The following is a 243,793-nucleotide window of genomic DNA, read 5'->3' on the forward strand; positions in this document are numbered from 1 at the left end:
TTTAAGTATTAGGAAGCTATCAAGCTTATAGTAGCAAATAAGTTTCCCAATATTTGAATCTTTGCTTGAATGCTCTAATTTTATCATTGACAACAAACGCAGTCAGTTGTTTTCCTTGAAGTGACAGGTTTACTTCATCCGTTTTATTTTTAGAAAATGTCTGCCAAATACCCAAGTCAAAACAACCATAGTTTATATGTCAACTATTCTTTCAAATAAAAATGGTGTTTCATGAGAAAAGTCAGTAGTTCAGCTCACAACTTAAACAACTGCAAAGATTTTTTCCCCCAGAAATAACCATCATATTCTAGAATGCAGCAGAAATGTTTTATGCATTTCCCATTCAATTACACAGAACGTTACAAACACTCGAGGACTGATATTTAATAAAATTCATAATTCACCAAGGACGTTGTTAGGTGAAACTGGCTTTTTTGTTTTTAACTGCAAATGTATGGCAAGGAAGAATGCAATGACTACTACTATGGTTTGGTGCCACTGCTTTGATTTGTTCTGAGGTACCAGCCCTTTTACTCTTCATTGCTTTTGTGTCATCAGTGCAAATGTCAACACATTGAAAAAGGTAAATAAAGTCGATATAATTATGAAGTTTCCCCACCCCACCCCCCAAAGACTCTGAAAGGATCTCAGGGACCTGCAGGGGTCGAGGGACTAGACTTTGAGAACTGCTACTCTACGTAATGTTCAGTTTAGTCTTCACTTCTAAGGCTCAGGTTTGAAAAGTGCTAAAACTTCAGCAACATGGTCTAGTGAAGACAGAGAAGCCAAAACTGGGTTAAAAGGGACAAGAAGAATTGCCCCAATTGGAGGACTATCCCTTCAAATAAGTGAATTCCAGTGCCAAGTGAAATTCAAAGTCAGACTGGTGGTAAGAGTGGCAGCACTGTCATATGAAGAATCAACCTGTTTATTTGTAAAAGAATCACAGCCACTAGTTATAGAGCTAGAAGTGATTTCCCCCAGAGATGCCATCTGACAAGATTTAAGCAGGATATTAAGTCTCTGACTCGGTAGGTTGAAGTCAAACACAGTGTTCACTCCTAGCAGTAGATGAATAATGTGCTGGTTAGTAAACTGAGGCAGATACCTAGCCATTACAGATAGAACCAACTGAGGAGAGAGGTTAATTCAAGGGAAGAGAGAAGAGGGTAAGCAAATGCAAATCCTATAGTATATAGAGTCCAAAGGCACACAACCAAGCTCATCAGGTCTTAGGTCTATACAAGCAGGATTAATCCTAGACCACACCAGCTGGCATCTGAGTGAGGTTAATAATAAACCTCATTCTTTGGTGAGTCTTGGTCCTGAAACTAGGAATGGTAGAGTTTACAGATTTAAAGCTTGAATGACTTCATCTACAGGGTTCTCAAGAAGGCAAAGATAGACATAATTTCCCAAACCAATTGAAATGATTTTATTTTAATGATCTTAACAATTTGACCAATTATTATTGTTATTAGAATGGAGCTATATGAAGAAATAATTTTAAACCATAATCTTCAGGGTCCCGGGACTCGGCGTGGGGGGCTATCTTATGGTATTTATAACATGTGTAGAAGTAAGATATATGACAAGAATAGCACAAAATGTGGGAGGGAAATAAATGGCTTAAACTCTTGTAGGGTTATTGCATTGTTCGGAAAGTGAAAAAGACCAATTTAAGGTAGACTGTAGTTAGTCAAGGGTGTATATTGTAATCTCTACTGTAATCACTAAAACAATAATGCGAAACTGTTTAGCCAAAATGTAGTAGAGGAGATAAAATGTTATATTTTAAAAATCTTGCTTAATGGAAAAAAGTCAGGAAAAGTGAGGAAAAAAGAAAAAGTCAGGAGAAAAGAACAAATGAGACAAATGGAAAATAAATCACAAAATGCTAGAACATGTTACCTGAAAGAAAAGACAGAGATATGTTACAATAATAGCATTAATAATTATTGAGGTGCCAGGCCCGGTGCTACACACTTCATGTGAATATTTCATTATCCTCTGAACAATTCAGTAAACAGGTATTACTATCTCCATTTTATTACTGATAGGAAAACTGAGGCTTTTAGTAAGGAGCAGAGTCAGCATTACAATCAGAGTTGCCTGACCACAAAACCCAAGTTTTTAACAATTCTGCTAGTATGCTTCTCTTCAGGTTATAAAGAAGATCCAAGTCTCTAGACAGCCAAACCTGCAAAGTGATGAATTTATCTGTACTACGGTAACGTGTTAATAGTATGTTCAGCTTACTAGAATACAGTGAAAACTAAAGACTATGATATACATATATGTATTTATATATATACCTATAACTAAATATAACCTAGTTGTAAAAACACAATAAATATATACTAAATATAAATATAATAAAAATTATTATACATGTTTGTACATAATATACATGTGGATATATATCTATTGATCCATATCCGTCTCTATCTATCTACCTTTTAGACCAGAGCGTGACATTGAAAGGACCTTTATTTTGAAACAATTACATATATATAAATAGTATTGATTTTACTTGAATGATAACGGTTTATTTTTCAAGAGGTTTTGAAATCTAGTGACAGAAAACAATAAAATTGGTTCAATGTAAAATCAGTTAGTATGTATCCAGACATAAGACTTCTGGGAGTTTAGAAACTTTGAGGAAAAATTTTTGCAAAAGATAACAGAAGTTAAGGAGAAGTGTAGATATATATTATAATTACTGTATTGCTGTTCTTTAGGTTTAGGGATTTATAATGAATTCTGCATAGCTTAATCTGTTCATTATATTTTCATTTTTACTTGTCTGGATGTATATCCAGAGAATGCCATGTACGCAATTGTCTGCCTCTTTTCTCTGCAAGTCAGAAGGAAGAGCATTCTTATTTACCCTCACTATCTGGAAAGCGCAAATACCTGTAGTGGTCAGTTAATTGTAAAATTGAGTGGTCCATCAAGTGAATATAGGAGTATCCAGGAGCAGTTTAAACATTCCTGACTCTAAGATCCTGAAGAAATATGTCATAATATTTCAACGTCACGACCAACGGTCCATTAGGTGAAAAACTGATGAGATGAGGGAGAAAGGACATGAGAGTCAATGACACAAATATAAACAGCAGGTGATCCAAAACCTGTTTATACTTCTTTATGTTCAGATTTGGCAAATAAGAGAAATGGTTTGTACCACTTCTATGTGTCCATAACCACAGGCGCAATGGAGATTCTGGCTGAAAGAACAGACAACCTAGGATTAAAATTTAGTCAAGATGGCATATCCTAGAAAGGCATAGTCAAAGGCTGGCTGGGTATCTTCTAACAACAAATATTCAAACCAAATTCTTTAAATAAAACATTTTACAGAAGAGACATAAATTTTTCTGGCTGGTCTAAATTATTTCATGCAGACTCTGAGAGATAGTTTATTCTTTACAAAATGTTTATCAATATTATATGTTTCAATTAATATATGCTTGAAGGTCCTTGAAAAAAAATTCACCAAAGCCTGGGGTAAAGAATAATTAAAATTCAGAATAACTAAACTGAACTCTTGGCATGATCTTCTAAACTTCAAATCACTGGCAAATGCTCCTTCCGTGCGTTACCCTTAAAGAGCTGTTAGCCCTTTTTTGGTTCAAATCCCTAACCTAAGTGTTTTGAGTCTTCCACGTGCCTAGCACTATGTTAGATTCATTAGGGGATGCAACTGAAGTCCATGACATAGTTCTGGTCCTAAGGAATTGATCCTTTCCTTAGGAAATCAAAATACCCACTCTGAAATGGAGAAAAGAACAGGATCATAAAATATTAAGACATGATCATTTTGACACAGAGACAGAGAGCTGTGTTTTAAGTGAATCTCAAAGGAAGGATAGAATTTTGAACGGGAAGATTGAGGAAAGGACATTCATTTTTCCATTTGTTCCCATTTCATCACCATCTGAAGGTGAGAATGAGAAAACCATATTTGGAGTCAGTGAGAAGACTGGCTTATCTAGAAGAGAGTTTGATATGAGGAATAAAGGGATGGGGAAGTACCTTAATAAATGTTGAGTGCCCCTATCATGGCAGGGCAGTATTATTAGTAGATATGAATATGAATGTGGATATAGACAAAGTTATAGATATCGATTCACACTTAGGTCTTCAGCAGCCCTTGGTAGTAAAATTGGTATTGCCTACATTTTGCAAATAGGAAAATACAACTTGCCTGAAATCATGCAGTTAATAAGTGGTGGGAGGTTAAGAGTCAAATCCAGGTCCTTCTGATGGTAAAATTACCTGTTACATAAGGCTTAGATAGGTACCTAAGGCAAGACCAGACTGAGCCTTAGAAATTACAATTTTATCTCTGTCACAACTCTGGATCAGTGGGCAAGCAAAACCCCAGCTCCCTATTTGATCTTCAGAGAGGCCTCTCATTTCCCATGAAGCACTCCTTGTGGTCAGAGGGATTCACAGAGCAGCTCAGGGTCTCCTGACCTTCGATATCTTGGCTAAAACAGAAGCCAACCAGAGATTAGCATTTAGTCACAGATTGTTTAATTCAAGATGATGACATAAGAAAGAGCTGAGGTCTAATAACTATATAAACAAACTAGATTCTTGCACTAATCCACTTTACAGAAGAAAAGAAAAACAACCCAGAGCTTCTGATGACTGGAAACATTTGGCTTAATGGACTAGTTGTCTCCTTTGCCTAACAGCTGCTGGTAATATTGACTAGAATTGTTTGGCAAATAGAGAATCTGAATACATTATGTCTAACTACACCATAATGTCACCACCTAGTGATTAAATATAAACTGACTTTCCATATTAATGTTATGAGGGAATAAGATAACACGTCCCTGATGTCCATCTCACCAAAACATTTTTTAGAAATTGAGATCAAATCAGTCTTTTCTCTGTGATGATCAGAAAATACCCCAGGATTTGTAGATGCTATACTGTAAGCTCCACAAAGGAGGAGTATATCTATGCACATATAACAAATATTTGTTGAGCCTTCTTTTTCTTCTCTGAACTTGCTCTTTTCTGAATCACCTTTAAAAGAAGTAGCTTCTCATATATGTAAAGTAATAATAGGAAAATATCTCCTGAGCGCATCTTCAAGGATCCTTGAGCTACCAGATAAAAACTGATGTGGCTAATGATTTTATCATAAAGAGGTTATCAACCCCTTAGTTAAGTATGCTGAGGAAGTAAGATGCTCTCAGCACTGTACTAAAAGATTTAAGGGAAATGTAATTCCTGGTTCCTATTCTCAAGCTTACTGGGAAGAAAAATAAACCTAAACCAAAGCATAACAAAAACTCTACACAACTAAGGAGAAAATTGTGTGTGGTATAGACAATAGATATCACAGAAAGACTAAAGAAGAGATCGTGATGGGCAGGATTGGTCAAAGAAGGCTTCAAGAATGTGGCAGATGGTATTTTACTCCCAACTTTCTGCTCCCTCTCTTGTAAGAACATTATACAGTCCTTCCCTTGCCCTGTCTCTTCATGGGTAAAATATATTTCCACACTCCCTTGTCATACTTGGACAGGTGACAATGGTGTGTAAGTGCATGTGTATACAACATGACTGACCAGAAATTCTAAATGCACATGCAGGGCTCTTTTGTTCTCTTGTGTTCCTGCCTTCTGCCATGAGGACAGTATGTCCTAGATAAGCTGCATAAGCTGTCCTTAATGAGCCAGGAATTACCAAATCCACTGAGTCATAAGATTAACAGAGAACAGAAGCAAATCATTAGACAATGGAAATAAAATATTTGGGATCCAGCCTGAGCAGGTCAGGAGAGCAAAAATAAGTTGCATGAACAGATGGTCTAAAACCCGATGTCATCTATCCTGATACATGGACATCTTTCCTTCAATTTACTTCTGGGGTGAGCGGGGCCTACAACCAGCTGATGGAGGAAGAAAATCTCAGGGCTTGTACACAGATGGATTACCTCCCTATGTGGGTGAAAGCTGAAAGTGAATGATCTGGAAGGCAGCAGTGAAGCGAAATCCTCCCAGTGGGCAGAACTGTGAGCAGCGTGCTTGCTTATTTACCTTGAATGGAGGAAGAGATGGGTTGTACTTGGACTCCTGTGTAGTGACAATGGATTCACTGGTTGACCAGGGTTCTAGAAGAAGCAAAATTGGAAGACTGGAGACACATGGGGGCATGTGGATGGACCTGTTGGTGTGAGCACAAGCATGTAAATCTATGCTTCTCACATTGATGCCCAGGAAAGAGGAGTCCCTCAATAACCTGGGAGAGGTCCTCTCTCCTTGGTCAGGCTCTTTTCTCAGCCACTCCTGGGCTTGTGCAATGGATCCATAATGGCCATGGTATCAGGCCTTTTATGAAGAGGCCCCAAAACATGGGCTCCTTCTCACTAAGGGTCCTGCCACTGATGAAAATTTGATATTCCAGTAGCAGAGCCTAACACTGGGCTTGAAGAGGCCAGCCAGCCACTTGGTGGCAAGTTGATCGCATCAGACCTCTTTCACCATAGAAGGAGCATCAATTCATCCTTACTGAACTGAAACCTATTCTGGATGGGATTGGCTTTCCTTGTCCACAGTGCCTCTCACAGGCCTACAGGGTACCTGATGTACCAACATGGGGTCCTGCACAGTGTCACTGCAGGCCAAGGCAACCACTAACCAGCTGTAAGACCTCTGACAAGTTACCCTCTCTCTGAGCCTCAATTGCCTCATCTATAAAATGAGGAATTTAATAATAATTGTATTGGTTATAATGCATATAAAGGCATTAACATGTAAGTCCATAGTGACTTTTAGTTCTGTGTCCTATCCTCATGTTTTATTTGGTCTCCTTACCATGAGCTATTAGGGAAGGATAGTAGTAGAGGGCAGGGCCTGAAACCCAATAATTGTTATATTGGGGTGTAATGTTACAGGTGTGACTTCCATGAAGACTAAGACCAACCCAGCTTCACCTGCTGACTGATGTCTGGCATTCCACCATCAAGGGCTCTCTTCCTTCAGCTTGAGGCTAATGTGGGAGAGATCCACTTTGCTGAAAATGTTTGTTTTAATTGTTCATCCCCAAAAGAAAGTTACTGTTGTATATAAGATTATGTAATAACATAAAATAGCTTTCAAAGCTGTAACCTTTGATCAGAGAGGAAATAAATAAAACAGAGACAAAAAATAGAAAAGATAAATGAAACCAAGAGCTGTTTTTTTTTTTTTTTGAAAAGATAAAACTGATAAGCCTTCATCTAGGCTCATCAAGAAAAAAAGAGAGAGGACCTAAATAAACAAAATAAGAAATGAAAGAGGAGAAATTACAACCAATATCACAGAGATTTTAAAAAATCAAAAGAGAATACTACAGTTATATACCAACAAATTGGACCACCTAGAAGAAAGGGACAAATTTCTAGAAACATACAACTTGCCAAGACTGAATCAGGAAGAAATAGACAATCCAAACAGACTGATCATTAATAGTGAAATTGAATTAGTCATCAAAAAACTCCCAGCAAACAAAGTCCAGGACTGGACTGCTTCACAGGGAATTCTACCAAACATATAAAGAAGAGATAATACCTATTCTTCTCAAACTATTCCACAAAATTGAAGAGGAGGGAACACTCCTAAATTCATTCTACAAGACCACAATTACCTTGATACCAAAACAAGACGAAGACACTACAAAAAAAGAAAATTACAGGCCAATATCTCTGATGAATGTAGATGCAAAAATCTTCAACAAAAATATTAGCAGAACAAATTCAACAACGTATAAAAAGGATCAAACACCATGATCAAGTGGGATTTATTCCAGGGATGAAAGTAAGTTTCAGTACCCCCAAATTAATCAATGTGATACACCACATTAACAAAAGGAAAGATAAAAATCACAGGATCATCTCAACAGAAAAAGCATTTGACAAAATTCAAAGTTGTAACCTTTTAAGACAGGAAATCAACACGACATTCTGCTTAGTTTTCTCACTGAGGAGAGAAAAAGACGAGGGAAACCTCTGAGGATAGTCAATCAAAGGAGCTATGAAAAGCCGCTTCACTGTACATTTAAAATGGGTGAATTTTATGGTATATAAATGATATCTCAATAAAGCTGTTTTTCAAAAAACCTATCCAGTAAACCTTGGAGTGGAGGGCAGGGAGAAAGGAGCTATGAAGACAATGGTAGATCTTAAGAAATATCTCTAGATTACCATTAACCTAACAATTATAATGGAATTAAATTACATAATTTACTCTTTCTTTCAATTTTGAACTACTAAATAATAGTCATATTTTTTCCTTTCCTAGCAAACCTATTCACATTGGACAACTCCAAAATCCATTTTTCATAAATATCCAGTACCTGATTGAGTTGTCTCCTGATGATGTGCTGGAGCTGGCTCGTACCAGCTCACAAGAGGCAACTGTTAAATTTTCAGGAATTTTGGTAAGCAGTTATTAAACACAGGTATTAAAAATTAAACTATCATTATATAAACTTGAAATTAAATAAAGTATATTAAAAACAAAAATTATAAATACTCCAAACTCACCCCATCCTAATTATTTTACTACTTTTATTTTCTGTGCTCTTAAGATTATTATTATTATTTTGTGGGGTTTTTTGGCTGCATGTGGGATCTTAGTTCTCCATCCAGGGATCAAACCCATGACCCCTGCAGTGAAAGTGCAGAGTCTTAACCACTGGACTGCCAGGGAAGTCCTATATTTCTATTAGACAGAAGAAAGCAGTCCTAAGATCAGGAACAAGACAAGGATGTCCACTCTCACCACTATTATTCAACATAGCTTTGGAAGTCCTAGCCATGGCAATCAGAGAAGAAAAAGAAATAAAAGGAATACAAATTGGAAAAGAAGAAGTAAAGCTGTCACTGTTTGCAGATGACATGATACTATACATAGAGAATCCTAAAGATGCCACCAGAAAACTACTAGAGCTAATCAATGAAAATGGTAAAGTTGCAGGATACAAAATTAATGCACAGAAATCTCTTGCATTCCTATACACTAATGATGAAAAATCTGAAAGAGAAATTAAGGAAACACTCCCATTTACTATTGCAACAAAAAGAATAAAATACCTAGGACTAAACCTACCTAGGGAGACAAAAGACCTGTCTGCAGAAAACTATAAGACACTGATGAAAGAAATTAAAGATGATACCAACAGATGGAAAGATATACCATGTTCTTGGATTGGAAGAATCAATACTGTGAAAATGACTATACTACCCAAAGCAATCTACAGATTCAATGCAATCCCTATCAAATTACCAATGACATTTTTTACAGAACTAGAGCAAAAAATCTTAACATTTGTGTGGAGACACAAAAGACCCCGAGTAGAAAAAGCAGTCTTGAAGGAAATAAATGGAGCTGGAGTAATCAGACTCCTTGACTTCAGACTATACTACAAAGCTACAGTAATCAAGACAATATGGTACTGGCACAAAAACAGAAACATAGATCAATGGAACAAGATAGAAATCCCAGAGATAAATCCACGCACTTATGGTCAACTAATCTATGACAAAGGAGGCAAGGATATACAATGGAGAAAAGACAGTCTCTTCAATAAGTGGTGCTGGGAAAGCTGGACAGCTACATGTAAGAGAATGAAATTAGAACACTCCCTAACACCATACACAAAAATAAACTCAAAATGGATTAGAGACCTAAATGTAAGACCGGACACTATAAAACTCTTAGAGGAAAACATAGGAAGAACACTCTTTGACATAAATCACAGCAAGATCTTTTTTGATCCACCTCCTAGAGTAATGGAAACAAAAAACAAAAATAAACAAATGGGACCTAATGAAACTTCAAAGCTTTTGCACAGCAAAGGAAACCATAAACAAGACGAAAAGACAGCCATCAGAATGGGAGAAAATATTTGCAAATGAATCAATGGACAAAGGATTAATCTCCAAAATATATAAACAGCTCATGGAGCTCAATATTAAAAAACAAACAACGCAATCCAAAAATGGGCAGAAGACCTAAATAGACATTTCTCCAAAGAAGACATACAGATGGCCAAGAAGCACAGGAAAGAATGTTCAACATCATTAATCATTAGAGAAATGCAAATCAAAACTACAATGAGATATCACCTCACACCAGTTAGAATGGGCATCATCAGAAAATCTGCAAACAACAAATGCTGGAGAGGGTGTGGAGAAAAGGGAACCCTCTTGCACTGTTGGTGGGAATGTAAATTGATACAGCCACTATGGAGAACAGTATGGAGGTTCCTTAAAAAACTAAAAATAGAATTACCATATGATCCAGCAATCCCACTACTGGGCATATACCCAGAGAAAACCATAATTCAAAAAGACACATGCAAAAAAAAAAAAAAAAAAGACACATGCACCCCAATGTTTATTGCAGCACTATTTACAATAGCCAGGTCATGGAAGCAACCTAAGTGCACATCGACAGACGAATGGATAAAGAAGATGTGGTACATGTATACAATGGAAAATAACTCAGCCATAAAAAAGGAACGAAACTGGGTCATTTGTAGAGACATGGATGGATCTAGAGACTGTCATACAGAGTGAAGTAAGTCAGAAAGAGAAAAACAAATATCTTATATTAATGCGTAGATGTGGAACCTAGAAAAATGGTAGACATGAACCGGTTTGCAGGGCAGAAATTGAGACACAGATGTAGAGAACAAACGTATGGACACCAAGGGGGGAAAGCCGCGGGGGGGTGGGGGGGGTGATGAATTGGGCAAAAAAAAAAAAAGAAAAGAATGAGGTCATTTTGGTAACACAAACATTTGAAATATGGGTTTGAAGATCAGGTGATCAGCAAATCATCATAAAGTTGATGTTGTTTGTCATCAACACCAGGGCATTTTTTAATTTAATTAATTAGTTTATTTGTTAAAAAAAAAAAAAAGAAGAAAGCAGTCCTGTGAAAGAGTCAAAAGAGTCCCAAGAGAAATAGGAAGAAGGGAGAAGCTGTCTGCCACTGTTAGCTCCTCAGCTAGAGGTTCAGAGATACTGAAGTCCAGTTCCAGAACACTGCGATAAAGCTACTCACACGAATTTTTGGGTTTCTCAGTGAATATTAAAGTTATGTTTTTACTATACTGTAGTCTATTAAGTGTGCAATAACATTATGTCTAAAAAAACAATGTGCATACCTTAGTTAAAAAATGCTTTACTGCTAAAAAAAATGCTAACCATCATCTAACAACGCAGGGTTGCCACAAACCTTGAATTTATTTTAAAAAAAAAGTACTCAGCATCTGCAAGGTGCAATAAACAAGAGTGCCTGTAGTATTGCATCATTGTTGCTGTTATTGCTAATGGTGAACATATAGCCCCAGAGTCTGTATCCCATAGGTTAAACACTGGGTGTTAGCAGTTGGCACCCTTCTAAGAGTTCACCTTAAAAATTCTTGCACACCATGACCCAAGAAAGCCCAGTCACAAAAGGCTCAGAACACCCAGAAGATATGTTTCTATTCTGTAGTTTTGGCCTTATTTTTAATTTCCCTTTCCAAAGATTGAAAGAGCGTTATGCAGCCCATAAGAATCTGCTGGACTCCTCCATTGGGGATAGCAATTGTTTATCCATCAGCTGTTCTCTTCTCTATGCTGAGAGAGATTGAGCTCCAGTATAATCTACCCAACTTCCACTTGTTTCTTTTACTAATCCAGTCATTCTAATGGATATAATAATGGATCACAGATTTGTGATATCATTGCTTAGCTATTTTTATTAGTTAACAATAAGTGTCTTTAAGTTTTCATCATATTGTAAATGTTCTGAAGTTTCCTTGAATTATAAATGTAATTATCGTACCAAACGGCCTCTTTCTCCAGGCTTCTCTTGAAACATCCTTTTGGTCTCTTCTGTATAACTTTCCCCTTTGGGGCCACTGGCCTTTGATCCCCTTCGTAAATCCCCAGGCTTTGAAGGATAGGCTGAGGTATATTGATTAATTTCTTCCCTTGTTTCTACCTATTTAACTCAACACTCAAGTTCGTATCCAACTCCACCTGTTCCAGGAAGCCTCCCCTAATCACCCAGCTCTGCCTTAAGCTATTCGTGGGAAGCAAGTGATAGAGTTTTTTGGTCTTTGGTTGGTTTGGTTTGAGCTCGTATCCCAGAAATGGAGACTTTTCCTCTTTTGTAGCAGAGTTGCCTTTACTCTTGGTGGCTATGGAATTGAGTAGGCAACTACTTTTAAGGACAAATCATTAATTTCCATAATTGATATGTGTCTAAAAAGATAAGAGAAGCAAAATTCCAGAATAGATATATAAAATAGTTAATGAAATAAAAATGTTATAGATTGAATACAGCTTTCCATTAAGGCAGTCTATCATTAAGAATTTTTAATGCCCACATGTCTATCTCTTCCCTATTTTCCTTTTTTATTTTTCCACTGAATGTCCATTGTGCGAGGCAGTTGACAACATCGGCTATTTACTTTTCAAAGAAGGAGAAAGTGAGGCTAGAGAAGTGGGGGTAATTTCCCCAAAGTCAAAAAACTGATCAATAGCAGAGTTAGGATTAAACTCTTGGTGTGTCTGATTCCAAAGCCCAGGTTCTTTGTAATATGAATTTTATATATATATATATATATATATATATATATATATATATATATATATATATATATATATATATATATATATATATAATATATATATATATATAACAAATAAGATTATTTCTTCTAATAATTCCACCTGAATTTCCAAGATCTTCACATATTTTTTCTAGTGATACTACAAATAAATAGGGAATATGAATTCTTTCAGACCTTGTTTCCTAGCTTATTGTTTGAATTTTGGAGTTTTACCACAATATCTCTTTCTGGGGGTAATTTAGGGACTGTGACCCTTCACTGGGACCCCGAGCTTTTGTGCAGAGCCTGCCCTACCCGGAATGGACAGCAGAGCGAGCTGTTAGCCCTCCCTCACTGCAAGGTTGGTGGCTACAAGTTGCATGCTGCCCTTCTTTCCAGTTTCAAAAGCACATACCTCAAAACGAATATTTAAGGAGACAGGCAGGGAGAAGGAGGTGGAAGAGAATACTTGGACACTCCAGAGAGAAAAGTGCTGTGATCACTGGGGCTTGGTGTGGGGAGCAGAGAAGCAGCATGTGGGAAAACAACAGTGTCTGCAAAGGTGGCAGTGGGATGTGCAGTGGGGATGGCTCCAGACAGGATGCCTATTTTAGTCACATCTGCCTCTTACTCCCGAATTTATTGTGGAAAAGGATGCTAAATCTACCTGAACCTCCGTTTTCTCATCTGTAGGACAGCAATAATATCTGCCCTGCCAATTTCATAGAATTGTTGCAAGGATAAAATAAGATATTTAGTGGGTGCAAAGGGCATGCAAAACCGGTAATGAAGGTAGTATCTGGCATACACTGAGTGCTTACCCTGTGCCAGATAAGAGCTTTACATGTACGAACACACCTAAGATAATAACACGAGGTCCAGAGACACGGAGGATTTATGGACCATCTGCTCTGCCAAGTCACCCAGATGAAAGCAGTGATGTACCATTTTTAGTAAAAGAAAGAAGTAAAAATAACTGACTTTGGAGATGGTCCTGCCATTAACTGCACGGATCTGTTACTTCATATTTCTAAGTCTTACTTTCCTTTCAGTAAAACGGGAGTAACAATACCTACTGTGATTCACAGATTATGAGAAGTAATCTAATTCCTTCCTCATTTTTCCGCATCTTCTTTTGGCTCCCAGTAGTTTCTTACACACTTGTTGATAGAACTGAGAACACAACTCCAGTCTCTGGAGTGCAGCCTCAGGCACTACAATCTCATCCTAGGGGGACCACGGCCAGCCACTGATCCGCAGTTCCTTGTGGGGTGTAACAGTTAGCACTAATTCCTCAGCGTGTTCATTTCCCTGCTTACATGAATCCCCAAGCATTGCATGCACTCCAAACAAAAAACTTCTTAACCAAGAAATTGTTTTAAAAGAAAAACTAATGATTAGATTCAAAAGTCTATATCCTTACACAGAGCATCATTTACAATTGTCTGAAAGTCTTGATTTCAAATAAGCTGCATAACTGTTGATCCACTCTCATCTCCCAGCTTGTCGTATTGGATGTTCTGATTTGGGGATTGAAAAATAAGGTCACACTATTTTTTTTATAATTGGGAATCCCTCCCTTTGACAAATTCTAAATTAATAAGTAGAAATCACTTTAAGATTAATTCGGTCTATGTCACTGTTAAGAAAAATATAGCCAAAACTTGGAAATAAGGCAGAAGGAGAACTGTGTGCCCTTTCAGTGTCATACTGGGGCTTTGTCTCACAGGCCTACTCAAAAAGTATCTAATTCTCTAGCAGACTTACCTTTGTTTGACTTGCTATTATTGATTGGGACCAAGATTCTTTGAGGTTAGAAGATAACTTGCAGATTTTCATCAGGTAGAACTGTAAATAATTTCTCTACTATGGAAAAGTTAACCACAAAGCTGTGGTTTTATTGGCCAGAATGATACTAACCAAGTTTGCATCTAACCTGGTAGTCGACATTCTAAAAGTCATGATGTGCCTAAAAGTTCTTCAATTGTTCTTGACACCAGCTTTACTACTGATTCCCTTGTTAATGAGGTTAATAACTCTTTGATGTGTGTTCATTCCGTGTTTGTATAAAAATATAATTTTTAATTATTACTAAGTTATTCTTTGACATCCTTCTCCCTTCCCTGCTCTCTACCGCTGCATCACTGAATGGTAAGATAAAATTCCTGATTGTATATCATGAGCCAGAAGTGGCTGCAAAATACAAATGGTCTTGCTCTCTAACAACTGCCATAAAAAAAATAAAAAAAAATAAAAACCTACTCTATACTGAAATGAAATGTGTTATCCTTAGGACAAGCAATCTTCACAATCTAACAGATGTACAACAAGTAACTACTTTCTGAAGGTCAACTTGTCCTGTTAGCTGAGGGTATATTCTTCAGATCTACATTCTAGTTGTATATATTAGGAGGCAGAGTTGCTTATGATGTCTTCGTCCATTCAACATTAATTGAATGAGTGCATACTACTTGCCAAGGACTATTCCGGCTGCCAGCAATGCAGCAATTAACAAAATAGACCAAGTCCATGCACTTATGGAACTTACATTCCAGTGGGAAAGCAGATGATAAAAGTTAATATAAAGGAAGAATGTCAGATAAATATAATGAAGAAAATAAAGCAGACTACAAGAGATAGAAGATGTGGAATATGGGGAAGTAGCTGTTTTTTAAATGGTAGTCATGGGAGGTCTCATTTAGATGGTGGCATTCAAATGGAGGCCTGAGGAAGTGAAAAAGAATTTTCCAGGGAAAAGGACAAGCAAGTGCCAAGATTCTGAAGGAGGAATGTGTACAGCGTGTTTGAGAAATGGCAAAGAGACCAATGTGGAGTGAATAGGAGGAAAGTCATAGGAGAGAAGATCAAAAATATGGCAGGAGCAGGGCTTCCCTGGTGGCACAGTGGTTAAGAATCTGCCTGCCAATGCAAGGGACATGGGTTCGAGCCCTGGCCCGGGAAGATCCCACATGCCACGGAGCAACTAAGCCCGTGAGCCACAACTACTGAGCCTGCGTGCCACAACTACGGAAGCCCATGCCCCTAGAGCCCGTGCTCTGCAACAAGAGAAGCCACCGCAATGAGAAACCCGCGCACCGCGTCAAAGGATAGCCCCCGCTCACCGCAACTAGAGAAAGCCCGCGCGCAGCAACGAAGACCCAAGGCAGCCAAAAATTAATTAATTAATTAATTAACTTTAAAAAAAATATGACAGGAACATAAAGACCTTAAAAGACACAGTAGTGACTTTGGATTTTACAACGCTGATTGGAGGAGTTTGAGCAGAGGGGGAGCCTTGCCTTTTAAAAATACTCTAGGTGCTGTGTTGAGAACAGACTGTAGAGGAGAAAAGTGGAAGCATGACGACCAGCTATGAGGTTATCAGCAATAACCTAGGTAACAGATGCTGGTGGTTTACTTCAGGTGGAGGAGGAACGACTAGGGATATATTTTGAAGGTACAGCCTACAGGATTTCCAAATGAATTAAAAGAAAAAGACAGGAATCAAGAATAACTTGGCCAGAGAAACTGTTAGAATGGAACTGTTACTTAATAAGATGGGAACTATAGAAGAAAAATTTGAGAGTAATATCAGGATTTAAAGTTTGGACTGATTTAGTTTAAGATGACTATTAGACATACAAATCAGTATTTCTGGTAGACAGTTGAGTGTGAGTTTGTAGTTATGCTCCAAGCTGGAACATAAATGTGGGTCTCATCTCAAATGTGGGAATTTAAAGCCAAGGGACCAGATTGAATAAGGAAATGAGTATAGAAAGAGAAATCCAAGAAATGAGCTCTGAGGCATTCAAATGTTCAACAGTGTGGCAGGTAAGAACAACAAAGAAATATGAGAAGAAGCAGTTAGTGAAATAAGAGAAAAAAACATCCTGAAAGAAGGGGTTTCAAAAAGAAAGACATACAGGGACTCAAACAGATACTTGCGTACCAATCTTCATACCAGCATTTTCCACAATAACCAAAAGGTAAAGGCAACCCAAATGTCCATCAACTGATGAATGGATAACAAAATTTGGCATACACATAGAATGCAATATTATTCAGCCTTAAAAACAAGGAAACTCTGATACATGCTACAACATGGATGAAACTTGAAGACTTTATGCTAAGTGAAATAAGCCAGGAACAAAAGGAAAAATATATGATTCTACTTATATGAAGTACCTAAAATAGGCAAATTCATAGAAACAGAAAGTAAAATGATGGTTGTCAGGGAATAGGGGAGGGGGAAATGGGAAGTTATTGTTTAATGGGTACAGAATTTTTGTTTGGGATGATGAAAAAGTTCTGGAAATGAATGGTGGTGATGGTTTTACATGTAAATGCTTTTAATGTAACTGAGTTATGCACTTAAAATGTTTTTTAAATGGTAAGTTTTATGTTATGTATATTTTACCATAATTTGAAAAATATATACATATATAAGCATGATCAACTTTGTCAAATGCTGCTAATTAGCTGAGCATATCAGCTGTCTATTATACATTAAAAACACCCCAAAACTTAGTGACTTAATCATTTTCTGCTTATGATTCTGTAGGTCAATAATTTGGACTGGGCTCAGAAGGCAGTATTTTGGATTTTTTTCCTTTAGGTTTATTGAGAAATAATTAACATATAATACTGTGTAAGTTAAAGGCATACAATATGTTGACTTGATACACTTCTATATTGCAAAATGGTTACCACCATATTGTTAGCTAACATCTGCATCACGTCACAAAATTACCATTTCTTTTTTGTAGTGAGAACATTTAAGATCTACTCTTTTAGCAACTTTCAAGCATATAATACAATATTAACTATAATCATCATGTTGCATGTTAGATTTCCAAAATTTATTCATCTTGGAAAGAAGTTTATACTCTTTAACCAGCATCTCCCCTTTTCCCCATTCCTTAGTCCCTTGTAACCTTCACACTATCCGTTTAGTTTCTATTTATGTTGGGCTTTTTTAAATTCCACATAAGCGATATTATGCAGTGTTTGTCTGATCCATCCATGTTGTTGCAAATGGCAGGATCTTCTTCTTTCTCATGGCTATATAAGATTCCATTATATGTATATCCATTCATCTACTGATGGACAGGTTGTTTCCTTATCTGGGCTATTGTGAATAGTGCTACAATAAACATCGGTGTGCAGATATCTCTTCTAACTCCTGTTTTCATTTCCTTTGAATATATTCCTTTGAAGTGGGATTGCTGGGTCCTGTGGTGGTTCTATTTTAATTTTTTAAAGGAGCTTCCATACTGTTTTCCATAGAGGCCGAACCAACTTACATTCCTACCAACAGTGCACAAAATTTCCCTTTCCTCCACAAACTCTCCAGCACTTGTTATTTTTTGTCTTTTTGATGATAGCCATTCTAATAGGTATGAGGTGATATCTCACTATAGTTTTGATTTACATTTCCCTGATGATTAGTGACACTGAGCACTTTTTCAGGCACCTGTTGGCCATTTGTATGCATTCGTTAGAAAAATGTCGATCAGTTTCTCCACTTATCTTTAATCAGATTGTTTTGGGGGTTTGTTGTTGTTGTTGTTATTGAGTTGTATGAATTCTTATATATCATGGATATTAACACCTTATTCGATATACAATTTGCAAATATTTTCTCCTGTTCTGCAGGTTGATTTTCATATTCTTTGTTTCTTTTGCTGTGCAGAAGCTTTTTTGTTTGATGTAGTCCCACTTGTTGATTTTTTTCTTTTATTACTTGTGGTTTTGGTGTCATATCAAAAGAATTATTACCCAATCCAACATCAAGGAGTTTCTTCTTTATGTTTTCTTCTAGGAATTTTATAGTATCAGGTTTTATGTTTAAGTTTTTAATTCATTTTGAGTTAATTTTTGCAAGTGGTGCAAGATCGGGATCCAATTTCATTGCTCTGCATGTGGTTATCCAGTTTTTCCAGCATCATTTATTGAAGAGACTATCCCTTCTCCATTAAATATTCTTGGTTTCTTTGTCAAATATTAGTTGACCATATACATGAGGGTTTATTTCTGGGCTCTCTATTGTGTTCCATTGGTCTGTCTATTTTTATGCCAGTACAATATTTTGTAAAATATTATAGCCTTGTAATATAGTTTGAAATGAAGATGTGTGATGCCTCTGGTTTTGTTCTTCTTTCTCGTGAATGCTTTGGCTAGTCTAGTTCTTTGTGGTTCCATACAAATTTTAGGATTGTGTTTTCTATTTCTGTGAAAAATGCCATTGGAATTTTGAGAGGGATTGCATTAAATCTATAGATGACTTTAGGTAGTATGGACATTTTAACAATATTAATTCTTCTGATCCATGAACACGGGATATCTATCCATCTGTTTGTGTCTTCTTCAGTTTTTTTCATTAGGCCATGTAGTTTTCATTGTACAGATCTTTCAGCTCCTTGTTTAAATTTATTCCTAAGTATTTTATTTTTGATTCAATCGTGAATGAGATAGTTTACTTCATTTTTTTTTCAGATGTTTTGTTGTTAGTGTATAGAAACGCAACAGATTTCTGAATGTTAATTTTATATCCTGCAACTTCCCTGAATTCATTCATTAGTTCCAACAGTTTTTTGGCTGAGTCTCTAGGATTTTCTTCATATAAAATCATATCATCTGTAAACAAAGACAATTTTACTTCTTCCTTCCTTATTTGCATGTCTTTTATGTCTTTGTCTTGCCTAATTGCTCTAGCTAAGACTTCCAGTACTATGTTGAATAAGAGTGGTAAGAATGGGTACCCTTGTTCCTGATCTTAGAGGAAAAGCTTTCAACTTTTCACCATTGAGTATAATGTTAGCTGTGAGTTTGTTATATAGAGCCTTTGTTATTTTGAGGTATGTTCTCTCTTTACCCAATTTTTTGAAAGTTTTAATCATGTAGTATTTTGTCAAATGCTTTTTCCTCATCTATTGAGATAATCATAAGATTTTTATCTTTCGTTCTATTAACGTGGTCTATCACGTTATTAATTTGCCTATGTTGAACCATCATTGCATCCCAGGGATAAATCCTACTTGATTATGGTGTATACTCCTTTTAATGTGTTGTTGAGTTCAGTTTGCTAATATTTTGTTGAGAATATTTGCATCAGGTGTATTAGAGTAATTCTGGTCTCATAAAATGGGTTTGGAAGTGTTTCCTCCTCTTCAATCTTTTGGAAGAGTTTGAGAAGGATTGGTATTAATTTTTCTTTAAATGTTTGGTAGAATTCACTAGTGAACCCAACTGGTACTGGGATTTTCTGTGTTGGGAGGGGTTTCATTACTTATTCAATCTCCTTATTCATTATTGGTTTATTAAAATTTTGTATTTCTTCCTGATTCAGTCCTGGTAGGTTATGTGTTTCTAGGAATTTATCCATTTCTTCTAGGTTATCCAGTGTGTTGGCATGTAATTATCCATAAGAGTCTCTTATGATGCTTTATATCTCTGTATTATTATTTGTAATGTCTCCTCCTTCATTTCTGATTTTATTTATTTGACTGCTATTATCTGGGGTTTAATCTGTCTGTACCTGCTCCACTCCTCTTGCTCCCTCTTGTGGCAGGATTCTTAAGCTGTTATGTCTTCTCTGGTTCCTACCAGTCACTAGGCTAGCTAGTGGAACCCTCTCTTTTACTTTCCAGAAGATGGCGCTATAGCTCAAGTTTATGGTTTCTCCTTGCCCACAGATAGTGGCTTGTTCCCTGAATGCTCCCAGTCTACTGGGGCTGTCTATCGCTGCCTCGTGTGGAAGTGCACACCAGGTGTCGGTGCAGAGTTGGGGAAGGGATGGGTTTAGCACTTGGAGCCTTGGAGGTGCCCATGGATCTGATAGATTCCTGGGTTCGGTACACCCAGAGGCTTGTGGGCGAACTTCCTGCTGAGTGCAATCAGCAGGAATGAAGTCCCTTCTCTGCTTCTTTCCCAATATCCTCTCTACCCCCTGTCATGGAGGTCCCACCTCGAGGGGTGGGGGACCTGGGAAAGTTTCTCTTACCCCCACCTCCACTGCAATCAAACTCATTTTTTTTTTTCTAGAATAGTGTGCTGGAATCTCTCCTTGGGAAAGCTGGACTTTTGCAAATTCTCCTTCATGCATGGATATCTACCCAGGGCAGCACGCTCCAGGTTTTTTCCTGACTGTGCTGAGAGAGGTCTGGGCAGGTTTGCTGGCTCCCCATTTCCACAGCCCATACCAAGGTCTGTCTGCCTATTACTGAATGCAACGGGGACAAGACTTCTCCCAGATTCCTTGGCATATGGTGCTAGATCCCACAACACCCACAGAGGCCCTTATGTTCGTGGATGGATATCTATTTCATTGTTTAAAAGGGGGGGGGATACAAAGGAGAACTGTCTTACACCACCATGATGCAGACACTGCTCTTAGGCAGCACTTCTAATGGTCTTGCTTAGGGACACTTAAGCAGCTGCAGTCAGACAGCAGGTTGGCTGGGAGCTGACTCTTTCCTGAGGGCCTCATTGATAGATCTGGTGGTCAGTTTGGACTGCCACATCTTGATTCTCCTCCACATCACCTCTCCAGCAGGAGAGCACAGACTTGTTTCCTTGGCAACTGGGCTCCAAGAGAGCCAGTACCAATGCACAAATGCTTATCAAGCCTCTGCTTGTTTCAGACTTGCTGACGACTCATTGGTCAACACAAGCCCCATGGCCAAGTCCAGAGTTGATGTGGAAGGACACCACATGGGGGTGGAGCCTGAGACACATGACCTTTTGGGGACAGTAATGTAACAATGTACCATAGTCTAGTAAGACGCAGATTGAGAACTGAGGAGGGAAATAACCAACTCCAGCCCTGTCTTCCTGTCTCACTTAAGGAAGAAGGAGGGGGAAGCTGAAAAGCACTTATGAAGGTCAGAGCCCAGGAACACAGGCTCATTGGAAGACTGAGACTTAATCACAGCAGCATGGACTTACCTGATGACCTTGACAAGTTCTGTTGTAGAAGAGTACTGGGGAGGAGAGAAAACAAGGTTGGAGAGTGTTCAGGAGGAAGGTGGGAGGTAGACAAAAAAGATAGTGAGAATAGACAACTCAGAGGGGTTTAGGGTAAAAGCAAAAAAAAAAGTTATATGGAGGGAGACGAGGTAAAGAGAGGGTTGTTTCCTTTTAATGAGAAATATTGTAACATGCCTTTATGCTGATAGAAACGACCAATAGATGATTCATGGGACTACTGTTTCTCTATAACCTCTGTAAGACAACTAGTAGCATCTGCTTGAAAGTTTTTCAAGGCAAAAATTATTCAATACTTTACCATGCTTGAGGTTTAGAACTTTAAGGATTCCACCCAGCATGGGCTGAAAGGGATCTAAAATTACTTTCATAAAGAAAAGTCTGGCTTTGCCCGCAGGTGCCCTTCTATCCAGGTCACTTAATTTTTGTAATTTTGTCACTGAATGTCAACTCTGCCCCACCCTGCCCTTCCCCGCTGATGTGGATTCCTAAGCACATGGAGTCTTCCTGTGGGCAATATAAAACACCAGCGTTTCTGTTTCTTATTTGCAAATTGTCTATCTTCAAGCTTCTAGCAAAAGCTAGGCTGGTAGCAATGCTATTCAGACAAGACTGACCCACAAATTAGCTTCCATCTACTCCTCCAGAATCTCTAAATTCACTCCTTACATCAAGAATTGGACACCTAAGGGATAAATAGTAAATGTCATCCATATATCACCTTACTGACTCACCTTTACTGAGTTACATTTCTATGTTATTCCCTCAACTTTTCCTGAGAAGCAACCATATTCAGCAGTTACATGTGTGTCATGAGAATTTCAAGCAATTTCTATTCTTTTCCATGAGAAAAAGTTTTCTTTTTTTCTAATAAGAAAAGCAGTTTCTCTCTGACATGTGAAGGGCTTGGAAGTGGTCATTCCTGTCCTCCCAAGAAGAAAAGCTAAACAAACTGAAAATCAACAACCCTTCTTAGATCTGTGAGAAAATTGAGGTAACAAGGCAAGTTGCCACACTGAAAATTAGAGAGACAGGTGAATACAGAGAATCACAGCTTCCTGGGAGCAGGAGTCCACCGCTGGAGCCAGTATGGGTAGAAACACTTGCAAGAGGCTAAGTGTGGACCAGCTATAAGTTAAAAATTCCAAGGGCCGAGTCTTAGTGGAGCCCTTAACATTCATAAGTTTTACCTTCAGGAGCCCCATCAGGTCCTCAGAGTAAAGATCAGAGAAAATTCCCCTTATGTTTCTGGCAAGGGAAGAGGACAAGTAGGTTTTTTGAAACAAGTCCATAGTGTTCTGTTCTTTTTTGTTTTGTTTTTGTTTTTTTGAATTTTTTTAAATTTTATTTATTTTTTTTATACAGCAGGTTCTTATTAGTTATCTATTTTATACGTATTAGTGTATATATGTCAATCCCAATCTCCCAATTCATCACACCACCAGCCCCCACCCACCACTTTCACCCCTTGGTGTCCATACGTTTGTTCTCTACATCTGTGTCTCTATTTCTGCCTTGCAAACCGGTTCATCTGTACCATTTTTCTAGATTCCACATATATGCGTTAATATGCGATATTTTTCTCTTTCTGACTTACTTCACTCTGTATGACATTCTCTAGGTCCATCCACTTCTCTACAAATGACCCAATTTCATTCCTTTTTATGGCTGAGTAATATTCCATTGTATATATGTACCACATCTTCTTTATCCATTCATCTGTCAATGGGCATTTAGGTTGCTTCCATGACCTGGCTATTGTAAATAGTGCTGCAATGAACATTGGGGTGCATGTGTCTTTTTGAATTATGGTTTTCTCTGGGTATATTCCCAGCAGTGGGATTGCTGGGTCATATGGTAATTCTATTTTTAGTTTATTAAGGAACCTCCATACTGTTCTCCACAGTGGCTGTATCAGTTTACATTCCCACAAACAGTGCAAGAGGATTCCCTTTTCTCCACGCCCTCTCCAGCATTTGTTGCTTGTAGATTTTTTGATGATGCCCATTCTAACCGGTGTGAGGTGATACTTCATTGTAGTTTTCACTTGCATTTCTCTAATAATTAGTGATGTTGACCATCTTTTTCATGTGCCTCTTGGCAATCTGTATGTCTTCTTTGGAGAAATGTATATTTAGGTCTTCTGCCCATTTTTTTTTTTAATTTTTTTTTTAGGTCTATTTTTTATTTTATTTTATTTATTTATTTTTAAATTTATTTATTTATTTTTGGCTGCATTGGGTCTTCGTTGCTGCGCACAGGCTTTCTCTAGTTGCGGCGAGCGGGGGCTACTCTTCGTTGCAGTGTGCGGGCTTCTCACTGCAGTGGCTTCTCTTGTTGCGGAGCACAGGCTCTAGGCGCACGGGCTTCAGTAGTTGTGGCATGTGGGCTTCAGTAGTTGTGGCTCACAGGCTCTAGAGCACAGGCTCAGTAGTTGTGGCGCACGGGCTTAGCTGCTAAGCGGCATGTGCGATCCTCCCAGACCAGGGCTCGAACCCATGTCCCCTACATTGGCAGGCAGATTCTTAACCACTGCACCACCAGGGAAGCCCTTCTGCCCATTTTTTGATTGGGTTGTTTGTTTTTTTAATATTGGGCTGCATGAGCTGTTTATATATTTTGGAGATTACTCCTTTGTCCATTGATTCATTTGCAAATATTTTCTCCCATTCTGAGGGTTGTCTTTTGATCTTGTTTATAGTTTCCTTCACTGTGCAAAAGCTTTTAAGTTTCATTGGGTCCCATTTGTTTAGGTTTTATTTCCATTACTCTAGGAGGTAGATCAAAAAGGATCTTGCTGTGATTTATGTCATAGAGTGTTCTGCCTATGCTTTCCTCTAAGAGTTTTATACTGTCTGGCCTTACATTTAGGCCTTTAATCCACTTTGAGTTTATTTTTGTGTATGGTGTTAGAGAGTGTTCTAATTTCATTATTTTACATGTAGCTGTCCAGTTTTCCCAGCACCACTTATTGAAGAGGCTGTCTTTTCTCCATTGTATCTCCTTGCCTTCTTTGTCATACATTAGTTGACCATATGTGCGTGGGTTTATCTCTGGACTTTCTATCCTGTTCCATTGATCTATGTTTCTGTTTTTGTGCCAGTACCATACCGTCTTGATTACTGTAGCTTTGTAGTATAGTTTGAAATCAGGGAGCCTGATTCCTCCAGCCCCATTTTTCTTTCTCAAGATTGCTTTGGCTATTCAGGGTCTTTTGTGTTTCCATACAAATTGTAAAAATTTTTGTTCTAATTCTGTGAAGAAAGCAATCTATAGATTCAATGCAATCCCTATTCTGTTCTTTTTAACAAAATCCTGCCCTCAAGGGAAACTATTTTACCAGAGGCTAAACAACTTGGGATTTTACCAGAGCCCAACTGACCTGGGGGAAGGGAAATATCCAGCTCCATCCCCCTCTTCCTGTCTCACTTAAGGGTGAAGGGGTGGGAAGCAGAGAAGCACCTGAGAAAGTCAGAGCCCAGGAAAACGGGCTCATGAAAAGACTGAGACCTAATCAGAGGATTATGGAATGCTTCTCCTCCCCACCATGTCTTTACACCACATCATTTGGGCTCCTAATAACAGGAAGTCAACAGAAAAGCAAATAAAGATAGCAATTTGTGCTAAATTATTATGCATTATTGGTCCCAATTCTTTATGCTCCTGTGGTATTTTACACCCACACCCTTTTTTTTTCTGGACATATTTTATTTCATTATATGATTGTTCTACAATTATTTCATACTCCTAAGATCCATAGGATTCTAATTAAAATTATTATGAAAAAATATTTATAATAATCTTAGAAAATTTTTTAAATTACATACAATTCCACTGTTCTATCATATGAATCATTTTCATTTCTCTATGTTTTCTTCCAGTCTTTGTACATACGTAAACATAATTGCTATGGCCTCAAGGTAGGCAGGGCGTATGTTTCTCTGCCCCTTGACTTTGGGCTTGGCCACGTGACTTGCTTTGGCCAAGAGGATATGCATAAATAAGTGAAGACTTGAAATGTGCTCTCTTACAGATGCTCTTGCCTTCCTGTGTGCCTGTAATCCACCATGAGAAGAGTTTTCTTCTAGTAGCTGCTGTCCCTTCAATCTGGAACCTAAAGCAAACACACGTGAGCACACCTGAGCCCAGCCCACAAGCTGGAAGCATGTGCAGCCAACCCACTGCCTAAGCACAGCTACCCAGGTGAGTCCAGCTGAGATCAGCTAAACAATAGTTGACATGCAGGCCCATGAGCATAAAAATAAATGCTCGTTTTTGTAAGACACTGAGTTTGGGAATATATGTAACACAGCAGAAGCTGACTAACACAGAAAGTTTGTGAGTAGAGGTGAGCTGCTGCTATAACAAAAGTGTAAAAAATTTGGGCTGGGAAGCAGGTGGCCCAGAAACTGTTATAAACTGGAAAATGATGACATATTTTATATAGTGGTAAAATATTTGATAAAACTGTCACCTGTAGTTACTTGAAAGGCAAGTAACTAATGAAATGAGGACAAAATTTTAAGGCAGACTGTTGGCTGTGGACTAGCTGTTACTAGTTACATTTGATAAAGTACTAGAGTAAAGACAGCTACGAAATGAGCTGAGAAAAAACTGGCCACATTTCAAGCAGAGATTAGAGGGAATATAGAGATCACAGAAATTGCAGAGTAGGGAAAACGAAACTATTTCCCATCAAATCACAGGAGTGGCTATTAAAACACAGACTCGAGAAAAAGACCAAATCAAAAGTATGGCTCTTTTTAAGACCTTGGAAAGGACTAAAGTATCACAGAGCAGATTCTTCCAACTACACAAAAGGACCACTAGAAATATAAAAAATCTTGGCCCAGAAGCCTGAAGTGCCCCACATTTCCTTAACTGTGTCTAGAGAGAGAGAGCCATATCCCCCAAAGAGTGGTAGGTGTGTCTTTGTTCACATGATGCAGATTGTAATCAAATACTTGGAAAATTCACAAAGTTTTTAGGAGGGCTGTGTTTGCAAAAGGTGCCTCACAAACCCAGAGTATAAAAAAAAAAAAACAACAACCCCGAGGGTGTTCACAATGAATAAGGATCTGTGAGCCTCTAGATTTTAGAGGCAGGGAGCAGGTTGAGAAGGCCACTCTGCCACCAAGATGGGCATGTTCCCCTATGGCCTCTTCAGAAGAGGCTAAGGAGAATGATGGAAAGTGAAGGACCTCCCAGAGTGTGGAGCCATAGTGGCAAAGGACATGAACTTTGGAGTCACTCCCAGAAGCAGACCCAGGGCCTAACCAAGAGACATTCCCAACCCCCCAGGACAGTGAAACCTGACAGCACTTGCCTATCAGAATTGCCTTTCAGAATTGCTATAAATATGCCTGCTCAGGCTCTCACTCCTCCCTCTTTCAAATCAAAGTGTGCACTGTGGTTATCCTGTCCCTGTGCTCTCATTCTATACAGGGTGTGCAGAGCTGGGGAGGAGGATAACTTGCCATCTTAGATCACAGGTCTCCTGATCAAGCAGACCTGATGTAGTCATGAAAATCTGGACTTTGAGCCGATGCTGTGATTAGATGAGACTTGGGGGTGGGGATGGATCTTGGAATGGGTGTGAGTATATCTTGCACAAGGGAGGTTCATGAATAATTTTGCAGATTGAATTACTGTTTCCAATTATTTATCCCTTGTGGTAGTATTATACAGTGACACCTACTATGGACTGAATTGCCCTCTAAAAATTCATATATTGAAGCCTTGCCCCTCAACATGACTTTATTTGGACATGGGGTCTTTGGGAGGTAATTACGTTTAAATGAGGTTGCAAGAGTGGGTCCCTAATCCAATAGGACTGGTGGCCTTATAGGAAGAGGAAGAGAGAAAGAATTCTCACTCTCTTTCCACATGCAGCACTGAAGAAAGTGCATGGGAACACACAGTGAGATGGCGGTCTCCTACAAGCCAAGAGAAGAGGCCTCAGAATGAAACCTACCTTGCCAGCACCTTGATCTTGGACTTCCCAGACTCCAGAACTGTGAGAAATAAATGTCTGTTGTTTAAGCCACCCAATCTATGGCATTTTGTTAAGGTAGCCTGGGCAGACTGAGACAACACTCTTACCATGGCCTCATGGTGGAGAGAGAGTATTTCTCCAGCTCTTGACTTCGGGCCTGGCCATGTGACTTGCTTTGACCAACAGTATGTTAGTAGTTATAATATGAGCAGAGGATTGACTTGTACTTACACAGTGGGGCTCGCCTCTTATGCTCAAGTGATCAGCCTGGTCCCATCTCCCAAAACCCAGTGGTTTATGTAAAAAGTATTTATTTTCACGTTCACTGGTCTTTAGGCCAACTATGGATCAGATGATCTAGGCTGGGCTCCACTGGCAGCTCTGCTTCAAGCAGTGAATTGGTTGGGCTTGGTTCCAGGCTGTGGGTTGAGTTAAGGTCAGCTCCACATGTGGTCCAGAGACCAGGCTCAAGGAGCAGCTACCCAGGGAATACTCGTCATAGCCAACCATTGGAGTATCAGAGGCAAGCCCCACTGTGCAAGCACAGGTCATTTCTCTGCTCACATATGTCCACTAACATCCCATGGTGCAGCAAAAGCTGACAGCTACATTATTTGAATTTTGAGACTACATTTTCTCAAACAATGTTGTTGAGGACAGTATTATGTCATTCAGTTTCCCTTATACAAGACACGTGAGAAACTGACCTAGCATTCACTGCTAGGGAAGAATTTGTTTTTTGGCGAAGAACTAGTTTGCTTTTTCCTTTCCAGTAGAAAGACTCTTCTGAATGTAGAAAGAAAACTAAATACACACAAAAATATATGTGGGAAAATTACTTTGAGGATTATGGTATTACTAAGATCTCAGGAAAATCCTGAACTACAATAGATCATAAGTAATCTCAAAGGACAAGAAACTTGAAACCATGCCCTATGAGGAACTATTGAAGAAAACAGGAACATTTAGGGGAGATTTGAAGGAACAAAACAGAAGTTTTTAAATATCGACAAGGCTGTTATGTTAGATTTGTTTTGTGGCACCTCAGAGGCTGAGACTAGGAGCAATAAATGAATATTATAGAAGGGAATGAGAGAGGGTTGTAGACATAACATATTAACTGAGAGATAAGAAGAACCAGCATGAATGGGCTGTACTGAGCTCAACTCCACTGGTGTAAAGGAAACTAGCTATTGAATTGCGTCATCTCTGAGGATAAAGGTAAAGTAGGAGATTTGCCATAGCCTTATCTGCAAGTTAAAGATAAGTAGCTTCCCTATTTAAAGAAGCCCTAGCCAGTCTGACATGTGAAGAGCTTGGAAGTCATCACTCCTATCCTCACAAAAAGAAAAAAAAAAAAAAAAAAAAGCTGAACAAACTGAAAATCAACAAGTCTTAGATACATCAGGGAATTGAGGTTTCAGGACAAACTGTCACCCCGAAAACTGGAGAGACAGACAAATATGGAGGATTATAGTTTATTAGGAGCAGAGCTGCAGCTGGAGCCTTGCAGGAACATGTAAAGGGCAATTGACTAATTACTGGTGACTGGGCCCGGACTAGCTTAAGAGAGAAATTTGTCTGGGGGCCCCCACACTTTCCTGAGTTTTATGTCCAGGAGCCTCACCAGGTTCTCAGGGTGAATATGGGAGAAAAATCCCTTCATACATCCAGAAGGGGAAGGGGAAAATTAACCATTTTTAAATAAGCCCAGCATGCTCTGTTCTCCTTAACAAAAGCCTGCTTTTAAGGAAAACTTATTTTACCAGAACTTAATCAACTCGGGTTTTACCAGAGCCTAACTGACCTGGGGGAAGGGAAAAACCCAAGTCCAACTTCCTCATCGTGTCTCAGTTAACGGGGAAGGAGGAAAAAACTGAGAAGTACTTGTGAAGGTCATAGCTCAGGAACACAGGCTAAACCAATGAGACTTAATCATAGATTATGAGATGCTTATCCTCCCCCAAGAGTTTTCAACATATCAAAGAGGCTCCTATGTAATAACATGGACTTACAGCTAAAAGAACTGCAAGCCTCCAGTCCTGTTTAAGAGAGTCTCTAGGGAAATCCAAAGACAACAGGGGAGACAAAAACAAAGACACTGTAAGAAATTTTAGCCTCTAACACCTCAGCTAGAGCAAACAGTAAACACAGCCTAACTCCTAGCCCAATAAATATTAAACCTCATACTAAAGGTCCATTTACCTCAGTTCCTTTTACCCAATAGCTCATTTCTGGCTTTTAACAAAAAACTACAAAGCATGCTAAAAAGAAAAAAATACATTTTGAAGAGACAGAGTAAGCATCAGAACTAGACCCAGATATGGCAGAGATTTTGGAATTTATCAAATTGGGAATTTAAAATAACTATGATTAATATGCTAAGGGATTTAATGGAAAAAGTATACAATGTGCAAGAAAAGATGGGTAATGTCAGCAGAGAGATGGAAACCCTAAGAAAGTATCAAAAGGAAATTCTAAAAATAAAACACACTGCAATAGAAGTCAAGAATGGTTTTGATAGGCTCATCAGTAGGTTGGACACAGCCAAAGAAAGAATAAGTGAACATGAAGGTATGTCAGCAGAAACTTCCTAAACTGAAAAGCAAAGAAAAAACTAGGGAAAAAAATAACTATGAAAAGACTACAACAGGTATAACATACACATAATGGAAATACCAGAAGAAGAAGAGAGAGAGAAAGGAACAGAAGAAGTATTTGAAGTAATAATAGTTGAGAATTTCCCCAGATTAATTACTGACAGCAAACAACAGATCCAGGAGGCTCAGAGAATACCGAGTAGGAAAATATCAAAAAACTACACCTAAAAATATAATTAAACTACAGAAAAACAAAAACAAAAAGAAAATCTTGAAAGAAGCCAAAGAGGGAAAAACTGTCTTTCCTAAGGAGAAACAAGGATAAGAATTACACTGGACTTCCCTTTAGAAACCTTAAAAGCAAGAAGAGAGTGGAGTGAAATATTTAAAGTGTTGAAAGAAAAAGCATCCCTGTGGCAGAGACAAAAATCCAGGTCCCCCTTTTCAATGTGTGGAGCTGTCACTGGAAAGTGACTGCCTAGATATACTCTATATTTCCCAGCCCCTTCTCATATAAATGTCACTATGTAACTGATCCTAACCAATGGAATGTAAGCAAAAGAGACATGTGTCACTTTAGGGCTAAAAAAAAAGGGGGGTGTACATTCTCCATTTTCTCTTTCCTCTTCACTCTGATGGTTGAAGAAAATCAGAAGGCCTGAGGGTGTGGCAGAGCCACAAGATGGAAGGAACCTGGGTCTCTAAATCACAGCATGGAGGAGAGTCACCTGTGGACCAGGAACACCCACAGAGTACTGTTACATAAATGAAGGATAAACTTCTATTGTTTGAGCCTTTATACATTTGGGAGTCTGTCTGTAGTCTCTACAGTATGCCCCCCTTATCCATGGTTTCACTTTCCACAGTTTTAGTTACCCATAGTCTACCATGGTCTGAAAATATTAAATGGAAAATTCCAGAAATAACTCATAAGTTTTAAATTGTGCACTGTTCTGAGTAGCATGATGGATTCTTGCACCATCCCCCTCCATCTTGCCTGGGACAGTGAATCATCCCTTTGTCCAGCATATCCTGCCCATTAGTCACTTAGTAGCCATTTCAATTATCAGACTGATTGTCTCAGTATCTCAGTGCTTGTTTCAAGTGGTACTTATTTTACTTAATAATGGCTCCAAAGTGCAAGAGTAGTGATGCTGGTAATTTGGATATGCCAAAGAGAATCACAAAGTGCTTCCTTTAAGTGAAAAGGTGAAAGTTCTCAACTCAATAAGGAAAGTAAAAAAATCATATGCTGAGGTTGCTAAGATATGGTAAGAACGAATCTTCTATTCATGAAATTGGCAAGAAGGACAAAACCCATGCTAGTTTTGCTGTTGCACCTCAAACTGCAAAAATTATGGTCACAGTGTATGATAAGCGGTCAGTTAAGATGGAAAAGGTATTAAATTTGTGGGTGGAAGACATGAACAGAAAATGACTCAGTACTAACTGTGGTTTCAAGCAGCCACTGGGGGTCTTAGATCATGTCCCCTGCGAACAAGGGGGGACTACTGTACTACACTCAGTATTACAATTCTCTTTGCTTTTTTTCTAGAGAAACCTCTACCTGTTCCTTAATCCTCTGAGTTGCTCTAACAACACACTGCCTCTCCAGGAACCTTCTAACCCTTCCAAGAACTGTCGGGAGCAGGGTTTTCCTTACCATTTTATCAAGATCTCCCAGGAATAGTTTCAGGCTTTACTGGGAATATGAATGTAGACCTCATATCTTGATCTTCCTCTGAAGTGCCAGAATCCCAGGGAAGAGAAAGATACAGCCAGCAGTTACATGCCCTCCCCCCATTTGGTTCTTTATTTCTCCACTCCCAATCTCGGATTCCCTTGTCCACATATCTGAGGATTTCCACCATGAAATTGCAACTCTCCTTTCCCCTGCCACAGAGCATCCCCAGGAGGGCCAATGATGGGAGCTCTAAGTCCAAGGTTGCCTGTTGTCACTGTCTCAATTAGCTTTCACCACAAAAATGCTACCTAACCAGCCACCTGAGGACTCAATAGCTTAAAACAAAACAGTGATCTCTTCTCATGTTCACAGGATGGCTGTGCAGCACAGGTCTAATTCTGGAGCCCAGGCTGGAGGGGTAGTGACTAACTAGGCATGATTTTGTCATGGCATAGGACAAAAGCTACCAGAGATATAAGTGAGAATATGTGAGACCTTCTATGACCCATGTTCAGGATTCACATGTAGTCACTTCCACCTACATTCAATCGGCCAAAGCATGTCACATGGCCATGCCAAGTGAAGGGGCATTGAAGTACATTCTGCACAACTGAGACCTCAGCAAGGTGTGCTATGTAACAGCAGGGTGTACTACCACAGAAACACAAAGAAGCAAGACCATTAATTCAATCTACCACAGTCCCTGAGAGATGGAGCAATGGGGGCCAGTAGCTATGCTGTCTGAGGGCCATGGAGCCTGTACTGAAGGTCAGAAATGTGTATTAACCAGCAGACACTACAGTTCAAGAGGTATTTTGTGGGACTTGGGCTCTTTGGAATCCCTATGGTTTGTGTATTGCAAAAATTCAACAGAAGGAAAGATGAAGTCAGACCAATCACATCATTAAAGATCTATCATGTTGATTCCATAGGTGTTCTGTTCATAATTATTAACCACTTACTAACAGATATCCATCCTACCAAAGTACCAAAGCCATGCACCATTTCAAAGACCAGCTTCAGTCACTCCCCTTTCAGACTAAGCCAAAGTCTTACGGAGAAAGGAATCACTGAATGATAGAGCTGAGGGGAAGCTCAGACAATTAACTAGCTCAACCTCCTCTTTCCGAAGATGAGGAAACTCAGGCAGAGACAAGTGATGTGACTTAGCCACAAACATGAATCTCTGCAGTGTGTTGTGCTGACCCCAGCACTTTGTTCCTATGAGTAAGTCGTGTTAGCAGTTGTGGACTTCTACAAAGGTGGGCCTATGACAATAACTGAGATCATGGGGCTGTGGGTTCAAAGTCAAGAATTCAGGTGGGACACTGTTGGTTGGCCTCTTCCCAGGGAAAACCTAATCAAAGCTGCATGAGAACAGTGGGGCTCTCAGAACCGAAAACCCTAGCATAATATTCCTCTTTGGTTATCTCATAACCTGTATCAATACTTTTTTTGTAAGAAGGTGAGCTGTCAGCAGTGCCCCTAGCACCCTTCTCCTTCCTGACTCCCTCCTCACCTTTCCATTTGAACCAGCCATTTTCTCAGAAAAGATGGGAATGTCAATCAATTTGAGCTAAGATGTCACACTTGCTCTAAAAATGTTAACTTTATACACAAAAAGAATTGTGCGTAAAAACAAACAAAAAATCCTAATATCTACCTCTCTCCCAATATTTGAATCTACTGTTCTCCATCGATTAGACCTCTTTGGTCTTGGTCTTTGGTTGCCCGCCATAATTACACTTCAAAGACGCGATTGTCATACTACATTTTATATATTGAGAGCTCCACAGTTCCACTGTAGCCTCTCCATGGCAGACAGAAATCAAAGTCACATATAAATAAATACAGGAATGGCGACAAAAACTCGGAGAAATCTTTCCCTGCAGGCACTCAGGTCTCAGGGACAGTCTGAAAATTTTGACAAAATTCTCTCCTTGACCAAATTTTAGTCAGGCTGCTCTGAACCCTCTTTTCCACTAGGCCTCTGCATGGGACACATACACACCCCCTACGGTCCTCAGCCCTCCCAGCCCAGTTTTAGCAAGAATCCTGCTAAATCAGTTTAGAGAGAACCCCCCCACCCTGGATATCCGATCAACCTGGCTTGCCATCAGCAAGCATCCCGTTAAATCGGTTTAGCAAGAGTCCCTCTACCCTTCTTGTCTCCTCTTAGTATTCCATCCACTGACCTCCTCACTCCGAGGTGGGTGCTAATTCCCCAACTAGTCTTTGCTGTATTCAGAGTTGAGCCGGAGAGCTCAGCTCTGTTGCGATAGTCTTGCCAGCTATCTCAATAATCCCGAATAAAGTCCTACTTTTCCGCTTTAACAATTGTCAGAATAATTTCTTCTTTAATGAGTTCCCAACAAAAAACCAAACCCGGGATCTTTTTCTGGAATGAGAAGAGATTCAGGGCTTCTCCGCTCACTTTTGTTGTATTGTCCACAGAGCTGCACGCAAATTCTTTGAACATTTTGGAGAAGATCCTTCTATACAGTTACTTCCTCCATGGCATTACACATTTGGGATTTAACACGCAACAACTACAAAAATCAGGAAGTTCCTTCCACATGTATATTACGTACGAAGTTCTGCCAGAATATGCATATGCATGCTTCCCGAAAGATCCTAGACCCCTCCTCACTCCCCCCAACCCCCTCGCTGGTCTACTCTTCATAACACATTCCTTGAAGCATGCCTTAGCGTGCCTCGAGTGCTCGTCCAAGCAAGTGCAAAGCAGTGGTTCATGCAAATAAGCGCATGAACGTGTGCACCCTGGCTACATTCAGTTCAAACATAAATCCGGGCTCTTCCTGCCTCATCTATGCTGAGGTTGCACATGGTGCACAGGAAACTGCACCAGGGGGAGCGGAGAGGGCAGAGAGCACCACTACTCAGGCCAGCGAGGCGGAGCCGGGCGGAGGGTCGGGAGCTCAGCCAGGAGGAGCGCGCGGCGCGGACCGGCCGGAAGCCACGCCGGGAGGAGGGTCGGGAGCTGGCGCGGGCGCCGTCCCCCGGCGCCGCAGCGGCCCGCTGACATCAGCCGCGCTCCTCCCCTCGCCTCCCAACACCCTCAGCTCCCGGCCGGACCCTCCCTCCTCCCACCACGTGTCCTCCCCGCTCCCTCCCGAGGGGCCGCGCGCACGGGAAGCCGGAGAGACGGGAAGGATGGCGCTGTGACAGCCCGGCCGGAGCCCTCGGCGTCTCCACCGCGGCCCCGGCCCACGCCCCGGCTCTCGGCCCGGCGGTGAGTGCGCGCGGGCCGGCGGGCTGGCGGGGCGGGGGCCGGGGGCGACACGGCCCCTCCCTCGGGCCCCCGGCGGTTGGGCCGCGGCGGGGGCAGGGGGTCCCGAGGCTGCAGCTGCAACTGCCGCCGCCACTGCCTTTGTTGCGGGCCCGCCGGGGAAGGCAGGCGGCGCCGGCCCCGGCCGCTTGGCAGGTGCGCTGGGGCCGGGAGCGGGCCAGGCGGGGAGACTGGCCGGGCCGGGCGCGGGCAGGGGGGCGGCAGGAGCGCTCCCGGCGCGGGGCCGCGGAGAAAGGGAAATGGGACAAGATGGCTGGAGAAACCGGAGCGCGCCCGGGGGCGCGGCAGCGGCGGCGGGCGGGGCGCCGGGCGGGTGGGCGGTGGCGGCAGAGGATACCTCTTCGCCTGCACCTTCGCCGCGGGGCGGCGCCCCCATCCCCCCATCTCCCCATCTCCCTCCCGGGAGCCGGCGGGGGAGGCCGCGGCCAAGTTCGGGCCCCAGCTCCAGGGATCTGAAGCCTGTTCCACCCGCCCCAGACCTATCCTGCCGCATTCGCCCGTCCTTTTTGAAAATATCGAAGAAGCAGACTTTGAACTCCGGAAGGATCTTTTCTTTGGAAGCCCGGGAGGATGCGGCCCACAAGATGCACGCTCACTCCACACCTAGGAATTGCCCGCGCCCCTAGAGGGCAGGAGCGCGGCCCTTTGTACTGGCCTAGGAGCTGGGCGAGAGAATTTGCAGAAGAGAGGGAATTTGCGGCCCAGAGGCAGCGAGTCTTCCCAGTGGCGGTGGGCCCCAGAGCCTGGCCCCAGCTGATTTCTGCACCTTCTTGGGTGTCCAGGCATTACCCCTCACTAAGGATCACCGACTCCTGGGCTTGGAAAGTCGCTTAAGGCAGAACACTCTTATTTTCTGACCTGGCTCATGGACAGAACCTTTGAATCTGGAAAATCCAGGCACTCTGGGCCAACCAACCTCCTGATGCTGAACTGACCCTGTAGGAACAACCCAGTTGAGCGAGTGCTCTATCTGTGTTCAAATGCCTTCACTGAAAGGAAGCCAACACCGCTGTCTTGCTGCCAATTCCATGTTTGGGTGGCACTGGCTGTGAGAAAGTTCTGCCATTTGATGCACTCTTTAAAACCTCTTTCTGGAATGTTTACTCAGCGGCCTGTTCTGCCTTTGGGTCTCTACAGAACCAGTCTGGTCTCTTTTACACAGATAGCTTTTTAAATATTTGAAGGCAGCCAGGTATGCTATCTGCCTGCAACCCTCTTCTTATCATAATTAAATATGTCACCTTCCAGCTTCCTGGTGCTTTCCCTGAAACCCTTCCTCCCCAGGCCTGGCCCTGTCCCCTTCCATTGTTCCAGCTGAACTGTGCTTGGGGCTAAAAAGGTTTGTGTAGCCTGAGCTGCCCCCATCACAGGCTTTAAAGAGTTCACACTAGCACCTGATTTTTCTGAACTGAATCTTGCTTGCAGAGATGGAGTCCACAGCCTACCCTCTCAATATGACCCTGAAAGAAGAGGAAGAAGAAGAAGAGATTCAGAGCCGGGAACTGGAGGATGGCCCCACAGATATGCAGAAAGTCCGAATCTGCTCAGAAGGCGGATGGGTAAGTAAGAAGGTGTGGAGTCCACACATAGCTGTGAGGGGCAGGCCTGGGAACCAGGCTTGTATTAAGTCTCTTCCTCAAGCAGACATAGGAAGTAAAAATAGCCTAGCCCGGTGTGTTTGCATTCCTGAGAAAACAGTTCTGTGGCTTTAAAAGGCACAGTGAAGAATGGAGGAACTGGTTATGGGAACAGTCCCTTCAGGCATGCAGCTTCAGGCACGCCATCAGGATCGGAAGTCCAAGAGGCCACGATTGTGTCTCTCTCCTGTACCCATGGGTTCCCTATGTCCTGCTCAATGCCAGGCACCTTGTAGACACCAACCAAATCTCCGCTGACCTATGTGAAAGAAAAATTGTTCTGGCATTTGTTAAGATGATAAGGAAGACTATTCAGGACTATTGAGATAGGTTTCAAGACGGTCACAATAGGGGAGAGAGATCGGGCTCAGCAACTGGGGATTTATAGCCAAGGAGCAGAGCGGAGGGCTCAGTGGATGGAAAATTACTAAGGGGAGACATCCACGGTGGGGAGTTCTTTCTAAACTGACTTAGCAGACTGGGCAGACTGAGAACCGGAGGTGGGTATGTATGTGTCCAAGATAGAGGCCTAGTGGAGAAGAGGGCTCAGAGGAGCCTGACCAAACTTTGGGTGAGGAGAGAGTCTTTATCACCTACCGCTGGTTGAAGGGAACCATTTAAACCATTTAAGTAAGTCTTGGGGCACTGAACTGACGTGAGGAGAGCTTTATGAGACAAGGCCAGTTGGTTCTGTGTGAACACCTCTTACAGTAGTTGACACAGGAGAGAGCTGCATTTCCAGCTGGTCCTGGATGGAGGGATTGGGATGGTAGGCAGCAGTGAATAGGGAGCATATCCAAACAGCATAGTGTGATAGCATTAGAGTAAACTTATAAAAGTGTAAATGCAACAGATATTTATAGTCATCGTTATGTACATTATTCACAGTACTTACTGGACTTCATGATAATTGGGCATGAATGGTAAACATTTTAAAAAAGCAACAAAATGACATTCCTTTTCTCTGCTTAGTTTTCCACTGTGTATGAATGTCATCGGTATACATATCCTTTGTTTCCAATGAGAGATCTGTATTCATAGAATCATGGTCCTTCCAAACTATCCAGTCCCGCTCCGCTCCCACTGCATGGGGTGCAGCAGGGTTATCTACCTTGCCCCTAGGATACACATGTACGCTGACATTTGTTCTTAAAAACACCTCTTGAGGTGGAACCTTAAAAGTAGTGCATTTTGTTGTATGTATGTTATACTTCAATAAAAACAATTTAAAGCAATACAACACCAGGCTCTGGTTTTGCTTATCTAGCTGTGGAGGCTGGATTGCATTTGTCTCTTCGGCCCACCCTGGCCTCCTCCCCAGTTCAGATCCATGCAGCTGGGGAGATTTTGGAGAGCAGGCGTCAGTCCCATCTAGCCCTGAGCAAGAACTCATGGCTTTGAGGCTGCATTGGCCAACTGAGAACATCTACACAGAATGGAGAAGTGCGCAAAACAGGTGCGGTAGAAGCGAACGTGAGTGTATTGGGACAACACAGAGAGGAGCAAGGTGAAGCCCATGCTTGGCTGGGAAAGAAGGAGGTAACCAGAGGAGCTGGAGGAGGGGGACTGGCATGTGTGGCACCCAGGCAGTCTGCCATCCTCCGCAGCTACTGAGCACAGTGCTGGGTGTTATTAAGGCAAGATCCCTAGTCTCGTGGGGGTACTAGTCTTGTGAGGAAGATAGGGAAGTAAATCTAATTAACTGCACAGTATCTGGAGTTCTGTGGGGGAAGTCAGCTCAGGACGGGCTCTGCTGCAGGCTGGAGAACTGGAGAAGGCAAGCAGGGACCTGGTCTGGAGCAGTAGGCAGTTTTGCCCCCAGCCCCATCCCTCCCAGGGGCGTCTGGGTGGAGACGTTTTTGGTTGTCATGACTCGGGGTGGGGCTTGGGGAGTGGGAGATCCTACTGGCATCTCCTGGGTAGAGGCCAGGGACGCTGCTACCCATCGGTGATGCACAGGACAGCTCCCACAACGAAGAATTATCTGGCCAAAAATGTCAGCAGTGCTGAGGTGGGAAAAACCCTGCTCTAGAGCATTAAAACTAGGGGAAGAAAAGAATTGAATATGTATTTTGGTTGTTTGGGATTGTGTTAGAGTGATCAGTAAAAGCTTTTCAAACCAAAGAGTCATGCTGTATATTAGGGTAATATTTCGTGGGAGAATTGGAGTAGAAATCCAATTTCAAGTAGAAAAAAGGGAAACTATTTCGAACCAAGGCTTAGGAATAGGTGGAAGCAGCCAAGGGAAGGGAGGGTGTTGCCCTCCAGGCAGCCAGAAGCAAAAGCACTGGAGAGGAAAGCTGGTGTGTGCAGAGTCAGGAGCAGCTCCTGCAGCTGGAGCCTGCAGTGCGTGTCAGGGAGTGGAGGGGATGGGCGAGAGAAGCAGAGGGGGCCAGGGGACCGAGCCAGCCCTGCGGGGGAGTGTGCTGCGCCCAGGAGTCTGAGCTCCCTCCCTAGCAGCTCTGAGGGAGAAGTCTTCGGCTCGTCTTTCTAAGGGACCCTAGGGTTTGGCTTGTCTTTCTAAGGGACCCTAGGGTTTGCTACCGCCACCAGGCAGAGGCCACTTGGCCTAAGTGGCCGGCCGAGAAAGCACGGGCTTGGGAGTCAGACTTGCTAACTCTGTGACCTTGGGCAAGATACTTATCAGCCCTGTTTCCTCACCCATAAAACTGGGATGATGATCCCCATATCCCTGTATTATTTAAAGGATTCAGTAAGATAACACATTTAACCACGTAAGAGGGAGCGCCCTACACAGTGCCTGGCATACAGCAGGCACTCTATCAGTACACCGGTCCCAGCCCTCTTAAGTGCTGTCTTTGCTGGGTGGTCATGCAGCTCTGTCAGCGAGCCTGGGCAGCGTGTAAGTACTTTAGGACGGTTACCCTTGGAGATAAGCGTTGGAACGCCAGCTCGTGGGACCGAGTGAGGCAGCGCACAGAAGCTGAAGGAAGAACACCTGTCTGATGAGTCCTTGACCTTCTGAGGGAAGGGAGGAAGGCGGGGATCAAGGGCCTCTACCTGTAAGGCCAAGCAAGGGTGTCCAGGTGTTGGATGCCGGCTGCCTGATTTCTGAGTTTGGCCCAGGGCTGGCCCTGTTTACCTTCTGCCGTGCTCGGCTAGATAAAAGGCCTCTGTGGAGAGAGGGGAGGCCTGCACAGCAGGGCTGGCTGAAGGCTTGCTCAATTCTCACAGAAGGTTGCTGTGAGGAGGATTCCTAAGCCACTGCACTGTGCGCCTCTGGAGCATAATGTGGGCTTGTCTGAGGATCCTCCGGGGCTCAGTCATAAATGGGAGGAGATGACTCCAGCCCCAGCCTCCAGCTGCCTTCTCACCACTCCAGGGCTGCTGATATTTTTACCAGGCCCAGGACTTGTTACCTTCTACAAGGATCGATACGGGTAGCCCCTCTGAAATGACAGGCATAGCCAGTCCTGTGTCCTGTTTTATCAGCAAAGGGAAAGGGACTATAAATAGGTATGGCCTAGATCTGGAATTTCCTAGGGAGAGAAAAGGCCAAAGGGAGAGTTGTTTAAAAGCCTGGGAAGTGGGATGGGGTGGGATGGAAAATTCCTGGCTGCCTGGCTTTCCAGATGGATGAAGTCTGAGCGGAGCCTAGAGACCAATCCATTTGTACCTCCTGGTATTTTACACTAGGGATTTTTGTCCATTCTTACTTCAAAGAGTAAGTTCAGTTTTGTGACAGATAAATTTTAACGATTATTTGAAGCTATTCCAAGTGGAATAAGAGAAGGGAAGTTCAGAGGTTATTTGCTTAAATCTTTGATTCAAGAACACATTTTTAAGGGATTACTACCTACAGGAAGTGTTCTAGGCTTAGGGAAACAAAACGGAATAAGCCCAGGTTCTGCCCTCAGTGAGCCAATATTCTAGTGGAAGAAGCAGACAGGTAAACCAAGAGGACTCTGCAGTGTGATAAGTGCCACCAGAGCCTTGAGCCCAGGGCGTCACAGGGCACACAGCCTGGGTTGGGACCAGTTTCCCGGGGAGCAGGATGTCTGGGCTGAGTCTTGGAAGGTGGGTGGGTGTCAGCCAGGCCAAGAATGGGGAGGACCTCCGAGGCAGCGGAGCACCATGTGCGGGGACACGGAGGGTCTGAGGATGGTTTGTTCAGGGAACTGCAGCAGCTGAGTACCGCTGAGCGTGTGTGGGGTGGGGGCGGAGGCCTGCGAGCTGGTTACCTGGGAGGCCCCTCTGCCCTCTGTAAGGGCGGGAGCCTTGAAGTCAGACAGTGCTGTGTCCCACTCTCAACCCTGCCGTTATTGGCTGTGTGACCTTGGGCCAGAAACGGGGCTGCTCTGAGCCAGTTTCCTCCTTAATTAAATGGGGCTGTGGGGGGAAATAAGGGAAGCAGTTATGGGGCCTTTTCTAGGAGGTTCTCCCTATGTGGAAGAGGCTGTGAGGGTGGGGAGGGACGAGGTGGGCTTCGTGAATAAGGAAGAAGGGCCAGGAGATCTAGATGATTGATGGCCGGGTGCCTGAAGAAGCTGCAGGCGGTGCAGACACTGAACTTTTCTAAGCAGATGAAAAACAGTACTCTGATCCCCCAGGCCCTAGATTCAGCTATGGGGAATAACTGAAAGCAGCAGCCCAGATCCCTTACCACTGAATACAATGAACTTTGGAGTAGGATTTTTAATGACTGAAAGAAAACACATAGTAAAAAGAAAAGCAGATAGTTGAACAAGATGGGGTTGGTCTGGGTGGCTTGGCTGCGTTTGGCTGCTCAGGCACCCCCTGTCCCACTGGCCCATGGGGGTGGGGAGGCAGGTGAGCCAGGAGCAGGAGTAGAGCCCTCTTCTCTGTCCTTAGGACTTCCTGCTGCGGGTCTAGGCATCAAAGCAAAGCAGTCTGCTCTAGTATCTCATTACATAAATTGAAGCTCTAATTAGCCCTTCTGTCCTTCCCCTTCCCCCTCCTCCTCCACCCCCTCCTCCTCCTCCCCCTCCCCCCTCCTCCTCCCCCTCCTCCTCCCCCCACTGGCCCCTCCCTGGCAGCTTTGGGTTCTGAGTCAAAAACTGGGGCTAGTGCCCTGCAGATGGAGACTAGTGCCCAGGAGGCCCCCAACACCCTCCTGGGCTGAGGATCTGTGACCAAGGGAGAGCAGGGTTGTGTTGGTGGGGCAGCTGTCTCAGGGTGTTTCCTTGAGCGTGGTTGGTTCTGGCTCTGGGTGGGGGCTGAGCCGTGATCAGCTCTCCCTGCTGTATGTGAGGATCCAGTGTCTCCCAACCAGTACGGGGGGCTTTTCTTCTCAAGGTGCTGCTCTCCTTATCTGTGGATGCCGGGGGAGGAGAGCACTCAGCAGGGCACGGAAGACCTTGTTTTTGTCTTGATTTTGCTTCTCGGAGGAGCCGTGTGACTGAGGACAGACGTTTCCCCGGGCCCAAGCCCTCGCCTGTGAGATGAGGGTGTGTGATCTGTGTGTGCACGTGCCTACTAGTCGTTGAGAAAGGCCTGTTCACTGTTCCAGGTGCCAGCCCTATTCGATGAGGTGGCCATATATTTTTCCGATGAGGAGTGGGAAGTTTTGACGGAGCAACAAAAGGCCCTCTACCGGGAGGTCATGAGGATGAATTATGAAACTGTCCTGTCCCTGGGTAAAGCTTTGTTTTCCTTTGTCTCCTAGAAGCTCTGAGCCCAGAGAATTGTTTCCATGTCTCTCTTCTCTGGTGTATCCAACATCCCTCTCTCCTGAACTTGGAGTCTGTCCCCTCAATGCCTGTGCCCATTTAATTTCCTGTTTTTGATTTAGGCAGGATATAAATATTGTGTCCTTCTACTCAGCAGCTTGTGCCAGCTCTCAGAACCATCCTCATTCAACCCAGGCATTCTCATCAAAAAAAAGAAAAAATAAGATATAATCTAAGAAATGTCACCATGGGTCTGGGCCTGTGCTTCATATGTTCCTTAGGAGGGAAGACAGGTCTCATTGTTACCCTGTCAGCCTTAGAAGCTTGGGGACATATTCTCAAAGAATCCTTGCTCCCTTCCCAGCATTGTTATCCATATTATTGGAATGTAACCATATTATTAGAATGTAACCATTTGGAGGGATTTCCCCATCTGCTCATCAGGGTACCAGAGTGCTCATTAGATCCATGGCTGCACTCACCCACTTCCCTGCTAAATGCAGTTCCTTTTTGTTGTTGCTAGTACATTAGCAGAGATTCATAAATCCCCTTGGACAGACCTATTTCCCATCATATTTTTTCTTTAAGTATCCCTGAGCCCTTTCCCCCCACCTTTCATAAATCTGCATATTGAGAAGACTGTGGTGGGGTGGGAGTGGAGGGGAGGGTTTCTTAAGTATTATAAAGCACTTATTTTGGCAGTGTTCCAAGACAGTAACACACAGCTGTTACCTGTTTTATTTCCTATAAACAGAATTCCCATTCCCTAAGCCCGACATGATCACTCGGTTGGAAAGGGAGGAGGAGTCTCAGAATTCTGACGAATGGCAGTTCCAGGGAGGAACCTTTGCAGGTACTATGATTAACCCAATTCAACATCCGTCCAATGGGAGAATAATGAAGACGAATTTTAAGTTTCCAGGTACATTCTGTGGGGTATTTAAGAGTAAGGCAAGGTTGTGAGGCAGAAAGATTATGGGCTTTGGAGTTTCAGAATCTCCTTTCCTATGCTATGTGACCTTAGGCGACTTCATCCACCTCTCTGAGCCTCCATTTCTTCACCTGTCGACTGTCAGTAATAAATCTCAACATGCACCTTTGTATGCAGGTGACCCAAATTGAAGTTTGTATGGCTTTGGTCCAGCGCACATCCTGGGTGCCTTGGTGGCACACCACACACCTCTGAAAACGAAGGAAAATAGTGTGGCGAAGCATGCATCCAGGGTTATTTACTTGGCTTCCTTTCTACTTAATCTTGGATAGAAAAAGCAATAGCAGCTGTAGTACATATTTGAGCAAATATGTCTAAAGAAACACTTGGTCTTATATCAAGATACATAGTTAGAGGGCAGGAGTTGGATAAATACAGCTTCCCAACAGCCAGAGTGGTTTGATTTGCCTTCTCTCTGTAAGTAATAGTTTAAAATGCTGTATTTCATTGATTCCAAGACACGTTTTTCCCTCATCACTTTAACATCTCTGCAATTGAGAATGCCTCTTAAAATTGATGGCATGTTATAGTTTCATTAGTAGCTTTTTTTTTTTCTTAATGGCATATAATGGTGCATCTTGCAATTGATGGCATCTTAGTTTTGGTGAGATATGGTAATTTCTGTGAGTCGTATTCAACTTCTGTGGCCACCTTCTAAACAGAAACATACAATGAAACCCAGTTCTGACATTGGTATGCAAGAACCATACTTCTGCCTTATAAGCTTAACTTTGCTAAGTGTGGTATTGCTATAGATTTTCTTGGTTTAAAGGATATGATTCAGCCCATGATGATACAAATTCTGTAATATTATGTGGTAATATGGGTTATAATTGGCTTCTCGTCCAGGTAAAGATTATTTTGACCCAAGCATGGCCCACACAGTTAGTATGTGATCCAAGCTTGTTGCCTGTATTCAGTTTCCAGCTCTGCCACTTCCTAGCTCAGCTACCTTGATGCATTACTTAATTTCTCTAGACTCACCTGCAAAGAAGAAATAAACAAAATAAATAAAAAAGTTATTGTGAGAATTAGATGTGGTAATCCATGGGAATTGGCACGGGGGTAAGGACTTCGTAAGTGTTATCTGTTATTAGAGCTACTGCTTTTAGTGAATTTGAGATTAAGGTATTCTCGGTATTTCGACCAAAAAAAAAAAAAAAAAACAAACCAGGGAATGAGCCAGAAATCATTTTACTTACGGGCACTATCTTTGCCCCTCCCTGTCTGTCTGCCAGAAAATGAAGAATCTGACGTGAAGCCCCCAGATTGGGTGGGCCCGGTGAACACGGCCTCCCAGTTTCCCCAGCCTCAGCACCTGGACAGCTATGGCCTCCGTCTGCCTCGGGACATCACAGAGCTGCCCGAGTGGGGCGAGGGGTACCCCTTCTACATGGCCATGGGCTTCCCCGGCTATGACCTCTCGGCAGACGACCTGGCCGGGAAGTTTCAGTTCAGCCGGGGCATGCGCCGCAGTTACGACGCGGGGTTCAAGTTAATGGTGGTGGAGTACGCCGAGAGCACCAACAACTGCCAGGCGGCCAAACAGTTCGGGGTGCTGGAAAAAAACGTCCGCGACTGGCGCAAAGTGAAGCCGCAGCTGCAGAACGCCCACGCCATGCGGCGCGCCTTCCGGGGCCCCAAAAACGGGCGCTTCGCCCTGGTGGACCAGCGCGTGGCCGAGTACGTTCGATACATGCAGGCCAAAGGGGACCCCATCACCAGGGAGGCCATGCAGCTGAAAGCTCTGGAGATCGCCCAGGAGATGAACATTCCGGAGAAAGGGTTCAAGGCCAGCTTGGGCTGGTGTCGAAGAATGATGCGAAGGTATGACTTGTCTCTGCGGCATAAGGTGCCGGTGCCCCAGCAGCTGCCGGAAGACTTGACCGAGAAGCTCGTCACCTACCAGCGGAGCGTCCTGGCTCTGCGCAGGGCACACGACTACCAGGTGGCTCAGATGGGAAATGCTGACGAGACGCCCATTTGCTTAGAGGTGCCCTCGAGGGTGACTGTGGACAACCAGGGTGAAAAGCCCGTCTTGGTCAAGACGCCAGGCCGGGAGAAACTGAAAATCACAGCCATGCTTGGTGTCTTGGCAGATGGGAGGAAGTTACCTCCGTACATCATTCTGAGGGGCACATACATCCCCCCCGGGAAGTTCCCCAGTGGCATGGAAATCCGTTGTCACCGGTACGGATGGATGACGGAGGACTTGATGCAGGACTGGTTGGAAGTGGTGTGGAGGCGGAGAACCGGTGCAGTGCCCAAGCAGCGAGGGATGCTGATCCTGAACGGCTTCCGGGGCCACGCCACTGACTCGGTGAAGAGCTCCATGGAAAGCATGAGCACCGATATGGTCATCATCCCGGGGGGCCTGACCTCGCAGCTGCAGGTGTTGGATGTGGTGGTCTACAAACCCCTGAATGACAGTGTCCGGGCCCAGTACTCCAACTGGCTCCTGGCGGGGAACCTGGCACTGAGCCCCACGGGGAACGCCAAGAAGCCGCCCCTTGGCCTCTTTCTGGAGTGGGTCATGGTGGCGTGGAATAGCATCTCAAGCGAATCCATCGTCCAGGGGTTTAAGAAGTGCCACATCTCTAGCAACTTGGAGGACGAGGATGACGTCCTGTGGGAAATCGAGAGCGAGCTGCCAGGAGGAGGGGAACCGTCCAAAGAGTGCGACACTGAGAGCCTGACAGAGAGCAACTGAGGGATAGCCAAGGTAAGCAGTCGGGAGGAACTGCCCGGCGCCTACCCTGAGGGACGTGTTGGGTTCCGCAAACACCTTTTCTCTTGCCATTATTTTCCTCCGTTTCCGAGAACTCTTCGAGCCCACGGTGCAGTGCTGTAGGTAACAGGCCATCAGCATTTTCTCCCTTATGTGAAACTTTGGTTGCTTGGCTTATTTCGTGGGTATTTTGTATAATGCATGAAGTGAACAAGGAGTGAGCTCCCAGAACATTTAATCCGAGAGCCGTAATTATCGCTGAAATTATTTGGGCCTGAAAGAGCGTAGTCTGACATGGCTCCGATAAGAAAAAGTTTTGTCTGCAAAACCAAAATTTTTCTTCCCCTTATAAATCGTGCTGAACATTTAGGGCCAGTGTGTGTACCTGATTCACTTGGAGCGGCCGTGCTCGCCTTGGCTAGCCTGTAGGGCTGGGACGTAAGGACGCATGTGCCTTCGGACTGTGTCCCCTGGGCCTCGGGTCTCCGTCCTGGGGTGGTGTGCAGTAGCCCAGTGGGGAAGGAAAGAAATAGCTTATGCCTGCTTCTCCCTGGGAGTTCAAAAGTGTGTTTTAAACCATCATCTTATTCTCATGACATTCACATGGAGTGAACAATTATAATAATTTCACAGACGTTTGAAGGGTGATATTTTTAAATTGAAACTGCACCAAAAAATAAAAAAATAGAAAAAACCAGAATGTTTATCTCGGACTACAGTGAGTAAAGTCTAAGGACTGAGGACGACAGGCCCGAGAATTTTCAGTTGAGTATAGAAGGGCAACAGCTTTAAAAGGAAGTGGGGAGTGGGGGGGCTACCAGATATCACTAGAGGAGTGAGCCTCCCCACCTGGACCCCTTAAGAGAGGAGAACAACCACCTACAGTGGGCAACGTACAGAGAGAACAGACATTTCATTTTACCTTCTTGTTCTCATTTCCCTAATTGTCAGTTCATTTGTTCCTCCAGACAGTGTTTAATATGAAGAGAGCACTCCTTTTACAGAGGACCTAAAAGTATCTTGACGGTTTCTTTTTCTTTCCTTTAAAGTATAATTAGGTATTTCCACCCTACTTGCTTCTTTCTCCAAATGAAATGCTAAGAGAAATCTTCTGTTACACCGCCCCCCTTCATGCTGTGTAAGTTGAAGAGTGACTTATGTCTCCTTCCCTGCCCCCAAATCAAACTGTACTCCTAACATTGAACCGCAGTGTTATTCTGAGACCCCTAGAATTACAGAGCCAAGGAGAAGTTCTTCCTATTACAGCCAAAATCACCAAAATTGCTTTTTTCCCCTCATGTTCCCTTATTCTTTCACTCCGTGAATTCAGCCTCCCTTTTCTGGTAATCATTACACTGCCTCCACTGGATATCAGGCTTTGAATTATAGTGACTTTTTATCCTTTTTACCTTCCCGCCCCCCCCCCCTTGTTAGATAACATTTTTGTGCATTTTTAATTTTCTAAGCTATTTGCTACCCAAAGGACTGGATCAAAAACTGCCAGAAGAGGAAAGGGAGAAAAACAATGCCGGGCTACAGCTATGTACGTAGGCATTTATGTCCGATCCCAGCCATGAGCTTTGGCTCATCTTGACAGCCACAGTTCTCTGTACAGCTGCCCTGTTTTTTAGTTGAGGAAGTGCTAGAAGTAGACAGGGATTCTCATCGAACAAGACATTTTGGAGACAACATGGGCATAAAACGGCCTCTTCTCATCTGTTTGGAAATCTAATGGAATAAATATGTTCTTGAAAAGTTATACAATGTCTAAAATCCAAGGGTTAACTCACACTTAGGTTCTCTCTGTTTTCCAGCAAATGAACTGTATTTGGAACAGTTGAGGAGGAAAATCCTCAAGAAGATTCCTCACAGCGTGGATACACAGGGAGCAGCAGGAAGAGGCCATGGGGCTCAGAACAGCCCAGGTCTGGACAGCAGCCTGAGCATCCTGTCTTGGGACACCGCCCACCCTCGCCCCACGTCCATGAGGTGTCAGAAAAGTCTAGGACCCTTCACTTCATCAGAGACATGATTAGAAAAGAAACTGCTTCTGCCTCATTTCTTGTTTTAGAGATTACTCCATGTGTCCATCAAAAGAAACCTGTAGATAGATAGGAATGAACAAAGGTATTTCCTGGAGAAGAGGCCATTTGTTCAGCACCAATAAGAGACTCATCATACGGGCCCAACTCCACTGGTATTCTTTCTGTGGAGAAAACCTCAAGTCAATGTTTTTTCTTCTGCCTTTAAAAATGCTTCCATTAGTAGAACCTGTCCCCACACAGGTCAAGACTGCAGAGAAGGCTTTGTAGAAATGATCATTTATGTACACCTGCTACTTACACATTTCCTCTTTTGGAAAAATGAGATGCTAATAATAACAACAAAATTCAGACATACTGGCCTGGTGCCAGCAGATGGCTTTTCTATAGACAAACTAGGTTAGTGTGGAAGATACAGATTAAAATAAACTATGCCGTTTCATTTATCTTCCCAATCTGGTTGGCAGCTAGACTTTTCTAGGGTCTCATTTAATGGCCCTATTTTTCATTATTATTATATTTAATGATAGGGTAGCATTTAGTACACAAGCTCTTCTGTTTCTCAGGCTGCCTGCAGAAGAAGTCACCATAAATTATCTGCTGTCTACATGGTACAAAGCTCATTGACTCATCTGATACTTGTTTTGTTAATTCCTTTAATATTTTTTTCACAAGCGTGGTGAGAGGGCGTGGCCCTTTAGCCACAGCTGTTTGAAGACTTCTATCCTGCAGAAATAGGTGGGAGGTCTTTGAATTTTTACACTAAAGTAATTTGCATTCCCACATAAGTTGAGTGTTATGAAAACATTCCTTCAAAGCTACCTGTGCTACGAAAAATATGCCAGAACCTCATAGACAAAGCCATTGTTAGAAATGTCATTCCAATGTCAGATCTGGTTAACAGGCTACCATAACCACTTTTCCTTCCTGTAGACCCAGCTCATTTGTATATTATACTGTTCTTGGCATTTTGAAACACCTATTTCTACTCAGGTATTCAATTTCCTATTAGTGATTCACCGTCCCCATTTTTTAAAACCAGTTTTCCTCCAAGAGGGGAAATTTCACCTAACTTCTGATATCTGAATAACTTTCAATGTTTGAATCATTTCCCCATTTGCTTTTACCTGTACTGTATTGTCATATCAAACGGCATCTAAATCCAGCTACTTTTCATTCCAGAAGTTTTCATTCCCTCCAATTCCACTTAATTTATCCTCCACTATCCTGGTTCCTAGCCCTTTCCTCTTCGTGTCCTACTTTACTTGCTTTGGGAGCTTAAAGGATTTTATAAGATCTAATTTTTGGTTCCTGCATTGGAGCCATAGTTGTCTTGCAGGGAAGAGTAGAAAATGGGTTCAACTCCTGTTTCATTCCACCAACACCTCCTTGAGTCTCATCGTCAGCTGATAGATGATGCCTTACAGGTTGCTTAGCACTGGAACTTCCCTAGAGTAATGGCTCTACTGTCAGGGTTCTTCTGGGCTCATTCTTCCACTGACTTACGATCTATGCCTAACAGAGCCCCAGTACAACTATTTTGCAGAATGGCTATTACCCTAGAGTTACTATAGCACATATTGAGACATAGTTGTACTCCCCAGTAGATAGGAACTGACTCCGACAATAAACTTTGATAATAAAGACAATAGGCTCTGGTGGTTTTATTATCTGCTAGCCTTATGAAAAGTCACATTTCAAACTCTTCATTTACACTTTATTCTCCACTCAGTTTGGTACCAATATATTACACCCTTGAAATGAAAAAGTCTGTTCATGGGATGGCAGTGTAAGTAATGTTGGTGTCTTTCAAGACAAATGTTTCGTGTGGTTTTAAACTGGCTTTTAAAGGTGGGGGAAAGGGCCCTGGCAAAAACAGCTTTTCCCCTCAATCAGTCGTATTTTGGATGCTCTCAGGAAAAATCACACGAAGGAAATTCATAAAGGGATATTAATTTTAAAAGGATGGAAACATGCTAGCAGCTTGATGAACAGAAAACTTGTGTCCTGTTTTCATAAATTTCTCTACAAACGAAAGTATGATGAACCTATATGCCCTTTCATGGTGTGCTTTTAGTCTTGACAATTTACCATGCCCGTAGATTCAATTAAATATTAATCTACTCTCCAAGAATAATCTAGACATTTTTCCTTTTTTAAGCCGTGAGAATTAAATGCTGAACCAATCTGTTGGCCACAGCATCTAAGTCTGACCCCTAAAACCAAGCTTCCTTACCATTATTCAGGCTGGAGGCATTTTGGTCTGAGTCAAAAGACATGATGAAACACAGGTATTTATCTACGGTCAAAGTGAGCAATCATTTAGAAGACACTTTGTGAAATTCGATCAGGGACGTCGTGATCACTTCAGGCAATGGGAGAAGTGTTAGAGAAATTGTGTGCTTGGTTGATCCCAGCAATGGGTGTCACAGGTGATAAGAATGTGTGCTAAGCCAGCACTCTGGTACCTGGTAGAAAATACGGCAGGCCTTATCAAACCTGGTTTTGCACAATGATACACCTACAGCTAAAAGACAATTAATTACTGAAATCCCTACAGGAAAACTAAGCTTTATTCTAAGCCTGAAATTATCTGGTTTCTAGTAGCTTTCTTCCTCTTTGTAATAGTTATTTTTCTAAATGATGCTTGATAATAAGCACTCATGATTTCTTAAGAACCTAATCATAGAAGAGACTGCACTCAGGATCCCTCAGTTGACCACGGTGCTACGGCTGGAGGCCACCTTTGGTGGAACAAGGCATTTGAACTCAGGGGCTCTCTTGAAAAATCCTAAGAAGTATCACTCTATCTACCTGACTGCCTTGCCCTCAACCCAATCTCTCCACTGTACAAAATAATGCTTGAGGAAAACTGGCATGCAAAGCATATCTTGGAGTGTAGGCCCGAAACTTGGGAGGCGAAAAGAGTCCTCTGGTGTCCTGTGGTCCCACCAGAGTAGGCAACTAGGGATTTAGGCCAGGTCCTATAGAGTAGTGAGGAATTTTTCTGTTTGGAGGTCCCTCTGCTATACAGATTTCTATGGAACCTGCCACTGCAATGGGCAGCAGGGCATGTCTGAGGCTTCTAGCTGCCTCTCCATCTATGGAACACATGAAATTTAACACATACTTAGCATTAAGGCTCAGATACATGGATAGGCCAAACCAAAACCACTATATGCAGTTAGATACCAGTTCAAATTCTTACAAACCCTAAAAATTCTTGAGTTATCTAAAACTCTAAAGGACTTTTCAGACTTGTGCCGAGAACTGAAACTAGGCTGTTTTTTCTTTTTAGTCTTAACCTACATATCACAAGAGGAAGAAATGACATGCCTTAATTGGAACCTGCTTTTTAATCTTTCTCATCTAGTACATTCTTTTGAAAAGTCTCTGCTAAGATCTCATAAAGCAAGGTTCTTCATATTTCTGTAGAAGGCAGTAGTCCTTATATGTTTACTTTAATAAACAAACAAAAAAATTTTTCTCCCAAAAGGTTTATTTGTTGCATTTAAAGTACAAAACCAAATACACAGATCCAGATATTGAACCATATATACATATCTATACATATATTATTCAGACCTACTTAAACCCATCTGTACATTCTAATGTATCCACCAATAACACCTCTTGACTAAAAAGCAACATATCTCTAAAGAAACAAACAGTTATTAGTAACACTGCCATTTGAAAGTATAGAAAAAGGTATTTCATAGGAATAGGAGAATTACCAAGTATAAATCCAATATGTTTACATGGACTTCTTAAAACAGTCTATAGGAATAATTAATAGATGAACCTGCCAATCAAAGTCTTTGGGCATAACAACTCTATAAAAGAAACGCGTTATGAGAAGATATTTTATAAGGTTAATTACATTCTAAGATTGTTTTGATTTGGTTTTTAATTTAAAGAAAGGACTTTATTTTGTCAAATAGCACAGCATTTCTAACTCTTATTTTCTATGGAGTTGTAATTAATCTTTAGGCAACTACCTATACCTGTTAAAAATTAAACTGGTCACAAAATATACATACATATATATATATATATATATATAAAACTTGTCACTAAAAATGATAACCAATTTTTAACACTGTGTTAAAAGCACAGTTCTTTCTTCAGGAGGAAAGCAGAAATTTTAGACTTGCCAGATACAGAATACGTGACGTCTCTAAACACACAGATGTCCTGCTGATCGTGGGGACTAAGTTATAAGAGCTTCTTTGTTCTAGAATGTCACCTACCTCACATGCAGACCACAGGATACTAGGCCTCAGATGTCTAAACAGCACCATTCCAGGCACAGAACTTTCTCAGTGCCTATTCCCATAACTGGGAACACACACACACACATACATACAGAGATATGGGTCATTATTAAAATCAGATTTGTTAATGGCTTCACAGTAGCAACACAAAATGTACTATCACATTTCCATAGGAAAGGTTATATTTACTCTACACACTTCAGTCTTGAAATGTGGACCCCCCAAAACATTTAATTCTCAATAATCAATGAATTTGAAGAGGGTCCCACACCCTCAAATCCTAATTCAGCAGAGCAAAAGCCCCTCCTTGGCTGCCAAGCGCTGGCAGTGGACTTTGTCTTGCTGCAGCTCTTCATGATTTGGATGCCAGAGTTTCATAATGATCCTTTCAATGTTGAGAGCATATACAGTGTGTGTAGGAATGACTTCCCTGTGTACCTGGGATTAAAAAAAAATCAGCACGTCTCCAATTATACTTCAGTATACTTACTTTTCCAACATAGAAAATGAAAGTAAGGTTTATATCAACAAAACACTCACACAAAAGACACACAAACCTGTAAGTTTTAAGCCAGAACCTAATTAATCCCAAATCAGATAACAAGAAAACAAGGAAATAACAAGGCTCTGAAATAGAAATAAGGGGACAAGGAGATTTTTTTTCTTTCACTGGGGAGGTGAGGGATGCGGGAGGTAAGTTAGGAAGGACTCTTGAGCCCGGGGTTTGAAAGATTAGGTTACTATTAATGGCTTTAATAACAAACAATAAAAACTGAAAAACAAAAGCCAGGAAATGGAAAAGCTAGCGAGTATCTTTGTAGACTTGAAGAAACTTTGAACCTATCCATAGATCTAGGTGAACCTTAAGGAGGCAAGAGTTACCTGCAAAGCTTCAAAAAGGTCGTACATGTTCACCGGAGGCAAAGATGTGGGCAGCGTGTCCCCCGAGCACGCCAGCAGGAGTGCAGCCTGCTGCTCGGCGTCGTCAGGGGGCAGGTGAGACGCTGGATTCTGGCCGGCACAAGGAGCAGAAAAGGCTGGAGGGCTGGAAACAAAACATTTCAGAAATATTCCCAGTAAGTAAGATGGACACACCTGAACAAACAGAATAGGGATGGGCTGCTAGAATACTTCTTATAAAATATATCGCAACGTGAATCAGAAATCCAATTATCTTTCAGCCAGTGTATACATGAGTAGTCTATAATTTTAATTTTTAAAGGCAGCCCATCTGCTGGGCTGGAAATAAAACGCAGTGCAACTGCATTTACCCTCCTCCCTCCACAGTGCTAAAATACTAAGTCAGGATACTGAGTCAAAATTGTTCCTTGCCCTTAAAGAGCTTCTAGTTGGAAAAAAATAATAGACCTTCATTAAAGGAAAATGAAATTGGAAACAACCAACTTGGAGAGGTAGGTAAATGATACTGGAGACAACAGGATCAAAAATAACAAGAAAATAAAATAAAGCACAAAAAAAGCAACAGGCAAAAATGGAGGGTGGAGAAAATTCATCCAGATCTTGCCAATTTCCCAAAATAGAACCCAGATATAACATCAGCTGGGAAGTCAGACATAATTTTTGTATGGTAATACAGTAGGAGATAACCTATGCAATTTTGGAGAGCATGCAGGAGGTGAAACAACAGTGCGGAGGGAACTAGAACGAAAGCACGAGTGGAGCGTGAGCGTGGGCTCCGGCAGCAGACAAAGGCAGCGCTGATAGAGAAACAAGCGGCCGACGGTGAGACAGGAGCCTCACAGGGACAGGCTGGCAGGGGGGGAGGGCAGCTGGAGGCCCGGCAGGGTCACACACAGGCTCACACACCGCTCCAGCGCTCACCCGCTACGAGGGGCCACTCTTTTACTCTTTTTGGTTTGTTTTTCTCTAGAGAAGAATGACTCACAAATGAGAACAAATAATCCCAAACAGATATGCCTGAATGAGATTGAGAAAGTAAATCTTCACCTATGGCAATCTAAATAGTGAACCCAGTTTACGCCAGTGATCTTCCAAATGAGCCCTGTGAGCCGTCTCAAGGTCTTCAGAACCATGAAACAGGCACCAGTACCACGGCCTCCCCATGGTGTCAGCACTGTCTGCTCCGTTCAACTCCCTGCTCAGCCTTCCCGCCCCACATCCCTCACCATCACTCCTCCTGCCTTCCCTGCCCATTACTTCTTCCCCAGTATCACTCCTGCCAGCCTTCCCAATCACACTTTTTTCTCTGAAGTTTTATCTCCCTTGTCATCTCTTTACCTCTCTTCTCCCTGAAAAGAGACAACACAGGGATGAAGGTAATCCAGGTCATCTCAGAGGGATGACTCAGAACATCAGAGAGGTCCTGGGAGCCCACAGTGGAGTGCAGACAGAGAGGTTCCAGAGATCGGAGCTGAGAGACCAGATCTGCACAAGAGGATGCCAAGAGCAACCTGACGACACCCAGCACAGGCCGCTATTTTGAGCTACAGCTAAAAAAGCCAGATAAGGACCTGGAGAATCACCTACTGCTCCTCCTCCCACCACCAAGAAACCCAACCTTGACCCAACAAGCACAGGTCACGTTCCTGAGTGAGAGCCGGCCCACTCCCCCCACCAGTCAGGTGCTGCCCCTCAGGAAGCATCCAGACGCACTGCCCCAGGGAACGACTCCACTGTACTTCGGAAAGTGGGGGGCACTCACTTTAAACCGCATGCAGCAGCCAAATTCTACAACTTCACTTCCAATATAAAGAGTACCAAAAGAATTCACTAGTTATCACACAAGGATGCAACTTAAGAAAATAAAACCATACTGCTCTCAGAGGTACCTTAGACGCACAGAGCCCCAGTAACCAACTTTAACAGTGGTCTATTACAAAAGAGTAGTGTAACCAATTAGGAAGGATGGATGCAAAAATCACAAGAAACTTCATATACCTTTCTATTAAGTTGTTGTAAGCTACTACACTATTCTTCAGGTATGGTTGTGGGGTCACATTACTACCAAAGGCATATTTAAAATGACCATCACGTAGTCGATAAGCTTTCCTTCTTGACACAACTGATGTCAGTATATCTTTAAGGTGATTCTGTAAAAACAAGAAAAAAAAGAGAAAAAAAAGCATGAACTCCTCTTTAAAAGCAAACCATAAAACTTCCTTTGACCAAAAAATGTTTATTGGCATTTAGTGGATGGAGATGTGAGACAGGCAAACAAGTGCTGAAACCAAACGAATGTTCACTAAAGAGCCACAGAGCCATACATACCAGGGCAGGAGGGTATAGAAAAGAGCAAAGGGAGACATGCTATTTTTATTTAGTTCTATTTAGGATGGGCTTGCTCTACCTGAAATTTATTAAAGTTTTTATTATCTCTGAATTGGCTCCTCTCTCTCAAAAATAATGTTCAGATAGCTTTAAATAAAGGTACAAAAATAAGTAATTTTTTTAAGCAGCAAACTACCTTGAAGCTTGGTTTAAAATGGTACAAAATGTTTCACAATCAGGAACATATTGGTTATAGTGCCCAATCTACTAAAATCCTTGCATAAAAAGAACCTTGGCTCTCTCAAAAGCCACATAAACAAAAGATATATAGGAAATAAAACAGAAAGTTACGTATTTAATATCTCTTCACCTTTGTGAGAGCCAAGCACCTAAGAGAGGGTTAGAGAATGTCTGCGAAAACAGAGACAGAACCAGTCCCAGCCTACCCTTATTAACAGGGGTGCGGGGGTCGGGGATGATGTTTCAATTCTACCAATAAGATCAGCTCATGTCAGGACTTCATGGTACCATTTATGATTCAATGTTTATAACTTCATGAGACAGCTATTATAATCTCTGAGGCACCGGCAAGGAAACGGAGGCCCAGAGAATTGGAAGGAATGACCCAACGTCTCCAGTTAGTACCTGTGCACTCTAGAGCCCAGTGTATGTTCTGTCGAGTAACTAAATGAGTAAAATGAATGAATGAAAGAGTGTGCTGAGACAAGAATCCCACAGTTCAGACGCCAAGTCTAATAATGCTCTTCAAATGCCGTACCACAGCAACATCAAGTGATTTTAATCTTTAGGATTCTCAATCTCATTTTGTTTTTTTATTTTTGCTTAAAAACTGTCCCCTTGTTGAGAAATTAAACATCCCAAGTGTATGTCGCAAGTAACCTTTCTGAAAAGCTTGGTCTGTTAACTGAAAGCAATTGTTTGGATTGTGATGTTTCTCCCCTCTAAAGAAAACAACTTTCAACAATGACAATTCTGAGATCAGAGTCATATTTTAGTTCTTTTCTTGCAGTACCAACTTTGAATAACTCATACAAGCTTGTCACATTCAATGTGTAAGAGTGTTTCTGCCACCAGCAAACCAACCTCCACCGCATAGACCACAGCTGAGACAGCCTCCTCGGTGACGTTGTCCAGCCCATGCTCGTAAGCAGTCACTATCATTCTCCCTTCAAGCTGACCCCGGGTGGGAAGCATCATTGTGTGGGAACAAAGTTTCAAGTCATCATCATCTTGGGGATCCTTAGCCACAAACTGCTGGGCTCCCGAGAGAGGATTTTGAGGCTGGAATCTATGCTATGGGTAAGAAAACTTTTCAAAATTATTCATTATGTGGCAAGTAATAAGACACAAACAAAAGTAACCTATGAATTGGACCTGAGATCCCACAAATTAATGCCACCAAAACTATACCACAAGAGTTAAAAAAAAAAAAAAGTAACTCAAGCACAACTAATCACAGATTCACACCCATTACATAGTAATAATGAGGACATGAGTTATGGGGAGTAACAGTACTATGCATAGCAGTTTATTCTATTCAATTAGTACCTCGGTAATCACAGAATATACGGCTCTGTGCTAAAAATAACAATTGGGGAGAAGGAGAAGATATAAAACTATTTTCAAACAAGTCAGAGTATTTTAAGTATACTTGTAAGTAAGCAGATTCTGAAAGTAAAAATACATAATTAATGCTTAAATAAAGCCCTAAAAAAAACCTAGCTAACCAATATAACAGATCTAATAACAAATATTCCAAGATAATGTAGGGCAGTGTAACTCTTTACTTACTATTATCTTCTACTAACAATTCTCAACACAGAATCTTTCTAAGACACAGTCGTTAGTTTTTTTAAAGATAGTTTTTCCCAATCTTTTCCACTCATAAAACCTCAGCCTTCCTCTGGGAGATGCTGATAGCCGAATTATATTCTCCATAATCAGTGGGAGATATGCCTCAGTAGCTTTTGCTTAAGCCCAACTCACAAGATTTTGTAGCGAATATGGCTTGTCCTGTTTGAAGTTTGTATTATAAAAGCAATACTTGTTGTTTTTCCATTTTCCAAGTAAGTATAAAACTGTATTTTATATCAAACATGCTTTTTTAAACCAAGCATACCTCTCTGGAGATATTGATGCCCTCCAGATCGAATATTCTTGACTTAAAACATAGAGCCAAGGTAGAAATAAATAAATGTTTGTTGATGTTAATGAATAAAGCTATCAATACCCAGTCAAATCTATAAAAGGGATGCTTTTGGGAAACTTTGTTCCCTGGATATAAACCAGAAAAAAAAAAGCGAGTTATTCTAAAACGTTTACAAATTTTATAGCCCAATGCCTCGAAGATTTCTCTGAGGATCCCCAGAAGGCTCAAGGCCTAGTGGGGGCGTCAGCAGCATCCTGCCAGAGGCCTCTGGGCCTCCTGGACCCTTGGAACAGAAGTCTTCAATCTGAATAATAATGAAACATTACTCATTCCACAAAGATATTTAAGAGGAAAAAGAGCACAGGCATAGTTGTTGAATCACTGAAAAATCATTAGGTACTAATGATAACATATTAATAATTACACAATAACAAACTAGAATAAAAATTCAGACACAATCTTTGAAGCCCTCTTCACCAAATTCAAATATAATAACACCGTTTTCTCCCCAAATCATGCCCTTTTTTTCAACTTTACTACCAGAATTGTAATATTCATTAAAAAACTAAAGCCAGTTCCATCACACCAGTGCTTATTAAATCAGTCGTTACCAAGATCTACTGAACAACCTACATCAAATTTCTGACGAACAGAAGAAAGCTTTTTCTTTCCCTTTGGTTTTCCAGGTTTGGCTGCAGAACCCCCTGTCCAGGGTAAAGATCCAGCACCCTCTATAAGACAGAAAAATAACAATCATAAGAGAAAAGAATGACAATTGATAACTGCTAAGTTTGTTTTCACTTTAGGCTAAAAAAGTATGAAATGCTCAAATGATGAAAATGAACAAATGCTTAAATTCAGATCTTCTCATTCTCCTTCTCTAAACAAAACATTCTCCTTCTCTAAACAAAACTTCTCTCAAATCACATTTTTTTTCTAGCTGTAACCAAAATTGTTCTTTTAGGAAGACAAATTTGTTTTTCACATTTTTAATTGTTTACTGGGTGTTTGTCTGCTTATTAGTAGCAGTAGTATTATAAAAGCAGGACAGAATTTTCTAGTTCAAGATGGTGAAATGAGCACATGTATTTGTCTCCTCTCTCTTCCAAGACCCTACTAAAAATTATAGTAGAAAAAAGTAAATGGCACACACCCACAACACAGATAAAAAGGAAAACGAGTGGCAGACCAAGATGAGATCTCAACAAATTTCAAAGATGGGCTAAAAAGGAGCCAACTTACAAAGCGGACAATTGGAAGCTGTGACCTAAGCTGGCAAGGTTGGTAAATAGGTGGAAGTAAATAAGCCTGACTAGTAGATATCCACAAAGAATCTGGATTTGGAGAAGGTGAGCGCAGTGGAAACCAGGAGGGATAGTACAGCTAAAAACAAGATTAATCGAAGATCTATATTGAAAAGTCATCCATACATACCCCTTCCCTCACCCGCAGGACTGAACTCAGTACAAAACAAAAATGCAGGGTCCCTTGCTCAAAAGTTAAGAATTTCAAGATAACCACAGTACAGCACTAAACCAAGTGCAGGCCCTTCCAAGTTCATGGACAGTTCCTGGCCCCATGAAACCAGCCCCACTCACTCCTATATACAGTGCAGTATAAACAGGTGGCAGGGACAGGAGAATGGAGAACTCTTCTCTAGTTAAATAGAACAAAATGTCTGGGATTTACTGAGGTAGCTGGTATGAATGTTGGTACCCTAGAGCACAGTTCTCTGCAGGCTGGCATTTGAGGAACCTCACTGTAATGGCTGGCCTCCCGTCAGCTCACTGTAAAGCACAATCTCCAGGTTTTATGCTTCATTCGTAAATGTGGATTCTCAGACATTTGATGATAATAAGCTTAACATGGTAAGAAAGACCAAACTAAAAAAATAAATAAATAAAAATTGAGATCCTAGAGATACAGAATTCAGGCAACACAACTTGAATAATTTCTAATTCAGATCATCAGAGAAGTTTGAGAAGATGGGTATCCATAAAACACAAAGAAGACGCTACAAAAATTGCTGAATTAAAGAATGCACTGGACAGAAAGGCTGAAAGAATTGAGGAAATCTCACAAAACACAGAGCAATAAGGCAAGACAGATGTTTACAACCAGTCAATCCAGAAAGACGTTTCAGCACACTCTAAGGAGCCACTGAGGTCCCATAAGAAGAACAAAAAACAAAAGCAGCTGTCTCTGAGAACAAGCTGGTCTAGAAGTGGGAAGCTTTTCATTCTAAGACCCTCTGTACTATTTTTTCTTAAACCATGAACATATATAGTTTAGTGTTAAAAAAAAAAAATCAGAAGTTATACAAGCTCATTACAGTACACTTGAAAAAAATATCCCAAAGAATTTTTTTAGGAAAAGAAAAAAAAAAATCACCCATCATTCTAGCAAAACATTATTTCATCTTGATGTTTTTGGAAGAATGAGTTTGTATAGCTTTGAAAAAATATTCCTGGTTCCTCAGCTAAGAAAGAACTGTTTGGGAAGTCAGGTTCCTCTTCTCCATCACTTTAAGTGTCTTTGGCACACCTAGATCACACCTGGTAAGGCCGGTCAATCTTAGATGATTTCCCTGAGGAATGGAACTCGATGTTAGGCAATGCTGCTGCTGAGTGGCCAAATACCTCGGGTGAGGAAGCAAAGCATGGCAAGGGCTGACTCTGACCCCAAGGAAGGAGGGCTTCACAGCAGCAGTCAGATTTTGGTTTGGATCCAACACTTCTACTTACTAGCTGAAGAGGGCCTCAGGTAAGTTTTTATTTTGTTTTGTTTTCTCTCCTCTGAAGTTTGTTTCCTAGCATATAAAAAAGAGGCCAATACCTCTGAAGAGTTGTTGTGAGGATTAATGATAATGCACGTAAAGCGTCTAAGGCACTGCAGTTACAGTATTCAGTAAATAACATTATTAAAATCATCCTTCCTGCCTGACTTAGAAAAACAGTAACCAACCTAACCACAATTATTAAAGTACAAAAAACTGTATTTCTATACTTTACTTTTAATAGAAATCTTTGTTGCAAGCAAATATTAATTTCATTTTAAGGGAAGATATTTTGGGTGTTTGAGAAATAATCCCTAAATCCCAATGTTTCTTCATTTATTTTTAACCAACAACAAACATTCAAGAATATCAAAGGCTTTATTTAATTAAAATCAGCCACCTATACTAATACCACTTTGTTTGGCATTTTTTATTTTTAAGAGCACTTTTTGCATATTCTTTCATCTGTTTTTTTTTTTTATAATCCTGCAGGGTAGACATTACTGTCTCTATTTTATAAATGTGGACGCTAAGAACACGCAATAATTAACTACATTATCTAAGCTAGTGGCAAAACCTAAACTTGAACCCAAGCCCCTTGACTCCTATCAACCAAGGTTTTTATTTCCGATCGTCCCACTGAACCTTCTGGGTGTGTGTCACTTTAGAATATACCTACCTAAAAAGTAAGATCTAATCCTCACAATGTTGGCTTTTCTGATCAAATTAAACTTTATACAATGAAGTGGATTATCTTTATGATCTAACTGGCAAAAGTCCACTTCTATTTAAATTAAATAAAACATTAGAAATGTGACACAGTGTAGGATGTGCAGTGAGGGGTGTGGTGAGGGGTGGAAAACAGCCTTCCCTCTCTAACACCAATCTCTAAACAAACGCTCACTGTTTATTATTCTTCACACCAATGGCAACTTCTTTGAGTGTGGAGAACAGGCCTTTAGGAGATCTCATCTGAATTCTCTATCTTACAACAGAGCTTAGCAGAGGGGGATGATACAAAATACTAGTCATTTCTAGATAAACATGGGCTTTTAATAAATGATCATCAGAATCACCACTGGCCCTTTAAACAAAAAAAATTCAATTTAATCTACAGTAAGAGGTACCTGTAAATTCAAGTTTTTAACAAGAGCCCAGGATAAGCTTTATCATGAGGCAAAGTTTTAATGTAGTTATTTGTTTTTGACTGATTAAAATAAAACTGAAAGAGGTGACTTGTACCACTTAAGCTCCAACAAATTAGGGACAAAGAAATCATTCTGTCTATACCTATTTATTTAGGTCGAAGTGACAGACTTCGCATCCACATACCTCCCCAACATGCTGCTATTCACTATCTTTGTTCTTCACCAATAGTTTGCCAAACACATGCTGAAGCTCCAACCTTCCAGGTGCTAATATCTCACTTAATTAAGAAGAGGAGAAAGTCCAGGTTCTCAACATATGCTGTGGTTTCCCCTCCACGTACTTTACCCTCCCTGTATCTATGGAAACGCTCTCCTAACCACCAAATTCCCTCTCTTCACTCCTCAGCTTCTTCCTCCTGACCACCTACCCTCCTCCTCACCTCTCATTTATTTAAGTAATCTAAACCCAGCTGAATGGGGGGTAAAGACCAAAAGTCAATGAAAGGACAGAGAAATCACCTGCTTTAAAAAGGTTCTATAGAAGAATCTGTACTACACAATAAAATGTTTCTTCTGAGCAGTTCAAAGAACATTTCATTTGCAAACAAGTCTGTTAAAGGAAGTGAAAGTCTAGTAAGCCCAGCATTCTGTGGTTTTACTGACTGACATCCCTGGAGGTATTTCTACTCCCTTACCTGGTGTAGACACCAAAATCTGACAACGCGTGAGAATAGCCAGGAGGAAATCGTTGTGAGAATGGACTGAAAAAGGGAAGATTGTCACAGGTCAAATACAGAATATTTACAACATAAGGAACCCACTGTTTCAGTCTAGCTTTTAAGGACTTTGGATATCCCCTACTCTGCCATTCTTTACATTTAATTTTAAATATCCACATTATTTAAATGACCTTACACACCACTAAAACCAAAAATTTTTTTAAATTTTTAATAAATTTTTAATTTATTGCAAATCTGGGAAAACTTCAGAACAGTAAAATAACTCCCCAGATAATTATTTTACCATTATCCTGTGTGAGAAGTCTATGAGCTTCAAGGTCAAACTCTTCTTTGCTGATCTTCTGCTTGAACCACAACTTTAAGTTAGCCCAGTATCTGCAGAGGCAGAAACAATATTAAGAACCTCAGGTTTTGCTTCTTCCCCAAGTTCACCTTATCTGCCTCAACTTCCAGGGAAGGAAGGAAATTTTGCATTCCCTAGTGTTATGGACTGAGCTGTGTTCCCCCCAAATTCATTCGTTGAAGCCCTAACCCCCAGTGCCTCAGAATGTGACTGTACTTGGAAGTAGGGCCTTGAAAGAGGTAATTAAGTAAAAATGGAGTTGTCAGGGTGGGCCCTAACCCAATGTGACTGGTGTCCTCATAAGAAGAGATTAGGACACAGAGAGAGAGACAGCAGGCAAGAGCCAAGGGGAGAGGCCGCAGAAGACAACAACCGTGCTCACACCTGGATGTCAGACTTCTAGACTCCAGAACCGTGAGAAGATAAATCTCTGCTGTTTAAGGTACTTAGGAGTCAGAATACCATCAGAAGAAGGAAAGTCCTCCCTAAAAGGGACTGAGCAGTAGTCACAGAATCAGACTCGTGAGTCACCAGCCAAAAACCACTGCTGTACCTTTCCTTTCTCACTGTTGCCCTTCCAAAAGACCTGCTCACCAGAAACCTACACTTAAGATTTATATTTTAAAGTATTATTAAAATTATCAAATATTGCATATTTGAAAATTGCTGAGAGGAGATCTTAAAAGTTCTCATCACAAGAAAAGAATCTTTTAAACTATGTATGGTGAGAGACGTGAACTAGAGTTACTGTGGTGACCATTTTGCAATATATACAAATACTGAATCCTTATGTTGTACCCCTGAGACTAATATAAAGTTAAATGTCAATTACACCTCAATTTTAAAAAAGATTTATATTTTAAAATGTGTATGTGTTTTATGGGCTGAGGAGTGGACATTAATACCAATTCTGGGTGACCTCTTTCCTTTCAAATGAACTCAAGTTTTAATCTATCCTGGCTGAATGGGATTCTAAAACAGCTTGCCACAAAGAAAAATACCTGAGCATATGAGAAACTTAGTGGTTTTTAAAGTGAAAACCAACCACTAATCATAAAAATTTTTAGTTAACTAGTAGGAAAAAAGGATCCAATCTTTTATACCTTAACAACATTATTAGAAACAGGAGTAAAATACTTTACTTTTCACATCCACACCCCTTGTTTCGGTGCTGAAGAAAGCTACTCCTCCTTCAAGAAACAGGGCTAAAAATTACTTAATATGTTTTACAATCACTTTCAATTCACGATTAGCTACTTTCTAATGCTCATTTGAGTTTCTAACAAAAAAGAAAAAAAAAAAAAGCAGCGATTCCTAAATGAGATGGTTTAATGCTCTTACTGCCCTATTACACCCATGGCAGGGTTTCTCCTGTTCTCCTATATGCAGATTAGCTTAAGTCTGGCTAAGTACATATGTAATTGCCTGGGTTCCTGTGCTTTGCCCTCATCCCCCCTTCCCCCCACCACTGGAGAAAACCCGTAGCTTTAGTGGCGTCTTAAAGCTTCCCAAGACCCATTTCATTCAACAGCAAAGCATGTTAGTTCTAGAGCCTGGCACCATGTTTCACCTGAGAGTCACACCCAATAGTCAATAATAACTTCCCAACAGCAAACACTTAAATGCCCCACCCCCTGCTTTTTTTTAAAGAACAACTAAAAAATGAAATAAAGCTCCACAGAAAAACAGAAGTCTTTTCCTATCCCATTTTATACAACAAAAGAAGATAGTAACATGAGAAAAACTTCATTATTTTAAAAGCCCTGTGTTTCTATTTTATAAGAAAGAGGCAAATATATTTATATTTGGAGTGTCTGAACTTGTTCCAGAACTAAGGCAAGTCTCTGCCAACATGATGCTGTCTATCTTTTCCAGTGGCAAACTTTCTAGCCCAAATAGACAGCACTGGCTATCAAGTTGAAGACTCGCTCCCCAATCCTGGTCCCTGTATTAACTTGCTGTATAGCCATGGACAAATGACTGTTTTCCTCAAAAATACCAAAAACAAAGTTAGTCAACCTCTATGTAGGTAAGAATGATGGGTGATGAGTATAAATGGGTCAGACTAGGAAGCACTTGAGATACCTGGAGAAAATTAAATAACATATGGCTAAATCATCCGAAAAACTAGGCACCCATTTGAACCCAGAACTCTACTGGGTACTATACAAAGTGAGTTAGCCAGCAAAGCTCATTTCTTTCTACAAGCTGACATGGGCACACAACCTGACATAAAGAACATTAGGACCACTGCATAAATAGAAAGCAACTCATATCTGAGTTCCTTAAACACCTTATTATATATTTTACCTATGAACAAGGACCACATTTAAATGGTCACGTTGTACAAACCAAAGCAAACTACTCATGGAGGAAATGTGAGAAATTACTGTATAGCAATATCACAGACTGTTCAACCAAGAAGCGCTTTTCAAGGAGCAGAAGGGGGAAAAGACAATGAGAGAATGGAAAAAACTAATAGAGAACAACACTGTACCATTAACTGTTCCTGGCACAAAAGCATATTTTGATTGCATTGTTAGTGGAGATTCAGCTAAAGATGCACCAAATTTAGCTTTGGCAGCTCTATTTGACCAACGTTTGATAGCCAGTGTTGACCTTTAAAGACCAAACAGGAAATGCTAACTTCAACATTTCTGGCGACCCCAAGCTTGTGTGAGGAGTGTGGGATCACAGAGTTCACCATCGCATCTAATCAATCAATTATACACACAAGCCAGGTTTATTTTAACATGGAAACATTCACTTTCAAATATTTGTAAGCATCTTAGATGTAACCAAGTGAAATGTCTTTTGTGCTTAAAAAGTGTAAATTTTAGCTGTCAGTATTACAAAAATAAGCTATAGAAATTAATGAAGGTAAAAGCAGTCAATTTTACTCATTAAAATAATTAAGAATTTTTAATTAAGTAAGCAAGGAAAGAGACAAAGTCAACATGAATATTAAAGTATAACTTTAGGTAGAACATTTTATCTTTGGGAATGCATGTTTACAAAAAATTAAATAATTATGCCAAAATAACAGATTAGATGATTAAATTTTAATTCTAGTGTTTGTAATTTGATTTATTAACGTTCCTAATATTAAAATAATTTTTAAAAATTATATTTTGTTCTTAGTTATTCCATTTAGACCATGAGTGTTCCAAGAAGTCTTACATGGGAATTCTGTGTATCTATCTTGTTAGGACGAAAAGTAGACTCTGCCACCCCAAAATTTCACAAGAAGGAAAAACTCCAAAAATCACGTATGACATCCAAGTTAAGTAACTTCAATCTCCAACCATAATGAAAAGTAGAAAGATGAGAAGGAGAAAGTGTTGGAGAAAAAGAAAGATCCCCCGAACACCTTGCTCCTCCAGAAACATCATTTCAAAGTGAGTGTCTGTTGAGTAATGCAAACATGTAGAATGTCACAGAAACCATCTAGCAGCAACAACACAAAACTTATACTTTTAAACGTTTAAAATTTGCTTCTTATATTTTACAAAAATAAAATTGTAATAACAATGTTTTGAAAATTTCCAAACTCGACCTTGTACCTCGGAGGGTTCCTTCTATGACTTCAGCCTTGTATTGAGTTATTGATTTTACACTCGGCCATTTCAGCATCTGACCCGACTGTGTACTCGGTCCCCTGCTATAACCTGGGTGAAAGTCTGTCTGAGAGTCTCTGGGGTCCTTTGCAACCCTCTGTAAGGTATCACAGCCAGAAATCAGATGCGAGGGCCCCAATCCTGCCATGACTTTGAAGAGTTACTTAACCTCTCAAAATCTCAGTTTTCTCATCAAACGGGAATGATAACTGCACCTACCTCACATCTCTGTTGTGAGGATTAGATGAGATAGTACATTTAGAGCGCTTAAAAGGTGTTCAGTAAATGTCTGCTACTGCTATCATCATTATAACTGCAGTAGTGTTCGGAGACTATTTCACCGGAGGGTCTGTCTGCCTTCCGAAATTGCTGTCCACGCTCTTGCCGACAGTGCCTCCACAACACACGCGCTCAATAAGCCTCCGCCTCCACGAAGCCCTCCGGGAGCGGGCCGCCTGCGCGGTGCCGGCTCAGACCAGGCCGCTAGTCAGCCACACGCGTTCCGCACCCTCGCACGGGCCGCAGTCGCCCAACAGGCCCTTGAGCGTGAAGGCGTGGAGTTAGCTTTTCCCGCCCCACCCAGGGCAGAGCCTCGGGCGAAGGCGCCCGCCAGGTTCCGCAGGGAACCAGGGAGGCCCGGCCCCTCCAGCCGGGTGAGTCGGGGTTGCCCGCCGGCCCCTTCCCGGGCCCGAGAAACCCAGAGGCCCCGCCACCCGCTACGCGAGGGCTGCACAGGCCTCGCGGCCGCGGGGGACAACTCCATGGTGGGTCGGCAGCCCAAAGCTGGGGGAGCACCCGCGCGGAACCCCGGAGGCTGCATCCGTAGAGTTCTTACTGTTTCACGTTGTCCCCCAGGGCCTCGCTCAAGTTCTTCTTGGCCGCCTCCAGCTCGCTCACAAAGGTCGCCATTGCTCCCCACGTCTCAGCCCGACCTCAGACCTCTCGGCCACAACGACCAGCAACCGAAAAACCAACTCCGCGAAGGCTTCGGCTCTGCAGGCTCCGTCTGCTCCCGCCTGCCCCGCCCCCAAGCTCTAAGAAGACGTTTGTTTGGTTTTCGGCTCCGCCCGCCTTTCTGGAGAGAAAGTGCTGAGCCAAACTTGGTGTTTTCGTGGTCCTCCTGCTCCCGCCCCCTCACATCACGTGACCCGCTTCACCTCGCGCTCCCGCGCCCCACCTAAACCCGCCCCGCCCGGCCCGGGCTGCAGCGTCACCTGCAGGGCTGGCGTATCCCGGGCTCTCAGTCTTACCGCTGCGCGAGTTCGGAATTCGGTCCTTTTACCTGGATGAATATCTTCCCCCTCCAGGTCAAAAAGTAAATGCAGTATTGACTTTATTCTCTTTCTTTGCCTTATTTTTTTTGCCGATCACTTATCATCTAACATGCCACTTAATTGACTTATCTTGTTAATTTTCTGCCTTCTCCAAATAAAATGTGTAAGTTCCGCGAGGACAGGATTTGTGTTTTGTTCACTGCTGTTTCGCCAAGTTCCTAGAGCAGTGCCTGGAACATACTGGGCTCTCAGTAAATATTTGCTGAGTGAATGAAGTAATTTTGAAAAACAGGAAAATACACAGAAGGATAAGAGGAAAAGAAAGAAAACAAAATGTTACCACCCCGGGAAAAAACTCTTAAGTGAGAGAGATTCCCCGTTCCCATAATTTATAATCATACTCTATCTTCAATTGTGCATCTTGGTAGAGTTTTGTTATATTTACTTAATATAATAACGAAATGTTTTCCTCTGGTATTACATTGTCTTTATAATCATAATTTTGGTGACAGCATATTAAATACCCCACAGGAGGAAGGCACACAGTAACTTGTTTCCCAATTGTTAGGCTGATTATTTCCATTTTTTTCTATTAAAAGCAATATTGTAATACATTTTATGCATAAAGCTTTTCCTCATTTAGGATTATTACTTTAGAACAGAGTCCCATAAATAGAGTTACTGATTTAAAGACAGGAGTATTTATAAGAGTCTTTGTGCATATTGTCAAATTGCCTCCCCCAAATTTGAAATAATCCTAAGTGGCTTTTAAATCTTGCGTAATTTCTCCGCAGAGGCTCCTTCAAGCTTCTCCATTCCTTCAGCAAATATATAGTGAATTCCTATTACGCGCCTGGCAATCTTTTGGGTCCTGGGGATACAAAGATGAACAAGGCAGGTAAAGTCTTCCTATCTGTGTCATAAAACTCTACAGAAAGTTTGACTTTTTAAAAAGTAGTTACCCACTTATGCTTTCCATGGCTCCCCACTGACTACTGAACAAATTCCAGACTCCCTAACCTGGCATTCAAATTTTCTTATGACCTGGACTCAGCTGACCTGTCCACCTCACACACACCCAGGCCTGTCCCCATCACCCCTTAGTGTGCCCTCCGCATTCTAGTTACTTCGCTTTCTATAACAAACCACATGACTCAGTCCTTTTATGTATATCTCCCTCTGCTAGTTTTGAGACCTATGGGTGGCCACCTACATTTTTTGCAATCAGGTTCAAGTATTAAAGGACCCATTCAGTAGGACTAGGAAGGGGCACAGATGTTTGGGTATATCTTCCAGGAACTGTCCCCACTGTATGGCTACCCCGTCTCTATGGCTACCTGTCCACTAAGAAAAACATGACTCTTATCTCTTGGAATCGATGCTTGAAAACATGCATACCTCTACACATCTAGCTCAATTAAGTAGTCCATTCTCCTTCAGCACTTTGTATACCAATTAGCATTAATTTCAGTATGGTGATTCAGGTAAATGTCCATTTAAACTGTAGTGTTAGACGATATAACAAGCACAAACGGACATCTGACCGAACAATATACTTAATAGAAATCAATACTAAAACCATTTGTAATTTGGTAGTTTACTTTAAAGAAACTAATTTTAAATCTTTTAGTTATAGACATGCTTGTAAAAATGTATACCACATATAGACAACTATTAAATAGCTTCAGAGAATGTGTGTGAAAGTCGTTTATAAAATGTAAAGAATTCTACAAATGTTAGTTTAATCTAGTTTTTTACATCTTTTTAAAATTATTATTCTATAGCAATTTGCTCTTCCCCAAATGCAGGCTAGTCTGAGAGTAACTAGTAAAGTCAACTCAATAGGATATTGGGCACAGACTATGTAAAATAAGAGTTCCCTTTATTTATATTATCCATATTTTTTCCATGTCGTTAGGATGAACTGTTGAAGGTGGGTAGTATTATTCATATATTGCCTATTCTTATGCAACATCTTTCAAAATATAATTATATAAATTATAAATATAATTGTGTACAAATACAATGCAAAGGAAAACCCCTCAAAAAGGCTATTTTCATAGCTATTTTACTTGCATATCCATGAAAGCTTGGCCTCTGCTTGATTAATTCTTCCCAATTCTTTATTTTATAAAGCACTAGTTTGTTTTTTATTTGGTGGTAGGATTTGATGTTGATGGAGTTGTGAGATATCTCAGCTCTGGAGATGACGATGATGATGATGATAATGATTTCTCCCAGATATGATATTTAGGTTCCTTAGACCTGTATATAAACCACTGACTCATTCTTTATTCTGGCTAGCGCCTAGTGCAGCAGAAATATTTGATTGACTTTCCTAGTCTGCTCATTGGCATTGATTCATTGGCTTTATTCTCAAAGCACTGACTGCAAACGTGTGAGTTGTTTCCATTTCAGACATCAGCAGCCCTGCTTTATCGGAAGGACTCTTACAGTTCAGCTTTAAAATATTGTTGATAATATTTTAGTTGCCCTGTTGAAATTACCCTCATAATGTTCACAACAATTTTTAATACTTATTATGTAGTATACTATGGTACGTATGGTACACATATATGGTACCTATATATACAGTTATACTATAGAACATAGTGGCTCACACTCAACATATCTGGTAGAATTAAATATTTTAGAAAATTCTATATAATAGTCTTCCTCTTCTATATCTATGTTGATCTACAGATATTAATATAGTTAAAGGTTATAGACTAGCGTGTACTAGGTCCTAGTAAAATTTATGGTTGAAAACACTTGGAGAGGCATATCACACTGACACCACATATATTTATTTTATGTCTGCCCAAATAAGATATAAAGAGGTTCTTAATCTTTTATTTTGCGCCATGGGCCTCACTGGCAGTCTGGTGAGCCCTTCTCAGAATAATATTTCTAAATCCATAAACTACATATGATTACATTTAAACCAGTTTTATGGAAACCCAGTTCTATCCATGGGCCCCAGCTTAAAATCCTCTGAAGCTTTATAGGTACTTAGTTTGCTCAGGCTGCGATAACAAAACATCACAGACCGAGTGGTTTAAACAACATAACTTTATTTTCTCACAGTTCTGGAGGCTGGAAGTCCATGATTAGGGTGCCACCAGCAAGTGTGGCTTCTGGTGAGGATTCTCACCTGGCTTGTAGACGGCCACCATCTCTCTAATGTCCTCACATGGCCTGTTCTCAGTATGTGTGTGGAGAGAGAGGGGGATTGAGAAGGAAAGAAGGGAGGGGCAGAGAGAGAGAGTGTGTGTGTGCGCGCGCTCTGGTGTCTCTGCTTGTAGGGACACTAATCTGTTGGATCCGGGCTTCACCCTTATGACCTCATTTAACCTTAATTACTTCCTTAGAGGCCCCATCTCCAAATATAGCCATGATGGGGTGGGGTGAGGCAAATATTCAGTCCATAATAGTACTACAGGGAGTTAATTATAGTTTCTCTTTCCTTTTCTCAGAAGCTCTTGGAGATTAAAGTTTTAGGACTCTGAGAAATGGAAGGCATCTAGGGATTCTAGTGATAAAAGACACCTAAGCAACCCCTAAGAATACTGAAAAGTGAGCACTGTTTTTACAATGTGTCTTGGCACTATCATGGTTGTAATTAACTTGGTGAAAGCATTTTCCCTGGAGTTAGTGAGTCTTACAATAGAGGAACAGACGTTTAAGGAATAGAAAGAAGAGGCATGATCTGTAATGTAGATAGAAGATAATTAGAAGCCAGTCAACTGTACAGTACATTAAAAAATGTAAACTCTACAAATATTAGCTTAGCCTAGTTTTTTAAATCTATTTTTTAAATTATCTTAGCAATTTTTCTTTCCCCGGTTAGAGGAGTATAAGTAAAAGTATAAGTATTGTTGCAGTTAAAAGAAGATTTAGAATTAGGACAATCAACTGAGAATAGAGATACAGTAGAGTTTACCTTTCAGCTAAGAGGGCAGACTACGTGGCCGAGCTGGATGACTAATTAGCTTCCGAGGACACAAAGAGGCAGCCAACCTTGAGCACAGTTCCATAGGTCTCCCCAGGATATTTCTATGCCTTGAAGGGAATCTCAGAAGCTCTCTTCATTCTGTTGCCTCTTCTTACTCTGGGAGCCTGACAGCAAAGACCCCGTTGGTCCTATGTTAGTAGTAAGAATGCTGCAGACAGTCTGTTATGAAACAGGGTCCTATTAAGGATGAAGTTAGTCCTGGGCATAATATCAGAGGTATTTATGGGATCATTCTTTAAATTTTTCAGAACATGAATTATTAAACTATGTATGTTGAAAAAGAAATCTCTGTAAGTAACCTGCCAAACTGAAATTTGGAAAACTTGGTTGAAGTCTTTGGCCAGGCTTCTTGTAGATAAGAGCTTCTCCAAGGTGCTAAAAGATATTTTTGTATAGTGATGGAGGTCAAGCTTTGGAGACATCTTTGGCACTGGGGGCAGGTGGAGATTCCAAACTGACGCACTGTCTCTGGAGTTGCTAATAACATAGGGAGACTATGCTGGATGGAGACTAGGCTCCACACGTCACCCTCTGGAAGGAAGGAAAGCCACAGTGCTGATCCAGAAAGAGGAACTGCTCTCTGCTGTTGCCCTGAAAAGTCAGACCCCAGGGATGGAACTTGATAAGTGAATTTTAGAAGATTAGGCCAGGGCTCATTGTTTGAAATCCAGGAGGTGATTTGCTGACGGAAGTTACAGCGGCAGTTGTACCACACAGAGCATCCTATCTACTTGCAGGAGTCTTGAGCCCACTCTTTACCCCTGTCAGAAGCCGCAAGCCTGCTAGAAGCCAGGGCTTCCTCCACAGTAAGGAGCTCTGTCTTGCATATCTTTTGTTAGCTTTATGCCTAATTTCTTTGAAAGTTTTTGATGCTCTTGTAAAGATATCTTTTATGTCTGTTACTTATTTCCCTTATTATGTTATCTAATTTCTTTTGTTCATGCATTGGAATGCCATGGAGGCAAAATAGCATAGTGTTAAAGTACAAGCTCTAGAGCTAGTCTGCCTGAGGTTTGAATTCTGACTTTTCCTATTTTAGGTGTATGACTCTGAGCAAGTTACTTAACCACTCTGTCTCAGTTTCCACATGTGCAAGGTGGAAATAGGAATAGTACTTACCTAAAGGTCATTGTAAGAATTAATTTTAGAGTCAAGATGGTGGTATGGGAAGATGCGGAGTTAGCATCTCCCCACAACTAGGGCACCTGCCTGCCACTGATGGGGAACTCTGACCCCCAAGGAGGCGGGAGGAACCCCAGAGTGAACCAGTAGGGTGTAGGAGGACCGAGGGGGTTGGAGAAGTGGAGGCCAGACAAGATCGGTGCCCCTGAGGCTGGGGAGATCAGAAGAGGCAGGCGGGAGGGGCACTCCAGGAGGAGTGGAGGGCGACTGCCCCGCCCACTTGGGCACGGGGAGCCTGCTGAGCTCCCAGGCCAGTCCCCTGCCCTCGAAGACCACCCCTCCCCATCACCACTGCCCACATTGGTCCTGGGGGCATAGGAGGGAGGCCTGGAAGATCAAGAGAGTAGGCGGGAGCGGCCCTCCCAGACCCCCAGACCAGAGGAGCAGCAGAGGAGGGGGTTTGCCCCACCCACTCGAGCCCAGGAAGCCTTCTGGTTGCCCAGGTGAGGTCCCCTGCCCTCTGAGACCAGGGGTGGAGGGCACGCCTGGGCCCCTTATGTTCCTTGAGCCTAAGCCCCACCCCCCACAGCCCCCAGAGCCTTTTCCAGCCCTATGGGTCCTGAGCATTGGCCTCGCCCACCACCCAAACCTCACCCTTGCTTAGGCCCCGTCCTCCACAGCCAAGGCCTTCCCCTCCCCCCCCCACCCTTTTTGGTTTTTTTTCTTTTCCCTCCTCTTATTTTTTAATATTGTGGTACTGATGTACCTTGCAGTTGTTGATTCATCTATATTTTTATTTTTACATTCTTTCTAACATATGTTAGTTTCTTAGTCTAAGTTTATTTTTTACTTTGTTATTGTTCTTTTTTTTTTTTTTTTGCTGCCCCAGGCAGCTTGCAGGATCTTGATTCACAACCCCGGGGTCAGGCAGAAGCTCCTGCAGTGGAAACTCCGAGTCCGAACCACTGGACTAACAGAGAACCTCAGACCCCAGGGAATATTCATTGGAGTGAGGTCTCACAGAGTTCCTCATCTGAGCACCAAGACCCAGCTCTACCCAATAGCCTACAAACCCCAGTGCTGGGAGCCTCAGACCAAACAACCAGTAAAACAGGAACACAATCCCACTAATAAAAAATTAAAAAAAAAAATGAGACAGCAAAAAAATATGTCACAGATGAAGGAGCAAGGTAAAAACCTACAAGACCAAATAAAGGAAGAGGAAATAGGGAATCTACCTGAAAAAGAATTCAGAGTAATGATAGTAAAGATGATCCAGAAGCTCGGAAATAGAATGGAAGCACAGATTGAGAAAATACAAGAAATGTTTAACAAAGATCTAGAAGAACTAAAGAACAAACAAACAGAGATGAACAACACAATAACGGAAATGAAAAATACGCTAGAATGAATCAATAACAGAATAAGAGAGGAAGAAGAATGAATAAGTGAGCTGGAAGACAAAATGGTGGAAATAACTGCCAAGGAGCAGAAGAAAGAAGAAAGAATGAAAAGAATTGAAGACAATCTCAGAGACCTCTGGGACAACACTAAATGCACCAACATTCGAATTATAGGGGTCCCAGAAGAAGAAGAGAAAAAGAAAGGGTCTGAGAAAATATTTGAAGAGATTATAGTGGGAAACTTCCCTAACATGGGAAAGGAAATAGTCACCCAAGTCCAGGAAGCACAGAGTCCCATACAGGATAAACCCTAGGAAAAACACACCAAGACACATATTAATCAAACTAACAAAAATTAAATTCAAAGAAAAAATATTAAAAGCAGAAAGGGAAAAACAAAAAATAACATACAAAGGAATCCCCATAAGGTTATCAGCTGATTTTTCAGTGGAAACTCTGCAGGCCAGAAGGGAGTGGCAGGGTATACTTAAAGTGATGAAAGAGAAAAACCTGCAACCAAGATTACCCAGCAAGGATCTCATTCAGATTCAATGGAGAAGTCAAAAGCTTTTCAGACAAACAAAAGCTAAGAGAATTCAGCACCACCAAACCAGCTCTACAACAAATGCTAAAGAAAATTCTCTAAGTGGGGAAACACAAGAGAAGAAAAAGACCCACAAAAACAAACCCAAAACAATTAAGAAAATGGTAATAGGAACATACATATTGATAATAACCTTGAAAGTAAATGGGTTAAATGCCCCAACCAAAAGACACAGACTGACTGAATGGATACAAAAACAAGACCCATATATACGCTGTCTACAAGAGACCCACTTCAGACCTAGGGTCACATACAGACTGAAAGTGAAGAGACGGAAAAAGATATTCCATGCAAATGGAAATCAAAAGAAAGCTGGAGTAGCAATACTCGTATCAGATAAAACAGACTTTAAAATAAAGACTGTTACAAGAGTTAAGGAGGGACACTACATAATGATCAAAGGATCAATCCAAGAAGATATAACAATTATAAATGTTTATGCACCCAAAATAGAAGCACCTCAATACATAAGGCAAACGCTAACAGCTATAAAAGAGGAAATCTACAGTAACACAATCATAGTGGGGGACTTTAACACCCCACTTACACCAATGGACAGATCATCCAAAATGAAAATAAATAAGGAAACACAAGCTTTAAATGACACGATAGACCAGATAGATCTAACTGATATCTATAGGACATTCCACCCAAAAGTGGCAGAATACACTTTCTTCTCAAGTGTACATGGAACATTCTCCAGGATAGATCACATCTTGGGTCACAAATCAAGCCTCAGAAAATTTAAGAAAATTGAAATCGTATCAAGCATCTTTTCTGACCACAACACTATGAGATTGAAAATCAATTACAGGAAAAAAACTGTAAAAAACACAAATACATGGAGACTAAACAGTGCGCTGCTAAATAACCAAGAGATCACTGAAGAAATCAAAGAGGAAATCAAAAAAAACCTAGAAACAAATGACAATGAAAACACGATGACCCAAAACCTATGGGATACAGCAAAAGCAGTTCTAAGAGGGAAGTTTATAAAAATTTAATCTCACCTCAAGAAACAAGAAAAATCTCAAATAAACAATCTAACCCTACACTGAAAACAACTAGAGAAAGAAGAACAAAGAAAACCCAAAGTCAGTAGAAGGAAAGAAATCATAAAGATCGGAGCAGAAATAAATGAAATAGAAACAAAGAATACAATAAAAAAGATCAATAAAACTAAAAGCTGGTTCTTTGAGAAGATAAACAAAACTGATAAACCCTTAGCCAGACTCATCAAGAAAAAAAGGGAGAGGATGCAAATCAATAAAATTAGAAATGAAAAAGGAGAAATCACAACTGACATTGCAGAAATACAAAGGATTATAAGAGACTACTACAAACAACTATATGCCAATAAAATGGACAACCACGAAGAAACAAATTCTTGGAAAGGTACAATTTTCCAAGACTGAACCAGGAAGAATTAGAAAATATAAACAGACCTATCACAAGTAATGAAATTGAAACCGTAATTTAAAATCTTCCAACAAACAGAAGTCCAGGACCAGATGCTTCATAGGCGAATTCTATCAAACATTTAGAGAAATGCTAACACCGATCCTTCTCAAACTCTTTCAAAAAATTGTACAGGGAGAAACACTCCCAAATTCATTCTACGAAGCCACCATCACCCTGATACTAAAACCAGAACAAGCTATCACAAAAAAAGAAAATTACAGACCAATATCACTGATGAACATAGATGCAAAAATCCTGAACAAAATACTAGCAAACAGGATCCAACAACACATTAAAAGGATCATACACTATGATCAAGTAGGATTTATCCCAGGGATGCAAGGATTCTTCAATATATGCAAATCAATCAATGTGATACCCCATATTAACAAACTGAAGAATAAAAACCATATGATCATCTCAATAGATGCAGGAAAAGCTTTTGACAAAATTCAACACCCATTTATGATAAAAACTCTCCAGAAAGTGGGCGTAGAGGGAACCTACCTCAACAAAATAAAGGCCATATATGACAAACCCATAGCAAGCATCATACTCAATGGTGAAAAACTGAAAGCATTTCCACTAGGATCAGGAACAAGACAAGGATGTTCACTCTTGCCACTCTTATTCAACATAGTTTTGGAAGTCCTAGCCACGGCAATCAGAGAAGAAAAAGAAATAAAAGGAATCCAAATTGGAAAAGAAGAAGTAAAACTGTCACTATTTGCTGATGACATGACACTACACATAGAAAATCCTAAAGATGCCACCAGAAAACTACTAGAACTAATCAGTGAATCTGGTATGGTTGCAGGATACAAAATTAATGCACAGAAATCTCTGGCATTCTTATACACCAACAACGAAAAATCAGAAAGAGAAATTAAGGAAACACTCCCATTTACCATTGCAGCAAAAAGAATAAAATACCTAGGAATAAACCTGCCTAAGGAGGCGAAAGACTTGTACTGAGAAAACTATAAAATACTGATGAAAGAAATCAAAGATGACATAAACAGATGGAGAAATATACCATGTTCCTGGATTGGAAGAATCAATATTGTGAAAATGACTATACTGCCCAAAGCAATCTACAGATTCAATGCAATCCCTATCAAACTACCAGTGGCATTTTTTCACAGAATTAGAACTAAAAATCTTACAATTCATATGGAAACACTAAAGACTCCAAATAGCCAAACCAGTCTTGAGAAAGAAAAACGGAGTTGGAGGAATCAGGCTCCCCAACTTCAAACTATACCACAAAGCTACAGTAATCAAGACAGTATGGTACTGGCACAAAAACAAATATAGATCAATGGTACAGGATAGAATGCCCAGAGATAAACCCACACACATATGGGCACCTGATTTATGACAAAGGAGGCAAGAACATACAATGGAGAAAAGACAGCCTTTTCAATAAGTGGTGCTGTGAAAACTGGACAGCTACATATAAAAGCATGAAATTAGAACACACCCTAACACCATATACAAAAATAAACTCCAGATGGATTAAAGACTTAAATGTAAGACCAGACACTATAAAACTTTTAGAAGAAAACATAGGAAAAACACTCTTTGACATAAACCACAGCAAGATCTTTTTTGACCCATCTCCTAGAGTAACAGAAATAAATACAAAAATAAACAACTGGGATTTAACTAAACTTAAAAGCTTTTGCACAGCAAAGAAACCATAAACAAGACAAAAAGACAACTCTCAGATTGGGAGAAAATATTTGTAAATGAAACAACAGACAAAGGATTAATCTCCAAACTATACAAACAGCACATGGAGCTCAATATCAAAAAAACAAACAAACAGTCCAGTTAAAAAATGGGTGGAAGACCTAAATAGACATTTCACCAAGGAAGACATACAGATGGCCAAGAGGCACATGAAAAGATCCTCAACATCACTAATTATTAGAGAATTGCAAATCAAAACTATAATGAGGTATCACCTCATGCTGGTCAGAATGACCATTATCAAAAAAGCTAGAAACAATAAATGCTGGAAAGGGTGTGGTGAAAAGGGAAACCCCCTATACTGTTGGTGAGAATGTAAATTGATACAAACACTATGGAAATCAGTATGGAGTTTTCTTAAAAAAACTAAAAATAGAACTACCATATGACCCAGCAATCCCACTACTGGGCATATACCCTGAGAAAGCCATAATTCAAAAAGAGACATGCACCCCAATGTTCATTGGAGCTCTATTTACAATAGCCAGGACGTGGAAGCAACCTAAGTGTCCATTGACAGATGAATGGATAAAGAAGATGTGGCACATAGATACGATGGAATATTATTCAGCCATAAAAAGAAACAAAATTGAGTTATTTGTAGTAAGGTGGATGGACCTAGAGTCTGTCATAAAGAGTGAAGTAAGTCAGAAAGAGAAAAACAAATACTGTATGCTAATGCATATATATGGAATCTAAAAAAAAAAAAAAAAAAAAGGTACTGATGAACCTAGTTGCAGGGCAGGAATAAAGAGGTAGACGTGGAGAATGGACTTGATGACATGGGGTGAGAGGGCGAAGCTGAGGTGACGTGAGAGTAGCATCAATGTATATACACTACCAAATGTAAAATAGTTGACTGGTGGGAAGCAGCAGCATAGCACAGGGAGATTGGCTTAGTGCTTTACAGTGACCTAGAGGGGTGGGATAGGGAGGATGGGAGGGAGGCTCAAGATGGAGGTGATATGGAGACATGTATATGCGTATGGCTGATTTGCTTTGTTGTGCAACAGAAACTAACACAGTATTGTGAAGCAATTATACTACAATAAAGATGTATTTAAAAAAAAAGAATTAACTTTAACATGTAAGAGTATATGAATGCTCTTGGCACAGTGCCAGAAATATAGTAAATGTCAATATGTGCTATTATTATGTTGATCCTGTGTATAGCAACATTGCTAAACTCATTAATACTAATAGTTTATCTGCAGATTCTAATAGTTTTCTTAGATGTCCTGTGTAGACAATCGTATTATCTGCAGATAGGGGAAACATTTTGTTCTTTCCCATGCTTAGGCCCCTTATTTCATTTTCTTGGTTTTATTATACTGGCTAGACTAGCACTAGCTAATAGAACTTTCTATAATGATGGAAACGTTTTATAGCTGGGTTGTCCAATACAGTAGCCATATATGGCTATTTAGCAGTTGAAATAGGCTAGAGAGACACAGGAACTGAATTGTTAGTTAAATTTAAATTTGAAAAACCACCCGTGGCTAGTGGCAACCATATGGAACAGCTCAAGGCCAGATCCTCTGTTACAGTGCAGAGTAGTGGTGCTAATAGTGGCCATCTTGGCCTTGCACCTGGCTTTCATGGCACTCCTCACATTTCACCAGTAAGTATGATATTTGCTGTACACTTGGAAAGATACCCTTTATTCCTAGTTTGCTGAAAGTTTTACCATGAGTTATCGCTGAATGCATAAATGCATTTCTGCATCTCTTCAGGGGATTCTGTGGTTTTTCTCCTTGACTTTTATGGTGTGGTAAATTACACTGATAAGATTTTTTATCTGATGTTAAACCACTCTTGTATTCCTGAGATAAATCCTCCTTGATTGTGATGCATTTTTAATATACTGCTGTATTTGATAATATTTTGTTTAGGATTTTTGCATCTCTGGTCATAAACAACAGTAATCTAAACCTTTTGAGTACTGTCTTTGGGTATAAGCATTGCATCATGACATGAGTTGGGAGTCTTCCCACTTTTTCTATTCTCTGAAACAATGTTTAAAAAGGAGAGCGGGGCTTCTCTGTTCTTTGAAAGTTTGAGAAAATTCCTCCTAAAACTATCTGAGCCTGTTTTGGTGGAGAAGAGGACAGTTTTTTTTTTTTATTTCAAATTAAATCCATGGTTATTGGGGATTATTCCATGGTTATTTTTTCTTGAGCTATTTTTGTTAAGTGATGTGTTTTTCTGTATGCTTTTCCAAAGCGGCTCAGCGTTGACCCGTGCTTATCTTGCTGGGGGCGGGGTGGGGGTGGGGGTCCTGTAGGTGGATGGGTACCACCATGATTAACATCGCCACCCTTCTTTGCGTATCTGTAGACACAAGATACATTGTTACTATTTTCCTGACGCCTTAAAGAATGGCCCCCACATCTGGCCTAATTTGCAGCGACTTTATTCCAAAGAAAACTCAGGAAGGTCACTTGATGAAGGAAAGGCCGGATTCCTAATATTGCGTCCCAGCTTTTCCACCACTTCTTGGTAAAGAGGCAGTTTCGATTCTTGGATTTGCAAATCCAGTTGGGTGCCGGTCTCCTGCGGGCAGCCTGAGCTACCCTCCGCCTGGGAAGTCGACGTCGAGCCCCACCAAAGTGTACCCCGCCAAGGCCGCTCTAGAGCAGCCCCAAATAATTTCTGCGCCTAAAACGCGGATCCCCCATCCCGGGGCCGGTCGCGGTCCTGCCTCTCCCCGAGAAGGCCTAACAGTGGTGGCGCGCGGGCCCATGGACAGAAAGCGACATCGAGCAGGTTTCCGGAGCAGAGAGCGATGTGCCGCCTTTCGCGCGGGCAAGCACACCTGCTGGTTTCGGTCCTGGCAGCCTCCGCCTATGTTGAATCTCTCGGGCGGTGACCAGATGGCGTCCTGCGCTCGCACAAGTTCAAGAACCCACCTGCGCAGGCGGCCCTTGTACAGCGGGAAGGACCTTCCGTGCTGTCGCCCAACTCCCGAGCGCGCCTGGAGAGAGCCCGGGGTCCGGGCGCCCGGCGCACGCCCCTTAGATTTCAGATCCCGCCTGCGGCAGGAAACAGGGGTGGGTGAGGCGGCTAGGTGGGTTTGGGAGGAGGAATCTTTATGCGAGGCAGTGCAGTGCCGTCACAGCACCACAGCAACTGTCTCTGAGAAGCAAAGAGATTTCAGAGCTGGTCCCCACCGCGACCGAGCGGTCCCCGCAGCAGCGCCAGCCGCCTTCCCGAGACGAAGAAGAGACAGCCCCGGGAGCCCTACACCACCTGGCCCGGCTGATGTCTGCTCCACCGCCACCAGGGGGTGATGCACCCTCATCCTTCCTCCAGGATGCTGCGGTTGACAGCGAGGACCGTGGGTCTCAGGCAACCCAGCCCGGAGTCTCAGCTCGGGATGCTACGGTTGGCCATTGGCGGGGCTCAGGTGGTCACCTAACCCGTGCGCATTCCTCCTGCAGATTAGAAGGAGGCCCTGGGAAGTCCTGGCATTCGGACTCACACATCCTGGCCGTCCAAAGGTGGGAGTTCTCAGGCCCTCCAAGGATGTTGGAGGCATTAGGCCACCGTAAGGTTCCTGGCAGCGATGGGCTCAAAATCATTGCCAGATTCCAGACCAGGTTGTCACCTACAGGAAGAAATCGTTGAATTTCCGCATTTGGGAACAATCTGAGAGCTGAGGACAAAAGGGGCCTTACAGCAGTGGTGAAGGCAGGGGCATACAGGGACCCCCACAGAGGTTACCCAACCCTGAGAGCTTGAGCCCAGAAGAAGAGAGAGCAGAGAGTCCACTGTGAGATGGCTTCCTCATCAAGTCCTAGTCAATAATGATAGCTGCCCTTGATTGACTGACTGCCTGCTGGGAGCCAGCTGGAGCTGCTACATTACCTCCTTTAGTCCAAACCGTAACCCAGTGAGGTTTGAGCTCCTGCTATCCCCAGGCCATGGCTGAGGAAACCGAAGCTCAGGAAAGTTAGGTTGCCCTAGGTTACACAGTAAGTGGCAGAGTTAAGACTGAAACCCAGGTCTGACTGACACCAAATCCGTGTGTTCTCCCCTTTGCCATAATAACCATAAAAATCAAAGTTAACTCCACTGAGCATTGAATATCTGCTAAACAGTGTGTGAAATGTTTTTGTAATGCTTTATTTCATCCTCACAACAACCCCATTATTATCACAGTACCTTATACAGGTATCCCTTCCTTTTTGAAAGTTTGCTTTACACTTCTTGGCTTTTACAGAAGACCTGCATTAGTACCTGTTTTCACTAACTGAAAGAAATTGGAAGAGGGATTTCGCCTTTACCCAAAAAGCAACAATCAAGTTCAACAGGAGCCCTTATAGAGGCAGCACACTCCCTAATCCGGGAGAGTAGCACCACCAAACTCCTTCCCTGGGAACTACACTCAACATCTCAGCATCAAGCCTCTAAGCTTTGAACTGTTTCTGTGAGCATCTGTGCTTTATCTTGATTTGTTTTGTGCTCTGTTAGCAAGATGTGTCCTAAGGTAATTGCTTTTCCCCTTTACAACATTTCAGCTTACAAAAGGTTTCATAGGAATGCTCTACGTTCAGATAGTGGGAGAAACTTGTATTTATATAGTACCTTATTATTACTGTAGTACTCTGTTTAATCCTCAGCAAAACCCTACGAAGTAGGTACTATTATTATCACTCTCATTTTACAGGGAGGTAAACTTAGTCATAGAGGGCTAAGAAACTTGCCCACAGTTACACAGCTAATAACTGGTAAAGCTGGATTTGAGCCCAGGCAGTCCCACTCTAGAGCTCATCACTAGCTACCGTATATTATTGTTCACACTATTATAGGCGCTCCATCCCACCTATTCTCAAGGATTTCATCTGAGACAAGCTGAGAAAGTGTGAAAACTCATTGTTGCCCTCAAACCAGTGTGGCTGATACCATCCCTTCAACCATCTGTGTTATATATTATACTACAACTCCATGCAACCCCACAATTCCTGTGCACTGTGGTGGTGGAGCTCAGGCAGGCCCCATGTCCACATTATAAGAGACCCTCTACAGAATACACTGGCCTCTCATCAGGTGCATATCAGCTAGGTTAAGAGATTTAGGCAGAATAATCTCTTTCCTTCCTTCCTTCCTTCCTTCCTTCCTTCCTTCCCCCCTCCATCCCTCCCTCCCTCTCTCTTTCTCTCTTTCTGTCTCTTTCTTTTCTTTCTTTCTTTTCTTTCTTTCTTTCTTTCTTTTCTTTCTTTCTTTCTTTTCTTTCTTTCTTTCTTTCTTTCTTTCTTTCTTTCTTGCTTGCTTGCTTGCTTGCTTGCTTGCTTTTTCCACAAATGTCTGATGCCTGGGTTTATTGCCTCCCCCAGTTACCAAGCGTATTGAAGAGTCCAAACCTAGAAAATAATATCTGAATGGCTGACCCAAGTTCAAGAAGATGAGGCACGTCCCACCCAGTCTTCTTCCATATAGAAGTAAGACTACTGCCACTTTGCTGCGTTGTTTGAAATGGATTTTGCGGAATTGTATCTGTATGGTAGAGCCTGTTCCAGTTGGCTTTACTCTTACTGTTTCCCAGTAGGGTTCTGAAGGTTTAGAACTTAAAAAGGAAAGAAAGAAAGAAGGAAGGAAGGAAAGAAAGAAAGAAAGAAAGAAAGAAAGAAAGAAAGAAAGAAAGAAAGAAAGAAAGAAAGAAAGAAAGGGAGAGAGAGAGAGGGAGGGAGGGAGGGAGAGGGAGGGAGGGAGGGAGGAAGAAAGAGGGAGGGAGGGAAGGAAGGAAAGAAAGAAAGAGAGAGAGAGAGAGAGAGAAAGGAGGGAAGGAAGAAAGAAAGGAAAAAAGGAAGGAAGGGAGGAAAGAGAGAGAGAAATAAAGAAAAGAAAAGGAGAGTAGATTTTAAAAAATGCCAGAAGTGTACCTTTTGCTACTTCATCATTATGCTCTGTTGGGAACCTATGACTAAATCTAAATCTGTGTGTGAAGAGGGTTATAGCCTGTGTAAACCAGATTCATGAATTGTCTGCTTCCATGGCAGTGACTTTAACCTGAGGAATGCCTGTCTAATACCAAATGAACAGTACCTGGAGGTCACTTTTTTACTCACTATGATGGACTGCTGAGTAGCCTCACACCCCACAGTACCTATTGTATTGCTGGGAGGCTGGGATGGCAGGTTTTTGTTGTATGCCAATAACGAGTGCCTCAGCCTTTTCTGCTATGTGTCAGTGGAAAGAGGACACTGAGTGTGTTCGAATGCCCAGCAGAGCCAGCTTCTGATCAGATAATAATGTTAATATTTTTCCCCCTAAATGTTAATAAGTGATTCACAGTGCAGGGCACCAACATCACCAGCCAGGGTAGAGGCCTGTGAGTTGGGAACTCCAAACATTCCTGGTGAACCTGAATGTTGACCTGACTGAATTAAAGGTGTCAAGTTCCAAGATGTTTGCTAAGCTCACATCAGAAATCGATTTTACAGGATCACTTTATGAAAAGAAATAGAGACATGTTGAGGGCATTCCAGAATGGAGGCAAACGGGCCTCTGTCACATAGAGGAGGTTGAGCCTGGACCTTGGCTCCAAAAGCCAAGTCTCCTCTGGTAACCAGGTTTAAACTTCCCTTTGGTTATCCTAGAGCTTTAGGAAAATTCACACCTACCAAAGCAGCTCCCGTCCTGCCCCACCTGGTGGGCTGCCTCAGCCAGCACAGGTGTCCCTCCAAAGAGGCTCCCACTCCAGGGGGCCAGCCCTGCCCACCAGCTCACCCACAGCAATCACAGCCCAACCACAACAAGAGAGCACATGAAGCCCACACAGGGGACACCACTGGAGTACCTGACTCTGGCGACCAGAAGGGTTGTGCCACTGAGCCCCACAGGACACCTTCTACATAGGACCACTCTTTCAAGATCAGGAGACAGAGCCGATATATGTAATAAATAGAAACAAACACAGAGAGTTAGGCAAAATGAGGAGACAAAGGAATACTTTCCAAACAAAAGAACAAGACGAAACCTCAGAAAAAGAATAGCTAAATGAAACAGACATAAGCAATTTACCAGATAAAGAGTTCAAAGTAATAGTCATAAAGATGTTCACTAAACTTGGGAGAAGAAGAAGTGAGAACTTCAACAAAGAGGTAGAAAATATAAAAAAGAGCCAATTAGAACTGAAGAATACAATAACTGAAATGATAAATATGCTAGAGAATCAACAGCATATAAGAAGATGCAGAAGAATGGGTGGGTGATCTGGAAGACTGGGTAGTGGAAATCACCCAATCAGAACCACACAAAGAGAAAAGAATTTTTTTAAAATGAGGACAGTTTAAGGGACCTCTAGGATGACATCAAGTGTACTAACATTCACATTGTGGGAGTCCCAGAAGAAGAAGAGAGAGGGAAAGGGACAGAAAACCCAGCTGAAGAAATAATGGCTGAAAACTTCCCTAACCTGGTGAAGGAAACAAATATCCAGGTCCAGGAAGCACAGAATCCTAAACAAGCTGAACCCAAAGAGACCCACACCAAGACACATTATAATTAAAATGTCAGAAGTTAAAGATAAGAGACTCTTAAAAGGATGAGGGAATTCCCTGGTGGCCTAGTGGTTAGGATTCAGGGTTTTCACTGCTGTGGTCCAGGTTCAATCCCTGGTCAGGGAAATGAGATCCTGCTAGCCTTGTGGCACAGCCAAAAGTAAATAAATAAATAAATAAATAAATAAATAAATAAATAAATAAATAAATAAATAAAAGCATGAGAAAAACAACCAGTTACATACAAGGGAACCCTCGTAACATTCTCAGCTGATTTTTCAGCAGAAACTTTACAGGCTTGAAGAGACTAGCACAATGTATTCAAAGTGCTGAAAGGGAAAAATAAAAATTACAGCTGAGAATACTCTACTCTGCGAGGTTATCATTCAGAACTGAATGAGAGACAGAGTTTCCCAGACAATCAGCAGTTAACGGAGTTTATCACCTCTAAACCAGCCCTACAAGAAATCATTAAAGGGACTTCTTTAAATGGAAAGAAAAGGCCATAAGTAGAAACAAGAAAATTATGAAAGAAAAAAATATCACTGGTAAAGGCAAACATATAGTGAATCAACCACCTATAAAGCTAGTATGAAGATTAAAAGACAAAAGTAGTAAAATCACTTATATCTAAGTGATACACAAAAAAATGTAAAATGTGATGTCAAAACTTAAAATGTGATGGGGGAGTAAAAATTTAGTGCTTTTAGAATGTGCTTGAACTTAAGCAACCGTCAACTTAAAATAAACTATGTACATAGGTTGTTATATGTGGGTCTCATGGTAACCACAAACCAAAATTCTATAATAGATACACAAAAAATAAAGAGAAAGGAACACAAATATAATACTAAAAAAGTCATCAAATCAGAAAAGAAGCGAGGAAGAGAAAGAGAAGAAGAAACAGAGAACAACAAAAACAATCAGAAAACAATTAACAAAATGACAATAAGTACATACTTATCAATAATTATCTTAAATGTAAATGGACTAAGTGCTTCAATCAAAAGACATAAGGTAGCTGAAAGAATACAAAAACTATATATATATGTATATATATATATATATATATATATATATATATATATATACTGTTTCAAGAGGCTCACTTCAGATCTAAAGATACGTACAGTCTGAAAGTGAAGGGATGGAAAAAGATACTCCATACAAACGGAAATAAAAAGAAAGCTGGGGTAGCAATACCTTATCAGATAAATGCAACGCTATGTTCATTGCAGCACTTTTACATTGGCCAAGATATGGAAGTAACTTGTGTCTGTTGATAGATGAATAAAGAAGATGTGGTATGCATACATATATATATGTGTGTATATATATGTATATATATGCGTGTGTGTGTATATATATGTGTGTGTGTGTGTGTGTATATACACACACACACACACACACACACACAATGGATATAACTCAAGCCATAAAAAAAGAATGAAGTCTTGTCATTTGTAATAACATGGATGGACCTAGAGGGTATTATGATAAGTACAATAAAATAAGTCAGACAGAGAAAGACAAATACTGTATGATTTCATTTATATGTGGAATCTAAAAAACAAAACAAACTAAGCAGAAACAGACTCATAGATACAGAGAACAAACTGGTGATTGTTAGAGGCGAGAGGGGTGAGGGATTGGGAGAAATAGGGGAAGGGGATTAAGAGGTACACACTTCCAGTTATAAAATAAGTCATGGGATGTAATGTACAGCATGGGGAATATTGTCAATAATTTTGTTATAACTTTGTATGGTGACAGATGGTTACTAGACTTATCATGGTGATCAATTTGTAATATATATATAAATGTCAAATCACTATGCTGTATACTTGAAACTAGTATAATATTGTATGTCAACTATACTTCAGTTTTAAGAAATTAAAAGAAAAAAAACTCACACCCAAAGTGCAAACCTGGTTTGAGCTGTGCTGTGGGGATCAGGGAAGTGTCTAAGGGACTAGTAAAAGAGGAGCAATAACCTCTTTTAGGCTGATGTAGTGGCTGGGCACTTCAGGAAGGGGTCAGCTGTGGCATGAGCAGTGACCACAGGCAGAGCAAGAAACAGCGTCCTGCCAGGTAGGGGCAGAAATACAGTGGTGTCACAGACTGACTTGGACCCTATATGAAGCCCTCTGACCCCAAGACTGCCCAAGGTCCCAGTTTCCCTGATAGTGAGGCTGGAGTTTCTGTGTGAAAGGATGGGCAGGACAGGCAAAAGGCATTATTATTTGGACATGATGATAAATTTGACCTCACCTGTACTGATGAGCAGGTGAAGCCTATCACATATTGGCTATAATCAAATAGCTCAAGGGTATAGCTCAAGCCCTGGTCGAATATTCCATTCAAACTAAGCCTCACTCCCAACCACATGTAAGTTCTCTTTGGTTTTAAGTGTTGGACAGAAGTCTTTATGTTGCTGCAGAGAAGAACGTGTGTCTGAGCAATCTCTCCTACAACCAAGCAGCCTGGTGATCAGAGGTCCAGCACGCCAGGTCACTTTATATGTAATGCATGTCATATTGGATAGCAACTTCTTTGAATAAAAGGCTCTTCTCTGGCTGGTGCATTCATGAGTAGCAATGATCAAATAAACTTGTGTTTTGTCTTAGTCTATGTTGTCTTTGAAATATTTTATCTCTAGCCTCCCTGAAACAGAGCACTGGGGAAAGCGAAGCAATAACCTCAACTGAGCAAGAAACAGTGTCATTTTGAAACATCTGTAAATACCTGTTCTACCTTTTTCAAAATCCTCACCGACAGAGTCACAGTATCCCTCTAGTCATAATTTCAAGCACCATGTCTCCATAGTGATGATTCAGGCTCCTGTTGCCATGGTGATCGTTCTATGAGCTGAAATACTTCCATCAATCCTTTCCCTCCTTCCCATTACCATTGTCAAACTTTCAATCTAGGCCCTTATTATGTCTTCAGGACCTAGCACCGGGCCTGACAAATAATAGGTGGTCAGTGTATTGAATGAACGTGTCTGACCAAGACTATTAAAATAGTTCTTACCTGGTCTTTCTGTCTCCAGGCCTTATCCTCTGGGTTATTATGCTTTATCTTCTTTCATTTTTTCCTTTACTGCAATTTTTAAATTACTGAATCAAATACATGCTCAGTTAAGAAAACTCAAACAGTGTAGATGTCTACAAAGTTAAATAGTCCTCTCTTCACCAAAATAAATTCTAGCTGCATCAATGATTTAAACATAAAAAATTAAAGTTCTAGAAGAATTTATAATTTGTGATAAGGAAGGCCATTTTAAGTAAGAACAAAATCCAAAAGCCATTAAGAAACAGAATTAATGTATTTGACCATATAAACAATTTAAAAAGCTGCATGGAGGAAAATGCCATAAACCAAACCAAAAGGCTAATGGCAAACTGGGAAAATGTATTTACAAAGCAAATGGTAAAAAGTTAAACTTCCTCAATTGTCAAAGAGTTTATATGTGTCAGTATGAAAAAAAAATGACTAACCCAGGAGAAAAATGTTCAGAAGAAACTAGTGTTAATAGAAAAAGGCACACAACCATCGAGAAAACAAATGACAAGATGTAAAACCTCACTCATAATGAAATAAATGCAAATAATCAAAACTACAGTGACAAAAAGATAAGATTTTTTTTTTACTTATCTGATTGGAAAATAGAGATATTTGATGACACCTAGTACTGCAAGCCTGAGGGGAAAATGAGCAGTCTCATAAATCATTGGTGGAAATGTACATTGGTGCATTCTTTCTGACAATATCTGTCAGAATTTAAAATGTCCATCTCCTTTCACTAGTAATCCCTCTGCCAAAAATTTACCCAATACATATAGTTGCAAATGTTTAGCAAAATGTATGTACAAGAATGTTTATTGCTACATTGTTTTGCAATAGCAAAAGGCTAGAAACATCCAGCATTCAAAAGAAGGGGACATGTTAACTAAATTACTGTAAATCCGTAAGATGGAATAAGGATGCCTCTGTGAAAAGACTAAGGTGGTTCTGTGTCATCAAAAGCAGAAGAACAAGTAGCAGTACAATGTGTAACATTTTTTTTAGAACCAATAAATAGATGCTTATATTATGTGACTATATGTATTAAAACATTTTTCTGGAATGAGTTACAGGAAACTATTACCCGTGGGATGGGAGCTGGTGTTAAGGGAAGGAAAGAAGCTCTCACCTTCATTTTGTATCTTTTACTCATTAAATTTTTCATCTTATACATGTTGAATATATGACATTTAAAAAACTGTCAGCCGCAGCTTCCTTTTCTCTACTTCTCCCAAATGCAGTGCCCAGAGATACTTTTAGGGTTTTTTCTATATGTATATAATAAAGATGCAAATATGCACCTTTGCATATGCACAACTATAACTTTTGTTATTACAAAAATGGTATTATATAGAGTTCTACAATTTGCTTTTCTTATTTTATATACCATTCACACCTCTCCATGTAAAGACATACTGCATAAAATTTCACAGTAAGAATATACTATAACTTATTTACCCATTCTTCTATTAGGTTCCTCCCAATTTTTTGCCTTTACAATCAATTCTACAATGACCATCATTTTGCATAATTATTTGTGTACATGTGTATTTCTGTAGGATCAGTTCCCCAAAGAGGAATTCTAGGTAATAATATAGATGACAGGAACACAGGAGGTCAAGCCAAACTATGCAAGTGATTTAAAGCCTGTGCTCCCATCACATCTTTTAACTTTCTATTGGACAAAGGCAAGTCACATGGCCAACCCTGTCAATAAGGTGGGAGAATTACACTCTGCCCATCATTCAGCCATGGCAAGGATAGAGGAGGAAGGAAGACTTTTAGATATATGTACAATCTGGCTTAGTCTGACGAATAAATAGAAAGGATGTCTGTATTTTTGGTTTTGTCTTTTTCTTCAAGGATATTCATTTCTTTAGCAGATGCTATTCAATGCCCCACGTATAACACCCTTAATATTTACCTCTACAAGACAAAGCTGCTTACTGCAAGTATCCACAACTCTGAGGACTTGTCTTCAGCCCAGCAAGGAGGACAAGCAGGAAACGCTGGAAAGTTAATGCCCTGGAAGCAGCTCAACCAAAGATGGGAAGGGAATTGAGGGGTAAATATTCTAGATTCCCCGTGTTTCAATCAGGATGATGCAGGCATTCCTACACAATCATCCGGAATCTCCCATCAGGACTGAGTGCCAGTGGCAGGAGATGGTAACTGTCCTGAGAATGAGCTCTTTTTGGCTTCCTTCCTCTCCCTGACTCACTTCCCACTCCCCTGCCAGTGTTTTCCTAGGACCACCTCTCCAACAAAGCACGTGTTCTCAAATCCTTGTTTGGGGAACCAAAACTGAGACTGCTCTACCCCAAAGGTTCACAAATTAATCTCTTGTGGTTTGAAAGTTGAGTGTAAAAATACCAAGAACTTGTTTATGGGGGTTCTAATTTAGCAGATCAAGGGGAAGGCACCAAAGCAATACTTTTTAAAAACATCCCAACATACTTGACCTAAATGTCCTTTTGGAGATGACATTAATTTCAAGCAAGTCCTTAACTTAAACTTTTTATAACTTCTTTTTTTCATGCTGCACTATAACAATGAACTCTGAAAAAAGACTTGGAAAAAAATGAACCAAATATAAGATGGTTGTTCTTTAGAGAAAAACATAAAATCCACCCTTTACCTTCCGGCCTAGCTTGCATCCTTATGAATTCTGTGCAAGTTCACTTTTACTTCTTGCCAGTTATTTTCCAGGAATACAAATTTTATTCCCACATTTTTTTTTTGGACTAGAAGGATATCCACTAACTCTGTCCCTTATAATAGGGTCTCTGAGTCCAGCCAATAATGAGAAGTCATTACCACTCCTAGAGTGAAAGGGACAAGGAGAAGAAATAGTGTGACCAAGGAGAATCAGAACATCTCTCCTCCATAAGCCTCTGCTTTTACCTGGGGCATGACATCAGGGCAGGTGTAGGGAGTTAAACTGTAGCTCCCAAAAGATATTTCCAAGTCCTAATCCTTTGTACCTAAAAACGTGACCTTATTTGAAAATAGCGTCTTTCAAGGATCTCAAATGTTTTCAAGTATCTCAAATATTTTCAAGGATCTCACGATGAGATCATTCTGGATTTAGGATGGACACCAGTGACTGGTGTCCTAATAAGAGATAAGAGAGGGAGATTTGAAACCCAGAAATACACAGAGGAAAGAGCCATGTGAAAATGGAGGCAGAGACATTTGCAGCGACATGGATGGACCTGGAGATTATCCTACTAAGTGAAGTCAGTCAGACAGAGAAAGACAAATAACATATGATATCACTCATATGCAGAATCTAAAAAAATTATACAAGTGGAATTATTTACAAAATAGAAACAGACTCACAGACTTAGAGAATGAACTGATGGTTACCGGGGGGAAGGGTGGGAGGGAGACATAGTTTGGGAGTTTAAGATTGACGTGTACACCTACTGTATTTAAAATAGATAACCAACAAGGACCTACTGTATAGCACAGGGAACTCTGCTCACTATTCTGTAATAACCTAAATGGGAAAAGAATCTGAAAAAGAATAGATACATGTATATGTAAAACTGAATCACTTAGCTGTACACCTGAAACTAACACAACATTGTTTTTTGTTTTTTAATTTTTTTTTAACTCTACCACCCATCCAGTTACTTTTATTTATTTATTTATTTATGGCTGTGTTGGGTCTTCATTTCTGTGTGAGGGCTTTCTCTAGTTGTGGCAAGTGGGGCCACTCTTCATCGCGGTGTGCGGGCCTCTCACTATCGTGGCCTCTCTTGTTGCGGAGCACAGGCTCCAGACGCGCAGGCTCGGTAGTTGTGGCTCACGGGCCTAGTTGCTCCGCGGCAAGTGGGATCTTCCCAGACCAGGGCTCGAACCCGTGTCCCCTGCATTAGCAGGCAGATTCTCAACCACTGCGCCACCAGGGAAGCCCCTAACACAACAATGTTAATCAGCTATGTTCCAATATAAAATTTAAAAAAAGAAAAGAAAAGAAAATGGAGGCAGAGATTGGAGTGATGTTTCTACAGGCCAAGGAATGCCGAGGATCACCAGCAGTCACCAGAAGCCAGGAGAAAAGCATGAAACACATTCTCCCCAAGAGCCTCAGAAAGAACTAACCCTGTTGACACCTTAATTTCAGACATCTGTCCTCCAGAGCTGTGAGAGGGAATAAATTTCTAATGTTTTAAGCCACACAGTTTGTGGTAATTTGTTTTGAGAACCTTAGGAAACTAAGATATCAGAGAAGGAATGGGGAAGAAATACCCTGGTCTCCTCCTTCTCCGGCTCTCTGATCTTGGCCAGTGCAAAGCACTGGCCAAACTCAAATGGCAAGGGAGCTACAGAAGACACAGTCTGCAGAAAAAAACGGCATAAAGAGTCCTTTAATCTAGGGTGGGGTGTGGGTGAGGGCAAACTGAGAATATGAGCACCATACATGAAATGAAGATTATTATAAACAAGTTGACAAATGGAAATATAGCAAGGATAGCTGGTAAATTGCTTCAGAGAAGACATAGACCATGAAGGCTAAAAGTACTTCCTTTGCTGTTGGGCTGTACTTAATCACTAAGGTAAAAGAGAGCTTTGGGCTCATCCAACCCAAGGGTGTGCCTGTTCTATGCTCAAAGAACCAGGCTCACAGATGTGTCCACCTTCACACAGTCAGTAAGTGAAAGAGTTGGGCCTGAAACTAGGTCAGCCAGATCCTAGTCAGTTTCCCATTTTCTGGTGTAATATTTTCCTCATCTAGAGAGTTTTCTTTCAGTTAAGAAGGCCAGCCTGGTGCTTTAACTTTCTCTGTTTTTGAGATATTTTCAGAAATAGCAGCTTTTTGTTCAGATGGCCTCTCAAGCAGAACTCAACACAGTACCGCCAGAAGCAGTTGCCCCCTTTTCTCAGGAGAGAGTGTTGCTGATTCAAAGGCTGCTTTCCCAGAGGGCTGTGTTGTGAGGCGTCCAGAGGTACGGCTTCAGTCAAGCGTGTTTTAGGGCAGCTCCGTAGCTGCCCACACTCTCTGATTCATTGCACACGTGCATTAAGCATCTAATAGATACCAGGCAATGGGGATGCAACACTGAATCAAACACAGTTCCTGCCCTCAAGGGTCTTGCAGTCTAGAGAGGAGATGAGCAAGTAAAGGCATGGGGTGGGGGTGGTCCATGGAGTGAGTACCTACCTCACCCAGCATGAGATTCAGGAAGGCTTCTGAGCCTTGAAGAGTGTAGAAGGCTGCTTTTTCCTCAAGCACCATAGAAGCTCATGGACAGAATTTTCCTCATTCTACAGTGTTTGTTTGTTTGTTTAACAGACTTTATTTTTAGAGCAGTTTTAGGTTCACAGCAAAGCTGGGCAGAAAGTACAAAGAGTTCCCACATATCCCTTGCCCCCATACATACACAACCTACCCCACTATCAACATCCAGCCTTAGAGTGGTACATTAGTTACAATCCAAGAACCTACACTGACTCGTTCCTATCACTCAAAGTTCATAGTTTACATTAGGGTTCACTCTTGGTGTACAGTCTATGGGTTTTGACCAATGCATAAGGACATGCTTCCATCATTATAGTATCATACAGAATAATTTCACTGCCTTAAACATCCTCCATGCTCTGCCCATTCACTCCTCCCTCACTCCTCCCTATGCCCCAGCCCCTGGCAACCACTGATCTCTTAACTGTCTCTATAGTTTTGCCTTTTCCAGAATGTTATGTGTTAGGGATCATGCAGTATGTAGCCTTTTCAGGTTGGCTTCTTTCACTTAGTAATATGCATTTAATATCCCTACATGTCTTTTCATGGCTTGATAGCTCATTTCTTGTTAGTGCTGAATAATATCCCATTGTGTGGATATGCCACAGTTTATTTATCCATTCACCTACTGAACAGCATCCTGGTTGTCTCAAGCTTTTGGCAATTAAGAATAAAATTGCAACAAGTATCCGTGTGCAGATTTTTGTGTGCGCATAAGTTTTAAACTCCTTTGGATAAATACCAAGGAGTGTGATTACTGAAACGTATGGTCAGACTGTTTAGTTTTATAAGAAACTACCAAACTTCAAAATCAGCTACCCTATGGTATATTTTTTAAATGACTTAATCTTTTTTTTTTTTAATTTTTTAAAACATCTTTATTGGAGTATAATTGCTTTACAATGGTGTGTTAGTTTCTGCTTTATAACAAAGTGAATCAGCTATACATATACATATATCCCCACATCTCCTTCCTCTTGCATCTATCTCCCTCCCACCCTCCCTATCCCACCCCTATAGGTGGGCACACAGCACCGAGCTGATCTCCTTGTGCTATGTGCTGCTTCCCACTAGCTGTCTATTTTACATTTGGTAGTATATATAAGACTTAATCTTGAATCAAGCAGTACCTATATGAGGTGCGCTCTCAGAAACTCCAGAAAACTTCCCTGATCAGCCTCTAGTTGGAAGATGCCTCTCCTGCCAAGCTTGTTTCATCTTTTTAGTCTGAGTCCTTGAACTCTGTCAAAATTGCAAACCTTTGTATAATTGGTAACAATTTTCATTGTCATCAATTATGTATAACTTGAATAGGAACAAACGTTCTAAGAGTGCTTTGATTAAGCAAAATGCAGTGAAGGTTAAGGGAGAGAACAACAGTATATATAACTAACTGGTCTGCATACTACTGCCCCCAGGAGTATTTTCTGTATCCAGGGAGAGAGACCTTTCCTGTTTAATCTAATAAGTGGGGAAGGAGCCAACAGTTGGCAGGCACTGAACTAGAACTGGGCGTACAAAGGTGAGGGGGAGCAGTCTGTGCCCTTGAAGAGCTAACCACACAGGCATGTACAAACAAAATTTCAATATAACATGATAAGTACTATAATCCCAAAAAACATTTATCCTTGATTTTCAAATAGTCTGCTTAGTTGTCAGTTGATGTATCAAATCATGTGTTACAATCTTTGATGCAGAAAATATGGTTTGCTTGAATAGAGGCTTTAAAGCACCACAGAAGCTCAGTGGTGAGCATGACTGACTCAGCCTGGAGGGTCTGAGAAGTCTTCACAGAGGAGGCAAAATTGGGGTTTAATACTCAACAGTATATGTGACATTTCCTGGCACAGGGGAGAGACAGAGGTTTTAAGGCAGACAAGTCAGACAGATCAGACAGGTCAACGTGTGCAAAGGTGTGAAGTGGGAAAGAGCTTGGTCTGTTTTGGGGTGGTGATTCGATGTGGCCAGAGGAAAAGGTACCCGAGCTGGGGGCAGGAGGGGTGGGTGGGAGGAGACAGGATGAAAGGCAGGCAGGAGGCAGCACGTGAAGGGCTTTTACATCATGGGCAGGAAGCTGACCAGTAGGATAGCCATGAACCATATATGGCTCCTGAGTATGTGAAATATGGCCAGTGCAGCTGAAGGGCAGAATTTTTTGTTTTATCCATTTTATTTATGTAAATTTAAAAATGGAAGTAGTCTAAAATAGATAGATAGGTAGATAGATAGATAGATTACACGTTGAAATGATAATATTTTAGATGTGTTGGTTAACTAAAATATATTACTAAAATTAACTTCACCTGTTTCTTTTCACTTTTTAAAAATGAGACTACCAGAACCTTTAATGTGTTAAGCTCACATTATATTTCTGTTGGGCTGTGCTGCTGTAAGCAGTTGGGAGCCATTGAGAGTTTTTGTGCAGGAAAAGAATGTGATTGGGTTGAGGTTTTATAATTACAGTTCTGATAGTAGAGCAAAGGCTGGCTTGGTGGGAGAGTGCACCTTGCAGTAAGATGACCAGTTAGAAGGCTCTTGCTATAGTCCACATGAAAGCCGATAAGGACCTCAAAGAGGCAGTAGAGATGGAATGGGGGAGCTGAATTGAAAAGATATGTAGGAGGGGAAATTGGTATGGCTTAGTAATGGATTGGCTGTGGGGGTGTGTTGTACAATGAAGAATTTGACTTTTGTCCTTGGTTTCCAAGAGGTAACCTTGAAGTCTTTGGACTTTCCCAAGTGTCTTTGTTATTCATGATGGGCCCCTTGGACCACAACTGAGTTTATGCTAATACGGTGACTCATGGTGGGCCACTGAGTTTCGGGATAGGGACTGGCCATGCCAACCATGGTCACATGAAAGACCAACCATGTGATTAGGAGGTTGAGGCTTTGAGCCAAGTGATATCAGCTAGACCTCTGAACTTTGGGGAGGGGAAGAGAGATTAGAGTGATTTCAGTCACATGGCCAATGATTCCAGCAATCATGCCTCTATAACGAAACCCTAATAAAAACTCTGGACACTGAGGCTTGAGTGAGCTTCATGGTTGGTGATGCACATTGATGTGCTGGGAGGGCGATGCATCCTGAGGACATGGAAACTTCACATTTGGGACCTTGTCCTGTGGTTTCTTCTTTGAGCTGGTCCTGATTTTTATCCTTTTATCATGAACTATAATCAGAAGTACAACACTTTCCTGAGTTCTGTGAGTTGTTCTAGCAAATGATCAAACCTGAAGCGGTCATGGGAGACCCTCCAATTTATAGCTAGTTGGTTAGGAGTGCAGGTGAAGTGGTTACCCCTGAGCTTGTGGCTGGCACCTGAAGTGAGGACAGTCTTGTGGAAGAATGTGCCCTTAGCCTGTGAAATGTAACCTGTCTAGCTAGTGTCAGGATTGTATGGCAGGGTGAAAGAGAACAAGTCAAGGATGACTTCACAGATTAAAAATATAAGGAACCCAACAGGAGATGCAGGTCTGAGTCAGAGCAGGGGAAAGTGGATTTGGTGTTAACACCTGTCACCTTTGAGGTGTCTATTGTGTTCAGGGTTGAGATGTCTATAAAGCAATGCAGTTGGAATCCAGGAGCGAGTCTGGGCTGGAGGTAAAGATTTGGGGGTGCTCCATTGACAGGAGGTTGAAATAGGAATTTTTCTGCTTTGTTGTCCTCTAAGGCTCCTTGTTCTCCATCCACTTCCCTCCCACTCTACAGATCTTCCTGCGCCTTTGTCTTTTCTACCCCACCCCAGTTATTCCTTCCTCTTCATGCTCTTCCCACTCTGGCCTGTGCTGGCCCCCAGAACTGCCTTCCTGCCCTAGTGTTGAGCCAATGATCTGTAGAAGCTGGATAAACAGGTAGCTCTAAGCACACCTTCCCCCGCCCTGTGTACAGTTCATCCTCTTCTCTCACCGATTTTTATCCGATAATCTGCCTACATGACTCTTGCCCTTTCTACCTTTTCTTCTGGATGCAGAGAGCACAACTGTGAACCTTTGCAGATGGAGTTTGTCTTATCACTCAGGCATAATATAACATGGTGAGAGTTCATGTTTTTAAATGCCAAAGACGTTCATTTTTCTTCCCAGCAAATATCTGAGCACCTAGTATGTGCTTAGTGTTAAGGATATAAAGATGAAAAGACATATTTGTTTACAGTCGGAAGGAATTTGAACACTTACATGTTAACCAAATTCTTTTGATCATGTGACTATGTGTAAATTGTAATTGAGGAGGTAACCTAATATAAATCCATCTTAGAGCTGACAGAGGTTAATACATTCAAGATGAGTCGTAAGTCTTTTTACTGTGTCCTCAAGAATCTGTCCATTAAAGAAACTGGATTTCAAAAAATAAAATATTTCTTCTTTTTTGGCTTTTAAATTAATGCCAAACATCTAGATTTTTAAAGCACTTTTCATATCCTTTCACTCATATATATATTTCATATACATGTATATTATTTTATATGTATATATATTCATATTTATGTACATGTATTTTACATATCATATACAACCTCCTTTTCCCTTGCTCTGACACTTCTGTGAATATGGGCATGTGGTCTAGGGAAAGAGGAAGAATTATTTTATTTTGAGACAAGCTCTACGAAAGCAGAATGAAAACAAATCTATAGAGGTTCCAAAGACGGCCACTTGTCAAAGGACTATGCAAGGATTGGCTCTATTCCTCGCTACTCTGTACCGTTCAAAACCTGGTAGCATCAACATGACCTGGGAGCCTATTAGGAATGCAGAATCCCAGGTCCCAGCAAGACCTACTGAATTAGAATCTGCCTTTTAAACAAGATACACAGGTCATTCAAACACACAATAAAGTTTGAAAAGCACTGCTCAGAGAGTTTCACATGGAGTTTTGTGAAATGCTATTATTATACAAGAGAAATTAGATTTCAATCCCCTTGTAAACACTGACTGCTTGTTAAAGACCCTTGGTGTGGTGGCCAGCATTTTTAATGAGGTGGCAGAGAAAATTGTCCACTTTTGGCTCGAGCACATTCTCCTACCTTAGGATATGGAGAAGAATCTTGAAAGAGGGACCTTTGCTCAGCACAGTTGTGCAGAGATGGGCTGTGTATTGGGGGTGGACCTGAGCAAACTGAGCCCAGTTTCTTGATGCTCCAATTTCTTGGAATGGAGGTTGGGAAGAAATGTGGTCCCATGAGCAACAAGGCCCGCCCATGGCTAACTGAATGGCGGGACATTTTTAGAGTCCAAAGTTTCCCTCTCTTGGTGGTTTAAGAAAGCAACTTTCCCTGAATTCAGAATTCAGACATTCCCTCACTGGGTTTCAGCTTTTGGGGTTTTACCTGGGTTTGAGATCTGTACCTTCTCCTGAGTTAAGTGCCTTTAGACTTGGGGGCTAAAGGTTTGGGTTTTCACTTGGAACTTGATCATATTGTAATTATTCATAGTCACCCTGGGGAAGCAGGAGCTCATGGAAAGTGCACCGGTTAAGAAGTATGGCTAGTAGTTCCTTGCTGTGCCCTTGTATTAGTTTCCTGTGGCTTCATTTATACACTACCACAAATTTGAAGGCTTAAAACAACAGAAATTTGTTTTCTCGCAGTTCTGGAGGCCAGAAATTGGAAATCAATCTGTCTGCAGGGTCGTGTTCTCTCTGAGGGCTCTAGGGAAGAACGTTTCCTTGACTCTTCGGTTTCTGGTTGCTCTAGGTGGTCCTTGGGTTTTGGCTACACACCTCCAATCTCTGCCTCTTTCTTCAGATGGCTGTCACCTCGACCTTTCTATGTCTTCCCTTCTGTCTCTTATAAGGACATTTGCCATTGGATTTAGGGCCCACCAGGATAATCCAGGATAATCTCATCTTGAGATACTTAACTTCATTACATCTGCAGAGATTCTTTTTCTAAATAAGGTTACATTCACAGGTTCTGTGACTATTTCGAGGGATCCACAAATCAATCCACTGCAGACCCTAACAAGCTCTGTGGCTCTGGACAGCTATTTATAAAATAAGCCTCAGGTTTCTCATCTATGAAATGAGATCTCTATTAACAATAGTGTTAATATTTTCTGACTCTAAGTCTTTTACTTGAGTGCTCTATCCCTAGGCAGAATAAGACAATTAAAGGGAACACCGTCAAGTGTGTGTGTGTGTGTGTGTGTGTGTGTGTGTTTTAAATAACATCATCCTTATGGTTCACTGTTTTTACATTAATTCTTTAAACAAATATTTGTCTAGGACGCAATTCCCAGCAAGGTGTTGGACTACAGTGATAAATGAACAAAATATACGATTCCTGTCTTAATGGAGCTTACATTCCACATAAGCTTACATTCTCTCCTATTGGAGAAGAGACACAATAAAGAAGTAACCAATAAATACTCAAGCTAATTAGATAATGCTACTTTCCATGAAGGAAATAAGGTGACGGACAGAGGCACCAGACAGGATGACTGGGAAGGCTTCTCCAAAGAAAGGATATTTAAGCTGAGATATTAAAAATGAAGAAAAGCCACGAATAAGGTGGTTCAAGAAACTGAAAGGAGGCCTGTATGACTGGAATAGATTTTTTGAAGCCTCCATGTGAAAAGTGAATTATGGAGAACAAAGCTAACAGTGTATGTGAAAAACCTTGAAGGATTTTGGTGGACAAGGTGTCAGTAGTGTGCCGGGGGTGCCACTGCAGTCCCTGTGGTCGTGGGCTGTGCAGGCAGAAGTCTGGTCTCCACAGGGAAGATGTTGGTCCTGTGCTGCTCAGAATACCCTCAGTGTGTTCCATCTGGGCACTGTGCATGGTCCAAGTAAAACTGGGTCAGTTAAGGACCATCTTTGTTTGTTTGTTTGTTTGTTTTTAAGCATCTTCCTTCCTCCCTCCTGCCCTCCCTTCCTTCCTTCCTTGCTTTCTTTCCTTCTTTCTTTCTTTCTCCCCCCTCCACCCCGCCTTCTTTCTTTTTGTATTTTGGCCATACTGCGCGGCATGTGGGATGGTTCCCTGACCAGGGATTGAACCCGTGCCTCCGCAGTGAAAGTGCTGAATCCTAACCACTAGGCCACCAGGGAACTCCCAAGACCATCTTTGGACTGCGTAAAGTTAAAAAAAATCCAGATCTGACTCCAAATGATTTGAACAATAATGCAAATCTTTACTAAGTTTTCTTGAACTTACAATACAGATGTTTGTGCGGAGCACCACAGAAAAAGAAATCTTTAAAAATTCTCTTTAGACATCTTTTTCACCCAAGCTCCACACTCGTGCTAGCCTCTCAGCTTCTCTTCTCTTGATTGCTGTCCTTTCATACCCTCCACCCCAGTGCTGTCTCTCCCATCAGCCCCTCCGAAAAGCCAGGGCTGTCCATGTCTGCCCCTTCCTGCACTTCCCACTGGGAGTATATTTCCCTCTCTAATTTCTCCTTTCACGACAAGCAGCCCACCCACCACAAATAAACATTTCAACTCATTGCACACGCTTTAAGATGGCCGTGGAAGATAAATACAAGAGATATTGAAAAGGTATGATCAACAGGACTCCGTAACTGATTGGCTAATCATAACATATTCTAACATTTATTTTGTCCTTGCTATGTGTCACAGCCTGTGCTATTCTATGAAGCAGACGGTGTTCTTATCCTCATTCAAAAACGGGGAAACCAGGGCTCAGAAAGACTCCATGACTTGCCTAAATCCACAGAGCTGGAAAATAGCAAAGATGGGATTTGAACCCAAGAAGTCTGACTCTGGGAACTGGACATTTCACCCCTGTGCTGGGGTAGAAGGGTGAGAGAAGTCTGTGATGATCTCCTAGGACTCAGGTTAACTAACTGGGATTGGTGAGTCCATCAACACAGGTAGGAAAAATAGGTTAAAGGGCAGGCCTTTTGTTTTTGGGGTGGTGTGGCTAGTGTAAGTTACTGTTACTCCTATGTTAAAACTCCCAGTTTATCTCTAAGGGTAATGTAAAGATTGCTTCTTTTCTGTTTTCCTGCCTTCTTTATTCTGCCTTTGTAGTAACTGTTAACTCTGATTTTTAGAAAGCAATACACCAAACTCTTCCTAAAGAAATATAAAAAGATAAGTGGAGCACACCCAAAGAAGATTCAAAATCAGAAATGAAGCACTGATAGCTTCATAGCTTTGTCTGATCTACTTGACCACCTTCCATCCTTAGCAATTGGAGTGGATGGCTTGGAGGGTACAATCTGGGGCTAATGGGGGTTCAGACTCTATCTATGCATCTGATGCAAACTATCTGGGTAGTGCCCAGGTGCTTCATGTCCCCTGGTTACTTAGGTTCTTGGCATCCACACCTATGATTGGGATAACTCCTGCTCCCTTCCTCCCAACCCACATCAATCTTATAGTCATTGGGTGCTCCAGGAGTCTCACAAAATTTAACCAAGAACTTCTTCAGACAGTTCCTCTCCATGGTTAATGGGGAGCACCTTTTGAACAAGTTTCTTATTCATAGACTCACAAGCAAGAAAGCTGCCCACCAGAATCAGTCTCCCTGGACAGCAGGTGCGGCTTTTGATACCACATTATTCTTGCTGGTTCTCTTCCCTGACCTCCCTCATCCTGGACTAAGGCTGCTTTTGCCCCTTACGGCACAGTCACAGTTTGTTTTTCATATTCAAGGCCTGGTTTCTGAAAATATCAGAGGCTTGACTCACAAAAGAGAGACAGTTTTAGAATCCTTTATGATCATTTTCTAGACCAAAACACTGGGTTTCTAAGACACAGAAAATGAGGACCAGCAAGGGTCTTCTTTTGCTGTCTTCTGCTCTGGCTCTCCCCCAGGGTTGCTTGGACTCATCAGTCTCAGTGTATTTGTATCATCCAAATAAAGTCACTGACATAGAAAACAATCTTATGATCACCAAATGGGAAGGGTGGTGGAGGGATAAATTAGGAGTTTGGGATTAACAGGTACACACTACTATATATAAAATACAATGGATAAACAACAAGGGTCTACTGTATAGCACAGGGAGCTATATTCAATGTCTTGTAATAACCTATGATGGAAAATAATCTGAAATATATAAAAATATATGTAAATATATATAAATAAAACTGACTCACTTTGCTGTACACCTGAAACTAACACAATATTGCAAATCAACTATACTTCTATAAAAAAAATTTAAAAATGAAGTCACAGATATTCACGTTATATCATCCATGCAGCAGTTTTACCCTATGGGTCCTTTGATATTAGAACAAGCCTTCCCTCTTAGTGCAAGTGAGACCTTTGCTCTAGTTTTCTTCACAAAAATCTCTCCTCCTCTGTCTGCTAAGGCTGCAGTTATATTTTTCTCCCACTTCACAGATGGGGAGAAAGAAACAAAGAGCTAAAGCTCACACACATAAACTCTTAATCAATCCTTCCTCCTGTCTTTCCCAACAGAACTTGATTTTCCCCAGGTGTCACTCACTACTCTCCATGTATCAGTCATGACTCAGACGCCAGGGGCTCCAACTCTGGTCCTTATTCATTTAAACCAATCAGAACACGGCAGACCTAAGTCAGCAAATTCAGGCTAGCAGGAAGGACCTGTACTATATGCTTAGAGGAACGGTTTCTCTCTCCATTCCTGTTGGTTATGAGCAAAGAAACACATTGTCCCAGTTGCTGACCCCAAAGAGAATTAGCTTTAGGATGAAGCTTAAACTTGGATGGCAAAGATGAAAGTTAGAAAGAGGCCATTGGTAACATATTTAAGCCATTGAAACACCCAAACATTATAGCTTGTTCTACATTTTGTAGGCTAATAAATTTGCTTATTATTTTTGCCAGTTTGTGTCAAGATTACTGTTTTTGTTTTTGTTTTTTTGGTTTTTGGTTTTTTTGCTACCAAAGCATCCCATCCTACCCTGTACTTTAATCTTCTCCACCACAGGAAATCCTATCACTCTCTCATCAGTTATTCAAGTCAGAGACTTAGGAATCATATTTGTTTTTTTCTTTTCCTGCACCACCTCCAAAATTTAATAAATCAGAAAGCCTGCTTGCTCTAACCTCCAGAATATATTCATAATCCATCCTATACCTCCATCTCCAATGCCACCATCTTAGTCTGTTATCTCTCACATAAAATCTACAATAGCTTTCTAACTGTTTCCCCTTCTCCCACCTTGGCCTTCCTATAATCTGTTATCCATGCAGAAGTCAGAACGATCTTTTTGAAACATAGTTTGTGTTATTCATTGTTTGAAACTTTCTAATGGTTTCTCACTTTGAAAAAAAATCCAAATATCTCATTGATTTAGTTTGCAGTAAAGACTACATCACTATTAAAAAAATCTCAAAATGCAGTGACGTAAATAAGACAGAAGTTTATTTCTCTTTCACATAAGAGTGAAAGACAGTTCTGCTCCATGAGGAGCAGAATGGCAAGACAATTCTGGCAAGACAATTCTGCTCCATGAGGTCCTTCGGAGACCCAGCTTCCTTCCATCTTCTTGCTCCATCCTCCCTTAAGCAAGCGTATTGTCCTTATTTGCATGGCTGGTCACACAAGGGAAGGAAAAAGAGAGGAAGTGAAAGATAAGCATTTTCCTTTCAATCAAGTGGGGCGGGTGTCGCACACATCTCCTCTGCTCATATTCCTTTGGCAATAACATCGGTGGCATGGCTGCACCTCACAAAAAGAAGGCTGGGAAACTCTGTCTGGCTAGGTGTCCAGATGAAAGTCTTTTACCCAGGAGGAAATGGAGAATAGATTTTGGGAGGACGACTTGCAGTGTGCCATGCTTATTGTGGCTTTCAAAGCCTACATAACCTGGCCCTTGCAGGCACTCCAGCATCATCTCCTGCTTCCTTCCTACTTCACTAATTCTGAGCCACAGTGGCTTCCTTTCTGTCCTTCAAACATCCTGAAATCCTTCCTACCTACATCCACGTGCACTTGCTTTCCCTTTGCCTAGAACGCTGCCCAGTGATCCTCGCAGTCTAGGTTCCTTCTTATCCTCCAGGTAACAGCTTGAAAATGCCTCCTCCTTAGAGAGGCCTTCTCTGACCACCCTTCTACTATTGTCGTACCTCTTAATAATTAATGTCTGTAACTCTGCTTTATTTTATTCATTACACTGATACTTTTATGAAATCATTTCTTTATCTCCATACTGGCTGTCTCTCTCACTGGAATCAGAGCTCCAGCAGAATAGGGCTTTATTTGTCTGGTTCTTGTTTACTGAAGTTATTTGGTCAAGAACATCATGTAGACACAATGGGTGCCCAACAAACCCTTTTTAAAACAAATTGAGTAAAAAGATAAAAGGATCCTAAGCAATTTCTCCCCATCTCATCCTGTGCAATTATCATTTAGATCAAAATTTAAGACTTTGCATTTATTCCTCTTAAATTTATTCTATTAGACACGGCCCATTGCCCCAGTTTGTAGACCTCTCTTGGGTTTTAATTCTGGATTGTTCACTGACAGTGGGTCTGTAAGTCCTTCCAAGCATCCCATGTGAGCTGGCCATCAGCCTCCAGCCCTGGGTTAATGGACAGTCAATGTTTCCAGCTCCTTTAATTTATGTTGCTTTTTCACTGCACTTCCCTTTTAATATGTGCTTCCACAATCTCTACACTTGTTTACAAAGCAAGAATTAAGTGTCATGGGCAAAAATAAACTCAAAATGGATTAAAGACCTAAATGTAAGGCCAGACACTATCAAACTCTCAGAGGAAAACATAGGCAGAACACTTTATGACATAAATCACAGCAAGATCCTCTTTGACCCACCTCCTAGAGAAATGGAAATAAAAACAAAAATAAACAAATGGGACCTAATGAAACTTAAAAGCTTTTGCACAGCAAAGGAAACCATAAACAAGACCAAAAGACAACCCTCAGAATGGGAGAAAATATTTGCAAATGAAGCAACTGACAAAGGATTGATCTCCAAAATTTACAAGCAGCTCATGCAGCTCAATATCAAAAAAACAAACAACCCAATCCAAAAATGGGCAGAAGACCTAAACAGACATTTCTCCAAAGAAGATATACAGATTGCCAACAAACACATGAAAGAATGCTCAACATCACTAATCATTAGAGAAATGCAAATCAAAACTACAATGAGGTATCACCTCACACCAGTCAGAATGGCCATCATCAAAAAGTCTACAAACAATAAATGCTAGAGAGGGTGTGGAGAAAAGGGAACCCTCCTGCACTCTTGGTGGGAATGTAAATTGATACAGCCACTATGGAGAACAGTATGGAGGTTCCTTAAAAAGCTAAAAATAGAACTACCATATGACCCAGCAATCCCACTACTGGGCACATACCCTGAGAAAATCATAATTCAAAAAGAGTCATGTGCCACAATGTTCATTGGAGCTCTATTTACAATAGCCAGGACATGGAAGCAACCTATGTGTCCACTGACAGATGAATGGATAATGAAGATGTGGCACATATATACAATGGAATATTACTCAGCCATAAAAAGAAACGAAATTGAGTTATTTGTAGTGAGGTGGATGGACCTAGAGTCTGTCATACAGAGTGAAGTAAGGCAGAAAGAGAAAAACAAATACCACATGCTAACACATATATAGAATCTAAAAAAAAAATGGTTCTGAAGAACCTAGGGGCAGGACAGGAATAAAGACGCAGATGTAGAGAATGGACTTGAGGACACAGGGAGAGGCAACGGTAAGCTGGGATGAAGTGAGAGAGAGGCATGGACTTATATACACTACCAAATGTAAAATAGATAGCTAGTGGGAAGCAGCCGCATAGCACAGGGAGATCAGCTTGGTGCTTCATGTCCACCTAGAGGGGTGGGAGACGCAAGAGGGAGGAGTTATGGGGATATATGTATATGTATAGCTGATTCACTTTGTTATAAAGCAGAAACTAACACACCATTGTAAAGCAATTATACTCCAATAAAGATGTTAAAAAAAAAAAGAAGTAATGAGAAATTAAAAAAAAAAAAAAAAGAATTAAGTGTCATGGGGATTAATGAACCAGGCTTCAAGATACCTGGGTGCTAGTTCCAGTGTCTGTTGTCTTTTTAAAAATTACCTCAAGAAAGTCATTCCCCTCTTTGTGATCTCATTTTTTTTAAAATAGAGGGAAAAATTGCCTGTTATGCTTTCCTCACAGATTTGTTATGAATCAGATAACAATGTACATAAACATGCCATGGGACAATCTAAAATTGTATGAAATAGGAGGTAATATTCCAGACAGCCAGGGCTGACGATAGGAGTCAGGGAGAGGCTTTGCAATGTGGGAAGATTGTTGGGGATCCAGGGGCTGTTCTCTGGAGCTCATCTCCAAAACCATCAGTCCTCCATCCTTCACTTACACAATAGGGCATCTTGTCCTTTCTTCCCCCAGTTTTCATGCTAAGTATGGAAACACCTCCTCAAAGAAGCCACCAAAAAATCCCTTTGTGCTAGATGACAAGACAGAGATCTTGCTAAGAAGGGAGATATTAAAATTCTGTTATAACCAGTTTAACACATACTAAAGTTCCTCAAAAATGCCAGAAGGGATTTCATTCATAACAAATAAAATAATAAAATCTTTAAAATATTTTTTTCATATCTCCCTCAAGATCTTACACCCCAAATCTCCTTTTCCCCCCTCTCCAAACTCTCCTAGCTCATCTTGACCATTATCTTTTACCCTTTTCTCTCCGACACTCTGCTCATTCCATGTGAATCCACTGAGCCAGGCCAGGGTCCTCTGGGCTCTGCCCTCACTCATTACCTTGTTTTATATCACAAATTGCAGACTCTGAGCTGGTTGTTCCCAATATGGTATACACTGAAAGAGAAAGAGGTTAAGGGGTGCTCATAACACTGATATTTTCTACCTATCGCATTGATTTGTTGCCTTTTAGACTAAAAGAAACTGAGGCTCCGATATGGTGGAGAGGAAGGGAGCAGACCCAGAGGCGGTCAGAGACTGAGTAGGTTTCTCTGGAAGCTCAGCGCTCCATCTTCCCCACTACCTGGACAGGATGTCTTCCAGGCCCCCCCTGAGTTGTCCAATCCTGATACCTCTGCCTTGGATACATAGCTTATAATCCTTCATGGTTCTCATGAGCTTGGGGATCGTAATGGCTGGTCTAGGTGCTGATGAAAACACACACAAGCAGCTTGTGGCCTAGAGACTGGTAACTTCTTTCATGTCTCAGTCACACGGCAACAAAACCCTCTATGGATATAAATCCTCAGTTGGAGTGAACAGCTGAGGTTGGCAGCCAGTATAGGGCCTCATGTGTTTCTACCTCCAAAATCTTCGGCCTCTCGCCCATGGCTTATAGGTGAGCACAATCCCCATCTCCTGCCCTCCAAACCCCTCTAGGCTTACATGTCACTGAGAAAGGGACCAGTATCTTGGCAAGTCCCTTTCAAAAGTTTTCCAACCTCTGCTTTAGCGTATGGCTAGGAGGAAAGCCTCAAGGTGACTGAGGTCATCTGTCCTGGCTGAGCAGTGACCTGGATATGGAAGGGTTTGGGCATATTCAACCAGCATGGGAGTGACTGCTGTCCAGCCCTCCTGCGATCAGAGCTTTCAGAATATCCTAACATGATCCCACTTTGGTTTAGTTCAGCTAACGATGGAGAACTTATTGTGTACCACGCACCACAGTGATCTGAAGGAGACAAAAAAAGCATACTTTCAAAGAACTTACATTTCAGTGGGTGGACAGACACAAAAAGGGATTCTTTTGAATTCACGTTGAATGCAGCAACAGGATGAACACTGCCGGGGAAGCAGGGAACTGGGGCTTTTAGCTCAGCATGGTGGGAGCAGGGATTCCTAGAGGATGTGACACCCAAACTGAATCTTAAAAACATGTGTAAGGAGGTGCCCAAAGAGGGTGAGGAAGGCATTCTGCAATAAAGGCACAAAGATGCAAAACAACACAGTGTATTCAAGTGCTCCTAATGATTCTGCATATGAGAGCACAGCAAAGAAAAAGAAAAAAGAGAAGTTGAAGTAGAAATTGGCAGTGAAGCTGCAATGGCAGGAAGAGGTTGGACCACAGAGAGCCTTGTGTACTTTCTAAGGCACTTGACCTTGTGTCAAGAAGACTGTGGAGAGCCAGAAAAGTTTTATGCAGGGTGTGACAAAGTCAGACTTTGGTCTTGCCAGGTATGGTAATTTCAACTGTACTATTTATTTCAGTTTTCTGATTAGGAAATATTTACACATCTGGAATTTTGTAACTGAGGGTCATTATCAAGGTGTGATATGGCTTGTGTGAGAGTGTCCGGCTCTCACTCTTGGATGATCTATGTGCTGCTAAAATTTTTGCCTGGATCCAGGGGCTCCAGCACCCACCCAGTTCCTGGCACACAGCCCGGTGCCCCAGCACCCAGTCCTTTGTGCGGGTCAGCACTGCCTACTGTCAGGGTGCCTTCTACCACAAGCCAGAGTTAAGTGGTTCCCTTTTATCCCTTACAGTTCTTACAGTGAGAGTCTTTAGGTAGACTTTTTTCTTTCTAATACTCTGAGGAGCATTTGGCAGCTTTATAAAAAACAAAACAAAGCAAAACAAAACCCAGGTCTCCATAAGTCAAGAATTTAAAATATTTTATTTGGTTTCAAATTTCCTTGAGAGCAAAAAAATTGTGTTGATAAGTTTCTTGGAATGAGAGGTGCATCTGCTGTGATGGAGAGCTGTTTGCCAGCTCTTGAAGACTTCTCCTTCTGAAGCACTGAAAGTGGACACAAGAGCCCTCAAATGCCTGGAGAAGAGGTTTCCTTTTGAAAACGCCCCAAGGCCTGCTCTGAATGACGAGAGTTTGGATCATTGTGAAAATCCACCCTCGTTGTATTGAGTTATTTAAATCTGAAGAATCTCTATGGGCGCTCTCCAAGTTCTCCTCATGGGGAGGCCTTGGGCATGGTGTTTGCTTTGCTTTGAGAGAATATCTCTTAATAAATGGATTTTTTCCCCTCAAGAAACTGCTGCTCTAAACTTGTTAAAACTTGTTCAGCATTTTGTTTGAATTTCTGTGTCAAATGCTGGAATGGAAAGTGTAAATCTATGGTCAGATGGGTATGAGATGTTGGTTGCCTAGAAGCAATTAATGAATTTTTTTAAAAGATATATTTAAAGTCACATAATCTAACATAAAAATTATATGTACAGATACATACATCAATAAACTTTCTATAGCATGTACAAATATTTTTTGGTCAACAAATGTCCTCTGTAGCATTAGAGGTTTGGGGTGGCACAGCCCTGTTTTCCCATGACCAACGCCACATACATGTACACAAAGAGTACAAGTCAAATGAGGGCTCCGAGGGACAACTATCTCCCTAATTGCAGGGTTTCCAGTAACCTTGTGAGAGAATGCAGCTTTGGTCTGAGGCCGAGATGCCTCGTGATGACTCTACCCAAGGGCGCCCTCCCATGAGGGAAGTAAGCACAGAGGTGCTGGCCACCCTGAGGCAGGAAATGAAAGAGGAAGTGGGACCAGAAAAGAGAGCGTGGGGTCCGTGAACACTCACGTTTACACGTGAAATGTGGTCCGGTGAGCTGCAGGGATTCTCGGGAATCCAGTTAGTTCTCCTCTCCTGCTAGTACAGAAAAAAATAAAGAGGTGGATCGGGAGGCTAGAAGTCCCCAGTTCTGTAGGGCTTGGAGAGGAAAGGAGAAGTCACCTTGCCGAACATCAAGTATTTCTCTTGAAGCTAGCTAGAACTTCTGACAACAAAGTGGAAGGTGAATTATTAGGGGACAACACTGGAGGTGGGAGAGAAGAAAGGGGGATATTAGACTAACCCAGGAAAGAGATGAAAAGTCTTAACTAAGGCAGTGACGCAGAGACAGATTTCTCAATTTAGAATGAGCAGAGTATAACCAAGGAGATACACCGGTATGTGGAAGGCTCTGGTGAGAATTTTCACTGAATTGCAGAGAAAACAGCCCCCTAATGCCCTGGATAGGGATATTACACCTGAGGGGTGTTCCAGGCTCCATGAATGTAGGGAAAGAATCTTTCAGCATGCAGTAGTGGATGCCCGTTGTTATGGTATTCTATCTGCCCAGAATCCCTTTTCCTACTTCTATTCATAACACCTCCCTCCCTCCTTTGGAGAAATGTTCTTATCCCACTATCCAGTCCATCACTGAGTCTCATCCTTCTAGTCATAAATGGACTTGCCATCTCTCTGGCCACAAGGATGAGCTCAAAGATGGGCACATGACTCAGCATGGGTCAGTCACAGCCTTTCCCCAGGATTTTTCCCACGGGTAAGACCCTTCACCTATCTGGGGCCATGTGAGCTGGAAAATTGTGACTCTTGGACTGCTAGTGACTATATTCCTGCCTTGTAGAGAAGGTCTGTCCTCAGTGGGAGAAAAATGTAGATATAAAAAGACAAACAGATGTGAGTGATAGACAGGGAGAGAATCTGAATACATCACAACCCAGATTTTCCCTCAGTTCCTACAGCTCTTCTTCCACCCCATGATCTATCCTAGGATCTTTCTGATACACAACTTCCATCTCTTCCTTTTTTTTCTTAAGCTAGCCTGAGCTGGGCTTCTGTCATTTGCAACCAAAAGATTTTTGACTAATACTGCTGCAAAAAGAAAGCAACTTCAGCTGGAACTTCAGTGGCTGTCTCTCTGGCATGAAAGAGTAAGAAAAGCCAGTTGCCTGAACCACTGCAGCAACACCAAGAGGCTATGGGAGAGAGGGGATGGTAGCAATGTCCATTATAAATGAATTCCATTCAGCTGAGCAAAGGGCTTTTATAAGAACAGTGCTAAAAAGAAGTTGGCATATCTCTCCCTCTGGCTTTGCTCTACTGGAGACTGAACATCTCAGGAAAAAACAAAACAAGCCAAGAATACATTGGTGCTGGGCTGCAGCACAAGATATGTAAACAAAATATAAGAAAACATCTCTTGAGAGCAAGGATTGTTTTTTATAAAAAGTGTTTTAATGTAAGAGACTATGGAATCTTCTCTGCTTGTTTTTTTAGAGACGGAGCGAAAGAGTGAGAGCGAGAATGAGAGAGAGAGATTGATTCATCTTTTTACAGTCAAAGGCCAGGGAATGGACGGTTTAAATCCTTTGGTTGCACAGTTCAGTGACATAATTTTTGCTTGTTAATGAGAAACTGACTTCACTGTAATTCTGTAGCATCTGAGTCTGAGCTGACTTCAGTACTTATATTTCAATGGTGTTAAAAAAGAACACATTAAAATAGCTTTAAATCAAGGGAGGAATGTGCTTCATTTCCACTTCGTACCAAGCAAGAAACATGAGGTTTTCCCCAAGTGGTACCCACAGAAGTCTACCCTGAAACTATAACGTGGAAAGATCTAAACTTGCAGAACATACAGAAGGACTGGCCATTTCCAAATAAAGAACTCCTAATGCACTTAATCTGATTTTCCATAAGTGAATTAATACACAACTTTTTAAGGATACAACTCTTAGACACTGTGAGGCACACTTCAATACCTTGAGTCCTGGAAAGTTAGCACCAGAGGCGTACCTTTATATGTGTGCCACTAGATGGCGTGTCAGGCTAACTCACTCCCCTTCTCTGAGCAACTTGCTAGCTACCTCTACACCTCCTGCCATATTTGGTGAGTCATTTCAGGCCACTTGATGAGCATTCAGGAAATGCTTAATACCAATTCACCAGAAATGTAACTTTCACCTAAATGGTGTGATAAGTATTATTAGGATGTCTCTACCAAGATTTTTTTCAGAGACCGAAATCAGCCTACTTCTTTATTTCTTGAATTGAATGTATATAAAAATATGACTTTTACATTAAGCAAACAGAAATCAGTAGGGTTAAAACGTAAAACAGTTGATTTTTCCCCACAACTGCCTAATTCTAATCCATCCTATGGGTCTACTCCTTCCTTGCTTCTTGAATGAAATCTAGATCCATAATTTCTTTGGTTACTCTTGAATAATACATGGCATTCTGTTCACTTTTAACTTGCCCAAATAGTCTTACTTCCATAATTAAAATAATAATTCTTTTATAATGATCAAACTGGACAATTTGTAAAGTTAAAGTTTCTTGCTCTCCCCTATTGTAGGCTCATTTTACTCTAGAAGCTTGCATTAGAGAGAAAGGCATGTACCTTCTAGATTTTCCCCACTAAGCACTTCCACTGCTTCTTCCCTCAATCACTTATACTTCTTGGACCCTCCAGGGTTGCTGTGTATATGTATGTAGATGTGGAGTTATTATGGAGAGAATGAGGACAGGTAAGGAGCAAGAAAGGTCCTTCTTGACTGGCATCAATACAATATGACATTTTACCAAACATGAATTCACAGTCAAAAACTACAAAACATATAAGGAAACAAGAAACCACGAGTGAGAGTTAGCAGAAGTAACAAACTTCAAAATTACACCCACAAAGAATGCAGATATTAGAATTATTGGGTATAAAGTATAAAATTAGTACGTTTAATATATTCAAAGAAATAAGAGGGAATTGTATACAACAGTAAGGAGCAAAACACTATCGTCAATGACCAGGCAGATTTGAAAAAGAACTAAATTGAATTTTTATAAATGAAAAATTTATAAAAATTTATTAATTGAAATTAAAACTCAAAGGAAGGAGATTAGGGGAAACTAAAGAGAAAAGTCGTGAAGTGGAAGATAAACTTGAAGGAATTACCCAGAAGAGACCACAGAAAGATAAAGAGATGAAAAATACAAAAGATAGATTTAAGCAATATGTAGAATAGAATGAAAAGGTCTAACATACATTCAATTGGAATTCTCAAAAGAGAGTTTAAAGAGGAGAAGAAATATTTGACATGTTAATAGCTGAGAGTTTTCCATAATTAATGAAAAATCCACAGATTCAGGAAGCACAACAAATCCCAATGTGAATAAGTAAAAAGAAATCCACAACTGGTCACATGTTGATTAAGCAAAAAAAAAAAAAAAAAAAAAAAAAAAACACACTAGAAAAAAGAAGAAAATCCTAAAAATAGCCAGAGAGACAAGACAGATTACTTGTAAAGGAAGGATAATTAGATTGGTAACTGGCTTCTCAAAAGCAACAACAAAAGCAGAAGGGAGTGGAATAATATCTTCAGTGTGCCAAGAGAAAATAACTATTGATTTAAAATTGTATACTCAGTAAAATTATCTTTCAAGAACAAGAATGAAGTAAAGATTTTGTTTGAGACAAATACAAACTGACAGAGTATCCTACCAATAGACCATCACTAAAGAAAACTTCCTTCGGATAGAATGGAGACATTTTCAAAAGCAGATCTGAAATGCAGGAAGAAAAGATGTGTAGAAAAAACATGTAGGTGATTCTAAACAAACACTTTATAAGTCAAACACCGTATTTTTTTTTTTTTTAAAGAAAAAAAAAAAAGAGAGAGAGAGAGAGATTGGGAGGGTGTGCAACTTACAGGGTTTTTTTGACAAACACCGTATTTTATAAAAGCTGAAAAGCAAGATGGAATTAAAGCAATGGATAAAATAGCAGAAAGTTCAGAGGAGGTAATCAGAGTTACACTGTTTTAGTGTCTAACTTTAAATTAAATCTACATGTGAACACTTTAAAGTTAACCATTAAAAGAAGAAAATTGAGTCCAGATGCTTCAAGCAAGGACAAATTTTCCATTCAACCAGAACCCTAAAGTCTGGAACTCCCTTGAGAGGGCCTGGCCAAGAAGAGAGGATTAATTGTTCTCTGGGGGTACTTATCACTTCCTTTGCTAACAAAAGTTTTAAGTTGCCTTCTCTAAATTATGATGGTGTGGAATTTTTCAAATCTCTTCAGAACTTAAAAGGTCTTCCCACAAATAGTTTCCTTCCTCCCTTCCCCAAGTGCCATTTCTAGCAGGCAAATGCTTGGACCCTTCTTGAAAATGAGCTAAGAACCATCCCATTGTCCAATCATCTTTCCTACTCCTCAACTCCTGAGTGTCAGACAGTCTGTGGAGAGTGGTGAGAGTGGCCACAAAATGTATCCAGGCTGTAGCTTATTAAAATCTATAAAAACGTACATTACACTCTGTCAGTACTTGCCTCTAGTCCCACAGTATTCATTCCCCATTACAGTACTTAAAACAACCTGAGGAGGTCATGTACTGTATGATTTTTTTTCCCCTGCTGAGGTCATTTAATGTCAGATCATGATTAAACATAGTTGTGCTAAATCATGAGTTCTTCATAACCAATGTAGGTGAGAATGCTTTATTTAGTTTAAACGTTACAGACAAATTCACTTTGTATGTTTGACACTGAAGAAAAGTCATGGGCAACAGTGATACAAATATTTCAGTTTTGATGCCACAGACAAGGCACAAAAATAACTGGGCAGGTGACTCTCATGAAGCAGCTTTCTGACCTTTCTTTGTCCTGTTGTTCCTTCTATTCCCTTTTCCTTTATTCCCACAAGGAAAACTCTCATTGGGTAGTGCCCAATACCTTTGTTAATAGAGTGGCTTTTCTGAAAGCCAAGGTAAGAGGCAAGTTTGTATCTCTTCTAGCCTCCCTAGAAGAAATGAGCCAGACGACATGGACCTGTATCCAGCCTCACCAAGAAACCCTAACATAACTATTAACTAAACTGCTGTATTGGCTCCCTCTATATCTGGCCCCTCTTACTTCTACCTAAAATCCCCAAATGCAGTGAAGATGCCAGATAGTTCGTTCCAGGCAGGTCACCCCCAAGCCCCGGAATTCTGAGTCTAGATGAATTTGTAGTTTGGCTCAGAAATTCCTCTTCAGGAAGGACTCTAAAATCTGAAGCACATTTTTATCAAAGCCTTTTCCCCTCCAGCATGGCTAGTGAAAATGAAAGTCTCCGTGAGTAGAGCTGACTCCCTCTCAGAGCAGTATTTGAGGACCAGTGCTTAGGAGGATGAAGCAGCCACAGTGCCTGTCTCCATAGATCACCCCGGTGATGCCATGAGTAAGCGTTGCATCCGGGACTCTTCTCCCCAGATGCTGGGCTGATTCCACTCCACGGGTATTATAGGAATTGGAAGGAACCCTTGACAGACGGTCAGAAGGCCTGGCTCTATGATTTAAAAAATTACTTGACTATAGGCAAATCACGTAGCCTTTTTCAGCCTCCGTTTTACACTGTTTGATGGGACCACCACGTCCACCCTGCCTCTATCACAGGGGTCTCTGTGAGGATCAAATGAGATAGTGCATGTGAAAGTGGTCTGTAAACAGTAATACACCAGAAAAATAATACAAACTTTATTCTTACTACCCTCAGGCAGTGCTAAAGCTCAGGCTGCTGCCTAAAGCAGCTCCACACTATTCTTGCTTCTCTCTGTTGTTAAAAGCCCCTTACTTGGAGCTTCACTGAGCGGCTTCCCAGGTGAAGAGAGGAAGGATACTGGCGGGAAAAAACTAGGCACTTTTTTTTCTTTAAGTACCTGGCCCCTATTTTGGTGACTCTGGATCTGTACACCTTATAAATCAATTTCAAACCCCTGTAAGATTGTGGCAGCATTTAAATCTGATGTTGGAAGGACATATAACATAGATTTTATTGTTCTTGCCCATCCCACTTTGGGTCTAAAGGCGGAAGTAGGTGTTGACCAGCCAGGCTGACGATTTGAATGCTTCAAAAAGTGATTTATTTTTGCCAGTTCCCCAATGGTCTCTTTTCTTTCTATTCAGGATCTAAGGTTTGCTCAGAATGACATCAAGGGAATGAGAAAACTACCTGTAATTCTTGTTCTCAGATCTGAGATTGTCACAACAGGATCTCTGTTCTAGGACTGGAAACAACTGGAACAGCCTGCTGGGGCGTGCTCCCAGCGCTCCTTTCTCTCTGCCTCACACCGTTCTCCTACCCCTGGACCCTGGCGAGCCACTCACCAGCATCGTAGCCAGACTGCCGGGGGGTTCCCCACTGCCAGCCCCAAGGGAGAACGAGCGACCTCACCAGGACATTTGAAGAAAAAATGTCGAAGCCTGAGGAAGGCTCACGACCAAGTGTTTTGGGGCACATGATGAGGTATGATCTAGCGTAAGATTTCCCAAATACACGTGGTCATAGGACTCTCCTGAAATACGTGTTAAAAGTACAAATCCTAGCCCCAGACCCACCCCGTCAATCTCCCAGGCAGGGCCCAACAACACATTCTCAACAGCAATCAAGTAATTCATATGGTTAGGCAATCTGGGGAAACACTGATCCAACAGAAAAGACCCAATTAGGGTTTTGACTTCACTAATGGCAGCGATGGCTTATCTCTCCATCTATCGAGAAAAGAGGGTGTGAGTTACAACACTATCTGTGACCTTAGCCTCTCTCAAAGGCTGCCTAAGGTCTCATCAGATTACCTATAGGAAGTCTTTGAGACTATTTAGAAATATTTACAGATGTGGCTCTTTTCAGCGTGGAGAGCCGTGGGCTAGAACGGCAGCCACTTCTCATGCCCAGTTTGCACAGTCCCGTGCCAGGTGCAGAGCATGGAGATGAGGCCGATCATCTCTGCAGGACATTCTCTGCATTAGTGGAGGTGGACAGCAACACTCACGGCTGCAGAACTGAACCCCTGGAGAGCTCCCCCGTGAGCACGAGGTCCAGCAAATGCCCCCAGCTTCCTCGTAAGTCTCTGCATGGCCTAGAGAAGTTCATCTATGCCACCTGCATCCGTGCCCCCTCATCCAACACGTCCCTGACTCAGCTGTGACTCACAGGCAAACACTCTCACGCGTCATCCCACCGGGGCCTCTGCCTTTCAACCCTCCCCATCCTAACTCACCTCTTTCAGCTCAGACTTGTTAATATTGGCTTTTCAGATCACTGAGGATATCTTTAAATAGGATGGATGGACAAACACACACAACACAAATATCAAAATATACCCATTTAAATTAAAAACCTTTAATTCTCTGGGTTTGTTGTAATTTATCCATAGCAATATTTCATATTATATGCATAAAATCTCCCAGTTCTTTCTTGGGCATGTCTTATTCCCCCTATTCAATGGCAGGGTCCCCGTGGACGGAGACCAAGTCTTACACAAGTCTTATCTTGTACCCCCAGTAACACCTAGGAAGGAAGCTCACATGTATAAGCACTTCCTATGCAGGACAGACTATTTAGGGGAGAAGAAACAGAAGGATGTGTTGAGAAAAGCTGGGGTGCCGAGGATGGCCAGCTTTGCCTTTACTTGTCCAGTCAACCTTATCTCCTGTCCACATACCCAGAAATGACTGTTTTCTCTCTCGACTGGAGGCCTGGAGGTCCGAGTGATTTATGCAGCCCTTCGGAGGGCAACCTGGTCCCATCTCCCCAGGTTATTTCAGTAGCCTGTTATCATCTTTGTATTTTTTATTGTCTGTCTGTAGTTCTGTTGTTTGGGGACTGCAGGTTTCCAATTGTAATAATTCTTTCCCATGGCTCCCTTCAACCTTCACCAAAATCATACATGCCCCTGACTAATAAAAGCAGTATTTTTGGTCTCTGCAGCTGGTGCTATGGGGCTCTTTGGTGGTGAATAGCCTGACACAGTGCTCAGTATAATGAGATAATAGCTACTGCAGCTACCCAAGATTCTCTAAAATTGCCTGAGCAAGTTGAAATCCAAAGCTGGTGACTTAAGAAACGATGTTTTAATCATCTTTACCATCGGAATCGGGGCCCAAAAAGACAGACTAGACCTAAAGCTTTCAGAGGCCAGGGACACCAGCAAGTCTAAAACTCAGCACCAGGGTTATGGCTTGTGTCTTCCAGCCCTTGGAAGTGCCAGCACTGGGCTGAACTGTTCTCCTGGTCCCACTCACACAGGCCAAGGCCACTGTGAAGTCCTTTGGCAGGCCAGTTCTCCCCCAGGCAATGATATCAACTCATCCTTCTGACCCTCACCTAGCCACTTCTTTATTTCATTGCACACATAGGACCGGTTTGGAAATGCCATGAATTAAAATGGATACCAGAGGGATGGTACTCTGAGAAAAGGGCCTAGCTCCAGTCAGACGGTTCTGGCAAGACCAAGGAGGTGCTGAAGAAGAAGGCTTTTTCAGAGGTTGCCCATGGATCCATAGATAGAGGATGGACCACTGCTGGGAGCAAAGGGATAGCGCCAAGCATCATTGTCCCCCAGTATTTGACCCAACCATGTATCCCACCATAACAGTGTGGGATGAAAAGCTGCGACAAAAGTCTGTCAAAGAAAGTGGAGACTGAGAGATACCTAAGGTTAGATGGAGTCAGGGTTTTAGGGCTAAACATTCAGACAAGAAGAAAAAGCCAGTTTTTCCTTGAAGAGAAATGAACATTTAAAGAGTGCACCAACTTCTCATGCCTTGAGTAGGAATCAGCAATTTGGGCTGGGCTCAGGTAGGCAGTTCTTCTGTTGGTCTTGGCTGGGCTCCCTCATGTGTTTGCAATCAGTTGAGAGTTGATAGACTGCCAGTTAGGGTGATGGGGGTAACTGGGCCCCTTTCTCTCGTCATGCAGCACGCTAGCCCAGGCTCATTCACCTGGTGGTGACTGCAAGTTTCCCAAGAGCAGCAAGAGAGGACAAGCCCCATGCACAAGAACTTGTCAAGTCTCTGCTTGTGTCACATCTGTTATTGGGCCACTGGCCAAATCAAATCACATGGCCGGTCCCAGATTCAAGGGGTTGAGAAACAGACTGCACCTCTTGATGAGAAGGGAAGAGTGGCCATTTTTCACACTCCATACAAATTACAAAATCCAGAATGATCTAGCTTTAGGATTTAGGCAAAACCTATCATTTAGACAAGGGTGGGAGTAGGAAGTGCTCCTTCCTGAGAAAGTAATACCTCTCATCTCCCAAGAGCATCTAGAGTGGCAGCCTGGTGAGGCCCAGGGATGCCTGTCCCACACTCAGGTGTCCTGGAATGATGAAGCTGGGATGGCAGGAACAATTCATGGTAAATGAAGTATAAAACACACAGAAGATCCAGTGGAGTCTGCGGGGGAAATGGCCCATATTCAAATTATAATGAGACAATATATTCTTTTCTTCTTAGATTCCTTCTCATTCTTCTCTATTTTGCATTACTGTCTTCTCCTCTTTTGCTCCCTCTTCTCTTTCATGTGTATATTTTAATCATTTATCAAAAGGCACCTGATGACAACCTAATCAGAGTGCAGACGGAGGCAGGGCTCTGCGTGTGGCACCAACCTGTGGAGAGTCCAGGAGAAGGGAGGACAGGGAGAGCCCTTGATGTCCAAGACTCAGACATCGCTGTGCCAAAAGAGAAAAAGCAGTTTATGTTCTCAGGATGGAAGAAGAAATACCACTTCGACAGCTCTTGCTTTGTTCCAGCCACTCAAGAACTGTCATTCAGAACAGTACACTGAAGTCATTTCTGTGACTGTCCCACAGGTCACTGTCACTGAGCTCACCACAGGCCTGATTTCAGTGTAACAACAGTCATTGACTAGTGACTGGGAGGTAATGGGGCTAAAAGGTATATTTTGTCAGAAGCTATCTTCCGCTGTCAGTGAATCCCTTCTAATAGTAGTAATCAATTCTGTCTCTAAGCACAGCACAGGAGGTATAGAAAAGCAGACTGTCGGCATAGGCATTATCTGGAAGTTAGCAGTCCAGAGCTAACTCCCTTTCAGAATTGGAAAAGGAATCCTGGTTTGGCTAAGGAAGGAGATTGGGCAGGATGAACTCTGTGGGTGAGAAACTCCACGTGTGGGAATGTGCTCACACGTAGTTGTTTTCTTGATGAGCTTCTCAAACTAGTTAGATGGGCACTGAGGTTTGGAATCAGCCTCCCTTAAAGGCTGCCCCCCATCCCTTGCCAAAGCAAAGATCAGCAAATCTTCCAAGGTGGTGGCCAGAGAAGGTCCCGGGCCTGCTGCTTCTTGGATTTGTGTCTTGTTCCCGTTTTCTGCTTCTGATTTCTAGTCATCCAGAGAGTTGTCTTGAAAACAAACATCAGACCACGAGGGACATCCTGGTTGGAAAGTCACTCTGGGGGAAGAGCAGGAAGAGCCTGATTAAAGAAACCCAACACAACACAACAGATGGTTCCCTGGGCAGAGTCCACACCTGTTCAGAGCCTGGCACACCCTGACTTTTAGGGCATTTCATTAGGCTTGTGACTACTGTCCCTAAGCCTTAACTGGTGCTGAAGCCAACATACATCTCATGAAACTTAGTCCCATGGCCACAGAATAACTTCTCACTCCTTTAAGGATAACTACAATGTATACAGTTCCACAACAGTTAGTGCAGATGGTGTACCATAAACCTGATATCACCTGAAAGTTCCTTCCCTACTCACAGTACTTTGGTCATCACAGTTTTTGTTTTGGAGGGGTTAATAATCATGCCAGAACCTTTTTCTGTTCATGTTCTCTCCCCATACTACACACTAAAGAAAATGTCCAGCTTGGAATCATGAAAAACAAAATGGCGGGAGAGGCAGGGTAACTGAGGAGGGGGCAGAAGCATCCGGGCTTGGACAGTGGCCTCTGGAGTACAAAGGCACCTTGGAAACCCACATCTGTGATTGTCCCCCAACAATCTCTGAGGTCACATTTGGGGGCTGAGGGATGGAACAGGCTGCTCTTGGCATTTAGAAAGAAAACAAAGTCTAAATAAGGCCACTTACACAAGAGACAATTAGCTGGGCAGGGACTGAAAGACTTCCTTCACATATACAGGGCATAGGATAGTTTACACTCAATAAAACGTCAAAGGAAAAAAGAAGCGAGCTGTCCTTCATGAACACCGATGGCTACTAACCTCGGGAATGTGGACTCTTTGGGGCATTTGATGCAAGTTACAAACCCTCACCCTAAAGGGGGTAAGGGATGGGGAGGAAGACACATATAAGCATGCATAGAGCATAGATCGTCTGCACGCAGACCTCAGAAGCCCACCTAAAGGCCTGTGGTAGTAATGACCCCTAGAATCCCTGATGCTAAATGCTTCTTAAAGCTCGTCATTAATGCTCTCGAATACTCTACACCTATGCACCTGCTACTTCTGCCTTTTTTCAATGCTCCAGGGGCCCACACTCACTTACTTCACCTGGTCCTGGATAGAGGGAAGCGGGGGACAAAGCAGCCTGACACCTGCGTTCCCCAAGCAGGAGGACCCGCTCCCTCCACCTGGGCCCCACTCAGCGTCTGGGGCAGGGCCCTCCTTCTCAGCTCTCCCTCCTCCCCAGCCCCGCGGCTCCTGGACAGCGATCATGCCCGCTGGCTCCCCGCCCGACCCGTGGAGCCTGCCTGGGCCTCACCGTCTTCTTGGCGGGTTCCTTCTTCCTCCTCTTCTCCGAGTTGCTGTGGTAGGGCAGGTCACGGCCGCGGTAGGACGGGCCCCGGCTGAGCTCGAGCTCGCTGTAGGGAGGCAGCGCGTCGTCGGGCGCGTCCTCCTCTTCGCCCTGCGGCGTTCCCTCCTTGTAGGTGGACGGCGGCGACCAGGCGTAGTAGGAGGCGCTGCGCGGGCCGAGCTGCGCGCTCAGCTTGGACGGCGTCTCGAGGCTGCCGCCGCGGCTGGCGCCCTCGGGCAGCGCCTGCCGCTCCACCCCGGCGCCCCGGAACGAGTGGTCGTACTTGGGCGCGGCGCCCGGCGTGCGGCTCACCAGGCGGGGCAGGTGTGCGTCGTCGGGCGGCCGCCGGCGCGGGGGGCTGTAGGACCAGCCGCGGTCCGCGTCGGTCAGGGGCTCCCGGCTGCGGCTCCGCTGCCCGTAGTACTCCTCCAGCGAGCCGTCCTGGTAGAAGCCCCCGTGCGCCCGCGCCTCTGAGCGCTCGAAGCGGCTCCCGCCCCGGGCCTCGTGGTTGTTGCCGTCCGCCCTGCGGGACCGCGGGCCGTAGGAGTCAGCGAAGGCCGCCAGCTCGTCCATGGAGACGGCCGGTACCCCGGTGGCGAAGTTCTTCCGCGACAGCATCTCGGATTTGGAGCGCTGCTGGCTGCGGGCAGAGGAGGCGCTGGTCAGTCCAGGTAAGCCGTGCGCGAGGCAGGGAGCTTGAGCGGGGATCTAAGGGCCCCTGTCGTATCTGGGGCCTCTGTCAGGAGACCGAGGTCCGAACCACGGCTCCGCTCCTGGCTGGATGAATCACCTCGGGCATCTCTCACGCCTCAGAATCAACAAACAACAAGCTCAAGGCGGCCATGCCCATCTCGAGTGTTAGTGTTAAGGATCAAGATGGGGTTGTGTGGATAAAAATACTTTGTGATCTACACGGTGCTGAAACACACGTTGGGCCTTCTTTTGGCCATTATGATGTGACCTCTGGTTGACAGCCTCCTGACTCACTCCTCACACCCTCAAAGCCAGCGTGGGTGATGTGGGCCTGCAGTACACACAGCGGTGGCCCACGGAGTCCCTGTAATATTTGGTGACAAACAGAGGCCTTTTCCTTCCTCAGAGCCGAGGGCAAGTTACCTCTTGGGGTGGCAGGCAAGAGGGAGCCTGCAGTTGGTACTTTGAGAGAAAAGCAATATCTACTGCCCTTCAAGATACAGGATAGGTGAGTGGGGAAGGTGCTATCCGGAGGGCACTGGCTACACAAAACTGGACAGACAACTTGGCCGCCCCACATTCATTGGCCATGTCACCCAGGGTAAGTTCCTTAGCGTTTGTAAGTTTCAGTTTCCCCAACCTAAAATGGGGACATTAATAGTACCTCCCTTTTAGAATTATGAGACTCAAATGCAACAGTATAACATATTTGGCATTTGACCTTTCACAAAACAAATGATCAAAAATGATGGAGGTGGGGCTTCCCTGGTGGCGCAGTGGTTGAGAATCTGCCTGCCAATGCAGGGGACACGGGTTCGAGCCCTGGTCTGGGAAGATCCCACATGCCGCGGGGCAACTGGGCCCGTGAGCCACAACTACTGAGCCTGCGCATCTGGAGCCTGTGCTCCGCAACAAGCGAGGCCGCGACAGTGAGAGGCCTGCGCCCGGCAATGAAGAGTGGCCCCCGCTTGCCGCAACTAGAGAAAGCTCTCGGCCAGAAACGAAGACCCAACACAGCCAAAAAGAAAGAAAGAAAGAAGCTTTCATTAAAAAAAAAAAAAAATGATGGAGGTGATGGGTGGGGTTTTTTAGAGGTTATAGGATAAAACATGAGACGAGCAGAGAAATGTTAGCAAGGTTCATTAAGGGGTCTAGAGTACCCTCTTCAAAGAGCCTTGAGTGATTACTTCTGCACATGGTGTCCCAAGTGTTCCCTTGCTTAATACATGTGGGAAAGGGATGTTCAACAGCCCACAGAGAGATGTGGCAGGATAACCTAGAAGGGCAGAGATGCTGTTGGATCACAGCAGCCTCCGATGCACCCTGCCTCCCGGCTCCTGCCCCCGCACGCCCAGCACCAGCGTCGCCCTGCCACGGCCGTCTTCACCTGTGCCTGAAGCTCTCCAGATCCTCTTTGTTATACTCCATGGCCGAGGGCCCCCGGCTTGCCCCGCTGCTGCCTCGCATGACGCCTGACCAGTAGTCAGGATTGCTCTCCAAGTCCCCGGACACAGGGAACTGTTTGCTTCGCATCTGATGGTAAGACTGGCGGAAACTGCTGTCTTCCTCATGCAGGGAGCTGAGTTCCGAGATGGTGTTGTTATCTGCAGGGACAAAAAACCAGGCATGACACAGCTTCCTACCCATAGAACAGAATGGGAACTCAGTTAACGGCTGAAGACTAGAGGCTTTGGGAAACTCCCACCCGAGGGCCTCAATCCTGTCCAGGGTGGGTTGTAGACCTGAACTAGTGGTATTTGTGTTCTTAGCTCAGCAGGAACTGGCTCCAGCTAGAAGCCCACTTGCCTACAGAGAGGGAGGCTTCCTGCATGCTCTGTTCTTGGAATAGGAAAACAATTGTTATTGTTCCACCTAAGGCAGGCTTCCCAGAACTTGAGCTCTCTACAGCTGGTGTCCTCCTAGTACATCAGCATCCTTGCTCAAATGTTTTTCTTCTTGTTGTTTAATTCAGTGATGAGCCATGATGATCCCAGGCTTGAGGCCAAAGGGGCAAAAAGAGAGAGAAGCCACAGACCACAGGACCTTCCCTACTGTTGGCTGAGTCCCAGGGTGGGGCCTTCAGAGTCAGTACTACACCCCCGCTTTAGAGGCACCCCATTCCAGCCTCCTGCAGTTGTGCCCTCCCCACAGAGTGAGTCCGCAGGGCCAAGGGGATGTACACACCTAGTGGCCATCCACCCCCCTTCTGGATGTTCATCCAGGAACCTGGACTATCTTCCCCAAACAATACCAAGTCCATTTCCAGGGCCTGAGTAGACCTCTTCCACTCCCCAAAGAGTATGGGGGCCATGGGTGGCCAGGACAGCTGTTTGGAGGTGCGGGAAGAAAAGGGGGAGGTTGGGCTGCACTTAGGGCTTCTGGGCCTCCGCTTATACTCTGGTCCTAGCCCAAAAATCTAAAGAGGGAGGGGATGGTCACAGCCTTCTCATTTCCTAAGGTGGCCTAAGTAGCTTTTCACAAAAGCACTTGTGAATAAGGACCAGAGTCACGGTCTGGAAAGAAAAAAAAAGAAAAAAGAAACTATTTATTTATAAAACTTTGAAATGGGTTGAATTTCACATTACTTAAAAAATAAATCTAGCGAATCTATTTGTAATGTAACTGAATCCATTTGTTTTCTAAAAATCCTTTGAACTTCAGAGTATTATCAAAATCAACATTTATAAGGTGTAGGGCCTGGCTGCTGAGCAAGAGGTAAACCGAGATCAGGTGTGGGAAGCACAGATGTGTGTCTCAGTGTCCCCTCTGCCTCGTCTCCTCCCCATCCCCAACGGTCCTTAGAGGAGCAGAGAATTTTTGCTGGTTCCCACCCATGAAGGGAAGGGAGGGTCTCCCCCCACAGCATAAACACAGCCTCCTTGTCCTGTTTTACCAGGACACAAGGCTGACCAGGAATGCCGTTCAGTTTGGTCATGTGATCAGCTGGTTTTGAATTATAATCTAATTATAAGCCTTTTCTGCCCCGTAAGGAGAATGGACTAGTTCGTGCCTATTTTAAAGGAAAACAACTCAGATCCTATTGATTAATCAAATCTAGAACCTTTCTTTTCTCACGATCCCAGCGAACTCCAATCTCCCGGGAACCATACAGAAGAGAACTTGAAAATGCACCAAGTGTGCTTATTGAAAAATGACATTATTTATTCAGACCTTTCCTTAAACTTCGGGGAATAATGGACAGTTTTCATTTCTCCAGATAGTAAGGGCTAGCTCTGTTTCACCATTCATATGATGGATAGCCCAGGCTGTCTGCTGCTCTAAAATTTCTGCCACAGTGAACATGAACATGAACATTCCCCACTTCACAGACACCTAATAATGGAACTCTAGAGCAGGATAGGCAAACTTTTTCTGTAAAGGGCCAGATAGTAAATATCGTAGGCTTTGCAAGCCATACTGTCACAACTATTCAACTCTGCCATTGCAACATGAAAGGAGTCATAAGTAATACAGAAGTGGATTGGCACGGCTGTGTTCCAAGAAAATTTACTTGCAAAAACAGGAGGTGGAACATATGTGCCCTGGGAGCTGTAGTTTGCCGATTCCAGACTGAAATATCCTAAGAGCAACCCCCTATTTACAAGGGACAGGCGAATGAGGAGCACATTGGCTGGGAAAGTCATGGGCCTGACCCTGAAACTCCCATTTCTTACAGAATCTGTTACTCCCTTGCAGCACCTGAAACGATGAGACTCATTTTATGATGAGATCTTCAAGAGTGTCCTATGTCCATGATCCACCCCAGGGTTTCCTTTGCTCTTCAGGAATAGAACCTCTCAAACTAAAGAGAACTAGATTCCTACTTCATGTCTCTGCAGTTACGGTAATGTCAACCTGCAGGTTCAAGAGTGCTGGGCTCCAGTTCTGGCCCCGACACTGAGCACGGGCACTGGTTACTTTCCCTCTCTGCCTCCCTTGCCTCTTCCGTAAAATGAGGGAGGTAGATTCAACAGCCTCAGTCTCTTCCAGCTCCAACATCGTAAAGTCCTATGAGTTAGAAGGCTGTGGTCTTTGACTAGAAACTGCCGCTGCAGCTATGGCACCGTCCACAGTTGGCTCCAAAGTTTCTAGTTTAACAAAAGGGCACAGGACGGGAATCAGAAGAGCTGGGTTCTAGTCCTGATGCTATCACTTCAACCCTCTCGGCTTCTGTTTCCTCATCTGTTGACCCAGGCCACCCCTTGGACTCTAAGATTCCTTGGTCATTACCTTATGGCCAGCCAGCCCTTGGAGACCACTTTAATCCAGGCAGACAGAAGACATCACCTAAACTGGGATCCACCCTTTATTTTCAACCTCCGTTTTTCACTTTTTCTCTGAGCTGTGTGTGTGAGATTCACAGATTTCCTCCGTGGGCTCTTTCTCCTTGATCTCTGACTATCTCTGTCTCTGTCCCCGTACAGGGATCCATGACAACACTGTTACAACTAGCTTGTCAAGTGCAGTGACATCTGCATTCCTGACATTCCAATCTGGAGATGGTCTTTTTATAACCAGTGTGGTGGGCGGAGGCAGCAATGGATGCAACTCAGACAGGATGAAATTAGAATTGCAAACTGGGAGGGATATGTTGTCTTTAATCTGAATAAAGCTCCTCTAGTCTGGGACTGTTTCCCCAACAATGCCATCAAGTCTCTCGTTGATTCCAAGGCGAGGAGGGTTCAAAGAGAGAAACGTAGTGACCTCACTCCCAGGCCTGCCAGCACCCTCTGATAATTAGCCTGTCCGTGTCAGACCTGCCCTGTGCTGCCTCTCATGATAGATGGTAATTTGGAATCCAAATCAAGAATCAGCTGTGTCAGCTGCAAAGTCTCCAAGGGCTGTGGGTGGGTTAAGGGTTGGGGCCCTGACACCTACAGACTCAGTAATTAAAATGTTCTTTTGACAAGAGGGGCAGTCTCTTTGCTTGCCCCTCAGCCTCTGCTGCTGGGCATCTAAAGGGAACGTAGGCCTCTTTTTTACGAGATTTCTTTGGCAGACTTGCTCTTTCACTTTCACTGATACGGCAAGTCGGGCAGCTGGACTGTCGTTCAATGCTAGGGCCTTTCACGTTGGAAAAAACTGATACTCAAGCTTCCACATCCTAAGTCATTATTTTGAATATATTTTAAAGGGAGTAGTAGGGAAAGGCTGTTTTAATAAAATATTTCCAACCCCAGGATTGCACGGCCCCAGCAGTACTGACTGCCCCATGGAGAGACACAACAGGAACCAAGATGGTACATGATTGCTCTATTCATTTTTAAAAAAATTCTATTATGGTTTATTACAGGATATTGAATATAGTTCCCTGTGACTGCTCTGTTCTTCATACCAGAATCCCTTTTTTCTTTCCTCTATGTACTCAAAGCTACTTTCTTTAGGGTGGTATCACCAGCACCCCTACTAGTTCTGACCCTGAAAACTCAGGCCTGCCCACATATGGTCACCCCCAAATCCCCTTTAGCATGATGCTGCGCAGATCACATAAAACTAACAGATACTCACATCTGCCTCTCATTCTTCTGGCTGGATCAAACTGAGCCAGCTCCTTCTCGACATAGTATAGGACCTTCATGGAGTCTCTCTCTTTGTCAGCTTGGATCCGGTAACCTTTGCGAACTGTTGAGAAATAGACAAGAAGGTGAGGTGAAAATAATCAGGAGAAGGCAGCTTCCATTTATTTTAGTAAGTAGAAAACCTGGGTCCCACTAATAACAACTCTTCTTGAAATCACCCAGAAATAGTAACCTGTAGTTCTATATATGGAACCATACGCGAGATCCCCTTTATCAGATCGTTCCATTAGAATGGAGGATCGTCAGGTCAACAACAAAATTCTATTACAGTATATTTGTAGTCATTTGTTAACCTCTGCTTCCTACCTCCTGACCTCTTATAGCTCTACTTAAAGCTCATCTTCTCAAAGTTTGGGGGAGTACACTCACACTAGAAAAAGACCACTTTGTAGACTAGGGCCGCAGATCACCCTACAGTCTGAGGATCATAACTTCACCTGGTGGAAGCACATGTAGCTTTAAAACAGATACCCAAACGTCAGGGACCTTGACACAGGTGGCCTAAAAGCCTCTAGTTGCTTGGGAGATTGTGCAAAAATTCCATAACTAGGTGATGCATGAGAGCTAATATTAGATTATAGGCTTTATACACATTAGTACAAAATAAAATGCAAAATACATGGATTACTAATTATGGTTCCAGTATTATTTCTTTAGTATTTTCCTCTTAGGAAAGGGACTACCATATTTTTGACATGATTAATTCAACCTGCTGCTATGTGGTTACAGGCAGGTGTTATTTTCAGGGCTTAATAAAAAACAAAACTAAAGCATGAGAGATAATACCATCTCCTACATTCCCATCACTCATATTGTCAGGGACAAAGGCTGTTGAAGCCCCATGTCACTTAAGCATCAGTCGAGTCCAATACCAGCCCCAAGGGTGACCAGACACACGGGCAGGTTCAATCTTCACAGATAAGAGAAAGAGAAAACAAGAAAGAGTGAAAGGAATGGGATGGGGACAGAACAATAAGGGTAATAGACAACACTTAATTGGGCACTGAAATGTGCTAGGTACCGTGCTAAATGCTCTACATGGACATTGATTCCTCACAACTACATAAGGAAGTTAACTGTTAGTAGCCGCATTTCATGGTTGAGGACACTTTGGTTCAGAGAGGTTTCATAACTTGCTCAGGAATAAGTGGTAGTTCTGGGACTGGAACCATGTAGTCTGACTGAAGCCCAACCACACTGGGCATCTTGCCTCTCTGGAGTCTAGGAGCAGAGACAGTATGGAGAGATAGGAGAGGAAGACAAAAAGGAAGAGCCCAGAGTAGAAAATGCTCTTCGGTGTGCCATAGGCAGTGTCATCTGAGGCACGGTCCTACCTTACAGCCTACCTTATCAGGACTGCACAGTGGGATGGAAGCAAATGACCCACCTCCAATATTCTCTGTTCCCAGAGTAGGGCAAATACCATAAAGAAACCATATGACTGCATGCACCTCTGGAGAAAATCCTGCTTTCTGCACTCTGGTCATGTTACCCTGGCTGTGGACAGAGCCCCCAACACAAGCATGTACATGGAAGATTAAAATATCATCTTCCACAGACTCTAATCACAGCCCTGGCACTGAAGACTGGGAAGACGCCCACACATCCATTTGCAGGTGCACTGGTTTTCTATATGAGAACAGGATGGGCAGTCCACATTCAGCTCCAATTGTGGAATTACTTAAAAAAAAAATTAATCTCAGCACACGCTTTTTAGTACACCTTCTCCTGGAGGTTAGATCCATAATCCCTACGCAGAAGCAATTATTAGCAGAAATGATTTTATTTATCAAGCTACACACTCTTCCATCTCTGCAGAGGTGTTTACATAGTACAGACAGTTCACTTAAAATGCAATTATCCCACAGAACTGCTATGTCTGTTCTGAGGCAGTTATGTCTGATGGATGAAACACAGGGCTGGGACATGGGGAACTGGGCATCTTGTAGGCATGCCGCTGGATTTACTGAGGGACCTCAAATAAGTGGTGACCTATCCAGGACTCAGTTTTCATGTCTGTGAGATACAGCTAATACTTTTCACCTTTTAAATAATCTCATAGGGAAAAGACAAATATATAAACCAAAAAGAAAAAGAAAAAAGAAAGGAGACAACAAAGACCAAATCAGTGGAGCCCTTTGAGTTCTCTGTAATTATTAGGGGCAGCTCAAATGACACCTCATCCAAAAGGCTTTCTTTTTCTCTAGCTAGAAAAAGTTCTCTCCCTTCTCTCTCTATCCCACTCCTAACTTACAAATCATTTATTTTGAACTTTCATCATGGCCCTTAATATATTCTCATTGGTTTCAAATGATTTGTATAAATGTCTAATCTTCCCAAAGATTCTTGAGGGAAAAGAATGCTTATCATTCTAGCTCAGTGTAAAGCCCAGGATGGTGCTCTATATATAGTATGCACTTAAATGTTTGCTTGAGCTGAACTGGTGCCAGCCTGGGGCTGGGGGTAGGGTTAATGCTTTCTTTAGAAAGAGTATTTTCAGTAGTTTCCCTGTCTAGATTGTAAACTTCCTGAGGTCAAGGACCAGTTCTCTCTGTTCATCTCTGCATCCTGAGCACCTAGCATAGAACCTGACACATTGCAGACACTCAAAACACATGTGTTTGTATGTATGAATAAATGAATGAATGAAAATCAGGAATAAAAACTATATCACAAAGAATTACAAAGTAAGGCAGAAAAGGCCATGTGATGGGTTTGTTGGAGAATTTTCACCAGGAAGGGGAAGGCTTGAATGGTAGCTTACAGGCAGTAGGGAAGGGTCTACTCTACCTGCAGCTGTGGCTTTATCTAGGTGTTCTTAATATGTGAAGCACTGTATAGCAAACATTCAGTAATACTGAGATAAAGGGGGGAAGAGTATTGCTGTAGGGAACAATGTACCAGCTGTCCCCTGGCAATGAGAGATGGCGGCCATCCTGAGCAACAGCTGGAAACTGCTCCCTTATCTGCAACTTGGACCGGCGCTTAGATTGCTTTCTGTGTCATTATAACAAATTGCACTCCTCATTATGAGACAGATTTGATCATGTATGCATAGGCTATCATGCCCCTGAAAAGTTACAGTAACTATTCACAGCCTCAAATGACGATGGCAGCTTCGCCTTTCAGTACTGGCATTATAAAGAGACACCACTGTACTAGATACTTTCAGCTTTGATTTCTCAGTCACACCAGCTCATGACTTCAGAAATCTTAATCCCTGTACTTTGTCAAAAAGGACAGAGGCAGAGTATTGATGTCTAGACTTTAGAGGCATCATCCGTTTGGTTTCAGTAGCTAAAAAGCTAGGCACTTCTCCCTTTAAGAGGTGTTGGTTTTCCTTTTTTAATTGAAAGCTGTATATTCGATGGGTGGCACACTATAACTAATTCTCTCTTCGTGGTAGCACCTGGCTCTGTGTCACGTATATGCTCAGGAGCACAGAAAACCGTTCTTGATCCCTCCAAGCAGATGAGACTTTTCCTTCTCTGAGCTGGCATTAGAGAACAGTCTTATCATATGCTCCTTTCTATTTTTCACTCATTTTATTTCCATTCACAAGCCCCCAGAAACCACTCTGCTGGACTGTAACCTCGAGAGAAAATTGGTATGCATTCATTAAATTTTTCTTGATTTGAAAGTAAATAGAATGGTGTCAGGCCGATTTTTATCTGTAATTTGTCTGAAGATCAGAGAACTCTCTGATGTGTGGCAATATTTTAATAAGAAATGTCCTACATTATTGGCCAAAGACCAGCATTTTTTGGAAAATGACTTTTTTCCTGGTGATATTTCAGTTTAGGGTCGATGGATGATTTATTTCCCTTTTGAAGTTCAGTCTGGTCCAAGTCCTTTGGTTGGTGTGGATTTTCATACTTCAGCTCCTCTAATTTATTAGCCTTGCCAACTTTGATTTTTACTGGAGAGGGACTATTGGGATATTCATTTTGATGCCAAACTATAATTTCAAAAATTCTTACTGGTAAAAGATTTGAGGTGATACTTCTAACCCAATTAAGGCTCAACTATTTTTCAGCTAATTTCCCCTTTAAAGCCAAATCCAATTTGTAAAACTTGCAAAAGAAGTCTGTAAGGCAGATATCCATGGATATAGCCTTGTTCTTCCTGTCCTATCTTAATAAGCTAAGGAAGGCTGTTTATGGATAATGGAACAGCTGCCAGATTCCACCCCCAGGGTGACAGCAGCTCAGTTGTGGGAGAAGTGATGCTTAAAATTTGCATATTCTCTGTATACATACAGTAGGCATATATATAGACACACATCCTTATTAGTTTGAAAAATGACATTTCAGAACCCTACTTGCCTATTCAATTCTTTTGCAAGAAGGATGAGTGGAGACCAGGTAGATGTGAAAATATAATGGATTCAAGCAAGGGAAAAGATAATTGCATTAATCAAGGTGGGAGATGATGGTGGCAATGACTAGGATAGTTGAGTAGAGATGGACCAATTCAAGGTTATTTTGAGGTCCAGTCTGAAGGACTTGGTGACCAGCTGGATGAGAGAAGTAAGGGAGAGGAAGAGATAAGGATCAAGTCCCTGCTTCTGGTTTGGGCTACTAGGTAGATAACGGTGCCATCCACTGAAAATAAGAAATGTAGGAGTTGGTTTGAGGTTGAGAAACAGCAGATTAATTCCATTTCCTAGATAGAGGTTGAGCTGGAAATGCCTGTAATACATTAAGATGGATATGTCCAGAAGGCAGGTGGATATATGGGACTGAGGAACAGGAGAGAGGATGGAGATAAAGACTGGCAGCCATCAGCATATAGATGATGACTGAGGCCATGGACTAGACGAGATTTCCCAGGCACAGGACCTTGCACAAACAGGAACACCAACATCTGGGGGATGTGCACAGAAAGAACAGCCAGCATACAGTGAAAACGGTAGGAAAAACTACAAAGTACAGTGTTGAGGAGGGCAAAGAAATATGAGTGTGTTGTCAGGGGTGGCAAGTGCTTTTGAGAAGTCAAGGGGGCAAGCTTTGAGAAGCATCCATTAGAGTTAGCAATAAGGCGATCTTGGCAAGAGCTGGTCTTTGGAGTGGTGAAAGCAATAGCAAGACAGAAGTTAGTTGAGGAGAGGAAATGGAGACATTAAAGATTCAAAACTCTATCAGGGAGTTTGGCTGTGAAGAGGATAAAGTGGATAGGGAAGTAGCATCAGAGGAATGTAGGGTTTTTGCAAATTGTTGTATTTTAATGGGAGAGATACGAGTGTGTTTTGAATGCTGATAGGAAGGAGTCGCTAAAGAAGGAAAGGCTGGAGACGTGAGGTGGGAATGGGGTGGGGTATGGAGATTCAGTAGAGAGAGAACCTTGACAAAGCTGAAGGGGATGGCTCCAGAGCAGGACAGGAGGAGACAGTCATCTTTTTTTGTAACAGAGGTAACAAACAAACATAGCAGGTAGCTGCTATGAAGAATGGGAGAAGGAATCAGGGTGCCTCTTATCTCTTGCCCATTCGGTAACTAACTGGCTATACTATACATAGCTCATCAAAGATGCCTTTTCAACTACACAGAGTGTTCAAAAGAGTATTGTGTACAAATGTAATCTGAAAAATTACTGTTGCTAGATGATTACCCTAAAATTGAAGTAGCATAAAAATAAAAAATAGGCTAAATTTACATCTTTATAAACCAGCATTTCTTAACACTTCTAACATTCTTTAAAGAACAATCTACATGGAACAGTGGCTTAAACCATTTTTCTTAAAGGAGAAATAGCCAAATGCCATCAGTACTTCTGGCCATGGGACCATGAGTACAGAAATGTGCCCAGTGAGGATCATGAAGAACTCACTCCTGACTCAATGAGCCAGAAAATGATCACATGAGCCAGACTAGCTTGGCCAACACTGGTTGTGCATTCTCCCCTTTTCCCCTGCTAACAGAATCCTGACTTTGTTCATTTCCAAGGTGAATAGGTGTTTTGGCCTAAGAGATGAGTCTTGGTTGGTCCAAGCCAATCTGGTTTAAGAATGGAGACAGGACACAATTCTTGCCAATAAAACTACATGGAGAAGTCTGCTGGAAGGGGAAGAGGCTTCTGGAAAAGTTTTCCTCACTCTTGAGAAAAGGAGCACAAGGAAGGAGCATAACTTTTCCATCTCTGCATGCATTTAGTATCTGGGACTGTGGCAGTCATCATGGAATCTGGAGGGGAGCCAGCCCGGGAGGACAGAGGATGCACTCGGGATGCCAGAACAAAAGATGGAAAGAACTAGGTCCTTCAGTGATGCCACCTGAACTGTTCCATTAACCAACCCCAGAACCACCTTACCTTGGAATTTCCTGCTATGTGAAATAAGATTTTTTTTTTTCTATTTTTTAAGCCACTTCTAATTGCAGTTGGTTAGTGTGGCAGGATGGAGCCAAAATGACTGAACTGCATGCAAAAGCAGGAACTGGAAACAGGTTGAAAACAGGAGAGAAGAAGTATTTGCCATTCTATGAATAAGAATCATTTTATTATGAGAATCCATTCAATAAAAAGTAAGAGGGAAAGGGTTCTGATGGGAAGGAAGGAGACAGAAGATTGGGGGGAAAAGGCAAGCTGCAAACAGAGCATGAGACAAGTCCTATTAATGCCTCTTTTGCCCACTCCATCCTTCAGGGAAATGGACTGTATTGTCTTTATCTCTCTAATACCCTGTGTGTCCTTGATCATTAACTTTTACTTCTCAGTCTGTGACTCATTCCCAATCTCAGACGTCAGAATTCTGCTAATAGTTCCTGAGAGAGAAAAAACACAAATACCAATTACTCACTGAGGATATCCAGTCCTTCCAGGGTGGAGCATTGACAGTCCGTTAAATGGACTAGACATTCGTCCTTGCTCCCCACTGAAGGCCATCCAGATACCTCCAGGGAAGAAATGTCTGTTTCATCAACCCTAGTGGCTCATTCACACCTAGGGATTTAAAAATCACCTCCTAAACATACTACATACACAGTTCTAACCTTTACTACTCGGTAGTCCTGTTCAGATGCCGCCAGGAAAGCTACATTTTAATGCCTCTATACTCCTCTACCCCTGCCTATAACCTCAAATTCATCATGCCCTCAATGGGGCTAATCTTCACCCAAATAAACTCTCCTTACCAGTTATCTCATTTCTGTCTAGGATATGCACCACTAGACAACTGGGCTCATTTTGAAGCCTCCTAACATCTAACTGCTTGCTCTTTCAAAGCATCTCTCAGATTCATCCACTCATTTCAATGCCCATTGTCTCCATCATAATCCAGACACTCACATGTCCCACTTCAATCACACCTCAGCTCAAGGTCTCTGATTCTACTCTCGCCTACTTAACCACTCGCTTTGTCAACACGTCACCTCTCCACTCAGGAACCTGCCTGCAGTGGCTCTCATTTGCTATGGCACCAAGCCCCAGCTCTTCCAGGAGGGGTTTCAAGGCCCTCCCTAATCTGGCTCCACCATATTCTTCCACTGTCTTCCAGTCAGACAGACAAGCTAGACACTGTCAAATACACACACTGTGTTCTCTTAGCTCTGGGCTTCCACCCTGCTGGCCTGTGTGTGTCTCTGCTTTCCTAATCCTTCTCATTCCTCTAGGCCCAGCTCTAATCTCCCCTCTTCCCTGAAGACTTTGTAACCATCCCAGCTCTTTCTCCTTTGAACTCCCAGTACCATATGCTTTAGCATCTAATTGTCCCACTAAAGGTCCATTTTCTTTCCCTGGCTGGGCCACACTGCTTGTTAGACAAACCTTGTCCTACACTTCTGAGTGTTCCTCATAGTACCTGGTAGGGTCCTGAGCGCTAGGTAGGGAAGAGATAACTATTTATTAATTGAATGCTCAACATGCAAGGGGTACACCTTGCCTCTTTTTCTTATAATTTTAGTTATTGAGGAACCTGGGAAGAAAGCAAGGGGCAGCTATGTCCTGCAGCCCTTGGAAAGCCTGGCATGCATTCCAGGAGATATCTGATACAGCTGGCAGGCTCCCATTCCCAGAATGGAGATAATCATTGTCCAAAGAAGCGTCACCAAACTGATGGTTCTCATCAGCAAGGAACCAGAGTGGAAGCCGGACAGGAGCATGGGGCAGGGCAGTCGGGAACTAGATTTACCACTGTGGCTTCCTCCAGTGGAGTCACTTGGTGCCAGGGGAGGTGGATGCGGCTTGTCCATCAGCACGCCAGATGCGGGGGCTCCTCCCAAGGGGACAGAGGGGATGGAGTAAGGGCCGGGGACACCGGAGACAGAGGGAGGGTACCCGGCCTTTGCTGCTTTCCCTGCTTCATACACTGTGGAGGGAGATGAAGAGCAAGAGAGATTACATCATCCCACCCTCCACAACCCTCACACCAAAAATTCCTGAGGGTGTGCTTGAGGGAGCTCCTGGATGTATGCTCCGGCGCGGGCGTGTGTGTGTGTGTGTGTGCGTGTGCGTGTGTGTGTGTGTGTGTTCTACTAGTCCTGAATTGATTCATTGGAACCCCTCTCCCCCACTCTCTTGGACTCCTCCAGCGATGACATAAGGAATTACAGTGTTTAGTAGTACCTGGCAACTGCGTAATTAAGCAGTGCTGGGAGCTGTCACAGCAGCCTCCCCTGTGACAGCAGCAGCCCACTCTGAGCCACGTTGCTGCAGGCTGCCTCAGCCCCTCTGGAGGAGGCCTAGCACTGGGGCTGCCCAGGGCTGCTTCCAGGAGGCTCCTAACCTCTTCTAGAGAGGCAAAGCCAGCTATGTGCTGACACACGGCCCCGCTCTGTGAGCCCAAAAGCAGAGCAAACAATCTGACTCCTCGCGCGGAAACTGCTGTGTTCCTAAGGATACGAAAGATACACATGGTGTCTCTCTCCTTCAAGACGTTTATGGCAGGGTGCCAAACTTACTGCCTATATGGGCTTGGCCAGGGAGGTAAAATTGTGAATCCCCAAAGGAGGACTAGTTCCTTTGTGGACCATTTTGTCATAGGAGTAAATACAACTCATCTGTGTCTGGATGGGACCCAAAGGCTGTGGTTTGCACACGCTGTTGGTAAACAAGAGGAGTTCTCTGCACGCACAAGGCATGACCAGAGAAGGTTTTCTGTAGTTTGGATGCCCGAGGAGAGGGCAAAAGCCTTACCCCGCAACCTCACCATCCTGAACCTGCCCTTCCTTTCAGCAATAGTGTCAGTGAGGATTCCAAATGCAGGGGTGATAGGTGTAAATCAGAAGCATGGAGAGGTGCCTGTAGGTGAGAAGGCAAACAAGAATGGTCATCTCAGGAAGCCGGGGGCTCCCAGCAGAGGAGAGTCTGGAACGATCGCTTTTGGGGTGGAGAAGGCGCTCAGGGCACATAACTGTCTGATGGAAAGGTGACGTTTCTTTTGATCACTCTGCGTCTCCACGCTCTTCACTTTACTCACAGGCCTGCGGGCAGCAGCAGGAATCTGGGCAACAGGGGCAGCGGATGTAGCAACAGCAGCTGTGAGGGCAGCACTGGCACCAGCAGATCCCCACCAGGACGAAGAAGAGGAAGACTCCCAGGATCACCAGGCCAACAAACACCCACTCTGGAAGGACGCACAGAGAAACCCACACTCGAGGCGGCACCCTCTCATCGGTGTCTCCCTGGGAGACGAGTGAGTGGGAGGGACCTGGGGGAAGACAGTATCTCGTAACAGGGCACAGAGCCCCCAAACTACGGAGGAACTCTGAGAGTGAGAGGTGCAGACCCTCCCAGGGCTGGGGCGTGGAGAGCAAGGAAGGTTACCGGGGTCATACTGAGCACACATAATGACCAGTACCAAGTGATGGGGGAGTTTTAGGGCCCCTTCCTGGAGAAAGGGCTCACCTTACCAACTGTAGTGTCAGAACAAGTATGGGACAAGAGCAGAGATTCCTGGCTAGGTAGAGGGGAACTTTGCTTGCTGAGCTATAAAGTGGTGGGTTCTGTGAATTCGTATCTTTTGTAGCCAAGTTAATCTTGTCCCTAAAAGTGTAAGCCCTGAGAAAAAGTTCTCTATGTCTATATGGTCTAAATCAGAACATATTTAGGTGGTCCAGGTCCCTTGTGTATTCATCTGCTTTCCCTACTGACTGCCTCTTAACATCTTTCCTGTACTCAGCATCAGGGCTGAGATCAAAACCCTTTGCTAAAGAAAACTAGAGACACAGGCTCCGAAGAGAAGAAACTGTCCCCGTTCCCCAAGAATGGTTTGATCACACTCCAGCTGACCACGCTACACAGCCAGCATAGCCACGGACTAAAGTGGCTCAGGACCGTGGTGGCTGGGAAGGCTCTCACGTGTATATCTGACCATGTTTGTTAACGTCTGCTATTTTCACAGCTCTGCCAGAGGCCGAACGTGAATTTAATTCATTTGCCCATCCAAGAGATTAAGAGAAAGGAAACAAATCCATTTGGCTTAGATAAAAATGACTGTGGCCCTGGAGTGACCTGATGTCATGCTTTTGGGACTTGGCTATAGGATCCAATGTCCCATTGGGGGCCTGGGACGGACTGGAATGAGCCATGATTTCCTTTCAAAGCAAAAGATTAAAGCAATTCATTTTGATTGAAAACCATCTCCCAAAAATCCCTTTGCAATCAGCTTCAAGTACACATTGTTTTGTTTGAATTTTAGTTATTAAATATTCCTTTGGTGAAATGGAACATTCAGTTGGAGCTTGAGAATATGATATTTTGGTTATATAAAGGGTTTTGTGATAATGATGAAGTTATTTGACCTTTGTTTAGAACATGATTTCCTCAGAGAGAAAACAAACAACTTACGTTTCCTGAATGGTCCTCCTCACTCATCCATCAGAAACACATTCAAAATAACCAGGTCACCCTCTATTCAGGAGGGAAGTGAGAAGGCCTTGTGCCCAGCTAGAATGTTCTGGAGAGCATTCTTGCTGCGGACAGTAGATAGTTGAGGGCTTTGGCCTGTGCCTTAGCACTAACATAATAACACAATGCGGCCTGAGATAGATACGGGCCCTGAGGATGAGATGAGCTGTGTGGTATGGTGACTACAACTCGGGTCAGGCAGTCAAGGATAAAAGACTGGCAGGTTACCTTGGAGAAACAAAGAATGTTATCCATGAAAGGATTCTTGCAGTCAAAAGGGAGAGAAATTCAGGCGACCAGGACCAGATATGAAAAATACAGTAACTTTTCCTTGGGACTGCGGGATATAACATCTAGTGTGAAGCAATGCAGTGTAACATTGTTTTTTTTGTGATGAGCAAATGCGTACAAATTGATGGAACTCTGGATAAGGCGGATCACAAGGAAATATCTGTTTGCGTCCTTGGGATCAACATCAGTAAAAAGAATGTCTGTATTTGGGTTGGCCAGCTAATGGGAAAGGATCAGGAGAATTCACGGAAGAATAATTAGTGAAGCTCAACTGTGAAGACTCTGGATGCTTCTTAAAACCTGAATCAAGTCAAAACCGATCGCCAGGATTATTTTGTTTCTCTCTTTTGCTCTCAATTATTAAGCAGCTCTTAATCCTTTGGCAGAAGCTCTCCAAAGCAAGGCTGAATCGTATCCTTTCCTATTCCCTGCCTTTGGATATGTCCTCTCCCATAGTTCATTCTTGTTTCTCTCTAATCCTCCTTCCATGACGGGCTACAGTGCAGCATCAAACTGATGTTGGCTTGTCTAGCTGGTATGTTCAACAGAAGCTACAAAAAAAGACAGAGGTGTACATTTGGTGCAGGTGTCCTTGACATAGGGTCCATGGACCCCAGCGACTTAGGGGGCCAGGAAGCCCCTGAAATTGTATACAAAGCAATGTAGATCTCTAAATGTGTACTTTTCAAGGGAGGAGGGGTGCATAGCTTTCATAAGGTTTGAAAAAATGTTTTGATAAAGTTATAAAAGGCAATTCAGAGTAACATGGCTGTACACTAATGAATGGGTAAACATAAAACTTAGGGAATAAGGAATGCAGATTAATAACCACTCCGTTAAGGATACTTATAGCTATCTGGGTGCAGCTGAGATACTGAGATTGCGAAAAGGCCTGCATACCTGACACTGAAGGACTGGGTCCCCATCTCAGCCTATTTTTAATTACCATTATTCTTTTAGGGCCTAGTAACAGAAGAAATACAATTTGAAGGCTCTTCCAATGGGCTTAATTCATCCTGGAAAATACCACAGACATATATAGACAAACGTACAAATAAATTAAAGGAGCAATTAGTAACTAATGCAGAGGCAAGACAGATGGAGGGATAGCAAATTAAGCAAATACAGAGTTAAATGACTGAATACCTGGCATAATCTCCACAGCAAAACTGGGCAAGAGATCAGCAAGCAGCCCTGTCCTGCCTAAAAGAAGTGGAAGGAAAAGAAGTAAAGAGGTTACTCCAAAGGAAAAACACAGCCTGAAGCCTAGCTCCAGCCAGCACCATCCCTACATGGGGCCATTGATCCATGCTGTCTGTGTCATGACACGTACATCACTGGGCTGGGCTCAGTCAAGAGAATGACCTTCTCCATCAATCTTTGGCAGCCATCTAAGAACTCTGCACCTAAACCAGGCAGAAGCAGAAACAGAAATTTCTCTCCAACTGTTATAGAAGGAGGAAATCTCTGCTTCAAATGTGAAAAACCCTGCTTGAGCAGACTGACATATACCATCTCCATTCATTTATACATCCTACTCCACGTATATTATTGGAAAGTCAAACCCGTCTGTATCCAAACGTTCAACCTACATTTTCATACATCCATACACAGTCCCATGTCCATATAAAAACAAAAGTACATATTTGGTTTTAACTCAGAATTATCTCCCTACATGATTCTATTTATAGCCTAAAGATATTTCAATGATTAAAGTTTTCAAAGGCAAGGAAATGATAAAGCTAGATCAGTTATACACTCTTCGACACTCCTTCTGGCTTCAGAAATATTCTGTACATATGTATATGGTACGGCTTTTCCATATGGCACCCACAGCTGGCGTGGTATGGACCCAAGTGCCTTCTGCGTGATATGGCACAGAAGCTTAAGGGCTGGTGTCAGAACAGGTGCCCCTCGGGGCTCTGAGAAGCAAAGAGCTATGCAGGAAACAACACACTGGAAGAGTTTGGGGAGGAGGTTAGTCCTTTTAAAAACTAGCCTGGTTTATACAGAAAGAAGTGCTGAATGCTTCCACCATGTTCTCATATCCAGGTAAATATAAAGGCTGTAATAGGACTTCTGCCCTGTACCAGGTTCTCTCTATCACAGTGCAGCCCTGCTAAGAAACAAGTTGCACTAGGAAACAACTAGCAAACTTGCTTCCTTTGAGGCTTGTGATGGCAAAAGGTCACTATGGTTCCTAAGCCTACAACTGAATCTTACTTCACTTATGGGCATGGCATATGCTTCTAGAACAGCTCTGTCCAGTAGAAATGTAATGTGAGCGACCAGTAATTTTAGCTTTTCTAGTAATCACATTAAAAGTTTTTTTTTAAAAAAAGATGAAATTACCTTCATAATATTTTTACTTGTACCAATGTAGCCAAAATATTAATACTTCAAAGGCTCTGTAGCCACACATCACTATTAGAAAACACACCTCTAGGGGTCTGGTCTCTTTGGTTCATTAGAAAACAACTTTTCCTGTTGAAGTTTGTTGAGGTGCATTAGAGAAGAAGTTACCCATGTGTGTGGTTTATATTTTGAGTCTAAAGGTCATAGTTGGTCACTGATCCTCTCCTCTATCAAATCACCCCATAGAAAAGCAGCTCTGCCAAAAGTCAAAGAAAAAGAAGTTCTTCCAAGGCACTAGGAGAGGATGCTGCAGCAGGGGCAAGGTGTTAGGGAGTCAGGTAAAAGGGCTCTTTGCTCACTTTATTTTTCTTGGCTCTTCTCAACTATACAAGGCCAGTGTGGTAAAATGTGTCCCAGTCATGTTTCCTGCCTGGGTAATGGTCCCACATTTGAAAAGTTAATCAGTACCAGAGTACATTCCAAGGAAAAGAAAGCATGGAGTGGGCCACTGGGTTAACTCTGTTTTATTTTGTATTTAGTTATATTTTTGGCCACGCCATGCAGCATGTGGGATCTTAGTTTCCCAACCAGGGATCACACCCGTGCCCCCTGCAGTAGAAGGTGGTAGTCTTAACCACTGGACCGCCAGGGAAGTCCTGAAGTTAGCTCTGTTTTAGGTTTTGGCAAGAAGGGTTTCCTTCTTTCTGTCTTCCATCTTGTGCAGCTGACATGGTAAGAGCGGTTTGGTGCTTGCAAGGTCTCTTGCAAAGACAAGTGGGAGCCAAGTAGGTCATTGGAAAAGGGCATCTTGAAAGAGAGATGGGCTAGCCTTTGGCCTAAGCCAACATGAAAGGCTAGGAGGTTCCCCAAGGCTCACACGTGGTCTAGTCCAGTTCCCTAGGATAGGCGACCCGACAGGGATTTGGGGCCAAAGTCCAAGCAAGTGATTAAGAGCATGCATTGGTCTCACATGGAATGTCCTCTGTACAAATATCTCTTGGAAGCTCAACAAGGCAAGAAGACAGGTGGTCAAGGATTTGGGAATTTGGGATCTTGGACATCTCTTAAAGGCATAATTAGTATTAATTACAGCCAACAGCCAATGATCAAGGAGTCAATATTAAAAAAAAAAAGAAGTCAATATACTGTGCTTTTAGCAAGGCAGTTATCAGATGCTTACTTACTTAATGGTGTTTTTTTTAATATGGACAATTAGTACTTCTAAATATATCTTATTGTATGTAGTAAAATGAGAAGCTTTTATTGTGTTTACTTTCTAGTTCTCAAGCCTACCACTGTTTTAAACATCCTTATATGTGCTGTAGCCCAAATCATTAATTACATTCATAAGAGAAATGTTATTGATGATATAAGCTATCGATTTGTATACAATTTCTCACAGGAAATTAGCTATGTGATAATAATTAACTATAAAAAAATCCATACATTCAAGGAGGATATGGTACTCACACATATTATATAGAGCATATTCTATTGGAGTAAGCAGTGCACTGGGAGTCAGGGTACTGAAGGCAGCTTTGACATTAGTTTACTTGGTGACCACTATGGACAGATTACTTCCTCTTTCTAGGACTCAATTTTCTCATTAGTCAAATGAAGCGGTTGAATGAAGAGATCCATAAATAGGGAGACCATACATCTTGGTTTGTCTGGGACAGTCCTGGTTTATGCCTGTTGTCCTGGTGTAATTATTAATAGCACCCCTTTTAATTCCAAAGTGTTCTAATTTGGACAATTATTTATATGGTCACCCTATCCATAACATTTTCAGTTCTCAAATCTGATACTCAGTGATCAGAGTTGCAAACTCAATTCCATATGTTTATACGGACCAGTAGATAATGCAAACAAGTGCAGCTGGTCAAATGTAATACAACTGGGAGCAGCTGGGCGTGTGGCAAATGGCATCTTGTGTCTGTAGGGGCTGCTTCTACGCACCTCTAGCCAATTGTTGCCTCACAGAAATGTGTCTTCAGGGTTGCAAATCTTCCTATTTTTCAAGACTAGCCAGACCCCAGATTTTTATGTGAAATATCCTGGTTTTCAAATGTTGGCAACTGATTCATAGATTTTTAAAAATCACTGGACAAGCCATATACAATATGTTTTGGGACTGTATAGAACCCAGAGGTCATGTGCTTGCAACCACTGCGGGGTATATATACACAGATATAATTATGATGGATAAAACACACAAGCTGGATTTCCACACATGCTGTTTAGAACAACACCTTGATGGTGTTCTGACACTACTTCTGCACACAGAATGTTAGTGAATATAAGCTCTAGGCAGCTATGTTCAAATTGAAATCTGAAAGCAACAGTATGACACACCAAATTGTTAGCCCCTATTTCTGGGGCACTGGAATGGGCATCATGGAAGAACAATGAAGGGGCTTTCATGTTTTAGATTTTTTTTACACGTGTAATTGAAAAAGTTAAAATAAGAAACATGGACAGGAGATTCACAAAGCTTGTCACTCCAACAGAAAGACATACATCAAGCTTCTCTGAAGCAATGGCCAATAGCTGACACTTCAGAAGATGGTGAAGCCTTCCCATAATGCACCCGTGTAGTGTTAGCCCCAGGGTGGTGTGGGTGACAGACTTCGGCAGTAAAATGGGTAAAATTAAATGTCTTCAGAATTCAGAACATAGTAGGAGTTTGGGGATAGCAGATTATACCACTATGTTATGTCAACAGTAGAGAGGGAGAGATAGAGCAAAGCTCTCTGGCTTTTATACCATGACCTATATTTTCCTCGAGCTAAAGGCATTTTAAAAAGTGAATTTATGCTGGAATCCTATATTTCTAAAAGTCATTTTGCTTCCAGCTTCTTGCTTAACAGTTCCTAAAAACTGCTGTTGCCAGTTAGAAATGCTCTAACTTTTCTTCCTATTCTACTCTATTCTATTCTGTCACATCCAATGAAGGTCTGATGTTAGAGAGTCCAAACAATTGCAGTAAATACATTCCAGATTTCAGCAGCACTTTACCAACACTTGTGAATCACTGTCATTCTTCCAGGATTCAGTTAGAGTGGCAATTACAAGTCACTTTAATGTCTAAGAAAAGGATGGAAAACAGACCCAGCAAATAGAAAGCCACATTTACTCTTTTCAAACCCCAGCTCAAACTATGAGTAGAAAATAGTTTTCATGTAAGCACTTCAAACAGTTTTCCTCAAACCTTGCAGAATCCATTACTTTTAAGAAATTTCCACATGAATAGACCAAATGAATCAGGCATACTACTAGTCTGTACACACACACACATGCAAGTGTCAGTATCATTCCATACCGTCACAAACATCATAGCCCAAAACATTCATGTATTTTGGGTTGAATGACGAGGGCAGAAACAATCATTTTGAATAAAACAACTTACAGATTTTACCTATATAATTCCCTATTTCAGCTGTTTTCTGCCACTGACACCTTGAAGTTATCCCCAACTGAACTCTTGGTACATATTCCTGAGAACAAGCTCACTTCTGGAATGTCTCCAATTCATTCATTCAACAAAGAAATGTATATTGTGCCTGGTGGAGAGGCAGAGAGGAACAAGACTCGATCCCTATGCTTGAAAGCCTCAGGCTCGCCCATGCAGCTTGTCCAGCAGTGTGAGGCTAAGAACTCAGCTTTACTTCTCTGCTTCTGGGTCACATGACTTACCAAGGTCAAAGGACTTTCTTCCTGCCAAGTCCCCTGTTTTCATTAGCTTTTTTTTTTCTTTTTGCATTTTTGACATCAGGTTCCCCCAGTCATGAGGTCTTCCCCCAGAGACACAGTCCTTGCCTGGTTTCCCACTCCTCTCCTACCCATGGCATTATCTTCACATATTTCACAACAAACCATGTCCCGGTGACGTTTCCCCAAGGTTCTGATACCCTTTTCTTGGCCAGTCAGGCCCTCAATGCAGGATGTACTTAACCTTCTTTACTAAGATAACCAGCTAACGAACTTCTCAATCTTCTGCTTCACTCAAATTCTTACCACACACAGTGTACAAGACTCTGAAATATGTTCCAACAGAGCCGTGTAAGAATACTGCTCTGAGAGGCTGCGTCCTCCTCCATGCTCCCGGCATCATGAGAGCACTTGTCTCTCAGCTGCCGTGATTCCTTTACACGTGCCTCCACTAGCAGGATGGAAACCCCTCTGCATCCCCAACAGCGTGGCATGAGGCGGCACCTCACCCGTCAGGACCTTGAACTCTTCCCAGTAGTAAATCCCCATTGTTTTCTATGCTGGGCTTCTGGCTGGACTTCTGATTTACTGCTCACGTTCGTGCCTTTTATCCAGCTCAGATGGACTCTTAATGAGCATATGAAGGAGCCATTCATTCATTCAGCACTATTCTATGTACTGGAGAATGTTTAGCACCCCTGCACTCAGGGCTCAACGCCAGGAACGTCCTCTACTCACCGGAATATCCCCAAATGCCATCTTGCCATCTCAGGGGATTGAAGCACCATCTCATCCCACCCCTACAAGCTGAAAGCCACGAGCCTAGGGAATTTTCAAGGCAGCCATTACAGAGCGATACAATATGCGCCCCAAATTGGTTTTTGTCTCTAGTCTTAAAACTTAAATCCAAGCTCTGATCATTAGTCCAAGTTCTAGATGTAGGACAAACTTGTTTTCAGATCCTAGATCTGCTACTCAATTATTTGATGACAAAAGACACATTATTTAATGCATTGGACCTTATGAAAAGAAGGGAAAACAATACTTCCTTTGTCCTTGTGATGTCAACACTGCTGACAGCATAGTAATCTCCATTCATTTCTTTGAAACGTACTAACTTGGAGTCCTTTTCAGTTTTGCCAATATATCATACAAATGAACCTTCTGTTCAGGATGATCTAGAATGTTTTTCTTCCCCAGCTTCTTGAGGTTCCCTTCTTTTCCCTTCTGCTTAATGCACATCTTGGCTTCATCCCACTTCCAAGCTTTCCTAAGATGCCCTGGATCCATTTTCAGGGATGTACTGTATCCACCCCTGATGTCTCAGATCCTAACCCTCTAAAAGTTTTCTCTCCTAAGTCTTTGAGGAGAGCAGATGTTTTTCTCTGGCCCTTTTAAGTGTAAAGTTGTTTCTATGGCTGTTTGGAATCCCCCCCGAATAGGAAATTTCCCAAGGGCACACACATCCCTGTTTTTATTCTATATTCCCATGGCAACCATGCATTCAATAAATAAAGATTATGATTATCCATCACAAATGTGGATATAGCCTCCCTTTCTTTTATATGTAAACTATGTATTTAAGCATTTCATGTGTGTACTTTTTCTTTTTTTGTCCCTTTCGTTTTGGCTCACTTTAAATTATAGTGAATAATTCTTACAGTGAATTCTCTCCACAAAATGAGTAGTATCAGACCATCTGCAATTAACTGTTAATAAATGCTTCAGGCTTTTCGGCAGTGATTATAAGCTTGGCCTAAGGCACTGACTTCTATTCACACAGAATTCTAAAATCAGATTGTATTGCCAGAAAGGATCTCGGAGGTCATCTAATCCATAACCCACTCCATGTTTTCAGGAACCTGAGGCTCAGAGAGCTTAAGAATCTTACCCAAAGTCACACAGCTGACTAATAAACCAGGAGTAGAACCTGGGTCTACTCACCCCCATCCCTATCTTTTTTCCCCAGTATCTCACTCCCCTTCAAGCTTTGCTTATTCTTAATTTAGAAACGTTAGACATGTGCAGCATTTCTAATCTCCTAGTATCTGCAGTGAGCAACACAGAAATTTGTGTCTGTGGCATTACTGCTCTACTTACATAATTAAAGTATAATGTTTGGATATAGGAGTGTTGGAGATGGTTAACAATTTCAGCACCTTTTAAAGCTGTGACCAGAAAATGATTACTGAATACATCGTAACACAGTATGAGCTAATTAAAAGGCATTCACCATGCTGCTATAAACTAATAAACAATAATAAAAATGATTGCAAAGCACTCTGCCTTTGCAAAGTGCTATAGTGATCCAACCCCCTAGCCCTCAAGAGTGAGTAGCTGCAAAGTGTTATTAGTAATATAACGTGCTTAACTTGGCCTGAGATGAAATGACTAAGACATTTAGATTTGATTCCAAAATGATGTGGAGCAGGGTGGGATTTAATGCAAGGAGGAAATTGAGTTTCTTGGTGCCCAGTGTGATTTCCTGAGCTCCCTGTGCTCCAACCATCAGACCTGCACAGACACTTCAGATGCAAAGATATCAAGAACGGCTAGTTTCCTTAACCCAAAAAGCCCAGGCGGTCCACGGCAGACACGGAGGGGCACACAGCTTGGTAGGTCTCGGATTGTCAGAGTTCCTGCCCTTTCCTCCGTGGCCAGCCCCCTCTCGGTGTGAAGGGCTTGGGCATGGAGCATTTCCCAGAGCAAATTCTGAGGCACCGCACCGTGTGAACTCAGACCTGCACACTTGAATAGCGGCAGCTGGCTTTGGAGAAAAATGCCATGGCCGTCTCCTGACCGGCTTTCAAGGGCTGCCATTCTTTCTTTCCAGGGCTGAGCCGATTTTCGGCGACACCCGCTCTCCCGCGGGCCTCCAGGGCCTCCCCTCTGCGGGGCCCGTCCCCTCCCTCCCGCGCACCGGCTTCGCATTTTTGCCGCCTCCCGGCTCTGTCGACTACAATGCGGCCGGCGGGCTGACCCAGCTGCTCCAGCTCCCGCCTGGGTAACCACGGCAACCGCGGGCTTCAGGAATGCTCACTAATTGAAGGGCGAGTTTCCTCCCACAGTGATGAGCAACAAGTGAAGCAAAAATAGTGAGGCGGGATAAAGGCTTCGAGGGAGCAGGGGGAGGGAGGGGGGAGCAGTCACAGAGCGAGACTGGGTGGCTGGGGGTGAGGGGAGGGCAAACAGCGCCTTCAACACCTCGTTTGTTCTCTTCACAACCCAGGGCAGTGAAGAACCTTAAAGGACATCGTTTACCCGTCAGAAACCTCAGCACACGTTTTTCAGTGAACAACTGTTACTGCAAACCACCACCTCTTTGCTGGGCCCCTTTGCTTCTAGTAAATGAATGGAGATGTGCACATCCCTAGGTCCCCATAATTAGAATGCCAGCTAACATCCAGGGTGCAGCAGGTGAAGGTGAGCTGAAACTAATTGGATCCCAGCTCCTCTGGATCTTCTGTTCTCTTCCATCAAAAAAAGAACTTTCCAGGTGATCATCTCTAAAGATGGGGTGACCATCACACCAGTATGCCTGTTGTCTTGACATAAATTATTGAAAGTCTCCCCTTTTCACTCTCAAGAGTATTCTAATTTGGACAATAAATTATAAGCTCACACTATCAAAAGTCTTTCCAGGCCCATCCAGATCCTAATCCAAGTCTCAGGTGTTCCCCAAACCCTTCCAGACTTCATCAAATGGCCTGTGTGACCTAATCCTTGTATTTAGGTTAGGTAGTAAACACCCTGTAATTAACTGAGAAACGGGGGCTTCCAACAGCTACCAAAACATAGCAACCAAAAGTCGGCATGCTGGGACAGAACACCCTGAAACCCACTAGCAGGAAGATTCCCACGGGGCTGATTAGGGTCACCACTCGCAAGGCACTGCACAGATGTCACTGAGAAAACATGAATCTATTAGTAATAGGATTGCCAATTAACAGATGGCTCATTAAAGCCTCTGCTCATGGAATGGGCTAAAAGAAAATCAGCTCTCTAGGAGGAGTCCCGGAACACAGAATTCCCTAAAGAGGGTTCCCTCAAATTAGGGATGACATCCTGGCAATGAGATGTGGGGGATAGGAAAAGGTAGGAGAAGGGAACTTTCATTTACTGAGTTCGTATTATGTGTTATTTAATCCTCATACTAGGTCTTCCATGTAACTTTCATTTTCTCTCCCCCATTTTTACAGATGAGGAAACCGAGACTCGTCAACATTGACTTACTGAAGGTTATATTGCTGCACTGAGTCCACAGATATCTGACCCCAAAGCCCCGTGCTCTTCACAGTGGACCTTATCCAGTATCCAGATTGACCTTTGGTCAAGATCAGAGTTTTGCAACCTTGCTACTATTCACATTTGGGGCCAGATAATCCTCTGTTGGGGGTAGGAGGGCTGCCCTGTGCATTGTAGGATATTCAACAGCCTCCTTGGTCTCTATCCACTAGATGCCATGGTACCCCACAAGACGTGACAACCACAATGTTTCCAGACATTGCCAAGTATCTCCTGGGGGGTCCAAAGAGGCCCCTCTTGAGAATCAGTAGCCTAGATGTTTAATATCAAATATAGTTTTAATCTTTTCTTGTATTGTTCTCTCATTGCTTCAGAAATATAATACTTATCTTTACCAAAAGACAGTAATTTTCACAGGGACAAAACAGTGCCATTTTTAAATTTTGTATCCTCACTGTGCTAGGGACATAGTATGCAAAAAAGACTGGTTAAAAGTTAAATCATAATTCAAGTACAAATCACGCTTGAAGCAAAACTGACTCTATCGCATGGTGCCTATCAAAGAGCAAGGTTGCGATTATGCAGTGGAGAGGTCTGAAGGCCAGAGGAGGCTTCCTGCAAAGGGTAAAAGGCCTGATCCCTAGTCTTTGGAGCAACCACAAACCCCACTCCACTGCTCAGATGGTAGAAAGCTCATTATTGGCAGCCATTAACCAGAATCAGATGCTAGTTGATGCCTGGTTGACTTTTCTGCCTCCTCCTTCTCCTCCACCCCTTCAACAGTTTTCTGGTTCTTCTCAAAACCAAGACCAACAGAGGCATCTAGGTAAGCTCAGGGCAGAGTAGGCCAGAGCTAGGAGAGAGGGCTGGGAGAAAAGCCAGTGGGGCTGAGGCCTAAAAAGCTCCTCCCATTATAAGTTTTGTGTCCCCCCCTTTCATGGGAGGCAGTGCAGTTATCTCAGCTCTTCAGGAAATCTGAAGATAGATAGGGTAGGTCCATCCTCCTAGAGGAATCAACTCCCCTTGACGTCTTTCATGTGAAGCCAAGATATCTGAAGTATAATCAAGTCTGCAAAGGAAAATGTGGGCACAGCCCACATTGAAAGATGTTCCAAAGGAGTAACCCCCAGATTTATGGCTAGAGTGTGACTCGGTAATTAATTCCTTCTCTCCCTTTTGCCAGGAGTCAACTTTTCTTTCTTCTCCTCCAATTCTTTCCCCCTCTTCCTCTGTTTGTAAATCTTTGAGAGAAACAGCAACAGTCACTCTCAGAGATCAAAGTTTGAGCAGGCAACAAAGACCTCCGAGGAGGAAGCTGTTGCCATGGGAACTCTCTGAGCTGAAGCCCTTTTAATCGGCAAATCTCCAGGTTAGCAGCACAGGCTGGGGCTGGTAAAGAGGAAGAGAAGGGGGAGGGGCAGTCTTGGCAACAAGTAGCCTTTCTAAACAGCCAGAACTCCACCTGGGGGTGGAGGTAGGACAGGATTCAAATTGAGGCAGCACTGGCACGGGGGTGAGTGCCTGAGTATCTCTGCACAGCCACAGAAACAGACTTCCATCAAAAATCCCTAAAGCCCATCACAAATTCCGAGATGTCCCCTCCCAAGAATTCCCTGATTTCTTATTATGTTCTTAATGGCTTTTTAATACTAATGGGCAGAAAGGTGGATTTTAGACCAGAATAACACTTTCAGGCACAGTATTGTGAATAATGTGATTTTTTTAAAAAAAAATTAATGCATGCCTGTTTCTCCACCTCTTGTCTGGGTAATATATGTTTACTTCTGGATAAGTCACAGGAGGAAATGGAAGGAAAACTAGAAGTACGACAGGAAAACAAAGGTAATTCTGTGGCATTACCTTCACGTTCTGTGGCATTATTCTTCACAGGGAATAATCAATCCCAACTTAGCGCCTACTCACAAGGACCTGCTGGGAGCAAGCCTATTTCTGGCCTCCTGAAATAGCATGGCATTTGGCCTAAAAAGAAGCAGAAATTGATGAATTCCACAAAATATTAACAGTGTGTGTTTTTGCCTGCCTGGCATTCTTTTCTTCTTCATTTGGAAACAAATGTCCAACTTCTCTTTAGGAAGGTAGTCCTTTACCTTTTTGCCTTCAATTCATATGGTTCATTTGGGGCTGGTGGTACCCTACATGCCACCCCCCAACAACAGGATGTTTGCTGACACTGTGGAGAGAGGCAGTTTATCCTCCTGAGAGCAAAGGTGTTAAAGACCTGCTAGGGGCCAGGTTTGGAGACAGCCTGCCCAAGAATGCAGCTAACACAGAGGAGATAGAGATTCTTTAAAACATAATCTGAACACTGGGACTCAGCCATGCTTGAAGCTAGGAATACCCTTGGACTTATTGGTTACCTGAGCCAAAAAGGTCCCCTAAGCCAGTTTGAGAATCTATCCCTTGCAACTAAAAGAGTTCTGAAGAACACAATAGTTCGCTCCGATGGTGAGAGTTTGAAGAGAGATTTTCTTCTTCTTCCGTTTTGTTTGAAATTTTTATAATAAACGTATCATTTTTCTAGAACAGAAACAATATTAAAACAAAACAGGACAGCAGTATTTGGGGCATCACCCTATACAGAGAGTTAATTCTGCAATCTGTAGATATTTTAGATAAAGTCAAAATTATAGAAAGGATGCTAAAGCCGTCATGTTTATCCTAATATTTTGGACAAGAGAACCTGTTCCATGTTGAAAGCTCATCAGAGAAGGAGTCTCTATAATCTCCTTCAACCAACCATAATTTCCAAAAATTGTTATTTACCACTAGGAAAGTCTTTCTTAGCTTTAATTCTGAACACTCTTGGCTCATGTCCTGTTATTCTTTTCTCGGTCCAGAGGCACAAGTGTTCATCCAGCCATATTTCCACTGGGGCCCTTTCCCTCCTTTATCTACTTGGCCCTTAAAAAACAAGCTACCACATGACACATCAGAAAGAAGGGGTCAGGCCCTTATATTGTGCATAGAAAGAAGTAAGAACAAGGCGAGCTGCTTTTAGATTTTAAAACAACAACTTCCCTACTTGAGCCTTCCTGAATGGTGAAGTCCTTTTCCTGCCAGTTGGAGCTGACCGAGGGAACTTTATTCCTATCCAAACAGTGGCATGGTTCCAGGTTATAAACAGACTGTTCCCGCCACTGATCCTAGACCAATGTCTAATCTCAGGGTGGCAGATTTCTGGACACTTCCACCTTCTGTGACTGTCTTCTGGTATGGCCCTATGATCCCAAACATCTGTCTAAATATTTCTAAGGTACCTGTCACTGTCATCTCAAAGCACCCTAAACACCACGTGCATTTCCAGCTTCAGAATGACTCTACCTTCTGAATCATCAAAAAGAGACTAAAGAGTGTTCAGTATAGTGTTTGCATTTAGTGTGGAATCAGCGGTTATCCTCCCATTTCTCTGAATCACATCTTTGGATATTTCTGAAACGTCTGAAAGAAGCATCTGAAGCGATTTGTAGATGGTTCAGATGTATGGGGAAAAGAAGGTTGGTCATGCTCAGTGGGGAGGTATGCAGTCTGGACAAAAACAGCTATGTCTTTCAAGTGAGGGCCGAGGTCAATGGTTATAGGCATTGGTTATAGGTTTCACTGAGAAATGAAATGAGATACTAAAGCAAATCTGGGACAAGTAAAAATCATTACCTGTGGCCTAAAGCAGCAACATTTTTAAAAACATGACTTATGCAGGGGAGCATTCTATAGCTTCTTAATATAGACAGGTCGCGTGGTATCGTGGAAAGAGATGAGGCTGGGAATCAAAACACATGGGTTTGATCAAAGACACTTTTTTTGAATGGGATAATAATTACAAAACCTGAACATTAATTTCTTCATTTGGAAAACAAGGGAAATAATACCTGCTCTCCTACATTACAAGGTTATAATAGAAAAATTTTGTGAAGTCAAATTATTATCAGTGTACATTAATGTTAGTAGTAGATGTAGTAATGGCATCACTTTAGTGGATATTTATTGCTTTTTGGGGCATCTCACATCCATTCTCCCTTTTTTCTGTAACAGTGCCCCAATTTACTTTGGGGAATTAATTCTTCTCCATATCTTGATGGACTAGCCACCAAGAGACTCTAATCTCCTAATGCTAAGCAGTGGACACCTACCCAACTGGACCAGCTGGACTCTCTCTCCTGAGACTGATTCTTGAGTGAGAAAATGCAAGATCAGAAAAAAAGAGATGAGTTGATTTTTTTAATGTCCATGGAGCCCTAAATACATTGTCTATTAATTCTTGCTACATAGACCCTGGAGCATCTCTGGCGGGGCAGGAATGGCGCCGTGTTCATCAAAACATTTTTACTTTCTTCCTGGACACAAACAAAATAACAGGAGAAGTAACCCATTTCACTGACAGACCTGACCCCTACAAAGTCCCCCATGAATGACCTTCCTTACTTTTTCTTTCTGTGCAGCCGGGAGCAAAGTTCTCCAATACAGCAAACTAAAACAATGGAGAAGCCTAGACCCCTACACCATACTTGGAAGGGAGCTCCCCAGCTAAAAGCCTCCTAACCCACATCTGACTATGACAAGATGATGTAATGAACTTCTATGGTGGCAAGTCACTGAGATTTGGGGGTTGTTTTTACAGAAGCTAGTAAGTGTTACCCTAATATATTATCCTTTTTGGAGACTGATTTTCCAGCCTTTCTTTCAATTTTGATATCCTTCCAATGAATTCCTTTCCTGCTTAGGTTAGCCAAAGTCTACTTCTGTTGCTTTCAACCATAGTCCCGGACGGTTCTGTCACTAGTAAAAATTCAAATACCAGTAAAGAATCATGACCGATGAGATTAAACCATGTTATATATCACTTGAGACTGCAGACATTTATTGTATAAATACTTCATAAGTCAACAAATATATACTCAGCACTGACTAACATTTAAGAGGCACAAAGTAAATATTAGTTACAGATTCTGCCCATTTATCATTTAAAAAAAAAACATTCATTCAAGCTTCTTTATTCTAGACACTCTGCTAAGCATTGCAGATAGAAAGATGAATGAGAACTGGTTCTTGCCTCTGAAGAGCTCATGTTCCAGTGCTATTGAGAAGCGTCCGATGTCGTAGGGGAAATCAAGACAAATACACACGCAGTACCCGTGTGGCCACTCACATGAACTCAAACTAGAATATAAGACTGATATGGTTCTGTCCTTGACCCTTTTCATTTTCTATAATCTTCTTGGGTGACTCATCTAGTCTTTCATGGTTGTGAGTATCATTCATGACTCTCAAATCTATTATCTCTAATCCTAATTTCTCCACTGAGTTCCAGACCTATATTTCTAATTGTCAGCAAGACACCTCCACCTTGGTGTCCCACAGGCCTCTCATATTCCACATGTTTTCTACATCTGTGACTCTATTTCTGTTTTGTAAATAAGTTCATTTGTACCATTTTTTTTTTTTTTAACCAAACTCATTCTCCTGCCTCTCCAACCTGCTTTGCAAACTGTGGCCTCTCTCTCGGTTGATGGAACAGCTGGCTACCCAGCTAGCTAGAAACCATAGTGTCCTTTTGACTCATCCCTCTCTCTCATTTTTTTTAATGCATTAGTCATCAAGATCCATCACTGCCATCTTAGAAATGTTTCTGTGTTGTTTGTTCTCAGTTCATTACTCTGCTTCAGAATCTCATACCCTTTCACCCGTGCTGCTGCACCAGCCCCATAACCCATCCCTCTGTTCCAGCACTCCTCTCTAATGCACTGTCCACCCTGCTGCTAATTACTGTTTTGACCCTGAGATCTAACTTCATTCCTCTGTTATGGTTTCTTTACTGGTTGCCCAAAGTCTTCAGATGACGTGCAAACGTCTTAGTCTGACATATAAGACACTTCATAATCTTGCTCCATCAACTTTTTCATCTTTACCTTTGTGAGTATAATGAGAAAACAAAATTCTTCTTAACTTTGCCTCTGATTTATCCCTTTAACTATCTTTCCTTCCTAATTGGTCATTTGAAATTCCAACCAGTTTTCTACTCCCCATGTCGTGATCATCCTTGAAGAAGAGATCAAGTTTCAGCTCCTTCAAGCCTCCATCAATAGTTTATTCTCATTCTTGTGGAATTAGTCCTTTTAACCCTGACCTACTGCAGAAGACCACAGTTTATTCCTGCTGGCTTCCTTGTGAGTGAGCACCATCCTGTATGTTCTTGTAACCAACCTGTAACCCTTTTATCTCTGTCATGAGGACTGAATTACCGGGAGGTCATTTTCTCATTTATCAAGGTAGTCACATCACTCACATTCATCTACTTTTTAAACCAAGAATTTTAAAATTGAAATAAAACTCAAAAATAACTGAGTTGAACACCTTTTCCTATACGTAAGTGCCTGATATAATAGCTCATAAAAAATCTTGCACCTTCTTAAGGATATAGAAACTACTACTCCTAAGAACACTGATTGTATCTTTAGATGTCTCTCTGATTGTTAACAGTTCTTTCTTTATCCTGAGATGGACTCGCTCTCTTTGTAACTTCCACTCCTGGTTCTATTTACCTAGCCACACAGACAGAGTAGGTTTCCAATCTCTCTTCTATACAATTTCACTTCAGATATCTGGAGACACTTCCCATGCTCCCTTTCCCAAGTCCTCTTTCACTAGACCAAATCCTCCCAATTCCTCCTACCATTCCTCATATTAAGTTCAGTGGCTTATGGAGGTTGTAATTAGCAAACTGTGGACTCAGTTATCTTCCCACTGAGGTCTTAATCTCCTTGAGGATGACTTCAGAAATCAGGTTGCTCTCCCAGTCTCATATAAAAAGAATACCTAACAAATGGGCCTGCAGGATATAACCACCAAATAATTAGCATTTTTTAAACTGTGACAGTACTTTGAAAAATTCCATAAAGGGGCGTCAAGACCAAGAAGACTCAGAATGTTGCACTTGGAAGTAAATACAGTACTTCCTGCACCCAGAAAATTCTCATAGATTTCAAAGTAACCCCTTTAATTAACTAACAAAACTAGCATTGCTCTAAAAAGTTTACATGGCAAATTTACCATGTTTTGAACGTTTCTAATTATTTAGAATAATAAATTTCTAATTAATGTGGAATATAGCAGAATTACGTGTTACTCCTCACCAAGAACCCTAGTATGTATCTGTTTATCTCACAGATATGCTGCTTCTACTGTGGTGAGCTGATTTGCAGCATCCCCACTTTCCCTTTATGGTTCTTTTTAGGGTACACTGATTTCTGTTCTTATCGTTTCTTCCATCATTGTTGACCATTTTCATCTGAGTCTTCCTTTCACCCACCTTGTGGTCCTGAGGACAGCATCTTTGCCCAGGTTGCTTTGTATGTTTCGATCCAGAGCAATGCCCTTCATACACTTCAGCACATCCTCAGATGACAAGGCTTTCACTCTATTTATTTCCCCACATTTGCAGAACTGGGACCAAATTATTTAAAGTGGCTTTTACCTGGCCTCCTTTTCCTGCACAGGCAATTACTTTGCTGCAAATGGTTGCACTGGCCAAATAACTGTGTTCACAATTAGCTAATTGCAGGCTCAATGAGCCACTTGTTCCTTCAAACTTAGCCATTAGAGTTGTGTCATTAGGCAGAAATTTATCTTTTTATTTCCTACAGAGTCACAGCAGATCCCAAATCTGATTGCCCTGTAGTCTTTTACAATGTCAATATAAACCTTTTACATTTTTATTTCCTTCTGAATATATGTCATATTTCCCATTCTTTTACAAATCACAGCAGTTAAGCTTCATATACTGGACTCAAGAACATGTATTTGAAATTAATTTAACTGTGTAAAAAGGGCTTATTATTATTAATTAAAGGGTTAATCATTAATAAATAATTATTACCTTAATCCATTTTGTAAACTATAAAATTAAGGCAAGCAGTACAGTTGATTTGCCAAAGTCATGATAGAGTAAAACTAAAAATCTTAAGCAAATTCCATTTTCTCCTGGGGCACTGAGTTTCCCACAGAGGGTAAAAATTAACCTTCAACCTCATTTGCCTCTAAAAGAAAGCATCTTAAATATTCCCCCAAATTGTTAAGACCTGGTTTCTTGGAAGCTACAAAAAAATGTAAAATGGCTTCAGGGATTTACCTTTTCTCCTACAATTAATGTTGTTTCTTTTCTTAATTTCTGTATGTTTTACTCTAATTTTCTTGTCCAGCCAACCTTTATAGAGCACGAAATATGTGCTCAATTTTCAGTTTCATACAAGGAGGTCATCTCCCGCTGATATTCCTCCAATCCACAAAAGAGAAAAGTAGCCAAAAGTAATGAGTTTTCATTTATGAAGAAATTAATATTAATAAGGATTAGAATATATTTGCTTTGCGAATAACTTGGACACTTTTAGGTTTCAAGAAATTTGCCTTCCAATTAAACACTATTCCGTCTCCCCCATAGCTCTTTTCACTGAGCACCTTTTATTATTAAAAGTTTACAGCCGTCTTTCCTTAGGATTGTCTTAAGTGGAGATAATTGAATGGGAAAAGATTCCTTTGTCTCAGGAGATCCTAGCACACCAGCGAATTCTTATCTCTCAGCTGTCTCTACCCTGCTTCAAAGGCCTCTGGCATTTTCCTCAATCATTAGCATATGTAAAGAATAAGAGGAGAGAGAAATTGGGGTTAAAGGTGCAAGTGGAAAGGAGGGGAAAAAACTAAGAAAGCAGAAGAAACATTCAGGAAAATGCTAAAAAGTGGGCCATAGACACCAAGAAACAAAATATAATAAATAACAACTACTGCTCATAAAGAACATATTCTAAAACTGGTTTGTCTGTGCACCAAAGGTAAAGCCTGTGTGTGCAACCTGCTGATGCACGCAGGGAGGAGAAGCGAGAAGAGGGAAGAGTGCAAGCAGTCTAAGATGAAGATGTTACTGAGGGTTGTCACTTACCCAACACCAGCAGTTCCACCGAGTCCTCGTTCTTGCCCTCCAGGTCATCAGGGGTGGTGATGATACAGTAATAGAGTCCGCTGTCTCCCCACATGAGTTTTCCAATTTGAAGATCTGCATCTGTTATCACAGAGAGAAGGACCCGGTCCTAAACTCTGTCCTCTGAAGGAAAACACTAAACAATGGAGGGGGGCGGGGGGCAGCCCTTCTGGGTGTCTGTAGTGTTCTATTTCTTTACCCGGATGGTGTTTGAGGAGATGTTTGCTTTATTTAAGACAAACAACGAAACAATAATAAAAGCTAGCATCCCTAAGGGGAGAGAATTAGAGCACCCCCAGAAACTGGTCTAGTTCCAGTCTGGTTTCTGGAATAGAAGACTGCTTTCAACCACGCCTGCAGAGGCCCCTGAAAGCCAAGTAAATTCCAGAATTAACCTGGACTCCTGGAAATGAGCTGGGTTCACAGGAGTTCTTCAAAATTTGGAACTTTTCCTTGCCCAAAGCTTTAGGGAGCAGGCAAAAGGGTGGAACTGATGTAAAACTACCTGAGGCTTGGGCCATGGCATCTACCTGGCTCTGCAACTTGTACACATACATCCCTTCTCCCAGCAGAGGAACTTCTTAGGGAAGTCTGCTTTCTGAGTTAAGGAAAGGGCAGTAAAGGCTGGTGTCAAGGTGTGAGGTATTTGACTGAGAAAGCTTTCACTAGAACCCATTTCAATTCAGTTCTGATAATAAATTCCTCAGACTGGAGGTCAGGCTCATGAAAGACTATTTCCAAAGCTCATCTCTGTCTTCTCTTGATATTACAACCCTCCATCCTTCCTCTCCACGCCATCCCATTAAAGCAATTTGCTAGGTTTCTTGATACTCCCATCCCCCATAAAAATCAAAGTCTTGAGGGATTGAAAGGGTGCAAGGCTGACATCCTCTTGTATCTGGGAAGGATGGAACCAATCTTCCCTAGATTCAAAACAGAGACATTATTACCATGAACAATTGTGATCTCTCTGCCCCTGTAGAAATCTCCCAGGGTCACGGTTGAGCCCTGTTTGGAAGCTACCACTCGAACAGTCCTCCTACTGTCTAAACAATCCAAGTAGGGGTCCCATTCCAGGTTTCTTTTGCTGAGAGATTGGGCCCGGGGAGAGGACATGCCCAAGGATTCCCCCATGCGATCCTGGCAGTAGGACTTGAATTTCCACTGCACGACTGCAGGCTGATGCGAAGACGTGGAGAAGTGGCAGCGAAGCACAGTGGGCTGGAAGAGCATGGCCACCTTCTTCTTGTCGGGCACTGTGACCTGAAGGCCTCCAGCTATGGCTGCAAAATAGAATGAAGATGTCCAAATGGTATCGGTATCCTGGACCTCACCTCACATATCATAGGTGTGCCTTTCCACCTTACCTCCCTAACCTGTCCCTCCCCTGGTTTTCTCCATCACAATAAATAGCATGAATATCTACCTGGTTGCCTTGTCCAGAAACCTGCCTTCACTCCCAATGTCCAGTTGGTCACAAAGTCATGTCAACTTGACCTCTTAACATCTTTAATATTTCCTTCCCCTTCTTTAACCCCACTACCATTGCTTGTGTGTATGCTCTCCTCATTTCTTGCTTATAATTTTGCAATAATCTCTTGTCTGGTCTCCCTGCTGGCAGTTGCCCACATGCAGTCCATTCTCCTTGCTATAAGTTCAGGTTATCTTTCTAAATCTGACTGTTACGGCTCTCCTTCTTAAAACCCTTCACTCATCCTCCATGGCCTTCAGGATAAAACCCAAAGTTCTTGGCAAGGCATTTAAGGTGCCCCATCATCTATTTCTCCTCAGCCTCATGTCTTGCAGCACCTCCATTTGAGCACCAACCTCCGATGATACCAAACTAACGGTTCCAAGTGGGACGTGGTATATCACACCTCTAGATCTTGGCATGTGATGTTTCTTGTTTATGGAATGCTTTTTCCTCACTTCTCTTCCTGAGAAGCTCTTTCCCATCTTTCAAAACCAATTCAAAGGCTTCTTGTCAAGCTTTCTGTGACCAGTCAAGCCATTTGTCACTTCCTCCTTTGTGCCATCAGTATCCCCAGCATTCTCCTCTAGACATTTACTATAATAATTTTGTAATAATTTTGTACTTATTTTCATGCCTCCATCAGACTTGTCGGGTCAGGTAAGGAATTGTGTCTTATCTTGCTGTCCAGGGTGAAACCCATAGATTCTCAACAGCTATTTGATAAATGAGGACAGTGAAGCCAGGACATATGACTTCAGGAGAAATGACTTCCCTTCCAGCTGGTGACCAAGCAAACGAGACAGAGATTAAGGGGAAAAGAAGGCTTTGAGAGGAATGGAGAATTTTGGATCAAAAACAGTGGACTAAGTTCAAAAGCTTTGAAGGGTAATCCAAAAAAGGGTGGGGGGAGACTAGAAAGCAGATGAGAAGTTTAAGTGTTTAAAAAGATCAGTTTGAGGCTTGATGTCCAAGAAAGAGAGGGAAATTTCAGTGAATGAAAGCCCAGGGGAGTGTTTGAGAGGCAAAGGGTTTCTATGAACTCAATGGTAAGATCTAGAAATTCCAGGCAAAGAGAACATAACTTCTTCAGGTGAATGGGAGAGTTAAAGAGTTTCTAGCTTGATCTGAGGTTAGAAGCAGAAGTAGAATCATGATGAGAGGCAGAAAAAAGGAATATGAATAGAAAGACATGATAGAGAGGTTCAGAGTTGAATCCAGGCGCCTGCCCAACCAGCTTCAGGTAGCTTGAGGCAAAGAGTTTCACCCTAGAATTGCAGGTGGACTTGAGACATATAAGAAAGGGCTAGTTTCCAGGGGAAGCCTACTGTTATTCATTATTGCCCATGGTCCCAATGACATCCCACAAAGCAAACTCACTCTCACAGCTCAAACATGCACTTATTCATGAACCTGTCTTTATAGAAGCTCTCTTAACAAGGGCAAGATACCATATTTGTACCTACTTCTGATTTCCGGACCAGTGCCTCTCTTCCATGAAAGCACTGTGAAAACTAGGGTCTAATTCCTATTAGGAAGAAAAGGTTTCTGCATTCTATGGAATTGGGAAGAGAATGCAACAGAGTATTTGAGATTTAGTGTTTCGAACCTAAGTGCTCGATAGCTACTATGGAATAAATGAAGGAATGGGTGAGCAAATGAATGACTATTAACATGGGAATTTCTAGGACTTTGCAGAGAAAACTGGTTAAATGACTCATAAACAGCATAGTATAGTAAGAGAGCATTGGCATCAAAAGATAGGGCTTTGAATCTCATCTGGCCATGTACTAATGGCGAGACCTTAATGAAGCCTCTTAAGCAATACTCACCTGTAAAATGAGCCTCATATTCCTTACTCAACAGAGTTGTTAACAAACCTTATCTCTCTCTCTGGGCGCCTGCAGAGAGTGAGCTCTATAACAGAGAACCTTGACCATGACCAGTAGAGGGGAGATCTCAAATGCAAATCCTACCTCACCTTTCCTGCCTTTTGCCTCGCCTCCCATTCTGAGGCTCCTGAATCTCGATGAACATCCACCACTAATAGGTTTGATTACAGCCAAATTATGTAGATCAGCCCCATTGAGGGGCAAATAATTCCTAGAAAAGAACCCCAGCTCAGAAAAGAACCCTAGTTCCCAGGCTCCACTGCTTCCTTTCACACCCCCAAATGTTGGTGTGGCTGATTCCATTCTTTCCAACTCACACACCTGGATGAGGAAAAGGCTTTTTTTTTAAATAGTTTCTCCTTAAATTCTATTGCATTAATTTTTAAACTTGTAATTCTTCTTCAAAACCTTATTCACACTCCAGTTTTCCAGGTAACAAAATGGGACAGAGAGTTGAAGTGTCTTCAGTTAGCAGTGGTTGAGACTGGATAACCAATCACAGGCGTTGTTCCCAGCACAATGCTTGGTAGTTGACCAACCACCTTTCTTCTCTGCTACCTATCCAGGCTCTGCTTGGGAAATCACATTTCCTAGGTATTCCAAGATAAATGAAACCAGCAAAGGAGGCAGGTGCAGCACAAAAGTGTTGGGGGGGAGGGTTGTTTTTGGATTTTTTGAGAGAGTCAAGTATGGGGTTTTCTTCATTAGATGATTACTAAGAATAACCTCCTCCTCAGCTCTGTTCTCTGTTAATGGATTAGCTACTTGACCAAGCCATTCAACTCCCTTAATTATTATTTTTTAAAATTGTGCACTCCCTTAATTATTAATAGAGGTTAGTCAATTCACAGCTTCTATGACACACACATAAGTTCATGTTCCAAAGAATAAAGAATACATTTTCAGAAACATCTGCCTTTTTACAGCATGATAATTAAAGGCATGGATTCTAGAGTGAGTCCTAATTTAGAATCCAAGCCCTACCACTTCCTAGCTGCATGACATAAGGCAAATTACTCAAGTCTTAGGAGTTTCAGTTTCCTTACTGGTAAAACCAGAATAATAGTAACTATCTTATGGAGCTGTCTGAGGGTTAAATAAGATTTTATCCTAAGCACTTAGGATAACACTGGTATACAGTAAGCACTCAATAAATGTAGTTGTTGCTGCTCCTGGAAGCTGGAAACAGAAGGTACCCTGAGTGTGTGTACACATACACAGAGATGTATACATATGCAGGTATAATGGAAACCTTGGGAATCTAAGCTAAGGATAGATCTGGATAGCTGGAGAGGACAGATATAGGAATTTCGAGGAAATGTCAGTTTATTGGATCTTTGAGGACCATAAAAGTGAAGAGTTAGAGAGAAAGCTGAAGATGCCAATCCCTGCGTTAGCTCTAGAAGCATCAAAATGTAGGATGAATGCCACCCAGGTCCCAAGCCTGCCCAGGCCAAACCTATTAGGAACCCCATTCCCACTGGAGGGTAAGGTCTAGAATTGCTCTTCTGGCCCTAACCCTGGGTTCTGGGCGAGGGCAGGGGCTCCTACACCCACTGAGCCACATGTCTTTCCCTCAGCCTGTGTTTATGTGAGACTGTGTTTCCACCTGATTTGCAATCCACGGGTACCAAAGCCTTGCCCTGAGTTCCAGTCTGCTTGCCTGGGCCCTGATATAAGCCCTTCTCCTGAGGATTAGGTTTTGTTTCCTATATCCTCACACATGACTGATCCATATCTGAAACTGTAATCTTGCTATCCACCCAACTTCAAAAAATACCTCTCATGGGACCCCCACTCCTACCCCAGATCAGGCCCTTCAGAGATAGTAGCTAATTTGGATGAGGACCAAGACTGACAGTTCCCCATGGACACTGAGATTTGGCCTGGGAACACCCTCCCTCTGACTCCAATTCCCAATAGATCTTCCCTGGGGCTAGGTTAGTGTCCTGAACTTGGGTCCCACCTCTTATAGATTTTTTTTGTTTTTCTATGTTACCACCTGTCAGATGCCAAAAACCTAGTACTTCCTATGCTGGAGTCTATACAGGCTAATAAGAATACCTTTGAATGCCAGGTAAATAAATCAAAAGTTTTCAGCCTCTTTGTAATGTTCACCTGTGCATTTGATCTAAGAAATCTTATTCTCCTGTGGTTCCAACTACAAGTTATGTCTCAGACCCTCAACTTCATGAAACCTCATCTGCACGTTTAACAGATACTTCAAATTAAACACATCTAAACTTCGTTCATCATCTTCTCTTTTCCCACCTCAACTCTTGCTTATAAACCAGTCTTTCTTGTCTCCCTAGCTCTTTTGCCAGTATACTCACTGTCCTATCATCCCAGATAGAACTCATAGCTTTGATCATCTCCTCTTTGGCTCTAACCGTATTCAGTGGCCACTAATTCTAAATCTCTCTCAACTTTGACCCTTCTCTATTCCCATGGTCACTCCTAGTGCGAATAAATCAAGTTTCTATTCCTTCTACCAGGAAGTGATTATGAAACACTTACTGTATGTTAGAAATTGTATTAAGTGCCATTCATGGAGTATCTTAATAAATTCTCTCCAAAAATCCTATAGAGTAGGTATTATCATTACACCCAATTTACAGATGAAGAAACTGATCCTCAGAAACTGTATGTATCTTGCCAAACACCTCAGGGTTAGCAAGTGACAGATTTGAACCCAGGCTGACTGGCCCCAAAGCTCTTACTATCACTTTACACAAGTCCTCATTACATTTTTGGTTTCATAATAGCCTCTTCAGTGGTCTCCCTACTTCCAGCCCAATGTACTCTCCACATTTTTTCTATCTAGAATATTCTTTTTTTTAAAAGACAGATCCAATCATGTCAGGCTATAAGGCCTCCAATGATTTCCCATTCCTTTTAGGATAAAACCCAAATGCCTTGACATGGCATGTAAGGTCTTCTCCATGATTTGGGCCCATGCACGTTCCAGGCATACTAAGATGTTTTTCATTCTTTGACTATAAATATGTTATTCTCCCATCCTGGGGAAACATCAGGGCATGTAACTGAGGAGTTTCTGGGAGGCAGACAGAGAGAAGCACTGAGTGTGTGTCATGCACACACATGAACAAGCACGTGCTGGCACAGTGGGGAGGCTGGGACTCTGAGTCCAGGCAGGGGTGACACCATAAGGGACTTGTGTTTTTAAGCTCTTATAAGAACATTTACAGACGTATGGAAAGAATCCACGTTTCATCCCACAAAATAAAGCAAGTATCCCGAAAAACTGGAAAGAGTGAAGTAAGTGAAGTATGTCCTATATCATACTATATAGAACAGATCTGTAAAAATTAGGATTCCTGACTGAAAGAAGCACCAGAAGACATACTGAAGATTGAAGATTACAGGTGGTTTTCTACATTTGCAGAGGAGGGAGTCATCATTCTTAGACCACCAGACCATTCCTTCTGTTTTTATTGTGCCCCTGATCCTCAGGAAAACTGCCCTTGACTATCTAATTCAAATTCATTCAAAAACATGTTTTAAAATACAATGTTACATTCTGGGAACATAGATTTAAAAGACCAATCTCGAGCTTGAGAAATTCAATATAAACTTGGTTTCTAACTTTAAGGTCCCTGAGGGCAAGGACCAGGATTGGTTGATTCTGTATCTTCAGTATACAGCAAGCTCTATTATGTGGAATGAACAAATGAACAAGTGAATCTGAAGGGCCTTACTTAGCAGGTGGTCCTCAGTGCAGAGAATGGATTCTGGTCAATAACTAGGAAAGCTGCCTAAAAGTAGAGTGATGAGTGACAGCTCAGAGCGTCAGCTCCCATCTCAGCTAGTCACCAGGGGTACCAAGTCACCAGGCCAGGGAGGATCAGCTCCAAGTGCACACAATGCCTCACTGCATGTGGCAAAATAAGTTCCTGCCCCAATTCTCATGTAAAGAAAAGGATTCTATACATGACAAATTGTGTTCTTGCAAGGATAACAAAAGCAGTATCTACAGAAATGCTGTTCTTATTTTAGTACTTTCATTTTTTTCAAAGCAAGTTCCTTTTCCCCACAATAGTTGTAAGCTATTCCTGCCAGCATCTTTGAGAGGCAGATCTATAAGCACAGCCCCATTTTAGAGAAACAAAGATTGCTGCTAAAGATCATGGAAAATTATCATCACCATAGACAGGCATCTTTAGAAATTTTGTATCAAGCTCACCCATCCCTTAACTCTTGAACTCCCAGAAGTGGGATTTGACCTCAGAATTGCCCATTCACCAGCACATCTTGGCTTTCAGACTCCTAAGTTTTTTCTTCATTCAGTATGACAATACACATCTTCCTTTTCCCGCCTTTAAGCTAGATCTTTAAGAAATTCATCTTTTTGTCCTCACATTTTTAACATACTGTCCCAATTTCCTAGGACATTGTTTTAGGAACAATTAATGGGCAGGTTTTCTAAGTGTAAGAGATGAATAATGAGTGTCCGAGCATCTCCACTAGGTTTGGTCCATGGCGTGTCCATCCCTTAGTAGCAATGTCAGCATGGGAAGCAAAGCATTTTGGGAAATGATGACCCACAGGCTCAATTTTTAAAGACAAAACACAGCTTGAACCTTTTTCCCCCAGAAGTAGAAACTATTCATCTTCTTGATATAGTTGGGTTAAATAATAAAATAAAAAAGCCTTTAGGGGCTTCCCTGGTGGCGCAGTGGTTGAGAATCTGCCTGCCAATGCAGGGGACACGGGTTCGAGCCCTGGTCTGGGAAGATCCCACATGCCGCGGAGCAACTGGGCCCGTGAGCCACAACTACTGAGCCTGCGCGCCTGGAGCCTGTGCTCCGCAACAAGAGAGGCCGCGATAGTGAGAGGCCCGCACACCGCGATGAAGAGTGGCCCCCACTTGCCGCAACTAGAGAAAGCCCTCGCACAGAAACGAAGACCCAACACAGCCATAAATAAATAAAATAAACAAATAAATAAAAAATTTAAAAAAAAAAAAGCCTTTACCAAGAAGAGTAGACATTTCCTTGCTGTTTGCCTATTTTCTAAGCCTAGTTCTCCAGCTTGCCTATTAGTCCTGTAAGTTAATCAATTTTCTTTCCTGCTTAAATTGGACAGAATCAGTGTCTCTTGTTTGTTACCACAGTACCTAATGGCTTGATCCATTTTAGAGTTAGGGTGACCAGATGTACTATTTTGAGATTGTAAAAAATATGACAGCATTCTTGCATGTTTTCTCTCCAAGAGTCCTAAAAGGCATCAGTATGTCCCCCCTTTCCATGGGGCTAAAGTAAACACTGGTGCTGCCCTCGCCCAGGTGGGCATTGCTCATGGCCTAGTTATTATTTGCTGCCAATAACTCTAGTGCTTGTGCACACAGAGCTTGCCATTCATTAAGCATATGTTCTGTGTGTCCCATGGAGCCATGCTTTCCCATTCTCTGCCACCACTGAGCAGATGAAAGCAAGAAGCATATCTCCTTTCTGTCTGATTGCCTCGTCTTCCAGAGATCTGAAATGAGCTCGTGGGTAATGTCTAGCTGGCCCACATGCTGTTCCAATGCGACTAAAGCAGTACTAAGAGAGGTCAGTCTCTACCCTGCAGGGCCAAGGTACTTTGGAAGCTGTCCTGATTCATTCAGGTGGGTCAGACTTCTAGGATGGATCAGCCATTTGGACAGAGAAAGCTCCTGTATGAAAGCTCTTCTCCACTTTTATCAACTTGTTACCTGTATTTCCAGTTTAGATCTCTCACCCAAGCTCCAGACCCAAATATATAACTTCATTCTCCATCTGGATGTTATACAAGCACCCCAAGCTCATCATTCTATAGATGGAGATGCTAACTGCCCCCTTCTTTTAGTAACAGAACTTCCCAGGTGTTAATCTGGCCAGCCAAGCCAGCTACATACTACATTTCCTAGCCTCCCTTGCAGCTAATTGTGGCCATGGGACTAGATTCAGGACATAGGTATGTGAGGAGAAGTGATGTGTGTAATTTCCATGTCACCTCTCTAAAAACAAACTACTTGCCCTGACCCTCTGCTTTCCTTGCTTCTACTTGCTGAAGAGTAACTATCACTGGAGCAGTCTTGGGAGCCACATGTTGGGAATGGTAGACTCAGTCCCACTGATCTCTACTGTTACAGGAGAGAGAAAAAAAAGACTTTTGTATGAGTTACTATATTTTAGGGTCTTTTTGTTATAGCATCTTAGGCTATACTCTAACTAATCTAATGAAAAAAACTGAACCTGTCTCTCCCTCCCTTACACGTTTCTCCTCCTATATTAGTTCATGTCCACAAATGGCATCCCCAGCAAACCCAAGCCGGGTACCTGGAGGCATCTTTGATACTCCTGTCTTTCAGCCTCCACATCCAACCAACCCAGGACTATGGACTACTTCCTCCATGTCTGGTCACTCTGTCCACTTCTCTCATCTCCACTGCACCACAAGATTTCAGGATCTCATATCTTGCCTCTCTTTCTGCAAGGGTCTTCTAGCTGGTTTTTGCTGCAAGTCTGCCTATGTCTAATCTACCCTTCACACTGAGATGCAAATGATATTTCTAAAATGCACATCTGATCACAGCACTCCTTTACTCTCACCCTTTTAAAGACTCCCTCTAGGCATTCAGAAGTACAAGGGCTCATTTCAGATGGGGCCACTCTCTTCCATTCCTCCTGCACCACTAAATTCTCCAGCCATACTAAAATATTTGTACTTTTTGAAAAACATCATATCCTATTTTGATTGTTGGCTTTTGCACATGCTGTTTCCTCTGTAAATTTCCTTTCCCTCCGTCCCACTCTTTCTCTAGTAACTCCTACTTATCTTTCCGGACTTCCTCAGCTATCACTTCCTGTAGAAGCTTCTTCTTGCTCTTATTACAGTCATATTACCCTAGAGAATCACATCACCTTGCCCGAGAAGTTCCTATTTAGTCATCTGTCTCTGCCATTAATAACAAGCTCTCTCCTTCAGGCTTTTAAAAAGTCTGCTACGTAGTAGGTACTCAGCACATTTGTTGAATGATTTAACTCAGTTGATAGATTGTATTATTTGTTCCCAGTTAGTTTTCCCTCCTCACTCTTAGATTTTCCCTGTAGGTAGAGTACACTTACTACTCCAATGACTAGAGGCTTGGCCATGTGACATGCTTTGGCCAACGGAATGTGAGTACATGTGCCATAAGACTTGTCCAAGCAGAAGCTTAAAAGGCATTTGTGTGGTTTGGCTCTGTGCCCTCCCCCTACCCACCATGAGTCCTCCACCATGAGAACAGCATGCCTAGATAGTGGCTGCTCCTTCATCCTGGGCCTTGGAATAAGAAGACATTTGGAACTGAGCCAAGTCCACCAATTGCCTACAGTTGACCTGCAACTGACTGCAGCTCTCATATTACATGAGCGACTAAATGTTTGGTGTTGTGAGCTGTTGAGATTATGGGGTTGCTTGTTGCTGCATCAAAATGCTGACTAATACTCCTATTTTGGGTTCATAATAAGTATTGAGAGCTTACTATTGGCCAAATATTGTGCTAGGAGTTGTACATAATTTCATTTTAATTATCACAACAACCCTATAAGGTAAGTTAGCTTCCCCACTTTAAAGCTAAAGAAAATAAGGTAAACTATTAAGTTAGTATTCAAATCCAGGTCAGTTTGAGCCTCATCCCTCTCCCCCAACAGCCCCCTGATGAGCCAAGGGCAAAGGAGGAGTGACGATGCAGGATCCCAGTTGAATGTGAAGGTTCTACTACTATTTTAGAGAACCACTTCCTGCAGGGCTCTAGCTGCTGTAGGAGAACAGGGAAGCAGCATGTTCTTCTGAGTTCTTCCTTGTTTCTTGGCCCATAAAGAACTCTAGTTATCCAAAATGCCTCCTTTCATTTTCAGGAAGCCAAAAGCTGTCTTGAAGACCAAGATTTTAAGCCTACATATGCCACAGTCACATCCTGTGTAGCTCCTGGGTGCACAGTACCAGCCCCTAGTCCCAGAGGGGCTCTGACATGCCAGCAGTCTCTGCTGTCACAGGGTCACATCCACTGCTCTCCTGTGCCTCACCAGAGCACTCCTCATTCACTCTTTTCCTGTAGATCTTAGGAGTTAATTAGAAATACTAAATGCTATTCTTTATCACTTCTCCCTGTAATATTTCCCTGAGTTCTATGAACTCTGAGCCTCACTACCCAATGCCCCGTAATAGACACCATGTATGTTCCCTTAAATCAGGAGTTCCAGTTTTACCCACCTTAACCAGAAAATAATGTTTCACTTGGATTCAGGCATTTGAAACAACCAAGTCATTTGTAAGTCAGTGACGCTATTTCTTATTATAATCAATAAGATACCATAGACTTTGGCAAGTCATTTACTCCCTTTTATGTATAGGTAGGTAATATCAGCCTTACTTACTTAGAAGGATCAAAAGGGATAATGTCCATGAAAGCCATTTAACACACAGAAAATCATTATAGTATCTAAATAAGCAAGAGCAACAATCAGATCATACCTTTCTTTATATTCCTGATTGGTGGTAAGTTGATATAAGAGCTAAAATAGTTGGAAGGGGTGAAGAGGTGAGTGTGTCCTGGAACAAAAAGTTGAGACTAGAAGGGACATTCTAGGGCCATGTTGGCTAGAGTAGGATTCATCTCATCTGGCCCAAAGCACTTGCCTTGTTTCAACAGTCCCCAGTATGACTACATTTAATTGTTCAGAGTGGACCCTATCCTGTCCACCAAGCACTCAGTGCTACTCCACTTGTTCCTCTGAAAATGCTAACAAGAGCTCTCCCTTCCCAGCTGCCATTTTTCATTCTAATCATTAGTGGTCAGGGAAAGGCTGAAGACAAATGGGGCTCCCTCCATGGCTCCTCACTAAAGATCTATTGCTTTGTAAGTTTGATTTCCAACTCATCAAAATTAAATGGAGAAAAGTTCAGAACCATAGAATCTTAGAGCTGAAAGTGACCTAAGACGTGACCTCATTCAAAAGATTATAATATATGCAACCCCATGTTCGCTGCAGCTTTATTTACAATAGCCAAGATATGGAAACAACCTAAGTGTTGGTCGCTTCATGAATGGATAAAGAAGATGCCATGTATATTTTTTATATGTGTGTGTGTGTATATATATAAAATTTATATTTATATGCATGTACACACAATGGAATATTATTCAGCCATAAAAAAGAATAAAATCTTGCCATTTGCGACAACATGGATGGACCTTGAGGTCATTATGTTAAGTGAAATAAGTCAGAAAGACAAATACTGTATGATCTCACTTATACATGTAAACTTTAAAAACAAAAACAAAAAACCGAGCTCCTAGACACAGAGAACAGATTGGTGGTTGCCAGAGGTGGTGGGTGGGCGAAGAGGGTCAAAGGGTACAAGCTTCCAGTTATAAAATAAATAAGTCCTGAGGATATAATGCACAGCATGATGACTATAGTTAATAATACTGTGTTGAATATTTGAAAGTGGCTAACAGAATAAATGTTGAAAGTTATCACAAGAAAAAAATTTGTAACTATATATGGTGATGGATGTTAACTAGACTTATTGTTGTGATCATTTCATAATATATACAAACATGGACTCATGTTGTACACCTGAAACTAATGTAATGTTACATGTCAATTATATCTCAATGAAAAAATAAAATAAAATTACATGCCAAAAAGAAAAAAACTGATCATAAGACCCAGATGCCATGGATATACAGTTAATTTGTGAAGAAGTTGGGACTGGAATCCAATCCTCAAATCCAAGGTCAGGGTCCTTTCCACTAACCAAGTCCTGGTACTAATACTACTAACGCTGTACTAAGCACTAGGTACTTGAACTAAGACCACAGCATGGTACTAGCATAGTGTTGCACTAGGACTACTAGAACTAATACCCAAATCTGTATAAACTAGACATTCAGCAGAATCATGAGTCTAAAATCTAAAGAGTAATGGGGATACTGAAACAACCCCCCTCTCCTAGTCCAGAGAGAAGCACCCAGGCTGAGCATGGTGGGACATGGAGAGGGCTGTGACAAGATGCTGAAAGAAGATGCTCTGGTATGAAAAAGGTCTCTTCCATGGAGGAAAGTAGAACAGAGGAGGGAGAAAAATTGAAAAGTATACAGGATCGGAAAGGCGATAATGGAAATTAAGGTGTCAGGAATCTCTAAAAGCAACTCTTCCTTCTCCAGGGCTAATTAACACTTTAACCCTCCATACCCAAGCCCATCCTCTCATGGTCACCAGGCATCTACCTGAATGCAAACCAAACCAGCCACTGTGTCTGGATTCCTCCCTGCCTGCTGCAGGCTGGGTTAGAAGCCACCTTGAGGCACCCACAACAGTTAGTGCAGATCTCTATCATGGCCTTTGTACAGGGTACTCCATAACTGGGTGATCACAGTTCCATCACTGGAGTCTCCACCATCAAACTGTAAGCTCCTTGAAGGCAGGGCTGTCTTATTAACCCCAGCACCATGCCTGGATGTGACAGTAACTCAGCAGCTGACTGTGCATGAATAAATGTATTAACTCAGCCATCACCTCTTCTGGGAGTTTGTTTCCGAGCTGCTCCACTCCCACCCCAGGTTTCAGGCATGTATGCCTCATCCGTGCTCTCGTAGCACCTGTGCGGCTCTCATGGCTCTTATTATAGGACCTCTTACCTCCATATCAAAATTACCTGAAAACTCATTTGAGTCACTGACTAGACTGACAACTCTTTGAGGGCAAGGACTATGTCTTTCCTCTCTTTATTCTCAGCACCTATCATAATACTTAGAAACCACAGGAATTTAATACAGACTTGGAGAAAGGATGAATAAATGAATGAATACAACCAAAAGGGTACCAAAAGAAATGCTAATAGAACAAGCAGTCTTTGTCACAGAGAGACCCAAAAGAGTCTCCAGGAAAACGAACTGCCTGCTCCCAGAGTGTCGCCACAGCTCTGGCGTTTCTTGCAGCCTCTGCTGCCAGGAAGGGCTGAAACGCCATCCATATTCAAGAACAAAGACAGAGTGAACCCTCCTCAAGTCGTATTGCTAGATGGCACCTGTTGCTAAAATAGCAGCTGGTAAGCATTTTGTTTTGTGCAAAACGACAAGGACAACAACAACAAAACAATTTATTACAGGAAGCAGCATCACAATGACAATGAGAAATCATGAGGCTAAATATACAGCAGAAAAAAATACAGAATTTTTGTAATGAAAGACGAGGAAGGAGCTGCTAGAGTCTGAGGAAAAAAGCCTGAAGTGTTGATTAGAAATTGCTCAGCCTGCATGAAAAGAGAGAAACTAGGGGTGGGGGGGGGGGGGGTGGGGGGGAAGGGGAGGAGAGGAAGAGAAAAAGAGAGAAGACAGAGAAAGGGAGGGAGAGGGAGAAGGAATGTGGTTTTTTTCCTGGCTCTCTGACTCATTTTTAATCTGTCCTTTCCTTTCTCCCTCCCCTTCCACCACCCCCTCAAGAGAGAATTCATTGATTGGGCTGGACTAAAATGTCTTACCTTTTGTCTCCTGGTTGCTCTGTGAACCGATGAGTCTGAATCCATCTCATCCTTGACTGTTCCTCTCTCTTCCCTCCCTCCCTCCCTCTCCCCAGCCGCCATTGTTAGCTGCTTCACTTTGCTGAGGCTGAGGCTTGTCCACGGTGGGATGCGGGGGGGGGGGGAAGGGGAAACTGGGACCAGAGGATGCCAGTGGGTGATCAGTGGGACCTCTGGAGCCAGGCTTACTTGCAGAGCCTGGAAGTCCCAGCCCTCTGACAGCTGGGATGGCCCTGATAACTAACCTGTTGCCTGCTTCCAGGCAGGAGCAACCTCTCCAGGTGCGGATGGGAGAAGGCACAGACCAGATGAAGCAGCACCTCCCCTCAAGACAAAAACAACCCCCCCACACACACACACCCCACAAAGCTCAGAGAGGGAGCTCAGGAGAGTGCAAACAGGACTGGCCCGGGGTTTGGGAGGACTGGGTCTAGTGCCCGCTCCAACACAAACCTGCTGTGTGCACATTGCCTCTCTGGATCTCCATTTGTATAAACTGAGAGGACTGAATTAGATGGTCCCAGGGACCATCTCATGAAAAGCTGTCAGCCATCTAGCAAGGGCTCTATGTTCCCCTTCTACCCCATGCCCTGCAAATCCCTAGAGAGCTTTTTTTTGGGTATACCCCAGGGTGTCTGGAAGAGCACCTCTGACTTGGGGACCCCTCCCCTAGATGCCTAGCTGACTTCAGGGAGGCGGTGATAGAGGTTCAAGGCCAAAGTTCCCCTCAGATATGATAATTGAGAAGTAGAGGCAAATTAAGGACATTCAGAATCAGTGAGGGTGGAAGTAGAAGGCACTGGGAGGCCAGGGGAGTGGGGAGGCATGGATCAGGCAATCCCTGAAATTAGAGGTGATTCATATTTGAATAATGTGGGAGGGATGAACTCAGAGCAGCCAAGAGAAGAGGCTAACTCTGCTGAGGGACCCCTCCCCAAACCTAAACCCTGCAGGGGGCAAGAGCCAGTGTTAGGGACCCTTCATTAGGAATGGAAAAAAAAAAAAACTGAGGCAATCTATATTCTTATTCTGAAGCTAAGGGACATAGTGGTTTTGTCTTTCTTCTTCAATGTATTTTACCCTCTTTCAATCACTTGCCTTAGATATTTTTATCTTGTTCCTCTTTTCCTACTGACTTGATTTTTCCCAGTCTTCAATGCTCCCAGAAGGGACACAACTTTGTTCTTGGTGCTATTTTCCATTTTCTCTCCTGCCCTTCACTACCCCATCTTGTCTTCGCCACTTTTCTGCTCCCCTGTTCCTCTCCTCCATCACTTGGTTCCACCTTGCTTTGAATTGTTGCCTCAGACCCAGTCCAGACCACCCAAGCCTCCCTAACCCCTCCACCTCCACCCAAGGCAGGGCTGCTCTGTGAATCTCTCAGGGCTGCCCATTCAGCCTGGCCACCTATCTCTCAACCTCACAGATCATCCTGTGGGAACACGTGTTAGGAACTAGAGCCTTTCCAGACCCCAGGAGGGTGGGGAGAAACTTCACCAAAAGGGAGGGGGAAACACGGAGGTCTCAGCTAGAGGAAGTGACTCTAATGCTAAGGCAAGGCCCTACCTTCTGAATATCTCTGCAAATTATCTTTATTAGAGGGTGTTCCCACCTGTTTATGGGGGGAGGAAGGCTCTTCTCTTCTGTGGGACCACTCCCCAAATGGTACCAAATGCGAGTGGGGCCCTCAACTCCACAACCAATCAAGCCTCCATCCCCATGTCCTTCCTCATCCCCGCTCCCCTGCACACCTGGGAGCCACTGAAGAATGCCCCTGGGGCTCCCGGCTTCTCTAGGGAAGGAATTAAGAAGACACTCCTTTACTTCCAACCCCCAGAAAACCAGTTCTCTTAATTAATCAGTTTCCTCCGAGCTTTCATTTTTTTTTCCCAACCAGGCTTTTCCCAGGACTCACAGCATTACAAACTCAAGATAAGACCAAGGAAGAACCGTTGTATGGAAGGAGAAATGCACACTGGAAAGAACAATCTCTTATCTCGAATGAGTCAAAACACCTGCATCTCGATCCAGCTCACTTGATACCGGGTTTCTCTCCGCCTCCCCCATCACACACACACACACACCCCTCCCCCCACTTACCACCAGCCTGCTAAGCAGCTTTAAGCACAATGGGGGGTAACTGGGGGTGCGGCGCGGTGGGCTAGGGTTAGAACAGAACCAGTACCGGAATACATATAAAGTTATCCGTCTCGGTAGAAAACGCCTCTTACCTGTTAGCCAGAAGAGAGCAACCCACGCCAGCACGACCCTGTCCATTTTCCCCAACTTCCCATCCAGATTAAGGAGTGAGGGAAGTGGGAAGCGCCAGAGACGGGAAGATCGAGGTAACCGAGCGGCGGAGGCGACGGCGGGCGCGAGCGGGCCCCCGGCGTCCCTGGGCGCCGCCGCCCGCCGCCCGGGCCGCGCAGGCGGGGCCCCGGGCTGACCGCGCCGCCGGCGGCACGCGCGCTGCCGCGGGCTCCCGGGGTCCACGCGGCGCTCGGCGGCGCCTTCCCCGCCGGCTGGCGCACCCGCACGCCCAGGCAGCGCGGCCCACCGAGCGCCTTCCGGCCGCAGAGCGCGCCGCGCGGGGGAGCTCGGCCGCCGGCTCCCGGCCCCGCCGCCAGCCGCCCCGGGGCTACCAAAGTTTCTCGGTCACGTGCACGCCCCTGCGGCTCGCAGGTCAGCGCTGAGTGACAAAGTACAGGGGGGAGAGGGGGCGCGGGGGAGGCGGCAGGGCGGGCTGCGCGGAGCCGGGAGCGATCAGCGCGTCTGCTCCCAGCGAAGCCAGCGTTCGGGACCCGAGCCAAAAGCGGGGTTGGGGACTCGAGGAGGGGGAGTCTGGGTACGCACATGGCCAGGGCCATCCTGAACTGGGACAGAGGGACCTGCGGGGACTTGGCATAACTTGTTGGCAAGGGTGTGCGCTTTCGCTGACCCCACTGCCCCTCCGTTCGGTTCCCTTTTTGACACTGCAAGGAACCGAGGGGCTCAGCAGAATTGGAAAAGGTAGGCGGGAATCCCGCGTCGAAACTTTCTCCTGTTAAAACATTATGAGGTTAAAGCATTATGAGATAAGGGCATGCAGCTCTTTAACAGAAAATATGTAAAACTAGAATGAAATGAACAATTATACGGCTCACATTTGTCCAACACTTAATCGCTTCTCGGCCTTTTGGCCAAAATCAGGCGCATTTGTACAACACTTCACAGTTTGCAGGGCGCATTAACATGGATTACTCCATTTCTTAAAAGGATCTTGTGTGTGTAGGAAAGGATTCTAAATGTATGTTTCGAGACAACCGAGAAATGTGTATGTTAACGAACATATTAAGCATCTACTAGGTGCCAAGAACCAAGGCTACAAAGATGAGGAAGACAGACTTCCTGCCATTAAGGGGCCTCATCTTGGGTCCCGGAGAGGGAGGAAGATCAGCACATTGATCACAAAACACATACTGGTAGTAAAACAGAGCAAATGCGATGATGGAGATCTGGAGAAAGGGCCCTAAGAACATGAAGGAAGGAGCAGTTTAGTGGGGACTGGGGGAGAGTGGGCAACACCACAGTAAAGAAGGGGTAACATCTCAATTGGTATTTGCAGAATGGGCAAGATTTGTGCTATTGAGGGATTGGGGGTGGAAAGGGGACAGGGCAGGGGGAATTCTGGGCAGAGGAAAGAAAGGAGACAGGCACAAAGGTAGAAAATTCCTCTGAAAACAGAGTGGTTCTAGGCTTGAGGAGAGTCCCTGGAGAGAGACTCTACATGCTTAGGAATAAATGAACATATATGTGAAACAGGAATGAGATGTGAACATCAGAAATGGTGAGAATTGACTCTGGTCTTTCATGGCTGCCTGACATCGCAATTCCCTTCTTATTTTCAAGGAATCCCAACTATGGAAGCCAAAAAGTCTAGAGCAGTCTCCCCAACCGGGGACCCTCTCACTCAGAGCTTTTTGAACCTGGAGCACATGAGGCAAGAAGCAGAGTCAGCGGAGAATCAGTTTTGCTGCTGAGGTGGGCAGCTGGCGTCCAGTGTTCACAGGCCAGCCATGGCAGAGGTCAGGCCATCAGACTACTGTGATGTGTGGTTTGGGGCTGTCCTCTTGGTTGTGTAGCCTCTCTGGGTTCCAGCTCACTTTCTACACCTGGCTCGTCAGCCTTCCTGACAATTCTGTGAGCCACCCCATATCCTCTTGTAAATTCTCTCTTTGCTTATTTTGGCGAGAGATGATTTCTGAAGCTTGCAATTAAGAACCCTGACTAATATGCTGTGTGAGAGAAATTTGGAGGACTATTTTCTTTCATATACAAAAGAAGGAAGGAAGGAGGGAGGGAAGGAAGGAAGGAGGGAAGGAAGGAAGGGAGGAAGGAAGGAAGGGAGGGAGGAAGGAAGAAAGGAAGGAAGGAAGGGGAAAATTGAAATAAAGGAGATACCTAACATTTGTGGGTTTCCTATTAGGTTCTAGACACAGTCCTAGATGTTTCACAAGCTTTCTCGGTTAATCCTAATGAGGAAACACAGGCCCAGAGAATTTAATTATCTTCTAAAGATCAGGTAGCTAGCAAGTGGCAAAGGTAGGATTTGAACGGAGATCTTTTGGCTCAAAGCATATTCCCTTTGCACTATAAAACTGACATCTAGACCAGAGGGTTGATATGATGATGCATTTGTATCACCTACAAATTATTTACACACATTTACTGTGTGTGTGTATATGCACATGTGCCCATGCACACAGAGCATAAAAGAGTTTGAATAGTGTTTAGTATTTAAGCATACATAACGATGGTATTTTATGCAAAACTTGGACATTTGAGTTGAGAAATTGGACATGGGGGATGGACTGAGCTAAGGGAACCTGGATGTGCATGGAAAGTGGAAAGTGAAAGCCCACAGAAGTGAGCTTTGAATGTGTGCTTGGAGTTTGTATGTCAGAAGGGAGTCAGGGCACTTGGGGAAAAGCTTGTGCCAGAGTGAATCATAGAATGCAGGGGCCTTGTCCACCAACCAGGGAATTTATTTTCTGTGTAGCACCCTGCATGTCTATCTTCTAGCTAGAGAGATACAGTTGATCAGCATCTTCCTGAGTGGGTGGAGCCTGGGCCATCCCTAAGGAGGTGCTAAACTGGACTAAATCATGGTGTGTACCCCTCCCTAATGCACGTTATTACCAAGGTGATGGAGGGTTAAGAGGAACTTTAAGGGTACACCTGATGATTCAAAACATGCAGCCTAAAGGATGGAGGTAGGAGGAGGGTGGGACAATGGTATTATCTTGCCGTATTGGTGGAGGTAGCAGGATATGACACCAGAACCCTGGTGCTCTTCCAAGTGTGGTTTTTGAACTTTGGCATCAGAATCACATAAAAGTGTTTGCTTAAATGCAGATTACCAGTCTCTACTAAAAACTATGATATCAGAAATTCTGGGTGGGACCTGGAAATCTGCATTTTAACTGCCTTCCTCACATTCTTCTGAAGCTCACTAATGTTTAAGAAGCATTACTTAATCACTTTTTTGTTTTTCTGGGAGGCTGTTGAGTTGATGTTTGCAAATGAGCCTCAGATTCAGATCTGGTTAAGCTCCAGTTGTCCGTTTATCCTGGCCAAATAGGACAGGACCCCCATAGAGATGAATTTTTCACCGCCAAGGGAAGGGTCCGGATCCCCAACACTTCAAACTTTCTGCTGCAACCAGAGACAAAATGTCACAATATAGGCCTATGTGGGACCAGATCAGGATTCCCAGGAAGCCACAGCTGGAATTGTATATGATGGGGAGTGGGTGTGGACTGACAGGCGGCTTTGCCAAAGTTGCACCCTTTAGAACAGAATTAGGACATGGAGAAAAGAGAAGTGAACCACCGCAAGGAGACAGGCTGGTAGCTGGTAGCAACCACATAGTTATAAATATAATGCAGCTGAATCCTCTTTAAAACATGATTTCATTGCAGGCACATAGGCATGCATGCACATGAATTCTGCTGAATGTAGATCTTTTTAAAGCACACAGATAATATCACATTTCTACTTCTCTCTGATCTGTTCTTCCAGGAGGAATCTATGAGGTGTGACTTTAAAACAGATACCACGTTTCTCACCTAAGTTTTGTTCCTCTTTCCTTCTCCTGTGCTACCTTTTCAGTTTGTTAATGTTCCCCATCCCCCATATCTTCAAAACCACCTTCAATGAATTATAATTTTTTAAAAAAAATCTAAATTAAAGTGATAAACTAAAATAAACAAACAAACAAACAAATACTGGAGACTCTAGGCACCCTGTACTGGAAACTGGAAACATTTTCAATCTGGAAGCCCTTTCATATTGCAGAATAAATTGTTTCATTAAGAAAATGCTTTAAAGAAAGGAAATGCAAATATAAAGCACATGATGCCAAAGAATTTTAAAAAGCTGTACTGCCAAGAACAGTGGTAAGTATATAATAAGTAAAAGATTGGGAGAATGTACTGAAAATTTCACATACTTGAAGCAGATTTAACCCAAGAGCCTGCTGTCTCAGGCTTCAAATCAAACTGCGGGGGTGCAGGGGGGGGGCAGAATTCGATGATGTCTGCTTGCCCCATCCTGAGGCCAGACCCCACCAACGGTGGGCGGCCCCCACCTGAGTTAGCTCGCTATGCTTTCCCCACAGAGGTCTCTCCAAGGATAATGTGCAGACAAAAAGAGCAGAGCATCAAACTATATTTAGGGCATGGTCTCAAATATGGAAAATGTATTTAAAAGAGATAATGGAAACAACAAAAGAGTAATAATGGTTATCTCAGGTAGGATAGTCATTCATTTATATTTTCTTCTTTAGATTTTCTACATGCTCTAATAGTTCTACAATGTAGAAAGAGTTGCTTGGACAAAAGATACAGCTGTGCCACAATTTACTCAGTCTCTGCGACATCCCTGGAGGAAGGAGAGAGTCACCAAGAAGGGGTGACAGGTGTTTTGTCAGGCCTGTATCTTTAGCCAGATACAAAGCCCCCAAATGTACACCTGCACTCATTCTGTCTCAATCATGAGCTGTTAATCAAGTTAATTATGAGCAGTTGAAGCCCTGGGAGCCCTTAGTGACTGACAGTTCAACCTATAATTTCTCTGTGAGTTACAGAGCCGAAGATGAAGTAAGGCTGCTTCTCTTTTAGGAGCCCTATCTCCAGTGTCCGCTTTTGTTTTTGTTTCAGTGTCAGCCTCCTTTGGAAGCCAACACAGCATCAACAGCCCCCCAGATTAGCAGCAGAGCAGATTCCAGTGATCAAGCAGCACCTTTTAGCCCAAAGGGGGAATGATGAAGGGGGCCTGTCTTTCTGTATTTTATCCAGGCTTTGGGTTCTAGGTCTTGACGATTAAGCCAGAAGATTGCTTCTCAGCCCTAAGCATTCTCCTAGAGGCCTTCTCCCCTGGCACGGGTCAAAGACAGAGCCCAAGAGAGGGAAGTGAGCCAGAATAAGTATGTCATCCAATGACCTCACCCCCAGAAAACAGGCAGGTAAGGCAGCTGGAACAACAGAGTCAGAACACTCAACAGCACGAAGGGAAGCAGCTCTAGCAATGGAAGGGTCATTTGGGGGCTCTCGAAAAGCTAGTGTTAAAGAACGGCAGCCTTGACCTTTGTGTTGGAGTCGTGGGGTGAGGCTCTCTCTCGAATCGTTAATTCTGTACTCCTACCCGATTCTGAGTGGGTGCCCTATACACAGAGATGATCAATATGAATTTCTGTCTAATTAATTACAACCTGTTCCAGGGCCTTCTTCCCTTTTCCTCATCTTCTCTTCTCTCTTTCTTGAATTCATTCATTTATTTATTCCATATACATTCACTGAGCACCTACTGTATTTTAGATACTATGCTGTCTAGAAATTCAAGATGAGTAGGAATTCAAAGATGGATGAGTCGCAGCCTCTTCTGTCAAAGAGCTTACAGTTGGGTTGTAGCCGTGTGTGTGTGTGTGTGTGTGTGTGTGTGTGTGTTGGGGTGGGGGAGAGAGAGACACATGGCCTTTAAATGTGATAGTGTGACAGGGCCCATATTAGGACATGTTCTAGATATGGTTTGGGAACAAAGGGAGAGTGGTCAGTTACCCGTCTGGAGTGCTGGTCGGAGATGTCTTCATGAAAAGGTGACCCCTGAGCTAAGTCTTAAACATGATCTGCGCAGAATTTCTAAAAGCAGAAATGGAGCAGGAGGTAGTGCAAATGCATAAGCAATGGGCCGAGATGAGCGTGGGGCCTGCTGCCAGGAATATGAGTCAGCAATGAGGCTGGAAAAGTTGGCTGAGGTCGGACCAAGGTGATCCAGGCTATCACGTCTGGACTGAACTCTGCAGGCAATGGACCACCCATAAGGATATCTAAGCAGAAGAACAAGATCAGACCTGTATTTCAGCCAAGTTATTGTGGCCACAGGATGTAGGATGTACTGGTGGAAAGAGAGACAACAGGCAGAGGCCTCTTCCATGGGAGAGCTCATCACAAGAGCCCAAGAAGGAACAAGTACCAGAACTAAGCTATAGCATGGCAGGAATGAGAAGCAAATAGTAGGTAAGAGAGACATTACAGGGAGACACAAGAAGTAGAATCCACATGACCTGACAACAGGTTGCGTGTGTACAGACTGAGCAAGCCAAGCAATCAACCGGACTTCAGGGTGAGTTACTCAAGAACGTGGTGTGCATTCAGGCAATGTCTAGAGAAGATGGGGAACTTGGAAATTCCCCTTTTTTGCTTTGGCAGAGCACCGTGTAATAAACATCCTTGAGCACCTATAATGAACAACTTGGAATACTTATATTAAAGAAGCAGGGATCTCACAGAGGTCAGAGCCGCTCATGGGCTGTGTGGCCTGGGGAAGGCACTTTACCACTCTGAGCCTCAATTTCTCACTCTGCAAAATGGGGATGATCATTGAATCTATTTCATAGGGTTGTTATGAAGAGGAGAGATGAGATTATGCTGTGCAGTGTTTAGCAGGGAGTCTGACACGGTAGCTTTCAATGAATGTTAGCTACTATTACTATTATTATTAGCACGGGTTGGAGGATGCACTTTAACCGTACTGTCAGGGCCTTAATTTAAACTAGCATCAGGACAAAAATAGCATGAGGAAAAACATTTTCCTAAAATGCTGTTTCTTTTGGGGTGGTTTCATAACACTCACTCAGCTGAAAATCACACCTCATACTTAATATTTTAAGAAAAAAAGTAGAAGCCATCCAAATTTCCAATGGCTTCTCACCCCTTTAGATTGAAATCAAAAATCCTCACAGTGACCTTATAAGCCCTGTATGATTTGGCCCAAGCTCCCTCTGCAATATCCTCTCTGCTCTCCCCCTTGCTCACTTCACTCCAGCCACAGACTTACTTCATTATTCCTTAAACACCCCTGACGTGTGCCCACCTTGGAGTTTTTGCACTTGCTACTCCCTTGGTCTGGAACGCTCTTTGCCTGACATCTTCATGGTTTGTTTCCTCACTTCCAGTGTTTGCTTAAATTTCATTTCTTCAAATAGAGGCTCTTCTGACCACCCTAAAATTGTCCCCTCCATCAGTCCCTATTCCCTTATCGTGTATTATCTTTCTTCATTGGACTTATTGTCCAATAAGATGTTCGGACATCTTATTATACACATAGTTGTTTATTTCTTTATTGTCTGCCTTCCTCATTATTAGGTTTGTTCTGTTCAACTTATTGTGCCTGAAATAGAGCCTAGCACTCAGCAGACTCTTAATATTAAATGAATGAAGCACTTCCTCTTAGAAACTCTTCTCCTAGTTTCCGTGGTTTTCTCCCTGCTTCCTCAGACATTCCTTCTTCCTTACCTTTACTGGGTTTTCTTTTTCTAACTGACTTCTAAATGCTGGTGTTCCTCAGGACTCCATCCTGGATCCTTGTTTTCTCTCTTCACTCTCAGCCTAAGCAATCGCATCTATTTCCATGAATTTAAGTACCAGCTTTATGTGGCTTACTTCCAAATTCTATCTCTAGCCCAGAACTCCAGACTTAGCCGATTGCCTGCTTGACATCTCCACTTGACTGTATAATAGGCATTTCAAAATTAACATGTCCATAACTGGATTCTTGATCCACACCCCCGGCCCCTGCCATGCATACCCCCAACAAAAACCTGCCCCCCTCTAGAATTTCTGAATAGGAAGATCAATGTGGTTGGAAAAAGGGAAAAACTGTTCTGTTTACATAGGACTTTACTTAAGTAAAACTGGAAAAAAAATCAATTGTATTAAAGAAGGAGAGGAGCAGGTAATAGAATTATGAGGAGCGTTGGACCCTCTTTGGCACTAGCACAGTCCTCGCTATTTTACAAAAAGACACCACTTGCCACTGGGTTACCCGAGTCGAAACCCTAGGATTCCTCCCTTTCTCTTACTCCTGCAGCCAATCCATCAGCTAGTTCTGTTTTTCCACAAAGTACAAGTGAAACCGTCCTCACGTCTCCATGTCTGCTCCATGTCTCTGTTCTAGGTCATCATCATCTCACGTGGACTCCTGAGGAAGCCTCCTAACTCATCTCCTCGTGCCCATTCTTGCTGATTTGAACCTGTTCTCTGACTAGCATCAAGAGTGACCTTCTTAAACTGTAAACTATATAATGACACTTTAAAAAAATCCCTTAAATGACCACCCATGTCCTTAGAGTAATACTTGCACCCCTGACACTGGCCATGCCCAAATCTCTGCTGGTCACTCTATCCTCAGCATGCACCCCTCTCCACCTGACTGGATACACTTCAGCAACACCAACCGGTCTTCCATCTGTTCTGAGGATTCAAAAAATTCTTTATTGCGTGAGGCCTTTTCATGTGCTGTTCCCTCTGTCTGGAATGCTCTTCTTTCAGCTCTTCGCATGACTAGCTCCGTACCTTTGCATCCTTTCTCATTTTAAATGGCAACTCCTTAGAGAGGTTTGCCTCCAATCACCTATTTAAACATTTAACAGTTAAATCAAAATATTATTTTGAATTTTTAAAGTAGGATAAAGCGATCTTGGCCAAGATGGAGTAACAGGACATGAATTTATCCAGCAGCCTGAAACAACTAAAAAACTGGTTAAAATATATGAAACAATGTTTTCAGATACTGGACATCAGGAAGCAGAGATGAGTCATCCTTGAAAGAACAGAAACAGGGTGAGCCCTGTGATTGCCCCAGGTTGCTGCCCAGAGAGAGGATCCAGAATGCAGCATTAAGAGGGGTAACCTAGGCAGAGTCCTGTGGTCTCCCTGGGTTAAGGAGATGGTGTTGGGTGTCTGGTAGGCCAGGGTGGCTAGAGTTCACAGGGCAGAGTACCAGACAGAGAGAGCAGCACGAAGAAAAAGCTCTGGAAATCTGCTGAGGATCTCCCTTGGAGCTCCAGCTGAATGCTGATCAGTGCATGTGTGGGAGGAAACTATACAGTGCCAGGGAAAGAACAACGTGAAAGGATTAGAAGGAACAATCCTTGAAATTCACAGGGCTAGAAATAGTCTGTGTTTCCATTAGCCAAAGTGGAAAAACCTCCAAATTCATGGGTTGTCAGGAAGAGTACTCAGAAGGGTGTTATATCAGCAGAGGAGAAAATTAGTCCTAAAGGTTGCTCTGATTCCGAATAACAAGGCATAAAAGCAAACCTCAAAAGGAGGAAAAACTAGACTAAAATTGTTTCCAAATAACATAACACAAAGCACAAGAATATTTATAAGAATACAAAAATATGCAGCATTCAACAGGGTAAAATTTACAACCGTCATCCGACCAAATATTGCCAAGCTTACAGAGAAGCAGGACAAAATACAACCCATAATAAGGAGAAAAATCAAACAGTAGAAACAGACCCAGAAATGACACAGATGATGAAATGAGTAGGCAAAGACATTTAGTAGTTATTATGACTATATTCCTTATTATAACTACATTCCATGTTAAAGGTAGAGGGCAGATAGACCATGTTAAGTAGAAATACAGAAGATATAAAGAAGATTTAAATCAAATTCTGGAGATGAAAACTAAATGATTTGATACAAAAAATACACTGGATGGGATTAGTAACGAATTAGACACTGCAGACGAAAAGATTAGTAAACCTGAAGAAAGAGCAGTAGAAAATGCAAAATGAAATGCAAAGAACAAAGACTGAAGGGAAAAAAATGAATAGAATATTAGTGAACTATGGGGCAACTTCAAGCAGCCTAAGGGGGTAGTGAGGAAACTTTTGGGGGTGGATATGTTCATTACCTTGATGGTGGTGATGGTTTCACAGCTGTACACATATGTTAAAGCTCATCAAGTCGTATGCTTTAGATATATGTATTTAACTTACTGTACTTCCATCATGTCTCAACATTGGTATAAAAAAGCAGTCTGGAACTAAAATCCCAGATAATAACATGGGAGATGGCAATGGGGTGGTGGAGCAGTGGGCTGGGATACTAAGTGAGGGGAAGCAATAGCTTTCTAAGCTTCTTGTCTATTTGGGAAGAATGGGTCTATTTGTCTAATAGGTAATGGGTACCTATTAACTGTATAAGTTGTTATAAAAATATGTTTTAAAACAGGTGTCTTAAAAATATGGGTAGCTACTGAATGAAGCAAAATAGAATGCATAACTTGAAACCAATGTAAGAGAAAGTAGAGAAAAAAATAACTGATCAATCCAACTAAAGCAGAAAAAGGAAAAATAAGAAAACTAGAAAGATAGTAAATAGAAATTGAAATACTTGAATGAAGCTTTTTATTCAAGAAACTAGAAAAAGAACCACAAACCAGCCTGAAGTAATAGAAAGAGGGACTCTGTAAACTTAAAGCAGATATAAAAAGGAATAGGAAAACTGTAAAGTTCATCAATAAAACCCAAAGTTGTTTTTTTTTAAAGATCAATAAAATAAACTTTGGCAAGTAATAAGAGGAAAAAAGAAAAGGTATAAATAACATTAGGAATTATGTATATTTTAAATTACAAGCAAATATTTTATGCCAATCAATTTTGTTTTTTAAATCAACTTTATTGAAGTATAATTTACACACAATAAAATGCACACCTTTTAAATGTATTATTTGAGGAGTTTTGACAACTATATGCCACCTGTAACTACTACCACTACAATCAAGGTATAGAATATTTCTGACAACCCAGGAGTTCTCTTGTCAGTTCTCAGTCAATCCCCTTTGTCTACCTCTTGGCCCTAGGTAACTGCTGATCTGATTTCTAAATGATAGTTTTGCCTTTTATTGAGTTTTGTATAAGTGGAATCATACAGTATCTATCCTTTTATGTATGCCTTTTTTCATTCAACAAAATTATCTTGAAATTCATCCATGTTGAATATCAATAGTTCATTGCGTTTCATTCCTGAATAGCAGTCTACTATGGCTATACCACAATTTTTAAATCAGTTCATCTCTTAGTGAACACTTGGGTTGTCCAGTTTGGGGCTCTTATAAATAGAGCTGCTATGAAATTCATTTCCAAGGGGATATATTTTTTCATTTCTCCTAAATGAGTGGAAGTTCTTGGTCCTATGTTAAATGTATGTGTAACTTTGTAAGAAACTGCCACTGTATGAAAATTCTAGTTATGTCACATTCTTGCCAACATTTTACAGCAATATAAATGAAAACCTAAATGAAATAAACAATTCTATAAAAAGTAATGAATTACCAAAATTGGTTGAAGGAAAGGTAGGAAACCTGAAAAGACTAATAACCATACAAAGTATTGAAATGGTAATCAAAGGTCAACCCCACCCTCCAAAGATATACTATGATCAAAGAGTTTTACTAGTGAAGTTCTACCAAACTGTCCAGGAATAGATAATTCCATCTGTTGTTCAAAGTGAACAGAGAAAAAAGATAGCAGTTCATTTTATGAGGCTATTACAACGCTGATACCAACATTTTGTAAGGATATCACGGAAAAAATCTGTAACTTAATATCACTTCAATCAAGGAAGCAAAAATCCCACATTAAGTATGCTTTAAAAAATAAGCAATGCAAAGCATGATCAAGAAGAGGTTATAGTAGTAGGAATGGTAGGATGCTTTAACATTAGAAAAACCTAGCAATATCATTTATTGAGCTAACCAATTAAAGAATAAAACCATACGGTCATCTGAAAAGATGCACAAAAAGCATTTAATAAAATTTCAACTCCTGTTCTTGATTTTAAAACATATACATACAACACGTATACACATACTCAATAAACTGAACACAGATAGGAATTTCTGCTGGAAGCACATATTACTAGAAAATCCAATAAAATCGATTGGCACTATTTGAACCAATCTGAGAGTTCAGCAGGGTGACTAAATACACAAGATTAACAGTAAAATCAATACCTTCTCTACACATCAGCAGTAACTAATTAGAAAATATAATGGAAAAAAGAAATACATATAATAGTTCCAAATATATTCTAGGAATAAAACAACCAAAAAAAATAAATAAATAAACCAGACCTTTATGAGGAAATCTATAAAACTTTATTCAAAGACATTATTTAAAATCTCAGACTCTTACTGTATGTCTCCTCACAAACACTTAAGAAAAACTGCGTTTTTAAAAACCATGTTTTTGAAACAATAATGTCATTTAAGAATGGGGAAAACCCAAATCAAATCATACTGGTGGTTTTCCTCATCTTACCCGCCTCCCTTACCTTTAGATTGTAAACTTCTTGAGGGAAAAGATCTTGTTTGTCGCGTTCCTCACTCTGTCCCCCCATCCAATACCTTTCACAATTCTCAGCACGGATTTGGCCCCTTACAGTTGTAAAACATCGAAGAACCTGAAGCACTTGCTGGTCCTCTTCCTCTCTACCTATTTTGATGGATGTTACGCAATAATATACGGAAATTGCTCCAAGCCTTCCACGTGACAAGACCTCCGCCAACGACTCATCCCAGCCAATCACAATGCTCCTCACCTGTGACCTCTCTTCCCCCCGCCCCTCCCCCCCCGCCCCCATGGCCGCACGAGGGGGAATCTTACCATCTCTGGCTGTTTTTCTCCTGGCGAGGCCAATGCGCCTGCGCACCATGCCCTGATTGGCTGAGAGCTACGGACCTGCGCGCGCAGGCCTCCACCTCGGTTACTAAGAGCGTGAGCCGGACGAGGGCGGCTGAGTGTGGTACTGTCTCTGGCCCGCTTCGGGGCCTGTACCGCACTCACCATGCCTAACCGCAGGGCCAGTCGCAATTCCTACTATTTCTTCGTGAAGGAGAAGATCCCCGAACTACGGCGGAGAGGCCTGCCCGTGGCTTGCGTCACTGATGCCATCCCCTACTGTTCCAGTGACTGGGCGGTAAGGCTGGAGGCCGGTGAGCCCGGGGTCGGGCAGTTGAGCAAACGGGAGGGAAAGAAGACTCGAGGAGGCCAGTGAACCCTGGGCCCCTGCTGGAGGGTGAGGAACACCACCCCCCCCCGCCCGCCCGTCCGTCCGCGGCTCAGGGCAGCCGACGCCGCTTCCGCCTCCCTGTAATGTGCAGGCATCTACAGGCGGGGCCCTGGGCAGTAGGTCCTCACTGCTGCGGCTTGTCTCCCTCTTCTATCTCCTCAAGCTCCTGAGGGAGGAGGAAAAGAAGAAATATGCAGAAATGGCTCGAGAGTGGAGGGCTGCCCAGGGGAAGGACTCTGGGCCTTCGGAGAAGCAGGTAAAGTTAGCCAGAGAAGAGCAGTCACCTTCCTGGCACATAGGCATGCTGAGTAAATGCTGGATGAGTGAATGGGTGAATGTCAATGGTAGACGACTGGGTGATTTGGGTGAGTGCAAAGAAGAGTTTTTCATTTTTTTCCTCATGTCAGAGAATGCCTGCTAAAAAATAGCAGGCTCCGGTACTAGGGCACACCTTGGTATCATTTGATGGTGAAGGCCAGGGAAAATTCCATTAGGAAACCTGCACCCAGTAGACCGTGATCAGCAAAGGGAGCGTTGATATTTAGGGTTTGTACTAGATGACCTCTAAGGGTCTCTTTCAACTCCTTTATGATTTAAGAACGCTTTTTCAAATGTTTAAAAGTAGTTTGGTCCACTCTCTCTTTTTGAATGACACCTGGAACGAGGCCAGTTCCTGTGTTTAAAGTATGGAAATAACAAGATTTGTGGATGTTGGTGAATGTTTGTGTCTTACAGGTAAGAGTTGTATAAAGTTTATTTGGGTTAAGTTCTGTGTAGCAGAATGTTAAAGCACTAAATAAAATTTGTTGCTGATTCATATCAAGAAAAGGCAGGGTAATTGTGGAATTTCCCCCCTTCCTCTGTGTTCTTCCCATTCTTACATAGCAAAAATTCTGTTCTTATTATAAAGTGTTAATATTGGATTGAAATTCGAGAGAGTTTTGCTTGTTTTAGGTTTGAGAGATTTTTATTTTATGGCTTTATGTTTGAGTAGAAGCTCTAATCAGTTGAATTTGTACTTGTGAGCCATAATTTTTTTTTTTCTTCTAACTACAGTGTCTTAAGACATCTCCCCTCAAAATGAAAGCCGTGTTGTATGTATACGTCATTGAGACTTGGAGCCAGCACAATCTGGTTTTTATTTTGAGTGAAGAACAAATAATATTAGAGTACTTTGGGAAATGATTTTTTTTTTAATAAATTTATTTATTTATTTTTGGCTGCATTTGGGTCTTCATTGCTGTGCACGGGCTTCCTCTAGTTGTGGTGAGCAGGACCTACTCTTTGTTGTGGTGCACGGGCTTCCCATTGCGGTGGCTTCTCTTGTTGCAGAGCACAGGCTCTAGGCACGTGGGCTGCAGTAGTTGTGGCTCGCGGGCTCTAGAGCGCAGGCTCTAGTTGTGGCACACGGGCTTAGTTGCTCCGCGGCATGTGGGATCTTCCCGGACCAGGGCTCGAACCCGTGTCCCCTGCATTGGCAGGCGGATTCTTAACCACTGCGCCACCAGGGAAGTCCTGGGAAATGATATTTTTTTAGCTACTGGACAGGCATGTATTGTGTGACCCAATAGGATTAGTTTAGATTATCAGTAGTGGGCAAATGGCTTTCAGCAGTAATTGGAGTGGTTATTTACCACTCAGCCTTTTGATACAAAATATTTATAGATTTTTGCCATTGTTTGCCTTTGAGTGTTGGTTTTATTGACGATTATTTATTTATATACTCATTGGGTTTATTGGCCTGGAGAGGTTACCAAAGTAATCTGTGGGCTGTTTTGCAGTTATTTTGCTAAATTTAAATATATGGTATAAAGTGCCCAGCGAGAGTTCAAGTATGTGGTCAATGATTACCTTTTTCTTTAGAAACCTGTTTCCACCCCACTGAGGAGGCCAGGCATGCTCGTACCAAAGCAGAATGTTTCACCCCTGGATATGTCAAGCTTGTCTCTAAAAAGTGATCAAGGTAGAGTAATCCTAAACTGTTTGCTTAGATAAATTTGGGTGCTTAAAAATACTATGATATATTGATCAGTAAACATGTGTTCTGTTCATTTTGATTCTGCATTTCAAAGTAATTGACTACAGGTGTTTGAACATGATGGCACTAAAGTTGTAAAAGATCGGGTAATGTGCATTCGTTGAAGTAACACTGGAGAATTTTTTTTTTTTTTTTTTTGGCAAAAATCTGGTCTCTTGTTTTCTACCACTTCATATGTTATTAAACGTACTTTTTGGATTTAAGTGTTTATAGCTAGACACTAACATACACTTGTTATAAAGGTAAAGATAAATTGAGCTAGCCTAGATAAAAACATAGCTAATCAGAGTCCTTGCTATTCCTTCTGGCTGTTTTTTATTAAATGTGTTCTTTGTTAAAAATTTCATCTTTAGCAGTCATAAGTGTGGCCAATCCTGGTAAATAAGACCTCCTTACATTCTCACATTCCTTTCTTCCTTTAGAGAATTTATAAGTGGTCTTGTGTATATTGGTAAAAAGTAAAGAGTGAACTAAATTGTCCATAGTTTATATCAGAGTTTTTCTACACTGATTGTACTTGGTTTTATTTCCCTAGCCCTTATATTTTTTGAGTGTGGGTCACAGCTTTTCTTAAGTCATTCCTGAGATTCAGGGCTTATGTACAGCTAAATTATGTAGAGCTGGCTGCAAGTTTGAATAATTTTGTTCCTTCATGCACAGAGTGGTTACTACTTTAATCCTTGATAAGTGTAATTATAAAAATTGATTAATTTACCTGGTATAGCTGATTTATTTTCTCTTTTCCAGCTCATTTAGGGATATAGGAACACAAGGAGAAAGGTTCTAAAACTTTTGGTTTTGTCAAAGGGGTAAATGCGAAATGCTCATCTGTTCGTGTTGTCTTTTTATTATTTTTTTTAAAGCTCTCCTTGGAGGCATTTTTTATTTTTTGAACATTTTTAGCCATGGCGAGCTACCTCCTCACTGTGAACAGCGCTTCCTCCCTTGTGAAATAGGCTGTGTTAAATATTCTCTCCAAGAAGGTATTATGGCAGATTTCCACAGCTTTATAAGTCCTGGTAAGTGGCCAGTTAGAGTAGATGCTAGATCTTTAAAAGTTATGTTTTTTATATTGAGCTTATTTGATAATAGTGTTTTTATTAAAAGCTGTTGTGTAGGTAAGTCCTTAAAATGTAACACAGGACTTCATAATAATTGGATGAAAAACTATTAAGAACTAAGTGTTGACACAGAGTTTTTGGTTTAGTCTTTTAACCTCAAGTAAGCATTAGAGTTGGGTGGATAGAATGCTTGAAAAATGTGTAGCCTGCTATTTGCTTATTTGCGGTCTTACATCTTAGAATTTCCTGAAAGCTTCTTATACCTTTGCTCTTTTCTTTCTTTACCCCATCCTTCACCTCCACAGTCACTAGTTTTTAACTTGCTATTGCCTTATAACCTTGAGCAAAGTACTTATCCTTTCTGAACCTATTAGCTCATCTATAAATTGGGGATAATGCCTATTGGAGGCCTGTTCTAAGGAATACATGAGAAGGTATGGAAATAGCCTAGTATTTAATAGGCTCTCGGGTATTCTCACTATTTTTTCTTCCTACTACTCCACCCCATCAAAAGCAATTAGTAATGAAGACATAGGATTTGATTCAATTCCTAAGTTGGTAGATAGTAGTTAAGGGAGCACTATACCTTTAAAGGTAAGTGGGAGGAACGTGTAGGGAGAAGAGTAAAGGAGAAGAGGTTGGGAAAAGAAGAATTTCATCTTCAGTTTTATCAATTGCTTTAAAATTCATTAGGACAGTCCAGTACTTTTCCTTGTTTTCAGATAACAAGAAAAATTTTCCTACTTACACTTAGGAGAGTTGCTGCTTAGGACATGTCAAAAAACTACTTTTTTCTGTACGGGTGTAAAACATTAAAAAATAGAATTTGGAGACTTTTTCCCTCTGAGAAGTACGTAAATACCTTGCTATATCAAGGGCCTCATGAATCCCTGTGGCCTGTTCGTGGACCCCTGGCTAACATTCCTTTAGCACAAGTTTTCTTTACCTAGTATTTCTTTCTCTGTGAGGAATAACTTGCTTTTTAAAGTAGCTTAGACAATATACCAAGATTCTTTGATAGTCATAATACCTTTGGTTAGGAAAAAACTCCTCTATGAGGGTTTAATCTTCTGTAATTTTACATAGCAGTAACAAGTACCTATGTTATGATTTGGTTATCCTGTGGAATGTTACTGTAGCACAACCAGAGAGTTTCCAGATTTCTGCTTCTCTCAGTAAAATATTTTGTATTACAGGGGAAATTCCACGAGGATTTCGGTTTCATTGTCAGGCTGCAAGTAAGTATAAAGTCATGGGGTAGATAGAATATAGGCATTGAATACGTGCGTACCTGGTTAAGATGTTGCTTTAAACAGACACATAAAACATTGATTGGGGGGAAGAATAACCTAAATTATTGTCGGAGAATCTTCATAGAAGTGGTAGATGGTGTATGTAATCCTTAAAAACTTTAAAATTATATAGAATGAAAGGATAATATCTTTTTCCCTTTATGGAGATTGTGTTTTTATTTTCTTCTTTTTTCTGCTTATATCCTTTGGCTTGAAGATCAGCGGCTTTTACTGGCCAGGTGCATAGGTAGGTCTTTTAACAGGTATCAGGTTACCTAGATTTAGGGCCATTCACAGGAATATCCATTCAAAATTAAGGGATAAAAAGTTGATACTTCAAAACATAACAGAATGTTAAACAGCAAAACAGCTATGAATTAATTTTTCAGATGAGGAAAACGGGTTTCTATTTTAAGTATTTTGCAACCAAAGGATGTGACTGTGTATATCTAAGCTCTTGTACTCTTTTCTAGAAACTAGATTTTAACCAGTTTCTTATTTGATGAAAATGAAAATCATGATAATAGGTTTGCTTTTTAAGTTTTATTCAAAATGTCAGGTTTTTTTCTTAAAAATGTAGGCAATTAGCCGGTAGAAGGGTTTGAAATTAGAAATAAGTTTTTCAAATCTGCCATAACAAGCAGCTGTTTTGTAATACTTATAATATTGTTCTTTATAAATGAAGAGAATATTTTAGACTCATTTTTGGTTATGTCCTTTGAGTTTTTTCCAGTCTTAGTGAAAAACATGTACTAGTCCTTTTTTGTTTGCCTGGGATCAGGGCTGTAGGCCTTGGAACAAGGAGTTTAAGGCAATTTTTTTTAGTAAGTTTGTAGCTTTGAATGAAAAAAATTATAGAATAAAAATTCTGTTGTAACTTTGAGGTGTGAACCTAGCTAATCTCAAGTGTTACATTGTCTGAGGTTATTTGACGAAATAGGTAGTGGTAAAAACCAAAAATAGAAACTTAGCTGGTGAATTAATTTCACATTTTTACTTAAGTTCTTTTTCTGGTTTGTTCATCTCATGAGTGCATTGGAATCCCTATGTACCAGAACACTCATTTGTGAGAATGTCCCTTTACTGTTTATTTTGTTTCTGATTAAATTTTTAGAAAAATCATTTTTAAAGGCTTATTTTTACAGTCTTTCCAAATTAACTGATTAACAGAAAGTGTGGTTCTTTTTTTTCTAACATCTTTATTGGAGTATAATTGCTTTACAATGGTGTGTTAGTTTCTGATTTATAGCAAAGTGAATCAGCTATACATATACATATATCCCCATATCTCCTTCCTCTTGTGTCTCCCTCCCACCCTCCCTATCCCACCCCTCTAGGTGGTCACAAAGCACCGAGCTGATCTCCCTGTGCTATGTGGCTGCTTCCCACTAGCTATCTGTTTTACATTTGGTAGCATATATAAGTACATGCCACTCTCTCACTTTGTCCCAGCTTACCCTTCCCCCTCCCCATGTCCTCAAGTCCATTCTCTACATCTGTGTCTTTATTCCTGTCCTGCTAGGTTCTTCATGACCTTTTTTTTTTTTTTTTTTTAGATTCCATATATATGTGTTAGCATACGGTATTTGTTTTTCTCTTTCTGACTTCGCTCTGTATGACAGACTCTAGGTCCAGCCACCTCACTACAAATAATTTCATTTCTTTTTATGGCTGAGTAATATTCCATTGTATATATGTGCCACATCTTCTTTATCCGTTCATCTGTCGATGGATACTTAGGTTGCTTCCATGTCCTGGCTATTGTAAATAGAGCTGCAATGAACATTGTGGTACATGACTCTCTTTGAATTATGGTTTTCTCAGGGTATATGCCCAGGAGTGGGATTGCTGGGTCGTATGGTAGTTCTATTTTTAGTTTTATAAGGAACCTCCATACTGTTCTCCATAGTGGCTGTATCAATTTACATTCCCACCAGCAGTGCAAGAGGGTTCCCTTTTCTCCACACCCTCTCCAGCATTTACTGTTTGTAGATTTTTTGATGATGGTCATCTGATCGGTGTGAGATGATATCTCATTGTAGTTTTGATTTGCATTTCTCTAATGGTTAGCGATGTTGAGCATCCTCCCATTTACCATTGGAACAAAAAGAATAAAATGCCTAGGAATAAACCTACCTAAGGAGACAAAAGACCTGTATGCAGAAAACTATAAGACACTGACGAAAGAAATTAAGGATGATACAAACAGATGGAGAGACATACCATGTTCTTGGATTGGAAGAATCAACACTGTGAAAATGACTATACTACCCAAAGCAATCTACAGATTCAGTGCAATCCCTATCAAACTACCAATGGCATTTTTCACAGAACTAGAACAAAAAATTTCACAATTTGTATAGAAAGTGTGCTTCTTAGAAACAAACCTATTAAGGAGTCTAGGAATGTTTTCTTGAGTTTTTTTTCAGACTAATTAAAACTGAGCACAATGTTTTTCATTCAGGAAACCTAAGATCCTTGGAGCTCACCAATATAAGCGTGTCTTAAATTGCCAATTTGATAACCCTGAGAAATGTGCCAATTAAATAAGACAAATGAGTGTATTAGAGTGACAGTTATGTCGACATAATAACTAAAAATGCCCGGGCTAGTGTAATCAAACTGATATTTAGGAAAAGACCGTGTTTCATACAGTAACACACTGAAGCAAGTTTACATGTGGTTACAATTTGATTAGAAGTTAAGGAATGTGCATGTAGATGTTTCAAATGCTCCTGTGCGATCTGGCCTTTTAAGAAGTATGTACAAGTGAAATCAAGCGAAGGCTTCATGGGCATTATGGTTTAGCACATAATATCGCAGAATTTCAAGATTGGAAGAGATTTTGATACAGACTTCCCCCCCCAACCAGTATGTTCCTCTGAAGGGGAGTGCAGGTTCTGTATGTGTGTGTTGGAGTGGGGAGCGGGTAGGAGGTTTGGGCCCATCTCATGCTCCTGCACTTCCCCAGAGGAACTCTGCTTCTATCTATTTCACTAATTAATGATTTTTGAGAGAGAAGCTCTGCTTTAAAAGGAGCAAAGCCTTAGAAACTGCTTTCAGCTTCCTGTACAAAAGGTCTATCAGCTTTTAAAATGAAGCTTCATACACACACAAAAAAATCATAACATTCACTTAAGGTGGAAAGAATATTAATGATCAGCAGTGCACCTGCTGGTCAGTCAGCTGAAGAAATAGCACATTGCTGTTATCATTGAAGACCCCTGTATTTTTCCCTGATTTCATCCTCCCTATTAAGAGAACCACTGTTCTGAATTTTGTGTTATTTCCTTTGTTTTATAAATAATTTTATGATAAATACATATTTAAATGGTGTATTTAATTCTGCTTGAACTTTTATATAACATATTGTATATATTTCTTTACTTGTATTTTTTTTAACTCAACAATGTCTTTTCCCCATTTCTCCACTGGATTGTTTTTCATCTTTATTGGTTTATGGAAGTTTATAATATATGTTTTTATTGATTGTTTTAATTGTGTGCAGATACCTATTTGCAGTTTGTGCCTTGCATTTTTTTACCCTTTATGGTGTATTTTAATGAACAAGTTTTTATTTTTAGTTCAGTAAATGTATCTTTTCCGTCATGGTTGTGGGGTTTTTTGGTCTTATTTAAGATTTCCCTTCTACTTGAAGGCCATGAAGATATATTTATTTTCTTCTATAGTTCCAAGTTCTTAGTCCACCTGGAATTGACTTATGTATGATGTGTGAGGTAGAGATTCAGTTCTGTTTTTTTCACACGTGGATAATCAGTTGTCTCAGCATAATTTATTGAATAATCAATTTTTTCCCCATATGTAGTGCCACCTGTATCATATCACGTTTCATTTTATGCATGAGTCTTTCTGATATCTTCTGTTCTATCGACCTGCTTGTTTTTTGGTGCCCATGTCATATGTTAAACACGATATTTTGATCATATTTACTTGACTTTGTTCTTTTGGAATATTATGGTTATTCTTTTTGCTTTTCCACATACAATTCAGAATCAGTTTATCATGCTTCACAAAAAGCTTGTTGAGATTTAGAATCTCAGGATTTGGAATCACAGGATTCTAATCTCAGGATTTGGGTTTTTTTTAAGGGGGTGTTTATATATTTTTATATTTTTAAATTTTTAGTTTTTATGCAATTTTAAAGATTACTTTCCACTTACAGATACTACAGAATATTGGCTATATTCTCCATGTTGTACAATACATTCTTGATCCTGTCTTACACCCAATACTTTGTACCTCCCACTCCCCCACCCCTATATTGCACCTCTCCCACTGGTAGCCACTGGTTTGTTCTTTATATGTGTGAGTTTGCTTCTTTTATGCTATATTCGCTAGTTTGTTTTTTTAGATCCACATATAAGCGATGTCATGCAGTATTGATCTCTCTCTGTCTGGCTTCTTCACTTAGCATAGTGCCCTCCAATTCCATCCACGTTGCTGCACATGGCAGAATTGTGTTCTTTTCTGTGGCTGAGTAGTAGTCCTATGCATATATATATACCACAGCTGCTTCTTTAATTTTTATTTTATAGTGGAATATAGTTGACTTACAACATTGTGTTAGTTTCAGGTATACAGAAAACTGATTTAGTTATACGTATGTCTATTCTTTTACAGATTCTTTTCCCATATAGGTTATTACAGAGTATTGAGTAGAGTTCCCTGTGCTATACAGTAGGTCCTTGTTAATTACCAATTTTATGTATAGTAGCGTGTATGTGTTAATCCCAAACTCCTAATTTATCCCTCCCCCCACCTTTCCCCTTTGGTAACCATAAATTTGTTTTCTAAGGGTATGAATCTTTTTGTAAGTAAGTTCATTTGTATCATTTTTCTTTTTTAGATTCAACATATAAGCAATATCATATGATATTTGTCTTTGGCTTACTTCACTAAATATAATAATCTCTAGGTCCATCCATGTTGCTGCAAATGGCATTATATTATTCTTTTTTATGGCTGAGTAATATTCCATTGTATATGTGTACCACATCTTTATCCATTGCTCTTTCGATGGATATTTAGGTTGCTTCCATGTCTTGGCTATTCGAAATAGTGCTGCAATGAATATTGGGGTGCATGTATCATTTTGAATTATGGTTTTCTCTGGATATATGCCTGGGAGTGCGATTGCTGGATCATATGGCAGCTCTATTTTTAGTTTTTTAAGGAACCTTCATACTCTTCTCCATAATGGTTGTACCAATTTACATTCCCACCAACAGTGTAGGAGGGTTCCCTTTTCTCCACACCCTCTCCAGCATTTATTGTTTGTAAACTTTTTGATGATGGCCATTCTGACCAGTGTGAAGTGATAACTCAATGTAGTTTTGATTTACATTTCTCTAATAATTAGTGATGTTGAGCATCTTTTCACGTGCTTTTTGGCCATCTGTATGTCTTCTTTGGAGAAATACATCTTTAGGCCTTCTACCCATTTTTTTTTCAACATGTTTATTGGAGTATAATTGCTTTACAATGGTGTGTTAGTTTCTGCTTTATAACAAAGTGAATCAGTTATACATATACATATGTTCCCATACCTCTTCCCTCTTGTGTCTCCCTCCCTCCCACCCTCCCTATCCCACCCCTCTAGGTGGTCACAAACCACCGAGCTGATCTCCCTGTGCTATGCGGCTGCTTCCCACTAGCTACCTATTTTACGTTTGGTAGTGTATATATGTCCATGCCACTCTCTCACTTTGTCACAGCTTACCCTTCCCCCTCCCCATATCCTCAAGTCCATTCTCTAGTAGGTCTGTGTCTTTATTCCCGTCTTACCCCTAGGTTCTTCATGACCTTTTTTTTTTTTTCTTAGATTCCATATATATGTGTTAGCATACGGTATTTGTTTTTCTCTTTCTGACTTACTTCACGCTGTATGACAGACTCTAGGTCCATCCACCTCACTACAAATAACTCAATTTCGTTTCTTTTTATGGCTGAGTAATATTCCATTGTATATATGTGCCACATCTTCTTTATCCATTCATCTGTCGATGCACACTTAGGTTGCTTCCATGTCCTGGCTATTGTAAATAGAGCTGCAATGAACATTTTGGCACATGACTCTTTTTGAATTATGGTTTTCTCAGGGTATATGCCCAGTAGTGGGATTGCTGGGTCGTATGGTAATTCTATTTTTAGTTTTTTAAGGAACCTCCATACTGTTCTCCATAGTGGCTGTATCAATTTACATTCCCACCAGCAGTGCAAGAGTGTTCCCTTTTCTCCACACCCTCTCCAGCATTTATTGTTTCTAGATTTTTTGATGATGGCCATTCTGACCAGTGTGAGATGATATCTCATTGTAGTTTTGATTTGCATTTCTCTAATTAATGATGTTGAGCATTCTTTCATGTGTTTGTTGGCAATCTGTATATCTTCTTTGGAGAAATGTCTATTTAGGTCTTCTGCCCATTTTTGGATTGGGTTGTTTGTTTTTTTGTTATTGAGCTGCATGAGCTGCTTGTAAATTTTGGAGATTAATCCTTTGTCAGTTGCTTCATTTGCAAATATTTTCTCCCATTCTGAGGGTTGTCTTTTGGTCTTGTTTATGGTTTCCTTTGCTGTGCAAAAGCTTTTAAGTTTCATTAGGTCCCATTTGTTTATTTTTGTTTTTATTTCCATTTCTCTAGGAGGTGGGTCAAAAAGGATCTTGCTGTGATTTATGTCATAGAGTGTTCTGCCTATGTTTTCCTCTGAGAGTTTGATAGTGTCTGGCCTTACATTTAGGTCTTTAATCCATTTTGAGTTTATTTTTGTGTATGGTGTTAGGGAGTGTTCTAATTTCATACTTTTACATATACCTGTCCAGTTTTCCCAGCACCACTTATTGAAGAGGCTGTCTTTTCTCCACTGTATATTCTTGCCTCCTTTATCAAAGATAAGGTGTCCATATGTGCGTGGGTTTATCTCTGGGCTTTCTATCCTGTTCCATTGATCTATATTTCTGTTTTTGTGCCAGTACCATACTGTCTTGATTACTGTAGCTTTGTAGTATAGTCTGAAGTCAGGGAGCCTGATTCCTCCAGCTCTATTTCTCGTTCTCAAGATTGCTTTGGCTATTCAGGGGTCTACCCATTTTTTGATTGGGTTGTTTATTTTTTTGATATTGAGCTGCATGAGCAGTTTGTAGATTTGGGAGATTAATGCCTTGTTGGTCGCCTCATTTGGAAATGTTTTTCCCATTCTGTGGGTTGTCTTTTTGTTTTGTTTTTGGTTTCCTTTGCTGTGCAAAAGCTTTTAAGTTTAATTCGGTCTCATTTATTTATTATTTTTATTTTCATTACTCTAGGAGGTGGATCCAAAAAGATATTGCTGCAACTTATGTCAAAGAGTGTTCTGCCTATGTTTTCCTCTAAGATTTTTATAGTATCCAGTCTTACATTGAGGTTTTTAATCCATTTTAAGTTTATTTTTGTGTATGGTGTTAGAGAATGTTCTAATTTCATTCCTTTACATGTAGCTGCCCAGTTTTCCCAGCACCACTTATTGAAGAGACTGTCTTTTCTCCGTGATATATTCTTGCCTTCTTTGTCGTAGATTAATTGATCATAGGTGCGTGGGTTTATTTCTGGGCTTTCTATCCTGTTCCATTGATCTATAAGTCTGTCTTTTTGCCAGCATCATAGGGTTTTGATGACTATAGCTTTGTAGTATAGTCTGAAGTCAGGGAGCCTGATTCCTCCAGCTCTGTTTTTCTTTCTCAAGATTGCTTTGGCTATTCAGGGTCTTTTGTGTTTCTGTACAAACTTTAAATCTTTTGTTCTAGATCTGCTGTTGGTAATTTGATAGGGATTGCACTGAATCTGTAGACTACCTTTGGTAGTATAGTCATTTTGACAATATTGATTCTTCCAGTCCAAGAACACAGTATATCTTTCCATCTGTTTGTTTTTCATCTTCGATTTCTTTCATCAATGTCTTATAGTTTTCAGAGTACAGGTCTTTTGCCTCCTTAGGTAGATTTATTCCTAGGTATTTTATTCTTTTTGATGTAATGGTAAATGGGGTTGTTTCCTTAATTTCACTTTCTGATCTTTTGTTGTTAGTGTATAGAAATGCAAAAGATTTTGTGTATTAATTTTGTATCCTGCAACTTTATCGAATTGATGAGCACTAGTAGTTTTCTCATAGCATCTTTAGGATTTCCTATGTATAGTGTCATGTCATCTGTGAACAGTGACAGTTGTACTACTTCTTTTCCAATTTGGATTCCTTTCTTTTTCTTCTCTGATTACTGTGACTAGGGCTTCCAAATTATGTTGAATAAAAGTGGGGAGAGTCGACCTCCTTGTCTTGTGCCTGATCTTAGAGGAAATGCTTTCATGTTTTCACCGTTGAGTATGATGTTGGGTTTGTTATGTTCCCTCTATGCCCACTTGCTGGAGAGTTTTTATCATAAATGGTGTTGGATTTTGTTAGAAGTTTTTTCTGCATCTATTGAGATGATCATGTGGTTTTTCTTCTTCAATTTGTTAATGTGGTGTATCACACTGATTGATTTGTGGATGTTGAAAAATCCTTGCATCCTTGGGATAAATCCCACTTGATCATGGTGTATTATCTTTTTAATGTATTGTTGGATTTGGTTTGCTGGTATTTTGTTGAGGATTTTTGCGTCTATGTTCATCAGTGATATTGGCCTGTAATTTCCTTTTTTTGTGGTATCTTTGTCTGGTTTTGGTATCAGGGTGATGGTGGCCTCATAGAATGTGTTTGGAAGTATGCCTTCCCCTGCCATTTTTTAGAAGCGTTTCAGAAGGATAGGTGTTAACTCTTCCCTAAATGTTTGATAGAATTCACCTGTGAAGCCATCAGGTCCTGGACTTTTGTTTGTTGTGAGTTTTTAAATCACAGTTTCAATTTCATTACTTGTGATTGGTCTGTTCATATTTTCTATTTTTCCTAGTTCAGTTTTGGGAGATTGTACCTTTCTAAGAATTTGTCCCTTTCTTCTAGGTTGTCCATTTTATTGGCATACACTTGGTTGTAGTAGTCTCTTATGATCTTTTGTGTTTCTTTGGTGTCTGTTGTAACTTCTTTTTCCTTTCTAATTTTATTGATTTGAGCCCTCTCCCTTTTTTTCTTTTTGAGTCTGGCTAAAGGCTTACCAATTTTGTTTACCTTTTCAAAGAACCAGCTTTTGGTTTCATTGATCTTTTCTGTTGTTTGCTTTGTCTCTCTTTCATTTATTTCTGCTCTCATCTTTATGATTTCATTCCTTCTGCTAACTTTGGGTTTTGTTTGTTCTTTTTCCTTTAGTTGCTTTAGGTATAAGGTTGGGTTGTTTATTTGAGATTTTTCTTGTTTCCTGATGTAAGATTGTATTACTGTCAACTTACCTCTTAGAACTGCTTTTGCTGAGTCCCATAGGTTTTGGATAGTCATGCTTTCATTTTCATTTGCCTCTAGGTATACTTTGATCTCCTCTTTGATTTCTTCAGTGATCCATTGGTTGTTTAGCAGCATATTGCTTAGCCTCTGATTGTTTTTGGTTTTTACAGGTTTTTTTCTTGTAGTTGATTTTTTTAGATATCCTAGTGTTATGGTTAGAAAAGATGCTTGATATGATTTCAGTTTTCTTAACTTTACCCAAGCTTGCTTTGTGGCCCAGCACATGATCTATCCTGGAGAATGTTCCATGTGCACTTGAGAAGAATGAGTATTGTGCTGCTTTTGGATGGAATGCTCTACAAACATCAATTAAGTCTATCTGGTCTAATGTGTCATTTAAGACCTGTGTTTCCTTACTGATTTTCAGTCTGGATAATCTATTCATGGATTTAAGTGGGGAGTTAAAGTTCCTCACTCTTAATTGTGTTACTGTCGATTTCTTCTTTTATGGCTGTTAGCATTTGCCTTATGTATCAAAGCACTCCTGTGTTGGCTGCATATATATTTATAATTGTTAAATCTTCTTGGATTGATCCTTTGATCATTATGTAGTGTCCTTCTTTGTCTCTTGTAACAGTCTTTATTTTGAAGTCTATTTTGTCTGATACGAGTATTGTTACTCCAGCTTTCCTTTGATTTCCTTTTGCATGGAATACCTTTTTCCATCCTCTCACCACTTTCAGTCTGTATGTGTCCCTAGATCCTAATTGGGTCTCTTGTAGACAATATATATATAGGTCTTGTTTTTGTATCCATTCAGCCAGGGTGTGTCTTTTGGTTGGAACATTTGATCCATTTACATTTAAGGTAATTACCCATATGTATGGTCTTATTGCCATTTTGTTAGTTGTTTTGGATTTGTTTCTGTAGGTCTTTTTTCTGACCTTTCTCTTTTGTTCTCTTGTGATTTGATGACTCTTTAGTGTTGTGTTTGTTTTTTTCTTTTTTGTGTAAATATCTATTGTAGATTTTTGGTTTGAGGTTACCATGAGGTTTTGATATAGCAGTCTATATACATACAAGATTGTTTTAAGCTGCTGGTCTCTCAGTTTCAAATGCAGTTCCAGTGTCCTGTGTTTGTACTCTCCTCATGTCAGGATTGCTAGTTTTGATACCATATTTGTAGGTGGATGATTTCCTACCTTTATTGTATATTTACCTTTACTGGTGAGATTACCCATTTGTAATTTTCTTGTTTCTGGAAGTGGTCTTTTCCGCCTAGAGAAGTTCCTTTAGCATTTGTTGTACAGCAGGTTTGGTGGTGCTGAATTCTGTCAACTTTTGCTTGTCTGTAAAGCTTTTGATTTCTATGTCAAATCTGAATGAGAACCTTGCTGGGTAGAGTATTTTTGGTTGTAGGTTTTTCCCCTTTCATCACTTTAAGTATATTGTGTCACTCCCTTCTGGCTTGCAGAGTTTCAGCTGAACAATCAGATGATAACCTTATGGGGATTTTCTTGTATGTTATTTGTTGCTTTTCCCTTGTTGCTTTTAATATTTTCTTTTTGTCTTTAATTTTTGTCAAATTGGTTAATATGTCTCGGCACATTCCTCCTTGGATTTATGCTATATGGTACTCTCTGCACTTCCTGGACTAGGGTGACTGTTCCCTTTCCCATGTTAGGGAATTCTTCAGCTACTGTCTCTTCAAATGTTTTCTCAGGTCCTTTCTCTCTCTCTTCTCCTTCTGGGACCCCAATCACGCGAATGTTTGTGCATTTAATGTTGTCCCAGAGGTCTCTTAAACTGTTTTCATTTCTTTTCATTCTTTTTTTCTTTATTCTGTTCCGTGGCATTGATTTCTACCATTCTGTCTTCCAGCTCACTTATCTATTATTCTGCCTCATTTATTCTGCTGTTGATTCTTCCCAGTGTATTTTTCATTTCAGTTATTGTATTGTTCCACTCTGTTTGTTCTTTATATTTTTTAGCTCTTTGTTGAACATTTCTTCTATCTTCTTGGTCTGTGTCTCCATTCTTTTTCTGAGATCTTGGATCATTTTTACTATCATTACACTCAATTCTTTTTCAGGTAGATTGCCTATCTCCACTTCACTTAGTTGTTCTTCTGGAGTTTTTATCTTGTTCCTTCGTCTAGAACATATTCTTCTACCATCTCATTTTGTCTAACTTTCTGTGTTTACGGCCCCATAGGCTTCAGGTTTGTGGTTCCTCTTCTGGTGTCTTCCCCGTGGTAGTGAGGCTAGTCTGAGAGTCTTGTGCAGGCTTCCTGGTGGGAGGGACTGGTGCCTGCCCACTGGTGTGTGGAGCTGGGTCTTGTCCCTCTGGTGGGCAGGGCTGTGTCAAGGGGTGTGTTTAGAGGCAGCTCTGGGCTCAGGAAGACTTTAAGCAGCTTGTCTGCTGATGGGTGGAGTTGTGTTCCTGCCCTGTTAGTTCTTTTGGCCTGAGGCATCCCAGCACTGGAGCCTTCGAACTGTTGGGTGGGGCCAGGTCTTGGTGTCAGAATGGCGGCCTCCAGGACAGCTCACACCAATGAGCACTCCCCAGCACCTCTGCCACCAGCGCCCTTGTCCCTGCAGTGAGCCACAGCTGCCCCCACCTCCCAGGAGATCCTCCAAGACCAGCAGGTATGTCAGGCCCAGGCTCCTATGAAGTCGCTGCTTTTTGCCCTGGGTCCTGGTGCACATGATACCTTGTGTGCGCCCTCCAAGAGTGGAGTTTCTGCTTCCCCCAGCTCTGTGGAGCTCCTGTGATCAAGCCCCGCTAGCCTTCAAAGCCAAGTGCTCTGGAGTTCCTTCTCCCAATATAAGACCCCCAGACTGAGGAGCCTGACGTGAGGCTCAGAACTCTCATTCCTGTGGGAGAACCTCTGCAATATCATTATTTTCCAGTTTGTGCTTCACCCACCTGGCAGGTATGGGATTTGATTATATCGTGAATACACCCCTCCTACCACCTAGTTGTGGCTTCCTCTTTGTCTTTGGAAGTAGAATATTTTTTTCTGATCAGTTCCAGTCCTTTGTTGCTGGTTGTTCAGCATTTAGTTATGATTTTTGGTGTTTTTGTGGGAGGAGGTGAGCTCAGGTCTCTCTACTTTGCCATCTTGTCCTCTGTCCAGAGAAACTAATCTCAGTATTTTGAATCATCTTTAAATCTTTTGATCATTTTGCGGAGAACTGACAGCTTCATGATATTGATTCTTTATGTTAATATGGGGCTACTCTTTTATTTTTCAGATGTGTAGTCATTTGTAATAAAGTCTTATAATTTTCTCCAGAATCTTAATGTTATTAGTTACAGCTTATCATTTTTCTTGCTATTATACAGGATAGCTCAAAATTATATTTTCTAATTGTTTACTTTTGTGTTTTGGTTTTATCCCACCTTTGCCAAACTCGTGTTTTTTTAACAGATTTACTTACATCTGTGAAATGACTCTTCTAATCTGTATCTTTTACTTAAAAAATTTAAAACTTGTTCTGTCTTAGTGTGCTGGTTATGAGCTCTAGTTTTTAATCTTTCACCAATGAGTGTTCTGTTTGCTGTAGTGTTCTTTTCTCTTTTTCTTAGTTTTGGTATGTATTCTTTATTAGGATAAAGAAATTCCCTTCCGTTTCTGGTTTCACTAGAGATATCAGTTGCACATTTTAATGAATACTCTTTCTGGATCTCAGATGATTTGTGTCTCTTGTCTGTATAGTGATTTGCTAATCATAAACCAACCTTACATTTCAGGAACAAATCCAACATCATCACTCTATGACTCTTAAATAAATTGCTGGATTTGGTTTGCTAATATTTTGTTTTAGGATTTGTGCGTTCGTGTTAAAGCCTGAGGTTAATCTTAACCAGTTTTATTATCAAGGCTATTTTGCCATCCTAAAATGGGTTGAGGAATGTGTTTTCAATTTTTGAGTTTACATTTGGTTCTTTTTTATGGTTCTGTTGAAGTTATCAGTATTTTTTTCATTTCCTTGAACATAATAAGCCTCATTATTTTAAAGTTTTTTGTCTGATAACCCTATTAACAGGGATCTTTTTTTTGGATATATTTTTATAGTCTGTTGGTTATCTTGATGTTCAATCAAGTTTTCAGTTGTCTTATTATATCTGGTCATTTTTGAGTGCTGAACAGCACATATGAAAACTTGTTACTCCTCTCCAAAGATTTATGATTGTTTCTGGCAGAAATCTGGAGTAACTGTCCATCTCAGGTTGCTTTAATCTAATTTCAGATATTGAGATAATTTAAAATTGGGTTCAGACTTATGAGAGTCAGTCTCTTTCTAGTTGGTCTTTACTTAAAAAAAAGAGGAGGAAGGTGGACATATTACCACCAAAGAATCATCAGTAAAATTTATAATTGACTTCACAGCATAAATAGTGGAGGCCAGAAGACAGTTGAATATTTTTTAATTTATAAATTTTTATATATACACAGGTAATATTGGAGTAATATTTTTAATTCTTCATAGCTCTAGATGTGTTGAAAATTTCTGAGTTTCTCAGCCTTTATATCTCCTCTTCTAGAGTTGATAAATGCCCAAATTACCAACAAACTCAAGTGCCAGATTCAGCTCTCCAGGATTTCATCCTTTCTAAGATTTTGGGCCCATAATTCCTCACTACATTTATATCTCTGCAGTGCTTTCAAGCAGGCGTTTCATATGTTCAGCTTTCCCTAGTCAGTCATTATCAGAAATTGAACTCTTGTTGCATTTTTTTTGGCTGCACATTGCAGCTTGTGGGATCTTAGTTCCCTGACTAGGGATCGAACCCAGGGTGCCAGCAGTGAAAATGCCAAGTCCTAACCACTGGACCACCAGGGAGTTCTGAGCATTCTTTTTTATAGTTTCCAGTTTTATGCTGAAATTCATAATTTGATTATGAATTTTTAAAATTGATTATGATTAGTTAAAATCTGTGTCCAGTAACTTCAGCATCTGGACTACCTTTAGATCTCTATTAACTTTGTTTTGGTTCTCATTTTTTTTCTTTGTTTACCTGGTTATTCACATAGACTATTTGGGAAAAAATGATTTAATGAGGTTTATAGTGATGTTTTCTTCCTCCAGAGAGGATTTATGTTTCCTTTTTCTAGACACCTGGGGTCTCACAAACCAGGCCCCCAAAGCTGTCAGAAGCACACTCTCAGCCATTAAACTTCCTCTTCTGGAATTAGCAAATGACTCCAGGGGGAACACTGCCCCCAGAGCTAGACTCACCTCTCTGGATTTTATAATATTTTGCATCTTGATCTAATAATTCCTTGCTACTGAAGGTGCTCTTGACATCCTAAATTTTTGTGGGAAGTTTGGTCTGAATTACTTGGTCCATATTTTACCTGAAGTAGAAGTATTCATCGTACAGTCTTTTAAAAAGCAGTCATTACTATCAAGGTCTCCAGCCTTATTAATAAACCAGATTCATGAAAGGCCACATAGGAATAGTGAAAACACTATATAGGCTCTTTCACTTAACAAACCTCGGTTTGAGTCCTGACTCCACTGTTCACCAGCTATTAACTTACTGCTAACTTCTGTGTTTCTCAGTTATCTCTTCTCTAATATGTGTATATTATCTACCTCATGAGATTATGGGATAAAATATGTAAAGTACCTAACCATAAGCAGGCTTGGTACAAGTGCTTAAATATGAGTTATCCACTACTCCCTTCCTGTACCCTTCTATACCTGCTCCATAATATTTGTCTTAGTCAGATTTTTAACTCCTACCTACTTTTTATTTCCTTCAGGTGATTCTAGTCACAAGATTCCTATTTCAAACTTTGAATCTGGGCATGACCAAGCAATTGTGTTACAAAACCTTTATAGATTCATTCATCCACATCCAGGGAACTGGCCACCTGTCTACTGCAAGGTAATTTCAACATAAGAATTTCTTTTAAGTCATTACTTAGAAACCAAAAGATCCATGAAAGATACCCAAAGAAATAACTTTTGCCTCTGTATCGGCTGTGTGTTAAAATATATATGTTCGTTCTTATTTTGAATATAATTAGGTATAATGCTTTTTCTTCTAAATCTCTCTGGTATTGGAGGGATTTTGAAGACTGCAAAAACTGAATGTATTTCAGCTTCGGTCGATCTCATGTTTTTAGTCCCTCCTTCTGAAATATCTTCAATTGTTTTTACTCTGAAGGATGGATTTCTAGTCTGTACACCTATCCTCGCCTCCTAGGCAAGAGAATCGTTTGTTCAAAATTGTTTTTGTAGCAGTCCCTTGATCTTCTTTTTGTAATCTTTATTATTTGTTTTGTCTAAGTTCTTCTAGGCTAGGTGTCATAGAATTGGGTTTTAACCTTACTGTTTATTAGTGTCACCATGAACACAAATCACCTTATTTATCTTTTTCTGAACATTGGTTTCTTCATTTGCTTACCCTAAGTCTCACTTGCTGTTCAGAAAGTATATTAACATTGCTTTATGAACATAACTGGTTATTATTAGCAGTATTTTCTAGAATATGTTGCTCTGTTTTACAGTTCTTGTTTAGTTGTCACAGACTCTTCAGTCTCTCCCTTCTCACCATCCTTACCCCTCCACCCTCCCCTACCCCCAGTTTGAAAGGACCACATTAATTAAAAGTAACAGAAGATAGGAGAAAATAAGTAAATTTTTTTTCCCTTCTCCAGTCTGATGATAGAGCCAGAGTCAACTGGTGTTTGAAGCATATGGAGAAGTCATCAGGTAAGTTAAACTGGGTCACTGCTCAAATGCATTTTAATATCTGTGTTTCCATTTTGATGTGCATGTTCTGTGTACCAAAACTTACTAATTGTATGTGTGTTTCTGTTTACCAATGGAAGGAATCAGGCAAGATCTAGAACTTCTCACTGTAGAGGATCTTGTAGTAGGGATCTACCAGCAAAAATTTCTCAAGGAGCCCTCTAAGACCTGGGTTCGGAGCCTCCTAGATGTGGCCATGTGGGATTATTCTAGCAACACAAGGTATTTATAGTGATTTTGTGATAGTGATGCTGACTTTTTTCTGAACTGAAAAAATATGGTATGATTAGTTTTTGCCTTTTTAAACAATATTTTCCTATGAAACTTTGGAATCATTGTATTTCCTTGAATATAAGATTTAATTGATTGTAAGGTACATTGTTACTTCGTCTATCAATAAAAACAAAAAACTACCAAATAAACTGACAGTGCTTTATCACTTAGAATTTCTGTACTGATGAAAGAATATTTTGTATTTATTTGTATAGACATTTTATTACATAGAATTCTTGTAGTTATAAGAAATATAGATGTGAAATAAATTGAAAGTTTTTTTTATTTTGAAATAATTTTAGGCTTACAGAAAAGTTGCAAGACTCTAGTACAGGGAAGTTGTATATACCATTCTCAGATTCTCTAATTGTTAATATTTTTATATATTTATAACTTTTTCTCTAAATATATATACACTGTTTCTTTTTCTCAGCCTCTTGAGAGCAAGTTGCTATCATGATGCCTTTTCACCCCTGAGTATCAATGTGTTGTTCCTAAGAACAAGATCATGTATATTGCCACAATACAGTTATCAAAACAGGATATTGCCATTGATACAGTACTACTGTATAATCTAAAAGCTATATTCATATTTTGCTAGTTGTTCTAATAATGTCTTCTATAGCCAAAAAAAAAAAAATACTTTAGGATCCAAGCCAGGACGACATGTTGCACTTAGTTATTATGTCTCTTTAGGCTCCTTTAATCTGGAATAGTTCCTTAGTCTTTGACTTTCATGATCTTGACCTTTTTGAAGAGTACAGGCCAGTTACTTTGCAAAATGTTTCTCAGTTTGAGTTTGCCTATATTTCCACATGGTTAGATTAAGGTTATATATTTTTAGCAGGAGTACCACAAAAGTGATCTGTCTTCTCAGTGTGTCATATCTGGAGGCATCTGATGTCAGTCTCATTACTGACAACTTTGATCATTTGCTTAAGATAGTGTCTGCCAAATTTCTCTATTGAAAAGTTACTCTTTTTTACCTTATAATTAATATTCTGTTGGGAGATTCTTTGAGATTTGGTAGATAATCTATTCCTCAGACTTTAATCTGCTAGTTTTAGCATCCATTGATGATTTTTGCCTGGGTCGATTATTACTGTATTTGTGAAATGATGGTTTTCTAATCTGATTTTTGCTTCTACATTTATTAGTTAGCATTCTACTGTAAGGAGCTTTTCCTCTTTGCTGACTTTTTTTTCATTTATTTATGAGTATGGACTCATGTATTCCTATATCTTATTCAGTGGGCCATAATCTCTTAACTAACTTATTTTTATGCTCAGATTGTTTCCTTTGTGGCCAGTGGAAGTCCCTTCAAAGCAGTGGTCTCTTTGTTTGGGTTTTGTTGTTGTTGTTGTTTTTTACATTGCTGCCTCATTCTTTGAGTGCTTCTTTGCTTTCCAGCTCCATATATTTCAGGTTCATCTTGTACTTTTCCCTGCTTCAGCTTTGAATTAGCCATTTCTCCAAGGAGCCTTGATTCCTTTTAGAGGAAGAGTGTGCATTTAGGAGATAGAATCTGGGTGCTGGGTGTTCATTCCTATTAGACTGTCATTGATTCTAGTTCCCCTTAGTGGAAAGAGCTAGTAAATATATGTGTATACATACCTTTCATAAACATTTTTATGCAGCTAGGCTCACCTGCCTGCTCCTTCCTCTCTCTCTCCCTCTGTCTTTATCTCACCATGAGTTCGTGCTGAACCTACAATTCCAATTTAAAACCATAGAGTTTTCCAGTTTTCCATTTTTGTATTGCCCTTCTGAGTGGAAAAACCTGGTGCTCAACATTTTTGTTTGTCCAGTCCTAGAATGCATTAAGTTGTTTTAGAATTAAGTGATACCACTATTTAAAAAAAGGCATATTAACAGTTTAGAATCTTCTTTCAGTTGTTTTAGTCTGAAAGTAGTCAAAATACTTTGTTCAGAAGTTATTGGAGTTGGTTCTTTTTTTCTCCTTCAGTGTGGTTAAATTATTCATTTGAAATATAGTTAAGTCTGTTTGCTTGTTTTATTCCATTTTTGGTTTTGCCCATCTTTGTTGATTATATTTTGAATGTGGAATGTATTAGCATAGTTCAAACAAAGTATATTCAGAAGTATCACTCTTCAGTCTAGCTCCATAAAGTTCCTTGGATTGCATTAACTTTATAAATTAACTTGGAAAACTGAAATCTTTATATAATGTTGAATTCTGTCCAAAGGCAAGAGGTGTCTTCCCATTGTTCAGATCTACTTTTGGGTCTTTCAAGTCTGTTTTAAAATTTTTCTCACACAGATTGTGCCTATCTGGGACTGGTGAATTTTTGGGGGGCAGTTCCCACAAAAATTTCTCTGTTTCTTCTATGAAAATTGAATTGATTAGGCTTTCTAACTTTAATGGGATCAATTTTGGTAATCTGTAATTCCTTAGGAAATTATGCATTTTATATACGTTTCCAAATTTGTTTAAAATTAAGTCTGCAAACTAAGTAGTCTTTTATAATTTTTAAAATTCCTTGTTTCACTGGTTATTTATCTCATTGTTTCTTATATACTTGTGCTTCTACTTTTTTCCCCTAAATCATGCTAGCGTAGTGCACTGTCTATTTTTTTCAAAACAACAGTTTATTAGATCTGCTAATTTTCTATTCTCCTCCTCATTCATTTCTGCTTTTATATTCTTGGTACTTTGTGGTTCTTTTTTTTAGATTTTTGGGCTCGGTATTTAGTTAATTTTGGGGTTTTTTTTTATTGGTAAGTGTCTATAGTACAGTGAATTTTCTCTTAAACATGTCTTGCAGTGCATCCCATAAGTTGTTGACATAGTATTTTGTCATTTTTTAAAAAAATTCTGTAGTTTCAGCTCTCTTTAACCCAGGAGTTAATATGAGGCTTTTAAACGTCCATATGGAAAGCCTTTTTGGTTTTTGTTAGTAAATTCTAGTGTCTTTGCATTGTGATCAAAGTATTGTTTATAATATTTCTATCTTATGGAAGTTACTAGTGTTTTACAGTTTTTTGCTAACTATATAATCAATTTTTGTGAATGTTTTGTGGGTATGTGAGAAGAATATGTGTTTATCAGGGTGCAACATTTGACAAGTATCCGTAAGCTCTACACCATTATGTTTAAATTGCTTTATCTCTTTATTTATATTTTGTCTACTTGATCTGTGTTATATTGAGAGTGCTGTGAAGTCTCATTACTACTGTTTCCGTGTATGTCTCATTATATCTCCTATAGCTATAAGTGGCTGTTGTGTTATTTGATGCCTTTACAGAAAAAGTTTGCTGAATCTTGATCTAGTAGATTGATCAAGGGCTCTTGGGAATGGCAGTAACTCTGTTCTTGCATGTTGAAAATTTTTTCTGTTGGTTTACATTTTATTTCCTTGAGTTTCTAGAAAGTACAGCTGCATTGTTGTATTGCTTTATGTTGCTTTTTAGAAGTTTGTTCATTTAATTCTCTTGATCTTTTAAGTTATTTTGATCTTTTTGCCTGGAGACCTTAAGAATGGTTTTTCATCTTTAAAGTCTAATAGTTTTCCTGGAATGTTTCTCTGAGTATATTACTGCAGGTCAGTCTTCCCAGGTGTTTGGCAGGCCCTTTTAGTATGCAGAATCAGGTCTAATTTCTGGAGATTTTTCTTAGATTGTAGTTTAATATTCTATTCCATTTAATTTTTCTTAAAGATGTCCAATATATGTATGGTTGGTCTTCTTTACCTTTCATTATGGTGACTTTTTCTGACCCTTGTTTCTTCTTTCTTTAGTCTCTTATTCTCATGGTAGTTTTCTGTTTTCTTCAGTTTCCCTTATTAACTTCTCATTTGAATCTGTTCTTCCTTAGGCAGTTTGTAATTCAGTTCTTTTCCTGTATGATTTTTATTTCTTTCCTGAGTTTTGTCAACTCTTTTCTTCTTTCTGTTCTTAGTTTTGAAGTTTCTTATTCAGGCCATGTTTTCGTATCTTCAAAATTTTTGTTTAAGGATATTTAATTCATATATTAATAACAATATAGAGTGTTATGTTACAGTGTTGTCTTATAGTTTTCGTCTTCATGGTTTTTTTCGGGGGTTGGGGATGGGGAGAGTTACCAGCTATAGTGATTCTCATTTTCTGTTTACCTCTTGCAGTGGCTTTCTGTTGTTCCTTTGCATTTCTTGGACAGGGCTGTTTATTTGGGGTGGTTTGAGATGTGTAGTTCAAGTGCTTCCTCTTCTGTCAGTGTAGCAAAGTATGGTTTCTTTGAATGCTTTCAGGGTGGTGGCAGTGTGGTTGTGGGTCTTTCCATTTTTTTCCTGCTTTCTTTGTCCTGGAGTCCTAAGTTTCCCCCTCTGTGCTTTTTTTTCCCCTTCACACAGTCTCTAAAGGACTCCTTCCCTTCCTCTTGCCCTCTGCTGCCCAGAAACAGTGCCTTCCAGGCTGCCTTCTAGAGTCTTCAGGCACTTTTAAGTCAGTTTCCTGTAGCCAGTGCTCTGATCTACCAGGATTCTGAATATTTATCAACCGTCTCATTGTGGGAATGGTTGTAATTTAATCTTGGCCTCTCAGTTTCCTTTCTCTCTCTTCCCCCATGTTTTCTGGGCTCCACCCTCTCTATAAAGCTATATAGAGGCTTGGGTGTGAACTTGAGAAATGACTTCATTGGAAAGTAAGGATTTTCTTTTGGTAATTGAGTCTTGTAGTCTTGTAGTTATGCTTTTCTTAGTTATGCTGCAGGTATATACTTTGTTTTGTTTAATCTTGTTAGGCTTAAAGTTTATGGATGATGTGTTAGGATATTTGGATTTATGTACCATTGCCTCAGCTACTGGCTAAAGCATTCCTAAAATTTCACATTCAGAATCATTCATTGTCCGTGTTTTCATACACTGTTGTCTCTGTGCCATCCAGGGTGGTGATGTAGCATTTCTTAAAAGAGAATTGTACTGTTGTCTCTGGATTTTCTCCTGAGCCACTGACAGACACCTTTTCTGCAAGTTTTGATGCTGGTTCTTTCTTGATCTTATCAGATGATACCAGTAGAAGGTTTCAGAGACAAACCAGTACTTTCTCAATGGTTTATTGACTAAAATGTTGAAGGATTACAGTTGTTTGGTTATCCAGAATAATACTCAAAGATATATGCAGAACAGAAACAGATTCACAGACATAGAAAACAAACTAATGGTTACCAAAAGGACGAGGGTGGAGGGAGGGACAAATTTAGGGATATGGGATTAACAGATACAAACTAATATATATGTAATAGATGAACAACAAGGATATACTGTATAGCACAGGGAATTATACCATTATCTAGTAATAACCTGTAATGGAATATAATCTGCAAAAATACTGAATCACTAAGCTGTATACCTGAAACTAACATAATATTGTAAATCAAATATACTGCAATAAAAACAAAAATAAAATACTACATACCACTGCTTTAAAAAATAATACACTTGTACATGTTTAGGCAATGGCAGCTATTTCTAGACTGGCCAATAGCAGTTGTAGAATACCTTAAATTGTATGATGCAGTCCAACAAATGCATTCAGTTAAAATGTGAAAAAATCATGTTTTAGAATAGAAGAAATGGTGTTGAGTCTCAGAGTACATATAGGCTGCAACAAGAGTAGAGTAGCTTTGGTGTAAGACATTTTTGGAGGTCTGTGCCATGGGATTTTATTAAAGATAGAACCTGTTACATAGTACTTTAAGAACTTTAATAATAACTGCTTTGGAAAGGATGGGTCTACCTTTTCCTGAGCTTCATAATATTGTAAGATTCCAATATATAGTATTTTACAAGGGAGTTTTGGTTGTAGCGGACAATAGGAACTATTGTTAGAATCTGTTAGTTAATATAAGCAGATAGGACTCGTTTCAAACACTGCTCTTAAACTTCTACTTAAAGGACATTAAAGTTTGTAATAAATTTTTGATAAATGTTGTCTCTAGCTCTAGGAGAAGTGGGTGGGTTTTATATTGGTGAAATAGAATACAGTTACACAAAAAGTATCAGAATCTTAAATAAGCAGGCTGTTAATGACTATCATGTTACTCTGAAGGCTAGAGTATAACCTTTATAGTTACCCCATTCTCCTTGTTGCTTCCTGTCATAATTGTCCTTGGATTAATTCACTGTGACCTGGTGACTGAAACAAAGCAGCTTTTATTTAATCAATGAATATTTATTGAGCATCTCCTCTGTCCCTGTGAGCAGAGATTTGGGTTGAAGGAAGGACCTTTCCAAGAGAAGAAAACGGCCAAAACACTGACTCGGGAATGAAAGCATAGCGACCGTTTAAGAAAAAAACAGTGAGTCAGTTTGACTAGAGCAAAGAGCATCTGTAACTGTCAGATGACAGTGGTTCCTGAGAAAGGGAAAGGCAGGGTTATCCTTGAAAAGGAGAAGAAACTTAACCCTAAATAAGAGGAAAAGAGATCACTGAGACCTTTGGAAATCAAGAGGAAAAGCGTGTAAAAGGCCTTTATGCTGCACATTATTTTAGTGAATGAAGTGGTGGTGAAACTTTGGGAGTAAGTTGCGAACTTAGCAGACATATTCACTTACAACCTTATGCTACTACTGTGGAGTGCAATTTCATAAAAGACACGTTGGAAATGCATTAAAGTTGAAGCTATGTTTCAGGCTGCATAATGAATATTAATAGCGTAACAGAGTGTACAGAGCTGTTCTGATAATCGTTAGATTTTTAGAATATGAATCTTCCTTTGCTAGAAAATACACTCATATTTTGGGATGATTTGGAGGAAGAGGGCCAATAAGTATAAATAAAAACACATCCAAATAATGTCATTTTTAATAGTATAACTAGATTTAGAGACGTTTTTCCCTGGAGTCAGACTTTAATGGGTTTTTTGTTGTTGTTGTTGTAGTTTGTTTTAATACTGTGATACATTGTTAGTTTTTTAACTGCTTTCATTTAAAATATGATCTCCAATGGAAAATGTGTATATGAAGTAGGTACTCTTGGGGATTAAGTTCTGAACAAGGAGCAAAACTAACTGGAAATTTAAAATTACTTGATTCCGCATGGGCATGTAAGGACTTAGATTTAGTTTTTTTGTTTTTTTATTGGAGTACATACAGTTTACTTAAAATGTTGAGTTAGTTTCAGATGTATAGCAAAGTGATTCAGTTATACATATACATATATCTATTCTTTTTCAGATTCTATTTCCCATATAGGTTATTACAGAGTACTCAATAGAGTTCCCTGTGCTATACAGTATGTCCTCGTCGATTATATATTTTACATATAGTAGTGTATATATGTTAATCCCAGCCTCCTAATTTATACCCCCCTGCCACCTTTGCCCTTTGGTAACCATAAGTTTGTTTTCTAAGTTTGTGAGTCTGTTTCTGTTTTGTAAGTAAATTCATTTGTATCAATTTTTTTAGATTCCACATATAAGCAATATCATACGATATTTGTTTTTCTGCCGGGCTTATTTACTTCGTATGATAATGTCTGGGTCCATCCATGTGGCTGCAAGTGGCATTGATTCATTCTTTATGGCTAATATTCCATTCTGTATATGTATCACATCCTCTTTATCCATTCCTCTGTCGGTGGACATGTCTTGGGTATTGGAAATAGTGCTGCAGTGAACATTGGGGTGCATGTATCTTTTCGAAATATGGTTTTCTCTGGATATATGCCCAGGAGTGGGATTGCTGGATCATATGAGAGCTCTAATTTTAGTTTTTTAAGGAACCTCCATATTCTTCTCCATAGTGCTTGTACCAATTTACATTCCCACCAACAGTGTAGGAGGGTTCCCTTTTCTCCACACCCTCTCCAGCATTGTTCATAAACTTTCTGACGATGGCCATTCTGACCAGGGTGAGGTGATACCTCATAGTTTTGATTTGCATTTCTCTAATAATTAGTGCTGTTGAGCATCTTTTCATGTGCTTTTTGGCCATCTGTATGTCTTCTTTAGAGAAATGTCTCTTTAGATCTTCTGTCCATTTTTTGATTGGGTTGTTTGCTTTTTTGACAGAGCTGCATGAGTTGTTTGTATATTTTGGAGATTAATCCCTTGTTGATTACTTCATTTTCAAATATTTTCTCCCATGCTGTGGGTTGTCTTTTTGTTTTGTTTATGGTTTCCTTTGCTATGCAAAAGCTTTTAAGTTTAATTAGGTCCCATTTGTTTATTTTGTTTCTGTTTTCATTACTCTAGGAGATGGATCCAAAAAAATATTGCTGCAACTTACGTCAAAGAGTGTTGTTCTGCCTATGTTTTCCTCTAAGACTTTTATAGTATCCAGTCTTACACTGAGGTCTTTAATCCACTTTGAGTTTATTTTTGTGTATGGTGTTAGAGAATGTTCTAATTTCATTCCTTTACATGTAGCTGTCCAGTTTTCCCAGCACCACTTATTGAAGAGACTGTCTTTTCTCCATTATATGTTCTTGCCTTCTTTGTCATAGGTTAATAGATCATAGGTGTGTGGGTTTATTTCTGAGCTTTCTGTCCTGTTCCATTGATCCATAAGTCTGTCTTTTTGCCAGCAGTGTTTTGATGACTATAGCTTTGTAGTATAGTCTGAGGTCAGGGAGCCTGATTCCTCCAGCTCAGTTTTCTTTCTCAAGATTGCTTTGGCTATTCAGGGTCTTTTGTGTTTCTGTACAAATTTTAAATCTTTTGTTCTAGATCTGCCAGTAGTAATTTGATAGGGATTGCATTGAATCTGTAGACTACCTTGGGTAGTGTAGTCATTTTGACAGTATTGATTCTTCCAGTCCAGGAACATGGTATATCTTTCCATCTGTTCGTGTCATCTTCAATTTCTTTCATCAGTGTCTTACAGTTTTCAGTTTTTTGCCTCCCTAGGTAGATTTATTCCTAGATATTTTATTCTTTTTTGATGTGATGGAAAATGGGATTGTTTCCTTAATTTCTCTTTCTGATTTTTCACTGTTATTATATAGAAGTGCAACATATTTCTGTGTATTAATTTTATAATTAATCCATTTTTTGGATTCCTTTTATTTCTTCTCTGATTGCTGTGGTTAGGACTTCCAAATCTGTTGAATAAAAGCGGAGACAGTGGACAGCCTTATCTTCTTGCTGATCTTAGAGGGAATGCTTTCAGCTTGTCACAGTTGAGAATGATGTTAGCTGTGAGTTTGTCATATATGGCCTTTATTATGTTAAGGTATGTTCCCTCTATGCCCACTTTCTAGAGAGTTTTTATCATAAATGGGTGTTGAATTTTGTCAAAAGCTTTTTCTGCATCTATTGAGATGATCGTATGGTTTTTCTTCAGTTTGTTAATGTGGTGTATCACACTTATTGATTTGTGGATATTGAAGAATCTTTGTGTCCCTGGGATAAACCCCACTTGATCATGGTGTATAATCCTTTTAATGTGCTGTTGGATTCAGTTTGCTAGTATTTTGTTGAGGATTTTTGCATCTATGTTCATCAGTGATATTGGCCTCTAATTTTCTTTTCTGTGGTATCTTTGTCTAGTTTTGGTATAAGGGTGATGGTGGCCTCATAGAATGAGCTTAGGAGTGTTTCCTTCCTCTGCCATTTTTTGGAACAGTTTCAGAAGGGTAGGAGTTAACTCTTTTCTAAATGTTAGATAGAATTCACCTGTGAAGCCATCTGGTCCTGGTCTTTTGTTTGTTGGCAGTTTTTAAATCACAGTTTCAATTTCAGTGCTTGTGATTGGTCTGTTCATATTTTCTATTTCTTCTAGTTCAGTCTTGGAAGGTTATATCTTTCTTAAGAATTTGTCCATTTCTTCTCGGTTGTCCATTTTATTGGCATACTGTTGCTTGTAGTAGTCTCTTATGATCCTTTGTATTTCTGTGGTGTCCATTGTAACTTTTCCTTTTTCATTTCTAATTTTATTGATTTGAGCCCTCTCCCTTTTTTTCTTTTTGAGTCTAGCTAAAGACTTATCAATTCTGTTTATCTTTTCAAAGAACCAACTTTTAGTTTCATTGATCTTTTCTGGGTTTTTTTTTTTTTTTTTGGTCTCTATTTCATTTATTTCTGCTCTGATCTTTATGATTTCTTTCCTTCTACTAACTTTGGCTTTTGTTTGTTCTTTCTCTAGTTGCTTTAGGTGTAAGTTAAGGTTGTTTATTCGAGATTCCTCTTGTTTCCTGAGGTAAGATTGTATTGCTATAAACTTCCCTCTTAGAACTGCTTTTGCAGTGTCCCATAGGTTTTTGATCATCCTGTTTTTGTTTTCATTTGTCTCTAGGTATTTTTTGATTTCCTCTTTGATTTCTTCAGCGATCCATTGGTTGTTTAGTAGCATATTGTTTAGCCTCTGTGTGTTTTTGTTGTTTTACAGGTTTTTTTCTTGTAGTTGATTTCTGATCTCCTAGTATTGTGGTTGGAAAAGATGCTTGATATGATTTCAAATTTCTTAACTTTACCCAAGCTTGCTTTGTGGCCCAGCATGTGATCTGTTCTGGAGAATGTTCCATGTGCACTTGAGAAGAATGTGTGTTCTGCTGCTTTTGGATGGAATGCTCTATAAATATCAGTTTAATCCATTTGGCCTAATGTGACATTTAAGGCCTGTCTTTTGTTATTGATTTTTCTGTCTGGATGATCTGTCCATTGATGTAAGTGAGGTGTTAAAATCCCCCACTGTTAATTGTGCTGTCAATTTCATCTTTTATGGCTGCTACATCAAGGTTCTCCTATGTTGGCTGCATATATTTTTACAGTTGTTAAATCCTCTTCTTGGATTGATCCTTTGATCAGTATGTAGTGTCCTCCTTTGTCTCTTGTAACAGTCTTTAAAGTCTATTTTGTCTAATACGAGTATTGCTACTCCAGATTTCTTTTGATTTCCTTCCATTTGCATGGGATACCTTTTCCCATCCTCTCACTTTCAGTCTGTATGTGTCCCTAGATCTGAAGTGGGTCTCTTGTAGACAGCATATATATAGGTCTTGTTTTCGTATCCATTCATCAGGTCTGTCTTTTGGTTGGAGCATTTAATCCATTTATATTTAACGTAATAACTGATACGTATGTTTTTGTTGCCATTTTGTTAGTTGTTTTGGATTTGTGTTTGTAGGTCTTTTTTCTTCCCTTCCTCTTTTTGTTCTCTTGTGATTTGATGACTATCTTTAGTGTTATGTTTGGATTCCTTTTTCTTTTTTGTGTGTATATCTATTGTAGACTTTTGGTTTGTGTTTACTGTGAGGTTTTGAAATAGCAGTATATATATATATATATATATATACACGATTGTTTTAAGTTGCTCGTCCCTTATTTCAAATGCATTTCCAATATCCTGCATTTGTACTCTTCTCTTCTCACAGTTGCTGGTTTTGATACCATATTTGTGTGTGAATGATTTCCTACCTTTACTGTATGTTTGTTTACCTTTACTGGTGAGCTTTCCCATTTGTAATTTTCTTGTTTCCAGTTGTGGTCTCTTCTTTTCTGCCTAGAGAAGTTCCTTTAGCATTTATTTGTAAAGCTAGTTTGGTAGTGCTGAATTCTCTTATTAGCTTTTGCTTGTCTGTAAAGCTTTTGATTTTGCCATCGAATCTGAATGAGAGCCTTGCTGGGTAGAGTATTCTTGGTTGCAGGCTTTTCCCTTTCATCACTTTAAATATATCTTGCCACTCCCTTCTGGCCTGCAGAGTTCTGCTGAAAAATCACTTGATAACCTTATGGGGATTCTCTTGTATGTTATTTGTTGCTTTGCCCTTGTTGCTTTTTTTTTTTTTAAGCATTGTAATTTATTTTTCATTGAAGTAAAGTTGAATTACAATGTTGTGTCAATTACTGCTGTGCAGCAGTGACTCAGTTTTATACACACACACACACACACACACACATTCTTTTTCGCATTCTTTTCCATTATGGTTTATCACAGGATGTGGAATATAGTTCCCTGTGCTATCCAGTAGGACCTTGTTGTTTATCCATTCTATGTATGCACCAGTTTGCATCTGCTAATCCAAAACTCCCACTCCTACCTTCTCCAACCCTCCTCCCCCTTGGCAACCACCAGTCTATTCTCTATGTCCCTGATGTTTTTTCTGTTTCATAGATAGGTTCATTTGTGTCATATTTTAGATTCCACCTATAAGGGATATCATATGGTATTTGTCTTTATCTTTCTGACTTACTTCACTGAGTATGATAATCTCTAGGTCCATCCATGTTGCTGCAAATGACATTATTTTGTTCTTTTTTATAGCTGAGTAGTATTCCATTGTATTTATGTACCATATCTTCTTTATCCATTCATCTGTTGATGGACATTTAGGTTGTTTCCATGTCTTGGCTGTTGTGAATAGTGCTGCTATGAACATAGGGGTACATGTATCTTTTTGAATTGTAATTTTGTCTGGATATATGCCCAGGAGTCAGATTGCTGGATCATATGGTTATTCTATTTTTAGTTTTGTGAGGAACATCCTATACTGTTTTCCACCGTGGCTACACCAGCTTACATTACCACCAACTGTAGGAAGGTTCCCTTTTCTCCGCACCCTCTCCAGCATTTAACTGTTTGTAGACTTTTTAATGGTGGCCGTTCTGACTGGCATGAGGTGGTACCTCATTGTAGTTTTTATTTGCATTTCTCTGATTTGCGATGTTGAGCATCTTTTCATGTACCTATTGGCCATCTGTATTTCTTCTTTGGAGAAATGTCTCTTTAGGTCTTCTGCCCATTTTTTGATTGGGTTGTTTGTTTTTTTGTCTCCTTGTTTCTTTCAATATTTTCTTTTTGTCTTTAATTTTTGTCAGTTCTATTACTATGTGTCTCAGCATGCTCCTCGGGTTTATCCTGCCTGGGACTCTCTGCACTTCCTGGACTAGGTGACTGTTTCCTTTCCCATGTTAGGGAAGTTTTCAGTTATTATCTCTTCAAATTTTTTCATTCTGGACTCCTATAATGTAAACGTTGGTGCATTTAATGTTGTCCCAGAGGTCTCTTAAATTGTCCTCATTTCTTTTTATTCTTTATCCTGTTCCACAGCAGTGATTTCCACCATTCTGTCTTCCCGCTCACTTATCCGTTCTACTTCATTTATTCTGCTATTTATTTCATCTAGTGTATTTTTCATTTCAGTTATTGTTCAGCTCTGTTTGTTTATCTTCTAGCTCTTTGTTAAAACATTTCTTGTATCTTCTTGGTCTGTGCCTCCATTTTTTTTCTGAGATCTTGGACTGTCTTTACTATCATTACTCTGAATTCTTTTTCAGGTAGACTGCCTATTTCCACTTCACTTAGTTGTTGTTCTGGGGTTTTATCTTGTTCCCTCCTCTGGAACATATTTCTTTGCCATCTCATTTTGTGTAACTTTCTGTGTTTGTAGTCCCACAGGCTGCAGGATTGTAGTTCCTCTTGCTTCTGGTGTCTGCCCCCTGGTGGGTGAGGCTGGTCTGAGAGGCTTGTGCAGGCCTCCCAGTGGGAGGGACTGGTGCCTTGATTTAGATTTAGTTTTAACTTAAGCCTTCATTTTAGAGTTAGTTTTATGAATCATATTTATTGAATCACTTTTTGTAAAAGCAGTGGGAAATTCTTAATCTTATTTTTAGATAGCCTTCCATTCAGTTAAATAACAAGTGCAGATAATGGACTTTTTACACTTACTGTTTAGCGTGTTTATAATTTCTAAGTGAAGATTTTTGCTAAGTTCAGGGAAGGTTTCTATTATGCAGGTAGTGCTGTTCTGAGTCTCAAATGACTTATGCAGTCAGGGGAAAGATATACAGGTTTATAGTGGCTCTCATCGTGAAACTATGTTGTTGGTCATTTCCTCTCCAACATCCCCTCCTGAGGTCTTCACTCCAACATCCACTTCTCAGTGACACCTTTCCTGCCTACCTTATCTAAAATGTCACCCTTCTCTTGCATTTCGTGTCTTTTTCTTGTTTTTTTCCTTCTTAGAACTCATCTAACTTATTATGGTATTATGCCTACATATCTTTTGATCTGACTTCCCTATTAAAAAGTAAGTTTTGTGTGCATAAGAGTTTGTGTTTCATTCTGTACTCTATCCCTAGTGCCTAGGACAATGCCTGGTAAGTAGTATGTCCTCAGTAAATGTGTGTTTAATGAGTATATGTTAACCATAGTCTATATACAGATTTTCTATTATATATATATAAATCTATATATAGATTTTCAAGGTAAAATCTGTCTGTTATAGCTGCGTGTTTGCAATGCATCATGAATTTGCATCAGAGGAGGTAACCTTAAAAACTTGTTTTTAAAAAAATCTACTTTTTGTATGTTAAATTAGAAACCTTGATCTTTGAGTAATAGTTGAAATCATTTAAGAAACTGACACTAAGGTAGAAATCTGGCACATAAAAACCCATAAGCAGTGCTGCTTCAGTTAGATGAGGATATTAAAGTCTTTTTTTTTTTGTACAGGTGCAAGTGGCATGAAGAAAATGATATTCTCCTCTGTGCTTTAGCTGTTTGCAAGAAAATTGCGTAAGTTGGAGAAAGGAGTTTCTTCCTAATGCTCTATTCTGCACTGAATTCTTTGCAACTTTGCTTGTTGTTGCTTTGGCATTCAGGGTGCATCACTGTTTACCTCTATTTCCACAAGTGTCTTTTAAAACAAAGGTTTTTTAAATCATGTTACTTGTATTCTTCTGCCCATGTCACTACTTGTCTGGTGTAGTTACCACCTGAGCAATTTGAGCCTTCAGAAGCACTTATTGAAAATTTTTTCTTCTAGGATCCCTGTAGGAAAGTGAAGTTCCCTACTGTCATTAAGAACAGCACTTCCTTGTGAAGGTGCTCAAAAAATATAGACCCTTTTCTCCTCATTTTGTAGGGGAAAGTACCTGCAGCCTCAGATCAGTGGAAGCTCTGGTAATCCCTTTACACAGCTGATGATAGTTGGTTCTGAGGATGCATAAGTGTTTCTAAGTTTTAGCCCTATTGCTGGTGTTGCCTCTCCCTGCCTTAAATATTTGAGAGTTCTGGTGCTCTTTACCCTCATTCCCATTCACTTATAATGAATCTGAAATTTTATTTGGTAATCAAAGGATTGCTTACCAGTAATGACCAGTTTTATGATATGTACTGCTACCTATTCCCATTTTTTCTCCAAATCTCTAAATTTCTTTTTTCCCAATTTACAACAATATCTCACATGCTTTGTCAGAAATTTTTAAAATGTGAATGCTTTTAGAATGAATTAGATAAGATTCTGATAATAAGCATTTTAAATTCCTTTTTAAAGATACTGCATCAGTAATTCTCTGGCCACTCTCTTTGGAATCCAGCTCACAGAGGCTCATGTACCACTTCAAGATTATGAGGCCAGCAATAGTGTGACACCCAAAATGGTTGTACTGGATGCAGGGCGTTACCAGGTAAGGAGCTGACTTTTGGGGGCCGCTAGTCTCTCAAGATCAGGCCTTTGTTTGGTTCTCTCTTCTGTTAAAAATTTTTTTTGATCCTTCATGGAATGTCAGTTTTTAATCCAGTTGGATCTTACAAAAAATCCTTTTCCTTCCTTGTATATTTTCCTACAGTACTTAACAAAGAAAATTAAAATTAGCATTAGTGTTTATACAAAACACATCCAAACATTTATTCCAAAAATTAGGTGATACACATTTTTGAAGTAGATATTTTAAATATAAGACCTGATTCAGGATTTGATTAGAGGCTATCTAATTTCCCTACCACCCCTCTTCCCTCCTTGGTATTTACTTACTAGTAGGCCTCTCTACACTACCGAGAGCATAGCAATTAAGAGTTATGGGCCCTCAAGTTAGAATTCCTAAATTGCACTTCAGGCTCTGGTACACATAGGCTGTGTGACTCTCTGCAAGTTATTTGAACTTTCTGTGCTGATTCCTTATCTGTAGAACAAGAATAATAATAAGGGCTAGTAGTCGTCGTAGGATTAAATGCAGCAGTATATGAAAGTACTAAGATCTCTGACTTAGTAACATTTATTATCTACTATGTTCTATTTTTAAATAGTTAATAAAATAGTGAAAAGGGAACCCCAAAATGGAATGAACTATTGATAAAACAACTATTAGGATCAATCTCAAAGGCATTACTTAACGCTTAGCAAAAGCAGCAGTCTCAAAAGGTTATGTAATGTATGATTCCGTTTATATGACATTGTTAAATACAAATGATAATGATGAAGAACATATCAGTGGTTCCCAGGGGTTAGGGGAGGAGGGTATGACTGTAAAGGGAAAGGAGGTTTTTGAGGTGATAGGATGGCTCTGTATCCTGATTGCAATGGTGGTTTCACGAATCTCTTCATTTGTTAAAACTCGTAGAAATGTACACACCAAAGAAGTCTGTCTTACTCCATGATAATTTTAAAAATAAAAAAGAGAGCTCTCCATATAATCTCTGGGCAAGACTCTTCTCTCTGTCCTGTCTACTGTTAACCCTTAACCCAATGGTTCTCCACTAGGACCTATTTTGTGTCCTTCAGGGGACATTTGGCAACACTTGGATACATTTTTGGTTGTCACAGCTGGCGACGGGGTGCTACTGGCATACAGTGGGTAGATAGATACCAGTAAGCCTGCTAAACACCTGACTATGTACGGACAGCCTCCTGAACAAAGTATTATTTAGCCTAAAATGTCAATAGTACCCAGGATGAGAAACACTGCCTTAGCCCCATCATCACCATCTGTGTTGAGACTACCAGATTTAGTCTCATTACCCCTCTTTTCATTGATCACATCAGTCACTATGGAAGCTCAGGATACCTAGATCCTTGCTTATCTCCCACACTCACCTTGTTAGGCTGATTCTGTTTTTCAGCCTTCCCCAACTCCTGAAAAACTTTGTGGGTCTTCTCAATCTCAGTTATCAGCAAAATCTCATGTCTTCAACCTCCTCTTGGGAAGGTCTGTTTTCCTCCTTGGTTGTAACTAAAACTTGGCTGTCCTCTAAAGATACTGCTTCCCTGTTAGCGACACTTTTTTTTTTCTCATTTATCATGGGCTTAGATTTGAAGTAGTTGTCCTTGTTTAACTTTGTGGCCTCTAGACTTCTTTCTGCCTTCTCCCTAAAATCCCTAGGCTTTGAATCACATGCCATTCAGGCTGTAGTACCTGATAAGCCCTTCTTGGAGTCAATAGGCCCCTGAGTTGGTCATCCTCATTCTTAGAGCAACACTGAGCCAGGAGATCAAACAATATTCCTGGCAGAATTCTTGATTTCAGTTTCCCCATAGATGATCCTTCCAGCTGCCTGACATTTCAGTTCCTTGATTTGCCCTTCTCCAGTGATCCTGTCCCCTGCCATACATCAAGTATCCACTCCCATGATCATATTCTAGGCCCCAGTGGCATCTCCCCATAATCTCAATTTCAAGCATCCTACTCTCTGACTACCACTGTCTTTCTCTGGTACATCAGTGCCAACAATTCTTTGATCTCTCCTGGGACCTTCAATTCATTGTATGCCTCCACTGTTCTGCCCTCCTTCGCAGGGTCACTGCATGGCACAACTCCAGGGGTACCAGTCACACATAGACAGATGCTGCAGCCTTGTGTCTCCTCTCCCCACCTTGCCCTTCACCTCCTTCCTTCCCAGCTTAGATTCCTTGCTCCATTATTTTCACTCACTTGCACTATGAACTCCACTGTCCCTTCATTCTTCATCATAGTTGGTTGACAAACACTAACCCTGATTAAATCAACTCCTCACCTCCTCTGTTATACATTTGAAGCTAACCGAGGCTGAAAAGAAACTACCATACTGACTGGTGTTATTAAATATTCATCACCACCAACCTCAAGTGAGCCCTTAACCTTGCCTGGCAGTTGTCCATTTCTCTAGTTTGATTAATCTCTCCCACTCTCCTAGACAGTTATTTCTCACCTTCTCTCACTTCAAACTTCCATCACCTCTTCCTTCATCCTTGTTCTAGCTGATGCTCGTATCCCCTCCTTCTCTGAGAAAATAGAAGCAATCAAGAGGTTTTCCATATATTCCTACCATTGCATCTACCATATACTCTAATGCATGAATTATCTGTGTTTCTATCTAAGACCAATCCTTTTATTTCTCTATTAGCTCTCATTCTCTTACCTACCTAAGGACATGGCTCTCATAATTTCATCAGGGTTTCTCTCTGTTCTGAGTCATTCTTATCAAGAAACCTGCCATAATCTCATTTAAAAAAAAAAAAAACCCTTTCTTGACCCTGTAATTTCCCCCTCAAAGATTGCCCTTGCTCCCCTTCACAGCAGTACTCTTCAGAAGTTGATCAGACATTGGAAAAGTGGGTGTTAGTTTGTATTTAAAGAGTAATTTGAAGTAGATAATCCAATAATAAGAAATAAACATGTTTTCCCCTGGTTTTTTTTTTTGTTGTTGTTGTTGTTACTTATAGAAGCTAAGGATTCACCGTCCAGGATTCTCTCATTTCAGCTCTTCTAATCAGGAACAGAGATCAAACACACCCACTGGTAAGCATCTTACATTTAATAAGAAGGCACCTCAAAGAGTTTAGGGTCTTTTTATGATCCCGGGGTATGGTACTTAAACAGATGATCTAAGTTGGCTTTAGGGTATAAGAATCTTGTTGAATTGGGAGTTTTACTTGGCATAAGCACTTAATTTGGATATGTAGATTTTTGTATCACTTTGATAAAATTTAATTTATTCTTCAGAATTTTGTTCAGGGCATTTAAAATAAAACCTGTTAACTTTTGTAGCAGCTGTAGTTTTATAGTTTTGATATGAAGGTGTCTTTGGGGGAAATGGGAAAGTTTAAAAAAGCCAGTGACATGAAATTTCAAGTGGTCCCTGAGGAACTTCAATTAAGGTTTCCAGGACTTAAAAAGAATATTCTTGTTCAGCCTTTTTGCCTTTACTCTAAGAACTATCTCCCCTATTGACGATCCATTTAATCATGGCTTAGTGAAAAGGCCTGCAGTAGGATGAGTCAATTGAGGGATCTCTAAGACTATAAAATTTCTATATTTCTTTCCTTGTATTTTTAATATCCTAGGTGACTACCCATCTGGGGTGAAAATTTCTGGCCAAAACAGCAGTGTTCGGGGAAGAGGGATTATCCGCTTACTAGAGAGCATCTCCAGTTCCTCCAGCAATATCCACAAATTCTCCAACTGTGAGACCTCACTCTCACCTTAACTGTCCCAAAAAGATGGATACAAATCTTTCTCTTCCTTATCTTAAGGAAGATACTAAGATACTTTTTTCAATTTCTGGAAGAACAACGGACCCAACTTCCCTTCTGACTACAGTCATATTAAACAGATCATATCAACAATAAATGTCACTACTATAAAAACTACTTAATTTGTAAGGAAATTCTGTTTCATAGATTAAAAATAATTGTGGTTGGGGAAGATCTTGGCATTTTTGCTTTTTTCTTGAGGGCTTGTTCTACTTTCTGACTGTATTATGGGAATGCCATTAAAGTTTTGAGTCCTGTAAGAATAAAACTAGCTTTTTCAGAGTTGTGCTTTTGGGAATATTATATTTTGGTATCTTTTCTTCACAATAAAGTATTAAGTATCTGTTATGAAAGGTTTTAAAATAGTTTTAATCTATTTCTTTCCATTATGGAAATGTGGAACTGTACCCTTGAGACCTGCAGCTATTTTCATTGCAGATATCTAAGAAAATCAGCCTTTAACAAAAATAAAGTTTTGCTACTTAGTCTTTGAAATATGCTGACTTTGGCAAAAGTCATTTGCAGGATGAGAAGCCAAAAAGAGATTATGTAGTTTTCCCCAAATAACATGGCTAGATAGTGACCAGATTCCAGGTCCACTTGACCACAAAGCTCTAAGCAGATGTATATTGAGTCAAGTATGTGCCCTGTTTGTGACTGACTTAAACTGGCTCATGTTCGCTACTCAGGCTGTTATATAGCCCTGGAGTAGGAGAAGAGATGTAGTAACCCTTTTTACTTGGAACCACAGTAAGACCATACATGGCAGTGGCAGAGACAGCATTCTAATTTAGGTCTGTTTGGCTCAAAACCCTAGAGAATCACTTGGTGTCTGTCGTAGGACTCTGGTTTATCTTAATAACCATATTCTCCTTTACTGAGTACATACTTTGTGGATATATATACACACATATATACACACACACACATATCATCTTGTAAAATCCTTAATAATCACTCACTCTGAGGAAGGAGGTACCTCCATTTTACAGACACACACAGAACTCAGATTCAGGTCGTATAGTTACTTTATGGAGGAATTGTTAACCAGGTCTGACTCCAAAGACCATGTTACCCATATCCACACTTTCACCTCCTTTTCATCTATTTCTGATAATCAGATCTTTAAACAAAGAATAGGTCATTGAATGTAAGTTTATATACTGCATTTTCTACTAGCAGATTGGTTTTTAAATCTTATATATAAGCTTTGAGACCATTTTATCTTTCTTCAAAATCACCATGACAGTAATTGGGTTGGCTTCAAAAGTGGTGGGAAAGGGCTTCCCTGGTGGCGCAGTGGTTAAGAATCCGCCTGCCAATGCAGGGGACACGGGTTCGAGCCCTGGTCCACGAAGATCCCACATGCTGGGGAGCAGCTAAGCCCGTGAGCCACAACTACTGAGCCTGCGTGCTACAACTACTGAAGCCCGTGCACCTAGAGCCTGTGCTCAGCAGCAAGAGAAGCCACTGCAATGAGAAGCCTGTGCACTGCAATGAAGAGTAGCCCCTGCTTGCCGCAACTAGAGAAAGCCCATGTGCAGCAGCGAAGACCCAATGCAGCCAAAAATAAATGAATAAAATAAATCTATTTTTAAAAGAAGTGGAGGGAAAGCCTAAAATTATAATTCAGAGCTATGGCCTCAGGTACCTAAGACTTGTTCTGTGCCATATGACTTTAATCCCGTGTTTGTTAATCATTCAACTTGTATTTTAAAAATTTTGCTGGTTGTGCTGTACTTTTGAGGTATATGTCAAACCAAAACAATTCAGTAGGCCCCACGTCTTTATTTTAGGAGAATAACTGGTCTTTCCCTTCAGAGATAATTAAAACTCTAAACTGTATTAGTAGTAAAATTCAAATGGCTGTCTTCTCAAACTCTTGTCTCCTCTATTTTCAAAATTCTTTTGGCAGTAAATTCAAAAGTATTAACTACCCTTCAAGAAGACCTGATGAATGATAACATATCCTGGTTGAAGGTGATTTCTGCTGCAACTCCAGTAGCATTTTCTTTGTGGTATCTGACAGTACTTACAGCTTTTAATTACTGTTGCATTCATGACCTATCAATCATCTTTTCCCCAATTACAAACTTTGCGGTGCCCATATTTCTGTATGAGGAAGGTGTTCAGTACATGTTAGAATAATTGTCATTGGAAGTAATGGAGAAGGTATGCCAGAATTTCATTTCCACATCAAATGATAAAGTATTCCATGAGTAAAGGAGCCCACCTTTCTTATGAACTTCATTCCCATTCCTTTCCTCAAAACTAAATGATTAACTTTGTTTAGTGAGCATGTTTTAAGGCTTTACTAACAGCTGGGTTAAAAATACTAAGAAGAATAAAGATGTTGCCCCTGCCTTTGAGAAACTCAGTTTCATAGGGGCAGTAAACAATGCAGTACTAAAAGTGGTAGACACAAAGATCAATGGAATAGAACTGAAAATCCAGAAATAAACGATCTGTATCAATTGATTTTTAACAATTGTGTCAAAACCATTCAATGGGGGAAATGATAGTCTTTTCAGCAAATGGTACTGGGACAACTGGATATCTACATTCAAAAGAGTGAATTTGGACCTTAACCATTCACAAAAATTAACTCAAAATGGATGAAAGACCTAAATGTAAGAGCTAAAACTATATACAACTCCTAGAAGAAAATACGAGTAAATCTTCATGACTTTGGATGAGGCGATGGTTTCTTAATAGGACACCAAAAACACAAGCAACCAAAGAAAATATATATAAATTGGACTTCATCAAAATTAAGTCCAGAAAAAGTGTCCTTGTGTGTGTTAAAGGACATTATTAAGAAAGTAAAAGGACAACCCACAGAATGGAAGAAAATATTGGGTTGGCCAAAAAGTTCGTTTGGGTTTTTCCATAAGCTGTTACTGGAAAACCCAAACAAAACTTTTTGGCCAACCCAAAATTTACAAATCATTTATCTAGCAAGGTCTAGTGTACAGAATATATCAAGAACTTTTACAACTCAACAATAAAGAGACAATCTAATTTTAAAGTGTGTTAGGTGTCTCTCAAGATCTTTTGAACATATTTTAGATTGGGTTGTTCATTTTTTTATTGTTGAGTTTTGAGAGTTCTTTGTACGAGTAAGGTAACAGTCCTTTAAATAAACAACCTAATCTTACACCTAAAGCAACTAGAGAAAGAAGAACAAAGTCCGAAGTGAGTAGAAGGAAATCATAAAGATGAGAGCAGAAATAGGAAGAAAACAATAGAAAAGGTCAATGAAACTAAAAGCTGGTTCTTTGAAAAGGTAAGCAGAATTGATAAGCCTTCAACCAGACTCATCAAGAAAAAAAGGGAAAGGGCTCAAATCAATAAAATTAGAAATGAAAAAGAAGTTACAGTGGATACAGAAATTCAAAGGATCATAAGCGACTACTACAAGCAAGAGTATGCCAATAAAATGGACAACCGAGAAGAAATGGACAAATTCTTAAGAAAGATATAACCTTCCAAGACTGAACTAGAAGAAATAGAAAATATGAACAGACCAATCACAAGCACTGAAATTGAAACTGTGATTTTAAAAACTGCCAACAAGGGCTTCCCTGGTGGCGCAGTGGTTGAGAATCTGCCTGCTAATGCAGGGGACATGGGTTCGAGCCCTGGTCTGGGAAGATCCCACATGCCACGGAGCAGCTGGGCCCGTGAGCCACAACTACTGAGCCTGCGCGTCTGGAGCGTGTGCCCCACAACGGGAGGAGCCGCGATAGTGAGAGGCCCGCGCACCGTGATGAAGAGCGGTCCCCGCACCGCGATTAAGAGTGGCCCCCGCTTGCCGCAACTAGAGAAAGCCCTCTCACGAACCGAAGACCCAACACAGCCAAAAATAAATAAATAAATAAATAAAGTAGCTATTAAAAAAAAAACAAAACTGCCAACAAACAAAAGTCCAGAACTAGATGGCTTCACAGGTGAATTCTATCAAACATTTAGAGAACAGTTAACAACTTTCTGAAACTTCCAAAACATGGCAGAGTAAGGAACACTTCCAAGCTCATTCTATGAGGCCACCATCACCCTTATACCAAAACCAGACAAAGATACCACAAAAAAAATTACAGGCCAATATCACTGATGAACATAGATGCAAAAATCCTCAACAAAATACTAGCAAATTGAATCCAACAATACATTAAAAGGATCATACACCATGACCAGGTGAGATTTATCCCAGGAATGCAAGGATACTTCAATATCCACAAATCAATCAGTGTGATACACTACATTAACAAACTGAAGAATAAAAACCATATGATCATCTCAATCAATGCAGAAAAAGCTTATGACAAAATTCAACTCCCATTTATGATAAAAACTCTCCAGAAAGTGGGCATAGAGGGAACATACCTCAACATAATAGAGGCCACATATGACAAACTCACAACTAACATCGTTCTCAATGGTGAAAAGCAGAAAGCATTCCAAGATCAGGAACAAGACAAGGCTGTCCACTGTCTCCCCTTTTATTCAACATAGATTTTGAAGTCCTAACCATGGCAGTCAGAGAAGAAAAAGAAATAAAAGGAATCCAAATTGGAAAAGAAGTAAAACTGTCACTGTTTGTAGATGACATACTATACAGAGAAAATTCTAAAGATGCTATCAGAAAACTACTAGAGCTCACCAATGAATTCGATAAAGTTGCAGGATACAAAAGTAACACACAGAAATCTGTTGCATTTCTATATACTAACAATGAAAAATCAGAAACAGAAATTAAGGAAACAATCCCATTTACTAGCACATCAAAAAGAATAAAATACCTAGGAATAAACCTACCTAAGGAGGCAAAAGACCTGTGCTCTGAAAACTATAAGACACTGATGAAAGAAATTGAAGATGACAAACAGATGGAAAGATATACCATGTTCTTGGACTGGAAGAATCAATATTGTCAAAATGACTATGCTACCCAAGTTAATCCACAGATTCAGTGCAATCCCTATCAAATTACCAATGGCATTTCTCAACTAGAACAAAAATTTCTAAAACTTGTATGGAAACACAAAAGACCCTGAATAGCCAAAGCAATCTTGAGAAAGAAATACGGAGCTGGAGGAATCAGGCTCTCTGACTTCAGACTATACTAAAAAGCTACAGTAATCAAGACAGTATGGTTCTGGCACAAAAACAGAAAAAAAGATCAATGGAACAGGATAGAAAGCCCAGAAGTAAACCCACACACCTTTGCTTAATTAATCTATGACAAAGGAGGCAAGAATATACAATGGAGAAAAGACAGTCTCTTCAATAAGTGGTGCTGGGAAAACTGGACAGCTACGTGTAAAGGAATGAAATTAGAACATTCTCTAATACCATACACAGAAATAAACTCAAAATGGATCAAAGACCTAAATATAAGGCCAGACACTATAAAACTCTTAGAGGAAAACATAGGCAGAACACTCTATGACATAAATCACAGTAAGATCCTCTTTGACCCACCTCCTAGAGTAATGAAAATAAAAACAAAAATAAACAAATAGGACCTAATTAAACTTAAAAGCTTATACACAGCAAAGGAAACCATAAACAAAACAAAAAGACAACCCACAGAATGGGAGAAAATATTTGCAAAAGAAGCAACTGACAAGGGATTAATCTCCAAAATATACAAACAGCTCATGCAGCTCTATGTAAGAAAACAAACAACCCAATCAAAAAATGGGCAGACGATCTAAATAGACATTTCTCTAAGGAAGACATGCCGATGGCCAAAAGGCACATGAAAAGATGTTCAACACTGCTAACCATTAGAGAAATGCAAATCAAAACTACAATGAGGTTATCACCTCACACTGGTGAGGTGGCCATCATCAAAAAGTTTACAAACAATAAATGCTGGAGAGAGTGTGGAGAAAAGGGAACCCTCCTATACTGTTGGTAGGAATGTAAATTGGTACAACCACTATGGAGAAGAGTATGGAGGTTCCTTAAAAAACTAAAAACAGAACTACCATATGATCCAGCAATCGCACTCCTGGGCATATATCCAGAGAAAACCATAATTCAAAAAGACACATGCACCCCAGTGTCCATTGCAGCACTATTTCCAATAGCCAAGACATGGAAGCAACCTAAATGTCCATCGACAGGAATGGATAAAGAAGATGTGGTACAGATATAGAATGGAATTTTACTCAGCCATGAAGAATGAAATAATGCCATTTGCAGCAACATGGATGGACCTTGAGACTACCATACTAAGTGAAGTAAGCCAGACAGAAAGACAAATATCATATGATATCACTCATATGTGGAATCTAATTTTTTAAAAGTGATACAAATGAACTTATTTACAAAACAGAGGCAGACTCACAGATATGGAAAACAAACGTATGGTTACCAAAGGGAAACGTGGGTGGGGGGGTGGGAATCAGTAGCTTGGGATTAACATACAGACACTACTATATATAAAATAGGTAACCAACAAGGACCTACTATATAGCACAGGGAACTCTACTCAATATTCTGTAATAACCTATATGGGAAAAGAATCTGAAAAAGAATGAATATATATGTGTATATATATAACTGAATCACTTTGCTGTACACCTTAAACCAACAACATTATAAATCAACTATACTCCAATAAAATTTTTAAAAATATATGAGTCCTTTATCAGATGTGTCTTTTGCAAATATTTTCTCAGTCTGGCTTCTTGCTCTTTTCATATTGTTTTTTGCAGAGCAGAATGCTTCATTTTAAAGAAGTCTGGCTTAATGATTTCATTCATGGATTTTGCCTTTAGTATTGTATCTAAAAGGTCATCACCATACCCAAGGACATCTAGGTGAAAGGTAAAAGTGAAATCTAGTCACAACTGGATGAACAACTGGATGTCCAGTTGTTCTAGCACCATTTGCTGAAAAAAAACATCTTTTCTGCATTGTGTTGCCTTTGCTCCTTTGTTGAAGATCAGCGCACTATATTTATCTGGGTCTATTTATGTGGTTCTGTTCTGTTCCACTGATCTAATTGTCTATTATTTCAACACTACACACTCTCGATTACTGTACCTTTATAGTAAATCTTGAAGTAGGATAGTGTGTCTTCCAACTTTGTTCTCCTTCAGTACTGGGTTGGCTGTTCTGGGTCTTTTACTTCTCCATATATACATTAAAATCAGTTTGTTGATATCTACAAAATACCTTACTGGGATTTTGATAGGGATCACTCTGAACTTATAGATCAATGTTGGTAAGAACTGACCTCTTGACAATATTGAGTCCTCCTATCCGTGAAAATGGAATATCTCTACATTAATTTAGTTCTTTGATATCTTCCATCAGAATTTTATAGTTTTCCTCATATATATCTTATACATATTTTGTTAGACTTATATCTAAGGTATTTTATTTTTAGGGGGTACTGATGGAAATAAATTTTTTAATATTTAAAGACAATTTTTAAAGTAGTTTTATTTTTTTAATTTTTTACTGTATAGTTGATTTACTGTATAGTTGATTATAGTTTTAATTTTTACTGTATAGTTTCTATAGTTAGAAACTAACTGTTGTGTTAGTTTCTGCTGTACAGCAAAGTGAATCAGTTATACATATATGAATATCAACTCTTTTTAAATTCTTTTCTCATATAGGTTATTGCAGAGTATTTAGTAGAGTTTCCTGTGCTATACGGTAGATCCTTATTAGTTATCTATTTTATATATAATGGTGTGTATATATCAATTCCAGTCTCCCAATTTATCCCTCCCCCCTTACCCCCTGGTAACCATAAGTTTGTTTTCTACATCTTTACAGGAGTTTTAGATTCACAGCAAAATTTAGAGGAAGCTACAGAGATTTCCCATATACCCTGTGCCTCCACACATGCATAGCTTCTCCCCTGTTAGCAACATCCCCCATCAGAGTGGTACATTGGTTACAATTAATGAACCTACATTGACACATCATAATCATTCAAAGTCCATAGTTTACCTGAGGGCTCACTCTTAGTGGTGCACAATCTATGTGTTTGGACATATGTAAAATGACATGATACATTATATAGCCATCATTATAATACAGAGTATTTTCACTACCCTAAAAATTCTCTGTGCTCTGCTGGTAATGTGTTTTTAATTTCAAATTCTGCTTGTTCATTACTGGTATATAGGAAAATGATTGACTTTTGTATATTAGTCTTGTATCCTGCAACTTTGTTATAATTGTGAATTTATAATTAAACTCACAGGGGTTTTTTTGGTCAATTCTTTTGGATTTTCTACATAGATTATTATGTCATCTGTGAACAAAATCAATTTTATTTCTTCATTCCTGGTCTTTCTACCTTTAATTTCCTTTTCATATCTTATTGACATCAAAATATGAGCTAATAAGTAATCTTTCTGATGACATGAGTGTCAAAGCTAGAGGTTTTTGGGAGAAAGAAGATAGGTCTGAAGGAAGCAGTGAGGAACAAGGAGACACTACCCCAATCTCTAGGCCCAGTGGCAACAGGGGTGTGAGAGAGAAAAACAGCCAGCATTTGAGAAGACTGCAGGGGAAACTGTGCTTTCAGGGGCGATCCACATTTCAGTTATAGTAAGAAGATGAAGGGAGTCTTCAGAAAAAGACATTGAAATTAAAGCAGTTTTGCTGAACCATGAATTTTAGGGGGCATGATGGAAAGGTTCAGGAATTGCAGAAGAGTGGTAGAAGGGGCAGAATAAGGGATGTTGGGAACCTAGGAGAGATCTGAGTGTGGGACTTGACCTAGGAATCTGGTGGTTCTTGTGATAACTGACATAAACAGGGCTATAAAGGGCCTTGGTGGATTCAAAGCAGATAGTGATGCTAAGACTATCATTGTTAGCAGATCAGGATGAGTGAGTTTCTGTGACTTTTCACTCATGATGATAAGAGTAAAGGGCTATGGGACGTATGCTCCTAGACCCAGTACGCTAGACCTCTGTTGAAGGAAGGGTGGTCACTCTAAACATGTCTGCCTCATTCCTGCATGGTGGGAATTCTGAGGAAGTTGTGGAAGGCCTGGGGGTAGGAGATGGGCACAAAGCTTAATGCAGGTAGCAGGACTGCTATCATTTGTCTGAGTCTGAGACCAGGAGCAAGGTGGAGAGTCTGAGCCTGGGCCTTTCACGTCTCAGGGGTCTGAAATAGTACCAGGTTGGTGAAACCCCCTGGACACTATCAGAAACAAATGGCAATCCTTTCTTAAGAAACGTTTGTCCAATTTAGTCCTCCAAGATTCCCTCAGATTAAGGTCAAGCAGTAAGCTCATTAAGCACATGAAGCCTAGGAAAAGGTGAAACATTATGACAGCAGAAACAGCAAATAATGGAATTACTCATCCAGGTACTGCAGATACTGGAATTGTTGGATATGGAATATAGAACAGCTATGCATGAAATGTTTAAAGATTCATTCACAAAGAGAAAGCAATAATTATTTGAATGAACAGGCATATTTGAAGAACAAAAAACAAAGGGAAGTTATATAAGTGAAAAAATATAAATTGTTGAAGTGAAAAAAAATGCAGTGGAAGATTACAGCTGAAAAGAAAATTAGAAATCTGGAAGATAGGTCTAAGAAATTACCTAGAATGCAGCAGAAAGAGAAAATACAATGGAAAATGAGAGAAAGATAGGAGATTTGGAGGAAAAAGGGAGTCTAATATTTGTCTAATTAGAATTTCCATGGAAGAAAGAATAGAGAGAATAAAGGAGAGGTGGTTTTTAGAGAGATAATGGCTGAAAATTTTCAGAAATGATGAAAAACATGAATCCCCAGGATAAATTAAAAAAAAACTATCCTAGAGATATTAAAGGGAAATTCATGAACACCAAAATAAACTTCAAAAGCAGCCAGAGAAAAATATTGCCTTCAAAAGGACAATGACAGCAAACTTCTAAAGCAGTAATGGCAATCAGGTGTGAAATAATATCTTCAAAACGTTGAGAGCAAAGAAACTACAACTGTTAACCCAGTAAAACTATCTTTGAAGAAAGAGGATAAGATAAACACATTTATAGATTAAAAAGAAAAGAAAAGAAAAGATCAAGAGAACTGCAATAAAGGACTTCTGAAAGAAAATGATCCTAGACAGTCTTAAGATACAAGAAGAAATGGCGAGGATATAAAATAGCAGACATGTATGTAAACCCAAGCAAATATTGTTCATATAAAAAACTATATGTATTATATTGTTTAATTCAGGGGGTTTTTAAATGGACAGCACTAAAATACTGGGTCTGTAATAACATATAAGTCAGACAGGGAGTATGTTGAAATTAAAGTGTTCTAAGTTCCTAGAATTGTTCACTAAAAGGTTAATATATTATTTGACACTAGATCTTATCAAATAGGTTTGGCAAAATGTCCAGGGTAACCACTGAAAGAATAGAAATAGAGTGAATAATTTCTAAATTTATAAAGAGAAAACAATTGGAATAAGGAAAAATATGATCAATAAAAAAATAAACTCACCCCTGGGGGAAGCAGGAGAGAGGAAAAGAAAGAAAAAGCATGGAGTTGGGGGAAAGGAAAAATAGTAAAAAGTAAAATGGTAGAATCAAGTGCAATATGTCAATAATTACCATAAATGTAAAAGAACTAAACTCACCAGTCAAAAGTTTGCCAAACCGGATTTTTAAAAACCCAGTTATATGCTGTTTACAAGCTATACAGTAGAAGCAAATTGGCAGAAAAAATGAAAAAAGATAAAAAAGTACATATGTAGCAGAGAAATACCAACCCCCACAAAATCTGTTATTAATATCAAACAAAGGAGTGTTTAGCAAAAATCATTCAGTTAGATTTTTTTAGATTTCCTGATTAATTCAGTAATTTTTCCTTCATTAATAGTTTCCAAAAATGCAAAATTAAAAGTAATAGAACAAAAGGAGAAATTGACAAATCTACCATCATGCTGTAAGATTTAAACATGTCTTTGGTAAGTCAAGCATACTAAAAATCAGTAAATATATAGAATATTTGAAAATTTTAGGTAAACTTGAACTAATAGACAATTTGTTAACTACATTCATTTCAAACACACATGGAATTTTTTTCAATGGTAATGGACCATACTGTTAAACAAGTCTCAATAAATTTCAAGGAATTGACAAGTCATGTTCTTTCTCAATTATCAGTATATATTAAAAAAATTTTTTTTTAATCTCATGATTTGGAAGTCATAATGAAATCCAAAAACTTCTTATGACTAAGTTGATAGTAAAAAATCTGCATAACAATTCTATTAAATACTACATATTACATTAAAAGAGAGGAAAACAAATGGCTTTAAATATATTGGAAGAAAAGAAGGGCTGAAAATTAAGCAACTATGTAACCAACTTAAGAAGTTAGAAAAAGAACAATATACCCATGAAAAGTAGAAGGAGGAGAAAATAAAGAGTAAACATCAATGAAATAGAAAACAAAGATACAACAGTGAGGTTCAACAAAGCCCAAGCTGGCTCTTTGAAAAGGTTATTAAAATAGATGATAAACTCTGATGAGATGAATCAAGCAAAAAAGAAGGCACAAACAATAATTAGGAATATAAAAGGAGGCATAAATCCAGACCAGCAGAGGTTAAGACGTGAAATAATACTGGAACATTTCATAGCAATAAATTTGAAAACCTAGATGAATGGGAAACAAATTCCTAGAAAAATGTAATTCACTAAAAGTGCTTTAAGAAGACATAGAAAGCCTATACTTCCTGTAATGGGGAAATTGAAACATTAATTTAAAACATTCTTAAGAATAAAATGCCAGGGCCACATAGTTTAACAGGTGAATCCTACTAAATTTTCGAGGAATATATCATTCCAAATATATACAAGAATATATAGTCTGTGTCCAAGTTAGGTTTATTCAGGAGAGCAAAAGTGATTTAGCATTAGAAAAATCTATAAATGTCATTCATCACATTAATAGGTTCAAGGGAGAAAGGCATATTATCATTAGAATAGATGGACAAAAGTATTTGACAAAATTCAACACCCACTCATGATAAAAACTCTAAGCAAACTAGAATTAGAATTAGAACTTCCTTAGCCTGATGAAAAGCATCTACAAAAATTCTACAGCAAGTATTATTCTCAATGGGGAAACTTTAAAAGCTTTTCCTTTAAACTCAGGAACAAGACCAAAAAAATGTACTAGGTTACTTCTATTCAACATTGTACTGGAGTTTCTAGCAAGCACAATATAAGAAAGAAAATAAAAGCACGAAGTTTGGAAAGGAATAAATAAAATTGTCATTAGTCACAGATATGATTGTCTACCTAGCTCAAAGGAATCTGCAGATAAAAAGTAGAAAAAATAGGGAATTCCCTGGCTGTCCAGTGGTCAGGACTCCATGCTTTCACTGCAGTGGGCCTGGGTTCAATCCCTGGTCAGGGAACTAAGATCCCACAAGCCATGTGGTGCGGTCAAAAAAAAAAAAGTAGAAAAAATAGAAGAGTTTACCTGGCTATAAGGTCAATATTAAAAAAAAATACATTTCTATATATCAGCAACAAATAGTTTGAAAAACATTTTTAAAAAGACGGGAGGGGGTGGAGTCAAGATGGCGGACTAGGAGGACACGGAATTCGCATCTCTGCACAACTAGGGCACCTACCAGGCAATGGTGGAGGATCACGGACACCTAAAGGGACGGGATGAACCCCCAGTGACTGGGTAGGACGTGGGGCATTGGGGGGAGTGAGGGGGGAGGAGAAATGGAGGTGAGACAGGACTGGCACCCCTGAGGGGTGGCTAGGGGAGGGGAAGGGATCCCACGCCCAAAAGGGGAAATTGGGGGACCATTGGGAGGGCAGAGGATCAAAAGGGAGCATGGCCAGTTTTCCCCTGTCAGGGCCCCTGGGAGCCTGCTGAGATCCCCGGCCTGATGCTCTGCCCACTGAGGCCCCCTCAGCCGTGCAGGTCCTGAGGAAGTGGGAGGGAGGGAAGGGGGAGCAAAAGTAAAGGCCGGACCTCCGGGTCAGCACCCCTGAGGGGTGGTTAGGGGAGGGGAGGAGTTCCTACACCCAGCGGGACCCACCGATGGCTAAGGGTCCAGCCGGGATGGGGGAGACCCTGGGGAGATGGTGGGGGGGGCGTGTGGAGGGACAGAAGGGAAGGTGGCCAGAGCTTTTCCTGTCCACTTAGGCACCAGGGAGCCTGTTGGGCTCTCAGGCCTAATCCTCTGCCCTCAGAGCCTCCCTCCTGTGGCGCAGAGCCCAAGCCCTGCCCCTACACCCCCACCCAGGGTCCTACCTCTACACTCGGAGACCCCCTCCAACGTGCTGGGCCTAAACCCCACACACACACCCTCACTGAGGGCCTTACCTCCAAACTCCCAACTCCACACTCCAGAGGTCCTCCTTTGGAGGTGCTGCCTCTCCCCTTCCGCAGAAGGTCCTAAGCAGAGGTCCTGCCCCACACTTGAACGTTGCCCCGCTTAGGCCCCACCCCATGCTCAAATGTCACCACCCACCTGCCTAGGTCCCATCCCACCCTAAACCCCGCCCCTGCCTAAGTTCCACCTCCGCCTAAACTCTGACCCCCATAGCCAAGGCTTTTTGTTCCCTCCTCTTTTAGATTGGGGTTCTGTTTTACCTTGTTGATTAATTTATATTTTTATTTTTTCTAATAAATCTTTTATTTTTCTAATTTTATTTTATGCTTTATACTTTGTTATTGTTCTGCTCCTTTTGGCTTGTTCCCCCCCCACACTTTGTTTTTTTTTTCTTTTTTCTGTTGTGATTTTATTTTACCTTGTTGCAGTTGTTTCAATTATATTTTTATTTTTCCTAATATATTTTTATCTTTCTAATTTTATTTTGTTTTTTATCCTTTGTTATTGTATTGTTCCTTTTTTTTTTTTTCTTTTTGGTTTTTTTTTTTTTTTTTTTTTTTTTTTTTTTTTTGCTGCACCACAGCTTGCAGGATCTTGGTTCTGAGACTGGAGGTCAGACCCAAGCTCCTTTGGTGGGAGCTCCAAGTCCAAACCGCTGGCCTAACAGAGAACCTCAGACCCCAGGGAATATTAATCAGAGTGAGGCCTCCTGGAGGTCCTTATCTCAGCACCAAGACCCGGCTCTATCCAACTGCCTGCAAACTCCTGTGCTGGACGCCTCAGGCCAAACAAGCAGTAAGACAGGAATACAGTACCACATATCAAAAAAAAAAAGATGAAATGACAAAAATATATGTTACAATGAAGGAGCAAGATAAAAACTTACAAAACCAAATAAATGAAGATGAAATAGGCAACCTACCTGAGAAAGAATTCAGAGTAATGATAGTAAAGATGATCCAAAATCTCAGAAACAGAATGGAGAAAATACAAGAAACATTTAACAAGGATATAGAAGAACTAAAGAGCAAGCAAACACTGATGAACAACACAATAACTGAAATTAAAAATACTCCAGAAGGAATCAATAGCAGAATAACTGAGGCAGAAGAATGGATAAGTGAGCTGGAAGATTAAATGGTGGAAATAACTACCAGGGAGCAGAATAAAGAAAAAAGAATGAAAAGAATTGAGCACAGTCTCAGGGACCTCTGG

General features: G+C 41.1%; 4 protein-coding genes across 6 annotated transcripts; 2 read left to right on the forward strand and 2 right to left on the reverse strand.

The window, feature by feature from the left end:
- Nucleotides 1-35,217: 35,217 nt before the first annotated feature.
- POGK (pogo transposable element derived with KRAB domain) lies at nt 35,218-49,890 on the forward strand. The gene is made up of 6 exons (XM_068541189.1): nt 35,218-35,327; nt 36,618-36,751; nt 42,321-42,447; nt 43,235-43,333; nt 44,710-46,193; nt 48,014-49,890. Exons 2-5 carry the CDS (start codon nt 36,620-36,622, stop codon nt 46,179-46,181), a joined length of 1,830 nt encoding a protein of 609 aa, XP_068397290.1. The 5' UTR covers nt 35,218-35,327; nt 36,618-36,619; the 3' UTR covers nt 46,182-46,193; nt 48,014-49,890.
- Nucleotides 49,891-51,722: 1,832 nt separating this feature from the next.
- Nucleotides 51,723-67,680, reverse strand: TADA1 (transcriptional adaptor 1). The gene is made up of 8 exons (XM_068541190.1): nt 67,394-67,680; nt 62,882-62,973; nt 62,554-62,619; nt 58,568-58,665; nt 56,869-57,078; nt 55,435-55,586; nt 53,398-53,560; nt 51,723-52,953 (listed from the first exon to the last, which is right to left on the reverse strand). The coding sequence occupies exons 1-8, from the start codon at nt 67,465-67,467 to the stop codon at nt 52,801-52,803; spliced, it is 1,008 nt and encodes a 335-aa protein (XP_068397291.1). The 5' UTR covers nt 67,468-67,680; the 3' UTR covers nt 51,723-52,800.
- A 50,000-nt stretch (nt 67,681-117,680) lies between these two features.
- ILDR2 (immunoglobulin like domain containing receptor 2) lies at nt 117,681-180,446 on the reverse strand. Its single transcript, XM_068537617.1, has 12 exons — nt 180,347-180,446; nt 176,190-176,896; nt 176,088-176,142; nt 159,888-160,220; nt 158,899-159,018; nt 140,787-140,843; nt 137,920-138,066; nt 136,633-136,809; nt 128,437-128,550; nt 124,316-124,532; nt 122,203-122,875; nt 117,681-120,926 (listed from the first exon to the last, which is right to left on the reverse strand). The coding sequence occupies exons 1-12, from the start codon at nt 180,444-180,446 to the stop codon at nt 120,891-120,893; spliced, it is 2,736 nt and encodes a 911-aa protein (XP_068393718.1). The 3' UTR covers nt 117,681-120,890.
- Nucleotides 180,447-188,976: 8,530 nt separating this feature from the next.
- Nucleotides 188,977-229,447, forward strand: MAEL (maelstrom spermatogenic transposon silencer). Of its 3 annotated transcripts, none has more exons than XM_068538350.1 (12): nt 188,977-189,167; nt 189,424-189,516; nt 191,124-191,223; nt 192,162-192,317; nt 193,556-193,597; nt 208,791-208,915; nt 209,691-209,745; nt 209,865-210,006; nt 224,448-224,510; nt 225,271-225,403; nt 228,415-228,490; nt 229,036-229,447. In XM_068538350.1, exons 1-12 carry the CDS (start codon nt 189,036-189,038, stop codon nt 229,176-229,178), a joined length of 1,260 nt encoding a protein of 419 aa, XP_068394451.1. In that variant the 5' UTR covers nt 188,977-189,035; the 3' UTR covers nt 229,179-229,447. The 3 variants fall into 3 exon arrangements, with proteins under 3 accessions (XP_068394451.1, XP_068394453.1, XP_068394452.1); XM_068538352.1 differs by having other exon boundaries at nt 228,453-228,490; nt 229,036-229,077; XM_068538351.1 differs by lacking the exon at nt 193,556-193,597.
- The last annotated feature ends 14,346 nt before the right edge of the window (nt 229,448-243,793 follow it).

The sequence above is a fragment of the Eschrichtius robustus genome, chromosome 3, assembly GCF_028021215.1.
Source record: "Eschrichtius robustus isolate mEscRob2 chromosome 3, mEscRob2.pri, whole genome shotgun sequence".
NCBI lineage: Eukaryota > Metazoa > Chordata > Mammalia > Artiodactyla > Eschrichtiidae > Eschrichtius > Eschrichtius robustus.

What these genes read in the sequence shown, in the direction of transcription:
- ILDR2 (XM_068537617.1), bottom strand. Translation starts at nt 180,446, where the DNA reads ATGGGGCAAGCAGACATCATCGAATTCTGCCCCCCCCCTGCACCCCCG. An exon ending in TTGGGTTAAATCTGCTTCAA is followed by an intron (nt 176,897 to 180,346) that starts GTATGTGAAATT and finishes ATGTTTTAACAG; the next exon opens with GAGAAAGTTTCGACGCGGGA. An exon ending in AGAGATCACAATTGTTCATG is followed by an intron (nt 159,019 to 159,887) that starts GTAATAATGTCT and finishes CTGTGATAACAG; the next exon opens with ATGCAGATCTTCAAATTGGA.
- MAEL (XM_068538350.1), top strand. Translation starts at nt 189,036, where the DNA reads ATGCCTAACCGCAGGGCCAGTCGCAATTCCTACTATTTCTTCGTGAAG. An exon ending in GATTATTCTAGCAACACAAG is followed by an intron (nt 210,007 to 224,447) that starts GTATTTATAGTG and finishes TTTTTTGTACAG; the next exon opens with GTGCAAGTGGCATGAAGAAA. An exon ending in GCTGTTTGCAAGAAAATTGC is followed by an intron (nt 224,511 to 225,270) that starts GTAAGTTGGAGA and finishes TCCTTTTTAAAG; the next exon opens with ATACTGCATCAGTAATTCTC.
- TADA1 (XM_068541190.1), bottom strand. Translation starts at nt 67,467, where the DNA reads ATGGCGACCTTTGTGAGCGAGCTGGAGGCGGCCAAGAAGAACTTGAGC. An exon ending in CTGGGGGACAACGTGAAACA is followed by an intron (nt 62,974 to 67,393) that starts GTAAGAACTCTA and finishes CTGCCTCTGCAG; the next exon opens with ATACTGGGCTAACTTAAAGT. An exon ending in CTGTTCGTCAGAAATTTGAT is followed by an intron (nt 57,079 to 58,567) that starts GTAGGTTGTTCA and finishes TCTTACCCATAG; the next exon opens with CATAGATTCCAGCCTCAAAA.
- POGK (XM_068541189.1), top strand. Translation starts at nt 36,620, where the DNA reads ATGGAGTCCACAGCCTACCCTCTCAATATGACCCTGAAAGAAGAGGAA. An exon ending in TCTGCTCAGAAGGCGGATGG is followed by an intron (nt 36,752 to 42,320) that starts GTAAGTAAGAAG and finishes TCACTGTTCCAG; the next exon opens with GTGCCAGCCCTATTCGATGA. An exon ending in CCAGGGAGGAACCTTTGCAG is followed by an intron (nt 43,334 to 44,709) that starts GTACTATGATTA and finishes TCTGTCTGCCAG; the next exon opens with AAAATGAAGAATCTGACGTG.